This window comes from Nyctibius grandis, chromosome 33 (assembly GCF_013368605.1).
Source record: "Nyctibius grandis isolate bNycGra1 chromosome 33, bNycGra1.pri, whole genome shotgun sequence".
Taxonomy (NCBI): Eukaryota; Metazoa; Chordata; class Aves; order Nyctibiiformes; family Nyctibiidae; genus Nyctibius; species Nyctibius grandis.
The window spans coordinates 4,247,093-4,526,514 of NC_090690.1; the positions used below are offsets into that span (position 1 = coordinate 4,247,093).

Genomic DNA, 279,422 nt, shown 5'->3' on the forward strand with positions numbered 1-279,422 from the left:
AGCACCGTGGCCCTGCACCGTGCCCGAACACCACTTCTGAGCACCACGTCCAAGCACGGTGGTCATGCACGGTGCTGGAGCACCATGGCCGTGCACAGCACCCAAGCACCACATCCACACACCATGCCCGAGCCCTGTGCCCATGCACCGTGTCCACACACCCTGGCTGAGCACCATGTCCACGCACCACGTCTGAGCACCGCTGCCGAGCACCACGTCCGAGCACTGCGCTGAGCACCACGACCACACAACCCGACTTGAGCATCATGTTCACACACCGTGTCGGAACACCGCGGCCGAGCACCATGTTCACGCATCGTGGCCGAGCACCAGGACCGAGCACCAGGACCATGCACCATGTCCATGGCGCGTGGCCGAGCACCGTGCCCGAGCACCACATCCATGCACCACGTCCAAGCACTACAGCAGAGCACCATGGCCAAGCACCATGTTCACACACCTTGGCTGGGCACCATCTCCACGCACCATGTCCACAGTGCATGGCCAAGCACCATGCCTGAGCACCATGTCCATGCACCATGGCCAAGCACCGTGCCCGAGCACCATGTCCATGGTGCGTGGACGAGCACCATGCCGGAGCACCATGTCCACGCACCATGTCCAAGCACCACGGTCGAGCACTGTACCCAAGCACCATGTCCACAGTGCATGGCCAAGCACCGTGCCCGAGCACCATGTCCATGATGTGTGGCCAAGCACCATGCCCGAGCACCATGTCCATGATGTGTGGCCAAGCACCGTGCCCGAGCACCATGTCCACGCACCATGTCCAAGCACCGTGCCCGAGCACCATGTCCATGATGCGTGGCTGAGCACCGTGCCCGAGCACCATGTCCACACACCATGTCCAAGCACTGCGTTCGAGCACCATGGCCAAGCACCATGTCCACACATCATGTCCAAGCACCATGGCCAAGCACTGTGCCCGAGCACCATGTCCACACACCACATCCAAGCACCGTGCCCGAGCACCATGTCCATGATGCGTGGCCGAGCACCGTGGCCAAGCACCATGTCCACACACCACGTCCAAGCACCGTGCCCGAGCACCGTGTCCATGACGTATGGCTGAGCACTGCGCCCAAGCACCATGTCCGTGATGCGTGGCTGAGCACCACGTCCACGCACCACGTCCAAGCACCGTGCCCAAGCACCGTGTCCATGACGTATGGCCAAGCACCGCGCCCGAGAACCACGTCCAAGCACCGAGCACCACATCCACCCCCCCCATCCACGACGCGTGGCCGAGCACCGTGCCCTGATCACCTCCTCCGAGCACCGCACCCACGCACGGCTCTCCTGCCGGCACCACAGCCCCGCACCGGAGGGGAACGGCTCCAACGCCTCCGACACGGCACCTACTTCAGTTTGCATAAACCCACCCGGCTCCCGGCACGCTGCGAGCTGTCGCTCCGGAAAAGTAAACTTCCTTCTCAACGACATTGCTTTTTTTGTTATGCTTTTTTTTTTCTTGGTTCCCTAGTTTCGTATATACATTAGTAGCACCTCAGCGAGATGGAATCAGGCAGAAGCGTGATAGTTTGTTAAAACACCATAGCACCGTTTTTTTTTTATTATTAGATTTCATTATTTAATAAAAATATGCCTTATAGAGCCCACAAAGCATACTCCAGTATTAAAAGGAAAAAAAAAAATCAGCAATTGAGGCACCTCAGGGATTCTGCTTTCCTTCTCCTTCCCGTGCCTCGTCCCGAGAGCATCAAGATGAAGATGGGGGGGGGATAAACCCCAAAACACATCCCCTGTTTCCTGCCCGAGGCGAAGCATCGCGGCTGGAAAATAAAACCGAAGCGGGGTGGCAGGAGCCCCTCGGGGCTCCCCGCACCGGCCTCTCCCCAGGGTTGTTCTAGCACCATTGTGACCTGCTGCAAAAATTAGGTCCCTGTCCCACCCCCGAAGCAATTAAAAACATCCCTCCCCCTCGAGCGAGTCCCCCCTTAACGCCGCGACCTCCCCGGTTTCGGCGCGGGTGGGATGAGCGCGGCCGCCGGGACGGGTGAAGGAAAAGATTTTGCTTGAAAAACAGCCTCTGAGCAGCAAAGGGGTAAAGAGCTGTGCATAGATTTCGTAGTTTTTCGTAGAAGAAGTCTGAAGCGCGCGAATTTTGAACGACTGAGAGATTTGAGGTAGGTTAGACGTGATGTAGTGTAAAAACGGTGAGACTCGCAGCAGTTCTCGCTCCCCGACCCGCCGCGCCGGTAGCTCCCCGCTTCACCCGGGTCGAACCCGCCGCGCCGGACCCGGATCCCCTCCCTGCACCGAAAAAAAAATAACACCCCTCCGAGGAAGCAGGACTTAGACAGGTTACATGGACCCTCGCCTTCTCCGAACGCACCCCTTTTCCTCCCGACTCGGCACCCACCCAGGCGAAGCTCGCAAGGCACCCCGTGCCACGCCGGGCAGAGCAGACCCGGGGCGATGCGAACCGGGGCCGGCACCCGAATCCGGCCCCGGCACCCGAATCCGGCCCCGGCACCTGAATCTGGCCCTGGCACCGAATCTGGCTCTGGAACCTGAATCCAGCACCCAAATCCAGCTCCGGCACCCGAATCCGGCACCCGAATCCGGCCCTGGCACCCGAATCTGGCCCCAGCACCGAATCTGGCTCCGGCACCTGAATCCGGCACCCAAATCCGGCTCTGGCACCCAAATCAGGCCCTGGCACCCGAATCAGGCCCTGGCACCCAAATCCGGCTCTGGCACCCAAATCAGGCCCTGGCACCCGAATCAGGCCCTGGCACCCGCATTTGGTTCCAGCACCCGAATCAGGCCCTGGCACCTGAATCCAGTTCCAGCACCTGAATCAGGCCCTGGCACCCGAATCCAGTTCCAGCACCCGAATCAGGCCCTGGCACGCGAATCCAGTTCCAGCACCCGAGTCAGGCCCTGGCACCTGAATCCGGTTCCAGCACCCGAATCAGGCCCCAGCACCAGAATCCGGCTCCAACGCCTGAATCCGGCACCCGAGTCCAGCTTCAGCACCCGAATCCGGCTCCAGCACTAAAATCCAGCACCCAAATCCAGCTTCAACACCCGAATCCGGCTCTAGGACCTGAATCCAGCCCCAGCACCCAAATCCAGCACCAAAATCCAGATGCAGCACCTGAATCCAGCCCTGGCACCGAATCCAGCCCCGCCGAACACCGGGTCAGCCAGGTTCCCCTTTTCACCCTCCGAACCACATCGCCACGTCGGGTCCCCGCGTCGGAACCGGCGCCGCATCCCTAAAATCTGACTTGCCATCAATTTAACAATCCTGATATGCTGTTGGGTATTTAGAAGAAAAGCGGTAAGAGCTCGTCGAGTTTCCTTGTCAAATATACGTCGACTTTACAGATAACGGTTAAAAAAAAAAAAATAAAAAATTAATAATTATGAAGGACGGACAAAGCATGTTAAATATTCTGCCAGTATTTACAGTTCTCCCACAATAATCTTGTTTAAAACATACTGCTTTCAAGTTGTTGGGGTAGGGGGGGAAGGAAAGAGGGGAGTTGGGTGGGGTTTTTTTTTTAAGTTTCGCTTTCATTTTTTTTAAATCTAGGTGAAAGTGCTTTTAAAAAAATTCTTTCCCTATTTACAGGTTTAAAATCAGACCACATAATTGTTCAGGCTGTTTTTTTTTTTACCGAGATCCTGTGCCAGTGCGCAAGGAAGGAAGGTGACAGTAAACACAAGGTGATTTCTCCCCGCTGACGGCAGCATCGGCTCCGGCTCGCTGGCTCTCCAAAAGGCACCTCAAAGTGCAAAAGCAACGACCCCGGCGACGCCGGTACCCGGATTCGCCCACGTCGCCTTCCCGGTGAGCTCGCCCGTCCATCTGTCCGTCCGTCCATCCATCCCGGTGCAGCTCTGGCATCGGGGACGGGCGGAAAAGTCTCGACTGAGATAGTTCGAAGAGCACCAACGCGGTTGTTGTCGTCGTCGGGTGATTCGTTGGGGTTATTTTTTCGTGGGAAGAACGGCGATCCGTAGGAAGGAGGGATGGCACCCGGGGAGAGAGAAAAAGCACCGAGCCCCGGCGGCGCTCGCCGGCATCGGGTGGGGAAGGCGAACCTTGGTGGGGTGGGTTTGGTCAACCAAGTCTTGGGATTCGCTCTTCCCAGAGCCGATCGCACCGAGAAAGTCCCCCCCGGCGACAGAAAGCACCAGACTTTAGCAACAGTGATGTACAGAGACCAGCTATTCACAGTTTGGGCTTTGTGGTTTTCTTTTTTTTCCTGGTTTTGTTATTTTTTTTCTGTTTTTGTCCCGTCGGCTCCTTTAGAGACGCCGACGCCGCTTCTGTCACGTCTCAGCAAAGGAACCCCCCCCAAATCCGAGCCCGAACGCGGCACCGTGGCAGCAGCAAGTCCCCAACCCAGACGTACCCTGAGGTCTCCGGCGCCGGTAAAGCCACCGGCTCGCTCCGTCCCGGCAGAGCCGATCCCGCCGACGGCGAGGAGCCGAGCGAAGACGCGCCGTCCCGGGACGTCCCGCTCATGAGCGGGTCTCCCGTCGCTGTAAGGAAGGTCTCCTCGAGTTGCAAAATAGGTATTTTTAGGTCCTTGGGAAAAAAATTAATCGGATTTTCGGCGTGTCCGATGGTAAAGCCCACGATCCCACCAGCGCCGGAGCTGGAGGGAGGCACCTCTCGCCTTTAAGCTGTTTGGTGTTTATTATTTGTGTTTAGGGTTGTGTTTTTTTCAATGTTGGCTTCTTTTTCGAAGATCGGCTTCGTCGTTGTCGTCGGAGTAAAAAATAAAATAAAATAAAATCCAATAAATAGGCATTTTTTTTAAGTGGAATTAAAAAACCTCTCCTTTGCGAAAGGACGCTAGAAACTTCTCCGTCCGCTCTAGCGGCGCACGAGGCTGGATTAAAAAAACACCGCGGAGATATAAATATGAGATTACTAAAAAGCCTCAAACACTATCGTTCCTCTTCTTTTTTTGTTGTTGTTTTTCCCATCGAGTTTTGCTTCGTTCGCCAACTCCTCGCCGAGCGCAGCTCCCCGACGGCGTGCGCCCGCGCCGGCTCCGCTGCTTCCCGTTGGCTTCGCTCTCTGTGGGTTGGGTTTTTGTTGTGTTTTGCTTCGGTTTTTGTCTTATTTATCTTCTTTTTTTTATTTTTTATTGTTTTTTGAATTCTCCCCCCCGCCCCACGCCCGAGGAGAAAGCACCACGAAGCAACGCCGAGCTCCGGCGCTGCCGAGGGTTTGAGGTAAGATGGGACCGCGGCGGTCGCCTCCCGTCTCAGATCCAGCGGCTGTAGGGCCCCGTCACCTTGGTGTAGGCGTAGGAGGACACGGTGATGGCGGAGTTGGTGGGGATGGCCACCGCTTGCCGCGTGGGGACCGAGTCCCTCCTCTCCTTGCTGGGCGCCTCGGTCGCCAACGCGCCGCCCCACTTGCGTTTCTTGGCGAAGGCTTTGGCGTCCGGAGGGAGACCCAAGCGCGCCGCTTCCTCTTGCCGGGCTCGAGCCCTCTCCGCCAGCTGCTTCATCTTGGCCTCCCACAGCGCCAGGCCGTGGTTGGGTTGGTTCAAGTTCTTGTGTTGGTAGAAGACGAGGGAGATGCGGGTGGGGTGGCAGCGGTTGGGTTTCTTCAGCGGGGTGGTGGCGTGGAGCTCGCGGCGGGCGCACTCGATGAGGATGGAGCCGTGGGCGGGCGCCACGGCCACGCCGCCGATGTTCTCATCCAGGAAGTTGTGCTCGCTGTCCGACCACTCCTCCTCTTCTTCCTCATCCTCCTCCACCTCATCCTCCTCCTCCTCCTTCACCGTCTTCTCCGGCAGATCCTCCTCCAGGCCAAAGGTGTCCCACGGCTTCTCCCGGCGGGGTCCCGCCACCCCTTTCTCACCCACCGCCGCCTCCCACGGCTTCTCCGGCAACCCCGGGCTGGGCACCGGCGTCCTCCTCTCCTCCGCCTTCACCGAGCCCCACGGCTCCTCGGAGAAGCCCGGCAGCCCCGGCAAGGACGAGCCAAACCCAAGCGGCCCCAGCAGGCTTGAAGTGGCCGTGCCAGCCAGCGCCGCCTCCCCCAGCTTGCAGGGGCTCCACGGTTTCGGTAACAAGCCCGAGCCGCGCGCCACCGCTGCCGCCGTCTCTCCCGTCAGGACACTGGGCCACCGTTTCTCCGGCGGTGGCAAGCGTGCGGCGGCGTCGAAGGCGCTCAGCTTCTCCCGCCCGCCCGACCCCGGTGCCAGGGAGCTCCACGAGCCCTCCGCCACGCTAGTCCTCTCGGGGGAAGACAGACCCCGGGACACTTTGAAGGGGCTCCACCGCTGCTCCGGCCCCGCGCCGTGCGTTGGGATAGCCGGTAGGGCTAAGCCGGTGCTGGGCATGGCCGCCGTGCTGGGAAGGGGCTCGATGGCAGGCGGAGGGTCCGGGGGCTCCTGCTTGATGGGTCGGCTGCCAAAACAGTTCTGTGCAAACAGCGGTGACTCCTCCGAGCCCGAGCTAGTCCTGTGCGCCCCGGCCGCCGCTTTCTGCTGGCTGGCGTAGCGGTTAGCCCGCTCGTAGGTGCGCTGGTGATGGTTTTTGCTCCGGATGCTGTGCGGGATGGGTTCGGGGAAATCGGTGTTCCCGTAAGCGTGGTTGAGGTTCTCCTGCAAGGCCGGGACGTCAGGCTTCTTCTCGTAGCCGTTACTCACCCAGCTGCTCCCGTTCCTCTCGGGCGCCCCGTAATTTAGAAACTGCGAGGGGAACACGTGGTTGCTGGAAAAGCCGTAATACCCGAAGGAGGGAAGCGCGAACTTGGAGTGAAACCCGTTCACGGAAGGCAGATTGGGCTGTGCATAGTAGGAATGGTAAGAGTAAACACTGTTCATGCTGTAGGGGTCGGAGGGGCGGCAGCTCCCCAGCACCGAGTAGCTCTCCACCACCGCGTTGCCGTTGTACTTGAAGGCGTTGTAATGGCTCTGTGGCTCCACCTTGATGGCAGGTTTCAGCGGCTGCGGGGGCAGCCCGCTTTTCAACGCCATACCTGTGGGCACAGCACACACACAGCCCCCGTGACCCGCCGGCCGAGGAAGCTGCCGGTGGGGAGCGAAGACCCCAAAAACTCATCTGGACTCAAAAATCCCACGGTGACGGGCTCGATGGAGGTCAGCATCGCCCGGCATCGCGTGCTCCCCACCGCAGCGCGGGGGAAAAACCCAGGCGCTGCGGAAATGCCACCCTGCACCCCAGAAATGCCACCCTGCACCCCAAGCACTGAGCACTGCCAGCCCGAGAAAGCCCCCCCAACCACGTCCCCATCCCCCCGGACAGCTCGGGGCGGCAGGACCTCGGCTCTGCCCCCATTACCTGCGTTTTGCTGGAGCACGGGCAGCTCGAGCGCTTCCTGCTTGATCTTCTCCGGCGTCATCAGCTTCTCTTTCTGCAGCTTCTTCTTCTCCGCAGCGGCTTTCTTCGCTTCCAGCTGCCTCTGCCGGCAGGACTTGGCGGGCTCGGGCAGCTTGCGGACCTCGCGGGGGAAGGACGTGAGCACCTGGATGGCCCCGCTGCCCACCTTGGCGTTTTGGTTCTCCTCGCTGCCGTACTCATCCGTGCTGGACATCTTGTAGAGGGGGAGGACGTGAAGTTGCTCGTCTTCGGGGATCTTCCCCACCACGCGATTGTCTTCCTTCGTCAGCGTGCAGACCTGGGGGAGCGCAGGGTGATGTCAGTGGGATGCTGCTGGACATGGCCCATGTGGGACAGGGGCAAAACCTCCTCCTTATACCCCAAATTGATGTGAAGCCACATCAGCCTGGCATGCCCCCCCCAGGCCTGGCAACCCCCCCAGCCCGCACTGGTCCCCAGTCGGCATTTGGGAACCTCCCGTGGGATTTGGCTTGGACAAAAGCAAACGCACCATCCCCATTAGCACCGTGCTTTCGTCTAGCTGGGGTGGCTTCAGCATCCTACAGACCTCAACAGTTTCATTTGAGGTGTGCAAACACCAAGGATTGGCTGCTGGAGTCATGTGGGTATGATGATTGGGGGCAGCAGGGACCCAGTGGCTCAAAAAGGAGCGTCCCAAAACGCAGAGGGAGATCCTTGTTGAGGTTCCACAAGGCCAAGTGTCAGGTCCTGCGCTTGGGTCACAACTTCCCTGCACCGCTACAGGCTGGGGGAAGAGCAGCTGGAAAGCTGCCTGGTGGGAAAGGACCTGGGGGTGTTGGTCCATGGCCAAACATGAGCCAGCAGTGTGCCCAGGTGGCTGAGAAGGCCACCAGCATCCTGGCTTGTGCCAGCAATAGTGTGGCCAGCAGGACTGGGGCAGGGATTGGCCCCCTGGACTCGGCACTGGTGAGGCCGCACCTCGAATCCTGGGTGCAGTTCTGGGCCCCTCACAACAAGAAAGACCTTGAAGTGATGGAGCGAGTCCAGAGAAGGGCAACGGAGCTGGTGAAGGGTCTAGAGCACAAGGAGAAGGGTCTGGAGAGCTTGTGAGGAGCGGCTGAGGGACCTGGGGGGGTTTAGCCTGGAGTAAAGGAGTGACAGGACGAGAGGAACCGGCCTCAAGTTGCCCCAGGGGAGGTCTAGGTTGGAGATCAGGGACAATTTCTTCATGAAAAGGGTTGTCAAGCGCTGGCACAGGCTGCCCAGGGCAGTGGTGGAGTCCCCATCCCTGGGGGGATTTAAAAGCCGTGTAGATGTGGTGCTGAGGGACATGGGTTAGTGGTGCCCTTGGCAGTGCTGGGGTGACAGTTGGACTCGATGAGCTTAAAGGTCCTTTAACCAAACTGATTCTGTGATTCTACGATCCCGAACGGCCCCGCCGGCCGCCTCCTTACCACCGTGCAGCCGTTGTAGAGGTTATGCTGATCTTTGTGAGCGTGAGCGCAGAAGTCCATGCACGCCGTCACTCCCGAGAACGGCCTCCCCTCCTTCAAGCCCAGCCGGCAGTCAATCGCCACATCCTCGTTGGTGACCTGGCAGAAGGAGGAGAAGGCTCCAGTTATCCCAGATCCTCTACGTGCCACCGCCCCGGCGTGCTCCGAAGGGGACGAGCGGGCGGCCGGTACCTGGTTTTGGTAGGCTTGCGGCGCCAGCCTCTTGTAAAGCGGAGCAACTTCGGTGGCCAAGTCCTGAAAGCTTTTCCGGAGCAGCTCCTCCTGCGGTAGGGACAAGAGGAGGATGTCACCGGGGGGTTTGGCAGCGAGGACACAATGAGTGGCAGAGCTCCCCGCAACACCACGCGGCACCCGACCCTCCCCACCGTGTCCCTGACCGCGCAAAGCACGCGGCTTAAATTCCTGGTGAGGTTTTGGCCGTGCAACCTCCAGCCCCAGTGTGTTGTGCTTTCATTTGCTCAATCCACCAGCCCTCTGGCATCTTCCCTGGGGTTTCTAGAGAGTCCCCGTTCATGCCACCCCGTACCGGCACTTGCTGTCACACCAAAAGTCCTGCCTCTGGGATGCCAAGGCCCTCTGGTTTCACTGAGTTGGCTTTCTATCCCCCTTGTCTCCCTAATTCATAGAATCATAGAATGGTTTGGGTTGGACGGGACCTTAAAGATCACACAGAATCACAGAATCAATGAGGTTGGAAGAGCCCTCTGGGATCATCGAGTCCAACCATTGCCCTGACACCACCATGGCAACTAGACCAGGGCACTAAGGGCCATGTCCAGGCTTTTCTTAAACCCCTCCAGAGATGGTGACTCCACCACCTCCCTGGGCAGCCCCTTCCAATGGCTAATGACCCTTGCTGAGAAGAAATGCTTCCTAATGTCCAACCTGACCCTCCCCTGGCAAAGCTTGAGGCTGTGTCCTCTTGTCCTGTCGCTGGTTGCCTGGGAGAAGAGGCCGACTCCCACCCCGCTACAACCTCCCTTCAGGTAGTTGTAGACTGCACTAAGGTCACCTCTGAGCCTCCTCTTCTCCAGGCTAAACACCCCCAGCTCCCTCAGCCGTTCCTCGGAGGTCAGACCCTCCAGACCCTTCACCAGCCCATCTAGTTCCAACCCCCTGCCATGGGCAGGGACACCTTCCACCAGCCCAGGTTGCTCAAAGCCTCATCCAACCTGGCCTTAAACACTGCCAGGGAGGGGGCATCAAAAATCCCACAAGGGATCCTATTTTCAAGCTTCAAAACCTGCAAAATTTGGAGCTGGGGCGGGGGGAAAGGAGATCCAAACCCACAGCCCCGCCGCTGCTGCCCTGTCCCGCCCGCATCACCCACCTCTTTGGGATTGTCCCCCACCAGCCTGAACTTGCGGGGAGTTTTGCTCCGGGCGTATTTGCAGCCGTTAAAATACATGCTCCAAGAGCAGCCGAAGGAGAAGGAAGCGCCGCAGGTGTTGGGGTCTTTGCCTTGGCACGCGCAGGTCCGGCTACGAGAGGGACACGGCGGAGGAGCGTCAGCTCCGAAAACGTGGGGGATTCCTGCATCCCCCCCCCCAAGCCTTTCCCAACCCCGTCTCCCCGAACCGGCCCCGGCGACGCGGTGGGACTTACTCGTCGTTCAAGCCGCAGCGGCGGCTCGTGGGGTTGCCGTACTTGGTGAGGGTGTCGGTGAGCTCCTGGTACAACGTGTCGCCCAGCGTCCGGGGGATTCCTTCCCAGGCCAGGATGAGGATGATGATGACGGCGTTCTGGCAGTGGTGACCGGCCCGGTGTCGTACCAGGCACAGCAGCTTCTCCTCTTGGTTGTGTCTCCGGATCACCTGGAAAACGAAAGGGGCCACGTCAGATCAATGGGATGGGGAAGACCCCAAGAGCGGGTCTTGGCCACCTTCCGCAGCACCGTGTAAGGATTTGGCGGGGCAGAACTTTGGGGGGGTCCCGTGGTTGCACCCCCGTGGCTTTGGGGTGGTGGGCGCAGGGGTGACGTGCCCAGCTCGGGGGCTGCAGGCACCAACGTGCTGCTCGGCGGGTGCCGAGGGTGGGGAAGCCCCGTGGAGTTTCCCCCGGGGGCGGCCGCTGCCTTCGCTTCCTCTTTGCCAGCCGCAGACCGAGCGTCCCGCCCGCCGCGGCCAGCGCCGGCGGGGGCCTGCTGGTCCCCAGGCACGGAGGGGACGGGCAGGAGCGGTAGCCCGAGGCGGGGGCACTCACCCACTTGGCGATGGGGCAGCCCCGGGAGCTCTTGCCCTCCTTCCCCGTGTAGATGACCTTCTCGATGCGGATGGCCTTGCCCTTCTCGCCGTACCTGCCAGGGGACGGGCGTCAGCCCCGCTCGCCCCCGCCACGCTCGGGAGTCCCCTGCTCACCCTCATGGGCCCCTCACGAGCCTCCCACTCGCCTCACGGGACCCCACTCACCCTCATGGGCCCCCACTTGCCCTCATGTGACCCCCCATGGGCCCCCACTCGCCCTCATGGGACCCCTCCTGAGTCCCCACTTGCCCTCATGGGACCCCACTTGCCCTCACAACCCCCACTCACCCTCATGGACCCCACTCACCCTCATGGGACCCCTCCTGAGTCCCCATTTGCCCTCATGGGACCCCACTTGCCCTCATGACCCCCACTCACCCTCATGGGCCCCCACTCACCCTCATGGGACCCCCCATGGGCCCCCACTCGCCCTCATGGGACCTCTCCTGAGCACCCACTTGCCCTCATGGGACCCCACTTGCCCTCATGACCCCCACTCACCCTCATGGACCCCCACTCACCCTCATGGGACCCCTCATGGGCCCGCACTCTCCCTCATGGGACCTCTCCTGAGCCCCGACTTGCCCTCATGGGACCCCACGTGCCCTCATGGGACCCCTTACAAGCCCTCACTTGCCCTCATGGGACCCCACTTGCCCTCACAGCCCCCCCCTTGCCCTCATGACCCCCACTCAGCGTCATGCACCCCCACTTGCCCTCATGGGACCCCAGTTGCCCTCCTGAGCCCCCCCTCGCCCTCACAGCCCCCCCCTCACCCTCCCAAGCCCCCCCCAGCCCCCATGGCCCTTACCGCTCCTCCATGAGCTCCCTGATGGAGGCCACGGTGGGCCCCGAGCCCAGGTGGGTGTAATAGGGCCCCTCGTCCTTCTCCACGATTTGCTCTGCGGAGGCATGAGGGAGGGGACAGAGGTTTTGGGGTCTGCACCTCCACCGGCTGCCCCGAAAGATGCCAAACCCCAAATCCCCCAAATCCCCCCAAATCAAGTGCTTTTGCCCCAAAAAGGTCCCTCAGTGGCGTTTCCCCCTAAGAGCAGTGGGGAAGGGAAGCTGCAATTAGGGGCTTGTTAATCACCCCAGAGGCTCCTCTGCTGGGGAACAAGGGGATGGTGCTCAGACCCGCAGCCTGCGGGGACCCGAAAGCCACCCCGAGGGGCCACAGCCCATCCAAGCACCCCGGCAACAGGATGCTGGGCTAGAGGAGAAGGATGCTGGGCTATGGGAGAAGGATGCTGGGCTACGGCAGAAGGATGCTGGGCTACGGAAGAAGGAGCTGGGCTACGGGAGAAGGATGCTGGGCTACAGGGAAGGATGCTGGGCTACAGGGAAGGATGCTGGGCTATGGGAGAAGGATGCTGGGCTACAGGGAAGGATGCTGGGCTACAGGAGAAGGATGCTGGGCTATGGCAGAAGGATGCTGGGCTATGGGAGAAGGATGATGGGCTACGGCAGAAGGATGCTGGGCTCCGGGGTCGATCCCTGGCATGAGGGGCTGCTCGGGGTAGGATCCCTCCAGCGTGACGGCCGGGTCCGGATCTTTCCATCTCTCCTCTCTCCTCACCCTGATTTTTATTCCCCTCGTGTCGATCCGGCCGGGCGCCGGGGCGAGGAGAAAGCCGGGCTCAGCTGGGCTGCAGCTGCCCAGGCCCGGATCAATACTGGCCACGCAGCGCCGGCTGGTTTCATTACAGCCTCTACAGGCACCTAATAAAGCCCCCAGCACCCCCCGACTCCTTTTAATCGCTTTTTCTCACAGCTTTTCCTTAAGAAAATGGAGAAAGGTTGTCAACTAAGTGCCATGTCCAGTCTTTTCTTAAACCCCTCCAGAGATGGTGACTCCACCACCTCCCTGGGCAGCCCCTTCCAATGGCTGATGACCCTTGCTGAGAAGAAATGCTTCCTGATGTCCAACCTGACCCTCCCCTGGCCAAGCTTGAGGCTGCGTCCTCTTGTCCTGTCGCTGGTTGCCTGGGAGAAGGGGCCGACTCCTACCCCACTACAACCTCCCTTCAGCCTCAAGTTGCCCCAGGGGAGGTTTAGGTTGGAGATCAGGGACAATTTCTTCATGGAAAGGGTTGTCAAGCACTGGCACAGGCTGCCCAGGGCAGTGCTGGAGTCCCCATCCCTGGGGGGATTTAAAAGCCGTGTAGATGTGGTGCTGAGGGACATGGGTTAGTGGTGGGCTGGGCAGTACTGGGGTGATGGTTGGACTCGATGAGCTTAAAGGGCCCTTAACCAAAACCACTCTGTGATTCCATGATTCTAAGTTCCCCATGAGCCAACAATGAGCCCTTGGGGCCAGGAAGGCCAATGGTGTCCTGGGGTGCATGAGGAAGAGTGTGGGCAGCAGGTCGAGGGAGGTTCTCCTCCCCCTCTGCACTGCCCTGGTCAGGCCACACCTGGAGTAACTGTGACAGACATGGAGCTACTGGAGAGAGTCCAGCGGAGGGTACGGAGATGGTCAGAGGGCTGGAGCATCTCTGCTACGGGGAGAGGCTGAGGGAGCTGGGGCTGTTCAGCCTGGAGAAGAGCAGACTGAGGGGGGATCTTATCAACGCTCACAGATACCTTAGGGGGGGTGTCAAGGGGATGGGGCCAGACTCTTCTCAGTGGTGCCCAGCGACAGGACAAGTGGCAACGGGCACAAGCTGAAACACGGGAAGTTCCATCTGAATATGAGGAAAAACTTCTTCACTGTGAGGGTGCCAGAGCCCTGGCACAGGCTGCCCAGGGAGGTGCTGGAGGCTCCTTCTCTGGAGATACTCAAAGCCTTGTGCAACCTGCTCTGGGTGACCCTGGCAGGGGTTGGACTAGATGATCTCCAGAGGTCCCTTCCAACACAAACCATTCTATGATCTCCAGAGGTCCCTTCCAACCCCTCTGTGACCCTGTGAAATGCCACCCCCGGGGTTCACCGCCACCACCCCGGTTATCCCCCCCCGGCGCGGCCGCTCGCTCACCAACGCAGTCGCAGGTGGGGAACTCCGCTTGCGCCCGCTTGGCCGGGGTATCCAGGAGGCTTTTGGTCGGCGTGTCCAGGTACTTCAGCGGCGACTCCAAAAAGCCGCTCAGGGTCGGCGTCAGCGGCACCTCGTCCTTGGTGGGCGTCCCGTCGGCGTCGTCCGCCTCCGGGTTTTGGCTTTCCTCGGAGTAAAAGCACGTGGTGGACACCACGGTGATAGCACCAGAAGATTCGATTTTGATCTGTTTAGGGGACCGGGCGGTGAAGGGCGGCTCTGAAAGTGGCCCCTTCCCCGGGGAGAACGACAAGCTTTTGGGGCCGGCTTGGGGAGCGCTGCTCGAAGCCGGGGCGGCGGCGGCGGCGGTGGTGGTGGGGGGCACTTGTGGGGCTGGCGTTGGCCCCCCCGCCAGCTCGGCAGCCCCGGGGGCAAGCGGGGCGGGCGTCTCGGGGGGCCGCAGGTTGAAATTCTCCCCGAATTCGGCTTCGAATTGCCGGATGAGCTCTTCCAGCTTGTCATCCACCACGGCGGGGGCTGGGGCGGGCGGCGGCGGGGCGGCCGGTGCTTCCTCTGAGCCGGTCGAGCCTGCCGGCACCGGGTGAATTTGGGGGCCCCCCCTGGGGACACCCCTTTCCTGAGAGTCGGGAGCCGGGGAGCCGCCGGCGAGGGCGTTGGGCGGCGGGGGGCGAGCGGCGGGCAGGGGCAGTGCAAGAGGCTGGAGCGGGCGGGCGGGCGGCGGGTCGGTTTGCATCTCTTCGGCGGGGGGTTCGGCGGGCGCCCGAAAGCCCTCGAGGCTGATCTGCCAGAGGGGCAGGAAGAGCGGCTGCGAGTCCTTCTGCTTCGCCTTCTTGATCTGCACTTGTTTACGGAGCGGTTTGGCCGGGGGGAGCTTTTCGGGCGGCGGTTTCTTCTTCTTCTCTTTGGCCTGCTTTTCGAAGGGCTTCGGGGGCACGGCCGCGGCGCCGGGAGCCCACCAGCCGCTCGGCCGATCTGGGGGTGCTGCCGCCGCCGCCGCCAGGCTTTGCTCGAGGAAAAGGCTGCGCTTGTGGTGGAGATGCTGCTGCAGGACCAGCTGCGTCTTCTTGTGCAGGTCGGGCTCCGGCGATGCCGGCGGCAAACGGGGGCCGCCGGGCGCATCCTTAGCGGGCGCTCGTTCGGGGGGCTCCGTTTTAGGCGCAGTCGCTTTGCCGGCCGTCGCTTCAGGTCTCTTGAAAGCCGCCTTGATGTAGTCGTCGGTGTTACCCAGCAGCTGCTCCAGCTCTGCCATGGGATCTCCGGCCCCCGCTGCCCCCTCGGCCTCCAGCCCCCATGCTGGCGCAAAGCCCCCCCGGGGAGGCGCCGCACCGAAAAACGGCTCCGGCGCTGCTCCCGGCTCCGGCGGATAACGGGGCTCGTCCCCTCGTTGCCACGTGGTCCCCGACGGGGCGAGGGGGCCGGGGCCGAAGGGGGCGGCGGGGGGCGGCGGTGGGGGGGGCTGGCCGTCGCCGGCGGGCTGGGGGAGAGCGGCCGAGAGCTGCGTCAGGGCTTCGATGGCTATGGCGGTCTGCAGGCTGATGTTCTTCTCCTTGGCGATGGTCAACGCGCTTTGGGAAAAGGGGAGGCCGTCGGGTGGGCACGACTCGACGGTCTCAGGCACGGGCTGGGGGTCAATAGCACCTTCCTGGGGGGGTGGCGGGGGGTTGGCGGCGGCGCGGGGCCGCGGTGATGCCGGCTCTTCGCCGAGAGCCGTCTTGATCTTCTGCTCCAGCCATTCCAGGTAGTCGGGGCACTCGGGGCCGTCGCAGTTGCAGTTGGGGGGTTTCACGCCGTGCTTGGCCAAAGCCAGGGCGGCTTTGAGGGCGTGCAGGTCCTCCCCCCGCGGCACACTGTCCGCCGCGCTCAGCTCGCCCCGGCTCATCTCCGAGTCGAACTTCTCGTACAGCAGCGACGGCGAACCCGGCAGCCGGTAGGAGGAAACGGCTTCAGCCACCGCCGAAAAGGCCACCAAGTTCCTGACGTCTTCCAGGTGGGCTTTACCAGCAGCGGCGGGCGGCTGGCCCGGCGACCAGCCGCTCAGCTCCATCAACGCGGTGCCCCCCGCCTCCGGCCGGCCCCCATTCGCCAGGCTCAGCCCGCTGCCCTCGTTCAGCCGCCTTTCTTCGACATAATTAATTGGCCCTTCTTCCATTTGGCTTCTGCTGGGGCCATCAACCGGCTCGCCCGCCGAACCCGCCTGCGAGGAGGGAGAGAGGAGAGACATGAGCATCCCCTGCCACAAGCCACGTGCCGTCACCCCCCACCCTATTTTCTCCCTCTTTTTATATTTTTAGTCTCTTTTTCTGACCCGGGTGATGAAGACGCAGATGAAGCACACAAAAAAAATAATCGCTGCGGGCAAAACCAGGCGGGTTTTGCCCGGCTGAGTTAAGGAGCAGCTCGGCTCGAAAGGCGGCCGGTTTCCACCGCGCCGCCCACGTCCCCGCCACCCGCTTTCGAAATTGCTCACGGGACGGTTCGGGATTTCCATCACCCGCCGAGGGTGAGACACGGCGAGGTGGGATGGGAACAGGGTCCCCAGCTCCGGCGACACGGTTTGCACCGGCGAAGGAAGCAGCACAGGGAGAAAAGGGGGTTTTTTTGGAGCTGTGCCCGAAGCAAACATCCCAGCCGGGAGCAGCCGTCCTTCGCCGGGGACCGCGGCACGGCAGGAAGCCGCCGAGTTGGCTACACCAGTGCCAGCGGCGGCGAGGGGATGCTTTCACCTCAAATAACCCGGCGTCTGTATCAACACGGCTGGCCGGGGCCTCCGGCAACGCCGGCGTCCAGAAAACCAGCCACGTGCCGAGAAGAGACCGAAAACATTAGAGCCATCCACGGCGGTGCCCAGGGAGCCCGTCACCCCGGCGTCTGGGCTCACGCGCCGCGGTTGGGACCCTCTAAAGGGGTTTTGCCAGGGATGGGGGGGGTCTGTGTTCTGTGGCTCTCTCCCTGCTCGGCAGCGGGGATTTTAGTGCTGCGCCAGCCGGGTTTGCTGATAACCGGCGAGGGGGGAGCTTCCTGCGAGCTAAAAATACGGCGAAGCTCGCTGGAAAATAACGTGACAAAGCAAGTGAAGGCTGCGGGCAGAGCTTCCTGCCTCCGGACCGGGCCGGCACCGGCTCACGGGGAGGATCCGCAGCCCAGACCTGCCGTGAGACCCCCCTGAATTACATCAGACCCCTGAGTTATGGGTGCTCGAGCGAGCTGTCAGTGTGTGGCTGGTGGTGGTGGAGCCGTGTTTAACCCTTCGGCCACCAGCCCCCCGCCTTCGGCACGGGCATCCTTTGGGGTAAGCGAAGCCGCGCGCTTGAGCGAGGTCGGTTTCTATGCCGGAGAGAAGCTGATTGCGGCGAAACCCTGGCGATACCGAGGGAGGAACCGCTCCCGGCACGATCATATCCCCAAAATCCCCCTTTCCCCCTGGGCTGAAAGCTCCCAGGGGAGCACAGCGCCGGTGCAAATCACCGCGGCCCCTCTCCGGCACAGGGCTCACCCCGATGTTACCGCAGCTTTATAGGGGCTTCGGTCCCTTCGCAGCATCCCCGGAGCCAAGCGATGGAGCCGCGAGCGACGGGACCGGTCCATCAGGTCGGGGAACAAGCGCTTCGGTGCCGGTTTGTGCCGCGCGCCGGCAGCCGGGGCAGGGTGGGGACAACGTGCCGCCTCCGCTCTCCTTTGCAAACCAAGGAAGAAACAGCCTCGCCCGTCCTTCCTACGCCGTCATCTTCCTCCTCCTCGCCGGCCAAAAGGGTTTTTCCCAAGTGGGGCGGGGTGGCAGGGAGAAAAATGCCCCCGAGCACCCTCCGAGTCCTTGCGGGGGGACACACTCGTCCCCTGAAGCGTCCCCAGCATCGCGGCGGTGATGCCAGCCCGGAGAAACGACAACAAACCTGGTTTTGCTCTGGGTGGGGAGCAAAGGGGCTCCCCAAGGGATCACCCGGGGGGGAAACCTGCTGGGTAAGGGCAGGGGGAAGCCCCACAAACCAGTCGCCGGGCTGGGGCGGCACCTTGGGCTGCTCCATCCCATAAACCAGGTTCTGGACCCAGGCTGGGGATGCAGGAGAATAGTTCACCCTGCGAAGGCAAGGCAGGAGCGAGCATCCCCCGCCGCCCCTAAAGGGTTAATCCGACAGCTACAACCTTCCCCAAATCAGTGGGGGGGGAAATAAATTTAAAAAAATATATAAAAAAAAATATAATTATCTTTTTCCTGGCTCTCTCATCCAGCTCCTTTTGTTCCCAACCCCGTGGGCTGGGAGATGGCAAGACCTCGCGGTTTCTCCCCCCAAATCGATCCCCCCCCGCCCCAATCCCGGCAGCATCCGCAGCGATCCCTCCGTCACCGGTGTGTTTTACCCGGAAAAAGCGCTGCCTGCCCACCCCTCCTTCCGTTCACCCCGGGAAAGAATAAAAGCTGCGAGAGGGGGAGGGAAATAAATGAAAATAAAGAGAAAAACGAGTGTTTCGGTTCGGTTTAACTCGGCTGCTCGGCTCCAGCGTGGTCCCTTCTGCATCCTCCGGGTGCTCTAAAAGGGGAAAAATCCCCCTGAGGATGAAAATTTGTTTTTTTAATCTGTTTTTCCTCTTTTTTTTTTGTTATTTTTCCCCATTTTAAATGACTTAGAGAGAAGGGAGGGAAAAAAAAAACTAACCACACACACACACAGAGCCCGGCTTGGAGGGTTTCCAGCCTGGGCTGCGCTCCCTGGGAATAGTCCGGAGCCGTTTATAGCCCGGCGAGTGCCGGGGGGAGCGCGGTGCCGGATTTGGGTACGGCGCTGGCCGGGCAGCACTTACGTGTGCGAGGCGGGAGGCGAAGCCGGAGGCGACGGCGGGGACAGTCCTGGGAGGAAAGACGAAACGAGTTGTTCGAGCCTCAGCCACCCCGGCCCTCCCCGCCCCCTGCAAAACCAGCTGGAGGAGCCATTAGCCCCGGCGCCGCGCGCACGTAGGGACGGACGGACGGACGGCCGAGGGCCCCACACCGGCCCCACAGCTCGCCGGGCCCCAGAACGCGCCTCGACACCCCATGGGGGGACACCGGGGGGACCCCGGCCCCGAGAGCCGGCAGGGAGGGATGGCCACAGCTCCGCTGGTGAACTGCAGCCCTGTGGTGGCAGCCCTATAGATCCTGCTGCCCTATAGACACAGTGACCCATATATCCAGCAACCTGCTTATTCAGCAATCTTGTATATCTAACAACCCCATATACCCAGCAACCCTATATAATCAGCAACCTATATAATCAGCAATCATATATGTTCAACAACCCTATATATCCAGCAGTCCTATATATTCAACAGCCATATATATGCACCAGCCCTATATAATCAGCAACCTATATATCCAGTGATCATATATATTCAACAACCCTATATATTCAGCAATCCTATATATTCAGCCATATATATCCAGCAGCCCTATATAATCAGCAACCTATATATCCAGTGATCATATATATCCAGCAACCCTATATATCCAGCAGCCCTATATAATGAGCAATCTTATACACCCACCAGCCTTATACATCCAGTAACCCTATATATCCAACAACACATTATATCCAACTTATACATTCTGCAATCCCATATATCCAGCAGACCTATATACCCAGCAACCCTAAATACTCAGCAACCCTAAATACCCAAGTCCTATACACACAGCAACCCTATACAGCCAGCAACCTATACATCCAAAACCCCTATATAGCCAGCAGTCTGTATACCCAGCAGCCCTATAGAATCAGCAATCTTATACGTCCAGCAGCCTTATATATCCAGTAACCCTATATACCCAGCAACCCATTATATCCAGGAACATACATATTCCACAATCCCATATATCCAGCAGCCCTATATAATGAGCAATCTTATACATCCAGCAGCCTTGTACATCCAGTAACCCTATATACCCAGCAACTCATTATATCCAGGAACTTATATACCCATATATCCATCAGCCCTATAGATCTAACAACCCTAAATAACCAAGTCCTATATATCCAGCCACCCTATATATCCAGCCACCCTATATATCCAGCGACCTATACATGCCACCAGTCTGTATATCCTATAGTCTATAGGTCTATATTTCAAATTATTACTTCCAACCTCCTTGCTGGGCTGTAAGAAAAATGACCTAAACCCACCCAAAGCCACCAAGGGAACGGGTTTTACATCCTCGCCCCCCAAAAACACCCCCTCACCCCCACCGGGCCCCCCCCCCCAAAATTCCCCCCATATATTTAGGGGGTTTCTTAAATCCCATACGGCTCAGCCGCAGAGAACGGCGCAGCTCGGCGCACGCGAAGCAGCTTGGAAGACGCCGCTTGGTGTCATCCCGCTGCCAGGAAAAAAACAAAAATGCTCAATTTTATTAAAAGGGCAGAATTTGGGAGAGGGGCTGAAAGCGGAGGAAGGCTGGACCGCGCCGAGCCCATCCCCGTGGCATCTGGGCGGCGGGGGGTGACAGCAGGGCTGCGGCGAGGGCACGGCGGGGTGCTCGGGAGGTCAGCGGGTGCCGTTGCCAACCGGCGGCACGGGCCGGCCAAGAGGCAGGAGGCAGCTTTGGCTGCCGGCCCCGCGCCGCGCCGGTGGAGCCCGGCCAGCCCCCGGCGCTCGGCTTGTGGTTTTCCTCCTCTGGCAACGAACCCCGGGGGGGGGATCCTCCAGCCGGGACGGTGGGTTTGGGGGGAAGCCATGAGCATCCCTGAGCGCGGGAGACCCTACAATAACAAACCGCCCCGCCGGTGCCACCGAAGGGCTTCGCCGGGGAAGGAGGCGCTGCCGAAATCACGCACCCCCCTGCTCCAGGGATTGATGCTCTTGGGGGGCACCGTCCCGCCTCGCCGGACCCCAAGAGATGGAAACAACCCCCTCCCGGTCCCAAACCACCGCCGCGGTCCCCGGCTACCGGCGAGGGAGACGCCGGAGAGGAGCCGAATGCCACAGATGCCCTAAATCCACACTTAACACCCCCAAAAACGGAAAATAAAGGAAATTTGGGAAGCCCGAGCGCCGAGCCGGACCCCCGACAGCCCCCGGGTGCCCCCCGGGACCCACCGTGCCGGCTCACGGCCTCGCTGCCTCCTGCCGCCGCCGCCTTGTTTTCCGAGCTGTTTCCATGGCCCCAGCTGACCCCGGCGCTGGGTCTGAGCCGCTCGCTCCTGTCCTCATTTAGCCCGGAGAAAAGCCGGAGTTTAGTGCCGGTGCCGAGGGAGCTGAGCTGATTTACGCCACGGGACGCCCGGCTCTGCTTTACACGAACCCCAGGAGCCATTTCGGTGACCCCCGTAACCGTAACCCCTCTCCAGACAGCGCTGGGACAATTATTTCACCCCCTTTTCCTTCTCACCGGGGCACGACGAGCCACTTGAACGCGATGTAATCCTGCTCCCCGACTCCTACACCGGCATCCCGCCCGCACCGGGAGCTTCCAAGAGAGATGGGGGGATTTTTTTTTTTTCCCAGGTGGAAAAATATTTGTTCCCATCTCCCATCCTTCTTATTTCCTTCAGGAAAAGGGGTTTTTCCTTTTGGAGGGGCTGCAGCAGGGATGCTCCGGGCAGGAGTGCTCGGGGAAGGGATGCTCGGGGTGGGGATGCTTGGGATAGGGATGCTTGGGGCCGGAATGCTCGGGGAAGGGATGTTTGGGGTGGGGATGCTCCGGTGAAGATGCTCGGGGTCAGGACACTCAGGGAAGGGATGTTGGGAGCAGGGACGCTCGGAGCAGGGATGCTCAGGGTCGGGGTGTTGGGAGCAGGGATGTTTGGGGTCGGGATGTTAGGAGCAGAGATGCTCAGGATTGGGATGTTCGGAGCAGGGACACCAGGAGCAGGGACATTGGGAGCAGGGATGCTCGGGGTTGGGATGTTCCGAGCAGGGATGTTGGGAGCGGGGATGCTCGGGGTCGGGATCCTGGGAGCGGGGATGTTTGGGGTCAGGATGTCAGGAGCAGGGATGCTCAGGATCGGGATGTTTGGAGCAGGGACATTGGGAGCAGCGACATCGGGAGCAGGGATGTTTGGGGTCGGGATGTTCAGAGCAGGGATGTCGGGAGCGGGGATGTTTGGGGTCAGGGATGTTTGGGGTTGGGAAGCCGGGAGCAGGGATGCTGGGAGCAGGGACGTTCAGCACCGGGGCTGGGCGAGCAACACCCCAGCGGCTGCTCCCACCGGAGCAGCTTTTGGGAAGCCGCTGCCGCGGCCAAGCCACAGCGCGGTCCCAGCGCGGCGCGGAGCCCAGCCGGGAGCCACCAGTTGGCACGGGCCGGGGAAAGGCTTGGCACGGCGCGGAGCCGTGTCAGGCTGCCGGCTCCGGCCGGGAAGGGAGGCAGCCGAGCTCTTGAAAGGGAAAAGAAGGAGGGGAAAAAAAAAAAAAACACGGTGCTATTTTTGTTTCTTGGAGTGTTTTTTTTTTCCTCAAACACAGCTGGCTCCTCTCGTGCCGGGGCTCGGCTACCAGATTGGCGCCGGGGCTGGCGGGGCAAAGCCAAATCGCCGGCTGGTGGGGAGCGGTGCCTGCTGCGTCCCTGGGGAAGGGGATGGAAGGAGGGGAGGGGGAGGAAGGGGAAGAGGAAGGGGAAGAAGAGGAAGAGGAAAGGGAAGAGGTAGAGGAAGGGGGGAAAGGGGAAAAAGGGGAAAAAGGGGAAAGGGGAAAGGGAAAAGGGAAAAGGGAAAAGGGAAAAGGGAAAAGGACAACAGGGAAAAGGGAAAAGGACAGGGGAAAGGGAAAGAGGAAAGGGAAAGAGGAAAGGGAAAGGGAAAAAGGGAAGGGGAAGAAGGGCATGGGAAAGATGGGATGGAGATGGGGAAAGGGAAGGGGAAAGTGAGGAAGGGGAAGAAACGGGGAGAAAAGGGTGGAAGGGGAGCAAGGGGATGGGGAAGGAGGGGAATAAGAGGAAGATGGGTATGAGGAGGAAGGGAAACAAGGGGAAGAAGAGGATGGTGAGGAAGGGGACAGGGTCAGGGAGGAAGGGGACAGGGTCAGGGAGGAAGGGGACAGCGTCAGGGAGGAGAAAGGACCCACGCGGGAAGGAAGGAGCGCGTGGGCCGCAGGAGAACAGCCAGGGGCCTCGCCTCTTGCCCGGCCCGGCAGCGTTCGCCGTCCCACCCCAGCCACCCCCGCGGGGCTGGGCCGCATTTCGCAGCCCCGATGCCAGCGTCCCCCCCCCGGGATGGGGCTCAGTCCCCTCCCAGCCCCCCCCTGGCAGGGACATTCCCACCCTGCCGATCGCCGTGCGCTGCAAATCGGGGGGAAAAGGACAGGTTTTGGGGAGCGAGGAGGAAAGCTGCCCCGCACCCTCGCACTACCCAAATTGCACCCCAATTTTCAAGGCTTTGCCCCCCGGTTGGAGCCACGGGGGGGTCCCCGCACCCTCCCGGCCCCCAGCTGCAAGGCAGGGATGTGCCACCCAGCACCTATGGGTGCTCAGCTCCCTCCCCATCCCATCGTACCTGGGAGATGCCACGGTTCCCTGCCACAGCCAGACACGGGGACTCCTCGCACCGTCGTGCTGCGCAGCCCAACCTTTCGGCAGAGGAGGAGGAGGAGGAGAACCGAGCGCGCCGCCGCCCTCCTGCCCGGCAAGCGCGGGCAAGTCGGCGGCGCGACGGCCGGCGGGCAAGAGCCGGGAGATGAGTGGGAAGCCCGGCCCTGCCCCGTCTGGGAGCCGGGAAAAAGCCGGCGCTGCCAAACCCGGAGCCGGTTTCACCGCCACGACCCGTCCCCAGTGGGGAAAGGCATCTTGCACTGGACGGGAGTCACGACCCTTCTGGATTAAATCCCTTTTCCCAAGGCCGGAGGAGGACACACGGGGTGGCAATCGCGTGCCGGTGGGGCGGACACCGGCTCGGCACCGGTACAACCATTTTGCAGCGCGCTGGGCAAAAAAAAAACCCCACTTTTTTCTACCTCAAAATTTAAAGCCCCCCCTCCCAGCTAAGCTGCCTCGCCGGTGCCGCTGAGTCAGCGCCGGCGATGCTGAGTCACTGCAGCCACCTCAGCCCTGACGCCAACCGGCTCCGGCGATGAGCTCAGCCGCGGGGGCTTCGGCACCTCCGCGCTCACCGGCGCTGCCGGGCCCCGGGGAGCCGCACGGCGAGGCTTTTCCCAGCACCTCTGCTGACGTTTTTGGGGTCTGGCCGGCTTTTCCCTGCTCTGAAACCTCACCCATCCCCAAAACCGTGCCAATGAGCGTCGCCTTGAAGCCAAGGGTAGCAAACGCGGCCGTCGGCTGGGCAAGGAAGCCGGCAGCATCCCAGCTCTCCCACCCTCCAACCCCATCACAGACCACCCGTGAGCCAGGACAGCCGCCGCCATCGCCACCCGCATCCTCCTCATCTTGCTCGCCGAAAGAGGAACAGGAATGAAAAAAAAAGGGGAAAAAAATATTTAATTTTGCTTTTTTTTTCCCCCCTGCTTGGGTCATCAGCACCGTGGGGGATGCGGCAACGCCGCCTCCGGCTTCCCCGGCCCCGGTGACGGGGTTGCTGACTCACGGGGAAGGAGGAGGGGGGGAAGCGGCGCGTGCACGGGGGGCCGTCATGTTTGTAAACCTAAAAAAAGCCACGTGCGAGCAGGCAGCGTGCTCCGTCCGGCAGCACTGGCTGCCAGCGGCCGCAGGCGAGGAGCTCAGGGACGGGCGAGGGACGAGGCAGTGGCTGCCTTCACGCCGGCATCCCCGACCGGGGACGGCTCGGTGAGGCGCCCGGCGCGGGTGGGAGAAGGCAGCCGTGCTGCGAGGGCTTGGGTTGTGATGGCTTGAATTGAGGCGGCTTTACGGGCGAGGGCTTTAATTGCAAGGATTTAATTGCAATGGCTTTAATTGGCAAGGCTTTAATCGGTGCGGCTTGAAGCACAAGGGCTTTAAATGCAACGGCGTTAAGTGCCACGGCATTATAAGCAACTGAATCACAGAATCCCAGACTCAGTCAGGTTGGAAGAGCCCTCTGGGATCATCAAGTCCAACCATTGCCCTGACACCACCATGGCAACTAGACCAGGGCACTAAGGGCAATGTCCAGGCTTTTCTTAAACCCCTCCAGAGATGGTGACTCCACCACCTCCCTGGGCAGCCCCTTCCAATGGCTAATGACCCTTGCTGAGAAGAAATGCTTCCTAATGTCCAACCTGACCCTCCCCTGGCCAAGCTTGAGGCTGTGTCCTCTTGTCCTGTCGCTGGTTGCCCGGGAGAAGAGGCCGACTCCCACTGCACTACAACCTCCCTTCAGGTAGTTGTAGACTGCACTAAGGTCACCTCTGAGCCTCCTCTTCCCCAGGCTAAACACCCCTAGCTCCCTCAGCCGTTCCTCGCAGGTCAGACCCTCCAGACCCTTCAACAGCTTGGTCGCCCTCCTCTAGACTCGCTCCAATACTTCAACATCTCTCTTGAAGTGCGGGGCCCAGAACTGGACACAGGATTCAAGGTGCGGCCTCACCAGTGCCGAGTACAGAGGGACAATCGCTTCCCTGCACCGGCTGTATAACAACGGTGTTATACTCAACAGCTTTAAGTGCAACGGTGTTAGATACGATGGCTGAAATGCAACTGCGTTAAGCGCAACGGCGTTCATCCCAACACCAACCGGCGTTTCGAAGAGGCTCAGGGTCTTTAAAGCCCCTCTCCCTGCTGCTCCTCATCCCCTTCCAGCCCAGCGCCTGCAACAGGCCGCAGCTCCCGGGATGCTCCTCCATCCTTCTTTGGCCAGGTTGGGAAGCGGGCGGCTGCGGGGACCGGGGCCGTGCCACCAGCAGCCACCAGCTCCGCGGTGACAAACCCTCCAGCCATTACACAGCATCCCCCAGCCTCCACACTGACAACTGCAGCAATTACAACTTGCTCCAATCTCTTTTTTTTACAGCGTTTTCAGGACTTGGGGTGGCTCAGGGGTTTGGTGGGGTTTTTTCCCTCTCATTTGGCTGCGATGGAAATTGCAGGGACAGGAGCTCGCGGTCCCCAGCTCCCCCGTTCGACAGCAAAATCTCATTTAATCCAAAGATGCGGTGCCTGGATGTGCAGAAGCACTTCTCTTTTTCTTTTTTTTTTCCCTTTCCCCTTAAGAACTGCCATTTTAGCTGTAGCAAACAAACACACCGCATTGTCCCCGCCACACGACTCCCTCCCACAACCCGAATCCTCGCTGCCGGACCCCAGCCCCGTCACCGCCGAGCATCCCGGCTCCCGGGGAAATGGGGGGTTTAGGGGCACTGGGAGAAAGGAGAAAATTTAGGGTTGAGCTGGGTTTGCGGGGCTGGCAGCGGCGTGGCGGGCAGATGTGGAGCGGGGACGGAGCCGATCGCAGCTGTTTCACCTCCAGCTTCTTCCCGTTTCATTTCATCTCCCCTTGGACGTCAGCCCGGGGAGGGGGGCGATAAAAAAAGCTCTTTCATCCTCAAAAATGGTCTGGCACCCTCTTGCACTGAGCTCAAAGCAGCGAGATTAAAGAGCTGGCAGAGGAGGGGAAAGGGGGGGGACGGGTCCCCAGGAGGGCTGGGTTTGGGGTGCATCGCTCTCGCCCCATCCCGCACCCCGAGCCGCAGTGGGGACAGCGAGGGGACGGGGACGGTGGGCTTCGGCGCTGGCCCCGTCACTGCCGCCCCGTTAGGAAGGGTCCCTGCACGCACGTGGAGCGAGGGACACGGCGGGGACCGCGGCACAAGTGGGCAGGAATGGGGACCCCAGTGCCACGGGAACGGGGACCGAGGCACATGCAGGCAGGGGACCAAGGACCCCAGAGTCACAGGGACAAGGACAAGGGAGCCCTGCACGTGCAGGCAGGGGAGTGGGGACCCCGATGGCATGGGGACAGGGACTAGGGACTCCCGCACATGCAGGGAGGGGAGCAGGGACCCCCGCATGCACAGGCAGGGGACAAGGGACACCATTGCCATGGGGATGGGGACACTGGCAGGGGACCAAGGACCCTGATGCAGTGGGGATGGGGACAGGGGAACTCTGGCACACGTAGGCAAGGAGTCAGGAACTCTGATGCTATAGGGACAGGGTCACACAATGCTATAAGGACAGGGGACACCGGCACACATCAGCAGGGGACTGAGGACCTTGATGCCACATGGATGGGGACCAGGGGCCCCAACACACACACAGGCAGGGGACCAGGGACCCTGGAGCTGCAGGGATGGGGACTGGGGACCCTGAACGTGCAGGCAGGAATCTGAATAGCCCAATGCCATGGGGACAGGGACTGGGGACTCCAACACATGCACAGTGCCATAGGGATGGGGACCAGGGACCCCAGCACACGTGGACAGGGGATGGAGGACCTTGACACCATGGGGACAGGGACTGGGGACCCCAACACATGCAGGCAGGGGACCAAGGACCCTGATGCCATGGGGCAGGGACTGGGGACCCCAGCACATGCAGGCAGGGGACTAGGGACCCTGATGCCATGGGGACAGCTCACTCCCAGCGTGCCCACGCCAGGGACACCCTGGGAAAGGCTTTTTGGGACACAGACCCACAGCACAACCGCGCATCCCAAAGGCACCGCGCCACCGCTTCACCGTCCCCATCCCCAGTGAGGCCAGTAAAGCCCCATCAGGAAAGGCCAAACTTGGGAGGGGGACACATTTTGCTTTGCCAAAGTCCCATCGGCTCCTCCACCGAGCCACCTCTCCCCTTAATTACCTGCGATAAAAGAGTCCAGGTCGATCATTCGCAAAAACAAACCTCGTCGCAGCTAATTAGGTGCCAAAGGCCAAGAGCAGGGCTCGTTTATGGGGCCACCGTAACACCTTGGGAGGACTCTGCTCCGGCGCTGCCCATCCCTCCCCAGCATGATGCAACCTCGGCACCACACCGGTGCTCGCCGCACCCCGGCACCCCGGAACCTATAAAGGGGTCCCTATTTTGCAAAGCATCTGCTGATCCGGAGGCGGCTCCGGCATCGGCAAGCGGGCGGGTGGCATGCGCCGGCGCATCCCGGGTGCGAGATCTGAAGCATCCCCATCCCTCGAAAAACACGTGGTTGCCGAAGCCGCTCGCCGCCGACTCAAAAACTTCGGGGCAGCCGCACGTTTCGGTACGAATCTCCCTGACCTCGGGGATGTCACCCCCACGCGGTGCCACCAGCACCAGTAGACGGTTGGATCCTACACGTCGCCAAACCACCCGTGGCACCGGGATAACCCCAAATCACCGCGTCGGATGGCGAACGAGACCCCACCGAAGAGGACGAGCCACCTTCTCTCCCCACCTCCATCCTACCCCCCCGTTATTCCTGGTGTAGGGGATATAAAAGCGGAGCGGTGGGGGGGGGGTTGACCCCACCGGACCCCACGTCCTCGTCACGGCGAGCAATGACAGCTGCCAAGCGGCCGGGTTACGTCAGGGTGACGTCACGCCGGGGTAGCATCACCCACCGCACCTCTGAGCTCAGCACGTTGCGGGGATGGAGGAGAGAGGATGACTAAAAATAATAATTTTTAAAAAATAATAAAAAATATAAAAGCTAGAAAGCGATGGGGTAATAAAGACTGGGGGGGGGGGGGGGGCACGTTAGGGTTTATCCCCCCCCTCCAACTCCCATCCCACCCCCCTCAGCTGCTGGAAAAAGGGATAAAAGAGGGAAAAGTGATAAAAATCACCCAAAAAAGGAGAAGGGCAGAGGCCGGCTGGGCGGTGCGGGTGTTCCCGCACCATCCCCATCCCCGGCCTCGCTGCTTTGTCCTCCCAGCCCCGGCGCAAACACCGCGGGGTGAGGGGGTGGGGGGGTGGGAAGGGGGGGGCTTCACCCCCATAAACCTGCCCCGGGGTTGCATGTCCATGGAGGGGGGGGATGAAGGGGGGGATGAAGGGGGGGGATGAGGGAGGGATGGGGGGGTGAAGGGGGTGCAGGGGGGATGAAGGGGGATGCGGAGGGGGGTGCAGGAGGGGTATGGAGGGGGGGGGATGCAGGGGGGGTGTTTTTGAGGGGAAGGGGGGTCTTACCTCGCCGCTGCCCCCGCCGCCGCCCCCTCGCCGCCCCCGCCGGGCCCCGCACGGCGCCGGCCCTCAAGAGGAAGCCATCTTGTCTCCCTCTCCTCCGCGCTCCCTCACCGCCGCCCTGCTGCAGCCGGGGGGGGGTTTGACCGCCGCATCTCTTCTTCTTCTTCTTCCCCCCCCCCCTCCTTCTTCTTCCTCCTCCTCCTCCTCCTCCTCCTTCTCCTCTTCTTCCTCCTCCTCCTTCCCCCTCCACGCAGCTCCCCCCCTTCCCCACGCACAACCCCCCCCCCCCCGCAGCCCGACACCGCCCGCCCGCTGCGCAGGAGGGGGGGACACACGGGGACACACGGGGACACGGGCACGCAGGGAACGCGCCTCCCCTCTTCGCTGCCACCACCACCCCCAAAAAACTGGCTAACGGGACCCCCAAACCCCACTCGTGTCCCCCCCCCCAAAGGGAAACTGAGGCAGGAGCCCACGCTCTGAGTGGGAGCAGCAACACGCAGGGGCCAGACCCCCTCGAGCAGCCCCAAATCCCCACTTTGCCCCCTCACACCTTCAAATATTTTCCTGCTATTAAACCCCCCCGGTGCCCTAGTTAATTTGGGGCCCTCGTTAATTTGGGACCCGCTTTAATTTGGGACCCTCTTCAATTTGGGGCCCTCTTCAATTTGGGGGTGTTGGACCTTTCCAAGTTTTAAATCCCACAGAAGCACCCGCACGTCACCCGATTGCCCCCTTTCCCCCCCAAAATCCAGGCCCTGGTGAGAAAAGGTTGGGGAGCGGGGGCGAATTTTCCCATGGGAAAAGCAATGGGAACGGGCCGGCGAAGGGGTTAAGCCAGGGCTGGAGTCCTTAAACCAGCCCTGACGGGATCAGCTCCAGCTTTTCCAAGCCCTGTCTGGAGGTGGCGGGTCTCAAATCTACTGCACATGTGAATTTTGGGGTTGGGGGGGAAGGAAAAAAGGGGTGAGAAAGCAAATTCCCGCAAAACCTTCCCCATCCAGGGTTTAGCGGTGATGCTCCAAGCCTGCTATGGGTTTTCCAAGCCTATTCCTGGCCAAATCACTGGCAAAACTTCTCCAAACTCCAAGTTCCCAAAGGTTTCCCAGGAACATCCCACTAAAAACTCTTTTCCAAAAGGATTTGCAGCAGCAGGAGTGACCGAAGGAGTCCCAGGCCCGCGTAACACCGATCAAACGGATTCTCGTCCCTTCCCGAAAAGGCCACGCGTGAGCCAAGAGCCCTACTGCAACGCCGGGATCCGACCTTTGCTCCAAGCAACGCGACTCCCACGGAAATAAATAGGATAAACTAGGTTTTTAAATAGGATAAAATAGGTTTTCCCCCCCCAATTTCCACCCTTGCACGACGGTACCGTGGGTTGTGAACACCCTGTGCCCGGCCGAGCTCGGCGCAGTGCAACAGGTCGCTGCGAAAAAAAAACACATGATGGGGATTTAATTAACGCAGACGCCTCCTTCCTCCCTCCCATCCTCCTCCTCCTCCAGCCAGACAGGGCAAGCGCGCCCACCAGCATCCACCCGGCGATTTGCTCCTGAGTTGTTTTAGCTGTTAAGATCACGGCTGAGATGTGAAATATTCGCGGTGGAGGCACGGTAACGGCGAGCGTCGCTCCGGATTAACCGCGGACACGCTCCCGGCAGGCGGGTGACGGTCCTTCGGGTGACACCGGGATGCGCCAGCTGACAATGACACGAACCCCGGCCGATCCTTCATCCCATCCATCACCCTGATGCTTTTTTGAAGATGCCAGACCCGGTTTTGGGGTGATTTCATGCCAGTGGCCAAAAAAAAAACCCACCTCAACCCCTCCCCAGGGAAACCCCTTGAGATGGACAAATTTAGTAACTTTTTATTAGTAATGCCTTAAATGAGATTATCCCTAATCTCCGGCGTTTGGCACCGAGACAACCAAATTCACTTAGGGGCTTTCATTTCCCAACGCTGGGGACACCTTGAGCTGCATCACACCCCGCCACCACCCAGCAAAGGGGTTTCGGGGTCCCGGTGTAACCATTCCTGCCGGGAATGTGGTTTCCCATGGGGTTTATTTAAGGTTTGTCCCCATCAAACTGGGGGAGATGGGTCAGAGCATGCTCCCCTCCACCAGCCCCGAGCTTTGCCGGGCGGTTTGGGTGGCTCTTGGTTAGAAACCGGTGGCTCCGCAGCGCTGAGCGAGGCTTTGCCATGTATTTTTGCCGCGGTGATAATGAGCGAGTTCCCATTAGTTATGCAAATGGCAAAGGCACCGAGAGCTGCACGGGGTCCGGCGGTGCCATGGGATGGGGAGCGGAGCGAAACCTCCACCTCCCTCCTCCTCCTCTCCCCAAAACCCCCGTGGATGGGGATGCAGAGACCGAACCCCAAGGGAGACGGCACGAGGTGCGAGGTGAGATGCCGGCATTCCCGGGCCCGGCTGAGCCGGAGGAACGGGCAGAACCGGTGCCGGGGGAAAAGGAGCTGGTTCCTCGGCTCGCTTCATCTGCCAAACCACCCCGGGAAAGGCGCCGGGACGTGGGAACCGTGGCACACCCCTCGCTTGGCCGCCAGCACCGCCAGCACCAGCCCGCGGTGGGCAGGGACCCGTCGGCGCTTGGGTTCCTGGTGGGGGGAATCCCACCGCTGCCCACCCCAGCAGCATCTTTATAAATCACTTTTTTTTAGCACGTCTGCCCCGGAAAAGTGCCGGGGCTCAAATCTTCACCGTCAGCCGTTTTCAGCGGCGCTTTGCCAAGGGCAAAGTCCTTCCCCCTGCCCTGCCGTGTGCCAAGAGCCGCCTGTCCCCACGTCCCCACCGCCCCGTCGTCCCATCCCAAGGCCAAAACCTGCCCGATACAACTCGGAGGCGCGAGGCGGCCGCTCACCCCCCACCATTCCCCAAAAATACAAAGCAGGAGCAAATTTTTAGGGGGCAAAGTCCTAAAAGAAAACCCTAAGGAGATGTTCTCCCCTCCCCATCTCCCTATTTTTGGACACCCCCCCCAAACCGGAGCAGCCCCCTCATCCCCATCCCACTACCTGCTTGGGCACGATATTAGAAATCCCGGTTACAACCACCCCGGCCGGTAAAACCAGCAGCGCCGAAGGAAGTTTTGATGGAGAAAATGCCACGACTTGTTTGCTTGGCGATGCTCCCCCCGCACCGGGCACGGCTCTGCCCTCCCCACACACCCCCTTCCTTGCCGTCCCCTTCTTTTAGGGACCCCCGCAAGAGCACCTGGGTGGGTTTCATGCAGCGTTTTGCTCTTATATACCAAGAAATGTAAAGAAATTCAATTTAAAGGTGGGTTTTGTCACGTGCGTCCCACCCTGTGGTGGCATTTTGGGGACACCCCAGGGACGAGCTGAGATTTTGGGGGGGTTTAAAGCATCAAAGCGGCTTTTAAGGCAGCACAAAGTCCCATTTCCCGTGGAAATACTCTTAAAAAAAATAAACCCACCAACCATCCAAGAAGGGGTTTTCCCTGCCCACCCTGACAAGTCCCCCTACAAGTCACGGTGACGTTACACCCGCCGCGAAGAGCCCCCGAATCACCCCAAAAAGGTGACGGTGTCCCAAGGAGGGGGGGACACGGATGGGTTTGAGGGGGACCGGGGCAGCACTCACCTCCCAGCGAAGCCCCTCGCACCTCTCCATCTCACTCCCGGGGCGATCGTTAGATCTGGGGGGTCCCCCCCGCCGCGGCGCAGCGGGGGGATCCGGCGGCTGCACGGGGCTGGCGGAGGAACGGGGCACTCGGCGAGAGGGACATCACGCCGTCACCGTCCCCCCCCCCACGCCGTGGGGACTCGTACGGGGACGCCGCCGACACGAGTCACCCCGACTTTTAATTCCCACGCCGCTTCCACCCCGGGGGCGGCTCCGCTGACTCCCCACCTCCTCCTTCCCCCCCATCCCCCAAAACTCCCACCAAACCGGGGTGCTGCCACCCCCTTTCCTTAATCCCACCCTTTTATTTTTTCCAACCCCATTTTACTTTTTATTTCTTATTTTTTTCCACAAAAACACGCAGTTCTGCACAACTTTACCCCGCCGCAGCACAACTTCAGCCACACGCCGGCGACTTTCCACACCCCCCCCCCCCTCCCCGTGCCCCTTTATTTAGGTATAAACAGCGTTACCGGAAAAAAAAAAAAGGGGTACGGCACCCCCTTGGAAATGGGGTGGGGGGACGGGTGGGTTCGACCCGTGAGATGTTGGGGGGACGAGGGAAACGGGGGTCAAATGCAGCTGTAAATTGGGAGCCCCCCCCCCAAATTGAGCCGGGTGTCGCAGTGGAGCCGCACGTTGTCGCCGCTGCCACGTCCTTTGTTCTGCGGGCGCCCGCTCGGGGGGTCCCGGCGGCCGCGGCGGGGGGCTGGAGGACAGCGCCACTCCCCAGAATACTTTGCGGTGAGGGTGGGGGGGTTTGGGGTGGGGGGGGGCATCCAGACCCTTTGGGGTTATAGGGGAGGATGTGGGGGGGGTGCTTTGGTGGTGGTGGAGGGTAAAAAGGGGGGGGGTAAGTTGGGGAGAGGGGTGTGGGGGTGTTGGGGTGCACAGGGGTGTTATTGTAGGGTTGGTGGTTGTGGGTCCGTACCGGGTTGTTATTGTAGGGTCACCGGGTTGTTATTGCAGGGTCATTGGTTGTGGGTCCGTGCTTGGTTGTTATTGTAGGGTCGGCAGCTGTGGGTCCATACCAGGTTGTTATTGTAGGGTCAGTGGCCGTGGGTCCATACCAGGTTGTTATTGTAGGGTCGGCAGCTGTGGGTCCGTGTGGGGTTGTTGTTATTGTAGGGTCGGTGGCCGTGGGTCCATGTCAGCGCCCCGGCTCTGTTGTTATTGTAGGGTCGTTAGCGGGGTCCGTGCAGGTCCTGCTCCCTTGTTATTGTAGGGTCGCTGGAGAAAACCCCAGGGGTGGCAGCCTGGCTCCTGTGCCCCCCACCCCACAGCCCCCCCCCACCCCCTGCCCTATACCCTGCCCCACAGCCCCCCCCCAAGCCCCCCCTCCCTATCCCAAACCCTATCCCACAGCCCCCAAATCCCTGCCCTAAACCCCCCTCAAATCCCCCTCCCTGCCCTATACTCTGCCCCACAGCCCCCCCCAAACCCTCCTCCCCACCCCACAGCCCCCAGCTCAGCCGCACACGCTGCCCCCCCCTCCCGGGGCAGGTGCTCGGCCCCACCCCCTGCCAGCCCCACCCCACCCATGTTTATGTAGGGTCGCACCCTCCTCCTCACCTTCCCCTAAAGGCGCAGGAGGGGCTGGGCCACCATCGCTCCCCACACCCTGGGGGGATCCCCGTCACCTCAAGGGGTCCCCTAAAGAGCCAACCCCCCTCCCCAGCAAAAACCACCCAGCAGGTCCCAAATCCCCCCGGTTTTCCCCCACACCCAGGAGGGTCCCACTGCACCGTCCCTCCCCACCCTCCATGGGGTCACCCCCCTCCCCTGGCCACAAACACCCCCAAAATCAGAGGAACAACATCCCCCCGCCGTGGGACAGCACCCACTGGAGCCCCCCCACTCCCGACCCCGCGGGTCAAGACGCGGAAGAGCTCGACGTCGCTTTGGTTTTAATTTAAGGGAAAAAAAAAAATAAATATAAAAAAATAATAAAATACGGGGGTTGGTGGAACTGAAACACGATGTTTTTCCCGTTGGAATTAAACCAGCGCATTAAATCCACCTCACGGAGCGTCCCCGGCTCCGGCATCGCCGGCTGGGGACCCCTATAGCCGGGGAGGGGGTCGCGGTGGTGCCCCGGCCCCCCAAGCGTGCGGGGAGCTCATGGCACGGCCGCGCCTCCACTTCATCGCCTTCAAACCACCCCGTGCTGCCGGTGCCCTAAATACACCCCTCGGCCAAAATAAAAGGGTCGAGGGGGGACGGGTGGGGACCAGGATTTGTCCCTTGTGTCCTTAGTGTCGGGATCTTCAGCCAGAGCTCACGGCGGTGATGATGCTTTGCCGGCTCCGCCGCTCGGCACGGGTACCACTGGGCTGGGATGCTGCCGCCGCGGGTACCAGCGGGCTGGGATGCTGCCGCCGCGGGTACCACTGGGCTGGGATGCTGCCGCCGCGGGTACCACTGGGCTGGGATGCTGCCGCCGCGGGTACCAGCGGGCTGGGATGCTGCCGCCGCGGGTACCACTGGGCTGGGATGCTGCCGCCGCGGGTACCAGCGGGCTGGGATGCTGCCGCCGCTCAGCGAGGGTCGGGGTGCGACGGCAAAGCTTCGGCTCGCAGCGCCGTCACGAAAGCCTCCACCTGGAAGAAGAAGGGGACTGAGAGTGTGGCGCCGGGATGGTGCCAGGATGGCACAGGCACGGCACCAGGATGGCACTGGGACGGCGCCAGGATGGTGCTGGGTTGGAGACAGGATGGCACTGGGGCGACACCGGGATAGAGTCAGGATGGCACCAGGACGGGACCAGGATGGCACCGGGACGGTGTCAGGATAGAGCCAGGATGGCACCGGGGTGGCACCAGGATGGAGCAGGGATGGAGGCAGGATGGCACCGGGATAGAGCCGGGATGGAACCAGGACAGCACCGGGACGGCTGAGGTTTAAACCAATGAGATGGTACTGGGATGGCACCGGGACGGCGCCAGGATGACGCTGGGATGGAGCCAGGATGGCACTGGGATGGCACCGGGATAGATCCAGGATGGCACCAGGACGGCACCAGGATGGCACTTGGACGGCCAAGGTTTAAACCAATGAGATGGTTTTGGGATGGCACTGGGATGGCACCAGGATAGAGCCAGGATGGCACCGGGACAGCGGTGGTTTAAACCAGCTCAGACCAAGGGTATGGAAATTAGTTTTTCCATGGAAAAACGAAGCTGGGGGGGAGGCTCGGAGGTCAGCACGACCCCACCCGCGTCCCAGGTGCTCCCGGTGCCGCCGCGCGGTGCCCACCCGCGCCATGAGGACGCCCTGCACGGCCGCGTCGTGCTCGAAGTCCTCGTCCACATCCAGCACCAGGACGGGCGCGTGCTTCACGTCTGCGGAGTGGACCCTGAAGGAGGGAGAGGGAGAGAAAGGGTTAAAGCAAACAACCCCCCAAATCCCGGGGGGGTCACCCCAACGCCGCAGCCCATCGGGGTGCCGGGGGGGACGGATTCGGACTCACTCCGTTGTCTTCTCCACGAGCCAGCGCTCGTGCTGGGCATGGAGCTGCTGCAGGTAGCCCAGCTGGACCCCCCCCTCCTCGCTCCTCGCCCGCCGCCGCAGCCGCTCCAGGCACGTCTGTGGGGGGGAAACGGGGACGGTAACGGGGGGACGGGAGGTGAACGGGATGTCGGGGAGATGGGAGGTTAAGGGAGGAAATGGGAGGTGAATGGGAGAAACGGGAGGTTAATGGGATGTTGGGGAGATGGGAGGTTAACGGGGGAGATAGGAGGGGAATGGGATGACGGGGAGATGGGAGGTTAAGGGAGGAAATGGGAGGGGAATGGGATGACGGGGAGATGGGAGGTTAATGGGGGAAATGGGAGGTTAAGGGGGGAAACGGGAGGTGAACGGGAGAAACGGGAGTTTAATGGGATATTGGGGAGACAGGAGGTTAACAGGGGAGATGGGAGGTGAATGGGAGAAATGGGAGGTTAATGGGATGTTGGGGAGATGGGAGGTTAATGGGGGAAATGGGAGGTTAATGGGATGTGGGGAGATGGGAGGTGAACGGGATGTCAGGGAGATGGGAGGGGAATGGGGGAAATGGGAGGTTAATGGGAGAAACGGGAGGTTAATGGGATGTCGGGGAGATGGGAGGTTACGGGGGGAAACGGGAGGTGAACGGGAGAAATGGGAGGTTGATGGGAGGTTAACGGGGAAGATGGGAGGTGAATGGGGGAGATGGGAGGTGAATGGGATGACGGGGAGATGGGAGGTTAAGGGGGGAAACGGGAGGTTAAGGGGATATTGGGGAGACAGGGGAGATAGAAGGTGAATGGGATGTTGGGGAGATGGGAGGTTAATGGGGGAAATGGGAGGTTAACGGGATGTGGGGGAGACGGGAGGTTAAGGGGGGAAACAGGAGGTGAACGGGAGAAACGGAGGTTAATGGGATGTTGGGAAGACAGAAGGTTAACAGGGGAGATGGGAGGTGAATGGGATGTTGGGGCGATGGGACGTTAATGGGGGAAATAGGAGGTTAATGGGATGTCGGGGAGACGGGAGGTGAATGGGAATGTTAACGGGGAGACAGGAGGTGAACAGGATGTCAGAGAAACGGGAGGTGAACGGGAGAAACGGGAGGTTAATGGGATGTTGGGGAGATGGGGGGTGAATGGGGGAAATGGGAGGTAAACGGGAGAAACTGGAGGTTAACGGGATGTTGCGAGACGGGAGGTTAATGGGGGAAATGGGAGGTTAATGGGATGTTGGGGAGACGGGAGGGGAACGGGATGCGGGTGTCCGGCAAAGCAGCCCCAGGGGAGGGACCGCAGCCGGGCACTGGGCATCCCCGGAGGATGCTGCAGCCCCCCCTCCCCAAAACCCGCTCTAGGATCGTAGCAAACCCCCCCCCAGCCCAACAACTTCTGCTTCAAACCCAACGTTTTGGCGATCCCAAGCGCTCGCCGGGCTCCGAGCGGAGCCGACCGCCTGCCGCATCCCCCCCACCCTTCCCCGCCCAGCCCGGGGGGCTCTCGCCCGCACCCACCCGCGGCGTCGCCCGCAGGTAGAGGAAGCCGTGGAGGGCGGCGCGGGGGCCCAGGTGCCGCAGGAGGAAGCCGTGCCAGTCCTGGTAGATGGCCCATTCCAGCGGCTGCAGGTGCCCGGCCTCAAAGAGGTTCTTGGCAAAGACGTACCTGGGGTAACGAAGCCCCAAATTACCCAATGAGTAATTTCTATAATTAAGCATCACCCCGGGCTTCGCTGGGGGTGGTGGCTCTGCTCAGCCCAGGGCTCCCAGGGGACACCCCCCGGGCAGCGGGGACGCTCGTTCTCCCATTTAATCCCTTCATCCTGCTTCTTCCCTTTTAATTTGGGGGTTCTGGGTACCTGTCGCTGTAGACGGAGCGCTCGAAGACACGCACGGGGTGGGGGGTCCCGGGGGGCTGTTGGGGCGGTGGGTCCAGCATGGCCTTGAGGCGGCTGAGGCAGGAGAAGGTCTGGAAGGTGTAGGACCACCGAGCCGGCTCCTGGTACATCATCTGGAGAAGGTTGGTGGAGCCAACGGATGTCTGCGAAGGAGATGGGGGGTGAGGTCACCCCACCGCGGCGTGGTGCCCAACAGTGCCGGGATGGTGCCAGGACCCACCGATACCTCTGCCGTGCCACCAGCTGGCACCTTTTGCCATTGTGTCACCGGTTCGGTCACCAAGTGCCATTGGGGGAAGGTGGCACCCAGCAGCTTCAGGAAGGTGGATTTCCCTACAGCTGTGGGGTGAAGGGGCAGCGCAGGGTGAGCCCGTGTGTCACCCACCCCGGCTCCTGCCGTGGGGTAACGCAGGGTTTTGGAGTGCCCCCCCCTCCACCCCAAGCTGGGCAGCAAGAATAATTAATTACCGACATTAAATTAAACCCCAAGAGGCTTCTGGCTGTATCTCAAATCCTCCAGCTCTCCCAACCATCCCAAATCCCACCTCCATCGCACCCCAAATCCTCCAGCCCCCCCCAAATCCCCCCACCTCCATCACACCCCAAATCCTCCAGCCCCCCCAAATCCCCCCACCTCGATCGCACCCCAAATCCTCCAGCCCCCCCAAGCACCCCAAATCCTCCAGACCCCCCCAGGAACCCCAAGTCCCACCTCGATCGCACCCCAAATCCTCCAGGCCCCCCAAATCCTCCAGACCCCCCCAGAAACCCCAAGTCCCACCTCGATCGCATCCCAAATTCTCCAGCCCCCCCAAACATCCCAAATCCCACCTCCATCGCCCCCCAATTCCTCCAGCCCCCCCTAAATCCCCCCACCTCCATCGCACCCCAAATCCTCCAGCCCCCCCAAGCATCCCAAATCCCACCTCCATTGCACCCCAAATCCTCCAGCCCCCCCAAATCCCCCCACCTCCATCGCACCCCAAATCCTCCAGCCCCCCCAAGCACCCCAAATCCTCCAGACCCCCCCAGGAACCCCAAGTCCCACCTCCATCACACCCCAATTCCTCCAGCCCCCCCAAGCACCCCAAATCCCACCTCCATCACACCCCAAATCCTCCAGCCCCCGCCCAGGCAGACACCCCCCCCCCCAAAACCGCCCCCCACCCCAACACCCTCCGCCCCTCCCCGTGTCACCTCAGGGACCCCCGTTCTCGTGTCCCCCCCCCGCCCCGGTACCGATGTTCCCCTCCAGGGCAAGGCGCAGGGCGTCCCCGCACCGCCCCATCCCGCCACCGCTTCCGCCTTCCCGCGTCATATGCTAATGCCATGGTAATGAGCGGCGCGCGCTGGCGCCCCGTGACGTCAGCGGGAAGTGGGAGGGGAGAGGGGAGGGGAAGAGCCGCAGAAGCGGCAGCTGGAGGCGCGCGGAGTGCTGGGGGTGGTATGGTAATTTATGCAAATAGGAGTCCGCCCACACATTATCCCGGCAGCGCTGGAGAGGGGAAAGGGCAGGGCACCAGCACGGGGGCGGGGCCACACCAGTATGGGACTGGGGGCACCAGTGTGAGGTCGGGGTATCAATATGGGGTCAGGGGCACCAACAAGGGCATTAACATGGGGTTGGGGGCACCAACATGGGGTCAAGGGCATCAACGTGACATTGGGGGCACCACCATGGGGTTGGGGCACCACCATGGGGTTGGGGACACCAGCATAAGGTCAAGGGCATCAACGTGGGGTTAGGGGCATCAACACAGGGTTGAGGATACCATCATGAGGTCAAGGGCGTCAACACAGGGTTGGGAGCATCAACATGGGGTTGAGGGCACCAATGTGACATTGGGGGCACCAAAATGAGGTCAAGGGCATCAACATGGGGTCAGGGGCACCAACATGGCATTGGGGACACCAGCATGGGGTCAAGGGCATTGACACAGAGTTGGAGGCATCAGCATGGGGTTGGGGGCAACAACATGGGGTCAAGGGCATCAAGGTGGCCTTGGGGGCATCAAGGCATGGCTGAGAGCATCAGTATGACATCAGGGGCACCAACATGGGATCATGGGTACCAACATGAGGTCAGGGTTCCCTCATCCTTCCCCCCGTTACCCTCAAGCCCTCTCCCCCAACCCCTCCCACCCTCCAACATCCCAAAATCTCCCGGAAAAGGGGCAGAGCCTGGAGAAAAGGCTTTAATGCGCAGTGGGCGGTGGGGAGGAGCAGCAGGGACCGAGGAGGAGCGGGGTGCCCCAGCCCGGGCCAGGGACGGGGACCACCGCAGGGCGGGGAGGGGGCTTAGAAGCATTTTCGGTGGACAATGGAGGGTCCGGCCTCGTCGTACTCGGGTTTGCTGATCCACATCTGCTGGAAGGTGGAGAGGGACGCCAGGATGGAGCCACCGATCCACACCGAGTACTTCCGCTCCGGCGGGGCGATGATCTGCCGAGACATGAGCCATTAGGATGCACCCCCTGATCCCCCAAACCTACATCAGGTGAGGATTTGGGGTGTTGGTGGCCATAGTTTGTGCCACCACCACCACCACCTACTTTGATCTTCATGGTGCTGGGAGCCAGCGCCGTGATTTCCTTCTGCATGCGGTCGGCAATGCCGGGGTACATGGTGGTGCCACCAGACAGCACGTTGTTGGCGTAGAGGTCCTTGCGGATGTCGATGTCGCACTTCATGATGGAGTTGTAGGTCGTCTCGTGGATGCCGGCTGACTCCATGCCTGGGGTGGAAGGGAGCTGTCAGCACCCTGACCCCCACCCACGCCTCCTCAGGGCTCCCCATAAGAGCCACGGGGTCACCCACCCATGGGTTTGTCCCCCCAGTTGGGGTGCAAAGTGCTTGGAGGAGCCCCGAAACACCTCTGTGGGGCACCCATGGGAGCTGGTTGCCCGCTGGTGGGGATGGGGGCAACCACCTAGGGGACATCCAGGACAATTCGGGGTGGGCTTACCGATGAAGGAGGGTTGGAAGAGGGTCTCAGGGCAGCGGAAACGCTCGTTCCCGATGGTGATGACCTGCCCGTCGGGGAGCTCGTAGCTCTTCTCCAGCGAGGAGGAGGAGGCGGCCGTGGCCATCTCGTTCTCAAAGTCGAGGGCCACGTAGCAGAGCTTCTCCTTGATGTCACGCACGATTTCCCGCTCGGCTGCAGGATGATGAACAGGCTCAATCTGGTGCTGCGGGGGCACCGCGGGGTCCCCTGTCACCCCGTACTCCCCACCCCGGCCCCGTACCGGTGGTGACGAAGGAGTAGCCCCTCTCAGTGAGGATCTTCATGAGGTAGTCGGTGAGGTCGCGGCCGGCCAAGTCGAGACGCATGATGGCGTGGGGCAGAGCGTAGCCCTCGTAGATGGGCACGTTGTGGGTGACGCCATCCCCGGAGTCGAGGACAATACCTGGGAAGGGGGGAGGAAGGTGAGGGAGGGGGCTCGAAGCCACCTTGGGCCCTTCCTCATCACGGATGGTCCCCGGGTGGGAGATGCTGCGTGTCCTACTCACCGGTCGTGCGGCCGGAGGCGTAGAGGGAGAGGACGGCTTGGATGGCGACGTACATGGCGGGGACGTTAAAGGTTTCGAACATGATCTGGGAGGGAGGGCGAGAGGGGCAGTGGGTTAGGGGGGGGAGCACGGGGGTCCCCAGCACATCCCACCCCAACCCATGGGGGCCGTGGCCTTCCCGGAGAGATGGGGTGAGGGCGTTGCACGGAAAAACACGCGGATTATGGCACGGCACGGAAAAATAGGGGGATCGTTATGTTGCATGGACACGTGTGTCCACGCATCGCACGGAAAAACACGGGGGTCAACGCATCGTGGGGAAAACCACAGGGGTCAACTCATTGCATGGAGAACCATGGGGGTCAACGCATCGCGTGGGGTCAACGCATCACAGGGAGAACCACGAGGGTCAACGCATCATGGGGAGAACCACGGGGGTCGACGCATCACGTAGAGAGAGAACCACAGGGGTCAACGCATCACGTGGAGAACCACGGGGGTCAACGCATCACGTAGAGAGAGAACCACGGGGGTCAACTCATTGCATGGAGAACCACGGGGGTCATGGCGTGGAAAGGCGAGTCATTGCATCGCCCAGAAAATCGCGTGGGTCGGTGCGTTGCGTGGAAAAAACGTGGCTCAGTGTGTCGTGTGGCAAACCCCATGGGTCCACGCGCCACAGAGAAACCCGTTGGTCCACGTAAGCTCTGCCCCATGACAGCACCGAGCTCCACCCCACCGCCCATTCCTCCACCACACGCCGATCCCTCCTGGCTCACTACACCCCCAAATCCCCCCCAAGCCCTTCCTGTGGGTTCGGGGGGGGTCCATCCCCATCCCCGAGGGTCCCACAGCGCCTTACCTGGGTCATCTTCTCCCGGTTGGCCTTGGGGTTGAGGGGTGCCTCGGTGAGCAGGGTCGGGTGCTCCTCGGGGGCCACGCGCAGCTCGTTGTAGAAGGAATGGTGCCAGATCTACGGCAGGCAAAGGAGAATTGTGGGGGGGTCTTACCCCAAACTGAAGCTCCCCGGCCCGGGGTTGGGGTGGGGGTCTCACCTTCTCCATGTCATCCCAGTTGGTGATGATGCCGTGCTCGATGGGGTACTTGAGCGTGAGGATGCCCCTCTTGCTCTGCGCCTCGTCGCCCACGTAGCTGTCTTTCTGCCCCATGCCTACCATGACACCCTAACGCCGGCGAGAGAAACGGCCTCGTTAGCTTCATTTCGTTGATTAAAGCAAGGTTTTGGGGTGAGCAGGGGGTGCTGTTTGACCCCCTCAACCCCTGGGTACCCACCTGGTGCCGGGGTCGCCCCACGATGGAGGGGAAGACGGCGCGGGGGGCATCGTCGCCGGCAAAACCGGCTTTGCAGAGGCCGGAGCCGTTGTCGCAGACCAGGGCGGTGGTTTCCTCCTCGCACATGGTGGGGCCGAAAGCGGTTGGTGTTCAGGGGGACCTGGGGGAAAAGCTGGGGCGAGGAAAGGGGAAAACAGCGTTAAAGGGTGGGTGGGGGACGGGGTTACGCCGCGCCACCGCATCCCGGCTTGGGATGATGGAAGGGTTGGAGTCCTTGGGGATGCGCGGCCCCGTGAAATCCTCTGTGGGTGCCACGGGGCGGCTGCCGGGTGCGGAGATGCCAGAAGGGGGGTGATGGGTGCTGCTCCACGCCGATGCTGCTCCTCCATCCTTTGCCAGCCAGTACCCGAAACAGGTGCCAAAGCCTCCTGCCCGCGCTCGCCCGGCAGCGGTGCTCCCCGGGGAGCTCCAGCGTCGCCGTCCCCAGCCGGTGCCCCCCGAGCGGGCATGGGGAAGGCAGGCGATGCCCTCTTGTCCGGTCCTGTCTCGGCAGCCCCTTGCCACTCTGCCCTCGCATCCTTTCCCCAAAATGTGGAAAAAAAACAGCCCTTCCCAGGGGGTGCCCCCCTCCGCTGGCGGCTGCTCTCCCAAATCCAGAGGGAAGCAAGTGAAAACCTCGCAGGAGCCCAAAAAGAATAAAAAAATCCCCAAATCGCAGGGATTTCTGGAGGAGCGCGACCCACTTTGGCCGCAGCCCAGCTCTCATCGCCTCCACGGATGCCCTTGGCTGCGGGGCTGCGCCGGGGTTGGCACCCCACCCTGTGCCACGCGAACCGAGCCGGTGCCACCCCGTAAGCACTGGGAGCACCCCAAATCCCCCCGCCCCCTCCCCGGGGTGTTTTTCCTTCCCGTTTTTCCTGCGAGCGCGAGGGCAGCCGGGGCTGGGCAGTACTCACCGCGGAGGCGAGAGCTCCTTTCCTCTGGGACCGAGTCCCGCTGAGCCTTTGGTATAAATACCACCGAGCCCGTGAAACCTCAGAGGCGGATCCTCTCTAAACAAAGACCCTAAATAGGCTAAGTGATGGTGTGTTAGCCATATGGCCATATAAGGTGTTTTATTTCATTAAATTGACCTCGGCCTGATGGTAGGACCCAGCACGGTTAATTATTATAAGAAAAATGTACGCGGGGATGCTTGGGAGGCAACATCTCATTTATGAGGCTGTTCCTTTTACGCTCTGCTCCGATAAACAAGCGAGACACAAGTCCTTATAAGCGACGGGTTCAGCAAAAAGGAGGTGGAAGCATCTCCGGTTCCTGGGGAAAGCGTGAAGAAACCCCCCACCCAGGGTGGAGGTGGGTGTCAGGGCTCTGCCGTGGGTGACACCGCGGAGCCGGGATGGGCCTTTGGCATCGCCGAGGCGCTGGGGATGCACCGGGCTGGTGCATCGCTTCCTCCCGGCCTCCGTTCCCCCGGGCATCCGGCACCTTTGGGATGTCTCTCCCTGGGGTTTTCTCTCTCTGCCCCCATTTTTGGGCTTTCGCTGCCCCAAAGTCCCTCGTCCCCCAAATCCTCAGCTCGAGCAGGGCCAGGCCCGGTGGGTCCGAAGCCCAGCCCTGTGTCATGGGTGCACCCAGCTCTCACCCTTTCCCCGGGAGGATTTTGGAGGCAGGATGAGCCCTGCCCCACCCAGGGGTGCTGGGGGTGCTGTCCCCTGGCCCCCCTGCCCCAGTGCAGCACGGCAGGGCCAGAGCCACCCCCGGCCCCATGGCAGGTGGCGAGCGGAGCCGCAGGGGCCCGCGGCCCTCGCAGAGGCCAACCAGCGGCTGCCAAACTCCCGGCTGCCTTTTTAAGGGCAACGGTCCCACACCAGGGACTCTCCCCGAGCACCCAGGGCAGGGGGGAGGCAGAAGAGATGCCCCAGAGCCACCACCCAGAGCTATGGGGAGTCAAGTTGCAGAAGGGGAAACTGAGGCACGGGGTGCCTGGGCTGCCTCCTGCTTTGCTTTGTGGGGTCCCGAGCCGTGCTCAGGGCGGGGACATCATGGCACCGGTGCAGCAATAAGGACCAAGAGCTACAGGGTCCCACCACCACCAGAAGGGACCCAAGAGTCCTGGTGTCCCCCCCCCCCAGCCCCGGAGGGATGGAGTGGAGTCTGGGCTGTCACCCGCGGGGCAGGACAGGGACATGGTGTCTCCCTGGCACGGCCAGCCTGCTCCCACCTCTGACAGCATCCCCAGTCATCCCACCTCCTCCAGGGAAACCTCAGCACATGGGGGCAGGATTTGTCCCCTGGGTCCCCTGGCATTTGTCGGTGTCCCCACCGTACACTCCGAGCCCCAAGGATCTGCCGCCGCCTCGCGTCCCAACCGGGTTCCCCTGGTCCGCTGCCAACCATGAGGTCACCGAGGCAAAAGGTTGCCATATACGACATGCTGGAAAAAAAAGAATATATAAAAAAATTAACCCCAAACCCAGCAAAGTGGGGAAAAAAAAATGTGGGGTTGGATGGAGGCAGTGGCCAGTGCTGGCACCGGGACAACCCCACACGGAGGGAGCACGGCCCTGCGGGGGGGCTGCATGGAGCTGGCGGCAGGACCCTGTGCCACGCCAGGGTGGGGGTGACCATGCCTAAAGCCACCCCCGAACCCTGGTCTGGTGCAAACCAGGGGGTATCAACCCCAGAGCCCGCTCTGCAGCACCAAGTGGCATCGCTTTTCCATCCCAGGTGTGGGATGAGGTTCCAGCTTGGAACCAGTTTGGTCCCAGCTTGGAACCAGCTTGGTCCCAGCTTGGAATGGGGGTGGGTTCCAAGCTCCCCATCCCTGTAGGATCCCCCCAACCCACAGCACCGCAGCCAGCCAGGACGGGACCCCTCGGCACGGCCAGTTTGGAGCTGGGACCGCGGCGGCAAAGCCCCGAGCCGGAGCAGGCGCGCAGCCTAAAAAGGAAAGGTTCGGCCACCGCAGCCAATCCAGCTGCCGGCGCTCGGGGCCGTGGGGAGGGTGGCCGGCAGCCCCGGGATGCTCGCAGGAACGCCAAGCATCCCCCGGCCCAGGCGAGGCCGGCGTGGGCTGGGATGAACGCGGGACAAGGAGGGGGGCAATCCCTGGGATTTCAAAACTCGCCGGGCACAGGCCGGCCCTCGGCACCTCCCTATAAGGGTAACGATCGCGCTTTAAACCCTCTCGGGCTGCCGCCGAGGATGGACAAACCGGCGATGAGAGCTCAGGCAGGGATTTGGGTCCATTCCCATCGCCAAGGCAGGAAACCCCCCCAAAACACGCAACCCGCGTTGTTGCAGAAAATAAACCCTTCCTGCAAAGCGTGGTTTCTGTCAGGGTTTAGCTCCTACCAAATCCACCCTATTTTAAGTGATTTTAAGGTATAACAGCCACATCTGGCGCAGCTGGACAGAGGGGGGGGGGGGGTAGCGGGGCGCAGGCAGCAGTGCCAGGGTATCGGCATTCATCCCGACGCACAAACTGATGACTCAGGGACTCCAAGTGACAAAAGGCGATTAAAAAGCTGCCAGGGCCGGGCGCGAGGCAGCAGCTGGCCGCCGACGTGAGGAACGCAGCCCTTGCCCTTCTGGGAGGTAGCAGAGAAACTCCCCACGAGGGTTTATCGGTCACTGGGTGATTTGCCACCGGCTGGTTGCTCTCTGCTCGGCGCTGGGGTCAGCTCAGCCCTGAGAACTCCAGGGATGGGGAGGTGAGAGAAATTCGTCGTGATATTCATCACAAATCTGAAGGAATGGCTGCGCTGTGAGGGGCTTTCACCCCCCGTGTCCCCACGGTGCTCTGGGGTAGGCAGTGGGGTGAGAAGCTGATTGATCCCTTCTCCATAGAGCTGGGGGATGAACATCCCTACCCCGAGGCTGCAAAACCAACCCCTGAGCGTGGTTTAAATAAATGAGGTCTGAAAATTAGTTGCCACAGATGCCTTGGAGTCCCCTCACTTCCCTCCCGCTGCCGGGGGTAGCCAAAGCTGGCTGCAAAAATGATGGCAGCAGCAGTTTGTCACGCAGGAGCCAAGGAGGTGGCTGCTGCAAATAAAAACAACCCCTAAATAAATCAATTCCCTCCCCGCTCTCAGCCACGCCGGACCCCTCCAACCCACGGAGTCAGCTTGAAGAACACAAAGTGGCAAAAGAAACCCAGGCAAGATGATAAAATCCATCCGTGTTAAACCGTACACCGGAGGATTTGGTACGAGGACATGACACACAGAACACGTATGTATGCGTGCCAGGTGGGAAGGCAGCTCCAGCCTTCTTCCCCTCCCCGCACGGCCATGTGCTGCTCATCAGAGCATCCTGCCGGAGGATGTGGAGATGGTGGGGATCACGCTCAGCCCTTTGAGGCCAGATGCCTTCCACCTTTCAAGGCAGACGCGAGGGCGGAGGCGCAGCACGGAGGGCACGGGGAAGGAAAATCGCTGCTCGGCGTCCGACGAGAGTCATTAGGAGGAGGTCCCCGGCTGTCGCGTAACGGCGACATCCCGGAGCGCTTGTTTTTTGGCAAGGACAGACTTTGTACTGCTTTGAGAAGTGCAGAGGCAGTCGGGGGCGGTGATCTTTGAGGACTGAAGTGGCACAAGCTGCTGGAGTCCCGTCTCAAGCGACGGCCTTGCAGAGCCTTCACACAACACTGCAGCCAAGAGATCAAGAGCCTCCTCCATGGTAACACCAGCAACAAGCTGAACCCAAGTCCTCACCGGGCAGCCCAAGGGCTGAGGCAAATCCCCCATGCAGGAAAAGGGATCAAGTAACCACACAAACCCTCACCACTGCTGGAATGAAGCAGCTTGTGGAACACAGTGCTGCATCCAGGCACCTTCTCTCCTGAAATGCTGACACAGGGGTTCCCCAAGGAGGTTGTCCCCTTCTTACCTCACCAGGAGAAGACCGAGTACCAGCGAGCAGGACTCGCTCTGGCTCAGCGGCGATAAGCTCTTGTGTGGGGTGAGAGGGGTTAGGAAGGTTTAAGATTAAACTCTAGCAAAGACTCATGTACTCCAGGCAGCTGCGCTGAGATCACAGCAACCCAGAGAAAGGCAAAACAAAGCACGGGTTAATTTGGGCAAGTCTCACTTTGGAAAGCACTTGAAGAGGTTTCCACACGTCACAGTTGCAGCAAATCATGGGGGACTCCCCACAAGAAGCTGTTCAAGCCATAGATTAGAGTATTAAACAATTTGCTTCAGTGTTAGCTTCTGTCTTCGAGTTTCCAGTTAGCTTTTCCCCACACCTCGAACCTCAGCACCACTTTGCCAGCCCGACGCCAGGCACTGAGGTTTCAGCGTGCTCCCACTGAGGTCAGGGTACCGATTTCACCCCGATTATTGGGGGAGGAAGGGGAAGGATCACTACACGGTAGAAATCATTTGCTACAGGAAGAAAAAAAAAATTCCCTAGGCCTAGAAGGAAGGTAGATGGTTTTATGTAAGCAGTTAAGGCCTATCGGAGATCCATCAGGACCACGTCTCTCTCCACTACTGACACGTGATTGCAGGTCTGGAAGAGAGAGGAAGACACAGAGGGGATGGGGGGTTATTTAGATGTTCCCACAGGAGTCTCCTTTACCTCCTGACACAACCTGCACCCAGCGTCCTTTGCAGAACAGGAACTAGTGCCTCAGACCAGGGGCAGGGGGGTCAGCCTGACAGGGGCCCAATGTGCAAACTCATGGCCCTACAGCCCCCACTGCCTCGTGAGGTGACTTACCGTGAAGAGAGGGGGGTCTTTGGAGTGCGGGTGGAATCCTTTCTGTCGGCAGGAGGAGATCTCCTCCAGGCCATGCTCCGTCAGCCTGAAAAACCCCGTCCTAGAGCAAATAAACACAAGCTCTGTGTAGCTCAAGCCTCTGCAAATAGAAACACCTCCTTCTGTGTCTAAAGGAGCACACTTGAGCCTGCTCATCTTGAGTGAGAGCAGAGACGCACGCTGTGGGATGCTCCTCTGCCCGGGACACTCCTCTCCCCAGCTTGGTGGTTGCAGCCTGGTCTCCTCTCATGGGTGGGAAACATGGCCCAGATACAGAATCCCAGAATCAGTGAGGTTGGAAGAGCCCTCTGGGATCATCAAGTCCAACCATTGCCCTGACACCACCACGTCAACTAGACCAGGGCACTAAGTGCCATGTCCAGTCTTTTCTTAAACCCCTCCAGAGATGGTGACTCCACCACCTCCCTGGGCAGCCCCTTCCAATGGCTAATGACCCTTGCTGAGAAGAAATGCTTCCTAATGTCCAACCTAAATACAAGCCCTCCAAACCAGCTCAGAAGAGCTGTCGAATCACACATGCTCTTCCAGCCTCTTTTGGTAAAGCTTTCATTGCGTGACTTGACATTTTATTCCCACATCAGGAATCCAGCAGAGGAAGGGTCATGGCAAACAGCCCTTCAATACCTTCTGAGGAGGCTAGACCTCCTGCCCAACCTTTTGGACCATCCGTACTTACTCCTGGTATTTTGGAGAACACACAATAGCAATGGACTCTGGCAACATCATCTGGTAGGAGCAGTGCGTGTGCAGGTCGACGCTGGAGAGGAAGGCTGTCTGCGTGGGGTGAGTCTGAAAAGATAAAAGAGAGGATGTTACAGCAGGGTTAGAGAACTAGTCCAAAGGGACCGTGTTTGCCACGAGAAGGTTGGAACAGAGAAGAGACACAGCTGCTGGGATGGCACAGAGGACATGCTTCCACACTGGAAATGGGTTTGGATTGTCCCAAAACATCTGCTCCTCTTTTCTGTTTGGAATAAGTACAGGAGGAGCTCTAAGTTTCTGGCCATATCCCACAGAAAGTCACACTTTAGGGCACAATGCGTGCCTCCCTGGAGGGCACCTCACACGTTTCTGAAGTGCAGCTACCCCTGGGGCACAGCACCACCAGGCACGTAACACACTGCCAAGATATCCCATTCCACTAAGACGGCCAAGGGTTGTACAATCAGAGACAACCACCACCTTACCCAGCTCTGGCTGACAGCTAGATTTCACAGCCCAACTCTTGCTGACAGGTCTTTCCCCTTTTGCTTGTTAGGTTTGTGTTGCCAAGACCAGCAGAAAGGTCAAAGGGATTCTTGAGGGTCCCTGGGTGTTGCAGGGCCGTCACTGAAGGGTTAACACCAAAAGCAGACACCCCACACGTATCAGGCACACGCAGCAGGCATTTCTTTGTCAAAGCCTGTGAGGCAGCTGCTGCTTTCGAGAGATTACTCAGCAGCACCAAACATTTTGCTTGGCACTGATCCGACTGCCAAAGGCTCCGCGGGGACAGGCAGCAGGGCAGCGCTGAAGCCAGCGGAGGAATCTGGAACTGGCACATCCTGCAGCGAAGCGGCACACAGCTGGCGGCGGAAAGCAGCGCTGCTACGGGGACGCATCACGGGAGAGGTCCTGACAGCGGGAGCTCGGGATGCCCCCACAGTGCCTCTGGAGCCAGCTTTTAGCTGGATGAAACAGGAGCTTCGTGCCCAATATCCCACTTTCAAAGGGCCTGATGCTTTAGGACGGGATCCAAACTTAAACCAGGCCTGTATTTCTCCAGCAGTGTGAGTAGTGACTGAGACTGCACCAGAGGGAGTATCACAGAATCACACAGAATCAGTCAGGTTGGAAGAGCCCTCTGGGATCATCGAGTCCAACCATTGCCCTGACACCACCATGGCAACTAGACCAGGGCACTAAGTGCCATGTCCAGTCTTGTCTTAAACCCCTCCAGAGATGGTGACTCCACCACCTCCCTGGGCAGCCCCTTCCAATGGCTAATGACCCTTGCTGAGAAGAAATGCTTCCTGATGTCCAACCTGAACCTCCCCTGGTGAAGCTTGACGCTGTGTCCTCTTGTCCTATCGCTGGCTGCCTGGGAGAAGAGGCCGACTCCCACCCCGCTACAACCTCCCTTCAGGTAGTTGTAGACTGCACTAAGGTCACCTCTGAGCCTCCTCTTCTCCAGGCTAAACACCCCCAGCTCCCTCAGCCGTAAATCCAACCAGAGGATGCTGCCTGCTCCATGCCATCTCCTCCAGGAAATTCTCCTCCACCAGCCCTGCTCCACACAGCCCTTTCCCTCCTGGCTGAATGCAAGGCCAGTTGGGAAGTGAAACAGGAACAAGAGACTCACGTGGATCCAGCCTAGTGTAACAAGGCCGTGCTGATCCTGGATCATGAAGAGCTCCTCCTCATTCTCCGTGTTGCAATAATCGGGGCCTCCGTACTGCTTGGGAATGATGACGTGGGTTATGGTGAACTCGTTCCTCATCTGCAAGGCAGCACAGGGAAGCTGTTACCCACCAGACCCCCCCCAAGCAGGAAACACCACTGCCGCCCACTGGTGCAAAGGTAATTTCCTAAGCTTTGGGAACACTTCTGCATTCAGCACCCAGGGGCCCTGCCAGGGGAACGGCAGCTCTGCAAACAAGCCCACAGATGCATCTACCGTCCATTTACAGGTCACAGAAATGGTAACTGCAAGGTACTGACAAAGGAGTCGCATGATTTTCTGAGTCTGCACATGACCCACAGCTTTCTATTCCATTTTCCCTGTGTGCAGGGCACCCAAAAGAGCTCAGAGAAGTCCTGAACACCCACCAAAGTGAATCTCTCCACTCACTAAGAGATGATGCCTCATAATTAAATAATCACCAAGTATCTGGAAGCAATTGGATTGCAGAAATTTGCTTCAAACAACTTCATTTCAAAGCTAACTCCTGCAAGCAAAGGAGCCCCAAGCGACTCAGGGGAGATAGGCTGGAGCTGCCCATAGTGCACGCAGACTCTTTGGGGGAGAATTAACTGTCTCCAGTTGGTGTTTGCACAGTCTTGTCTTAGTAAGGGTCCTAGTTAGGGACACCTCAGTGCTGCTGGTACCAAAAGGACAAGCCACCGGAGCTGCCTGTCAACGGCAACGTGGGAGAGCTTGAGGCAGGAACCCAGCAGAGTCATCAACAGGAGAGAGGGATTCGAATACTCACGGGGACTCGGTGGCACCTCACTCAATGTGAGGAAATCCTGACGTAAAAGAGAGGAAAAGGAGAGGCAGATCATCCCTAACACTCACATGAAAGCAGTGAAACTGCACTGCAGCCTTCTGTGGCAAAAACCAGGGCCCTCTAGCCATTTGCAAAGCTATTGCACCTTGACAAAAGGCCCCTGCGCCACTTCCAGGGTCTTAATTAGGATTATCACCTTACCAGCTTACCGCAGAGGATCCCACACGTCTCCACACCCCGGGTCGTGTTGGCATCAGCCAGCTGGAGGAATTTCTGGCAGAGCTCCCTAGGGACAATGACCTGGCGAAGGACATCCATACTTGCATCTGTGGGGAGAATGGGAGCACAATGAGCAACGACAGTCGAGGACGCTGGAGAAATGGTCGCTCAGGTCAGTACCTGAAGGGACTAAACTGAAAAAAATCAGCCTGGAAACATTAACTGCTCTAATGTCTACCCTTACAGTGAGAGTCACAGAGAAATCAAGTCACTGGTCAAGAAGCAGTCATTTGGAAATGTCCAAATCAGTATTTTGGAGCTGTATTTGGCAGAAGAAGAGAACTCAGGCAGCCTAGCCAGGAACTAAACCCCAATCTCCAACAAGTATTGGGATCTAGGCAAGCCAAATAGACTGTAGATTCTAGATCAGCAGAGAGACTGGGTTGGAGAAGCATGGGAGGGCTGATTCCCAAGAGGAGACAGTTCTCCCCAGCCCTGCAAACCTTTACTGGACAACAGGGAGAACACTCAGTGGCTTGGAAAGCCACACTCCCAGAAGGGATGGAGCCATGATCAGACACTTCCAAGAGCCTTCCAGACAAATCAGCTCCTTGGTCGTGTTTGGCTCAGCCCCAGCAAGGAAGAAGGGTGCACCGAGAGGTACTAACTGTTTTCCGTGCTCCCCAAAGCACCAGGTTTCAAAGATCTGTCCACAACAGGAGGTTTGGATGAGACAGTCCCCACTGATGGACTTGCAGGAGAGATGGGAACCTTTGGGCTTAAATCAGTCGGGGGCTTTTCCACGCCAGGGATGAGGGGTCCATCCAGAGACTCAGGACTCTGCTCTGGCTTTCCAAATTCTTGCACTATCCTTAGACGTTCCTTCTCCAGCTCCTGTCGTCGAATCATCTCCTCGAAGGCATGAAACTGCTCTTGCTCTGCCTGCTGCTGCTTCATCCGGGCTACTCGATTTTTCTCCTCTTCCAGCTGCTGCTGCAACGCCAAGTTGCGTGCCAATTCCTCTTCCTCCTCCTTCTGCAAGGAGAAATACGTGAAGGGACATCAGCAGACAGGGGAACACTAGCCCGAGGCAGAATATGAAGGCACTGCAGACCCTCAGCAGTCCCAGACGACTTCTAAAGGGTCTGCAAAAGGTGACCAGCAAACACCACTCCCTGCAAGGAAACTTCAGCTTGCAAAACAGATCTGTGCTTCCATCAGAAGAGCCAGCTAGACCAGGGCAGTAAAACTGCTGCCTTACCCTCCCTCTTCCACAGAAATAGAATTCCAGGCTGATTTCCCTCTATCCTATCTCTAAAATCACACTTGTCTGCAGCAAAACTGACTGCAGAGTTTCCTGCTTTGCCCACAGAACCCCAGATCCTTGCCCATGCCGTTACCAGCCGCCCGCTGAGTTTCTGGATCATAAGACCTAGACCTCATGTTGGGACAGAGGAAAAAAACCACCAAACGGTCCCAGCTCAGACTGCCTCCAGGATGCACAAAGAAGAGAGATGCAGAGATGCCCATGGCAGATTCACCTACATAATGGCAGCAGAGACGGGATCAGGACAGCCCTGTGCTGCAGGTGACGAGGCTGGACCCTGCAAGCTGGGGCTACCCACACTTCACATGTCAGAGCACCCAGGGAGCCCTGGAGACCTGCCCTCTTCCAAACCCTTTGTGGCTGAGGGTCTTCTGGGGAGCACAGGCCTCCAGTCTCCTCTCACTCACCTTCTGCTCCTTGTACTTAGCATAGTCCTTGGCGTACCTCTTTAATAGCTCCTCCTTGAGCTCTTCAGCTCTGGGGAAGGCTACTTCTTTCAGTTTCTGAAGGGAGGAAACACAGTCATAAGAGCGTGATAGCCCCAAGGCAAGAAAAACCAGACCTGAACAGATGCAAGAATCAACGGACATGTAGCACCCAGAGATTATAAACTATCCATCCACTTGTTCACGAGGCAGGAAGGGCCAAGCAGCTCCACCACCACGTGTGGACAGGCTGGCAGGCTGCAGACAGGCACGCTGTAACCGGGTGGCACAGACAGCACCACCACCAACACTAGCAAGAACTTAGGCAGCGTTGTCCTTCGCTCTTCTGGTCAATGTTGAGCAGAGGAGTGGTAGCTTCTTGTGGCTGTGAGCAATCTCCAAGGATGCCCTGGCAAATCCCTGGAGGACCACCACGTTGGGCATCCAGCCACCATGCATGGAAAAACCACGTGGTCTTTAAAAAGCAGCGAGTTTAACAGGAAAGAAAGGATGCCCCAGTGCTCAACAGAACTGGACAACCACAGCCAGCCCAGGGCAAGTACAACAGCGTAAGAACCCAAATTGTAACTCCCGAGGGGTCAGGACTGCCCGGTCAAGCCAAGGCTTCTCAGCATTTGTGTGGATCACTCATCCCAGAGCCACGAACGACCACGGTCGATGACCCCAAAACATTTCCGACAGCAGCCGTTAAAAACTTGGCGATGTTCCTACTTACTTTCACCGTCTCCCTCTTTTCGGGTATGACAGCAGTTTTGTAATCACGGTGCTGGGGCAGCTTCTCAATGAAGAGCCTGTAAACAAAGGAGAGAAACTGCATCTCTGAATCACAGCAGAAAGGGACAAGCACAAGACAGTAAGTGGCATTTTTAGGGGTACAGATCATTCCCCTCCAGCACTGTCCCCTTGCTCCGCCACCTCCCTGGGCCCTGCCTTTCTGCAGGAAACCTTCCCTCATCTAACGGCCTTCTGAGCTCCTCAAGGCACACAGATCTCCTTCAGTCCCAGGGGAGCACCTCACACAGGAGATTTTTCTTCCACCTGGACTTCGGCGATGATCCTCAGGGATAAATACATTTGTTTGGAACAGAAACATTAATAAGCCGATCTAAAACACCAAGGACACTGGCAGTGATTCAGGAAGGTCCTTGAGCACCTGCCTACACCTCTGTGAGCATCCAAGGGGATTACACGCAAGCTCAAGGACTCGGCTGACTCAGTGCTCACACCGTCCTTCTGTCTGGGGGAACAAACAGTTTGTGCAAGAGAAATTAACTCAGACCTTGAAAAGAGAAAACTTGCAGGTAAGCAAAAAGCAACTTCACAACATCCCCAGCTGCTGCACCAGGAGCCTTCTGGCTCTGCGGCCCGACCACCCCAGAAGGTCAGGGAAATATTTCAGGGCTGTTTCTGTGCAGGTGTCTGGGAGGGAAATCAAGCCTGAGCTCAACACCACCCTGCTGCCAGCACGACTACAAAGAGGTTAATCTTTGGCTTCTCTACACGCAGGATAACTCTTCCTCATGTCCAGGGAGCTCTGCAGGACACAGTGGTGAAGATGCAGAGAAAGAATACTGCAAGCACTAGAACGAGGAAAAAGGCCTGCAAACATGGGGCACTTCACTCTGGCTCAGCTCTATGAGGCTCCCGAGGCTTGAGGCATCCCTGAGTTATCTCTACGAACGAGTCCCCAGCGGCGCACTAGCTGACCTCATGCTTGGGGTGAGCTCACAGCGAGCTTAGCTGGGTCCTTGTCTCCTGCAAGTGGAGCTGGGCTTGCCCTGAGTGTCCACAAAGCCTGTGGGCATAACACAAAAAATGCTGCCTTCCTTTGTGGCTCGTTGCTACATCGCTTCAGCAGCCGAAGGAGGATGCTCGCCAGCTCCTCTAGAGAGCAGGCACAAGGAATAAGGGTAGAGAGGACTCGACTGTGCCCCAGGGAGCAGCACAAACAAACCTAGCAGAGCCAAGTGGGAAAAACTCCGGTGGGACAGAGTGAGAACACTCTTCATGCTGAGAAGCCTCTGTGTGTGCAGTAAATAAACCCAGGTGCTTCAAAACCTCAGTCCTCTGGGAAAAAGAAAGACTTTTTGCAACCCCAAACGCTCCTGGTAGCCACCGAGAGCGTGAGGATGCTCTCGCCAGAGTCTGCAGGATCAGCATAATCACGTCAAAGCCTGGAGCCACGGAGAAGCCGTCGCTCCATCCGAAACTCCCAGCAAGGTCCCCGCTCCCGGCTGGTGGTTGCGAAGTAGGTCACTGTGTCGAGGAGACAAAACAAGGCTGTGCTCATTGCCAACAGCTAGCAGATGAAAATGGAAGGGATTAATTAAGAAGGATTAAGAGCAGATGCTGGCTTGGGGAGGAAGGAAAAACCAGCAGAGACAGCTGGGTTTCCACAAGTCAGGAAGGGAGGAAAAAAGTGGGCAGCAGGATGTGAGGAGGACTCAGGCAGCCAGAGGAAAACTCTGGGGCAAAACCAGGCAGCGGCAGGCTGGGGACGGAGGCAGAGGAAGGGCAGAAACGGTTTGCGTTTCGTATCGACAGCCCAGCTGAGGCTTGGCAAGACTGAAACCTGCGGCTCCCATGGCCAGGAGCTTTGGGCTTGTTCAAACCTCCGCCTGCTCCCGAGTCCACTACGAGCAGCAGCTGTTTGGCACCGAGCAGCCACATCACAGGCTATTTTTAAGCGCTGCTACAGCACACACGCCAAGCTGGCGTCTCTCGAGTCCCTTGCAACACCCCACGCAAACCTCTGGAGCCAACCCCAGCAGCTCACAGCCACGCAGGCAAACCAAGAGCCCAAATACCACAGAAAATTCATGTGTTTTTTTTTTTTCTTCCTTATTTGCCTCTAGCAAAATCGAACCCAGTGTGCCTGAGTTCAAGGAAAGCATCCACTCAGATCAACGCAGAAGCAGCTGTTCAAGAAGACAAGCAAGCAGATGTCTTACAAGGTGACAAGACACACGTTAAAAGTCCAGCCTGGTTATTCTTAAGAGATAGCCGTGCCACCCTCCTGCCCCCCATGACGGGTGGGCAACAAGCTTTGTTTCTGCACGGGAAAGAGAGATGCTGTGCAGCCAAATGACCTCAAAAATGGTCTCAAACCCGATGACTCTCCAAATCAGGCGCCACAACACAGATCTCATTGTGTAATTCAGGCCTTGAGATCAGCCTTGGGGAGTGCTGTATAGGGAAATAAAGAAAATCCAGCTGCCTGAAGTCACGCAGACCACACCTCGCTCCCAAGGACGATGCGCTCACTCCCACCAAACACACCAAGCTATGAGCATCTCACGTACTTCTCAGGTCTGGAGTCCTCCCCTTCCCGAAGGTGCAGCCTGCTGCAGAAAGCACCTGCACTACGCCAGCTCACAGGGAGAGAAAGGCCAGCCACAGCACTGCCTGCAGGCGTGGGCTGAAGCACCGGGGGAAGAATTTGAGTCCTGTCTCTAGAAAGAGGAGAGCAGAGCAAGTCCTGTGAGAGGCTGCAATTACCAGTGCCCTGCCCTTGCCTTCTGGATCATGCCCCTTGGGGAAGGACATCTAGAAAACCCTGTATCAAGCCTATTGCTTGAGCTACAGCTTCACATCTTCATTTAAAGAGATGAGATGGTGACATTAAGTTCATCTCTTCGGACAAACAAGGGCAGAAGCTCATATTCATCACCACTGGAGAAATCACACCGAGGGAAGGTTTTTTCCCGGCAGCCCAGCAGCCAGGCTACCGTAAATGCCACGAGCATTTGAAAGCTGCTGGAGAGAAAACACCCAGCACCTGTAATTGCTCTAATGAAACAGCGAAGGTGCTTTTAGTGCATTTGTTTAGATAAAGAGTTTCTCCTTCGGCCCCGGCAACGTAACCAGCCTGGAAACCTTCCCGAGGGTTTTACACTTCCCAGCTCCCTCTGCAGCCTCCCAGGGCACTCGCTACGATGCCCATAAAAGCTCAGGAAGTACAAGGCGGGCAGAAAAGCTAATCAGAGAAAAATGCGTTGTATTTAAGGGGCAAGAACCCTGCACGCAGGGGCAGGGAGAGAAAACGCCCATGGAGATGCCAACCACCTTCTGGATAAGCGGGTAGCGTGGGCACAGCAGAGACCATATCAGAGTGGCACCGGGCAAAGCAGGAGGGACAGGCTTTTGGCCAAAAAACCTACAGGACCAGGACACCCTGTGCCATTGGGATATTTTCTGAGGATCAGTTTTCAGCCCTTTACACACCGACAGGCCCAGCTAGAGAGGCACGTGTTTGCTCTGCTCGTACTCTGGGCTGCTCAGACACGATCCAGACCTGACACCACGTCACCACAGCGCACGCTCTGGCTCGGCAGGCACAGCAGTAGGGTTTCAGACCCAAGATGGCTCGTTTCTGGGCAGCTGCGGAGACGACAGCAAGAATACGCGGCTCTGCGCTTGTCCACATGGAATGTAGACCCTACAGCTGGAGACCCGGCAGCTGAAACACCAAACAGGGTCTTGGCTGGGTTTATACACGATCTGGGGCTTTCTAGAAGGGTGCTCAGTACCCAAAAAACTCACCAGTTGATTAGGATCAAGTTCTTTGGAGCCAGAACTCTTCCGCACGTCCCTCCTGAGAAGGGCTTGGGTGTATGCGTGCGTGTTTTGGGGGGAGGATTATATTCTTTCTGAGAGGTAAAACTAAATGTACAAGTGGTCCCTGCACCTGAAGGGGGAACTTGCTGCCTGCTGTAAAAGGCTGTAGTCACAAGCATAAAGCAAGTTTCTCCTCCAAAGCCAGTTTATTGAGAAACCACCAACCAGCCAAGATCCTTTCTATGTAGATATCAATACCGAGCTCCTTGACCACAAATCCTTGCCAATCCATACGATGTCACGGCCAACCTAGCGACAACCAAGGCCACTCTGTGGTGATAAAACACCAGGAAGCTTCGACATACAGGGAGCCAAAACCTCCCTCCTGCTGACAGGAGTCTCCACTAGCAGAGGGACAGAGGAATACAAGATCAGCCTGGTTTCAAAGGGAACTTTCACAAACCTCCTGCAAAGAGGTGAGCTGTGTCTGTGCCTCACACCTTTACGACATCTCTGGTCGGTGTAACCAGCTTTATCCTCACCTCTGTGGGAACTGAAATTCAAAAGGAGCAGAGCTCTGGACACAACCCAGTTCTTCCAGCTCAGCAAGGCCTCGCGGTGTTTAGACACGCTCAAAATACGCAACACCAAACCCACAACCCCTCGCATCGACGCGGGTTACTTGCAAACGAAGCAAACGCCGCTCTTACGTGATGTATTTGTTGTACAAAATGAAGGCGTGCTCGATATTGCCTTCCTCCGAGTAGACGGTGGCCATGCGGAGCATTTCCACCCCGGAGCGGTAGTAGCGTCGCGGTGGGACGTCCTCGTTCACTTCCACGGCGCTTCCCACTTGGATCAGTCTTCGGACCCGCTCCTCCGGCGGGAGGCTGATGTTGGCGTGGTCGGGCATGATGATGCGCATCAAAGCTGCCGTGAGGCCGAGGAACTCTGTGGTGGGAGGAAAGTCAAGTGCATCAAAACCAGTGTAAACCACGTAACTCATCCAGTTTCCTCAGGACTGTCTTCCCTCGATAGAAATCACCCTCCCTCAGCAGAAAAGCATTTAATACACAGGCCAAGCTAGGTCCTGATGGAGGAATTTGGGAGAAGTCCAGCTCTTTTTGGGCACAGTGCTTGGATATTTACCTTTATGACCTGAAAAGCAGCCATAAATTCAAGATCAGTCCTTTGTAATTGATTTCATGACAGGGTTTGTCCCATCCAAATCCTACCCAGAGTAGTGTTTCCTTCCCAATTGTCTCTCCACACACAAAAAAACTAGTGCCGGTCACTAGTTTGGTGGGAAACAGTCGAAGTGTTTCATTCAGACTCGAGCAGAAGCGGCTTTACGTGGGGTTGCAACACTGGGGCATTCATTATTCTGCTTACACAGCAGTAAAGACAGAGCTGAAGGCCATCCTTCCAGCTGCTGCTGCTCAGCAGATCTGTCCTGACCCAACAAGCTCGATCCCAAATTGCTCTTGCCCAGGCACAGTCACAATCCCTCTCTCCCCCGTGCTGCGGGAGGCACACCCGTCACCCCAGGAATGCACCTCGACCTGATCCCTGCGTCTGCCTCCTGCTCAGCTCCGACAAACCCCTTCTCACTCACAGCCCAAGCCGATAAATTCAAAGCTGAGGAAGCACCAAGACTGTTTGAGGGGCAGCGAGCCCAGAAACCCTCCGCAATGCTCTTCCCCCTCCAGCAAAAGCAGTTTTCCCCTGGAAAAGCCATCCCAGACCAGTGTAAGGGTTAAACTCTCTATAAAATCACAGCGCTGAATCCAGAGCACCCCACAAGCTTTCCAGCAATGTGACTGCCACACACACAATGTCACAATTTGCTGTGGCTCCTTCCTAAACAGGGGAAAGGTCCTGAGCCGAGCTAAGCACCACCTGAGGATCCTGAGCAGTGGAGGAGTTACCTTTCTGGGGTTACCTCGGAGCAGAAGCCCCTTTTTAAGGCAGGCAGGCCCCGTGTTTCTCAGCCTACATCCTGGAGGGGCCTCCATAGGCCTCTTGCCCTAAATAAGGGCTGTGGGATTCAGCCCTGCCAGAGGCTGCCGTGCCAAAGCACTCACTCACGGTGTGTGACAGAGCCACAGCTCAGAGTGACCTTCAGCTGCTTCTCCTCACTGGTGCTTCTACTGGTGGGGGGGGGGCAGGGAGGAGCTCAGTTGCCCCCCAAGTCAGACCTCTCAGTCATCTCCCCAAACTCAAGCCCCTCTGCCAAGTTCCACAGTCCTCTCACAGGAGAGAATAGACGTCACTCACACTGTAACCCCCGGTGCCCCCAACCCAGAGCTTCCCCTTTAATTGCCACAGCACCCCGCAAGGCAAAGGAAGGCCCAAAGCACCCCCTCCCCCGAGCTGCCAGCCCCCAAATTAAAAACCCCCCCAGCCACGGCCCATTAAGACAAAGGAAGACACCCCCCCACACACAAATCACACCAAGGGAGAGGAGAGGAGCCCCCCCGGACTGCCTGTCCCTCCCAGAACACCCTCCCCCTCTAAAAAAGGAGTAGAGGATCCCCCAACCAAAGCCCTCACGGGGCCCCCCCACAACAGAGCAAGGGGAGCCCCAAACCAGATTTCCCTTCCTAAGGGCAAAGACACTCACAGCCAGAGGCCCCCTGAGCGGAGCCCCACGAAGGGAACCCCGATAGGAGACACCCCCCCCCCCAACCGATGCCGGCCTGGCCTGCCCCCCCCCAGGAGAAGAAGGGACCCCCCCGACCGGCGCCCCCAGGCCCCCAAGCCGCCTCCCCCCGCCATACCCTGGCCCCTCAAGCAGGAGGGGACCCCCGCAGCCCCCGTGCCCGGGCCGGGCCCTGACCTGCCGCCGGGAAGGAGCCGCCACCCGCCGCCTCCCCTCGGCGCTTCCGGGTTGTCGCCGAAACGCCGACACCACCGCCCCGCCTCACTACCAGCAGCCAATCAGGAGCCGCCTCAACATCCGGGTACGCCGTAGCCACCCCCCCCCCCCCCCCCCCCCCCCCCCCACTTCCGCCCAGCCGAGGCGCCCCTTCCTTTCCCTTAGCGGAAAGCCCGGAGTCATGACGTCACAGCCCGGCCCTGACCCTTAAAGGGGCCGCTCCCTCCTCACCTCAAAAACCCTCCTAGCCCCAAAACCGCCCCTTCTCACCAAAACCGACCCTCTCGCCCCAAAACCATCTATTCTCCTCCCCCAAAACACCCCTTCTCACCAAAACCGCCCCCCCTCAGTCCAAAACACTCCTTCTCACCAAAAACACCCACTTGCCCCAAAAACGCCCCTTCTCACCCCAAAAACACTCCCATTGCAAGGCCAAAGGCCAGCGTCCACCGCCCAACCACCCTCCGAAGGGCTCGTCAGGCCCCTCCAGGGGGGAAATAACCACTCCACAACCCGGGCTCCAGCTTTACGCACGGCAGACATTTACTTTAGCAAAAGTGGGTGAAAAAAAGAAAAAAAAAATCATTTTGTTTCAGGCCAAATCCTATTTGTTGTGTATTAAGGAAATCAAAGCCAAGCCCTTGGTGTTGAGGGATAAAGGAGGCTCCTGAGGATGGATAACTCCAGCTCCGTTCGGGTCCACGTTTATTCTCCGCATCCCTCGAGGAGCGGAGCGATGACTCCGGTACAGCATAAGATTAAAAATCTCTGAGATTTGTAAAAGTACCAAGGATGGGGGGGAAGAAGAAAAGAATTAAGAGTTGTGTTAAGATTCAGAACACCTGCATTTGCAGTTCCCAGCTGCTGGTGGCTACAGCAAAGCCGCTCGTTCAAGCGGTGAGACCCATCTCAGAGCTCCTCCAGGGTGAAGACGCAGCCCCGGGCGGGTTTTCGGCACGTACGTTCCCTACGCCGTCCCGACGGGTTTCCTATGCCGGCGCCTGCGTTTCCTGGCCGCGTGCCTTTCCTGGGGCGGGCAGAGGTGGGGGTTCTCGGGGGGAAAGCAGAGTCCGTTGTGCCGCTCGTTAGCGGGTAACGAAGCCCGACAGTTCCTGGCTGCCAAGTCGCGCGGCTGCTCTCGCTCGGTCGCCTCGTGCTCGTGCGTCAGCTCCTGGCGTCGTGCCGGTGCCTCGGCGCCTCGCCGGCGGTTCTTCTTGGTGCTGCTGGAGTTTCTGGAAGAAAATTCAGGAGTCAGCACCAGGAGAAGTCTCGGGTCCGTTCAGTGTCTGTATGAGGAGCCCGAAAGGGCTGGTTGTGAGTCTTTGGCCCCTCTGGGTTTACCCGCTCCCTTTTGCTTCAGCCTGAACGATGTGACACCCAGGAAGAACTCCCAGCTAGCAGCTTACTTCCTACATGCTGATTCCTTACAGTAAGGGGAAGTTTTGAGCAGGAAATATTTTGTCTGTCCCTGAAATCTGAGCTGGCAACGTGCACTCACAGCCCAGAAAGCCAACGGTATCCTGGGCTGCATCCCCAGCAGCGTGGCCAGCAGGGCGAGGGAGGGGATTCTGCCCCTCTGCTCCGCTCTCGGGAGACCCCCCTGCAGTGCTGCGTCCAGCTCTGGGGCCCCAACAGCAGAAGGACACGGAGCTGTTGGAGCGAGTCCAGAGGAGGCCACGGAGATGCTCAGAGGGCTGGAGCCCCTCTGCTCTGGAGACAGGCTGAGAGAGCTGGGGCTGTTCAGCCTGGAGAAGAGAAGGCTCCAGGGAGACCTTCTAGCACCTTCCAGTGCCTGAAGGGGCTACAGGAAAGCTGGAGAGGGGCTTTTTACAAGGGCATGGAGTGACAGGACGAGGAGGAACAGTTTTAAACTGCAAGAGGGGAGATTTAAGTGAGATATTAGGAAGAAATTCTTCCCTATGAGGGTGGTGAGACCCTGGCCCAGGTTGCCCAGAGAAGCTGTGGCTGCCCCCTCCCTGGCAGTGTTCAAGGCCAGGTTGGATGGGGCTGGGAGCAACCTGGGCTGGTGGAAGGTGTCCCTGCCTGTGGCGGGGGGTTGGAATTAGATGGGCTTTAAGGTCCCTTCCAACTCAAACCATTCTGTGATTCTATGAAAAGCCAGGCTGAACGAGGCACTGCTCTGCCAGAAGCAGGCACTGGCTACCACCCACCTGCTCCCAAGATGGTTTCAGAGCTCCCCCACAGCTAGGAGCTGCCAGGAGGTCATCTCCCATCTCAGATATGCACCCCAGGTCAAGAGGGGAAGCTCTGCATTCACTGTTCCCCTGCCATCCCTGCTGAGACAGGAGGAGCCTAGGAACAGAGAGTTACTGCTTCACTCAGGGAAACGCTGTCTCACTTGGCACTTGATTCAAACTCCTCCTGTCCCTGAAATCTCTCTGACAGCTTGAGAATGTTTCAGCCTCACTGGGAACTCGCACCAACACTGTCAGCTACTTTATTCTGCGTCTACAGGCACACGTGTCATTCAGAAGCAAACAGCTTTGCTGCTGTAGACACAAGGAACCCCTCAACATTGATGCACAGGCTCTAGACAAGCTTCAGGGAGGTTTTTTTCCCCCACTGCAGAGCTGGCAAGGCAACAGGCGCTCTCTTGCGTTGAGTTGCTGCTTCTAAAAATCCCAGTTTAAGTTTCTTAAAAATGAGAAAGCAGCTCTTTTTTGTTCTGCCCAGCCAGCTGTACGGCAGGCACAGAGGTAAGAGGCAAAAACCTACCTGCGCACCGCGAAGGGGGATTGGTCTGAGTGATGCGGATGATGTTTGGCCATCTGCCTTTTAGGGTTTGCTGTAGCACCAGCTTCTTCTCTGAAGGGGCCCGAGCCCAAATTCTTTAGGCCACAGATCCTTAAAAAGAATTCTGTATGTCTGGGCTGTGTCCACAAACCATTCACCAAGCGATCACAACAGCTCTTTTACATGTAAAAAACCCACCCCTTTGCCTCACTCCTCCCCAAAAAAGGGGAGGGTAGCAGGTCTGTGGAGATCTTTAAACCCAGGTCTCCCAACCTTCCTCCTTATCCATGGGCCCATTCTCCCTCCCCTCCTAGGAGTCGGTCGTGTTTAACTCCTGTGGCTTGACAGCAGCTCTCCCTGGGCACACGCACTCACTCGTGCACACACACAGACTTACATTTTTACAGGTGTCTTCCGAAGATCTTGGATGTAGTTGGTTCTCTCTATAGGATGCCCTCGAGCTCTGTTGAACACTGGAGAGAGAGAGGTCTGAGTTAGAACAACGCTCTGTACGTGTTATTTTTGGGGCTGCAGAGCACTTTGGAAGGATTTTAACCCCTTCAACCAATACTTCCACACTCGGGTCACACAGGGTGATTCCACTCAGCGTACCACCCTTTGCACGACAGCCCATGACAAGGCAGACACGCAGGCAGAGCTCTGCTCCTCGGGTTCACTCAACCCTGTGTAGCTCCACAGTCGGGCCATGAACTTAATTCCTTCTTTCAAATTACCTCAAAGAATCCCCAACACCTCCTTCAGCTGCCACTCTACACGACAGGAAGACACACACACACACAGAGGTACAACAGTTACCTCAGAGGAGTTAGCCCAAATCTTTTGGCCATCTAAAACCACAAGCCCACGATAAACATTTCGCACCCGAACAAGAACATACACATACGTACACTCTATTGCAGTATTTGGCTCCATGCCTTCAACATCAATCAGGTACCTGAACAGATCAACAAGAAAGCTCTAATTACAGGATTAACTGCAGGATAGTGATGATTCAAGAAGAAAGAATAACTGGGAAGTTTTTAGAGCTTCTATTTACATGCCTGAAAGGATTGTCAGCATTTGGTCTGCTGAAATCAGGGATAAAAAGTGCCCCCTAACAACAACCTTCTCAAAGCTGAGAAGCTTTAAATCCTTGCAAGCCTGGGATTACGCAGGTCACTTGACTCTTGTTTTACTGGTGCAACACTCTTTCTTCCTGGAGCAACAAGCAGCTGGCAATGCCACCACTTAGTTTGACTGAGGACAACTCACCTACAAACCAGGTAGCCAGTTCTGTTTAAACCATGCGTGCAATGAACTCCGATAAGTTTATCTGTAACACACAATAATCAGGTTATATTTAAGGCTCTTTCTCCAAAACCCCACCAGAACAAGCCCATTTGCCTTCGTCCTCCAACACCAGCGTAAATAAACAAACAACCACGCATCAACATCACCATATTTATGTCTAATTAGCACCAGCGATTCAGCTCGTTAGCTCATTTAGTTCTGTGAGCTCATCTGCATGGTCACACAGCTCACTGCAGGGAAGATGTATTTAAAAGCACCCCAAAAAGCTATCCCACATTTCCCGAGCACTAACAGCTTGCTGCTCACACCACTACCAAAAAGCAATCAGTATTTACAGGTGGAGTCTCAAACTCAATTAAAGCTCGACTCATTGCCAAATTATCAGAGCACCAGCATGAACTCCTTTATCATAATTAATTGATCTTAGTGCCTTGACATCCACATGCCAAGAGGAGGAAAAGACATTCACGCTGTTCATTAAAGCATGAACAGGCCTCCAAATCTGCAGTGCCCTTCCCAACCACAGCGACAGAAGGGAAATCCACACTTACCGTTGTCTTTGTTGTCTCTCAAAAACTTTTTTACGACGCATCTGAATTGAAAAATGGTTTGTTTGTTTGGTATTTCACGTCCCATTGTCAAGATCTTCGAGTAGCAGAGTGTGGCTGGGAGCTCCTACAAGAAAGTAAGTCAATAATTTCCAGGAAAGGCACACGGACTCTCACCAATTAGAGAACCACACACCACAACTGAGAAGAAGCCGAGCTTTTCAGCTGAGCCCAAAAGAGCAGCAACACAGCTTTAGGTAAGAAAACTTCTGCTTCACTCCCTTGACATAGTACCAATACTCCAGTGCAGCCTGTTTGCATTTTTCTTTCTCATTTCTTTGCTCTTTCCTCCCTGGGGAAGATGAAGCACACGCAGAGGCTGGAACACTTTTCCAAGCAATTATCCACACATTTGATACCACAAGCCAAAGCTGGCTGTAATCAGCTCTGCCCTCAGGAGAACCTATAAAAACAGCTTTAGGGTATCCCAAAACTTGTGCTGGTTGGTACAGAGAGGATCTCCACGATGTGGGTTGAAGACCACAAGCCTGTACCTGATTGAGGACGAAGACCCCATCCCAACAGACCCACAATGCTTCATCTCATGCCCCTGACAGAGGATTCGAGTGCCTCACACTATCTTCTTGCAAGAAGCATCTTCCACTTTGTTGGCAGTATCAGGGCTTACACAGAGCTTCACTTCCCTGACAGGAAGACCAAGACTGACCTCTGGCCTGTAGTAGCGCGTTGTGTACGTCAGGTCAATGATCAGGCCCAGTTCTTCTTTCTGCTCTTTGACTTTCTTAATAAGGTCATAAGGTGAAAATCTCTCCTCTGGATGAAGGTTCCGATCAAAGCTCTGAGGGGAAATAATGTTTAAGAGTAGACGTTAAACTGAGGTGCATTGTGACTGGTGGTAAGAGGTCTGTGCTCCAGAACCTCCCAAAGATCATCCCTTCAAAGAGAAGCAGGAAGACAACGAGCAAAGGCAGACACAGACTGACACACAAGTTACACTGAGCCAAAGCAGAATGTGCTCAGGCCCTCACTGCTTTGGGACTGTTCGGCTGAGGGTTTCCAGGAGTGACTAAAGACTTTATACTGTGGCAAAACACTGCAGCATGACAAACACACCCAAAAATTGAAGTTTTTGTTTGGTGAAAGGTATAAAATAGGCCTTCAGCTAAAACGGAGATGAAAAAGCAGCACTGCTCCCTGTCACGACCTCCACAACCCCCCCAGACATGACACACAGTGTTTGTTTTAGGCGTAACTGCTGCGTTCAAACCACTCTGGAGCAGACCTCACCCCAGCACCCAGGGCAGGGACCTCCAAGCACAGCCAGGCGGGCAGCTGGTGCAGCAGCGGCACCACCACACCGACCCCTCACAGCCTCAGCTCCCAAAACTCAGCTCTGGCACCGCGTTCATCGGGCTGCACAGCCTCCGGGCACCCCGCAGCACTGGCAGGGGCTCTCTGCAGAGTCCTTCCAGCCCTAACAGAGCCGGCCTAGACACACCTCCTTCTACCTGGAGTGCCCGCGCTGTGCTGCCAGCAGCCAGAAAACTGTCAACAACCCCCAGAAGCCATCCCTGGTGAAGGCCACCACGATCCCACCACACACTCTGACTGCTCGAATAGCAGCGACCCCACCGTGCTCCTCTCTCCCCCAGGTTATAACCCACTTACCAAAAACAAACAACAAAACGACCTACTGACGCTCTTTTTCATTTTCTGGAAAGAATTCACTCATTGATTCTCCACAAAGCGACGCTTCCCCGCAGCCACTTTCCGCCCCGAACAGGCCCAGGGTGTCGGCGGGCGCTTACCTTCCTCAGGGGGACCTTGAACGCGATGAAGCGCGTTCCCGGCATCCTCCTGCCCAGCGGGATGTAGTCGGTCCACCTAAACCCCGCACCACGGAGGCGTTAAACCGCTGACCCGGTGACCGGCCCCGCGCTCCCCCCCCAGGCCCGGGGAACCCTCAAAACCTCCAGGCCCTGGGACCTCCCCACCACGTGACGCCCCCCAAGCTTTAAGCTACGGGCAGCAGCGGGCCGCCGCAGCGCCCCGGGGCAGCCCCCGGGAGGCCCCAGGCCGGGCGGAGGCCGCGGAGCCGCGTGTGGAGGAGGGAGGGGAGAAGCGCTCACCGCTCCGGGACGCGAGAGGCGCCTCCGCGCGCCATGATGGCGATGGCGCCGGGTCCCGCCCCCGCCAACGCCACTTCCGCTTCCGCCGCCGTGACCCCGCGCGGCCGCCGTCCGCGCCGGCTAAACCACACGGAGGCCCCGCCCCCAGCCGTGAGGCCACGCCCCCTGCCCGCGGCCTGTGGAGCTGTGGCGCCGCCTAGTGGTTGGAAATGGGTACAACAGCCCCGGAACCAGCATCACCATCACTGCCTCGGTACCGGCACCAGTACCGGCACCACCGCCCCAGTACCGGCACCACCGCCTCAGTAACAGCACCAGCACCACCCTCCCAGTACCAGCACCACTGTCCCAGTACCAACACCAGTACCGGTATCACCGCCTCAGTACCAGCATCACCTTCTCGGTACCAGCATCACCTTCCCAGTACCAGCATCACCTTCCCAGTACCAGAATCACTTTCCTGGTACAAGTACCAGTATCACTGCCCCAGTACCAGTATCACCCACCCCAGTATGAGCGTCACCTTCTCGTTACCAGCATCGCTTTCCCAGTACCAGAATCATCTTACCAGTACAAGTACCAGTATCACTGCCCTAGTACCATCACCAGCATCACCGCCCCAGTACCAGCACCACTATGCTGGTATCAGCTTCACTGTGCCAGTACCAGCATCACCATCCCCGTCCCAGCATCACCTTCCCAATACCAGCATCACTGACCCAGTACCAGTGTCACTGTGCTGGTACCAGCATCACTGTCCCAGTTCTAGCACCCTGCTTCACCCCAGCCCCAGCATCACAGCCCCACGACTGGTGTCAGCACTGGTACCAGCATCCCTGCCTTGGTACCAGCGTCCCCAGTACTGGTATGCCCACCCCATCCTGGTACTGGCGCTCCCAGTACCAGCATCTCTACCCCATCCCAGTACTGACATCCCCGGTACCGTCACCCCTAGTACCAGCATCCCCATCCCACTAGGAGCAACCCCCACCTGGGGACCCCCACAAAGGGCCACCCCACAGGCTCCCCATCATGGCCACACAGTACTGGTACGCTTCAACCACAGCTGGGAGCAGCAGTTGCCCCTGGGGCCAGAAAGGGGGAGGATAAAAACAACCCCAAAGTACCCAAAACCCCCCCATCCCCACCAGCAGGGCAGGACGGGTTGGTACACATGTGTTGGCGTTATAGGGTGACCAGTGCCTGTCCCATCCCTTCTCCTCGGACACAAAAATCATCTCCCAGCAAAATATCATCACTGGGATGGGAAATTGGGATGGGAAATCATCGTGGGGATGGGAAACCATCACCAACATCACCACCACCACCCCAGTACCAGTGTGGGCGGCCAGGGCGCCTTCACCATACGCAGACACATATACATATATACCTATATATATATTTTTATGCATGCATCATGCACGTAACCACTCTTCAGCCTCCACACTTTCCTGGCCCTGGGAGTTTTGTCCCGGGACGGGGCCTCAGCCAAGCCAGGGCAGGATTTTCCAGTCTGCGGCATCTCATTCCCAAGAGGGTGGTGGGGAGCAGCGCCCTGCGCCCAGCCTGGAAAGGTGCTGCCGGTGTCTCCAGCTGGGAGAAAAGCCCCTTTTCCAGAGGGAAGGAAAACCACAGGGATTAGCATCGACGTCAGGAGGACGGAGACGTCAGCAGTCGGTGGTGGGGAAGGGCCGCCTCGACTCGCCCGGCCGAGCAGGGGACCGAGTTCTTGGGGTGTCCCGCGGGCACACGGGGGCTGCTCCCCCCGCCCCATGCCGGGGAAATCAGGTTGAACCTCCCTCGTTTCGAGCCAACCCTGTAATTAGCGCTCTGCCCATGCTGGCGAGCAGGATCCGGCCCTGGGAAGGAGCCGTGGTCGCCTCGGGGTGTGAGGCAGGGACCGACTGAGGCTGGAAAACTCATCTCACACCCGGCTGGAGAGCAGGCATCGCCGGCCGGGGTTCGCCATCCATCTCCGTGTGTTCCCCCTGGTTTCTCTTCTCCCTCCCACCCCTTTGCGTGCGGTGCTGCCCCAGGGCTCGGGAAGGGCGATTCAGCCCCGTGGGGACCCTGTCTGCAGGCACCGATCCACTCGCAAGGGCTTTCCCACCCGCCGAGTGATCCCCAAATCCCAGCTCCCTCCTTCCGAGGTGGCTGCGGTGGGGACGAGCACCCTCCAGCCCCAGGATTGGGGGGTTCACCACCACCGGGCCCTCTCCCCAAAACCTCAGATGGGCTTTGCCACCCGTTTTGGGAACGGCCTTGACCGTGGGGACCCCGCGGCGGTGACTCAGGGATGCCTGGGGTTGCGAAACAGGCCTGGGATGGTCTGGGAGACGCCTCCACGCAGCCCCGCCAAGCCCAGCCGCCCCGAGGAGCCCGTCGGGGGAACAAGCCACGGCAGCGTCTGGGCTTTGCGTGGCGGCCGACCCGTCAGGCAGGTTTCCTGGAGCAGAGAGACGAGCTGGAGAGAACCATCCGGAGCCGGGCATGTCCCTCCGCCCGCTCGCAGGCTGACAGAGCCCTCCCGGCTCTCCCCTCGCCGCCTAAGCCATGCGAGCGGCCGGGTTGCTGCTGGCTTGGGCGCTGCTGCGTCCCGCTGGCACCCAGCAATGCCACCTCGCCGGCCCCGGCGGCGTCCTCCGCTTCACCGACACGCACGCCGAGATTCGGGTGCCGGCGCTGCACCGGGTACCCAGCTCGCTTGATCCACTCTACGGCCTCGTCCGGCGCTGCCTGGACCTCATCCAGCAAAACCCCCTGCCCACAGGTGAGCCCTGAGCTGGGACACCCCATCCCCATGGGTGCCAGGAGCCCACTACCATGGGTGCCAGGACCCCACCACCATGGGTGCCAGGACCACTGGGGTTTTACCAGCTGCAATCCCTGTGTCCGGAGCTGCTCCGGGGAGGAGGGTCTGAGCTGCTTCACGGAGGGGGATGCTGCCTCCATCCTGGCCCTGCTGCCCCGCAAAGTTTGGGGGTGCACTGGGTGGAACCTCTTTTACCAGTGCCGTGGTTTCTTTTGCAGAGCTGCTCAGGGCAGCCCTGAACGACCCCGGCTCAGTACGGACGTCACAGGTGAGCTGGGATGTGGGGTGAGGGATCCCATGGGGATGGCACCCACCTGGGATGGGCCACCTGGGCACACGGAGCACCCCACAAGCTGGCGGGCATCGGGGCTGACCGGTTTGTCCCGTCACGTAGGTGGTACAGTATGAGCTGGGCTACGTCGTCTGCGCCGCGGTGGCTCTGCTCTTCACCGTGGCCGTGCCGGTGGCCGGGATGTGCTTCTGCTACTGCCGGAGCCGCCGGCGGTGCGGGGGCCGCCTGCGTGCCCACCGGCGCTCGCTGGGCTGCCGTCGCCACTGCCTGCTCACCTGCCTGTCCCTCACCTCCCTCGTCATCCTGTGAGTCCCCCTTGCCCCAGGGTGGGGGGAACCGTGTCCCATGGGGACGGGGCTGGGATACTCTGTGGGGCAGCCCCGTCACCTCCTGCTCATCCCTGGCAGGATCAGCGTCATCTGTGCCTTCGTCACCAGCCAGAGGGTGAAGGGACAGATGGAACCAGGGCTGGGGGCTGTGCCGGTCACCCTGCGCACGCTGCGGCAGCACATCGCCAACGTCCCCCAGGTGGGTCCCCGAGCAGACTCCCCTGGCACAGGGTGCAGCCCTGGGAGGGCTGTGTTTCCCTCCCGGAGTAGTTTGGGAGGCGAGAGGACGTGGCGTGGCTTCATTAAAAATGTATTTTGAATGGCAACGTGGAGCTTCCTCCCCTCCCGGTGGCTGCTACCCCTGGCCGACCGGCTCCTCTCTCCCGGCAGGGCGTGCAGATGGTGGTAGACCAGTTCGAGGTGCCCCGACAGCAGATAATCTCCGACCTGGGTGGTAAGCACCACGCTGGGCACTGGTGGGCACCATCCCTAGCTTCCCACCGGGATGAGATGCTGAGGGGGTGCCTGCTGCCTTGCAGGGCTCAGCCGGAGCGTGGGGCTCTCCATCCACGCGCAGCTGAAGGCGATGACCTACGCGGCGCTGGCGGACCTGCAGGACAGGGCTGGAGGTACGGCGTGCGTGGCTCTCCCTGGGGCCGGTGCCGAAGCCTCGCCGGAGAGCCGGGGCGGCCGAGCGGAGCAGCGTGAACTAGCCCTGGGCTTTCTCTTTAAGACCTACAGACCTCGCTGCACCATTTACAGATTCTCGACAAGACGGTGCGGGCGCTGGCGTCAGCACGGGCCGAGCTGGAGCCGGCGCTGCGGGAACGGCGTCGGCGCGTGGTCGCGTTGCTGGATGACCCGCGCTGCACCTCCTGCGCCAGCGTCCTGGGCAGGGCACAGAGCCTGGAGCTGGGCGCCGACTACGGCAAGGTGGGATGGGGTGCTGGTACCCCACCATCACCACCACCACCCCTCCGGCAGCCCCGAGGCTCACGGGTTGCTTCTTCCACCCCCAAGGTGCCGTCGGTGGAGAAGGTTTTGAAGGCGCTGGCTGGTCTGCCCCGAAGTGACTTTGCGGAGATGATTCGCCAGGTTGGGGGGGGTTGGGGTGAAACAGGGGGGTCTGGTGTCCCCAGGCAGCCCCTGCCGAGCTGCTCAGCACTTCTTCTTTCCTCGCAGGGCAATGGCACCTTCAACTCCATCCCGGAGCTGGCCGTGGAGAGGATGGCGCAGGTCATCCAGGGTGAGTGGGACGGCTGGAGCAAGTGGAGACACTCTCCATGGGGTGAATCCCAGTTTGGGGACTTAGGGTGGGACGCAGGGACCATCCGCCTCTCCAGCATGGCCTTGGCCCCGCAGATCTGCGGGACGAGATGGCCCGTGTGACAGAGAAGGTGCAGTCCATCGCCGACGGCTTCCCCCTCCCCGACTACACCCGGCCCGTCAGCGAAGCCCTGGTGAAGGCAGAGGACAGGAGCCAGCCGTACCTCCGGGAGGTGGAGCGCTTCGAGCACTACAGGTGACACCGGGCAGCATGAAGAGGTGCAGGGGGTGCGGCAGAGATGGGTGCTGAGCCCCCCTGAGTCCCAGCTGGTGCATCAGCCCCATATCTCGAGGTTGTGCCCTGCTGCTCTTTCCTCCAGGTGGATCGCAGGCACCGTGCTGTGCTCCATCATCCTCCTCATCCTCGCCTGCAACATGACAGGGATGGCCCTGGGGGCGTACGGGCTCTCCAAGCGGGAGGACCCCAGCGACTACGAGTGCCGAGGAGAAGCCGGTGCGAAGTTTCTCCTGCTGTAAGCATCTCCCCGGGTGCTGAGGGAGGGGGCTGTTGCCATCTCACACCCCCCTAAAAACAGAGGGGCAAAGCCAAGGGAGGAACCGGGAGCCGGCCAAGCAGAAAGGCTTTTGAAGCCACCGCCTGCGCCGGCGGGTTTGGGAGAAGCTGCTCCTCCCTGGGACCTGGCAGCTCCCACACCCCGGCCCCGCTGCCCGGCACACCCCGGTCCCGCGGGCCCTTCCCAGGCACGCCGGCGTGCCCGGGCGCAGGAGGGAGCCGTGGGGCTGCAGCCGGCCGGGCAGGTCCCCACAAGCCTTTCTGCCCACTCGGGTCTGCAAAGGTGCCGCCGGCGCCTCCTCTCCCTCTTTCAGCGGCGTGGGCCTGGCTTTCCTGTTCTCCTGGCTCCTCATCCTCCTGGTTTTCGCCACCTTCCTGGTTGGGGGCAACATCCAGACGCTGGTTTGCAGGAATTGGGTCAACCAGGAGATTTATAAGGTGGGTGGCCACGCATCCACCCATCGCCCCATGAATCTCTGCTTCCGTGCACCAAAATGCCTCCAAATGCTCTGTGTCCTCCCCCTAAACCCATCCAGAAAAGCCCCATCTTAAACCAGAAGATTAAGTTTAGGATTAGGTCCTTGGATTTGCATCAATAGTGGGAAATTGTCCTTGTGCTGTTAATTCACTCGAGGCGATGACGCTCCTACCTGCAGGACCCCTGTCCTCAGGTCCTTGGGGATCCCTGGGGTGCTCAGGGCCGGTTGCACACCACAATGGGGCTGAGAGAGGGGTCGGGAATGGGATCAGGGCTCGTCCCGCGGCTGTGCACACACAGACAAGTCCCTGCATGGGGCTGGCTGCTGCTTCCCCTCTGAACGCTGCCTGGGGAGGCTCTGCCATGGGGATCGTACAAATCAAAGCAAGATTAGCTCTGGCTGGGACGGGGTACCCCAGGATGCACCAGAGAGGGCAGAGCATCCCCAAAAGCATTGCTGGGAACGCCTGTGCCTGACCCTGACCCTCTTTTTCCTCTCGTTTGGCCCAGTTCATCGACACCCCCGGGAACCTGCCTCCATCCATGAACCTCACCCGCCACCTCAACCTCAGGAGAAACTCCAACCTCAGCGCCGCGTACCGGTGGGTGTCACAGGAGCCCACCTCCGCCCCTGTACATCGGAGGGCTGATTCGGGGTCACGCCACCAACGTCCCTTTGCTTTCCAGGGAGTGCAAGAGCGGTGCGGGGCTGTGGGAGGTGCTGCAGCTCGACAGGTCCTACGACCTGGATGAGCATCTAAAAACCCCCAAGGTGAGGGCTGGCTGCAGCCAGAGCTTCTCGTAATGGTGTGAGGTTGCACGAGCTTTACTGGGGTTACTGGGATGGAGATGCTTGGCCCCAATCCCGCAGCATCGCTCGTGTCTCGCCCCTGCAGTACACAGCTGATTTCCAAAAACGCCTTGGTGACTTCACGGCGCGCCTGGGTGACGTGCGGCTCCTCCGCAGCGAGGGCAGGCAGGACCTGGAGACCTTCGCCCGCAGCGGCGTGGACGAGGTGGACTATGGCCGCTTCCAGGAGGAGGTGAGGGGATGCTCGCAGGGAGCTGGTCCCCGCTGTGGCGGGCAGGATGAGGCCCAGCCACGCTGGGACTGCTTCCAGGGCTGGATTTCGGGCAGCTGCCAACTCCATCTTCCCTCAGATGAAAAACCCCGTGGTGCAGACCAGCCTCCCTGGCTTGGCGAGGAGCCTCGAGGGGCTGCAGAAAATGCAGGTGAGCAGCGGGGCGGTTGGCTGGGGCTGCCTGTGTGCCCACGGGGACATCCTCAGCCCGTTGCCCCCCCGCAGAGGAACGGCACGGTGGCAGGGCGGCTGGCTGCCGAGGCCCAGGCCCTGTGGCAGATGCAAAACTCCACAGTTCAATCGCAGGAGGCTTTGGTGGTGAGTCTGTGCTGGGCTGGTGGCTCGTGGTGCTGCCGGCGTTTGCCCGGTGGTGTCCCCATGAAAGGGGGGAATGGGGCTTTTGTAGCCTTCTCACCTCTCTGTCCTGCAGGTGAAACTGGGGGAAAGCGTCCAGTTCCTCTCCCGCTTGGCACCACACCTCCAGGTACTTGCACAGTTTCTTCCAGCTCCAAAAAACTACGTAGTTCCCCACGGGCCCCACCTGCTGAGGCCCCAAAAAGCCAGTTACAGCGTGATGGGAGAGGCAGGAAAAATGCCATCTAGGGAGGATCGGTCTCCTTTAGTGTCTAGATTTGCTGCTGCAAATCAGAAATCCCCCTGCAGCACTCACAGCATTTCAGCATCCCCAGCAGAGCAGTCCCACAGTGTTTAATCTTCCCTGCTCCCTGCAAGGAGGTTTCCCTGCTCGGGGCAGGTCCCTCTTTCCCTGCCCTCCAGCAATCAGACCCAATTCGAAGCTCGTGCTCCCAGCACCCCCAGGGCACCCATCCTGCTGTGCTCTAAGGATGCTCTGCCCTTCCTGTGCTTCCCCAGGAGCGGGTGAAGAAGACACTGGCCACCACAGCCTCAGTGGAAGCCAGGCTGCCTGTGCAAGCCCAGCAGATCCTCCGGCAGGTGAGCTGGGGCTGGATTAGCCCTTGGGGGTTATAAAATTCCCCACAGCCAGAAAGAAAGAGTGAGAACAGGGTACTGCAAGAAAGGAAGGGGCACCTGAAGACTCCAGCCCTCATTTCCAAGCCTGACATTAACCCAGAGCTGGCTGGAGTGGGGCTGGAGCTGGGCTGGGAAGCGCGGTGCCTGCCCTCCATGCTGCCTTCCCTCTGCCCAGGAGATCGGCTGCTTCACGAGGAAGGAGCTGCGGTACTTCGCGCAGTACCTCAACTGGGTCGGGCAGACGGTAGGTGCTCGCCTTCGCTGCAGGGGAATTCTCTGGGGCCCAGGAGCCCCTGGGGATGCTGCATGCAAGCCACGAGCCGAGCCGAGGCAGCAAAATGCATCCCCCCGAGCCAGCAGTGGGTTTATGCCTTGCCTCCGCTTCTTGTTCCAGCTGAGGGAGGACGTGGCTTCATGCCAGCCACTCGCCACAGCCCTGGACAACGGGCGGGTGATCCTGTGCGACCGCATCGCTGACCCCTGGGTAAGGATCCCATCCCCGTCCCTCCGCAGGTGTCCAGTGGGGATCTATGCAGTGCAGCATCCCAGCACCAACTGGCACCAATTCAGGGCAGTCGGGGCTGACAGCAGCCCTGACACCCCCACACCACCAGGACCAGTCACCGCAAGGCTCCCGAAACCCCTCAAGAGCCTGGGGGCTGCCTCTCCCTGCGCAGCCTAGCAGGGACCCCCATGCTCTCTCCTTGCAGAACGCTTTCTGGTTCAGCCTGGGATGCTGCACCTTCTTCCTCATCCCCAACATCATCTTCGCCATCAGGCTCACCAAACACTTCCGCCCCATCCGCAACCGGCTCATGTAAGCAGCGAGCATGGGGCAGGCAGCTGGACTGCCTGGGGTGGGAGGACACAGGGAGGGGAGATGTGGGCTCATCCTTGACCCCCCAATGTTTTCTCCTTCTCCTCCTGCAGCTCTACAGGGTCAGAGGAGACTTGTCCCTTCCACATCCCCCGTGTCACAGCGCTCAAGCTCTAGGATGGGGGCCTGCCCAGTGCAGCAGCATGCCCTGCACTCCAGGAGCTCCCATCAAACTCATGCCCAAGCACTGCAGGGCTCCAGGTCCCTCTGACATCTCACAGGCCTCCGGGTCCCTCTGACGTCTCTTTCTCGGTGTCCTTTGGGGTCTGAGCACCCTTCCTGAGTGTGGGGTACATGTCTCCGTGCTCTGTGGTGCTTGGAATCCCTCTGACATCTCCTCCTCTGTGTCCTTCAGGGTCTGAGCACCCTTCCTGAGCGTGGGGCACGCACCTCCACACTCTGTGGGGCTCGAGGTCCCTCTGACGTCTCTTCCTCTGTGTCCTTTGGGGTCTGAGCATCCTTCCCAGGCATGGGGCACATGTCTTCGTGTTCTGTGGGGCTTGGGGTCCCTCTGACGTCTCTTCCTTGCCTTCCTTTGGGGTCTGGGCACCCGCCAGGGACCCTCCTGGAGCTCCACTGATCCAGAGTGCAGGGGATGGTTCCCTGCAGCTCCTGCTAACCACCAGCGCACCCCTCACAGACCCCGCAGTGAAGGACACCCGCCTGCTGCCCCACGACACTTCCCCACACTCGAGACCCCCGGGCAGGGGCACATTAAAGTCCTCCCCAGCCAAACCCGCCACCGCCTGCTTTGTTTCACCGCCACCATCTCCCCTGTTTTCCACAGGGAACCCGTTCAGCCCCGGGGGGGAGGGTGGGTGGCAGCCCCGAAGGGAGAGCAGGCCCGGCCCTGCCCAGCCCACCCGCTCCTGCAGGAGGCCTCAAAGGTGCCGGGGCCTGCCGTGAGGGCCATGCCCAGCCGGGCTGGGCCTTCCCGGGGCAGGGCAAGGCCGCGGCCGAGGGGTCTCTGGAGGCACCGCAGGAGGCCCCGGGGAGGCGGCTGAGCTCTAGGCTGGCTGGGGCTGAGGGGAGGCCGGGGCTGGAGGGACTATGAGGCCGGGGGAGGCCACGGAGAAGCAGCTGAGGGGCCGCTGGGGCCGGGCGGGCTCCAGGCCAGCTGGGGCTGAGGGGAGGCCGGGGCTGGGGGAGCTCCGAGGCTGGGCCCTGAGAAGGAGGCAGCTGGGCCAGGGCCTGGCTACCAAGTCTGGGCCCACAGGACCCCAATCTCCAGCCTCCCAGGGACCCAGCACATATAACCCTGCTCCCACCGCAGGGCTGGGGGCCATCCTGGCCCTCAGGGTGCTGTTAATTAGAGCTTAATTAGAGGTGGGATCTCAGGTTAAGGGAGGGGGGGTATGCTGTAGGTAGTTTTCTGGCTCTTTCCCCCTCCAAGGAAGTCCAGGCAGGGCCTTTGATTCCCAGTTTATGTCTTTACGGCGTGAAACACTGGCTTTTCATTCCTACCCTCCATCCCCTGATTTCAAAGCGCTTTGTCCAACCTGCAAAATTATTTACAAAATCTACACAGGAGTTCGTAGATCAGCCCCTTCCACGCGAACGAGGCTTTCCCAGTATTTCCCTTACTGAAATACTCCCTGCTTGCTAACCGACAGAGAAATGCCCCATTTTTATGCATTATTAAAAGGCTCTTGCTAGCCACAGCCAGCAATAATGCGTAAAATACACCTGTTTTATGCATTATTTAGGTTATTGCTGCCTAGAGCCAGCTGGGTTTATGCAGTATTTGCCTGCAGAGGTCAGCATCGCAAAGGCTTTATTTGCAAAAGGGATTTGGGGAGCTGAAGCCCAAAGGAGGATTTCTGCAAGAACCCCAGTGCCCAGGGATGTCCTCAGCCTGTCTGGAAACTATATGGTGGTGTTACCTGCAAAAATCAGCTCTAAAAATTGAGTATTTTGTGGTCAGAGGAAGGTTGGTGGTGGGGAGAAGCAGGGGTACATGTCTTGTAGCTGGATCACAATAAATAACAGGTAAGCACACAGATAAGCAATGAATAACAGAGAAATTCACCTCAAAATAGATGCATATTATAAATACGCATGGTCACCACTGCCCTATCTCTGTTCCCTGCCTGGGAGGTAGATGGATTAAAAATGTGAGCGGTTGCATCTCTGAGTTAATAGTAAATCACCAACAAATAATCCAGAAAATTGTCCTAAACCAACCAGAGGGCACTTTATCTTTTAGAAAAAAAAAAATTGGGACAAGCTGGATAATCATTCCTCACCCAAAGCAAGGTCATAGTTTATGATTAACCTCCAATCCCTCCCTAAAGGGACCCTCTCACACAGGCCGACACACCTTTCCTCTACTTAATTACTTGTATTGATAAATTAAAGACTGACATTAGCTCATTTCCAGCTCCTGGATGTGGTATTTTTCTACAAAAAGTGGGTATTTCTTCCATGAGAGGTTTTTTTTCTATCTCAGCTTGTCGGGGATCCATGTTCTGTGCACTTATAAGGACTTAACTATGTTGATGATGTTGATTAAACCCCTTCCCTTCTCAAATCCTCCTCTCTTGAAATTCAACTCCTGTGATACCTCACATATCACATCTTCCTCATGCTCCTACCGACCCCGAGAAGCGTCTATAATTAATATATATAAGATTAATAATTCAAAGAGCCGGAGGGCAGCGGCATTGACGGCTCCCCCTTGCTGAGCTGGGTCCGCGACAGAGAACCGGGAGCTCTGCTCAGCCCAGGTGCTGTTCCCCACCAACACCTATTTCAAGATAGAAATCATTCTGCTCTATTCCCGGAACTAAGGAGAAATACAGGAAAAGTGCTTGCAGCCAATTCTGCCACAATCAGCCTATTTCTGGAATTAGAATAGTATCCAGGTTTACTATTGTTATTTCATTTCCCTTTTTTTTTTTTACCTCCCCGTTTTTTAACAACATCAACCTCCTTTTTTTTCTCCAGAAAAAAGCTCTGTGACCTCGTCCATCTGCTTTTCTCATCATCCCCTGAAAACAGCTCAGAAAGCTTAACTGCAAAACAGCTGCCGTGAAGAGTTGTTCAAAACTTTATTCCCTTCCCACTCCCCAAAATGTTCATTTTAAAGCTTTGTATGCAGGGAGAGCTCCAGCAGTTAGCGAGGGAGCAATAAGTCTCCAATTCTCAGCTTTATTTCATTTAATCTCAGCTGAGGAGTTGACGTAATTATATCAAACTTTGCATTTTGTTTTTGAGGAACAGATGACCTAATGACTCCTTCACAGAATAACCCAAGCTCCCAAACAGGCTACGCTTTGTGAGAAATCAACTCCCAGAGGCTTTGCTCCCGCATCATTTGTTTTTAACACGACAAGCTCCTTGGATCATTGATACCACAAAAATATTTTGGACGCCACAGATGTTTCAGGTCAGAATATGGACAAGAAAACACCCTGGGAATAATCAACTGTGTTTTATTATTAGCGCTGATTATTATTTGCTATTTAATGGCTGCAGATGGGGCTTTGCTTGCAGGAAGTCTCCTTGCGTTGAGCCCAGTGTGAACAATTTGCCTGGTCCCCCCCGCTAGCTCAGGATATACAGCTGGTCCCGACCTGCTGCTGTTAATGCAAAACTAATTTCCTCCAGTTTCTGTACTTTGATCATTATTCTCCCCCCAAAGTCCCTCTGGGCTTTCTGAGAAATGCGCTGAAAAACAAGCCGAGGGCCAAGATTGCTGGAGCTGCTGGGAAAAGGACATGTTAGGGTTGTGTAGTTCAACCAGATGTAGCTTTAGGAGTAATTGTAGAGAGAAAAAAAATCTCTTTGCCCATCACTGGAGCAAAATGCTGTTGCCCAAGCTGGGGTTTGTCCTCTGGTGCTGCTCCGGCACGTGGGCTCATAGCAAGGTTTATATTAATCATCTTATAAACCATTTTCCTCTGTCCTCTTGAAGCATTGCTAGATAAAATTCTTTGCAGCCTGTTTTGACACCTCTGTTTTTTTGCTTTGGTGGCACAGAGATCACAGCAACCCCAAGCCCTGAAAAGCCCATGGGTTTCTTCCCTTATAATTCAAACCCTCTGCACAGATTTAACGTGACTTTTACTGTCCCCACTTTCTCCATGCAGGCTGCAAGCCGTGGTGTTTGTTTTACCAAAAACAATTGGTAGCTGGGGAAAATAAACCAACCAACTCATTTCAAAAGACTTCCTTCACATGCCAGTCAAAGCTCAACTTCCTTACCTATACACAGCTTTATTTCCTAGGGTAGCCGTTCCCATAGCATGATCTTGGGTCAGAAGCAGGAATATTGTCTGGGTTTTTCAATCGCGTTGGCTAAGGGCAAGTAAAAAAACCTGAGCCTCATCTGAGTACATCATGCACTTGTACCCCAGTGCATCCGCTGTAGAAATACCTCAGGGGAGATGCTGCAAATCTCAAGTTTTTCATAAATAAAACCATTTGCGATCTCATCTGCCTTCAAGCTCTAACTGAAAACCAGCTGTCGTCCCTGGAGATAAACCTCGTGGATGATCCCAAGCGTTACTTATTTACACTGGCCGAGAGAGAGCGTGCAGCATTGAAGCTAAGGACACTGCTCCTACATCGCTCGCATCCCCTCCGCTCGGCGCCAAGGTAGCCATGGAGATGACTACGGAGAGCATCGTGCCCATGACAACTCTGCATGAGCATCTTGAGCATCTTCGGAGCAGCCTTATCTCTCCCTGGGCTTTTCCTCATGCCAGACGGTGGTTATTGGCTTGTTCTTGCTCCCACATAGGCGATGGTAAAGCTTTCCCCCATCAGCAGCTCCCCTTCCAAGATAAAAGGGCAGAGAATTAAACATACGGAGCAGATTTGGCATGACATGCCTGAATATTTAGTATATAATGTCTCTTTGGTATATAATATCAGCCTGATCCTCACCATAAGCTTCATAAAGAGCCTTTAATTTGTTGCTTTAGGGGAAAGAAAAGCTTTGGACTAAGTCACGCAGGGTCTTGGGTCAACATCCCAGCTGGAAGATGCTCCAAAGTGGATGGGAAGGTGCACATCACGCTGGAAACTCTTTCAATAGATTAAAAACACTCATGGCTAAAAATCTGGCCCGATTTCCCCCATGGGTATGCATTTTCCAAGCCCAGTTTGTCTTTGCTTATTCTGATTTACATCCAAAGAAGAAGGGGATGAAACCCCATAAAGCCAGCCCTGGCCCTGGGAAACCTTTATATGGAGGGAGGAGGGAAAATTGGCGTGGAAACGTACTCACTGGCTGAGTTAAGAGGATTTGCGTGACCGTTTTGTGAGTGAGTTGGGTTTAGTCATCTCGTCCTCGCCGAGCATGTGAGTTAGAAACTGGGTCACGGGACGCGACAGCTCGATTTGTGGACAAACAAGATGAAGACCTGGACCAAAATTATGTATTTAAAAGAAAAACATATAGCTAAGAGGAAAATGTAACAGTTCTTTTAAATATTTCTCCATCTCCAAGCTGGTTCTTGTTTCAGTCTATCGCTTGCCTTTTTTTTTTTAATTAGAAATCAAACAATTGTCTGTATTTCCTGGGGTTCAACTTTCCCCATCTCACCCCACAGCTCTTTCTTCCCACCAGGAAAACTTGATTTCTCCTGCCCCTTTCCCCACACAACCCAGCCAGGAATCCCCAGGGAGCCCCAAGGACCATGGCGTTATCCCTCCACCCATCACACCTCCGAAAGAAGATGCTCCTGCCTGCGGCTTCTCTTGGGGAATACAACATTTAAATACATCAGCTGGGATTTTGGCACGATCCTACAAGCTCTCAGCATGCCGGGGCAGGAGCAATTCCCCAAAGCAGGATCTGAAGCTGGCACAGATGATTGATGGAAAAAATGATGAAAACAGGAGCGCCTTCGCCCATCCCGGGAGCGCCTTCGCCCATCCCGGGTGAGCCCCAGTTTATTTTTAAGAAGGTGACCTCAGCGCAGCCACGTTATGTCATGCAACATGCTCACGCCACCGCTCTGATCTCGGAAAGTCTTCCAAGGGGATTGCGAGTTAAAAATAAATGGGAGAGAGGCAAAGGAAAGCCTCTTGGTGAGTCATATATTACAGGCTTTGCTGTGAGGGGAAAAAAAAATATACAGATATTCAGCTTTTCCTGCGAAGGAGCCAGTGGGTATTGCACCGCTCGGGGAAGTTTATGGGCAGCTGGATTATGGCATCGCTGGGGAAGTATTTGTTCCTGCAGCTTTACGGAGGGGCATCGTGTTTTAAAAGAGCTCAAACACCGGGCTGGCCTCGTCTGTCCAAAAAACAGGAGATTTATTGATAGGAAAGAACATAACGAACCCTTTCTGCGAAGGGTTACGGCTCTCCCCCTCGCTCATTCTCCCGGACACAGCAGCGAATTGTTCAGCTCAGAGGCACAAGCCTGGCAGCGTGTCCCGCAGTGGCTGCTCCCAAGGCACAGGCACAAGTTATTTTTAAACCAAATGCTGGGCTGAAACCAAACAGGACAGCAAACATCTTCCTCGGGCAAGCGTGACTGACTTCTCCCATTTCCCGTAAATCCAGCTGGCAGCAGGGAGGCTCAAATACCAAAACTTGGGGGTTTTTTTCCCCCCCTTCAAAGCACTTTTATTATCAGTGCTTATTCCAAAATGAAAAAGTATTTCCAAAAAAGGCATTTTATTTTTAATTTTTTAAAAAATAAAAGCTGTTATTTTACCTTCTAGAGCACCTGGGTGATGCCACCAACCCTGGGAGGGGTTGAAGACACATTTTTGGGAGCTGTGTCCCGTGCAGGTTATCTCCTAAAGCCGCAGCGCATCATTGGGAAGGCATCAGCCTGCGGGCAGGGAGGGTCCCACCCGTAAGGAGCTTACGTGTGTCCCTGCCTGGAATAGCAGCTAGCACATGAGCAGAGGTTATTACACTCCTAATCTGATTGTAGCAGCTGGATGAACATTTATAGCCCTTTTAAAGACAGTTTTCTAATAGTAAAGAGAAGGAGGGCGCGTGCAGCCTCCAATATTTTATATTTCAGTTGCCACTCGCTGCAAAAGAGAAATTAATATTAAATTAATTTGGCTAATCTGCTTCCTCAAGGATCTAGCTTCATCTTGAAACACAACAAGAAAAAGACTTGGCTTATTTGCTGCTTTCTTTTTTCTTTGCTCTCATCCAGGCAGGAGCCAAATATTACTGAGAAAAAAATCCAAATACTTGGCTTATTTGCTGCTTTCTCCCCCGCCAAAAAACCACCTTTCAATAGTCCCTCACTGGAGCCTCCCACCAGCAGGATCCTGTTGCCTGTGAGTCACATCTGCCCGTAGATCACGTTGCAAAAAGACATCACGGGTGAGTAAAGCAGATCAACACGGAAGGGGATAACTCCTTCCCGGCTACGATAAGTCTCATTTACTAGAGCAGTCATAAACTGATTTATTTTTTCCACGCTGGCTTTGCAGCACAGAAAAAATATCTGAGAAATATCTGTATTTTTTTTTCCCCCTCAGATATGCTGAGAAAAAAAAAAAACCCAACCACCTTCCTGGAGATGTCGCATGGAAAGGTTGGGTTGTTTGATTTTCCCCCTCCGTGGTTCCTCTCCTGGCACGTTGTTCGTGCCCTTACGTGCCTCTGGGATTAGGGACTTGCTGGGACTTCTCCACACCTCTGCATGTTGCATAACTGCTGATGATGCTCTGGAATTGCGTGTATTTAATGTCCTGCTCCTGCTGGTTTTGCCTCCTGACCAGTTTCCATCCACGGCAAATTTATATAGTCCTTTTATCTTATTTATTTTTTTTCTTTTTACAGGAAAATACTTACAGTTGCCAAGAGCAAAGGAGAAATGCCATCTGTGAGCTGCGCTTTCCTCTCCTGCAGTTTAATACAGAATAACGGTGCAGGTAAAGATTTCTATGCAGCGCACAGAAAAAACCCTTCTTCTACTAAAAATGGGCCAAAAATGACATTTCTCTTTTCGCTTGGAGGGGAGCTGCCCTTCCTGGGGTCTGCAGGGCTGTGAGCCCCGGTGTAGCTTGACCCCATTCATGCAATGAAGCCCTCGCCACCAAAGAAAATGCAAAACACCCAAACAAGGCTTCAGTTTTTTAATTACACACTGACATGGGAAAATAACAGCCTGACTGAGCAGCATCTTTCCTTCTTGCTGGGAAGCCAGTGCTCCCGCTGCTGCCGTCACCCCGTTTATTACCCACATTGCATTTTTCTCTGCTCTCATCCAGGCAGGAGTCAAATATTACCAAGAAAAATCCAAAGTAGAGCATTTGGACTTAAAAAAAAAGACTATTCTGTGGTGAGACCAGAAAATAAACCAAGTTCTGCAAAATGCATTTCATTAACACAGCACTTATTTCCACTTATTTTTTGCCTTTGGAGGGTTTCAAGACGGTTCCCGATGAGCTAAGCGTCATTTGAGATGGGGTGAGCTTGAGCCCAGATTTTTTGCTGGCTCCAGGGAACAGGGACAGGCTGTGAGACTTCATCCCTACCTCCAAACCCCACCAAATTACCCCCAAACCCCAGTAAAAATCTCCCACAAACTATTTTAATGCCTTCCCCTGCCTTTGCAAGCTGAGATTAATTCTCCAAGTCAGTCCAGAGTTATGTGAATAAAAGTGTTTTGCTTGAATTAAAGCAAAAAAAAAAAAAATCAATGAGAAGCAACAAACCTGGGTCCTCTCCCAGCTCATCATTAAACCAAAGTCAGCGTTTTCCATTTGTTATGAGAAAAAAACCATCTCATTAATGTTTTCTAACCTGGCACGAACCCCTGTCGCACTTAATGAACCATTATTTCCCCCATTGCTGCCTGAGCTGCTGCTGACCAAGGGCCAGACCTCCAGCAGAGATCGATGCAGCTCTTGGCTTGCTGCCGGGAGATGTTTTACCCCGAGAACCTAAAGAAACCATGTGGCACACGGCTCTGTTAAATAGGTGCTGTGGATATACTGGTTTGTGAGGTTTTAGCACTGCTAACTTCCCCAATAAATTAAAAATTAATTAATATTCAACAGGCTGTCCCTCCTCCATTTGCAGATGGGATCTGACAGATTTTCTGTATCTCCCCAAACAAGACCAGAACTTCCTCTGATACATATTGTTACAGAAAAATTCTGATTTTTAGAAGCCACTGCTGAATTCATCACAACCATCCCTGTTCCCCATGCTGTATTCCTTTCTTTTCCTGGCTTTGGATTTTAGATATCCCACTGAAGAGCATTTAAACCAAAACCAGGGAATCAGGAGCCATCTGCGCATTCACACGAGGAATAAATACGCCTGTGTGTTGTAGGAGAGCACTTCGACAGGCTCGCTGACCTTAATCCTGCCCCCGTTATTTAATTTTCTCCTCCAGAAATAATGTGGATGTCTCCCCGGCGCAGCCAAAGCACTCAGCACTCCCATTTCCCTGCCAGACAGAAATTATTATATATTTTTTTTTAACATAATCCAGCCAGATAGATAAACAATTGTATGAAGCATCGGGGTGGAAATCCTTTTTATGGCCAGATGTGGTCCAGGGGTGGGAGCATCCCTGGGATGGCCGTACCTGGCCTGGCTATTTCGGGCAGCAAAACCTCAGTAGGGTTTTGGCTTTATTGCGTGGCTGTACCAAAATCAGTCTCAGTGCAATTAGTTTCAAGCTTCATTTGCATCTCCCAACCACCATGCAAGCATCCCTGGTTGCTCTGGACTCAACCCATTTATTATAGCCCATCCTAACCCTAAAGGATGGGAATAACTCCCCATCTTGGTCTTTAGGTCTCTATAGCCACCCAAAAGCCTCTGACAAAGGGTGCCCTAAAATCCTCAGCTTGTCATGAGCACCCCACACAATTTTTAATTGCCTTCTGTGGCATTTCCTCCCATTAAATATCGGGATACCTCAACACAGAGCACGACCGCTCGGCGCAGGAGTGAGTTTTACCGCTCTGGAGCGAGACAAACTCAAGACTGATTCAGCCTTTCCCTTGTAGGTCTGAGCCTATTTTATTTTCCATCCATCACCCTGCAGAGCATCTCTCTGTTTCACAGGATAATGGATTTGGAGCTGCAGCCAGCAACCACTAAAAGCATCCTTTCCTCCCCCAGAACCCCAACCCCGACATTGCCAAACCAGCCCCAAACCGTGCCGATCCCATTGATATTTCTTGAATAAACCATCCAAGTGCTGCAATTTCCCAAGATACCCAAACCAGCCCCAAACCTTCCTGATCCCATTGTTATTCCTTGAATAAACCATCCAAGTGCTCCAATTTTCCAAGATGTCCAAACCAGCCCCAAACCTTGCCGATCCCATCGATATTTCTTAAATAAACCATCCAAGCGCTGCAATTTTCCAGCCACCCCTTTGGTCACCGGCGTTGCCTCCCATGCCCATATCTGCCAGGAGGGATGATAAGGGGTGAACCCCAGTTTTGCGGGGTGCCGGCTGCGGTTTTCCCTCGGGAAGGAGGACGGACGCTGGCCAGGCTGTGCAGGGCTGGGCTGTGCAGCAGCCAGCTCCTCCCTCTTGCTATTTATTCCTCCCCGTAGCTCTGCGGCCGAGGCTGAATCACCCTGAACCGAGCAAGCGACGGGCTCTCAGCCGGTGAGTGTCGGGGAAAATAGGACGCGGGGGCTTCGGGTGGGATAAATTCAGAAGCGAGGGGGGCTTTTAACACCGAACATCATCGCCGGGGATGGGGGGGCTGCCTCCTCTCCCCGCCATCGATGCCTAAAAATAGACATTTCCAGCTCCAAAGGCGAGCGTCCTCCTTATAAGACAGAGCTTTACTTCTCGCCGCTGCTTGTTTATTCAGGGCTGATTCAAAGCTGATGCTGGTGGGAAATTTCTTTCCCCCTCCCAGAGCTACCCGGAGGGTTTTGTTCTTCCCCACAGCTCCCAGCTGCGCAGGACTCTGCTCCCCCATTATTTGAGGGGTTTAAAATGAAAAAAAAAAAAGGGGGGGGAGGATTTCTAAAAACTAGGGGTGGTATTTTCAGAAAGCCAGCTGCCAGCCTGCATCCCCATAGCCCCAGCCCTCATTTTTCACCCCCCATGAGCCAAGACCTTCCCACCATCGCCAGGAGGGTCCGGACACCCCCGTTCCCGAGCATCTTCCCACCCTCCTTGCCGCATCACTCCTCCACCTTCCCCTTCCCCACCACCCTTCATGTCTTCTCACCCCCCCGGGGCACTTTAACAAGGTTATTTCCACAATTATTTTGGCAGCAGGGTGTTGGTTTTCCCCTCCAAACCCAAAGCCACCTACTTGCCAGCCCTGCGCACGTAATTCCTGCTTGCGATCGCTTCTTGCATCCTCCATTTTCCGCTTCCGCCTCCACCCTGAAGGAGCTCCAGGTTTCCTCCAGCTCTCCAACACAAGCACCGATATAAATCACTCCGATATAAATCACTTGAATTAATTTTTCATTGCCTACATTCACCTCCAGAGAGGGAAAACTGAAGGAGGAAGGTTAAAAAGAGTCAGGGTTAAAAATACCTGCAAAGCCATCCGATAATATAATTTAATAATAATATTATGGTCACACTGTAAATATTATTTCCAAGCAGAGGGAAACCAGCTCCGAGCCCGAGGAAGCAGATCCCTGGTCCCCATCGCATGCAGGGGGGTTGAGCCAGCAGCCTCATTTATTGGGGACGAAGCTCAGCTGCTCAAGGAGCTCAGTAATTAGCAGCGCAAACGAGCCTTTGCCCTGTTTATCAGAGCTCTGCGAAGGCAATTAGAGGAACAGGTCAGTGCTGCCAGGCTGGAATATCCTCCAGGGCTTCGCCGTAACCTGTTTTTATCCAGGGGCTGATTTTTTCCCCCCCTTGCAACTTGCTGTGGGGAGTCACATCTTAAAAAAAATATTAAAAATTGCCAATTTCCTGCTTTTTTTCCTCCCCTATTTCCTATTTTTTTTTTGAGTGCCCAAGGAGCGTTCGCCCATCCGAGTTTTTCTCATGTCTTTTGGCTATTTCAACCCCCCCGATCTCACCGTCGCTCCCAGTGGGTGGGTGCTGCGAGGTGAGGAAGCAGCAAACCCGCTCGAAAGCTGTCGACTAGCACCCAATTTTTTTTTACGAGCTGGCAGCCCGAGCCTGGCTTTCCTCCCCATCACAAGGCACAGGCTCTTACATCTTCCCTGCTCTTTTAATTAAGCCTCTTGCTAACAATCCCAACCAAAACACTGACATTAAAAGACTTGAATTCAAATATTTCTGGACATAAGACCAGTTGTTTTTTGCTGAGGGGTGGGAGGGGAGAGAAACAGCATCATCATCTGAACCCAAAGAGAGATTAATTTGCTTTTTACAGCCCGTAAAACCACAGCTAAAGCACAACAGAAGAATTTCTGGCTTAAACAGGAGTTTGTTCTGCCTCTTTGTGCCGTTAAGGGCAAGATCTCATGAGACCATCATCTCTTATCTGCGTTAAACTTATCTCGGGGTTTAGTGGTGACTATTAAGGAAGCCAGGCCATTAGCTGCTGCCAAAAAAACCCCGCTCAGAACCCAAACCTTAATCGTTTCTTGCTGTACTACGAGCCAGCGAGTGCATCCGAAGCATCCGAGGATGCTGCGAAATGCCCACCCACGCTTTGCCGGGAATGCTTCACTCTCCCTCCCCACCATCCTGGCACGCACGGGGGTATTTTAGGGGATATCTCAGCCTCTGGCAGGACAGAAAACCCCTTTGCTATTGCCAGACTCACATATTAAACACGAAGGTAACATCAATTCAACGCTCCTCGGCGTTACGGGGAGGTAGCCGAAGGGATTTTGCAGCTTGGGAGGTGTTTTCCAAAGGTCTTTCCAAAGGATTTGCAGATCTTGTGTGTATTATACGGGCTGGATTATACACAGGGAGAGAAACGGCTCGTTAAAATGGGATTTCATCCTCGCCAGCCCACCAGCTAACGTGGGAGATGCCTGGCATGCCCCTGGGATGCCAACAGCAAAGCGCTGAGTGAGCAGCTATTTGCAAACACATTAAACTAGAAAAATGCTGTTCTTCAGTTACAGCCTGTTGCACATAAACAAGGACTTGGGCAAAACACGCTGAATTTCGTTCTTTGGGAAATAAAAAACTCTGGGGTAAGGCTGGGTGCTGCCCTCCTTGCAGCCCTGGGTTCCCAAGAGCTTTGAGATTGGGATGAATCTGTTCGTAGCCATCAGTCCTTGCACGGCAGAAATCTCCTTTATATCGTCTGATTGGATAGAGTGGGTTTGATAAGTGGACTTTTACCTCCCAACCAAATGAAGCATTTTTCCCAAAAGCTTTTCTTCCACTACTTAAAGTTGCCATTACGAGCAGAGGACCTGTTGGGGAGATATATCTATAGCTATAGATAGATATATAGATATAGCTATAGATAGATAAATGTAAAAAAATATAAATAACTATATATTAAAAATATATTTAAATGTATCTATAAAAATAAGGAGTTTTGGGGGGGGTAAATATGCTTTTAAGTCCAAAGCTGTTTATTCTGCAGCTGGATTAAAGGGGACGATGTGTGTTTTATATGATGAATAAATAAGAGAGCCTGAAGCTCGTGATGCTCATGGATGTGCCTCCTGCCCGTAACGCTGCCTGTCCTTGTGTCCCGCAGCCATGGCCCGGCTCCTCGTCACCTGCTGGCTGGTGGCCCTGCTCCTCGGCGCCTGGACCGACGTCGCCTTCTCCAAGAAAGGCAAAGGCAAACCCAGCGGAGGTGGCTGGGGCACGGGAAGCCACCGCCAGCCCAGCTACCCCCGCCAGCCCAGCTACCCCCAAAATCCCGGCTATCCCCATAATCCAGGCTACCCCCACAACCCCGGCTACCCCCACAACCCGGGGTACCCCCACAACCCGGGGTGGGGACAGGGCTATAACCCATCCAGCGGTGGAAGCTACCACAACCAAAAGCCATGGAAACCCCCCAAATCCAAGACCAATTTCAAGCACGTGGCTGGGGCGGCGGCGGCGGGCGCCGTGGTGGGAGGTTTGGGGGGTTACGCCATGGGACGCGTCATGTCGGGGATGCACTATCGCTTCGACAGCCCCGACGAGTACCGATGGTGGAACGAGAATTCGGCGCGTTATCCCAACCAGGTTTACTACCGGGATTACAGCAGCCCCGTCTCGCAGGACGTCTTCGTCGCCGACTGCTTTAACATCACGGTGACCGAATACAACATCGGACCCGCCGCCAAGAAGAACGTCTCGGAGGCTGCTCCGGCGGTCAACCAAACGGAGGTGGAGCTGGAGACCAAGGTGGTGACGAAGGTGATCCGAGAGATGTGCATCCAGCAGTACCGCGAGTACCGCCTGGCCTCCGGCATCCGGCTGCACCTCGCCGACGCCTCCCTCGCCGCCCTCCTCCTCCTCACCCTCTTCGCCATGCACTGATGTGCCCCAGATCCCACAGCTCCGAGATGTCCCCGTGGGGACCCCCCAAACCCCCCTGTTCTTGTGGTCATCTTTGCTGAAGAGCCCTTGGGGCGCACGGGCACCGATGCTCCCCATTGCCTCCCCGGAGGCTCCAGCTGGATGAAAATTTTCCTTCTCCGCCCCAAAACGCGTCCCCAACGTGGCAGGACAGTGATGGAGTCGGATGCTCAAAAAAAAAAAATGGTCTTTACCACCTCCTCCTTGGGGCCACCCCAAGAGGGACCGGGCAGGGAGGAGCTCACCGAGTCCTTGGCGTCTCCCGAAAATCCTCTTTGCTAACAAGCAGGGTTTTACCTAATCCCCTTAGTCCCACTGCCACCAAAACCCCTTTACCCGGGGCACATTGCGTCGCACCCGAGCACCTATACACCCCGCGGGGGTTTTAGGAGGGTCAGATATGGGGTTTTTTTTCCAAGCAACAAGCTGCCAGGTTGCAATTTCAACCCTTTAATCCTAAACCCCCACCCTTCCTCCTGTACATACGGACCTGCCCGCTCCGCACCTTGCATGCTGCAAATTCCTCCTGCAGCAATACACTAAAATAAAGTGATTATTTTTTAATTTCCCTGCAGCGAGGCTGAAGCTCTGGCCGGGTTTCGGTTGACCCTCACGCCGCTTTGCTTTCGGTTGAGCCTCACTGTCTTTCTTAGCCTGTCTAAAGGCAAAAAGTGGTACTGAATGCCCCCAAAAAAACCCCAAAGAGGGGGTTTGGCGTCTTACAGCCAACGCTTGGTGTCTTACAGCCTGAGAAAAAGCTATTTTGGATGCGCTAGAGATGACAAGTCACACTCACACTTCATCACCTTGACCTAAAGGATGTTAAAATACAGGAAAAAAGATCTTTGGGGGGGGTCAAGCACGTAGCAAGAGACTGAAATCATCGAAATCATACAGTTACAGCAAACAGCACCAGGAAAACCAAGCCTGGGATGGGAGATGCTTAAAAAAATCCCCACATTTCGCAAGCGATTCGTTCGCCGCGCGGAAACGGCGGGTGAAATTCTTGCTTCTCGTGTTCGGGTCGATGCTGGGCTGTGTGTAACCTGTAGCAGCTGTAAAGTTGCGCTTGTCGAAGCGGTTGCCCCGAGTTATATTTAATATCTCTCGTGTATTTTTTTTTTTTTTGCAAGGCACTGAATAACACCGTCCTAAATGATTTTTTTGCATCGGTATAAGCTGAGTGAAGATAGATAAATATATATATATATATTAAAAAAAATATATAAAAAGGAATCTTTGAGGATATTCACCGGAAAAGCAGGGCTTTGAGGTAACCCGTACTTTGTGATACGCGAATGTTTTGTAAATCCGTGACGGTGCATGCACAAAATTTGCTGTTCCGATACTTTTCTAAGTGTTTGACGTCTGGTACAAATTAAAACGGATAAAGCCAAGGTGCACGTTCAGCCTCCTTCGTGCAAACAGCTCTCGCCCGTCCCTGCATTTTTCGCCCTCTCAGTCCCTGCCTCCCCAGCCTGTGGGCGCCTTTGTTCCCTTCCAGCATTAAATTTGGCTTAAACCCCACGATTTCAGTTAACTTTTTCCCCTCCCTCGCTCCCATGAGCAGCATCGCTACCATCCGACAGATATTTTCTGATAAAACCAATGCGCTGCTTGGGGACGGGGATTTCTTGTCCCCAGAGAAAATCAACCCCCGTTTATGTCTTGTATTTACTTCATCTATTTTCTGTCTAATGAGTTTTTAGATTTACTTTTTTAGTGCGTTAAGCCCGAATAATTTCCAGAAATTGCCAGAAATTCAAATCTCCCCAATACCTAAACCAGCCTCCCCATTAGATGACTTAGACTATATCAAAGGTTAAAAATTACAGTTAAAACGACGGAAGAGTTTGGACCCTCCAGCTTTAATTTTAAGCTCAAGACCAAGCCTTGGACCAGTTGGGTTTGAGTCTACGCAGGGTGTGATTTATTGTGCTGCAAACCCCATTGCCCACAAGGATGCTAAAGAATTTGGGTTTTAATGGTGCTCCAGGTAAACCCCAAAGGTGACTCTTTTTCATACTTTTGGCATAAAAATAGAGGGGAAAAAACCCTATTCAGCACCAAATAGATGATTATTCCTGTGTGCAAGCAGCTTGCTCCCAAAGAGGAAACCCTAAGAGGTCCATAACAGGGATCCAGAGCTCCTGTAGGTGCTTGGAAAGAGCAAAATAGAAGTTTTTTGGGTTGAAATTGGTTAATGGGCATCACCACGTTAGCTGTGAATATTGGGGAGTGGAGCACGAAATGGAGAGTGGGGCAAAAAATAGGCAGCAGACAGGAATGCAGCAGGGTTTAATATTCCAAAATGAGGAAAATCAAAATAAAAAGTCAGGATCCCATCCTTCACATCATCCTTGTGCAAAAGCAATTTAAAAAATGATGATAGAAAGGAGGATTTGGGGAAGAAAAAGCCCTTTAGAGGTTATTGGGTCTGTCCTAAACATCCTTGCTCGTCCTACACCAATTCAGCATCCAACTCCTTAATGCACCCCAGAAGCTCTCCAGCTCCAAACTTTACTGGGACTTTTTATTTAGGATGTTTTTTTTTCCCCCTAAATACTCAAAACTTATTAATTGAGATTTTTTTCAAGGTAAAACGAGAGCTATTTCAAACTTAAAATAAAAGAGAAAGAGGTAACAGGGATGATGGGGTCCTTCAGTGATGGGCTCGGAGGACCCATCCCCTAATAGACCTTGAGTGGGGAGCTGCAGCCCAGTGGTAGGAGGAGAAAAACCCCAAAAGAAGGATACCCCCCTCCTGATAAAGAAGGAAAAAAAAACCAAAAGAAGGAACACCCTCCTGATAAAGAAGGAAAAAAAAACCAAAAGAAGGAACACCCTCCTGATAAAGAAGGAAAAAAATCCCAACAAAGAAGGAAATCCCACAAAGAAGGAAAAGAAATACCCCAAACTAAGGAAAAAAAAAATAAAAGGAGGAAAAAAAAACTAAAAGAAGAAAAAAACCCAAAAGAATGAAAAACTCCAACAAAGGAGGAAAAAAATAAACCCCCAATAAACCCACGATCCGAGCCCTTGTGTCCTTTAAGGACAGTTGGATCCCATAACCCTGGAGCCCTCTTGGCCCCTATGAGTCATCTATTGAACTACATAAATTAATCAGTCTGTATTAATTAGCTAAAAACTCCAAATCCTGCAGCGTGGGCAGGAACCTTGTTGCTAAGCGAGGCTGGGAAGAATTTCTGATTTACCAGGCTGGCCATAAATACACCCCGAAGTACAAACACAATAATTCTGGGGGGTGTTTTTTTATATTCTCCTCCAAACTGCCCGTCCCTTGGCATCCCTCATCTCCATAAACAACCATCCCCGTGCAGGCAGAGCAACCGAATATATTTTTAATGCCTGAAAAATCTGCAAAAAGAGGATTTTTGGTGCACGACTGGACAGTTTGTAGAGAGCTGGAGGAGAAATAGTCCCGTTTGGAGGCTTAAAATGCAAAGCGAGCGCCCAAACCTCATCGTGGGGGTGATTTTATCCCTGTGTCGGATTAGAGGAGCCGCGTCGCCGAGTGAACAGCACCATCTCCCGTCTGAGCCAAGCCCAGACTCCCAGGATTAACCCTAGGGAACGGTTTTACAAGGCTGGGTCTCCCAAAGAACCCTCCAAAATTAATCTGAGCTTTGCAACCACCTGTGGTTGCCGTTTCAGAGCAAAATGCGTGAAAACTCTTTGATTTTGCTCGCCTAAAAAAACACGTCTTAGAGGGATCTCGGCATCTGGGGATGCTCAAGAGCAGCCCCACTCCCCCATCCCAAGAAACCACCCCAAAACTCCCCAGCACAAGGTGATTAACAAAGACGTTAATAATTTTTAATGGTTTTTCCCACAGCGCAGCCCTTTGCTGGCTGGAAATTAAACTGGGGGGAAATGGGAGCGTGTCCCCATATATCGCACGCCGGCAGGAGGGGAAAAAGCCAGAAAAATTTGGGAATGCAACGTAGGAAAATAGTGAAATCCCTCAGGAGCCAAAGGAATTCTGTAAAATTTAAGTAATTCTTGTAAAATTTAAGTAATTCTTGTAAAATTTAAGTAATTCTTGTAAAAGAGCCCAGAAAATCAACGTACATCAGCCAGGGCTCCATCTACCCCTCGACAGAGGCAAGACCTGACCCAACAGCTCTCCTGGGGAGGTGATAAGGATATTTCTACCCCCCCCCAAAAAAATCACTAATTCCAAGGGGACACGACCCTCTCACAGACATCCAGGCTCAAAAACACCCTGGTGAGGGACTTACCCGCTGGAGGACGGTGATTGCAGCTGCCCACGGGTTCCTTGGGGATCCCCAATATTTCACTTGGCGCCTCTTTATTTTCTTTGCAGTTGAGCTGCTGCAGCTAAACCAGGTTTTAGGGAAGGTTTAACCTCCCCTAAGACAGAAAACACAGATATGGGAGGGGAAAACATCCCTCACCGCTCCCTTTTAAGCTCTTCCCAGGCAGGATTTGCACCCTCCCTGCCCAACGCGAAGCACCTGAGGGAGGGTCAGTCCCACACCTGGGTGCATTTTGGGCAGGGGATGCTAAAGATTGAGATCATATTAAAGTCATATTTGACCATATTAAAGCCAGAGAGGTGGGACAAGGTGTGGGTTTGTCCCCAAGCATCACGCTCACCCCCTCCCGCAGCATCCCTCGAAGACACAGCTCTTCCTTGCGTTGCGACCGGTGCTAAACACGCTGGATTTGGTTAAAAAAAAAAAAGAGAGGATGTCTCAAGGCCAAACTTTATTGCAAGGCGGAGGGGTCGGTTCTCAAGCCCCGCATCCCCCCCCCACTGAGTCCCACAGCTCTTTTTGGGGGGAAAAGAGGGTTTTTTGGTAAAGCCGTGTAATGGGAAACCAGAGCCGAGTGCCGGCGGGGCCGATCCAGCATCTCTCCCGGTGCAAATATCCACGCGTCCTCCCAGGGCTGGGTTTGCTCTTGCAGATGGGGCGGTTGTAGGATCCGGATGGCCCCGTGAGCACGGGGCTGGCTGCCCACGTCCCGTCGTGTCGGTGGGGGGAAACTGAGGCAGCGCCAGAGCATCTCTTCTACATCCCCAAGCCACGTCTAATCTCCCACGAAAGTCATTCACTAAGAAATCCCGGCGGGCGCAGCCGGCCGGGGGTCACCCGGGGTCCCCTCCCCGTGCTCAGCACTGCAGCCCGTGGCTGACGAAGCAGACGGTAGTTGCCAGCAGCAGAACGGGACCGATGCCACCACGATGGTCCCCGGGGGCTCGGCTGGGGGGTCCCCTCTTGGCCCCCACATCTGGCCAACTCGGGGCGTGAAAACCACCCGCTGGCGGGGGCTGCCGGGCTGCCGGGGCGCCGTGACCCAGGCGGGACGGCCGCGGGCGCCCCAAAAGCCCCATGCCATACCCCGCGGCAGCGCCAGCCGCGATGGCCCCCGCCACCTTCGAGCCACGTCCCGAGGTGCCACCGCCGCGGGAAACGGCCCGAAAGCCCCCGCGCAGCCCCCCGCCACCTCCTCGCCCGCCGGTTCTCCCACCGGCACCGCGACGGCCGCCGGCGACGTCGCTGAAGAGGGCGAGCAGCAGCATCGCCACCCAGCACCAGGCGTCGCGGGGCCTCATCCTGCCCGACCTGCGAAATGGGCACAAGGAGGGATGGTGAGCGCAGGGATGGCGGCCCCAGGCACTGCGTGGGCTGCCTTAGGCTCAGGCCAACCTACATTTAATATAGTCAATATTTTAATTATTTAATATATTTAATATATTTAATGTAATTATTATGTTTAATGTGTTATTGAATATATATACACCATATCTAATATATATGGTATATTAGATACGGTATATACCTTATATAGGTATTAGATATGGTATATGGTATATATATATAAGGTATATGGTATATACCTTATATATATTAGATACAGTAAATATATTCAGTAATATTTTAACTATTTAATTAAATAATTAAATTTGATTTATATTAGATATGGTATATACCTTATATATACCATTAGATATGGTATATGGTGTATATATATATAAGGTATATGGTATATACCTTATATATATATATTAGCTATGGTAAATATATTCAATAATATTTTAATTATTTAATTAAATAATTAAATTTAATTTATATTAGATATGGTATATACCTTATATATACCATTAGACATGGTATATGCTGTGTATATATATATAAGGTATACGGTATATACATTATATATATATTAGATATGGTAAATATATTCAATAACACATTAAATGTATTAAATACATGGTAAATATATTCAATATATTTAGTTATTTAATGTGCTTCATATATGTAATGTATTAAATATATTTAATGTGTTATTGAATATATTTACCATATCTAATATATATGGTATATTAGATATGGTATATACCTTGTATATATTAGATATGGTATATATATATATAAGATAAATATATTCAATAACACATTAAATATATATAATTATATATACATTAGATATGGCAAATAAAGATATTCTATATCTAATATCTATAATTTAATATATTTGCTAGCTGGTGCAATGCAAACACCCCCACTTTCCCAAGCAAAGTTGCACCTTCATTTTTCCACCCCACCACAAAGCACTGGAGCATCACGCCGTGATTCCCCCCCACCCCGTCCCCCCGCCCCGCAGCCCCTCCGGCCGGCGGCTGAGCAAACAGGCCCATTGTACCCAACCTGCTGAGCCATCGCCGCCCCGAAACCGTCCCGAAAACAGCGGGAGCTGCGTTAACAAAAGCCTTTTGAAACAGCAGAGTCCCCGCTGGCCGCAGCACCCCTGAGTCAGCGTTTCCCACCCCGCTAGAAGGTGCCAGGCCTCACCCCGCCCTTTCGAAACCCAGCGCTCCGAACAAAAAAAAGAGAGTTTGATTAATTTAATTTGCCTCGTTTCGCTGCCCCGCTCCTCCGACGAAGGCGGTTTATTTTAAGGAAAGCCTGGAGAAGCGCGTGTCCCCCTTCCAGCTGTTTGCAGCTGGGAGCGCCGCAAACTGGGCAGCAAACCCCACAAAAATTAAGACATAAGGATTTTTTTCCTCCCTATTTTTCCCCTTCTTTACTTCCCCTACAGCACCCAAGCTCATGGATCACACCCCGGGGAAAACCCCGGTGTGGAAGCAGCCGGGCAGGGTGCGATGCCTCCCTGGGGCTGCTCTCCCCATCCCACTCTCCAGCTCAAGCGCGTGCCAAAACCCAACACTTCCCACCTTGCTATCGACCCAAATCCTCTTTTTTTTTACCCCTTAACCCCGTGCCGAAGATTCCACCCTTACCCGTGCACCCGGATGGCTCTTCCCCTTCTGCGCCCGCCGGGCTCGACTCGCCGTCGGACTTTTTTCCCCCGGCCGGATAAAGCTTCGATAAGCGAAGCCAACGTCACTCGTATCCCCCCCTCCTGCGCGGGGAGGGATAAATGGGCTTCAATGGGCTGGATAACGCGGGGGCCGGCGGTAACCTCGGGGATGCCGAGAGCTCAGCCTCGAGGAGGAGGAAAAAAAAAACCCCCAAATCTATCATATTCATATTTAAAAACTCGATGGGTTTAAAACAAAGCTAAGCAACGCAGCGGTTTTCTTCCAGACGTGAGTTTTACCTTCTGGAAGAGAAATATCCCGAGGACGGAGCACGCCGACCACGATGCATGGGGATAAATAATCTCTAAACCTTAAACCCCCCCCAAAATCCTCCAGCAATTTAATTATGAGTCTCCAAAACTGCAGGGCAGGAGCGTTTCTCCTCGGGAAACTTCGCCGCCGGGGTTCAGGCAGGTTTTGCTCTTCTCCCTCGTCGCTCCCAGCCCATTTCAGCAGCATTTCTGTTTTCAAAGTGCTTTATTTTGAACAAACCAGGCTCTAACTCGGGGGTTTTCATTCTGTATTAAGTCGCTATGTATTTTGTTTTCTCGTTAATCAACGAAGCGACGCCACGGTCATCAATACACAAAAAGCTTTTCTCACTGTACAACACTTTCCCTAACATGTGTTAAAGGTGGAGAAGGTACCATTAAAATTAAAAAAAAAAATACAAAGATACATTGTGAAAACTCAAGGGAGGGAGCAAGTCCGAGGTTTAGTTCACATCGAGGTATAAAACCGGTATTGCTGGTTTAGCCCGGGAGGAAAAAGGTTTTTCCAGGCGTGAAGGTGATAACGGAGGCGGTCCCGGTCCCGGTTTCACCGGGATGATGTGCCAGCACCGCTGCAAATCCAACTTGCAAAATAAACCCCTCTTTACTTCTGCCTCCTCCTCCATCCCTCGAGAGATGCTCGGCGCCGGCAGCCACCCCTGCAAGCGCTATTTGGCACATTACGGCTACCACAGAGGTTTGACATCGTGGGTTTTTTTTTTAAATATCCTCAATATTAGTGCAAATTAGAAATGGGGGAAGGAGGAGGTTACGCGACCAGACACGGGTTAAGGGAACGTGCCAGAAAAAAAACCGATTTACTCTTCTGCTGTAAATTCATCAGTCCCTGGGTTTGCTTTCAGCAGCAGAAGTGTTAAAAAACCCCAATTCTCAGCTGACCCTTTTGATTTACAAAAGTGCCTCATCACCTGCGTGTTATTGCGATAGAAATGTGCTTTTTTTTTAAAAAAAAGAGGAATTATTTGTGCTTTCTCGCCACCGAGCAGCAGGTCCTCCACCGAACATCTTCAAACTGAGCCCCAAAATTCTCGCTCTCGAGCCCTTGCTCATGGATTTCCTCTTTTTTTTCCCCCCTGTAATTTCCAGGGATTTGAGGTTTTGCTGGGAAAAACCCCAGCTGCAGAGGAGGAACCCCCCGAGGACGCTGCGTGGACGAAGGCGCGGGAGGACGGCTCGGCTCCGGGAGTGACGAGGGTTTGGGATTCGGTACAGGACGTCCCGTGGGCGAACGGCTCTTGGTGCGACGCAACCCGGAGCTGGGACATTGGCGAAGGGCTTCACATCGCCGTGGGACCTTCGGAAATCTCCTCCAGCCTTTGCTCGATCATCAGCCGGAGGATGGAGTATCTGGAGAGGCGAAGGACAAGGAGAAGAGGATTTTTTTTGCAGTGTCAAGAAAACCCTGGGATAATGCAAACCCCAACGGTTCATGGGGGCGTTAGCGATGCCAGGCTGTGAAAATTAATTTTTGGCACCAAAATAACCCCCCCACAACATCCTTGACTCTCAGCATCTCCCCTTGCCGCCGCCAAACCCGGCGTACTTGCGCATTAGCTTCTTCACTTCGCGATCCTCCTCTTCCTCCAGCTTCTGGATGAAGCTCCTGAGGACGGGCATCTCGAATTTGATGTACTGAGCAACCTGGGTGGGAGAGAAACGCTGAGGCGGGCGATGAAGAGGGCGATGCACCAACCCCGCAAGGCCGAAGGCGACCTCGCAGCGTCCTCTCCTTACATTTAACCGGGGAAATCGAGGATCCCCCCCGACTTCTGCAACAAACCCTAAAAGGAACCACGTTTCCTCTGCAGGGCACGACCAGCAGCTCGTGCAAACGAGCACTAGCTAATTAGTGGCAGGGAGGAGGGAGGTGGCATATGGCATAAATGAGCCGTTCCCCATCTGCAGCGCGTTCTCCGGCTGGAAAATATATCAATGACACCGAAGGATGTGCAGAAATTGCTCTTGTGTGACCAGATTTGGGAAGGCAAAATAGGGCTGGGGGGCGTTTGCCCTTGGTTAGACGTTAAAGCCGCTCTTACAGAAACATGGAATCGGTTTGGTTAAAGGACCTTTAGGCTCATCGAGTCCAACCGTCACCCCAGCACTGCCAAGGCCACCACTAACCCATGTCCCTCAGCACCACATCTACACGGCTTTTAAATCCCCCCAGGGATGGGGACTCCACCACTGCCCTGGGCAGCCTGTGCCAGCGCTTGACAACCCTTTCCATGGAGAAATTGTCCCTGATCTCCAACCTAAACCTCCCCTGGGGCAACTTGAGGCCGGTTCCTCTCGTCCTGTCACTCCTTTTCTCCAGGCTAAACCCCCCCAGGGCCCTCAGCCGCTCCTCACAAGCTCTCCAGACCCTTCTCCTTGTGCTCCAGACCCTTCACCAGCTCCGTTGCCCTTCTCTGGACTCGCTCCAGCACCTCAAGGTCTTTCTTGTCGTGAGGGGCCCAAAACTGCACCCAGGATTCTAGGTGCGGCCTCACCAGGGGGACGATCCCTGCCCTAGTCCTGCTGGCCACAGTAGTGCTGGTAGAAGCCAGGATGCTGGTGGCCTCCTTGGCCACCTGGGCACACTGCTGGCTCACATCCAGCCGCCATCGACCACCACCCCCAGGGCCTTTCCCACCAGGCACTTTCCAGCCCCTCTGCCCCAGCCTGTAGCGCTGCGGGGGTTTGTTGTTCCCCACGGGCAGGACCTGACACTTGGCCTTGTTGCCCCTCACACAGTGGCCTCGGCCCATCGCTCCAGCCTGTCCAGGTCCCTCTGCAGAGCCTCCTGCCCTCCAGCACATCCACACTCCCACCCAACGTGGTGTCATCTATGAACTTGCTGAGGGTGCCCTCGATCCCCTCGTCCAGATCGTTGATAAAGACATTGAAGAACCGGCCCCAGCCCTGAGCCCTGGGGACACCACTGGTGACCGGCCGCCAGCTGGGTTTAACTCCATCCACCACAACTCTTTGGGCCCGGCCATCCTTAAAGCACAGAACAAGGTTTTTTTCCTATAAGACTGGGAGTTTTCACGGGGAGAAGCAAAGCAGTTCCTGCATCCCCAGCATGGAGACGTCCCCCCTGCTTTTCCAGCCCCAGCTGCATCCCGAGCCCATCCAAAAGCACCGAGCATCCCACACAAGCAAACTCACGTCATAGGTGACTTCTTCCACCTGATCCTTCTCCATGAGGAAGACCTTGGAGACCTGCTCGCAGGGGCCTTGCAGGATGCGGGCGATCAAGGGGTAATCGCTGGCTCGCAGCTTCTGCTTCTCTGCAACGCCAAAAGCACCAGCGGGCGATGGGGCTTTGCCGCATCCAACCCACCAGCTACGCCGAGAGGGGTTTTGTACCGACTCACCTCCGCTGGTGTGGACGATGTACAGCGCAAACTCCTCCGCCGAGTTTTCAATCTGAATGGAGACATAAACCACGAGTAAAGGTGCACGTTCCTACCCTCGACTTCCCCAGCAATTAAGAAAAACCCCATTATTTTGCTCCGCTGTTGCATTTTATATCCATGGGATATAAATTCCCCGTGCAGAGCAACCCAGGAGCGCGGGGCGGGCGATATCTAACGTACCTTGAATTTATTGAGCAGCAGTTTGAGGACCTGGGGGGTCGTCATCGTGCTGTTGATGCGGACGTTGGTGACGGAGCCGTACGCCGGCGTGAACACGGACGTCTACGGGGCACAAAGTGCATTTAAACCCCCCCCGGGATTTCCCCACTGATCTGTCGGGAGAGGTTTTGGGGAGCCGGCGAGGTTCGGGGCTCACCTTATGGTTGTAGAAGTGCCCGTTGATGGAGAAGCGGTGCCGGCGGATGCGCCGCTGCTCGCTGGGGGTGCGGGAGCTGCCCCGGCGCCGCACGCCCACGTCGCTCCGCGTCCGCATCAGCTGCGGCGTCTCCTCCGGCTGCGATTTGGTGCCTGGGAAAAACCCAGTGGGAGGATGGGGCTGAAGACTGAGGGCAAGCGAGAACCCCCCGGGGTCCTACCCTGGCATCTCCCTGCTGCAGAATAGCTCCTGGGAGTCCCCCCCAGGGATGCAGAAATCCCAACCCCAGAAATACAACCCTACAAACTTCCCAGGACAGATTTAACCCACCAGTTTAAACCACAGCAGCTACTGGTTGATACTCCCCCAGCTCCTGAAGGAGGCTATTAATTCAGAATTAACTGCGTAAATCCAGGCTGCTGCCTGATAAAGCCTCTTTCTCCAGGGGGCTCGAGCATCTTCATTCGCTTTTTCACAATTTAACTATTTTTTTCTCTCCTTTCCTTTAATGAGACCAGGCAAACGAGGGCAGCGCTTCACATCTCGGCGTGAAAACTGGCCCGGCTCCTGATTATTATAAACTCGCTCTTCATCCATTTTTTTAATGAACGTCTTGCACTCGAGCTTGGATGTTTTAATTCAAAGCATGTCTGCAGCTTTGAATTAAAATGAAAAACCTTCGGTGCGCGCCGCTCCAGACGCACGCCACGGCCCGTGGTGACCAAGCACTCACAAGGAGCCACGCACGCATGTTATGCGCTGATTTTTACAAGCTTTTGGTGAAAAATATAATAAAATATTTATTTCTTATGAGCTGGCAGAGGATTAAAGTCATACGGCCGGCTGAAAGAGCTGCTGGGTTATTTCTGTGGTGTGAGGAGTCGCAGGTATTGCCTGGGAAAGCTTTAATTAAGGGGGAAAAAAACTCATGTTGTGCGTGGGGAGATCAAAAAGAGAACGGGGAAAAGCTGGAGGATCAAGGACGGGGTGAAGAGTTTCATGGATCAATGAGTTTTGCGAGTGCTCAGCTCTTCCCCGAGCTGGGAAGGGGATGAGCATCCCGGAGCTGAAAGGATTAGCTGGTTCTTCTCTGCCTCCATTGTGTATTTCCATAAAAACACCTCACCCCAGGCCAAAAAAAGCCAGGAAAAGCCCCAGAATGCCCCGATCAAATGAGAAAAATAGATAAAGCAGGTTTTTCCAGTGGGAATTGCTGGTGGGACAGCTCGTCCTGCTCAAAACAAGGGGTTAACAAAGCAGACGAGCTCTTCCCCCTCTCTACAGAGAAAAAAAAAAATCAGGGAGGGGGAAAAAAAAAAAAACCCCTTTGCAGAATTGTTGACTTTGCACCCTAACGGCACTTCCCTATTTTTCTGCTTCCCTAAAAGCAGAGCCGGTGGGAAGGGGAAGCGCCGACATCCTTTTCCCTACGATGATCCCACGAGGCTCTTTGCTCCATCCCCCTCTTTCTTTCCACATCCCACAGCAGCCTTTTCCCCTTCCCTTAGGAAGGGTTTCGGGCCATCAGGGCCAAGATTTTCCTGCTGCAATTAAATAAATTCAATATAAGCGCTTTGGAAATGGCTTTAAGTAACCTGGAGCAAGATGGGGATGCTGATTTCTGGAGGAAAAATAATGCCTGTTTTATAATTTCTTGAATAAAAATGGAGCATAAAGCAGCTGCTCCCAACCACCCGGCTAAATCCAACCGGATCCGAGCCCGGCTCACCCACACCGCTCCCGGGAGTCTCCGCGTTCGGTGTGGCCTCCGCATCCGTGACCTGGATGTCCGGCAAAGTGCTGGGCTTCAGCACGGACCTGGCAATAAAAAAACAATTAAATTGATGGGTGCAGCTGCAGAGGGAACCATAACCTGGATAATTTCCCCTCTGAGCCCCCATGTTGCTATTCCCAGGACGGGAAGCAGCCCGGATTTGGCAGATAACCATCCCCGTTGGGTTGCAGCACAGGCTAATTGCAATATAAATCTTGAATCCCATCCTGTCCCGCTCCCAAAAACCCCTTTGGAGGGTCTTATCCCTCTGCCCAGGAAGGGATGCTGAAGCCTTGAACAGCCTTTTTGCAAGCTCAGGCACACAACCTGCCCGAGCAAAGCTGAACTTGCCCCTTTTTCCCCTTTGTAGACATCTAAAAACCCACGCCATGGCAGGACAACCCATGCACTGGCTGCTCCCAGGCACTTGGGGACCGAGCCCAGCGTCCCATGGGTGGTTGGGAATGGGTTGTCCTGGGAGGAATTACTTGGGCCTGGAGTAAGAGTCAGCGTTAAACTTTGTATTAAAGTTAAAGCCCAGGTTGGGTTTGGAAGGAGCTTCTTGAAGGCAAAGGGGTCTTTGCAAAAAGGTGGGGGAGTCTTTGAAAACGAGCGGGGTCTTTGCAAAAGGAAAGGCCTTTGCAAAGTGAAACCAAGCTACTTGATTTTGGACTCGGTTTCTTCAGGGTGTTGGACGTTGGGAAAAATAAAGGACCCGGACAAAGTAGCTGGGGTTGCAACCCAGCCAACGCTGCCTTGGGTGGTGGTGGAGGTGGTGGTGATGGTGGTGGTGGTGGGTGGTGATGGTGGTGGTGATGGTGGCAGTGATGGAGGTGATGGTGGTGATGGTGGGTGGTGATGGAGGTGATGGTGGAGGTGATGGTGGTGATGGTGGCCGTGATGAAGGGGATAGTGGTGGTGGTGGTGATGGTGGCAGTGATGGAGGTGATGGTGGTGATGGTGGGTGGTGATGGTGTGGTGATGGAGGTGATGGTGGTGGTGATGGTGTGGTGATGGTGGTGGTGATGGTGTGGTGATGGAGGTGGTGATGGTGTGGTGATGGAGGTGATGGTGGTGGTGGTGTCTTCTTTTTCCTCTACTCACCCGTGGGCTCCCAGGTTGCAGCCCGAGTGCCAGGAGGAAGAGGAGGGCGGAGGACGGATGCGCTGGTTGTCGTCCTGCATCTGCAGGCGGATGGGTCGCCGCAAGCCCCACGAGATGTTCAGCAGCCCCTCCACGATGAGCTCGCCTTCCTCCTGCATGAGGGACGGGCCAGCTCAACATCCGAAATACAAACCAGCCACGAACACCACAAAGACGCATTTTTTTGGACCTCACAAGTGTAAATTAAACCCAATTTCCTTGTTTTTTCTCTCCTGCCAGAGAGAAGTTGGGTGCCAGCCCCGGGGCTTTCTTACCTCCCGGTGCCGCAGCTGTAAATTTTGCCCTTCGTAGTAGATGTTGTAAGTCTTCAAGTGTAAGAGCAGCTCATTTCTAGAAAAAAAATGGGAAAGATGCTGAGAAGAGAAGTAGAGGAGTGAGGGGGGACGTTGCAGGCGCCGCTTGGTAGCCAGCGTGGTACCTCCTGAGCCGCCCGGGGGGAAATTTTGGGGGATCTGGGAGAAAACAGGAATTGTGTCCCAGGGCCAGGCTGGGCAATTATCCTGCTATGACCCAAACCAGCTTAATTTGGGGCAAATTTAGGTCTTTTGCTGCCTCTCGACCTCCCTTATTGAGGGTACGTGCTGCAGGTTCAACCAGGAGTTGCCCTTTGCAACCATGAGTAGTGGGGGGAGACAAGCTCCCTGCAACCGTGCCCTCCGTAAGGCGGGCGAAAAGATGTAAGAAAACCCATCAGACCTTGGTGGAGTCGGTCACAAGGCTGAAAAACAAGGACGTTTTTGGAGCACCCAAGCTTTTGGGTCATGCTGGAGTCACAAGTTATCACAGGCGAGTTTTATCACGTCGGCTCGTCGCTCTGGAACCCTGACCTCGAGCTTCAGTTAAAAGTCTGAGCCCTGCTCCAGTTGTGAATGAATAAGAAATAAAAATGAAAATGAAAAAAATAAAAATAAAAATAAAAATAAAAAAGAAAATAAAAAATAAAAATGAAAATATAAAATAAAAATTAAAATAAAAAATGAAAATGAAAACATAAAATAGAAATAAATAAAAATAAAAATAAAAAATAAAAAATAAAAAATAAAAATGAAAATTAAAATATAAAATAGAAATAAAAATAAAATTAAAATAAAAATAAAATAAAAATAAACAGGCATCTAAGCACAGCTCTGAATCACGGGGAAGCGGTGCCTCCGGCATTAATTCCTAAAGCTGGCATTAATTCAGCTGGGCTGGCTGATGGAGTTTAAGGATGCTCAGCACCACCGGACTTATATAAAGAAGCACAAATCACGGGGTTTTGGGGTTATGAGAAAGAAAAAAGAGGGGAAAAAATATCACAAATATGCTTTATCTCCTCCAAAATCTTCCTTGAACATTAGGAATCATTTTACTTCTTAACCAAAGCGTAAAAGACCAATTACTACTCAGGACCTTTTTCAGCAAAACCTCTATTTCATTAAAGTTTATAGAGCATTTGGCCACGCTCCTAAGAGAAAAAAATTCAAAATCCCAATAACAGCCCTTCTTTTTTTTAAGGGAAGCGGCTGTTTCTTGCCCCAGAATGGCTTTTTCTTTCCAAATCCAACCGAATCAAGTTAAAACCCAGCGTCACTCCCCACGTCCCAGCTCAAAGGCAAAAAAAAACCCCTGGGAATATCACAAATAACTCCCCAGCGACCGGCCCCGACCGTATTTCAGCGTCACAGCCCCGCCGAGCACCTTACTTGGGGATGTATTTCTCTTTTCCGCAGGGGACCAGGTACTCGCAGCCGCCGTAATCCATCATCCTCCCGCTCTTCTTTCATGGGAGCTGGAGAGCAAAGAGGGAGGAGAGAAAAGAACCGCCCCGTTATCGCATCCCTCGTGGATAATGGGGGGGAGAAATCAACTTGCTTGGATTTGAAAGAGCTTTTTGGGGAAAAAAAGGCTCCGGCGGATGCAGCCGCGGGTAAAGTTTGATGCGGCTCCTCTGGGCGAAGCGATGGGGAGGAAGAAGAGATCAGATAAGGGGAGAAGCGTCGTAAACTCACTGAAAATTTAATACCGGTGGAGATACGCTTACGCTGACATCTGCATATCGAGCATCCACGGACCGTCCCGGCGATGGCGGGCCTGGAGGTGGAAGGGGTCTGAGCAGGATTTGCTCCTTTTCTCCGTTTATTTTACTCGGGTTTTACTACAAAGCTTCAGACACGCAGGTCTGGGTCCAGCTTGATGCTTCCTCGTGCTGTCCTGAAACCAGGCAGCGGGCGCGAGGGCTGAATTTCACAAGCAGCGAGAGACGCTGGGCTGATTCCTTTATCTTTTTTTTTTTAATGTTTTTATTTTATTTTTATTTTTTTAAATTTTGGTGCATTCCCTCCAGTGCCAAAACACCTCCATTGCTCTCACATCAAAACTCAGAAACTCCCCCTGCAAAAAAATCCCACCTTCCCCTATCCAGAGAGAGAAATCGAGGTGAGAAAAGAGCGTTTGATCCACAAACTGCTGTTTTCTTCCACCTCTCACATTGCCATATGCTTCCTCCTGATCTCGTGGGAAATAAACCTATTTTCCTGCCCCCCTAAAAAAAACCCCACAACAAAATCCAGGCGGATAAATGACTCAACCAAGGCCGGGCGGTAAAACCTGTGTCAGAGGAAGGACCTAAAACCTCAGCACAGCGGCACTCCCCGCAGATGTTGGGATATATTCTAGCAAATAAATTCTACGCGACGGCAAAAATATTCTGTGTCGCGCTTCAAACCACAGAAGAGGTTGCAAAAGTGGAGCTTGAAGTGGGTAGAAACAGGCAGGGGAAGGGCAGGAAGCCCCGGCCCGGCCCTTGGGGCTCCAGCTCTGCCCTGAAGAAAGCAGAAGAGAAACCCGCTGCCGAAAAAAATCCACGTCGCAACGGAAAAGCTGACAAAGCTTCGGGTTTCCTGAGGAGCTGCGTGAGCATCCCGGCATCAACCCTCCTCCTGCGGCCGGCAGCCGCCTCTCCCGCATCCATCCATCCTCCCGCAGGGAATAAACCCTATAATAATCCTATTTATCCCTTAAAAATTATATCACAAAGGGATTTTGCAGGTGGTTTTGTGGCTTTGGGATAAAAGTCGGTGCGGGGGCTGCGTGGCACCTGCCTCGGAGGGGACCTGAATTTGGGGTTTATGTGCTGCAAGATACAGAAATGATAGAAATCAGCGTCTTGTTTGTGGGTGTCACCTGAAATGGGTGAAAAAAGCTCCGGGGAAGTCACCGCTGCTGCGCGGAGGAAGGATGAAACGACTCGGCTGCTCGGCCCGTGCAAAAAGTGTTGCCAAAAATACCAAAGAGACTGAAAAAAACCCCACCCCCCCCCAGCGACGCAGCCCGAGGTGGAGCCTTTGGTATCGTGGAGATACGAAGGGGTGAAGCCAGAGCCCCGTTCCCTCGCAGGGGACATCGGGGTGAACTCTAGCCAGAAAAAAAAGTTCATTTTGGGATGGGAGCCCCGAAACGCAGGTTCGTCCCCCCGCGCCGAGGAGCCCGGTTTCCTGTTTACCGCCCCGGCGCTGCCACCTTCGCCTCCGTCATCACATCCCCTTCCGAGCAAGCGAGGAAAGGGGCAAATTCTTCCTTTTTTGGGTCTCGAGAGCACCGGGCTGAGGGTGGGAGGGAGCGGCGGCTGCCTGGAGATCCCCAAACGGAGACCAGCTGCCACCGCCCCCCCCTCGATTTCCTACCAGGGCTTTGGCAAAAGGCTGGAAATGGCCAAAATAAAAGGGCTGGACACGTGCAAATTGCCCAAGCGGTTGCTCAACCTCAGCAGCTTGGTGCTGTCTTCATTTCCCGGTACCCCCCGTGCCTCAGTTTCCCCATTCTGAGCCGACGTATTTCCTTCACGCGGACTGAGGATTCGCCGCCGTCTTACAAAGTGCTTTTAAAAAACCCCCCATCACCTCAAATCAACTCCCCCTGCACACGTGGCAGGAGGGTTTCAGCCCTCTCTGCCTTCCAACACGAGCCGTCGGCTGCTCCCGCAGTCGCTTTCAGGCCTGATGGACCCCAAACTTATTCCTCTCCCTAAAAATAACCTTCCTAAGTCCCTTCCCTGCGTCCCTACGGCCTCACCTGCCCCGCGGCGCACAAGGAGCCTGGCCACGCTCGCAGCTCCTCACTGGGACGAGCGCTCACTTTTGCAGAGCTCCCAGGGAGATGCACAGCTCAAATGCAACAAAAAAAATTGAAAAAATAGGAAAAAAACCCCAAATATCATGTTTTCAGCAGGAAAGGGATGGTATTGCCTGCTCCTGCAAAGAAAGGAGCGTTTTTTGGGATTTTTTTTTTGCTTTCTCAGTCCCCTCCCGCAGCACACGGCTGTTTCGGCAGCATCCCCACTCGGGTGGGAGACTCGGCACAGCTGATGCTCCCCCGGAGCCACGCGAGGGATTGTGGGAATATCCCGCTCCCCGGGGGTGGCACAAACCCTGCCGTGTCCCCGCAGCCCGGCGTGGCTTTGAACCAGCCCAAGGACACATCGATCCCGACGCGATCGGTAGCGAAGCATCATCCGGAGGCGACAATTCCTCCCTCGGAGGCCCCGGGCGCTTCTCAAAGCTGCTTTGGCTCAAGGCGGGGGACACGACCGAGCGCTCTCACCCTTGTCCTGGCAGATCCTCTACCCGGTGGCGGCTCCGTGAGCCGGTGCAGCGATGGCTCCGGCCCAGGCGTGATCTCGGAGCGGGGATTTCTTCCGAGCGTCCGTCCCTAAGCGCGAAGGTGCGGCCGCTCCATTGTTTCCAGCCCCGCTATTGTTCGCCAGCCCAATTGTTCAGCCCCGTCCTGCGAAGGGGAGAGGAGGGGAGCGGTGAGCGGTGGCACGGCCACCGGCGGGCGATGCCATCGGGGTGCCACCTCGCTTGGGGACAAGCGAGGGGACACGTTGGCCACACTCAGCAGGTCAGACCCTCCCCCCCCGAAGAAATCTGGTGGTTGCCAATGGCTTGTTGTGGGCTACAGGGAAGGAACCGGTGGGTGCCCACCCCGGGGTGCGATGGGGACCGCAGCGAGGGCGTCGTGACCAGGGACCTGCGAGAGCAGCCAGCCCCAGAGGAGAGGGTGATGCCGAGGGTGCTCGTTGGGTGCTGAGGTGACAACCCCGGGGGTGTGGGGCCTGGATTCCCCCCCCCCCCCCCCGCCCCACACACACCCCCCGAGGGTGCGCGCAGCTCTCGCCTTCCCCTCGCTGCGGACGAACGGGGCTCCGGGGGAGCTCCGGCTCAGCCCCGGGGCTGCTCCCCCGCCGCGCCGGGGGTGGGGATCGGGATGAGGGTGAGGATGAAGGTGGGGATGGGGGTGAGGATGAGGATGGGGATGCCCCGTCCCGCCCGCACTCACCCGGTGCCGGTCCCGCTCCGCGCCGCAGCCGGCGCCCCCCGAAGGGCCGCCCCGCGCTGGGGCGGGGCTGGGCGGGGCTACGGGGCGGGGCGGGGCGAGGTACCGAGGTCGGGATCCCCGGGGGACACCCCACCCCGGCACCCAGGGTCAACCCGGCATCGGGACCCCAAGGGACACCCCTTATAGGGTTCCAGGACCGGGGATCTCCCGAAGGGTGCCCTACCCTGGGCACCCCCTTTGTCCCCTACCCCAGGCACCCACTTTTTTCCCCTCCAGGACTGGGATCCCAAAGGATGCTCCGCCTCAAACCCCCTGCTTCAGGCTCTGGGACTGGGATCCCAAAGGATGCTCCGTCTCAGACCCCCTGGTTCAGGCTCTGGGACTGGGATCCCGAAGGATGCTCCATCTCAAACCCCCTGCTTCAGGCTCTGGGACTCGGATCCCAAAGTACACCCTGTTTCTTGCACCCAGGTTGCACCCCAGCATCCCAAAGGACACCCCATCCCACGCACCCAGGTTGGAAAGGCTCTTAGGATCGGCTCTAGCTCTGTGCAGGGCTCCCAAGGGGACCCTTGCAGGCTGCATCACAAGGCTAAAGTGGTGAATTCTGCCTTAAAATCCCCAAAAAACCTGTGATATTCAGTGCCAGAGCAGTGCAGGCATCGCACGTCACCATCCTGCCTTTGGGACGGTGCAACAGGGCCGCGTGCTGGCAGCAACCCGTCCCCAACCACGGCCATGGGATCCCGTCCCAATCCAAAACCATCCCCGAAGTGGGGATTGAAAATTAAATAAATTAAGAAAAAAATCTGCCTGGACGCAGATGGTGCAGCTTGGGGTCATGGTTACCTCTGAAACGGTGCTCAGCCTCCAGCCTCCGCTCCCGGGCTGCGGGTCCCATCCTGCCCGCGCACCCCACGCCGCTCCGGGGAGGCTTTGGGGGGGCGCGGGGGTATTAAGTATTCCAGAAGAGGAGCAGCGTGTGGCCGCGTCCCTCCGCCTTTGTCTGCTCCTGACCTTTCCCAGTGCTTTGTGGCTTCTCCAGGCTGCTTTTTTTTTTTTTCTTTTTAAGGAATTTGCCTAGAAACAGCCCACACGAAGGGGAAAAAAATCCCCAAAAAAGAAAACAAAGAAATAATCTAAACAGCTGCTTTAGCACAACAAGCAAGTCTTTACAACCACCGATTGTAATCAACCCTTTTTTTTGTTGTTTTTTTCCTATTTTTTTTGACTTGTCTGTAAAATATGAGAAGTTCAGGAGGAGCCATTTGGCTTGAGGAAACACTGACTCGGCGAAAGCGAGCCAGGATGGGGGGGGGTTAGTATTTATATTCCAGCAGCATCTTCGAGGGCTGGTGGAGATGAGAGGCCCTTTGTGGCGGGGAGAGCCCGGCTGTGCCGCACAATGGAGCGGAGCCGGCCCCGGCTGCCCTGTGCTGTGCAAACCCCAGCCCCAAAACGCAGGGATTTAGCCCCAAAACACAGGGATTGAGCCCCAAAGAGAGGGAAAGCTGCTGTCACATCCCCCAGGCTGTGGGGTGGGTGTGATGGGACAGGGAAAGAAAAAATAAATAGAAAAAATTATAAATAGAGGGTTTTGCTGTGGGCACCTGAGCGAGCACGAGGAGGAACTTGGATGCAGAAGGGGGTTCACAGCCTGATTTTGCAACGTCCTGCTCGTTGCCTTCAACGTGGTGGGTCGGGAAGGCTCGAGCCTGGATGGAGGCATTTATTTACCAAATCAGAGGAATTTGACCCTCTCCGGCCATATGAGGACACCCTGCGAGGCCGGGACAGGCTGTCAGCTCCTCCTCCACGGCGGCTGTGAGTGCAAACCCAAGAGGAACCAAACCCACACGGAAGGATACCAAAACTTCTGCCCCGCCGGGGTCCCGGCCGCTGCCGCGAGCCCGAGCATCCCTCCTGGCTGCCAAAAATCTCCCAGGAAAAGGATGCTCCCAGGTCGGAGCCTGCATTTAGCTGCACAGGGATGTTATAGCACTTGTTTCGCAGGTTCAATCAGCATTTCTGTGCTAAATGCCACACAGGGAATTGGGTTGATGCTTTTGAAACCATCTGCTTTGATGGACTCACTTCTGTTTTCTCTCCCAGAGCTGAGCCTGGAGGTCAGGGACCTCACTCAGACCCAAGCATAAGGCACCAGCTCCAAAATTCTCCAAAATTCAAGTATTTTCCCCTCCAGACTGAGCAAGCATCCAAACTCCCGTCTTTCACACCTTGGCAGCTTCCCATTATTCCAACTTTAAGACCCCCAAGCTAATTGTCAGCAAATACCAAACGATATTACGCATTTGGATACACGTTAGCTTGGGAGCATCTGTTAGCCGTTACCGGGAACCAGATGGGAAAGGACGTGGCTTCTAGAAAAGCCTTTGCTCGCACCTCATACAAGTTTCTTCGAAACACGGTCGCTGTCCCCGTTTGAGGATGTTTCAGTCTGAAAATCCTCAGGTTTTGTGATCCTGCCTGGGGTAAAGCCCTTCTTACTGGGGCGATGCAGCTGACGCTGGATTTTGATTCGGGCGAGACACAAGGAGAAAACAGAATTATTTCCAGAGCTCTGACCCAGTAGCACAAAGGATTAATCAGGATTAAGATCGGAGCCATTTCCATCACGGACCCAAACCCAGCCCAGCTCGGGAATGATTAGAAATCCCTTGGCCTGGTCAAACAGCTGCTCCACCAGCTTTGATACCAGATCTACTTTCACCCCCTCTCGCTGCCGATTTCGGTGGCTTTTTGCCATTTTTCTTCCCACACAACTACACCATTTTCGGATTAGTCGCAGCGGGCTTCAGAAAGGTACTTGGGTGCTTTAATTCCCCTTAAAATCACCAGTAGCTCAGATACCTTGAAGGGTGACAGATACCAAGAGGTGCTGTGTATCCTCAGCCAGACATTTCCAGGTCCTAACTCATCGCAGGCGGCTACCGCACGTCACTGCTGCTCCAACACCAGGAATTTCGTGTTCCAGCTCCAACTAAAATAAACCAGTTCATTAAACAATTGGGGATGAGGCAAGGGGCTAGTCAGCTTATTTCTAAACGCCGGTGAGGAGGCAAGGCGATACTCAAGCTGATTTATCCATCCAAGAGGAGCGATGGGACATCTCCAAACCCACCGTGCCCCACGGATCGCTTCGGGCACGGTCGCCCTCACAAGGGGCCCAGGAGGCTTCGCTTTGGCTACAGGTTGCCAAAAGTAGGGCAAGAATCGAGACAAATTCCCAATGTGAAGGCTTTATCCTCAACCAGAGGTTATTTCTCTGCTGGTCACTCTTGCTGCTCATATTCTTAACTGGACAGAATAACTCAAAGCCTCTGCTCAGTGTACTAAGAGAACATGAAGGTTGTTTTTTTAATTAGGAAATTATTTAATCATTTAAGGTCCCTGCATCGCAGCTCCTCGTGGGGAGATCTCGGAGGTGCCTCAACCAAAAGCAGGGACATAGCAAATAAGAGGTACGGACTTTAGGCAGAGCCTCTTCCAAATAATCAATGAAATTTAATGCGTCTTTGTGGCATGAGCTGCGGGCTGAGAGCTGGAAGGGTCGGGAAGGCGGCTGGGGGTTGTATTTTTGGGTGGCACTTGCTCCAGCTTCGTCTTCGCATCACCTGGATCCCCAAACCATCAATTCTCCTTCGAAGGGGATGTTTAGAAGGAAGCGTAACACCACGCTGCCAAGTTGCATCTATGCCCGCGTTTATTTATACTGAACAGCTTTAAAAATACAGAATAAAATAGCTTTATCTACTATTATTCACAACATCTGGTCCAAATATTACATTTTTAAATATTTAATTGTTTAATGAAGCAATGTTAGAAAAAAAATATGAAATTAAAAAAAAAACCTCCATAAAAGAATTACACATCTCAGAACAAAACAAAACAAAAAGAAAACCTCTTGCTGTTTAACAAAAAAGTTTTACAGCCAAAGTCAGTCACAAAAAAGTCATGGAAAAAAAAATATATATATTTATCCCCACTGCCTAAGAACAGTCAATAGTTTGTTACGCCAAAGGTTGTTATAAACAGACAAAGTACAATAATTTGGACTGGCAGCAAGATGATTTACCTGGAAAGACGCAGTAAATGCCAGATAGTACACAAGGCAAGTCTAAATATCTCTCTCATATCAATACGTACGGATGACAACGCACAGTCACAGTCAAAATCAGAACTAGACAGGAATATCTGGGATGGCTCTGAACACGGATTCCCCAATACTGAAAAGCAGCCCAGCACTGAAGCTGTCTACACTCACGGGCAGAAGCGAAACGCCGGCAAACTCGTGGCCTCCTCCGCGACCGCAACGACCGAGCGCAGCTGTAGGAACATGAGAGCACAGAGAACCCGTCCCATGGCCACAAAGGCCACAAATACTAAGGAACATGCACCAAGTGGGATGGTTTTCTGCAAAAATGAGTGACCCAACGCTTCCTCCCTCCCCTTAGAAGAAAAAAAAAGTCGCTTTTGGTTTAAGGTGGCCACGGAAAAGCAACACGTAGGTTGTGCTGGTCTGTCACACGCGTGTTTTCTACATCGATATATAAGTTATATTAAGCACAGGGTGGTTTAGATTGCGTGGGAACATCCAATGGCTCACTCAAACCATCAGCAGCCGGCTGTTTTAAACCCCGTGTGCCTGGAGTGCTGTTTATACCACAAATTCTGTGATTTTCAACGTTTTTTTACGAAGGATGCAACGCTGTGAACGACCGGTCGCACTCACTGATGCTCCTTGTGGTATAAATAGTACCGAGGAGTTCAGTTTGCAAGCGCCAATTCTGCATCGGGAGTACCTCAGTAGGGAGATGGATTAATAAAGAAACCCTTTAGTTTTTGGTAGGAACATAAAGATGGGTAAATAAAGTATACACAACTACTATAGATTCGTCAATGAAGAAATTCTACCATCACATGACATTGTCATGACAATCATATCACTCCCTCCCAGGAAAACAGCGGTCGTTATCCTGAGTGGAAATGTTATTTTTAATATATGGAAATAAAATACTGCAATATTCATGTACAAACCCAAGTTGTCATATTGAAAGTCAGTATTAAAAGGCATAAAGCAAATTCTGGGTTTAAAGTTTGAACGTTCTGAGCGAGGGACCCGATTAAGGGTCTAATATGACAACGTTAATCGGTCATAGCTGTTAGCTATGAAATTTCTACAGGTATAATTTGCAAGTATTTGCTTTAGAAAACGTGTTCCAACATGTTAGCAAGAATTCTTAATTCAACCTAAAAAAAAAAAATACAATAGAATATCAATTACAAAAGTCCCAAGTTGTTTTGTTTCGCATACATCGATACCATCTTTGATATGACAAAATGATATTTCTACCATGAATATTTGCCCTTCCATCTTAGAAGTTTGGCTGGAACATCTCATCACCTCTTAACTCATCTCTCGGGTGCTGTCCTCCCTGGGTGGTTTAGTTTAGCTGTTCGAAAGGTGAGCAATAACAGAGAGAGGAAAAATACAGGTGCTTCAGCACATCCCCTTTGCAAACCTGAGCCTCATCTTGAACCATTCGTGTTCGGAGTAAGATGGAGAGAGTTGTCACCTACACAAATCTGGTTACAAAAATGACTGCTAACTACAACTTATTTTAGTGTTACCAAGGTGAGCGGCTAGAAAAGCAAACGTGCCGGTTAAACGCTACTGTACTTCTCTGAGCCAGTCAACAGGATTGGCACGGTAGGACCCAAAGCCACGAAAGGAATTAAATCCAACAGTTCAACAGAGTCATCAGACTTTACCTCTTTGGATAGTCTTTCCTACGCTGCAAGAAAGGGGTGGTGTCCTGCTCCGGGGAGAAGAAAAAAAACTACCCTTGTGATTCGTTGCCCTGTAATTTGACATAAGCGTCACAAATCGTCTTGGCAGCATCGCTGGACTTGACGTGTCAACACTTCTGGGGTGGCAATGGTTTAAACAAAACCCTCTTGCCTCCCTTTCTCAACATTTACAACATAACCAACTTTGGCATTTTACATCATTACAACCACCGTACATAGGTGGCTTTTTTTTTTTCCTTTTATATATATACACATATATTCTTACTCCTCCATGTCTCCCACACATCTTTGGTTGCACATCAAGTTGGGAAATGGAGAAGCTTCGTGCCACTGATTAGAGGTCTCCGCACTCAAACTATCTGCAAGTGGATGTGGAAATCTAACACCTCGCTACCTCAAGAGGAAAAATTTAAACATGATAAAAATGACTTTGTTTCACAGGCAAACTAACCTTGTCTACTACACAATAATTCTTCCGACCAGCTTTTGAGATAGTCCAATTGACACCAAGACTGCAAACTACTGAAAGTCCCTGAAGCAGGAACAAACACATGCTTTGTTATGAAAAAAAAGCGGTATAAAATAGTTTCTGGAAAGAGCCATGGCATGCTGAGAACGATATCAATGGAATCATTCCGACTCTACACTACTCAGTACTGATCCGTGAAGCTCTTTCCTTGCCCTCCCCACCCCAACCCCTCCATGCTTCAATAACCAATAACAAATTCACCTGGAAGTAGACTCAGAGAAAACAGAGTTCCTGCGCTCCTGTCCAGTAGTCAAACTTTGATAAATATATTAGTGAATTACAGGATCTACTGTTATGGGTTTTCCAGGAATACAGAACGCAAGCACCGTAGAGCATACTGGCCTTGAAATTACATTACACTACATTTCCCTGATGATCTCCACAGCTTAAAAATGCTTTTGGGGCCACACTGAAGTCTAAAACTAACTTGCAATAGTAAGAACATTAAACATGAATAAAACTTTTAATTATGAATGCATGATGAGCATGAACACCCACGTAACATCAGAGCTGAGACTATTCCAGGAAAAAAAAAAAATCTGAATGGTGCCCTCGTTGGACCCGATACCCGTTAAACCATCCAGTGGATGAGGACATCAAATGTAGTGTCTCTGCCGTTCAAAGATCACCTCTGCAGCAGCAACGAGCTTTTGCAGAAGCCCCACCAAGAAAGAAGGGGCAATGAAACTTAAGCAGCTCGTAGGCAGCATCGGCTCGCGATATCCAATCAAGAAAATTCTGCGCAGATCCAAACCAGCACGTATTTAACGTGTACAGATGTTAATTGCTTAGAACCGCTCAACAAACTGGCATTTTTCTTTAGGAAATGTTTTGCTGGGTACAGGCACTGCACTGTAAAAACTGTTATCAGGTCTCATCTGGAAGTTTAAAGTTTCCCATCTCTGTAAAACTCAAGCTACACGTGTCCCTTTGAAGAAAACCTGCACCTGGACACTATAAATTAAATGTCAGGGAGAAAAAACAAACGTTTAAAGATGTGAACTGACATGAAATGAGTGGTTTCTTCTACAGCACGAAGCTATCACAAGTCATAGTTTTTGTGAGCAAAGTTATTACAGAAACTTTGTCTTAACACTGGACATCTGAGTGAACTATTGGTTATACAAAAAAATACTCTCACGATTTGACAGGATCAACTCAGCCTGGTTTCCAGGGGACTCAAAATATGGAATGTGCAAATCAGTGAGTAGAAAACAATATACATGGGGTTTGCCATGACTAGAAGTAATTTTTAATTTTTTTCCCCCCTTTCCTTCTCACAGGATTCAAATTTTCTGGCGTAACCAACATTGCCAGCAATGAACGCGCCAAAAATGCCAGCATCGACTTCAATAAAATCACCCTAAAAAGTAACATTTTTCAGTAGCACCTACATACTTCTGGAACCTAAGCCCCATTTAAAAGAAACAGACTTAGGTGCGCAGGTATCTATAGCTTTTGAAAACCAAACAAACAGAGGAGCATTTGCAAATTTGACCCAGAGACACTAGATCTGGCTACCACCACCCACAACAGGAAAGCTTTTTTTTTTTTTGTGATTTTTTTTTTTGTTTTTTTAATCCGTCTCAGCTCTGGTTCCAGACTTTAAATGCAGATATACAAAACATATATTTTAATGCTTCTTAATCAGCAAGAAACTGCAAATACATCTTTTACTACAACTAGATAATATAATTTCAACTAAGGCTATACTGTAGCTTCCGAATCTTCATCTGAACTCCTGCAGTTACTGCTTTTCCTGAAGCCTTTCCACGTGTAACCCACGAAGGTTGGGCTGATGGGCAGGAAGCTGAAACACCTGTATTTTTTAATAAAGTTCATGCCAAAAGGCAAATCATATGTTTCCATGCCATCCAGTGACTTGCTTCCTTTACCAACCCCTTTCTTCCATTTCCGTATTCCCCTTTCTTCAGGGCTTCCTAGAGTCAAAATAAAACAAAAAAACCCCACACATTAATATCTTTATATAAACACACACACATATAGTAGAGGTTAAAAGAAAGAAAACTCCAAGTCTCAGACACCAACATTCAGCAAAGCACTGGAAAGATCTTCTAGACTCCTCAATGAGGCAGCAAGAGGGGAAAATATGTTTATTGGAAATGGCTGTTATCTGTTTTATTTTGTAACTGGAAATTGAGGCAAACTTTTGGTCTCAAATGAAGAGAAGCAGATTTGGATTGGATGAGGCTTTGAGCAACCTGGTCTAGAGGAAGGTGTCCCTGCCTGTGGCAGCGGGGTTGGAACTAGATGATCTTTAAGGTCCCTTCCAACCCAAACCGCTCTGTGATTCTATGGATCTTAAAATATTTTCACTCTGTCTTGTGAAGAAGACTATTCTGGTTTGATTTTTCTCAGCTATTTTAAATGTTTAATAGAATGGAGACCTTAACCTGAAAAAGATTCAAAGCATTGTCAGGGAAACTGAGGCAGGCAGGTGTTAAGCAGTCTGCTCTAGGTGTTACAAGAAGTCAACAACAAAAGCAGTAATCTCTTCCTCATCTCCTGCCTCCAGGAAACGCTGCGCAGGAGATGAGGAAGAGATTACTGAAGAAAATTGAAAAAATCAGAAAATTTCTCAAGGAAATCTTCCTTCAGAAAGGCAGTTATTATTTCAGATCAAATGCCAAGTTCACACGCTGACCTGGAATGGTATTGTCCAAAATAAACGCAACGCAGCCACCGACAAACATGGCTGTAGTGAGAAGAACATTTAATACTTGATCAATGCCCGCTATTCCTAGAAGAACAGGAAAAAAAATGTTTAGAATTTGAATTTTTATTGTACATATATACACATCCTACTGATTGACACACAGATCAACCGGGAAAACCTGCTACTGAGTTCACTGAGGAATTTGCTCAAATAGGACACTTAAAACTATGTGGGAATAGATGCAGAAGAACTTTCCACTAATGTAACACACCATGAGGACCCTTTCTTTCCCCAAATGTAACTCCATGAACTTTCAGTTACTTATAAAGATGTAATGAAATATCATTTTCATTTCTACTGCAGGCACAACTGCTTAATTTAAACCAAACAGAAAACTACAAAGTGGAAAAGGAGAAAAGTTCATAATGTAAAATCATGTGGACTGAAATAATTCCTTTTATAAACCTTTACTTTTTAAAAGGGTGAGACTTCATAGCACCAATTCATGGAAGAACATTGTATTAATGTATCAGCACCTAACTCTGCTTGAATGATCTACTTTTCTGAACAACTGAACGTAGGTTAGATCTGCTCCTACATCTGGCTCTGAAGCAATAGCTATAAAAAGTTTGTTAATCTTTCCTTTTAAAACCAAAACAAAACCAAAATGAACCCCAAACAAGTTAAGTATTCCTGTAGAGAGTCTTCCTTTGATGACATACACTGCCATGACCACTACTGAGAAGACAGTAGTCCAACTGGCAACCACCTCCTTCCATTGCTCTACAATCATACCCAGAGAAAGCAGGACAACTTCAGATGGATCCCACTGAAACATGCAATTCAGGTCTCAACACCTCAATTAATTCTCCTCTGAATGCACCTGCCTTCTTATCTATAGCTTTTATTGGCTCCATAATTTGTTTTTTCTCTTATTTACCCTTGTACTTATATGTATTTTGCATATGAGTACAAGGTAAAAGTATGCTTCATGTAAATGAGCAGAAACACATACCTGTGACCAGTGGATTTTGCTTGAGATAGCTTGGAAGGACAAGTCCAAAGAAAATGGAAAATCCAAGTACAAATAGGTTACGAGAAGAATTTAGATCTATGAACTGGAGGTTAGACAGACCCACGGCCGTAATCATCCCTAAATAAAAATAAAACCACTCTTAGCTTTTATATAGTCTTATTCTTTAAAAAAAGTTAGCAACATACATATAAACACAGCACTGGAGTAAAGAGAAAGCCCCACAGTGCACAAAAAGGAGTAAAAAAAGATACGTTACCAAAGAGAGTGCAGAAGAGGGCACCCAGCACGGGGTCGGGCAGTGATGCAAAGAGAGCACTGAACTTGCCGACCATCCCAAGCAAGAGCATGAAGGCTGCCCCATACTGAATAACCCGGCGGCTTCCAACCTGCAGGAGAACACAAAGGAAAGGACGCTGGAAAAAGTCCACACTTAGTCCAACTTCATGCCTTGCATTTTATTGTATTATTCTTTTGCATTTAAAACTTCTTTTCAAGCTTCCGTGCGTATTTCTGTAGTGTTAAAACACAGGTTGCAGAGCCTCTACAAACGTCTTGGAGGGCTCAGCTGTAATGTGGCTGTGCTCCAATTCTAACATAACTGCATTTGATTTTGTTTTCATTAATGTTCAGTCTTTAAAACCATCTGTAACTGCTATAGGCACAATAACCATGAACTGTGGCACAGTCCCATCTACAATAAAGAAAACAAATAGACCAGAACTAGGAGAGATGGCAAATGGATCAATTGTAAATGCAAATGGAGAAAAAAAAAAAATATACAATCCATGTGTTGTGGCCCTTTTGCACAAGAATATAGGCATTAGTTACCTACCACGCTCTTCACTTGAAGGATGCAGGCTCTCTAGACAGAGATTATCAACTGATTTTATAACATCCCTCTTTGAGACCAGAACTGAACTCGCTTCGTATGCAAATCATGGCTGTGCTAACGCTGAAACCAAGTGCTTGCACTTCCTTCCCATTTTTATTTTAAGCATGCAAACTTCGGGGCAGTGTTTCTCTGGCACTATGTTGTAGTGGTAGTTGATAAACCTGAATTATTGATATTTTAATAGTGTTATACTTGCATAAGAGGTGCACCAGGGACAAAAAAACCCCTTGTTACGCTGGTAAGGTGGTTTCGAGCAAAGCCCTTTGTAGGTCTCCTCTTACAGAGTATTAAGCTTCAAAAAGAAGTCGATATTAATTTGTGTGACTGAGCTAAATGAGTAAAATGAGGAAAAAAGATACAGTAGGCGTGTTTAGGGTAAAAGTACCTCTTTCTCCCCTATCCTTCACTGCTTAGATGTTAGGTGAGATGTGCTCACCTACACACAGAAGCTAGACCAGTAAATCAGGGTGTTCACTTGAATAACAACAGAGGATAGCTTGCACCTTCTCCATTTTTAATACAGATATTAATTTCATTAGGACCACCAATATCTTGCTCTACAATTATCTTCCTGCGTGAAATAGGCAGATTCTTTAAAAAATCCACACGATAGTGACATTATTTATGCAAATGCTCCATCACTACAAGGCAAGCAAATTAAGCTCCTTTTGAAAGCTACTGAAAGCATCCTGGTCAGCATTTAGCTCCAACTACATATTTATTCCCAGGCATTCATACTCATGCTTTAAGTGATTATTTTGGAGAGCATGATACAGTACCTAGTACCTTACTGGAGTATCCATTTATCATCAACATGATGGCATAAGCTGCCTATACTTTTGCCCCAATTAATCAGATTTAATTGATTCTCCTCTCATCAAATAAAACTCACTCACAGACTAGTTCAAAGACTTTCCAGTATTTACAGAGTCACAGAATCAATGAGGTTGGAAGAGCCCTCTGGGATCATCAAGTCCAACCATTGCCCTGACACCACCATGGCAACTAGACCAGGGCACTAAGTGCCATGTCCAGCCTTGTCTTAAACCCCTCCAGATGGTGACTCCACCACCTCCCTGGGTAGTCCATTCCAATGTCTAATAACCCTTTCTGAGAAGAAACATCCAGTTGAAGCCTCAAATTTAAATGCTAAGTGTAATTATACACTGATTTCAAGGGAGATAAATGCCTTTTCAAATTTTGCACTGCTATAATGGGATCACCAGGACTGTGTAGGCTTTACTCATAAGCACTAAAGATTTCCTCTCCCAAATAAACAGCAGTGTATCGACATGCCAAAAATCTATTTTGATATAAACTGAAGTTGAAAAACTATTAGTTTTTTTAGGAATGAGTAAGCAGAGAGGAAAACAAGACAAAACACTGGAGCGCAGCCATCCAGCTGTGCCACTCTGGATAAGGCACATTCACTCCTCCACCATGTGCTCTGAACAGACCTAACTACAAACTCTGTTCTCTGTAACAGCTGCCAGTTTCACAGTCATTTTTCGCTGTTCCAAAGCAGAACACACACTCATTTCTGTGGACTGTTCATCAGAAAGTGTTGTTAATTCATATCAGCTCCTATGAAGTAACAACTGAAAGGGAGCAGAACAGAATAAACCTTTCTTTAAGGATTCTTCTAACCAGAATTTCTTCTAGGAAATTTCCATCAGCAACTGAATGGAAGCCTTACACAGACAGCAGATGGTGCTGTTAGTATTTATATTCCACCCTAAAACTGAACAGAATCATCCTTTGTGCAAAAAAAAAGATGGCTGAAGATAAATTCATCATCTATATTGGATTAAGTCAGAGGGATGAGTTATGGTAAGTGGAGAGCACACATTTTCTGTCCTGTATGCACGAAGGAGATTTATAGCTTCCAAGTGAACTACGCAACAAGATGTACGTATTTACAACATCAATTACTCCTACCAATTTTGTTGACGTTTCTTAACAAGGTTAAATTAACAATATCCATCAAATCTATCTGCAGTCCAAGGTCTCCCAGTTCAGCAAGGCATTCAAGCACACTTCCAGTTCCTCATGTGAACAAAGGAATTCCTCAAGTGCTTATATATTTTGCTGAGTAACACCCCAAAAAATATGCAATCCCCTAAGCATGCTCAGTGTCTTAAAAACCTATGATGGGAACAAATATTTAGGGTGCATTTAACTTTGAAGTTACCTTGACTGCAGCTCCTGTTCTAGCTGTGCCAGCATAATGTCCTAGCACAGACGTAGATAAAACCCAAGAACATCAAGTTGCATTTCATTGTGTGTTTGAGCCATTAAAAGTAAGTCAGTTCTCTAGTGGTGCCTTCAGAGCCAAGACATCCAAAAGAGTATCAATTTCTATGCAGTTTACAACGTCTATGCCTCAACTTAAAACACCCTATAGCCCTGGAATGCCTTTTTGGTTTTCAAAGGGATAGCTTATTTAGGATCATCTGCTCGATGTAGGTTTTCTAACTGCCCTTTACTCCGAATAAAAATAAGATTTTTGGGGTCCTTATCTAGAATGCATTTCCATTAGACAATGGCTGGTACAGACAAGTTAGGTAAATTCAGAATGCTGTGTAAAATTCGTCTGCACAAGTACTAAGTAGTACGGTTTCTTGGAAGAGGATCATCCTGTGAAAGATGAAAATGGCACAAGCCACCCACCAGAGGAGATAAAATACTCAAGTCACTGAGTAATCAAGGCAAAGCTCATACCTTCGTGATGCCCAAGACACCGATGTTAGGGCTGGAAGAAGTAGATCCATTCCCTGTCCCAAATACTCCATCCAGAACACAGGAAAGACCCTCAATAAAAATCCCTCTGTAAATCACAAACAAAACAAGAGTCAAACTTGTATTAGTGTAGACTCGCTTCAGATGGTGCTTTAAGACTGCAGCCTACACTGGTGCCTGTTAAGGCACCTGTCCCACATGAATTATTATAATTAATGTTTCAAGCTCTAACACCAACTTGATTTCTGTTTTCTATGTTTTATATACCCACATTCTTAAACTGAGGAAATTACAAAATATTTCACGTCAAACTTAGAGCTGTTCTTTATTTCTAAAATTGCATTTCAGGTGAATTTGACAAGCTACCCCAATTCCAGAACCGATTGAGTTCTGTCCCTAGGGGAACTGTACGATTAACTTGCATGGACTCCAGCAGGAGTAGGACTACGTTTCCAATGCTACACTTGCAACAAAATAACTCAACATGACAGTTGCATCTTATATTTCAGATCTTTGGCCCTTGTGTTTGACCAAATCGTAACATTTAATCTCAGAATACATTCCTGTCTTACCCCAAAGCAAAAAAGGAAAACAAAAAGTAGCTTAAGACACTGAAAAATATTTATTTCTTTGACATACCTGTTTATTGCATGAATGGGTGGAGGAGGAGCACAAGACAACCTGGCACAGGCATAGTAATCTCCTATTGATTCAATAATGCTAGCAACAACTGCGCTGAGCATTCCTATTACTCCAGCGGCTGAAATTGTTGGCAGTCCCCACTGAACTGTGAAGAAAAGAAAACTGAAATCTCTCGTGCCACAGAAAACAATTTAGATATCAAAACATACAGCAATTTATTCTTCTTTAATGGAATCAACAAACTCCCTTTACAGTAACACAGTCTGGTAAGTTCAAGTAGCTGAAAGGAGCAAAGGCAAAACCGTCTTAACCAACTGCTTTGATCATGCTTGGAAAAAACCCAAAAAACCCTAAACCCCACCAAAAAAATTCCTCCTGTTCAGAAGAAATTTGAACTACTGCTTGTGGAAAAACAATTCTGATCAGCGAGGCGAATGCCACTTAATTATTATTGCTCTAAAAACTCAGTCGTTGGTTACAAGTTTAGTCTACCGAAGAGAATGGCCAACAACCAGCTATGATCACTGCACAAACACCTTCCGATTCCAAATTTTCGTAGAAGAGAAAATAAGATTAATTTAAGCCTGTAGAAAAGCTTGGCAGGTTTTCCACAGCAATTGCCTTGATTCTTTTATCTCTTTGAAATAGATGAGCCTCCCGTAACAAAAGGAACTTTTAAGTCACACAAATGTGAATGAACAAGGCTTCACAAATAAGAAAGGTCTAATCAGGGTGAAGGTTTCCTCTTCTTCTTTCCCAAAAGCTTCTATTATACATCTTGAAATGAACTTTAGAATTGAGTACTGCTTTAGAAGTGGTTTCTTTTAAGAGCTAATCAGAAGCAAAGCATATGGAAAACCACAACGAAGTTGCCTCATTGCAGTGGTATTCCTAACAATTTCTACTATTCCATTCTAGTAGAAAATTATTCTATTATTACCCCATTAATTTCTGAGCAGCACATGGGTGAACCAGTTGTGCAATTCTATCTCATGACGTAAGAAACAGCTTTTAACAGCTTTAAAGGTGGCCAGCAAATTAATACGAACACCCAAGATGTTGTGTAAAGTGTTTCATGCTCTCTTGTAAATATTATTTTGTCCTTTGATAAGCATTGACTGGCATTCTCTGAGTTGCCCATCGGCCCAATTCCAATGCTGCTTCTGCAAGTGAGGACATTTTTGTGTAGTAGTTAACAGTTGTGCTAATTCAAGAATGGGTGTGTTTGGGGCAAAGGACTGCATTAAGCTGGAAAAAATCTCCAGACACTACTGATTCTTTAGACAATGAGAATCAATGACTTCAGTAGCTCTGTAGGAGTTGGGATAACCCATCCCTATTATCGTGTGACATTAACAGCAGCTGACCACAGTACTGACAAGTACAGATAAATCAATCATTCCCTGAAAATCCCTGTTTTATACACAGGGGCACTATGTTATTAGAAGTCAAGAGTTACCTAGATCAAGCCTGCAAGTGCCTTCTACAAACTCAAGTTTCAGAGACTCAGTCTTTCTTGGGTGAGACCTTAAGGTATCAAATAAAAGCAGAAAACAAGAAAGAAAAAATCATCCCCACCTACGGTGTCTTTAGGTCAGGACATGTTGAAGTGCATCAGAATATAGTACTGAGGAAAAAACCAGCAGAAATGATACTCACAGCCATATTATTAGAAAAACAGCCCTTAAAACCAGACATACTTACAAGGATAAGGAACCTTGAACCACGGAGCTACCAACAGCACTCCTCGTCGTGCGTCTGTGCGAGCGTAGAAGCCGTACTTGGAGCTGTCAGGGGGAAAGACGTCTGTCACAGTGAAGATGAAGCAAAGCAACCATGACACCAAAATAGCTAAAATAATCTGTGGAAGAGGAGAAAAAAAGCCATTTAAAATATTAAAGTACACTATCGTTGGCAATATTCATCAACAGCAAACAGCTCCTGCACAGAGTATCTATTACACACATATCTGTGAGCTTAAGTGAGATTTTAAGTCTGAACAAACAGTAAATCCTGTAATAGATCCCTCAAGTGTTTCCCCCCAGCCCCCAACCAAGGTGCTGTTACAAAAGCTTTAGAATTAGAGCAAGCCTCTTCTCTCCCCTAACAAATGGGAAAGTCTCCAAATGGGCACTTAAAGAAACTAGTGAATTAATCTCAACTTTACCAGAGAAATAAAAAGAAGCCTTTCACATGGGGGAACGGAGTGTTGCTTTCATAAAACTAGAAGACAACGATCTTGCTGTCCCTTTTTGGAGGGCTCAGTTTAGGCTTTCACTGCATGCATAAACACACCTTCTTCTCTATCCCCTTCCCTTCCCTCTGTGATCTTCATCAACTCTAACGACTCTTCATCAGAGACTACAATATGAAACTATTTCCTGTGGCAAATGAGCCATTTAGTGAAGTTTCCCATAAGCCCATTTAAGCTTTTATCTCACCTTTGTGATCTTTTGTATTATTAAGGAAAATCAAAGCCAAGGAAAAAAAAAAACAACAAAACCAAAATATAAATTAGGGGTTTTTTTGCCAACTGAAGAACAAGTTCAACTACTTACAGGGAACATCTTGAAAAGTTGCAGCCTGTATGCTGTCCATCCTTTCTTGGATTTGTAAATGGGTAAGGGAAATTTGACATTTCTGGCATACTGAGAAAACAACAATACTAGGAAAATAGTCCTGAGAAAAAAGAGGAGGAGGGTGGGACAAGAGAGACATGTCATTAGCACCGTTAAAATCCTTCTCAGCACAAACTTGTTCAGGCTCTTCAGACACAGAATGTAAATGTACATTTGAAATTTCGCACAAGACAAAGCATCCTAAGAGAATATATTTTAAATAAATTATTATTCCATGAAAGCCAAAACAACATAATTTGTATTCTCAAGTGCAGCAAACAGGTAAATGAAACCAGGAAAATTAATCAGACTAAAGATGTTCAGAGCTAAGCAGCCGTTAGCAAAGAGCTACGCTGGGCTGCTTGCTTCTTTTCAACTCAAACTCTGTGTGTCCAGGTCTGCTCTGCATGTGAAGCACAAAGGTTGCTGCTAGCAAATGGGAAGAAACAGGAAAACTGGATGCCAGTACACAATAATTTTTACACTTCAAAATTTGCATAAAACTCCAAAGCACTTGAAAAATTTCTGTCAAGGGAAATTCTTTCTTCAATTCTTAAGAATTATTTTTTTTGTCTATGCATCTTTTACTAAACAGCTGTAAATCAAGCAGAATAGAGTCCAAAAAAACAAGATTCCATTCAATTGCATCTCACCAGTAACTCAGTTTATTAGTTTTTAGATGCCTCAAGTATTATGCGTTTCCCCCCCTTGTCAAAACTAAGCTCCTCTACACGTTAAAAATTAATTCAACTCCACAGCTAAAAGAAGTATCCACTGCAATGAAAAATAAAGAGCAGGTTGCTCAATTCTGGAATAACCCAAACCAGTTTTGCTACAAAAAGGCTACACAAAGAGTCAAGCTGTCTGAAGCAGCAAAGCTTTTCTGAAATCGGAGATTATGTTTTTATCAGCTGAATTAAAAAAAAAAAAAAAAGGTGGATTTTAAGCCTCCCTCCCGTTTCTGTCCAAGATCAGTTTCAGTCTGTAAGAAACAAAACAGAGCTTTATTCTCCTTCCATCTCCAGGAACAAAGAGCTCTGCACAAGAAGGGTGTCATTTAGAGCCTTTACCCCTGACTAGAGTCCAATGATAAAGGCATTTCCTTGCATTCAAGAAACATTTTGGCATCTCTCCCAAAGCCCATTGCTATCCTGCCACACCAGCCTTGACAACAGGTAGTTTCTTCTTTTGAGTTATTTAGTACAGGGCTGTAAATAATGTAATGTTATATTATTGTAAATAATAATATATTGGCTACATGGCAGCAGGGCTTACTGGTAAAATATTACCAAATATTTAAATGTCCAAAGAAACAATTTTCTTCACTTGGATGCATAGGTAAAGGCCAATTCAGGAATAATTTCCCTTTCTCCAGATCACAATGAGTTGTGTTTTATGGATTAAATTCTTTCAGCTTGGCACTCGCAGAACAAGTGAGGTCAAGAAAACTGTTTGGGAAGCTGAAAATCTTGTCAAATAGCATCTGCAGCTAACAGAGGATAATAGCTCTTGCTCAGGTATTATTCTGCTGTGCTAGACAGCAATACAGGATTTTTCTCTCATCAGAACAGTTGACAATTTCAAGTGCCACATCTTGTACAGATCGAGTTACTTTTGAGAGGCTCTAGATGGCTACGGAATTATTTTCAACAATCTAGTGCACATTTTTGTGTGGCAGAAGCCAGAAATACTTATTGACTGGGAAATATTTAAATCCGCTTCCTAAATTGATTTATTTTTTTCCATCTGCAAAATGTCAACTTTAATTACATGTTTCCATGTCCAATTCACCAAAGGTCTGTTTGATTGATTTAACATTAGTCCCAACTTGCAGAGAATTTGTTTGACGGGAAAATAAAACGTTCCTTTGGGTCAGCTGCTTAACATAATAGAATTACAAAAATATTCATGATGCTAACATCCGAGATAAAAGAGAATTAAACAGCCCTTTTAATCATAAGCTGCACTTACGGAACACTTTACACGTTCAAAGTACTGTGCAAACAGATTAGTCAGATCAGAATCTGATCTCACCAAGTCATTCCTTCCGCTTCCAGAGCCACGACAAAGTCGGTCACTATACACTGAATATAGCAACTGCTTCAACCAATTTCCTTCTCCATAAAATGTGGTTTCTGTCCTTATTTGGCTGGTTATCCACAGCACCTCACAGGAAGCTTTTCTCTTCTCTTAAGCTCATTTTTCTCAGTTATTCCCTTTCATACTGCTCACCTCAATTCTTTAATTTCCCTGGCATCTACACCTACAGAAGCACACACATCATGCCCTGAAATTCACTCTAAAAGCCTTTTTGTCTACTGAACAGAAATCTGTCTGCCTCATCGACTGACGGCGTTCATGGAAATACGTGTGCTCTCTGTCGTCATACAGATTTCTCTTGGCTATAGGTAAGCTAACCACTAATAATGACAAATGGACCACTACTACCAATGGTATTTGCTTGCTTTTGCAGAGTAAGAAACATACACAACAGCATCACAAAAACAGAAATACAAATTATTCACTGATCTCTCTGGTGTTTTGCTAAATCACCTTTTCTACAGCACTGAATTAAGATCCAGCCAACAGCTCCCAGACCAACTATTGTTTTATAAAAATATCTGTTCTCCACACCTCGCTTTCAGCTGTTGTCCTTTCCTTCCTCCTCTTCTTGAGTTGCTGCTGTCCTTAGTCCCAAATTGCCAGCTGACCCTACCCAGACCCACTCACGTTCCTGCACACAGGATTTCTCCACGCTGGGAGCACTGCAATGCTACCTTTGGCAGCTGAGCAGTCTCTGTTTTTTCCCTGGCACTCCAAAATTCCTGCACGTTGACTTACCAACTGGGACCCCCTGGCCTAAGCCAAGAACATCCAGGAGTACTTACAACATAGCGATACCCCAGTGTTTGCCTGCTCTTTCTCCAGCAGCTTGGAAACCGGAGAGGCCAATGAGAGCAACGGTTGGCGTGATGGTCAGAGGTCCAATGTATCGCAACAGGGCGCCGGGAAGGCCAAGCAAACCGATCACCACTTCTATCAAGGAGGACATGATGATAGCACCTTGGATCTGAACACACAAGAACGGGAAAGAGACAGTTCAGTCAAACCTTAAAAGCAAACCCCAAACATTTCTTTTTCTGCTCTGGATTACAAACTGCAGTTAAAAGAACTCAGTGACACAGAAGAACTCAGCAAATTTTTCGTCATAAAACAGCTCATTATGTTTAAGTGACTTATTGCTTAAGCATAACACTTATGGTTTTCTCCACAAAAAACTATTACACAACAGACCAGTGGGCCAGTCTGGTAGTTGTGTGGATAGCACATCACACTGTCAGACAGGAGACCTGGGTTCCAGGCTAACCTTTAAGCTCTCAGATCGAACCGGCAAGGGTTGGTGGCGCCACGAAGGTGATGCTCCTAGCTCCTAGGGGCAGAGTGTGTGCTGCATTGTTCACAAGTGCTCCTTAGAAGCTGGTATAGAGCAGCGTTGTGGTCTCAGGAGACTGTCAGCCCTCTTGGCTGCAGGGCTCTTGGCAGGATGTAGCTATGGTTTGAACATGGGGAAGAGAGAGGGGTTGTTTTTAATTAAGAAAAAGTTGGCAGCCCAAAGCAACGGGATGGGAGATAAATTCCATGACACACGCCTGAATTTGGACCACGCTATCTACCACTCTAGTGTGATGCCTGGGCACAACCCTCATCCTGGGCTCTGCAGAGCATGCCGAAGTTCAGACTGCAGTGCTGCGAGTGGAGAAGGAGTTCGATATATTTCAGCAAGTCTCTTGGGAGAATCAACGTCTTATCAGAATAGTCTCCAACTTAAGACACCGAGGGATGAACCAGATTTGCTAACTGCATATTTACCTTCCACGGGACAGCCTACTGAACAGAGTGACAGCAGGCAAGTGGTCTGGTAGCAGCTGAACTGCTACCAGTGAGCACAAATCGCAGTGTTACAAGAAGAGTATTCGTCTCACTTGTGCATTTTACTGCGCATCTTTTGGAATGTAGTAACTAACTCCTTGTATTTGCTGTCCAGCAATGAACAAGTTGAAAAGACAAAGACTTCCATGAAATGAGTAAAGGGATATATTCAAATGAAAATCGCAGTGATAGAAGGAATTACCAACTTAAAGACAAGAACACACAGATGGTTAGGTGAGAAACTTAACTGGAATCGGACAGATCAACAGCTAAAGGCTACTCCTACATTACCTCTCGTATTCTGGGATACCAGATGTGCTCAGTGTGAAGCAGTTCTGTTGTTCCATTTGTAACTGTTATATCTTACAGAAGGAAGAAAAGAAAAAACACAGGTATTTATTCCTTGGCTACTTTGCCATCACTTAATACAAAATAAATCTCTCCTTAGGCTGTGTCTGACAAATGAGCCTTGATTTACACAGAATAGAAGTTCTGCAATGCTACAAATCAGGTAGTAATGTGCTTATATTCCCCAAGAGCTAACCACGAATATTACCCACTGTTCCAAAGTGGAAAAACCCCCTAACTTTCAGAAAGAAAGGTCAATTAGGGATTCTTTTCCCACTCCAATAAACGAATGGAGAATTACTCAACTGCACACTAGGAATCAAGCACTCCAGCGTTTGTGTTCACCAATTTAGGTCACTCACTGAATGATGAACTGACCCGTGGTAACAACCTCATCTGACACCTTTTGAAGGTTAAAAGGTTCAAGCGCAAGATGCAGCAAAGGCTCTTTTTGAAGAGCTGAAGTAGTGGAAAAAATTGCCTTGCCATCGAAGGTTATCAGTATTTTCTTTCAACAAGGATGCATTAGGATACTGGCACGTTCTGGCGCACAGAAATACCCAACACAGCCAGCACTACTAAAGCCACACCAGTGCCTTTACCTCTTGGGCACTGAAACCCACGTGCTATATCTGACTCCCCCAGTGAGAAAATGTGAATGCTCAAAGCTAAGTTTTCTATAGAAAAAAAAAATCAGGAAAACTAACCAGGTGGTCGTAAGTGAATCAAAAGAGATGTATAAACACATAAATAATATAAATGATTAGAGAATATAAAGGACCCCCAGGAAGAACTTTAGTTTGAAGCAAGCAGCCTGCTTCTCTATACCACTGTCTTGCACTGCCCACAGCCTTATTACTGAATAATCACGCCCCATTAAAAAGGAAACTGCCAGAGCTGCTTCCACTTCAGTTTTCTAACCTAAGTTAAAGCAAAAGCCCCCTACCCAACCAGTTTTACTGCATGTTTTCACTCTAAATAAACTCAAAACCTTTCAGGATGAGGACGTTAGCAAAGAAAAAGTTAAAATGAACATCCAAATATTGTCAAAGCTTGCTCTGCAAAACCTGTCAGGTATGAGTTAAACAGGTAAAAATACTAGTCTTGAGGCGATGCTGAACACGGCTCAAACTTCCTACTACCCAACTTAAAAGGACTGAACTGGACTCACTATTTCCAAATACTGGAAAGGAACACTTAGAGAATCCTTCTGCTTTTCTCTGCATTGTTAACAAAAGAATTATTTTCTGCTACTGCTAGACTTCTTTTGTCAACATTTTTTACACTGAGAAAACCCCAGAAACAGAATTCCACAAGGGCATTTTTAGGGATCTTCTTCCCAGGCACAAAGTTTTAACACTGTAAAAGGAGAGAATTTTCATACTCCCTGCTCATCACATCCAGTTTCCATATCGAAAGGTCTGGCAGTTGCACTATATGTGATCTGGGTCATTTGTCACTTAAACCTGAACAAGCACAAACGACAATTACCTGTATTATTACATTTCCACTTCTCCAGGGAGAGTATTGCTCTAGCAGGTGCTAAGAATGCAAAAGCACTCGCTTGAAACAAGGGTAACCTGGTGGAAAGGGAAAGAAGAGATGCTGACATTTCTCGGTGTTGCATCAGGATATCAATTGCAGTTAGGTGGTTACTCATCCTCAAAACCACCCTTTATCAAGGGTTATTAAAAATGTGAAATACGAGACATTCTTATTAAAAAGAACAGCCATAAAATACTATGACTTCACAAACCAAAGACCTAAGTGAAGACTCTACATGCATGAAGTTATTAATACAACGCCTACAATAATTACCAGATACCAGCACGCAGGTACCAGACATTGATTTAAGGTTTTGACTCAGCAGCACAACAAGGATATGGATGCATGTTCTAAGCACCAGCCAGACTGCTGAACACGTAGCTTTTACCGTCCCACCACATTAAAAAAATCTCTCTGACAGAGCAGTACGCAGTCTGCATACTCGAGACCTTCCCTCTGCATGACAGTCATTTATACATTCATCTTTAAGTGTATGTGTAAATAACTATGAGGTTGGTAAGAGCTGATTAGATGTTCCAGGTGGCTACCAACAAATACAAACGCTGCAAGAATTTCAAGATGACATTCTTAGCATTGGTGTTTACACTTCCCAAAAGGTTGAAGATCTAAAGAGCATCTACCAGCACCAACTACGTATTTATTGAATCAACCGTAGCTTGCATAACATCACAAATATCCAGATGTTACTTAACCACAGAGAAGATGCACTTTGAACTATTTTATAAATACTGTCATGAATGGATTGTAATAAGATTCTCTGTAATAGCAGATCTCAAACACGTGGAACACTTAATTGTTCATGTGGCTCTAGTTACTACGTTGTGTTTATGGCTGTTTTACAGCCTCGATGCCAGTGCAAACACCAGTAAAGGAAAAAGAACTGACTGTACAGATTCGGATAAAGATCAGAAAAGGCACAAAGAAGGGGGAAAAAAAAAAAATCTATGGGGAAAAAGTCCTATACGTGCTTAACACAAAAAAAGATCAAACCAGAAGCATAGAATCACAGAATCACAGAATCAATGAGGTTGGAAGAGCCCTCTGGGATCATCGAGTCCAACCGTTGCCCTGACACCACCATGTCAACCAGATCATGGCACTAAGTGCCATGTCCAGGCTTTTCTTAAACCCCTCCAGAGATGGTGACTCCACCACCTCCCTGGGCAGCCCCTTCCAACAGCTAATGACCCTTGCTGAGAAGAAATGCTTCCTAATGTCCAACCTGAACCTCCCCTGGCCAAGCTTGAGGCTGTGTCCTCTTGTCCTGTCGCTGGTTGCCTGGGAGAAGAGGCCAACTCCCACTTCACTACAACCTCCCTTCAGGTAGTTGTAGACTGCACTAAGGTCACCTCTGAGCCTCCTCTTCTCCAGGCTAAACACCCCCAGCTCCCTCAGTCGTTCCTCGTAGGTCAGACCCTCCAGATCCTTCACCACCTTGGTTGCCCTCCTCTGGACTCGCTCCAACACCTCAACATCTTTCTTGAAGTGCGGGGCCCAGAACTGGACACAGTATTCAAGGTGCGGCCTCACCAGTGCTGAGTACAGAGGTATGTTACTAACAGTAAACAGGCAGGAAGTCAGAACAGTTGAAGTACCATCAGAAAGGAGTTTGGGCCATGAGCAATCTGAAAAGCTGACCCACCTACCACAAATGTTGAAAACTGCATTAAGAAGTCAAACTTCATAAAACACCCAAGCCATCTGAGCACCCCAGTGGCATGCAATTCCCTTCTAAGTTTCCTCAAGCAAAAATCAAAGCTTTATCTTTGATGAAGAAACGGTTGGTAGCTACAAGTGAATGATTCACCTTATTTTTCAAGGTTCATGAAGCAAACTGAGCAAGCTGGTGCCCATGGCAGAGTACGCAATACCTGTAACAAGCTGTTACTCCACCATCCCACCTACACAGCACTCTGCCCCCCCTCTAATGATTTTGTAAATACACATTGCAAACACATTCTCCAGTGATGAAGTCAGGTGTACTAAGACTTAGGTCCAGATTCTGAGTCTTATATCACATAAAATACTCTGCATACATAGTGAATAAGAAGATCTTAGCACGTCTTGCTTAGCTATCTGCTCAACCTTTGTATGAGACAGGCTCAAAATATTGTTGTTTTTTTTTTCCTAAGCAGAAAAAAGTATTTTTTTTTTAAACTTATTACTTAAAATCAGCCAACGACGATCAATCTCTTTCTGAAGAGATAGTTGCAGTTTGGAACATTACGAAACACCTTTCCCATTGCTAAGCCAGGCATTCATTACTAGTTGGGTAAAGTACCACCAGCTTACGATTGGGATATCATTTTAATTTCATGGCTAAATTGTGAAGTTGCTCAATTTTGGCACCAGCCCTTGTGAAGACAGAGCTTTTTATGCGGTTTAAGTCATCTGGAAATGTCTTCATTATCTTAACATTTCACACAGATGTAAGAAGGCTTAGACAATGTAGCTGTATTTTGATTGCCTCACTCATATTAACTGCTCTGAATCCTTGCCAAATCTTTTGGCTTATTACATAATCTAATAAATAGCTTGAATTCCTAAAATTAGTATGGGTACCAAATTGACCACAACTCTGCCTAGTAATTGAGCTAAATCCATCTTTAAGGACCTTTAAACCATGGAATTTGACCTTTTTGAAACCGTAGTGGCTTTATTTGCTGAAATACTTTGCCGTTGACAGACTTGCCAATAAATACTTTAAAAATCTCATTTAGAGAACGTCGCTGCTATATCCTATTCCCACCCTTACATAAAACCAGAATCACATGTTATAAAACATTCAACCGTGGAAATTTTCTCCTTAAATACAAGTTCACATATTTTAAGACCCAAATGCAATTGCCTCTTCGGTATATAAACAGGTGCAAGTGGAAGCCACTGAAAAGTAAAAAAAAAAGCCACCACAGAGGGTAGAGGTGGGATTATGCAGAAGGAACAGAGCATTTCAAACTGATGGGACCACGTCCGTTTCTGCAAGAGCCCTGGATCACTCTATGGTAAGTCATCACAGAATCAATGAGGGCGGAAGAGCCCTCTGGGCTCATCAAGTCCAACCATTGCCCTGACACCACCATGGCAACTAGACCAGGGCACTAAGTGCCATGTCCAGCCTTTTCTTAAACCCCTCCAGAGATGGTGACTCCTCCACCTCCCTGGGCAGCCCCTTCCAATGGCTAATGACCCTTTCTGAGAAGAAAGAGAATAATAAAGAGAAAGAGCTCAAGATTAGTTAGGGAAAAAAACAAAATATCACAAACTTCAGTTCTGTGAAGAGAAATAAGTCCAAAACAAACCCTAAGCTTTTCCTGACAAATGTGAGGCAGAAGAAGAAAGCTGGTAGAAGTACAGGAAAACCAAGCTCCCCTTTGAGTTCATCTCCATCCACAACTCTGCACTTCTTACAACACTGCAAGATTTTAAACGTCACCAAACGCAGGGAGGAGACACTCAGAGTTGAACAATAAAAGACCTTATCTTCCAGCTCCCACCTAGGTCAACAATCCCTATATAAAGCACGAATAGAAGAAGGGGGGAAAAAAAATACATCACTCCCATTAAAGGACAAGTTCAAAACACCAAAGGGCAGAACTCTGCTCCTCTGCCTCCTTTCAGATGAGGTACTTGAAAATCTATGATTACAGCTAAGGCGAGCTACCCTATGAGCACAAAGAGGCAATGAGGCAGAAAATATGATTATTAACTGCAGGCAGTCTTGACTAAATGAAAATACATTGGGGAAAGAAAATTTTCTCTTTCAACAATTTTCATTACGCTGCTTTGTCATCAGAATGAACTTTTCATACAAAGCAGCGAAGCGATTTTGTAAGTTGAGTAAGACATAATAAAAAAATAAAGGGAAGGTCTTTTCAAAGGAAAAAAGGAGAAGAACGCTAACTAAAGCTAACTGAAACAGCAACTACAGATTACATTGGAAAACCTGAAATATTTGGAAAATTTTTAGATGAAAAGCTGATCTACAACTGCAAATGATCTACCACAGGCTTGCCTTGTGCACCCTGTTGAGATAACTTTTCCACCCACAGATTCTGTTTCTTAGATAAATCTTTAAAAATGTGGGGGAGTTGTCCATTTTCTCTTGGAATGCAAGATTTCAGCTCGCATTGTTCTTAAATTGAACTAAATGACCTATTAATTATTTAAGTAACCATATGAGGGCATACTCCTAAAATATGCACTTTTCTTCTGGTTTTACTTCTCACTCTTGGTTTATTCAAGAAGATGCAGAAATAGCTCTGCAGGTTTCAGCTATTCCCTGTTCTCACAGGCAGAGGCAACAAAAGTTTAAGTAAACATGTCAAACATCCCTCTGCAGTGTTTACTGCAGAACACACATTTTTAAAAAAGATTTATCTTCACGTTAATAAAACTTACAACATCCTGTTCTTACAAACACTAGATTTTTACAAGTATTTGCTAACACCTGAATTGGGCTCTTGCATCCTCCTAAGGAGAGCAGACCAAAGGGGAGGTACAGGCATCCCTGTACACGAGTGTCGTCTGAACTCAAGGAAGGATCATTACCTGCAACTCAGAGCGACTAACAAAGAAAAACAAATAATTTGTTCACATTAAAAGGTACCAGAGACACTCAGTTCAGAGAATAAAGTTACTCTCATCATTTTTCCTTACCTTTTTAAGTTGACAAGCACTTTAGGGCAACAAGCACACAATTTGCTGTAGGACTAATCACAACCACCTAAATATTGGCCAGAACATAGAATCATTCAAGAAACTAATAAAAAAAAATCAAAGTTAATTCATCTTTACCAAGGTGTATGAATTTTTCCTTTCCCCCAGAAACACTTCTACCTTCTCCATCCTCATGGATTTCCTTCCTCCTCCTCCTTCATTCTCCTGGCCTCTACTGTATTTTCTTACCCTTGAAATGTCTTCTCTGATTTCAGATCCACCTTTTTTTGCGAGCAGCTTTCCAAAAGCTTTCCCTAACTGCCCTGTATTTAACCTGCTATCTTGTGTTTCGTGTTTATCCTTTGAAAATACCTCCTCTCTTGGATCTCAGACTGCATCCTGGAAATCCCAGCAGATGTCTAGTCTTATCACCATCTCAACATCTAGAAACAAGTCCCGAATCTCACCTGCACCCAAAAGTTGTTTGTAACAATGTGGTGATGCCCACGCAGAAGAAAATGGTCCCAATCAACTGGCTGGTAGCCCACTGGTCAAATCCAACACACATGGCATCAGCTAGCAAAAAGGGCACCGCTATAGTTCCACTGAAACACGTTAAGTAATGCTGCAAAGAGAAAAATGGTTTGTTAATACTGCAGCGGATATTAATAAGTAAATAAATTTGTGACCATCTATTCTTTTGCATTGGATAGTTTTGCTTTTGAATTATCCACCAAAGCTCTCACTTCCTGGTCCTCAGCATTTCTTCAAGTATTTTCCTTCCATGTCAAGCTGCCACTAGCCTGTTGCTAATGATCGTTACTTCTGTAGGATAAACTAGGTTATTTACATAGCTACTCTTCTTGATGAGGAGGTATCTAGGGAACAGCTTCTAACTCAGACAAGCAGATAAATAACTCCATTCACCTTCAACCATGTGAAAAACCATTGGCTTACAAATGAACTTAGAGCACACACAAACCAGGCTGCGAATAAGCTCACAAGTACCACAAACTAGGTACTCATTAATTCTTTTTCAATCCAAATACATTAAGCAAACAAACAAACAAGAGTCACCATATTCACCAACGCAAGTAAAAATATAATCCCTATAGAACTGCCTGGCCTTGAGGAAAGGCAGAAACAAAAAGGATGCTTTGGAATGTATTTGTTTGGAGATCTCAACATACTTTACAGATATTAACAAATTCTCAGCATTCCCGTGAGACAGATATTACCATTTGAGAAGGAAAGGAGATGAAACGAGCTGTTCTGCTTCACACAAGCGAGTGGCTGAGCTGGTAGTAGGGTCCAGCTCACCACTACAGTCCTAGTCACAGCAGGAAGCAGAGAGCTCCAAGGAGTGCAGAGTTTGCCTGCCCTGCTTACTAATTACTAGCAAGCCTACAGGTCCAGGATGATGCTATCAAGCTTGCAGAGCTGAAATGACTACAGTAGCAGGTTTAATAGTCAAGATTTCAGGACTAAACCATGGTCTCTCTCCATCTTTAATTCCAGAGGTGCCAAATGTCACTTTCTGAAGCTTACCACTTAGCATTTGCTCACTTATTTACTAACAGCTGCTTAGAAGACTAAATATTGAAGTGAATCTCACAAATGGATAAGTCAGCAAGCAATAATATAGATCATTATCAACACAGTAATCTTTGCGATCGACTTCAGAAGAAACTGTCTTAACACTTTCTTCAAACATGTGAAAGCGTGGGAAGAATAAAATTATCACATAGGCAAATGCAACAAACTACACAGAAGATGCTAAACAAGCTTTAGAAGTTACAGAGAAAAATATTACAGCTGTTTTGAAACATACCTGTAACCCCAAAAATATGCAGAGATACCAAGGAGGCACGTCTTCGATAGTGTAAATCATGTCAGTTCTCTGGGCGTCTAAACTGCCGCTGCTGTCCAGCGTCTCTGCCAAAGAGCTCTGATTGGGAGGGTAGAAAGGTGGGGAGGGTAAAAAAGTGGGAGAGAACACAAAGGACAACAGTAGGTTACTGTTATATATGAATAAACTGAATTTGAACTATCAGGCAATTCCCAGATACTCCCAGGCTGGTGTGATACTCCCAAGCAATGCTGATATGTTACATTTTTAAAGCCTTTTACTTCTGACGACGAGCTCAGCTCCAGGTGTAGCTACTGAATTTGCATCGAACACGTTCACTTCTATAAGCCATTCCCTGCTCATTTCTACTAACACAATTGTTCGTTTATGATATAACCCAGCTGGCAGCCAAAAGGTGCCCAAAAAATAGGATTATCACGACAGAACTGTTTATTTAAAAAAAAAAAAAAAAAGAAAAAAGGAAGAATTAGAACTAAGTAGAAGAGTCAACAACAGCTATTTTCAAAGCAGAGTGGCTGTCCTTGCATAAGAGACCAAAATCACAGGCAAGGAAGTTCCCCATTATGGCAATTCCTCCCCTGCTTAATTCTTACTCAATTTCTGTCTTGGTTTACTTTTTAGCCACAAGATTTATTATTTTTGTTTCCACTTCACATTCAAGCAGTCAAGAAAAATGCTAAATATTATAACTGAATACATCCACAGCCAATTTATATTACCCAACCGGACTTCCTCCAAACCTACAGGAATTTAAGCGAGACCACATTCCAGCCTACCATGTGCCGTAATTCACAGAGAGCTCACACATATACACGCATCAAAATCCCTGCAGATTTTCCATTAAAACAAGACTCAGCTCAATCATTTCTTCTTTACAACTGAGTGGAATCGTTTCGTTCAAACTCTCTGGTTTTGAAATTCCTGAGAACAAACCCATAATGCTCCAAAGCCCAAATACCAACAACAAAAGCAGGAGGAAGTATCAGATTTTATCATTTCAGCTCAACTATCTAAAAAATACCTTATATAACGACTGTTCTGACCTAATCCACACTAGAACACAACAAACTCATGTCAAGTAGCCTTACACAAAGACCAGGAACTTTGCCAGACTCGTGACTTTGCCTCAAACGGTCTTTACTTCTTCAAAAATCACCACACATCCACAGATTATGCTTAGATAATCTCCATTTGGTTTATCATCTAGAAGGTCAGGGAAGCCACACTGACCCATGGTACTTCCCTCTTACCACCGATTTCTGTTGGGAAAACAAATGTCACTGGGTTAACTCAAATTCAGGGAGTGTAAACGAGCACACTGCTATGGAAAGGTCGAGGGTATTACAATGGAAAAGCAAAATACAGAAATATTAATTTCAGAAGACTCTTTTAAACAACATTAAGCACAACTCATCCTGCCAATTTGCAGCACCAACTTCATTTTTTCATTGACTGAAAAATGAAAGACCACTCTCCTGACCTGATTCTCTAATAAACAACAAAAAAAATCAGGAACTTGAGTTTTAAAGCTTCACCTCATACTGGAAGGAGAGCACTGAACAGCAGTAAACCTGTACACATCTTGTCTCTAACTGGAACTTAGGAAAAAACATGTACATCCTCATGGCAACGCAATTATGTGTAGGTCCAAGGCAGGGCACAAAGTGGCTGACCCACAAAGACAGGCAGAAGGAGGAAGACTCAACAGCCAACGTAGTTATGGACAACCAGCAGGACATTTATCATCACTAGAGGCTGCTTCTAAGAATTTTCTCAGGAAAACAAAGATTCACCCCAAGAAGCTCCTGTGATCCTTTCTGTTGTTGTAAAGCAGTTTTGTTAACCTTTCCCCAGAGACTATACAACACACGCACATACATAAATATATTAAAAAAATGTGTATGTATGATTGTCTCACCTCTCCTCTATTTCACTGCAACACACGCTCCACCTGAGAGCTTTGCTCACCAGTGATACTGCCTGTTTATTCAACAGTTTGACTAAGTGGTCATCATACACTTTCAGGGGGGCAGACGTCATGAAGGAAGACTAAGAATGGTTACAACATCTGCTCATGAGGTAGGAACACAGAGGTATCAGCAGAAATTAACTGTTTGCTTCGTGAATCACGTCAATATTGCCTTGCTGAAGCCACCCAAATAGCAGTACATGTTTAGGAAAACAAACTGTGGGTAGTTCTCCACCTGACTGCAGTGTGAAAAGATAGAACACCTACCACCGTGCCCTGAGCAACCTGCATTACTCCTTCCAAGGATGGTTTTTCAAAGTTCATGATGTTCCCATGCAGGATACCAGGTTCTCTAAAAATCCAGTGAGTGAGTTGTGCAGATTGGTGGCTCTGCTTTGGCCCCTGCCTCTTGAAAACCCATCTTTTGGCCTCTTTTCTAACTTTGCCAGACCAATATCCAGTAGCTACCCTAAATGTTCCACTTACTGCATAACACTAATTTTTCTTCGTAGGACTGATAAAGCTGCATCAGGTCCATTCCTTAACTCCTCCACCTGCCCTTCTATTATATCACATTATATTACACTATATTACAGTACATTACACTATATTACACTATATATTCCCCACCTTCTTTGGGCAGCAAAGACCAGAAACAATGACCTGTTTCTACCAGGAAGACCATGGCACATGCAGCAAGTTTATTAGTTCTTTCAGAGCTTTTCATTTGTGATTACATTTATACCTACATTTGTCTGCAAAGAACAAAAATATCAGGAGGCACCAGGCCTAGGAACAAGTCAACTCATCCATGACACGTAGAAAGCTCTTTCTGAGCACAGATCAACAACTGCTAACCAATTTAAGCTCTCCTTTTGAACGTGAAGTTTATAGGTCTTCTAACAAAAGGATTTCAAACTTTAAGGCATAATTGTCATAGCAATGTCTGTCCTACACAACAAAGTGGTCGGATAAGAAAAAAAAATTCCAGGATACTGCTCATTCCTTCCAAAAGCCAGACTTAATTCTGCTTTGGAAGAGGAAGCCTTCACCTTGATCAAAACCTTTAGCAGATAATGGCTAAAGGGAACTGACATAAAAAGAGACCAAGACTGAACAATGAGGAATTTGAGAAGTAGGGTGAGGTCTGGCTATCCTGCTGATAAGTCACTGGGTAGTCACTGGCCCTTTCGTATCTCCAGCGTGTGCCTGCTGGTTTAATGCACTGACTATGTGCTGGCGCTTGCCAAGTATGCCATAGTACGCTGTAGGGAGCTGCTGGGAACGAACTGCACCTTTTTGAATGAGATACCGATCAGAGACTAATTCTTTTTTCAATTTTAATTGGCCAAAGGTGGGACAACACAAAAATGAAAAAAAAAAAGCAGCACAGAATAAGTATAAACAGGTAGAAAAAAATGAGACAAAGGTGGTGCAAAAATGCTGGGGAAAAAAATCCAAACCAAACCAAGAAACCCACCCCAAAGTCCAAAGAAGCAAACACCAAAAAGATGAAGGCTCTGTTATCAAGTACTAGTGGGAAGGACCAAAAGAAAACTGATTTATTGCGGAGAATAAGCCCTTTAGAGAAATACCTTAAATAAGGAGCCACCAACATGTTCAAATTAATCACAGAATCAACCAGGTTGGAAGAGACCTCTGGGATCATCGAGAATTAATTGTATTAAGCAATAAGCAACATAGTATTGTTTATTTCATAGGGATGCAGCAATAAAGTTCTTTCTCATCTGGGCTAATAGTTTATTGTTTCAGCTAACAAATATTGCGAGACAATGTAAGTACTGGGCATCCTCCAAAAATTAAGTACATTTCAGTCCTCTTTGGTAAAGGCTTTTTATTCAGTCTTTCGTTTGCGTTTTTGGCGAATGATTTCTTAAGAGGAATGGAAAGCCAAGAACAAACATGCTTTGTATTTTAAGTGAAAAGCAGAAGGTTTGCCTAGATTACCAGAAATACTATCTTAATACACAAGGCTGCTAATTGCTACAGCTCCCCCCTTTCACTGTTCATCCGTTGTAAGCCACAACAAAGCTTCAACTCAAGCAGATTTGGTTGCTTAAAAGCTCATGGTCTCTTTAAGGTGAATTATCATCCATCATTTACAGTTGTGATCACATGGATCAAGTGGAAGGGAGAAAAATACACGTTTGGTAAAAACAGGCCATGAAGACATGCTTTAATGTCTAGAGATCGCTAATCTTCATTGCACAATTTCATCCCAACACCTTTTGCTCAAGGCATTTATCAGACTCTCTCCACGCTAGCCTGAGCACGCTCCAAAAATCAGCCATCACAGACATACACATGTCAACAGTTGCCCAAATTTGTCCGTTAAAATATCAGCGTGATCAAGATGGCAGCAGAGATGTGTTTGAGACATACAGGCAGACTATCTGCAAGAGACAGAGTATATGAAGGCACATCGTGGCATTCATAACGCCCTTCTAAAATGTAACACTACAAGAACTGTCAAAATCACCTGTTTATAGAGTACATTTTAAATCCGAAATTCAGAAGTGAATTTTGATTTCCGAGTTAGAAAACCTTAACTATACCCTTTGATATCATCCTTGCCCCAACAGAAGTTACAGCCTCGAAGAAATGAGCATCACGATGCTCTTGCTTGGAACCAACCGACTGTTGTTCTTGTTTCAATTAGGACATTTGAAAAATTTGGTCAAGTTGAGGCTTTTCGGAGGTAAGGCTTAACCACAAACCAATTAGATATAAACATTTCAGAAAAAGGTGTTGTTCAGATTTACTGTAATCCTCTTTATTTTAACCAAAAGCTCAGATTCACACTGTCTCTTCTTGCAACATTATTATTGAATAGGCTTGGGGAATGATGGAATTGAGAAAAAAGCTGGAAAAATCACAACCAAATTGGTCATCTTTGAGGCCTCAGCTGGGGCTTTCTGAATACCTAAGATACAATCGTTTTTATCCTAAGGAAAAATGTTCAAGGGTTTTTATGAAAGACCTGAACTTTGCTCACAAAGCTGTCGCTAAATAATAATAAGCAGACCCTTACTTGAGAGAAGGACTAGAAAAATTAAGTTTATGAAGTTGGAGCTTGGAAGAAATTAGGAAACAGAGTAGGGAAGATCCCACTTTTGAAGGTGCTCAACACCACCAGTTTACTTGACTAAATGCAGAAAAAGTTAAGAACGGAAGAAGGGAAGAGAAGGACCTTATCAGGAAACCATGCAAAAGGTCAATGGAAATGAAGAAATCAAAAAATTGCGTCTTACGAATTTTGGTGCCAGGTCAAAGTGCATTAACTGCTTCTAACATTTGCTGAGTCACTCCCTGTGTTCTGCAACCAAAACGTGTGACCAGAAGAGTCATGAGGACAGAACTCCCCCAAGCCTGATCTGAATCTGCAAGTCAGCACGTTTGATTAGAGAAAGAAAATCTCTCAGCCAAGTAAAACTAACGTGGATAAATAACAGAACCGAAAAAGCAAGAATGAGTTCTCACCCAGAAGGCACCACCACATACCTTTTCTGCTATGCCATTTTCTGTAGTATAGATGGCCATCAACTCTGTGTCTTCTGTATCCTGATCACCGCTGGATGTTGCTCCACCATTTATCACGACCTTAAAAATAAAACAAAAAAAGAAACACAAGGTCTTAATAAACATTTTCTCTCCAATCATACCTCATGTCACTCCATTTTCTCCCTTGGCACTTGACATCTGCCTTTGACATTCTGTCAGAAAATGTTACAAGCATGGCAAGCAATCATTTCTGTAACAGCCTGCCTAGGAATATCCAGAAACTTGAAAGACATCACATACAGCTCCTCAAAACCTGGACAGTGTCAACTGAGGGTGGGGGGAAACCAGCAGCAGACCGATTGGCAGAGTTCTGAAGAGGCAGACATGTACAACTGAATGACAGAACTGAAAATCTGAATAAGTAAAAGAAGAGAAGCAAAAGTTTCCTTGCTGTCACCTGCTACTCTTAGTCAAACAACTCAGGACATACCAGGGGCTGGTGCGTTCTGTAGCAGGACAGTTAATTGCTCTAATCATGAACTGCCTGGAGAATGGCACGTCCTGCGAGCAGCACTGCGTTGGAGCGCACACGTGAAATAACTACAGACAACAAAATTGGTCGTGTTTATACATAAACAAGTGGCAAAAGAGGTTTTACTAACTCCTTGTGGAAATAAAGGTTTTGTACAACATGATTAGAACAAAGCATTATTCACTGATTCACACCGAGCTTGGCTATGGAGTACCTGAAGGTGTTACTTACTGGCAGGGTGAAAAAGGTGGGATGTTTAGATTCATCCTCGTATTTGCCTTCCGTTGAGCCTCCCGCCTCCACCGATTTCGACGTGGTATTCTTACCGATCCCCATCGTTTCCAGAATGTCAAGGACTTGCATGCAGTACCCAAGCGGCTGCTTCTGGGATGACAAGCCAGGTACTAAGGACAATTTCTTATTTCTCCAGGAATCACAAAAGTGCTCAGTAATCCGGCTGGGACATTAGGGTTGCTTTTTTAAAGTATCGTTAGCATCAATGGCACCTAGAATTGAAGAGACAAATTAATTTTTTCTTGATTACCTAAGACAGATGTACAAACACACATGCCCCGCAGCCTTCGCTCCCTTTCACGCTCATGACTCACCACAGAATCACAGAATCAACCAGGTTGGAAGAGAGCTCAGGGATCATCAAGACCAACCGCTGCCCCTACACTACCATGTCAACTAGACCATGGCACTAAGTGCCATGTCCAGTCTTTTCTTAAACCCCTCCAGAGATGGTGACTCCACCACCTCCCTGGGCAGCCCCTTCCAATGGCTAATGACCCTTGCTGAGAAGAAATGCTTCCTGATGTCCAACCTGACCCTCCCCTGGCGAAGCTTGAGGCTGTGCCCTCTTGTCCTATCGCTAGTTGCCCAGGAGAAGAGGCCAACTCCCACTTCACTACAACCTCCCTTCACCAACTCTTATCATTCCTTTTTGAGTTGCTAATTAGCAGATTATCATTTAAAGATAAAGCTGATGGTATTTTAAATTCTTTCAGGATGGGAAAACTGTGATTATCCTCTCATTCTTCTCTAGTGGTCTTCACTTATTAATAGTACATTTAAACTTTGGTTTTGTTTCAATGTCACAGTCATTTTCATAGAAATTTTTGGGAACAAAGTACGCCTGTACTCCAGCTATGCAACAAAACAGAACATCCACTGCAAACAGTACTTGTGCTTCTTTAAAGAGTGTAAATTGGTGGACCTATTCACAGGTTCATGTCTGTATAACTAAATCCTTCATTTGAAAACAAATTATTTTTAAATAAAAAGCATTCAGGAAGCTTAGACCACATGGACAGAGAAGCATGCCTGACTTTCAGTGAGCTTATTTCAGACAAACAGCCCTTTCTGCTAAACACCCTTACCTGAAATTATCCCAGTTGTGTGAGGGACACTCAGAGTAATCTGCCTGATGATGCTGAAGCAACTGCTCCAGGATAAACCCATGCATTTTAATTAGTACCACCATTATTTTGGCACAGGAATGGGAAAGATCATACAGCTCACTGTTCTCTTTTGTTTTCCCACATGGGTCACCAAAATATAGTTTTCCCACCTTTCCTCCTTAAATTAGACCTGCCAGACCATGGACATCGACACTGTTGCCATTTCCAAGACTAAGGAACATGAATTAACAGATTTGAACCTAAATTTCCCACAGGACAGCACAGAAAATTCTGCAACAAATCAAGTTTTACAGCCTGTGGATACTGAGTTTACAAAAAAGTAAGTGTAGCTGCAGACGGCTCCGGATGAAACAAGCGAAGTTACAGATGGAAGTACATGGTAGAACCTGAAAAATGGCCTTTTCAAAATCATATCAAGTGAAATTTTCTGCAAAACCAGGAACACATTCAAGCAGCAAAACCCACTGCACGCTGGCGTTACTTCAGAAGCTAGTTAATGACGTTTTCAGCTTAATTGCTAGAGGTGGAAATGCAGCTAATGGACATTCAAAAAACACATTTATGTATATAGTAGAAAGCAAAAAAGTAGAGTTTAGGTTTTTTCTTAAGCTTCCCTTCCAAAAGGCTGCTCAGGAAAACGCCAGCAGCTTGAAGGTCTACTGTAATTGCAATAATAATGAAACTTAACAAAGACCCTTCAGCTGGGGCAATTTAGGACTGTACAGAGTACTAATGTTTTAGAACCTCTTAATAGCTTTTAATTGCCCACTTGCTAAAAGATTCTGGTTTCTTCATATGAAAGAGATATTAATCTTTCAAAGGGATGTAACTTTTCAGGAGAGAAAATATATGTACATAAGAAATACTACTTGGGCACCGAGATACCCTTGAAGCACTCCTAGTTAAATCAAAATGGAATGGAAAGTAGTGCCTTTAAATAAGGGTTTAATTAAGACTTGTTTCTTAAATAAGAAGATAGCATAATTAATTATTTCTCGCTTGAACTTAAGACTAAAGGAGAAGACTAGTTCAAGTACTCACTGTCATGTGATTCCAAAAAAAAGGCATTCCCATTTTTACAATAATCCCTTCAAAAGCGCAAATCTCCAGACATGAACAGCAACTTGAAATTAGTTTTTCTGCTTTGGAGCTTGTGCCCAGATAACTGGCCATGTCTCCTCAAATCTTTATAGGCACATTCATCTCAAAGCTGCCTACATGAGAGGTGACACGAACAGGTTAGAGAGGAGGAAGAGATGGACAGTAGTTAAAGGTTTGGGGGGCTGTTGGGGTGTCTGGGATGTTTTTTTTTTTTAGAGGGGTTTTGTTTGCTTTTACTGTAGAGGCATGAGGGATTTTTTTCAAGCACACAAGAAAAAAAAAAGAGAAGAATGTGCCTTTTTCTGTCAATGTAGACATATTTTATTCTCCAAGAAAATCAGTGATGGAGACAGGCGTGGTTTACTCTGGCAGCTTTATCATCTCAGATTGGAAAGGAAAAGGGAAAGGGCAGAATTACACCTCCCTAACAAATGCAGCCATGCCAAGAAAACATGAGCGTAAGGGCTACACCGGCAGGAAACCTGCCGTTCAGGAGATCTGGTTTAAGGTATTCTGGCACGGTAAGCTGCTTAGTTAGCATTAACTAGCATCTCCACTGATGCAAAAGAAAAGACCATATAATCCTATTTTACTTTGCATTGCGAAACAGTAAGGCTGCTATCTTCTCAAAGAAGATGTGATCGTTCCTCGGGAATTGTTCTTGAGAATGACATCAGGAGAGCACGCAAATACGCTGTGCCTTGTATGAATTCTTGAGATCTGAAACACAATAGCTAGAATGATACGTGTTTGGATGAGGGTTCCCAGATGATGATGAACAATTAACAGGCAAAAAAGCCTCAGCTGCTACTTTTCCTAGAGAGAGGGAGTGTGTGTTTGTGTATACGCACACATGCAAACACTACACGTACGTGTGTCGGGGGTTGGTCCAAGGAAAACGAGGAGAACAAATTTCCAAACTCTTCTTGCTTCTACTCAGCAATTAAACCTGCAGTTAATGGCATGGACGATAATCAGGGATTTTCAGAATACTTCTATTCTGCAATCAGAAGTGTCAAATTGAAACAGAAATCTTTAGGCAGCAGGAGATGAGGTTACCTGAAAGATATCATTCTTCTTTATCAGACCTCTTATCCCAACTGAGCATAGCTAAACAAGATGACTCAGGTATTTTATAGCCCTCCGTAACAAATCTCACTGATCAGAACCTGAAAAGTCATGTAAGAAGAGATAAAACTCCTTCACCATCAGCTAGGTACACGCAGTACAATGAACTATCTGCTGCCTTAGATCAAATGGAAAGGCTAGAAGTGAAATTTCCACCAGGATACTGATTAACATTCAGCTCTTTCTATACCATATTACCTTCAGTGCTCATACATGATTAACCCAGGAAGGCCAAAAGCTGACATGAGTTTACAACACTTCAGATAAGATTAGTATCTAGACAAATAGGCTACTGCAGGGGATAGTTCAAGTATAAGTTCACAAGAGGAAAACCCTTCTAGCCAGGGAAAGGCCACTCTGCATGTTCGACACACTTGCTTTTTCTCTCTGACACACAAATCTTCCAGATTTGGTACCATCGGGACAGGACACAAAACTAAAGAAGCATCTGGTTTGACACAACATGATAGTTCTTACACTTTGCATTTTCATGACTACTAATATCACAGAATCAATGAGGTTGGAAGAGCCCTCTGGGCTCATCGAGTCCAACCATTGCCCTGACACCACCATGGCAACTAGACCAGGGCACTAAGGGCCATGTCCAGCCTTTTCTTAAACCCCTCCAGAGATGGTGACTCCACCACCTCCCTGGGCAGCCCCTTCCAATGGCTAATGACCCTTGCTGAGAAGAAATATCACATTTTCTGTTTTACCAAGGGAGCTCCTATTTTGTTTAAACAAGTTCACTGCAAGAAAAAAAGATAAAAACCATCAGAGATGGAGATGTACAATGCAAGATTATAATTAAATGCACTTTTCTTTTTCTTCCTGCAAGTCATTACTCTGGAACCTCTGCCACAAATAAAAACATTCACCGAAGTATACAACAAAGGTTCTCCTACAGAGAAATTTGCCCATATACCAAGACACGCTGCATGAAAAGCTTCTATTTCACAAGGTACCAAACTGCGTGCAAGTCTGTCTGAAAAATAACTTGAAAACTCATCTCTTACTAGATTCAAGAGTTAACTTGGGCAGGACAGAAGATGCAGATAGACATAAAGGGCTAATTAACATGGAAAGGAAAAATGGACAATGAACCCCATTAAAGGAGGAGGCAATTGTAATATATACGTCTTCTCCCTTGTATGCACTGTTTTCTTTAAAAGCAGCAGCATTTGATATAGTTTTTGGCTGAACCACACTAAAAACGTTCCCTACTTTTTGGTATTAGTCTGAGAATACGCAGTAACAACTACAACAGGCAAATTAAAAAAAATATCTGATTTGCTGTGATGGCGTTTATCTCTACAGTGCTATGCTTGAAGGCCTTTAACATCTGAATCCAGAGCTTGGCAAAGCGAAGATTGGGGAAAACAAAACCAATCTGACCTCCAGACTGCAACATGCTTGGGGCAACAGGCTGTTGGGGCTTTTCTGTTTGTTTGTTTTTTAAAACATCCCTTATAAGAGTCAACAGTTTGTCAGGTGCTGTCAGACTGGGAAGCTGGGATCAGGATATATTGTCAATACTATAAAGCTCATGGCCCCACATGTGCAATAAGCAGATCTGGAGGTTAACCCTTTGGAAGCAGCTTAGTCTGGACCTCAGGTTCCCCAATGACTGTCACAATGACTTTCAACTCTGAAAATTACTGTTTTTCCGAAGTATAAGAATGATGCAGGTTATTTTTCCCCAAAAGCTTTAAGAGGGAAGCAGCTCTGTGTATTTCCTGACTTGCCAAACTCAAACCAAAAACTTTCTAAAGCCATGAGGGTCTTTTCAAATTCCAACTGGATCTCAAATTTTTATCAGCTGAGCCAGGCCCACCATGCAGAGATGTCAGCCAAAATACTTCAGCCTTCCGTATTGATCTGTGCAGCTGCTTTGAGAGGACACTCAAGTGCCATGGTCTAGTTGCCATGGTGGTGTCAGGGCAATGGTTGGACTCGATGAGCCCAGAGGGCTCTTCCAACCTCATTGATTCTGTGATTCTGTGACAGGAGGCAGTTGACCAAACATAAAGCTGAGCACATGGGCACAAAGTTTGAACACAACTTAAGCGACCTGATTTAGTGCTTTGCATGATGAGGCTGCAGCATTTTAGAACTGGTACTAGGTCTCCTAAAACCACAGCCATAACCAGAAGCTGCTGGGCAGACACTAATGTTTTACTGCTCTATAAAGTGGTAGAACCATCTGCAAAGACAAATGGAAACTGGCTGCCTTATAGTTGTTGTTTGCTGTATTGCTCTCCCTCAAACACTAAGATCTGCTGGAGCAGGTTTAAGACACAAGTAAACCAGTTGGTGAAAGACCAAAAAGGAGAATTCTCGCTAGTCTGAAAGGTAAGTGTATTCCCTCCTCTCTCTTTGCATCGTCAAAGTGTCAAACAGAATCAACTAGTTAATCAGTACCTGTGGTCCTCTCCACCTTGAACGTGGAAAATAAGGAACTGACCTATATTTGGTGGCCCTGCACTGCTGTGCAAGGGAAATATTTCTAAAGGAAGCACAACAGGCGTGGTTATAAAACCAGCTGGTGATAAAACAGCACACTCTTTAGAGCGTACTGATGGAAAAGCTCCCAGGAGCACTAACGTAGGTATGTCACCTGGTAAGCACATGTCGCACCACCACGAGGAAGGAGCGATGTCAGACCCAGCCCAGGACCTTTCTGGCTTTTACAGATGGCTGAAGAGCCAAGAGAGCTCAGTCTGCTGCGTACACTAAGGAGATTAGAATCAAATTAAGGTGACAGCTTCAATTTATTATTTGTAATTAGCTGTCAGACTCATGTGAATAACAACAATTTTCTCCTGCAAGCAGAGATGATGCTCAGCCAGAAGCTGTCCAACCTTACATCAATCGAGGTTAACTTCACCTAAATTTTAAAAAAATTCAAAACCCTTGAGGCAAATAACCCGAACTGCAGCAGTACATGTGGAGGTCCACCACCTTCACTGGCAGTTTCAAGTGTCTGGCATCTCTGAAACTCAAGCACACGATGTGTTTAAATACAAATCACAGAATCAATGAGGTTGGAAGAGCCCTCTGGGATCATCGAGTCCAACCATTGCCCTGACACCACCATGGCAACTAGACCAGGGCACTAAGTGCCATGTCCAGGCCTCTCTTAAACCCCTCCAGAGATGGTGACTCCACCACCTCCCTGGGCAGCCCCTTCCAATGGCTAATGACCCTTGCTGAGAAGAAATGCTTCCTGATGGCCAACCTGACCCTCCCCTGGCGAAGCTTGAGGCTGTGTCCTCTTGTCCTGTCGCTGGTTGCCTGGGACAAGAGGCCGACTCCGAGTCCGCTCCAACCTCCCTTCAGGTAGTTGTAGACTGCACTAAGGTCACCTCTGAGCCTCCTCTTCTCCAGGCTAAACAACTCCAGCTCCCTCAGGCATCCTCTACATCCGAGATTATATTTTTGGCAACAGACACACGACAGAGATGTGGAAAGGGACTTGGACTCCCTGCACATCAGGATATTTTATTGTTAAAATGTACCAACTGTGAGTAGAAGATAAAACCAGTTTTAAAATCCACTTTACTCACTCGTAGCCAATACTGTGAGCACTGCAGAGCTGTTTCTGGAAAGGGAACGCTGTAGACTGCGACTGAAGATAAATTCTCAGTTCCTGTAGCGTCGGACAGCTATAAAGAATTTAAACCAGTAACAAATGCACCACATTTACTTTGTTTAGTTTAAAAAATAAGTGCATTTAGGCCAAGCAGCTAATACTACTCTACAGTACTAGGGACATTTTAAAGAGAAACCGCATGCTGCGGGACAGAGCTGCTTACAGTTTGGTTGCCAGCCGATGTTCACCAAGAGACACGGAGAAGGGGGACAGGCAAACACACGGCTCGGATCGGCAAGTGAGTATCCAGGGAGATGCAGCCGGCTGCAGAAGGCGGCAGGATGGATGCCAAGAGATCGGTGAAGTTTTGAAAGAAACTCCTTCACCGAAACACTGTACCAAACTGATTAGGGAAACAGGAGCGCTTCTGCGCTTTCAAGACCAGCAATGCAGACAATTAAGGAATTTTGTGGAGGCTCCAATTAGACAAGTTTACTTACAGGGTACAGCTACCCCTGGCCAGACACACAAAAGCAAGGCAATTCCCAGTTAATTATGGAACAGCAGCTTTCTCCAGATTGCTGTTGGCTCCAGTTAAGCCTGTTGCACAGAATTTCTGTACTGATTTTGTGCCATTAAAGTATCAAAAAACAAAGACACACCTTGTCTTCTGTGCATCCGATGGGAGCCACAGGCACTACGGTTTGTATTGCTGCGTGTCCTCACTTTTACAAGTCCTGAGTTGTGCTATTTTTAATACTAACAGAACCTCAGCACAAGATTCCCCCTTCCACTCTCCAGCCTGCCTGCCACAGCCATTCACATCTGCTATTTAACAGCATAAACACAGCAAGCCTGAGAAACTTTCTGAGAAATTATTCAAAATTAAACAATACGTTATCAAGGGGGTTGAAAAATATTCACAACCAAATGACAAGCGATCAAAAGAGTAGCAACTTCGCTACTCAAAGTTGTCCGAGAAGTTGCTTCATGTTTCCCTACAAAGCAAAAAGGTCCTCTCCATTTCAAAGGATTCATCAACAAGTATCTCATCAGCGAGGCTAATAAAGCCCAACGCGAGGCTAATAACGCCCAACAAGTACTTAACATGATGCAATCAAAGTACTGTCTGCAGACCCGCAACCACAAGTTCAATTGCTTCACAGTGCTGGTCACGAGTATTCCATCTCCAGATTGGTACTCGGATACGGCGCCCGCGAGGTCCTCTACCCCACCAACAGTTCCTGATACGTAGGTGTGCCCGAAGGGCATTTTTTTAACCTTCCAATGAATTTTGACCACTTTACAGATGTGAAGAAAGCTGCACAGCACCCGCGCTTAGTCTTCTGTTGCTACATGTAAAAACCATCTTCCCACTTTAGTCTGAAGTAGAGCTTTTCCTCAGGCTATTTTGAAACTGAGCCTCTTTGGTTAGAAAAATACTCGTGATTTGTCTTTACCAGGCGCCTCTTGCTCCCAGACTTCCTTCCCATGAAACGAAACTGCACTGAAATGTCACCATGGCCTGAAATGCTACAGAAAAGATTCTCCCCCTCCACTCAAGAGCAAACTACATCCACACTTCAAATAGGAAAGTGTACTTCAAATTCCTAATGCAACACTGCACAAAAAGACATCATTTCCCTTCACCTGTAGTAGAAGCAGAGAAACTACTGCTATTTTAAATATGCCCAAACCTCCTAACATTTAGGTTTTAAAAATGCCCAAACCTCCTAACATCTAGGTTTTAAAAAACAAGAGTTGACGGTCACTTTAAGAAGTTTCGGTCCCGAGTTAGTTTCTCACTTCACTTCAAAGTACGTCTTCAAAGCGCAAACATATTCCTTCTTTGTAGGCACTAATGAATTTTTAAGTAGTTGGTATTTTGACTGCCATCCAGAATAGTATGTCTTAACAACTGACCAACGCTATTAGGGCATGTCTACACAAAGACACACAGGGAAGTTATGCCGCGCTCAAACCTTCCGTTGATTTAAAGCACATTAGCTAAATCTCATTAACTTCCTGTGTGAATGAGCTTGTTGAGAAGAGGACTTAAATCCAACTGAATGAGACGTTTAACAAAGGATCTCGCAGCTTTCAAAAACTACTTGTTTGGTTAGTCAATTTATTAAAAAAGAGCTTATTTAGGCTGTGATTCTAAACAAAAATAGCTGAAATATGAGTATTTCCAGTAAGTACAGGTCAACCTGAAGGTGTGTTTGGTCCAAAACATTACTGGTCAAGCCGTTCCTCGCTCATCTTTCACTCCATTACTCTCATTTTATGTTCCAACAGGCAACAGTTTTGCCAAAGTTCTGTGCCAGAGGAGATCCCATCAACGCGTACGCAACGGTCTGCATTAACAGAGTCCTAACGAGAGACCAAGAAAGGAGTACAGAGAAGAAGCCATAAGATCACATTTCAAAGAAACACAAGCAAAATCTAGGAGATAACAATTTTACAGCTTGACATCAAGCAACTGATATCAAGTGACACCTGCAGTGTTCTCTAGAGAGAAATGACGCTCACGGTAAATAAAAATGAAATAGTGTATCACTGTTCTTTATAAAACACATCACTACTTTATAGTCTTACTTGCAGCACAGTACACCTCTCTCGCTGTTTATGGTACACATTAACTTGATTTATAATAGTACACAGCCCTTACAGTCTCCCTGTGGAGCGTTAATAATCTAAGAATTCAGATACCTCCACATTATTATGGATGTTAATACACAGTTCATTAAGCTCCTTCACGGCACTCAGAAAGCAACCTGAGCGCACACTGGTTCTTTTCTCAGCTTTCTTTGTACTTCTACTTGGCACTTGGATGAAAGCTACTTTTTTTCTGAGACCTTAATCACATTAAAAACAAAGGTGAAGTTGGAGACTCATCTAGGAAAAATTCCATTTATTAAGCAAATCAGGGGAATGTGCCAGCTTTTTTAACTCTGAATACGAAGCTCCTTTCCAAAGGTTCAGGCATTCCTACGTCCACTTTTGAAACAGATACTCACTCCTTGCTGAAAGAGAACAATTTTATTCCAGTAAGCAATATAAAACCAGTGGCTGGTTACACACTTGAAAAAGTTCACACTTAAAAAGTTCACATTGATTGCCTTGAAATAAATATTTCACTTCCATTTAACATAACTTAATAAAAGATTTGGAATTCAAGAAACTTTCAAAAACTAACCACAATGCTGCACTTCTGGGCTCAAGCATTCTTAAAATCTTTTTTTTTTTACTACATAAACCTCATATAAATTTCTCCCATTTTAAAAATGAAAAGGAAGCCAAAGTTTACAGGTAAACAGGAAAGAGGGTAAATACTTTTGAGTCTCTCTTTACACTGATAACGATTTTTAAATGAAAAATTAAGTCCTCAAATCTTTAAGATATTGAAACTTAGTTATTAAAAACCCGAGTTTGCCAAGTTTAAGTTTTCTTTCTTAATAATGCCCACGCTAAAGCTGCTGAATTTTTGTAATCATCCCCATTAACACCTGAATTCAAAGCCCTTACCTCCAGAAACCTGTACCAACTTCTAGAGACTCTCAGCCAGTTCCTGCGCCACCTTTCTTCCAGCCTATGCTCGGTGCAACAGCTCGAGTCGGGAGCTGCAGCCTGAAAGGATGCAGAAGGAGGATATTTATAACCTGGTTGGGCTCGCTATATTGTATAACTGTACCGTGCCCAATCACAATCTCGGCGCGTTACACAACGGCTGAAATGCAGGAAGACACCACCCGGTTGTAAACTGTTACTACACACCCTAGTTACAAAAAGCAAGCGAACAGTCTCTCAGAGTAACGGCAGAGCGCACACAGAGCGACCCGAACAAGGAGGTTCAAGTGCTTTACGTAACTCGCAACGCTACGGGGAGAAAACCCAGCCAGGGCCCCCAAAATTCAACTTGCATAAATATTTACATGCCTGACTCCAACAGCTGTAATCAGGACTGGGATTTTCTCCACCAAGTTAGCATTTCTGTAAGCCTCTGTCGTGCAACTTGCACGGAAATATTTTTATTAGCCATTAGCCAGTTTTCAAGAGGTCCCAGATCTCAAAGCTCTGTTCGTTAAGACAAGGTTTAGCAACCCACAACCTCACCAAGAACTGAACACGTACAATATAACTTGTACTGGGCTCATTCGTTTTCCTACTGGAAAATGCTGCATAACAGTGATGCTAAGGCCACAGAGCAAAGCGAGATGGAAAGGGAGGCAGCAATAGAAGTGAGAGCCTTGAAATAACAATAAAAAATTAATTAACATGCAGTTCTTCTGCGTGAATCTCCTCTTCCTGACCTACCTCTCTTTCTGCAGGAGGACAGCACTGTCTTAAGGCTGTACCTGAAAAGAGGTTGTAGCGAGGAGGGTGTTAGTCTCTTCTCCCAGGTAACAAGTGACAGGACAAGAAAAAACGGCCTCAAGTTGCCCCAGAGGAGGTTTAGGTTGGAGATCAGGGACAATTTCTTCATGGAAAGGGTTGTCAAGCACTGGCACAGGCTGCCCAGGGCAGTGGTGGAGTCCCCATCCCTGGAGGGATTTAAAAGCTGTGTAGATGTGGTGCTGAGGGACATGGGTTAGTGGTGGCCTTGGCAGTGCTGGGCTAAGGGTTGGACTTGATGATCTTAAAGGTCCTTTCCAACCAAAACGATTCTGTGATTCTGTAATTCGTCGCATCATGTTTGTACACCATCCTTTTACCCCACGAGGGAAGTAATTACTCCTCCAAATACATCATACACTTGCAGTATAAGACACCATCACTTCTTCTACAACTGATACCACAAGTGATAATTAAAACAGGCCACCAGAAAGTAGCACCCAACTACCAGCCGCTGCCCACATTTACACGCAGCGTCTCTGCCATTTGGGCGCAACTGAGAGCCAGCCAAGAGCACAGCGCTGGAGGGCAGAATAATGAGCTCACTTTACCTGAAATGCACCTTCTGAACCCAAATTTGGGGGGCAACAGACGGGCTGCTGGCGCCATCTAGCTCCATGAGCTCAGGGAGCGAAGGCAGCGTTCTGCAAGCTTTAAAGTTTTGCCATACGCCGCCAAAGCTTGTTTAATTGTTGAGACCTGAACGCTGCGGATCACCAGCAGATCAGAAATCGGCACGCGCTTGTTCTTGCATCAAAGAAGCGCCTGCTGAATAGGGCGTGCTTAATTGGAAGCTGACGCTTATTACGTGCAATACTCTTTATTCATCATTTACTAAGAATGCAGGGAAGAAAGCCAATTATCTCCTCCGATCATTTTATGCAATGTGTGCGTATATAAAACCACATTATGTTCCAGCATTTAATCTCCACTGTAAAGAGATGTTGAAAAGTTTCCTCCTCCGCTTGCTCCTTTTCCAATTATTGGAGTCTTTCCTTTGCTCTTTACTTCTGAATTCCAAATGTTTGCACAAAACATCTGCTAATTTCAGCGAGAAGAAAGCTTACAGCCCTTAATGCAAGCATCACCATATCTTAAGACTATAAAACATAAACTGCTGTACCACAGGTCCACAGGTTGCCTGCAAGATTACTCACCTACAATACTTTTGAGGAATATGCTGGAAATTCTTTTAGATTCAAGGCATTTGATGTGGTCACGGGGAACTACAGGACTAAGTGATCAATAGCAAGAAAAAAAGTCAGGTTTTGAAAGAAATAAGCCATTTGCTTTTTCACTCCAATGTCCAGATTTTTTTTTAATAAATAGTTGCATTAAACAATGCCAGGGACTCAACTGCTGCTTGCCCTGAGTATCATAGTTCAAAGTATAATTGAGTTCAATGCAAGTAACATTACTTAAGTATCCAATTAAACAAGACTTGTCTATTTACCTTACAATTAAGACTAATCGCTCCAAAGTTCATCACTAGAGAGCAGAGAATTTCATCATTCAGAAGATTTATTTCTGATTACTTCATATTTACACTCAATAATTTAGTTCAAATAAAGCACCTACTAATCTGGATGCCTCCACTTAAAACCCAGCTTCCATGATCGACAGTCTGGACAGATCTAATCGCAGGTTGTTTGGTTAAAATCCCTTGCAGTGAATAGGTAATTAATCACTGCCATACTCGAGATGAATGGTAATTCAAGATAAAACTCTTGCGACAACCGTTTCAAGACAGCGGAATATTTTACAGTGCATCTGTAAACTCCATAACGCCGTGAAAGACAGGTGGGAATAAACAGATGAGAAGTTCAATGTATGGCTGCACTTTATTGATGGAAGTGAAATCACAGTAGACAATTTATCTTGCTCTTTCAGCGCAGGAAGCGTTGTCATGATGATCCTGCGTAGCTAGTCATCATTTTTATTACCTGCTTAATATCTGAAATTTAAACTGATGGGAGCGTTTCTCTTGCTTGAGAATGTTACTCCTAGGAGGAGTTCACTTCTGATTGTTATGAGAAAATCCAATTGTTTGCCTTCTTCTCAGACATACAGTGTTCAGTTTAAGGATGAAACAAATACTTCAGAATGTCCTAGTCAAATTACAAATGTTTGCTGTTAGACACACACTGGTAAACTAACTGACAGCTTACAGGCAATGCTCTGAGTTTGAATATTTATTCTGAGGCCATCCTCCCTAGTTTTGCAGTGCTCAAAATCAGGACAAAATTCTTCTTTGAAGTCACCGTTTTCCACTGTACTGAAAACTGTGTCTTGTGCATAGGGAGGGCACACAATGGTTATCTCATATGATCAAAACTGATAATAATGTAACTCAGGGACCGCAAACACCTGGTAACTAAATCCCTCCTTTGAACCTTCATCTATTGCCAGGTAATAACAAGAAAAACACACAACATAAAAAGGCAAGTCTGATGCAGTCACTGAAAAACTGTTAAGAAAAGGTCTTCTGTTCCACAACTTATCTAAAAAAAAACAAAAAAAGGCCTGTTCCAGCACAGCAAATGCCTCACAAATATTCAGCTGTGGCAAGGCACCCTGCTCAGAGCAACGCTGTCAGAAAACGGCACATCTCCTTTGCAAGAACATCCTGTTTCATCAGGAGGGTGAGGTGTAGGATGCCTCATTTATGACAGCCAAATGAGTCCCCCGACTACATTTTTGTAGCAATCTCCTAATTTACGTATTCTTCCCACCAAAGTCATAACAAATACGTAATCTTTTACATCAGTGAAGAGATTCAATTTATACAGCAGACTCCCATGAACGTCCTCCAGAATACACAACATAATACAGCAAACACAAGAAAACAGCATCCCATATTAGTAGAATAAATAACTCCACTTCCACCCACAACTTGGAACAGCAGAAAGACTAAGCCACTACATTTGATCTTAGAGACATTTATAAATCCACTGAAGTATAAATTCCGTGGAAAAGCACTTACCAGAAGATACGCTTTAATATGAAAACATCCACTGCGCTCTTCCCTAATGATGCACCAAATATACACAAAGAATTACTGAAATGGATTACCATTTAATTCAAGGAGCAATGCACGGTCCCGGGTACTACTTACACGTACCCCTTGGATGTGACCCAACCCATGAAAATGTACATCCCTCGCATCGAACAGAAAGGACACCTAGAGGCAGTCCACGTCAAGGGAATTCCACTTTTCCAGTTAGAGAATGCAATGCTTTGTGCCCAACTTCTGCTCTTCTTAAATCCTGACTTCAGTTCCAGCTTGTATTGCAGTGTTTCACAGAATCACAGAATCAGTCAGGTTGGAAGACACCTCTGGGATCATCGAGTCCAACCGTTGCCCTGACACCACCATGGCAACTAGATCATGGCACTAAGTGCCATGTCCAGTCTTGTCTTAAACCCCTCCAGAGATGGTGACTCCACCACCTCCCTGGGCAGCCCCTTCCAATGGCTAATGACCCTTGCTGAGAAGAAATGCTTCCTGATGTCCAACCTGACCCTCCCCTGGCCAAGCTTGAGGCTGTGTCCTCTTGTCCTAGCGCTGGTTGCCTGGGAGAAGAGGCCGACTCCCACTGCGCTCCAACCTCCCTTCAGGTAGTTGTAGACTGCACTAAGGTCACCTCTGAGCCTCCTCTTCTCCAGGCTAAACACCCCCAGCTCCCTCAGTCGTTCCTCATAGGTCAGACCCTCCAGACCCTTCACCACCTTGGTCGCCCTCCTCTGGACTCGCTCCAACACCTCAACATCTTTCTTGAAGTGCAGGGCCCCAGTATTCAAGGTGCGGCCTCGCCAGTGCCAAGTACAGAGGGACTGTTTCTTAGAACTTTTCCTGCAACTGTGTATTTTTAAATACTTGTAAGAAAAATCTACACTCTGAGACGTACATCAAAGCAGACCAACAGTTCTTCTACGCAAAGAAGTAATTACAAGATGGAAGTGCCTTTAAAAATACCTATGGCTGATTTCTGGGCAAGAAATAAAGACATGATTTTCAAGGAAAAACAACAACAAAAGAGTAGTGAAGCCAAAGCCATATACTCCACAGGCACAGATCAAAGCACTTCAAAAATTAATGGAGAAGGAATGTGCTTTTTGTGACCTGCTATTGTATTCACCATATCCATAAACTAAGTCAGACGCCTACGTCTTTTCTGGACCTCCAGGTAGGCTTGTAATTAAAGGGAAAAGCTCAAATAATTTTTCTTCTAAGAAACAACAAAAGTAAAACCTGTTTAGTGGTCAACACCACGTGAGGTTGCTACCCTTAAAGCATCATTACCTCCACAGATTCCCAGATGCCCGGGGAAACGCTGCCAACTTCAGCATACGCTTAGAAGACGACAGTACACGTCCCAAACTCAAATATGCAATAACCCAGCCAAGGAAACAACACACAACTGACCTAATAAGCCTGAGTATAATAACCCTACACCTAAGAAGCTACAAACTGGAACTCTACAGTTAGACTTCACATCTACAACTTCAATCTCTTCATTTCTCAAACATCACGCCACAGAAGCACATCCTAGGTGCCCTCGCGGGTTCTAGCCACGAGCAAAAACTCACAATCAGCCCACTAGCTCTGCCCTATTTGAAGCTACAGATCACAAAATGGAGTGGATATGCAAATTTATATACTAAGTCTAGACTGGAAACATCTGCTGGTGTTATCTGCTAAGGTTGCAATTTTGTGATTTTTTTTGGTATTACTTTGGCATTATTTTGCTGTTACCATTTAGTCAGCACACTCATATTTTAGCTTTGTATCTCTCTCTCTTATTTTTGTGACTGCAAACAGTTTCAAAAGTGTGGGCTAAATCTCTGTACAAAAAAAAATAGCAGACTGATCTTGCCACAGGCTGTGCAAAGAACATGGAAAGTTCCATCCTTTAGCTGAAGGTGCCGTTATTTTCATTTTCTAAAGGCAAAACATGTTTATACAAAAAACGTTCATACAGTTTTGCATTCAATATGCGATTTGCTCAGATGCCTCAAAATCTACCTGCACTAAATAGTCAGCAGCCAGGTTGAAAACTCTAGCTGCAAGACTAAATGTTTTAAAATATGGGGGGGAAAAAAGGAGATAGCCACACTTCTGTTCAGTGATCCTGGTACCTCGTTCACGGTTCAGTAAGCAAACAGCAAATGCAGCTTCACAGCACAGCTCAACTGCTCCAGCAGCCGCAACTCCTCCTCCCACCAATCCCAACCTCCTCCGTCTGAAATGAAAAAAAGCCCTTTTAATCTTCAAAGCATGGCCACGAGTCAATCTCAAACTTAGCACGCTTTTTAATTTTCTTTTTAATTATCCAGTTGGGAGAGTTATGCCCTCCTTGCTCAGTGACCTTTCACTCCTTCAAGATTATTTCAAGAAATCTTTCCTGGGAATAATCAGCAAAATTATACCACTTGCAGAGGAAATGTTTGAAGGCTTCCAAGAGCTGAGGGGGAGAGACAGCACGATTCTTCGTGTGCTTTGTGCAGGCAGCCTTTGCTGTGTTACACAGAACCCTCAGCTCTGCAGGCCAAGTATCTTCTGGCTTCAGACTGCTGTGAGCGCAATCCCGACACATCTGCTCAAATACCTGCCCAGAAGTAAGCTGTCATCGTGCTGGGAGCCCCCGAGTCCTTACGTGGAGCCAACCCCCAAAACAGCAGAATTTCTTTCTGATGGAACTGGCAAAAGGCAGGGCAAAAGCAGATCATGCAATAATAGATGCTATTATTAATTATATTAGCAATAATAGCTGCTATTTTTACTAACAGTAACTGTTGGCCAACTGTTTGTCCCCTGAGTTTTGGTCACCAAGCACAGCCTGGTTTCCCATAGCCATGGGGAAAAGTTAAGTCATTATTGCCATTAATGATTTTTACGTTAAACCAGCACTACTTACTCCCTGCCCACACACTAAACAACTGTATGCAACCCTGCATTTGATTCCCACACGTTAAGCCAACCAATTACTAATTTATTAATTTCACAACGAGCCTGGAAGTGTTTATAGAGACAGGCTCGTGTTTAACCAGACTTGCTGGTTAACTTCCCGTACTCATATTTCAGGCAGGCTTAGGTGAAAGTGTTTACAAGCACAGCAATCGTGTTCTACTTCCTTATAAACGTGCATTTACACATCTTACAGCTCAAGAAGTTAACGTGACGCCACCGCTTCAGTCCGCTGACTCCACAGGGACAATTAGTAGAGACAGGAGGTAACTAGGACCTGTTGAAACGCAGCTGACATCTAACCTGTACGTCTCATAACATGTTACCCTGCAGAGATGCAAGATGTAATTTAGTCTAAGAGCTTTGAAGATTTTTTTCCAGACGTAAGCGGTTAATTGAGAATGCATTAAATATATATTAATGCATTAAATATCCCTACAAGCAACAAAACTGTTAAAGAAGGCTAAGTGAATTCTTCTCCAACTGAAGTGACATAAATGGAACAGTCCACTTAATGTTGAACTGATTGCTCAGGTAAAGCACAAAAAATTGTAATATTTTGACAGAGTTCACATTACTTACAATAATATTTCCGCCAACTATAGTTTATTGAAGGAAAGCTTTTCCTTTTCAGCAAGACACACCTTTTACAAAAAAGTATTTTGGCAACATTTAGTGGAATACTTTTTTGTGACTTTTGCCAGGAAAACAACCCTCTTTTTTAGCCAAAATACTGTGGTTTCAATATTGTACCTTACTGGTTCCTTCATCTCACGGCTCTTTGGCAGATGTCTGTATAGCGCTACTTTAAAAAACAAAAATAATCACAATTATTCTTACTTAATTGGCATTGTTTAAAATGCGAGAATTCTTTGCTGCTACTACTTGCAGCGATATCATTCAGGCATACATTTTGCCCTCAAACAAAATTTTCCATTTGAATAATGAAGAGGAGAAAAGACCAACACAGATAGAGTCTCCTTTGAAGGTACCCACATGCTGTGCTGTCTCCGTCATAAATCTATTACCTGCCATTCAACAAAACATTATCTGTCACAACAGCGTCCAGAACAAAAACACTAATTAGACTCGGATCTTAATACACTCGGTGCACTGTTCTGCGGTCTACGATTCAGCGGGTTTAGAAAGCAAGGAACGGTGCACCTAAGTGAGATGAAAAATTGGGCTAATACTGATCATAAAATCTTTACCGAAACCGAACAGCCAAGGAGAGCTCAGACAACACTTTGGGTTTAGGCTCATTTGTACTAAGAAACTTAATAGAAGGCTTAATTGACAGCTTTGCTTGATTCGATTGTGCCTTATTAGGCATCTTCATGAAAAGCATTAAACGCGTTTGATCCCTTCCAAAGAAGAGGAGCCTCATTAGCCATGGATGTTTACAAGTACACAGGGCTCGAGATGACAGGAGCTCTTCCCCTGCTGCAGAAGGGGCTTTTTAGCTCTGTTTTTACGAGAGGGATCACGTACCGTCTCCAAAAGAGCTCAGGTGTCCATCCTTCGCTTTTGCTGATATTTGCAAACAAGACAGATGGACACTGAGAACGACACTCGTTTGAAAGCCTGACTCATAGGAGCCGACTCAGTTTATAGACCTCAGTACGCAACAAGCAGTCCAGGAAAATTCAAGATTATTATTTATACCAAGCCAGATTTTCTATGTTCTGAAACGAATACAGCACAAAGTGAGCTGTTCCCATTCAATTTTCAGTTTCTGGCCAGAGCAAATGAAGAGATACACTATCTTACTACAACAAAACCACAACACTTTGGTATTAAAAAAGAAAAAGCCACTCCCTCATCCATATAATTTTTTTTTGTTTGAGTTTTAAAAGCATCTACTAGTAAGTTGAAATAAACTACAGGTAACCAACAAGTGTCTAACAGTCTGAATAAACCAGACTGTTATAAACAGACTGAATAAACCAGTTATTATATTGATAATAACTATTATGCTCAGCATAATCTCCCAAAATTCTGCACCGATGCAAATCCATACTGCCAATATCAGCAAACGACTGATAACTGTTATTGTTCCCATATATGAAAGGACACAGAACAGTAGGAGAATATTGCAGTTATGTCTTGAAGTCTGATCCTACAGAGTAGGGACCTGGAGCTCCAGTTTCTTTCTTGTCAGTCTGAATCCCAATTACTCCTTTGGTTTGGCCTTTATACAATGAAATGCTCACCAGGAAACAGCACTCTTTAAACTTTTATCAAAAGCTCCAATCAGTTAAAATATGACCAAGCAAATGCTTCTTGCATCAGGACCATTTAGCTCAACTTTAAGAAACAATTCATCTTGTATAAAAAATGAAAAAGGAAAAAAAAAAGCTGGAATAACTTGTGAAGCAGCTGGTGCTTCAGAGTACATCATCTGCAGAAACAAGGATGTGTTTTCTTTGCTCAGGTATGGTAAGGGTCTGAATACAGGATTCTCCACACAAAGGGTAAGTAACAAACACAGCAAAAAATGTAGAATTCACAAATTTATTTTCCTGCCATGGGGATTCAAAGACTCCATGGAAATTCAAACCTTATCACAGCACAGTCCATTAAGCACTATTAGCTCTGGGAGACTTTCAGCCCACAAAATAAGAAAGAGGTTGCTGACTTTGCAGTGCAGCATTTTATTTCCATCCCAAGCTTCTAAATAAAAAGTGAAAGTTGTGAATGTGGAGTCACGTGCCTGTTTTTAGTCTATACGACCTTGAATAGTGATAAGAACATATACACTTTTCTTTAAAAGCACAACAAACCCGAAACACTGAGCTACATGCTTAAATACAAGACAGTACAGGTAAAGTGATAAAAGGAACAAGGCCAGGAAAAAAAGAAACCCTTCAGCTCACTACTTCTGCGCTAGAAACGAATAAAGATGTGCTTAATGGTAGACTCCAGCACTCAAAGATTTCCAGCATTTCTTTTAACACCAAGTCAACAACAAGGAGCACTGAAAGACTGGGATAAATTCACTAACAGCACATTAACCACCTCATCCTATAAACACAGCTAAGAGCACGCTTAGCAGACCAAGTGTTTAAGGTACCTTCCTATTAAAGCTTCCAAAGTGCACTTTATTCTCTTAGCTTTTACAGTCTTACAAGCGTACTAACAGCCAGCACACCACTAAAATAGGCCTTATTGCTGGAGGCTGTCATTTCACAGCCATGCAAAATAAAAGTAAATCCAATTAAAATGTGTTGCTACACTTAGAGCCCAAACTACTCAAAGCGTCCACACACGAGGCTAATGCCCAGGAATGTAAGTGCACAAAACCCCCCTGAAGTTGCTTTTTACTTACTTTCCTGCTAGCCAGCACTGCTGCCATGCATTCTCAAAATGCTTCAGCCAACTGTTCAAATGACACAAGCGCTGCAATAGTTTAATTTAAAAATAAATTCAGACAACAAATTTGGGGGACATGCAGCCATTCAAAATCCATTCGGTGAGTCACTACATTTCAAAGCAGTCAGAAACAAAATAATGGTGAGTCAATGTCTCCACCATTTATAGTAATTTCAGCCCATAATTCAAGCAATTTTAATCTAAAGCAAGCGTAAAGGAAACGGGTGCTGAATTAAAACAGTCCCTTTTATCACAAAGGAGATAACAAGCAAATGCTGGTGAAATCCAAACACGCATAAACAAATCCAGGTATTGCTACACAGAGCCTAAAAGTTCCAAAATACTCACAGGTACCGTGCTGCTACTGACAGCTCCTCAAGCATAATTACAACTGGACTAATCTGCTCCCATCTGCTCCTAAAAATACAACTATCAGACAGAGCTTGTTTTCTCAGGCATTTTGCTGACGCAAGAACAAGATCAAAACACTCGTTCAGAGGAGAAAGATTGATCGGTCTCCATAATACACGAGCTAAAATCCAGCTATACCATCGTTCTAAGGTGCACATGACACACTCTTACCAACACACGTCAATTTTATCACATGCTTAGTAACGTAGGTTTTGGGAGAAGAATAAAATACCCTGGCTGCCTGAATGTGGCAAGAAGAAATTCTGGAAATTCCCTTTCACCAGAATAGGACAAAGTTTATTCTCTCCTGAAGCAGTTTTTTTAAAAATAAAATTAAAAAAAAAAAGTAAGAGCAGATACTTGGAGGGTAAGTGCGTTTCTCCACCCTCCATAACCAGCACTCTCATCTTCTGGCCTGAGAACTGAGACACAAGGAGATTTAGATCATTGAATTTCTAATTATAAATCCCTTAAAGACTCGTTTTATAATTACCTCAAGCCCAGCCATTCCTCTGCAAATAATAAAATGGAGCTGTCGGATAGGAACAAGAGTATTTCAGTACGCTCCCACCGCGCAGGATGGAGATGACCAACACACGTGCTTTGGGACTCCCTCGCAACAGCCCGGCCGGGACCTCGGCGGCCGATTCATCTTTCCTGAAACCAGCCCAGGGTTTTCAAACCCCCTTTGGCCCAACTCTGCTCTGGGGCCAGGGCACAGCCAAGAAAAGAGTCACAGCTCTCTGCAGACGCAAGGCGAATGATGATTCACTATTTACTAGACTGATGACAACATTCAGTACCGAAAAATAAGTTCACCAAACCTCTGAGAGCGCACTGGATGAGAAACCCACGGGAGATGCATGGTGCATCGCCAGGCACACGGCATTTTTTATGCCGTACACATTTTCATTGCTATAAGCAACAGAAATGGCCAAGATTAACGTTGAGTGCAAGGAATAAAACTAGAGCAGGAGATTTCTTAACTAGACTAGCTCTCCCTCCTACTTCCCTTCCCCACCAAGTGCCAGCGATGTTTCAACACCCCAATTCCCTTTCCCAAGGAGGTAGTTCGACTCCTTTCACAGCCAAATTACCATGGCAAGAAATCCACATTTAGATTCATCTCTAATAGGAGAACATTCAAATAGCAGACATTTCCTTCCCATAACCTGAAAATGGCCAAATACCACCACATTTCCTTTTTGCCTTCAAATAAACATTGTCATAATAGGGCTCATAACAACTAAAAATATTTAGCCATAAAGAAAATATGCTCTCTGGTACTGACAGAAGTATTATGTGCAGTACCATGAAGTTAGCACAATGTCTTAATGCGCTTCACCCCTGGGAACAGCTAGAGAACATGGCAAATAGCTTTCATTTTAAATGATTTATTTTATTCCTGCCTTACACTACATCATGATGCATCTCTCTTCACTCATCTCGACTGTCAATATTGTCTTCCTGCAGCTTTTAAGTAAAATAAAACACGCTGTAACTGCTGTCAGACCGTTTCATGACCGCTAAGGCTTCATAAATAAGAATACTTGATAAAAATACATTTTTCCAGCAATACATGAACCATCATCTTCAACGGAAGAAAAACTGTTCTGCAATTTCTCTTGTAAGGATAAATGCATAAAGAAGTGTTCAAAAGTAAAATAAATCTATTAAAGAAATGGCCCCACAGAATCTTTTTGGGCTTGAGTTTTCTTACTATTTTTCTTACACAAAGACGCTCACAGGAACAGCTACAGCACAGCAAGATCTTCCAAAAACCACCTTGCATGGGACACTGGTCTGTAATCTGCTATGAACTGGAAGAGCTCCCGAGGGCGTGCCGGTGGACTTCCCCCTGTACACACAAGGATCAGAAGAGGTTAACTGCTGCAGCTCAGATTAGGTCAGTTTAACAGCCACTTCTGGAGGCATCTGTACTGAAGATGGGTAAAGTTTCACCCATTTAGTTTTCAACCAGTCTCCACCCAACCTAAAGAGCACAACAAAGCCACTTCGTAGCACAATAAGAAAGTTCATTATATTGAGGAAGTTAACAGATTTGGCTACACCAGGAAGATAAAAAGAGAAACATACTGACAGAATGAAAGAAAGAAGACTCAACTTGGTATAATTAAAAAACCACTGAAACAGTAACTGCATACAAATGCAATATCTTCCACAGAGTCTTCTAAACAAATGTGGGGAAAATTCACAGTCATACAGTTTTCTGTTAGGAAAAGAAAAAAAAATAATCCTCAAACATTGCCATTATCTTAAGCTCCCCCTGAAGAAAATAGTCTTAAAAATGTCTCTACAGAAAATAGAAAAAAACAAATAATACCAACAAAGACACGACTTTTATTTCTCCACTGGAATTCAACTCCCTGTTAGCTTCAACTACAGAAGACAGAAATTCTCCTATTAGCAGATTAAAAAAAAAAACAACATACACATCACTCAGCACGGCTTTAGGGATGTACACACAGGCCTACCTGTGGCTCAGGGAGAGTAAGGAGCAGGTAAAAATTCTCCAAACAGATCTGGCTTAAATATAAAAGGCAGGCTTTTTTTTTTTGTGGGCTATCCCAAAAAAGCTCCCTGACCTCACTAATGAGCAGCCACCCATACAGGGGTACCAGCACCGCCGAGGGGTCACTGCGAGGCTGGGAGCACGCAGCCGGTGATGGATGGGGGCTGCTTAAACCGGTGCTGTCACCAAAGGAGACATTCATCAGCCCGCAGCCTAAATTATCCGACTATTTGAAAAGCTGTTTCTCCTTCAGATTTGTTTCTGTACTGAAGATGCAGAACGAGCAAGAGGCCTGTACTCAGAGAACCTTACATCTTACATCCAGCTCCTTACATCTACTCAACGTGAGAGCCAGCTGCCTTGAGAAAGCAGCTCACCAAATCTAAGTCTAGCTAAGAGCAGGGCTTACAGACAAGTGACAGACTGGGATGGGTTTTAAACCATATGAATGTGGCCTATTAAGGAACAGCAAGAGCACAACCCACCCTTGAGAATCTCAGTCCTCACCTCCTTCCCTTATCCCCAGGGCTCTGACAAGACACTTTCAACTCCTATTTGCATCTTGACTAAAACCAAAGGCTTGTTTAAATCCACGATAAAAACCTCAGGGCTTGTTTAACCTCACTGCTAGCCCAAGGTTGAGTTTGTTCCAGTGCATCCCCATGTTAATACTGCTCTAATTTCAAGCTACCTGGATCATGACTGGAAGCTTGGAGTAGTGGTGTAAGAGCTCATCAACTACTAATCCAATTGTTCTACACATCTCAAGGATTATTTTCCAGTTTACTAACCTGAGCTACTTGTTGCAATAATCCTTTGTCTATCATGAAATCACCAGGCAGATCAAGGTGTGCAGCGTTAAGTCTAGCTCTGGCAGTGGGCAGCACATCAGTAGCTGATCGCTCCAGTATTTGTTCTGCTTCTCCGTTAGCTTTTGCAGCCCCATCAAACGCCAGCTGCCAGTAAAACCACTACCCAAACCAGCTTTTTTTTTTTAAGCTTAAACTGGGCAATTTAAAGCTTGCTCGAGTATGGCAACACTACGCTGCAGTGAGGATGCTCGGACATATTAAGCTCCCAGGGAAAACAGAGCATCTGGTATTTTGATTTCAGCTGGTCAAGTTCAACAGCAACAGGGAGCCCAGCATTTACCTGACACTGAACTCACACTAAGAGAGTCTGCTACACTGGGCAAATGATAAGATGGAAAAAATTAACTGTCGAGGTCTTTACCTTGCTTTAAATACATCTGGGGTTTTCCCTTTCCTGCCAGAATCTTCTACTGTCTCTGCCTGCAGCTCCTTTTCGGGGTCAGCCCCTTCCTGCTCTTACCTGGCGAGGTTAAGGCACACGCTGCGTGGGACCCCAAACTGCATTAGTGTTTGTCTTCCCAGTCCACAAAATGATAATGACAGCTCCAAAATGAAAGGACAGGAATGAAACTGTACAAGCCTCTGCCTGCATTCCCATCTTTTATGAAAAAAGGCAAGAGCCACTGACAACAGAAATGCACGATATCTGTTAAGTAAGGAAAGCTAATCGAAGGCTTTCAACAAGCTTTGTTCAGGCATTTTTCTGCGCTACCTACATCACTTATTTCTACCCAAAATGTACATCAAAACAAAAGAAAACCACGCACGATACCGAACAGGGCTCGCAAGTCTAAAGCATAAACCAGAAACATTTACTGCCTCCATCTGCATTGGGGGAAAATAAAAAAAAAAAAGCCAACCAAAAAAAGCAAACAAATAAATAAAAAGAAAAAAAAACCCTCAAAGCGTATCACGAGGACGGGATCAGACAAGAAAGCGCGGCCACCCCTTCAGGACCAGGGAAGAATTAACCTGCATTTCTCCATCCCATTTGCAAGCTTACGACTCTGCCACCCATTTTGTTTCAGATTAAAGGAAAAAAAAAAAATTATCTCAATGGAACAGAGCAAATAACACCCGCACACCCACGGATAAACCCCCCCAAGTGCCTCTGCCTCGCAGGGCAGGTGATCCCGCCGCAGGTGCCCACCTCAGGCATCCAGCCCCGCTCCCGCGGCCGCCCAGGCCATGCCCCACGTACGGGCCCCCTCCCTTTCGCCCAGCACGGGCTGAAAACGATGCCGAGTCAAAAAACACCATCACGGAGAACACGGGAAGGTTTAAAATAGAAATATATAATAAAATGGAGGAGGAGAGGTACGGACGGAGGAGGGGGCAGGAGCCGCGCGGCCAAGGTGAAGCGCGGCCGGGCAACATGGTGGAGGCTGCCAGGGAGCCCCGACCCAGCTCCCCCGGGAGGAGGAAGGGGCGAGCCCCGGGTGTCTGGGGATGGAGGGCGGCTCTCAGGCGGCGGCCGGGGGGCCGGGATAGAGGTGACAGCAGGCGGGAGGCGAGAGCAATGACCGCGGCGGGCTGAGGGGAGAGCGCGGCGGGAGAGGCGCCGGCGAGGCTTCTCCCTCAGGGCAGGCGAGAAGCGGCGGCTCCTTGCCCGGGGGAGGAGAAGGACGGGCTCACCTGCCATAGCGGGCTGAGGGCGGCAATGGCGCTGGGGGCTGCGGCTGCGCTCCCCTCGGTCGGCAGCGGCGAGTGCGGCGGGGCCGGGGCCGCCCCGGCAGGCAGAGCACGGGGCGGGCCGGGCCCCGCTCCGCCCCCGGCAAGATGGCGCCCGCGCCCTCCCTGTTCCCCTCAGGGCCCGGCCGCCATGGCGGCCCCGGGGCCGTGGGTGGCCCGAGGGGGGGTCCCGGCGCCGCGGCGGGGGTCGGTCCCCCTCAGCGGGGTTCGATCACCCTCAGCGGGGCTCGATCCCCCTCAGCGGGGCGTTTCGTCTGGGGGTTGGGTCCTTCCCCGGTCCCCAGGAAAATGGCACTCGCATGGTGTCACCACAGGCTGCCCTCAGCCCCGGCCCTTTCTGGGGTTTTGGTTGGGGTTTTTTTTAGGAAAAATCCAGATTTTATAATAGGAGAGTGAGCCTGGGGAGGCGGGGGGAGAAAGGGAAGAGGAAGGCTAAGGGAGTCGAGCCTCCCAAAAGATGACACTTCCACCACACACACATCCCTCTTCCTAAAATCTCACCTCTAGTGTTTTCCACAGTTTTCTGGCAAATCTGACATGATCCCCCACCAGCACATAGAGTTGGGTGTTTCCCGAATACCAGAGACATCTGCTGCTTTGGTACAGGGTACCAAAGATGGACGCTGCCTCTCGCATCCCTCTTGGCAAAACCTGACATTCCTAAAGGGTTTTGATAATGTTAACTGGCTTTAATTTGGCTTCTGCCCTCTCCAGTACACACAGTTCTTGGCCATGCCGACAGCCAGCCAGCTCATGAAATCTTTTGCCGCTCAATGTTTTTCTGGGAAGCCGGGGCCAAGGCCCCGCTGCAACCTCCTGTAATTTTTACCTTTTCTCCCTCAACAAAACCACGCTACAAACATCAGCCTGATAATTTACAGTAGGTGTCCTTGAAATAATATTGACTGATGCTGAGCTCTCTCCCCCACCAGCCCCCTTCGTTATTTGATTAAGGTGCCTCGTAGCTGTAAGTCGATAGGAAAGCCTGTGCTCCCCGGACTAGTGACTCTAATTGTAATCCATTGCATCATTTTACCCAGACCTGCAATTCTTTGTTGATCTTTCAGGTCTTTGCCTTAATAGTTGCTGTTTGTGCAGAGTTCAGCTACCAGGAGTGTTTACCAAGTATTTGGTCGCCAGCTGTCCGACCCCTTCCATCCCGCTGCCCCTATAAAGAGGGTTTCATCAGATCCCATTAAAACCCAGGAGCTTATTTTAAGACCATAGACCCTACAAGGCCTCTGAAGCATTTGTGCTTCTTATCCTCATGCATCATTTTTTCCACATTCACTGCAATACTCTACTGGTTAAGCTTCTAAAAGGCTTTAAAATGAACCATATGGAGAACTATATAGGACACAGATAAGTCACAACGCACCTCTTCTGCTGCTCTAGATTATGAATATCGATCCCTTAGCATTATTCAATGCCTGGCCTTATCCCAAACATATACATAGAGTTAGTGCAGCTTTTAAATGTTAATAACCTTTGTTTGTTCAGGTAGAGCAGCATGGAGCCATGATGTAAGGGACATTTTAGTAATGCAAGATTGATTGAGATTGCAGCAGCTTTGCTGTTGGCAGGAGTTTGTGCAGGAAGATGGATCATATGTATTCAGTGATGCGGTCTCCCTGTGAGGACTTCCTGTGTTCAGAATTCATTGGCAGAGACACAGCTCTATATATATTTATTTTTTTTTAAAATGTTATAATTTTCTAACCTGCCCTCCCCTGGTGGAAGATGGCAGAGGGAAATACAGGTAATTCAGCAAGAGATCTGCAAGCATGAAGATCCATCAGTCAGATTGAAATTTAACAGATAAAGAGACCTCGGAGTCATGATAATCACAAGGACAACCAGGGAAAAGATGATAAAGGTGGATTTAGTGCCCCAAGAATTGAATTTGACATAGCTAGACCCCAGGCTCAGACCTAGCAAAGCAGTTTTCAGGCCTTTGTTTCTCTTAAATAGATAAGTTACCTTCCAGGTGGCCTTCCATGCTGTAAAGTTTCAGAAAATACCCAGGCATTTCACTCGTTCAGGAAGCCAGAGCCCATTTCATGCTGTCACACTGTCCTGCTGCAGAAGTAAAAATAATTTTACTGGGATTATTGGCATATGTAATTTCTGTTACTAAAATATAGTGAAGAACCATGAGGTATTTATAAGAACAGTCACTTTCTGCCTGAATGATTCACAGGACCATAAAAAAGTTGGAAGAATCAGAGACACAGGATGTGCATGTGCATGTCCTTCATAACAATGCTATCAAGAGAAATTAGCAGTCATTAATCATTTGGTGAACAGACCTTGAGATCCTAAAGGAGACACCTTCCCTTTGTTGTTTTCTTTTCTTTGCTACATCTAATCTAGATTATCCGAGCTCACTCAGGGATTTACCTGAACAGGTGAGGTGTTGCTGCATCAAGACAATTAGTCACAATAGAAGGCTTATGCCAGTCTTCCCAATTCAACCAGTGTAAAATACCTGTCCATCAAAAATATATAGCTTGAATTCCTTCTGTAATTACCTTAACTGGCCAAAACTCCTGTAACACTGACTTTCTTCAGCTAAGACAACAGTCCCCGAGTCCCACTTCCTCCCTCTGTTCTTTGCACTCATCAGTCATCGCACTTGCTTTCATAATGCAGGATAAATATTATAGTATTAATGTAATCACTGTAGTAACGATTAGAGAGTTCATAGGCAAATGGTGCTTTGTGATATTTGCCAGCTTGAATCACTGCAACATCCCCACAACAGCGTGCAAGTAGGGACTTGATTTCGTGGTGAGGTTGTGCCTACGTTGAAGTTAAAAGTCTCCCCAAGGAGATATTGCTGAGGGACAGTCGAGCCTCTAGCCCAGGCTGTGTGTCCTTCTCTGCAGCCAGAGAACGCAGTACTATTGCGATAGTCTGAGGTAACCTTTACTGACTGTGTTCCCCACGTGTGCCAGCTGTATTTTGTTTGTTTCTTCATGGCTCTGTGCAAATAAAATGGTAAGGACAGGACTACAGAAGGTCAGGGTTTTCTTGAGATGCAGCACGTACGTTACTGGCATAAATTTAAACGCTGAAATCTTTTTGGCTGGCATCTCTTCTGTTTACTCAAAATTTCCATTTTAAACCAAAGTGTTGCCTCAACTGGGATGTGAATCATTGATCCGAGTACAGGATCTCCAAAAGACCAAATCAAAACTTCACATGCAGTTGTATCTAGGGATGATTGTTTTGGGTCTGGGATCCATAGCTCATTTCCAATTCCTTATCTTGTTTTCTTGGTGTGTTTTGGGTTTGTTTTTTAACAACATAAAACACAGAAATAAAAAGTCTGCCTCACATCAGAATGTGAATCCCACCGATGGAGTCCAGGAGCTAAGAACAACCCAGCACACATGTATACGGATAACAGGAATATCTTTTACTGGATTAAACAAAAAAAATGAAACCCCTGGTCTTTCAACAGCTGCCTAGGAAGCGAAAGAAAACTCCCCAATAAAAGGTGAAAAAAAGTCAAAAACTCACCAGCAGTGATGTTTTTGCTTCATCCTGTGGAATATGGAGTAGTAACTGTAAGGGGAAGAGAATACTGAGCCAGGCAGACCCTGGGTTTCTATTCTCTAAGGTAAAGAAAGTGAGAGTGAATAACCCCTCTTAAAAAGTGCTGTCTACCACCACCTAGTGGAAAACCCCACTGCAGGTTCCTTGACCTACATAAATTTAGAGATTATTTTGGGGACAGTCGTGACTTGATTGCCGTTTTGTTCACCCTCCCAATGTCATACAGAAATAAAGCTAGCAAAAAAATTATTTCTAAGAACTATTTCTAAACCAGAACAACATATTTCCTGGTCTGTCATCTGAGTTAAGTCCTCAGTTTTGTCATCTGCAAAATGGAGGTAATAAGACCCAGGAAGAATTTTTATGAAGTTTAATTAGTGCAAAGTGCTCTTAATAGCAAATAGGGCTTTTAGTCCAAGGATCTCGGACTGCTTTGGTCCAAGTACTCAAATTATTGAGGCTTCAGTCAGCAATCCAAGAGGCAGATGTACTGCTGTGCTTGCTGTATAGAAAGATAAATAGCAAGGGTTGCAAAGTTACAGTTGCCTGAATTCACGTAATAAATCAATAGGTGAGCAGGAGAAAAAAATCTGCATAGTTGCAGAATTGTTGGATCCCTGCTGTTTGTATCACAATGGTTTTACCTCTGATAGCTTTTGGAGAGAGGAGACCTTCCTTCACCTTTGTATATGCAAAATATTTTGTAAATGGAGACCAGATTCTGGCAGCCAGCACAGTACAAACAGCCCAGAACAGCTTCCTGTGCTTCTCAGACCACAGCAGCCACACAGTATTCAATCAAATGTTATCAGTGAATATAGGGAAGGAAGAGTAATAAAAAACACTTCCAGTAACACTAACTCAACTGGACAGCTCATGCTTTGGATGAGAAGCTAATTTTCTTGATGCTGTTATGTCTGGTACCTCAGGGGCTGTGCCAAATAGATGTGATTTAACTTGCTGAGTCAGGAGGAAGGCCTGTATTTGGCAGAGGAAGGAGGAGATGGGCTTAGTCACCTCTTGGACTTCATTCCCAGTCCTCTTTTCATCAGCACAGCCCCTGAAACTAGCCAAGGGAGAGTCCTTTCCTCTTGGGAAGAGTGGGAGCAGGAGGGGGCCAGGAAAATAGCATGCATTTATCCTCCCTGTTCTCTTTTTTTGCCAGGTTCTAGTTGCCAATACCGCTGAATCCCTGGAGCCACATTTCCTGACTGAGATGTTGTGGCAGCAGAAAAGGCACTGCAAGAGCCCGTGGCTGACAGTTCCTGACATTTGTGCTTTGCCAGTGCACATTCACACTGGCGTTTTGCTTGCAGCTGCCCATCGCATGAAGCCTGTGTCATTTGGAGAGATGGTCTCCAAGCAGGAGACAAGCTGGGTTTTGCCACCTTGCGTCGAGTTCATGCATGGCTGTTGTTCAAAGCTGTGGCAATAAATGGCAGCTTCTTTTGATGTGTATAGGCAGGACCAGAGCAATTTATTTCCACTTAAACTACTTCCAAAAGGGTGTGGACATGGTGCACAAAGTCATTTTTAAGTCCATTAGAGGAATTTGGTAGCACAGAATAAAGCAGGTTTTCTTAAGCCACCTCCACTGGGAGTTCAAATGAAGGTCCTTCACTTTGCAGAGACCAGGCAGCAGCACCCTCGTGGCTGCTTACTCACAACTCAGCAGAGAAGTGATAGCAGAGAGAGAATCCTCATTTTAACCTCTCATTGCTTTGACTCAGTTGCAAGCAATTCTGAAAGAACATCCACAGTCTGTTCAGAGAGGAAGGATGGTCTTGGATGTTGTCATCACTTTTATCCACTCTCTCCCCATGACTCATTTAATTCCTCATGCAAGCATATAGTAACAAAAACCACACAGTGGCGTCAGGAATGATAGAAAAGTGATTGCTGCAGGATCAACCTCCTCTAGCAAGTGGTAAGAGACAAAATAACTGAGCATGGTGCTGAGGCACAAGTTAAAGACCGAAATAGGCAGCACCACAACAAGCCCTCTACAAAGCAGCTTCTGAAATTGAACTGTCCGAATCCTGCTGGGCAGATGCCAGGAATCATCAATCGCACACAGCTAGAAAAAGAAGAACTCCTCGAGGCAGGAGGGAGAACTGGGCCCAAACCGAAGCTCAACAGGCAAACAGAGAGCTGGAAACTGTCTGTGGCAATACTTTTCAGTTCCTGCTTTCCCTGACAGCTGTCCTAACACTTGTCACAGGAGTGCAAAGCAGGCAATTATAGCAAGCATGGATGCCACAGGGCTGGACAGGCTTGCTATTTATAGTTCCCTACCAACAGGGCTTCCTCACTGAGCTGCTGCACACAGGTTAAGGTACAGTCCATGCCCTGAAGCGCTTACAGTCTAAATAAAAATAGAAAAAGGAAGGGCTATCAGCTCCTCTTATGATGAGAGCAAAGACTCAGGGATGAGAGGATAAAAAGGAAATCCACAGCAGAGCCTGGAACAATGAACTCCAGCTTCTCTCCCCAAAATTGCCCTTTATTTTGTTAACTCCTTCCCTGCCTGAAGTGCCACCTCTCCACTACTCACAATTAATGCCAAACAGTCCAATACAGTGTCACTGAAGTGTTCTTGCAAGCTCTGCCCCATCTCGTCCCTGTTAACTTATTTTCCCTACTTGCAGCAGAGGTGGGAGAAGGAATGTGCACCTGCCCTTCACTCCCTCCTGAGACCTGGCCCATGCCCCATTGACAGGGTGGGAAGCATCAGACCTGGACAGCATCCTGGTGCTCTGACCCTGCTAAAGGGACAATAAACTCCCAGGAGTGGAGCAGGCTGCCAGCTTCAAGCATTCAGCAGCTCGCCCGATGGCGTGTGCAAGACAAAGATAGCGTCCTCTGTTTCATGGGGAGGATTAAAACACAAGCTGTTTGTGAGTTGAACTTTGAAGTGTCGTCTTAGCAATTTGAAATGTCACCCAACAAAGAGAAACCTTTACAAATACATTTTTTTTATATTGGAAGTTGGAGACCATCCACTGGCCTAATTTTAGGCATACATTTCAACTGGCCATGTTACAATCCTGCCTTGTTCTCGTGCAATAAAAGGCAGAAAGGATTTGCTTGACCTGCAGTATCAAATACAGAGAAAATAAGACATTTGTCTGGAAAAGAACCACACAAAATAGCAGTGAAGAAGTCATGCTGCAACATGAACTGTTAGTGTTGAGAGACAAGAAAAATGGGTATTATAGGAGCTGGTAGACTTTTTCTAATGACATATTAATGAAAACAACTGCTAGAAAATTACATGGTGATGCTAATTAGTGTTGGTAAGTTTAAGAACCTGAGATCTTTCCCTTTTACACTAAACACACTACGTGTTTAAGAGTAAGAAATAATCCTTGCTGAGGTTAGTTCTCAGCTTTCAAGGATTCTTTCTAGATCTGTCTGACATTTCCTTTGCTAAACATGGCTTTTAGCTCAGAAACGGATGCTCTTGCGTGAGCGAACCCTCCCCTGACAGCTGAGTTTTGGTCCATTGGTTTAACCACTTGCGTTAAATATGATGCAACACTATGACAAATGTAAGCTAACATCAGGACAGAGCACGATGGAAATGCTGCATCCTATCTGACAGGTCAGTGGGAGGAAGAGGAATTATTTGCCCTGGTAACAGCACATGGCAAAGCACAGAGGAAGGGGGTAGGATGCATTTGCAAACATCAGATGTTCCCTAAACATTTTACAGCCCCTCATGAGGCTTTGCAATTTCCTAAAGTAGACAATTATTATTATATTCATCTTCTATCTTCCCCCTCCTTCAAGATGCTGGGGAAAGAACCCAGAAGGCCTGACTGCAGATGTATTAACTTCCCACTATCGCATCAGCAAGTCTATGGACCACGCATTTCCCACTGACAAGGAAAGAAAGGTTAAAACCTTGCATGACAGGTTAACAGCATGATTTGCAGCAACAGCTTAAATAAATGGTTGCAGACACAAAAGACTAGCAGGCAGCTAATCCTTTAAAGACTTAAGAGCAGCTACTACTTCAGTCCAAGTAAATATTTCAAATTAATTAGTGGTGATTAGTGGATTTTTTTCCTCCTTTTTAACAGCCCAGGCTGAAATGGTGATTCCTCCACAGACCTTATGCTTTCAGTGCCAAAACTGCTCTTTCACAGGAGGAGAAAGAGCCCTCTCAAAGAAGATTCATTGCAATTTTGTTCCTTACTGTAATTGCAGCAAAACTGTAAAAGCTCTACATGAATCCTGTAGGTCTGTGTCACTGTGAGAGAAGCAAGCTCCGAGAGCAGCTTTTATGCTGCTCCAGAGGTGAAGGACAGCATCATGGCTCAGCATCCAACCGAAGTACAGTGTAGAGGAAGGAAATGTTCGCTTCCTGATTCTTGTCATAAGTAAGCTCTGTCCACACAGGCCACACAAAAGACCTCCTAATAATTGCCTTACTTCCAATTAAAAGCAGTTTCTTAACACCTTCCCAGACATGGGTGAAAGCATGGAAGGAAAGGCCTCAAGGTAACCAGTACCTAACCAGCGCAAACCAAAGTCTGTCTGAGCCTGGAGAAGCAAAACAGTCAATGACATCATTTGGAAACAATCATTTCTAATCCACAATCAAGCTTTTTTCCCCAAGATTTTTTTTTTTCCCCCCTTGACCCTTGGCTCCATCTCAGAACAAAGCCAATTCTCATGGGAGGGAGGAATCTGTCGTGGCCCACTGAACTCTCTGGACTATTTTTAGTTCAATCCAGCATTCCTAAAAACCTCAAGCTGGTTTGTGTATTATGGAAGGAAAAGGGAAACCCTGTGAACGTGCACATCCACATTTCACACAGGGAGCACAGAACACAGCACGCCAGCTGCCTTGCAGCATGAAAGCATAGCTGGGCTGAACACAGAACTCTATAAAAAGGCAAAGAACATTTCTTTTCACCAGGTAGAGAAGGCAGAAAATGAAGGCAGGATTGCTGACTTCCCTGAGCTGAAACAGGCAAACCAACGGTCTCTGCCAGCAGTTGGGAGGCCAGAGAGATGTGAGGGCCAGGCAATTTGCACTTACCCACTCACGTGATGAGCTGCAGCTCCAGAGAACAGCAATGAGGAGAGTGCCAAGTGGAAAGGCAGGATCAGCCAAGGAGTCCTGGAGGTGCTTTGCAGGTGGACATCTTGCTGGGAAGAGCAGGACAAACACCCCAATGGCCAGGAGAAGGCTTAAGGAGATGTGAGGGGCGGTTGTATGAATGGGCTGATGCTTGGGACTTTTAAAGACTAGGCATGAGGAGGAGGAGTATGGGAGAGCATGGAGAAACTCGTTTAGACCACGGCGTAAGTGGAGCGTAGCACAAATCTGATTAGAAGGGACAGAACTGTTGTGCCGAGTCATTTCTTCCTGCCCTGCAGGGTTTTTACGTCATCTTTTATGCTAAGCAAAATCCATATTGCTGTAAGAGCAGCAGTGTAGCACGGAGCCTCTCAGTGGCACATGTTGCTGAATTTGGCTAATTGCAGTTGACAGAAAGCGAGCAAACCCCGACTGCAGGGGCTGGTCTAAGTGTTCCTGCATGATGGGTACCAGAAAAGCAGTAGAGATGCTGTTGCAGATTGTGCCATTTGTTCAAACAAGGCGTTTGTTTTATGGCTATATTTATAGCATGGGGGTCGTATCCAGCATGTTCCAAGTGAGTCATCACATTCTCTCTCCCTCCTCTCCACAGATGTTTCACACAACTTCTACCAACACGTTTTCAGGACTAAGATCAGTAACCTGCTGGCCAGCCCAGCCTCCTTACAACCACCCTGCTCTATGGACAGTCAAACAGTCCAACATCCAGCCAGGCCTCGAGGACGAGGTTGTACAAAGAGTAAGAGGAAATACAAATCGCTACTGAGAAAAGACGAACAAGGAGTTAGAAACCCAAGTCACCTCTTGCTACATCACCACGCGACCAGCGATGGACCTTGCTCTGCTCCCCAGCCTCCATCAGCACAAGCACATGGAGAACCTCAGAGAGAAGGATCAACAGTGATGCCAAAAACCACATACAGCACATGGAAAGTCGCTACTTGGAGTACTTACACCCCCTTTTCCAGGATCAGGCTGCAGGGCCTGCAGCTGCTTCCCTGTAGAGGGAATGATGTCTCTTTACAAGGTTCTTTGTATGGACAGATGCAAAATGCCTCTAAGGAACACAACACTGCTGGCTCCACAGACCTTAAGAACAAAGAATTGAGAGACCAGGATAGGGTGATAAGCCCTTCAGGGCTCTGACTTCACTTGGACCCGAGGCTCACAGAGTCTCCAGGCTGGTCAAACTCCTCACCACTCCATCACATCAACCAACCTACAGAAGCACAATTTCTGCCTCTTCAAGTGTTTAGGAGAACCATTTGCACAACACTTGGGGTAATTCGGGCTTTTCCTATTGCTCCTTTCCACTGAGTTTATCTCCATCCCTCCTATTTTTGCCTTGGGATACCAAGAGCCCCTTTCAGGTAGGCATCCTTCTACAGGATCTCCCAAAAGGGGCATCAGTCATGACTTCACAGATGCAGCACTGGATACGGTGCTTGCTATAAACCTCGCTGTCCCCAGCCTTATCCAGTGCCTGAGTTGGCAGAGACGACTGCATTGCTTTTAGCAGCATCTCTGGGTGGGAAGCCTCTCCTGGAAGCCCACCGAGATCCCTCAGCCAGCGTGTGGGCAGCAGGTTGATTCCTTAGCTCTACACTTGAATGTCACCACTTGGTACAAGTGTGCTGCCTGACTTCTCTTCTCCATGGAAATTGGCTGTAGGAAGTGTGAGAAAATGAGTTACACAGGGCACCTTTGAGCCAGGAGCCACTGGTGGCCATCTCTCAGCTGGTGGCATTTGCACCACCAACAGTGGTAAGGAGCCTCCTGGAGAGGAGCAGGCCCCATTCTGCTTTGGGGAGCACAATATGCTATTAAAAATGAGCCATTGCAAGTGAGGAGCAGAGAAAGAGTCATTTTGTATTTAGCATCAGTTTTCAGGGCTTGTAGTTTATGTCTGCAGCTAGCCAAGGCTGTCTCCACTGCTACCTTGTTTGTTCCCCCCAGGTTATTCACCTAGATCTTTCAAACACTTGTCTACATAAGGGAGGTGTCCTCTGATGTGAGGATGCTTGGGAACTTCCATTAGCTTTATTCACTCTAGACAGTCAAAAAAAAATAGAGATTTACTTAAAATTAGTCTTTGCTTTTATAAATAATACATGGGGGATTTTCTCTGGGACTGCTGGTAGCTCAGGCCAGAGGACTCCAGAATGACATTTCCAAATGTCTTTCCATCAACTTTATGGTATTAAGTACATAATCATAAATCCACCATACAACAGCAACAGAAGAACATCACTGAGGAGACATGAATTCAAACACTCAAACTAGAAAAAAGCCTAAAATCTGAGTGCCTGTTCTTCCTCCAGAGCTTCTGTGCATAATAATACCCCATCAAGCTCTACAAATGCCAACTATTTTTTTCTCTGAGCCAGCTGCCTTCCCGAGTGCCCAGAATGGATGATGCTCAATAAGGGAAATAGCTATTCAGTATTATCCTCATTCATCACTGTTCGGCCAGTGCCCTATTTGTCATTCAAGCCCTGCTCCAGAACCAGAAACTTCTTCCCAGGCGTTTTCCTATTACCCTCATCACTGTAGTGAGTCAGTCCGTTCTCCCCAAACCCACAACACCCGTGATTGTACAGGTGGGGAACTGAGCAGAGCCATTAACTGTGGGGTTTGGCAGCAGCATCTGGCACCCAGGGTCAAGGGAAGGATACAGCTACGCACTCGGGGAGCTCAGGGAAGGCAGCAAAGGAGCCAAGCCAAGCATACAAATCACACATGCAGGTCCACAGTGCAGCCAGAGAGGGAGGAAAATTAAAAAGATCCTGTTGTAATGGATCAGCACAGAGACACCCAAGTGGGGGCTGCTGTTTTGGAGGAAAGCTTTGTCCTTATGTAATGCTTCAACAAGTAAAAGCTGACAGCACCAATTACACTCAAGCCTACACCAGAGGAGCACCACTGCTACGGGATGGATCAGGCTCAGAGAAACAAAATGCTTCCAGTAAAATTGGCCAGTCGCTTGAAACAAATGTAAACTCACGCTATTTTGCAAGACAAAATTGAACCCTGGCTATTAACAACACTACAGATAGATGATTAATAGACATTTGAACATCTAGAGACTTAAGTCTGGAGGAAAACCGTGCTTAGAATGCAATATGTCAACTCAAAGAATGAGGTTGTCTGGATGTACATTTTTCCAGTGGTCACCATACCTTTTTTCTTTTCCTGAAGTTTCTCCTTTTTTCAAAATTAGATATGAACCAATCCCTGTAGAGAAGAAGATTTCCCTGTGGCCATCCCTCCTACAGACAGCCCTGCGAGCGTTAGGGCAGGGACTGTTCTTATTCATACACTGTGCTGCCTGAGGACTTTGCTTCTGTCAAATAAAAAATAAATTATTCAATTGCCTTTCCTCCAGAAATGTCAGAGTGTTCTTCTCCCATCCCCTACATTTACTTATCCCTCTTATTCAACCCAGGCTTCCTAACATTTACAACCTATCAGCCCCACTTGAAAGCATCTTCTCCCTCCCCCTTTTTCCACCTAAACTTCCCTCCCACTTCCTCTCCCCTTTCCCAAACCCCAAATCAACCCACATTCTTATCTCCTCATAGAGGCTGACTCATGGTTTTACATCAGCAGCCACTCTCCTGGCCAGACCCAGCTTTAATTGACACATTTCAGCTGCTGCCAAGCAGTACGTGACAATGTCTGGGAAGCAGGCCTGCCATCGGCCCGGGGGCCAGCAGCGTCACGAACATGAGGGGTGAGGGCCAGCGTGACGCAGCAGAGGACGTGCATAGCTGCTGCCTTCAGAGACAGAAAGGGAGATCCTCAATTCAATCAGTTATTCCCCTCAGAGTACAACACTGGGGCACACACAAGCCAATTAAGTCAAACAAGGGAAGAGATGTAAGTTAAAAAATGTCTTGGCTGAGGCTTTGGGTTTAATCTAGAACACTGGAGGATAAAAAAGGCAATTTTAGGAGTACTTTCAGAGAAAGACATTCAATTCAGCACACATCTCAACATCTCCATTGACCCGCTCTGCACTAACAGTGATACCTGCCCCTCTTGCTTTCAAAAACCTTCAGTCCACACCTGACAATTCTGGAGTATCAGCACCAGCCCGCGAGCCCTATTCAAACAGACACTGCTCCTGTTACACTGCACAACAAAAGGAACTGGATATTTGGACCCTAAAACAAAGCAATGGGAAGTCTGGGGTCTTTGCACATTTAATAAGGGCTGCATGTGAGGTTCAAAAAGCCAAGCCTGACCTTCTGAAGAAGCACGTTTTTCCTGCTGCACCCAGGGCGCTCTGGATTGCTGCACCACGGAGGGTAATCCCAGCTCTGCCCCAAAGCCAGCCAAGGGTCCTGGAGAGCAGATGGAGCTGTTCCAAAGCTGCTGGCTCAGCAAAGCCTAATGCTGATTGCAGTGACTACATTAGCAACTGGAAGCAGTAGGCAACAGCAGATTCAGCTAAAGCCTTAATCTGGTTGCCCAGAACAGTTTTTAGTGCACACCGAGATCTGTGAATGTGAAAAAGACAAGCTTATGATTTGTACACAGAATATAGTGAAGTTTATTCATATTAAATACAGCTACTTGCATCACTCCTTGTCACACACTTGTTCTCCAGGACACTGAGTTCATTGCCACTTCAGAAGACAGTTTTTACTTTACATAAAATAGAGCTACCAATCTGGTTTCCCTGAATAACAACAGATCACTGAAGCTAGCAAAATAATATAAACAGGATTTATTCAGTACAAACTATACAGAGATTTTCTTTTTACTGCTCTAGGGAGTTATGCACAAGGACAAAATTATTCCAAACATACGTACAGACAGCTGGAATTCAAGTATCTCCAACATCCACACTAGTCAAACACAAGATTTTTGGTATTCAGACACTTGAGCCCTGGTCCAGATTCAAATTATTCTCCCTGTATCCATTCGGTTTGTTTAAAGTAATAAGCAAAATCCAACAACAGTCCTTTTAAAGGATAATTTAAAGGATAAGCAGATTTTGCCAAAAGTACAGTGGCGTGGGAAACAGCTTGCTTCTGAAGAACAACAAGCACAGGACAAGTAGATTGGAAGCATTTCTTATGCACAGAGAGCAAAAGGAGAATTTAATCATTGTGTTTGTCTGCAAAGGTAAACCCAATGATAACCATCACCTCACTGAAAACTAAAATAAACTCTTTAAAACAGTTAGAAAAAAACCAAATATCTTTGCTGCTGAAACTGGCCCATCTATTATTGGAAAATTGCTAGAATTGCCTTGCCCAAGAAGAACTTCTTACAAGCAATCAGCATTATGTAACCGAAAGAGGCAGAATACAATAAATCACATGTTCTTCCCACCTCATGTTGCAAAATCCTTTTGGTCAATTCTGTTTTCAAGCCCCCCCCACCCAACTGAAAAACCTCCAACACCTCAAAACCAGGAACTGGCATCTTGTGACCAATACAATTCATCTACAACCTTACAGGCTCCCTCTGATAGCCAGGGTAACTAACAGCTCTTACCGCCAACCTAATTATAATGCGATTAAATACATGGTTCAATCATCAAAATCCGGGATGTCATCATAGGAGTAGCCCCGGTAGCCTTTGGAAGCGTAGTATGCGATGCGTAGGTGGTAGAAGCCTGGGAGAAACACGAGGATCCCAATGATGAGCACGGGGATAGCACGGTCCGTTCCCTGCAGCAGAGAGGGGAGAGATGCAAGGGCAGTAAGAAGAGATCTGTATGGGGTGGAGGGGTCTTTTCCTTAAGTCCTGCCTCAACTCTTCATCCCCAAGGCCTAGCTAGCTGACAAATAAAAATTCATCTTAAATCAGAAATATGTTTTCTTCAGGCAGAGCTCTAAGTCCTCCCCCTGGCATCTCCTCCTTGCTACAGGAAACCCTCAACTGAACTTCTCCTTCAGATAGGAAGGCTGCCTCCTCCTAACACTAATCACATAACAAAACTGCCAGCCACAGGCTGGGTGCTGCACACTTGGCCGAGAGTAAGCTCTCCTATCTGCCTGGGCTGCTTCCAACACAGCCAAAAAGCTGCTGCTTCTGCAACGAGAAGCAGCAGCTGCCAACCGTAAAGCAATTCCATATGGCACAAGGTAAAAGTGTGCCAGAGGAGCACCAAGTCAACTGTGAATAATGGATCCCCTTTCAAGGGATCATAAATGCAGAGAGATAAGTGGTGCTGTGTGCTATCCAGTGGTCTGATATGTCCTACAGAAGTAACCAGATGATCTTCACTACAAGACTGACGATCCCAGCATGAAGTTTTTCCAGGACAGCAAGCTGACTTCTGCAGGGATGCAGAATTAAAATGAAACCGTACCCCAAGGCAGACAGAAACTCAGCCCTCCCTGGCAGATCTCCAGTCCCGCTATGAACCTGCTCCAGACTTGCTAACTGAAGACATCAGAGGGCTCTGCTGCCAGAGAAACTGGGCTGTCCAACACCAGTGAGGCAGCGGAGGGGATTACCTTCTCACTTATAGGCCTTTTGCTCTGAATTTCTACCATGAACATGATGGCTCATGGGAGGCTTTGAGGAACGGGCAAGCAATGAAAAACTCGTAACAGAAGTGTAATCAACACACTTACGCCTTTGCTAATGTATCCTGCCAAGAGGAGGGCTCCTATGATAATGAGGAAGGTCCCGATCATGAAGAGCACAATAGCCAGCGCAATCGCCTTGTAGGGGATTTTTGGTGGGCTCTTCTTGAACTGGGTGGAAAAAAACAAACATTAAACAGCTTAACTCAGCACAGTTCCCCTCCCACCATGCAGAGATGCGGGTCCCACAGCTAGCAGAGATGACACGGGACAGACTTGCAGCAGGTCTTCCCCACTTTTTACCTGCAGGTCAATATATCCATCATCAGTGCTGGAGAGCTTGGAATATTTGACTTTGCTACTGGGAATCCCAGCAGTCAGATTTGTACGTGATGGCATCATTACAAGGAAGCCTGGGCATCAGCTAGAACCTGGAAAACAAAGAGAACAAAAAAAACCTCAGAGCAAACTGGATGATAGAGTCTGAGAGACATGGATGAAGTTTAAGAGAAACAAAAGTGTCAAGCCTGTACTAACCAAAAGGCATCTTTGTTCTTTCTCATAAATTAAATCTTTCCAAAGCTTTGTATTTAAACCTAAAATACAAAAGCATGAATATAGGTGCAACAGGGTTTGCCAATATTTGAAAGCAAAGTCAAACTAAGGTAGAATTTGTGTTTAAAAACAAGATAGAAATTCCAGAATAATATACAACATGTAAGCTGGCCCTCGTTTCGCAAGGAGATCACACTTTGAGCAGCGAGATGTCTGAGGTCCAGCTATTTCTAAACAGGGACACTAGCAAATTAACCCAAAACAGAACTAAACAAAGCAGCTTTTCAACCAGCCGGATATTTTGCAATAGATCCATTTTGCAAAAAAAATGAAAAAGAAAAAAACACTGGAAACTAAAATGGAGCTGTCATTCCCGAGACCACTTGAGTCATGACTCAGAGGGTGCATGATTAGGGGATGGAGTGGTTAAGTGGATGAAGTAACCAAAAAACAGCAAGGAGCTAAAAGCGTAGGTCACTTGTCTAGCTGTGAGGGAGGCAGCGTTCAGGGTAGAGCTTTATTTAGTTACGCCAGAGCCGTACCCTGCAATTTCACCACACCACGAAGCCAACCCCTGCGGTTTTGCTGCCAGCAGTGACAGTTCCAGGGAGAGGGGCAGAGCCAGCTCGTTTCTGTGCCTTGGAGCCCAACTTCTCAGGGGCTGAAGCCCGGATCCAGCCTGCCAACACACCCCTGACTCACTGCAGAGCCGTTTAACAGGGCCTGACAACTCCTTCCAGCAGGACCTCTGTGTCTGCGGCCTTGAACCTGTGCTGCAGCCCAGGGCTACGATTCCCAGAAGCGAGGCAGAAAATAGGCTTCCCACCCTTTCCAACATCAACAGCTTTTTTATTTTCTGAGAAAGCACAGAATAAAGAACACAAAGTGCAGATCCCAACTGCTCCAACAGGAAGGGACAAAGATGCCTTTTCCCTAACACTATTTGGCATCCAAGGTAATAGCACCTCCTCAAAATATTTAGTCTCCACTTGAACTGAAATCCTTTGCCTCCCTCTTGCTAATAATTAATTTCTCCTCTTGCAATCATCTGTCCCCACTACTTCTTGGCACATTCCCCTGCCATGTTGTTCCTCCTGCAGTAAATTTGACTTTTATAAAAAACCCAACACCCTCTGATCTTAAACCCCCTCAGCCATACCTTTATCTTGAACTTTTTGTCTTTTTTTTTTTTTTCCCTGTACCAAAAACCAAGCACAGACAAAACATGTCTGGCCCCATCAATAATGGAGATATCTCCCACCTACAGGTTGGTAACACACATCCTCAGCTCCTTATGCATCCATGTTTTTCAGGTCACAGTACTCAAACACCCCCGAGGCCTCCCACATGCCCAGGGGTAGGTGTGCAGGAGGGGAAGAAGCCAAAAGAAATCAGCACATCTGAAATGGGTCAGATTTCCTGACTCTGCTCCATTTTGCTCTCAAGCACCACAGCACTGCTTACTGACTGTCCCATTATTTACCAGGCTGTTCCTAGTAGCTTCCTATGCATTATTTCCAATTTACACTTGCATAATTTGCCCTGCCCTTCCTATTACCTGCTTATCAACAAGGAAGAGGCTATTAAGGACAAATGTAAAAAAAAAAATACTCAGACCTCATGTTTAAGGGCCAGGTTCAAGTCCACTAAGCTTTACTCTCCTTGTACTCTACATTGGTTCAAGATCAGAAACAAGCTTGGTGCTGCGCTCTTTAAGAGGCAAATAAATAGTGAATCACACTCATAATTCACATTTTCTACCATGATGTGCTATTGTCATGTTTTAAACACTCAGAACCCGCAGAGCCTGGGGAAAGGCTTCCAGGGCAGAGCGCAGGCTCACAAGGGGAGCTCGCCAGTAAACACAAACGCAGCACTTCAAGCCAAAATCCTGTTTATCCCCCAAACAAGAGCAATATATTTTTCTCCCCTCTCTGCCCAGGAAGAAGGAAGGAAGGGGGATGTCATTTCTTGCCCTTTCGGGAGCTCAAACCTCACGCGATAAACACCCCTGACTCCCCTCCTCCAGACCCGAAATGGTTTCTCTGCTGCTGAGCAGGAAGTTCACACCATGGCTGGGAACTCCCCCAGGCTGCACACCCTGCCTGCACAGCTTCAAAACATTAATAAAAAACACACACAAAGATGGTTACCTACTATTTGCGCTGCTGGCCAAACCCATCTCTCCCGCTTCTCTTCCGCGCTGCCTCGGCCGCAGAGCAACCCAGGAAGTTTATGGCTGATATTTCCTTCCAGGTTATGGCAGCGGCCTCTTGCTGGCTCAGCTCCGCTGGGTTATTTTCAGCCTCACGCTCTGGATTGGCAGCTGGAATCAGCGTCCTTGGGCACGGACCATGTCCTGGGCACCCAGGCCCCTGTCACGCGAGACCCGCTGGAGCTAATCTGTCATTTCAGGGCTGTGTTTGTAGACAGTTTATGAAACAGCATGTTCGGACACATCACTCCTACACATAGCTTAAAATAAAAGTTGATTTTCTAGAGGAAGATCTGGACATAATTAAACCATCAGACACAGCACAGCTCTCCAATTAGAGCTGTCACAGACAAGCAACAGCCAGAAAATTCTTTCTGGTATGTGGAACAATATTAAAACATCAGATGAAGCACAGCTGGGGATCCACTCCCTCTGACTGCTCCAAACAAGGAACCACAGGAATTGCCATGGTTCTGGTTCCTCTAAATTCATAATACACACACTGGATTTAGAGCCTGAAAAGCCCAATCTCCTTCAGTTTTAAAGAATTCTCCCTCCCCCTTTCTTATTTCTTTTCTCCTTGGTAAGTAAACCTAAATATATAAACTTCAAAAGCTTCATCTCTCAAACTTGGAGAAACACACAGCATTTACTGAGCCTCCCCAGCTTTTTTCTGGTGGTTTTGGGTTGTTTTGTTTTGTTTTTGTTGATTTTTTTTTTTTAAGGGAACATCTTAAGTTAGATTATTTGGGTATGGCAATGGCAAACTAAACATTCAGCTTCTTTAAAGATTTATCCAGAAAGCAGACAGTATGCAAATCCAAACACAAATGCATAGATACTTACATTAAAGGATGTTTCTTACAACACGAGGCCCTCAATTTGGTCATTACAGCTGTAAAAATAAGCAGTTGAGCTATTTGGCTTATTTTTACAGCGTGTTTATGAGTTGAATAGCACAAATAAGAGTTTGGTAATCCCCACTACAGCAGGAGGTTACACCAAAAAATTTGCTTCAATTACTAGCCCAGCTTTATGTACATCATTAAAGCCAGAATCCTTCCCTATTTCAACATCAGGCATCTCTGAGTCTCTGCTGAAGCACGTATGTACTTGCGGGCACCACGCTGGTGATCCAATCTGAGCAGCATCACATTTGGAGTGACAAAAGCCTCCTGGTTATCTAAGGTATCCACTACTACTGCCTGGCCAATAACTCAGCAATTGCTGAACAACTTTAGGGCAGCTAAAGATCTTGCTTTTGAGATGTTTTCTTAAAGGTACTGAATTAATCAGCAAGCTGATATCAAGAGGATAAATGGGGTATGCTCCTGGGACACAAGACAAAGCTCAATAGGGGAGCTGAAAACCCTGCATCACAGCTGAAGAAAACCAGTCTAAACCATCTCTACTAACGAAGCAGTGCTACTAGCAATGAAGAATCCAGGGCAGGGGCATAAAGAGTCCTGTCCCCCAGCTTTGAGCAGGGACAAGTTTCTGTCACCATGGTAGCTGTTACCATTCCAACACAGCAGTTGTTTCTTAATCAGTACTGCCACCTCGTGAAATTCTTCTGCTAAATCAGTTGGGTTTTCAGGCAGTTTACACTCAAGACACTCTTGTATTGCTGACTAGTGGGAAGTACCCAGCCTCCTAAAACAATAAGCATACCCACAGCACTGAAAAACCTGTTAAGTACTGCTTACCACACAGCACTGATCACGCCAACTGAATTGCTTTTCAGTGTTTCTTCATTCTTGACAATGTAGAGTCAGTCAGATTCCAGGGGGAGGGTAAGGATTTATGGCTAGCTGGTAGCAATACAGTAAGTGAAGAAAAAAACCAGAGTAGCTGCCTCAAACTGTTTTCAAATCCTATTTTTCATGATCAAACCTTCAGGGTGAAATATGCTCTAAACCTTTGTCTTCATCAACAATATGAAGATGATCACAAATATCCTCAATTAAGAGAGGAATCACTGGTGGCACAGGTGAGTGCACTACACTTGTCAGAAGCAGCGTGTAAGGTGTGGGACAAAGGCACCCAATGAATGTAAAATGTACAAACCTGGTGAAAAGTTTAATATCAGTAAGCCAGAAACAGCAGAACCAAACCCAGGAAGCATTCACACAGCTTGCCATCAGACCAAGGAGCTTTTGGTCACCACTACACTGCAGCATGTGCCTACACACCCTCAGTCATCACTGAGAGACAGAGTGAAGGAACAGCCCCTGCTAGAGGCAGCTCTGGCATCTGCCAAAGCTAATCCATGTTAAACAAAAACTATTTCACAAACCTCCTCTGCTTAAAGGAAACAGCATCACAGAGGTATTAGTTATTCACACTGTAACCACACCCCTCCTTTTCAACACATCTAAACCATCAGAGCAGAAACTGGTAACTCCAGTGCAACAAAAAAATGCACAAGCTTGCCCTGTTGCAGCTCCTTGAAAGAGTAGCTAGGGTATGTTAGCATAGTTCAACAAAGCATTGATTCATCCATCTACATTTAAACAGGATAAAACCCATGAAGTAACATTTTTTATTTCCATTTTCCAAGTTTCAATTAGAACACCAGCTTTAAAAATAAATGGACAAAGTAAGGACAAATAAACTCATGGCATAACTGAACAACTACCCTATGGGCAACTACAATTCCACAGGAGAAACTCTAGGAAACATCATCTTTACTCAAGTTAAATATTGCACCCCTTCTCTAACACAAGCTGACAGGAGTTAAGATATTTCACCTTAAGACAGCATCTAAGAGATTATTGGAAGTACAGGAATAAACTAGAAAAAAACACAAAGTTTCCTATTTCCCATAACACCAGTATAGCAAAATAGTAAGTTGAAAAATATTTACAGAGATATCTACACAACATGCCTAACAGCTCTCATACGATACTCCAATGCACTGAAATTGTTAATAACACCATTTCCTTCTCAAAGGCAGTTGTCCTCTCCAAAGAGCTGACCAGATCTCCCCCTCAGTCCTCCTCCAATTAAGAGCCTTCTTGTTGGTCTTCAATCTTTGGAGCCAGGTAGTATTTTAAGTGTCCCATATCAGCAATCTTGTACTCTACAACTAGGAAAGAAAAAAAAAAGTATTCAGAAGGTTCTTCAGAAAAGCCATTCAATCAAGAGTTCTTAATGCAGTTCTAAGGTGGCAGCATTCTACAAGGGTATTTTCAAGGAGAGCTGCATCTACTTACCAAGAGGAACATCTGCAGACATGCTGAGTGTTACTGTAGGTGACAGGGGAGTGGCTTTGGTAAAAAAGTTCAAGTACCTCAGAGCAAAGGTCAGTTGGACTGGCTCATTCATCTCTATTGTAACCTAGAAAACCATCAGCCAGGTTAGACCTCAACAAATGCAACAAGCACCCTCAAGCCTCTCAAATAATTCAGACATCTCAAGCAAAGGCAGCCAGTGCTACTCCCCACTCTGTTCTGCTGAGCACTGCTTGCAGACCCCAGGGTAAGGACCTAAAGCTGACAACGATTTGTTGACTCTTATCTATAAACCAGAGAAATAGATGATCCAATCACCCAGCTCTAGCCCCCAATAGGTCAGGGAATTACTCTCATTAGTAGAAACTTGAACATTGAGGACACTACAGTCACTGTGAATGCTTAACTTACAGCTTCTTCCTCTTTATCCACGTTACTGGTCTGTGACAGCTTGATGTTTCCATTGCCCAGCTCGCCATTAGCTGAAAATTTCACACCATCTTTTGCACAGGAGATGACAACTGCATCACCGATGTAGCTGAGATCTCTACAGATGCGTGCGAATTCAGCAGAAGGCATTTTCACTACACAACTGTATTCTTGTTCCTGTGAAGGAAGTGTCACAATTAAACTTCTACCAAGAAGCTTGGTGTAGCCTCTACACTTGAGCTTGGTCTTTTGAAAGGAAGTTTTGCTACAAGCTCAAACTTTAAGTCTGATGTGAACATAGGAAAACACCCATTTCTAAGAGACAATGTAGCCAGTCATTCAAGTCACTACTTACTGGAATTCCAAGCTGCTCCACATCAAGATCCATCAGCTTCATCTCATAATCAGAAACCTTTTCCTGATCTAAAGAAACAAAGCATAGTTTGACCAAGTGTTGCCAAGAAGTTATCATCCTGAATTTAAGTTTTGTCCCTTTCTCCCCCTCTACATAAAAACACCTCAATTATAACAATAAGATCCACCTTGTTTAATTAGAGCTAATAACCTGAAAGTGACCTAAACAGCCTTTTGTAGGCTGTAAGAGGACAGCAACCCACCAAGAGCAGCTGTATGTGGCCTAAAGAAGAGTCTTTCTCTTACAAAGAAAGTTTGGTCAAGTTGACTAAGCTTACATCTACAGTTTAAGTATCAGCTGACCCCTCCCATTGCTAAAGTATTTATTATTTCCCCCCTGCATCTACACGGTTTATGAAGACTGCCTGAAAACATCACGGCAGCAAATTAGTTCCCAAATCTAACACTCACTTGGTGCTTCAAACACTAAAGCCAACGTATCCGCATTGTCTTCTGCTCGGAGAGTTATGATGTCTTCGTTTCCAGCACATTTCAGGATTTTGGACATGCTGGGGGAGGAAAAAAGGTCGGTCACTCACGGGATTACAAGCAGAGCAGGAACACGCACCCATTGCCTACTACAGGGTGCGATAACAAGGGTAACGAGAAGCGGCCTGCGCCCTCGGACGCCGCACACGGAGCTGTGTGGAAGGGGCAGGCCTCGGGCCCGTCCCCCCGCCACATCCCCCTCCGGGGGCGGGCGGCCGGGCGCCATGGCGGGCACCGCTCCGCTCCCCCCGCGCCCCGCCAGCCTTTCCCGCCACGGCGCGCCGCGCGCTCGGCGCCGGCAGTGACGTCACCGCGGCCGCCAGGCCCCCGCGCGCGCCGCGAAAAACGGCGCGAGAGCTCTGAGGGGAATGGGGGAAGGGCCGAGAAGGGCCCTCAGCGGCCTCCGCCCGCCCCAGGAGCCGCTCCCCGGGGACGGCGAGGAAAAAGGCGGCCCCTCGCCCCCCATCTCCCCCTCACACGGCTTCTTGCCCGGGGCCCGGCGGCCCCCACTCCCCTCAGCGCCTCAGGCCCCGGGCCTGCTCCCCCACCCCGGTCCCAGCTCCCGGAGAGGCCTCGCCGTCCCCACCTGGAGAGGTTGACGCCCATGGCGATGTTGCGGTCGCAGCGGTAGGTGTCGAAGCCCTCGGAGCGCAGCGTGAGCTGCACCAGGGAGACGTGCGAGGAGTCCATGCTCTGCAGGCTGATGCCGCCCGAGCCCAGGTCCCAGCAGGCCTCGGTGATGAGGTCCTTGAGGGCTTCCAGCACCCGCTTGAGCACCGAGCCCTGCACCAGCCGCGCCTCGAACATCCTCGCAGCAGCAGCGAGCAGCACCACGCTAAACCCCAAACGCGACCGGCCACCAAATGCCGCCGCCCGCCAAGCGCCCCTTTTATACCCTCCTCTCGCCCCGCCCACCGCCGCGCCGCAGCCAATCGCCAGCGGCCCTCCCCTCCCTCAGCGGAACCCTATCCCCTCTCACATGACAGGTGCCCCCCGCTTTCCGGCCAATCCCAGCGCTGCTCTTCTCCTTAATCCTGCCCCCTTATCCGGCGGGAACCAATCACTACGCGGGCTACACACACGCCCCTCCCGGGGCTCGAGCCCGCGTCCCGCCGCGACGTGCGGCGATGGCCGGCGGGGCCTAGCGGGGACGGCGGCACCGGGCGGCCGCGCTCGCCCCGGCTGGGGGGGGTGGGGCGGTGCCTGATACCTGCAGCCCGCCCTCCGCCTGCTCCGCAGCGCCGCTGCCACACACAGGGCCTCTCCGTAAGGAAAGCTCGGCGCGCCAGTTCCTGACAGGAACTCCAGGCCTGAGTGAAAACCAGCCGCGATCTCCTCTTTAAGACAAATCTGTCACGATTCTGCCAGCGCTCGTGAACTTGCCGCGCGCGGGGCTTTCCCGATCGCGATATGACGCGTCCGGCCGCCCTCCTTCTCCCCGGCGGTAGCTACGCACTTGCACCCACCCATCATGGCGCCGCCGGGCGCACATCCGGGTACACCTGGGCGGAGCCAGAGCTGGGAAACCCCGCCTCCGTGTCCGTCCCGCGACGCCGATTGGTCGGCAGCTGCGCGCTGCCCTCGCCCGCCCCCTGGTGGCCGCGGCGGAGGGGCACAGCGGCATCGGCGGCGGAGCGGCGGAGGGAGCGGGGCCGGCATGAGCGAGCTGCGGCAGCGGCTCGGCCGGGAGCCCGGCGGGGCGCAGGAGCCCGAGGAGAAGGTGCGATGCGGGCCGGGGAGCGGAGGGAGGATGCTGGGGAGCGGGGCGGCGGCGTTGAGCGGGGATCGGCGGCTGGGGGGAGGACGCGGGGGCCTGCGGCGGGCTGGCTGCGCGGCCTGCACACCGCGGGGGGACCCGCCGCCTCCCCTCACCGGGGCCGGGGCCGCTGCGGCGACCCCCGTGCTGCCCCGCACCGTGATCCTGCCCCGCACCGTGATCCTGCCCCGCACCGTGCGCGTCTGCCTGTGCTCCTGCAGCGCCTCGGGGGCCCATCGCTTGGTTTATTTGCCCCCCGCCCCGCCCTGACAGCCCCAAAACCGGCCCCGAACGAGCAAAGCCCGGCGCCGGGCGGAGTTTCTGCCCGTGGCTGGACAGCCGGTCCCGGATCCCGCCTGCTAGGAGCGCGGAGATCTGGGCGTAAATTGGTTTTATGGGGTATCTAAAGTCGGGGGGTTGTGACAAAACCCCACAGGTTCCTTTGGGGAAGACTTTGGTATCCCCTAAGTCATCCCTAAATCAACACCCTTCCCCGCAGTGGGATGCAGGGTGTCCAGCCGTAGTTTAACAAGATTTAACGCAAGCCATGAAAAGAAAACCCGGCTCTGTTGTCCTGTAACGTCTCTTCTATTCCAAACCCAACCCCAGTTGGATGCTCCGAGCTTGGCAGTCGCTCCGTGACTCATGTCGTCACCCTTGTCATCTTTACTCGTGCACCTCCGCAAAGAGGAACAAGAGGAATAAGCAGTCAAGAAAAACTTTGTGAATAATGTTTGCGGGGTCACAGAGAGCAAAAACTGGCAGGCAAAGCGGTTCTTCACTGCGTTGGTGTTTAATTTGCATATCTTGGGAGCAACCTTGTACTTGTCCATTTGCCCTTAGTAGCATCATATTGATGTTTCCTCTGCTAATGCATGAAGTACACAATTCAGAGCAGCGTGAAACCAGCAGGCAAAATGGCTTTTGCAATTTAAATGTGACATTTAATGCTGTTTTGAATGCCAGTTTAACACCTGCTAGGAGCTGAACAGTCAGGTTTGAGGAAGCTTTATTGTTCTGATGTGATTAGAGAGGGAACCGGGACAGAAAGCGCTGACAGCATCGAGGATGGGTTGCCTTGATGTAGATCTGAAGTTTCTCCCTTTTTCGTAGCTTACATGAAGCTGTCTGACATCCAGATTTACTGACCCGTGCTAAGAGAGCAATAAGATGGCTCCTATTTTGTTGTCGTTGTGTAGAGGGCGAAGCTGTTATCCTCTAGATAAGTACATTTGTCTCAGTTGGAATTTACAACAGAAAAATCTTCAGGGACTTTTATATTCCAGAACTTGTGGGAGTTGGAATCCGTCCCTCAGCAGCCTGGAAGGACCAGTACTGCTTAACTGGTACGCAAACAAACTCCCTCGGCCACGCTGCGATCTTGCTTTAGCTGCTTGTGATGCGTTCCTAAAGAAGGTCAGAGGGCCGCTATTTTGAGTGCAATCTTGTTATCTCCAGGCAAGTATGCTTTTTACGTACAATGAACCTTCTGAAGGCTTTGAGGCAATGGCTTGAAGTGTCCTCACTAGAGAGAGGGAACATTTATGTCATCCTCATCCGAAAGCAGCTCAAATGAATTGCAAGAGCCAAAAGAAAAAAAAAAAAGGAAAAGGAAAGATGTTTCCAAGCAGTGAAGAAGAGCTCCTCTGAGGTGCTGAACGTGACGTCTCTTAACAATAGAAAGCAGTTACGGGAGGCAGAGAATTTCCTGAAACTGTTAAAAGCAAGTCTGGTAGGAGGTTACCTGGTAACAGTAATCCTGCCATTAGTAAAACCCTACAGCGTCGTGCTTTCCGTGGCAGACTTTTCTTTCCTCCCCTGAGATCGAGCCATTGTGTTTTTAACGCTCGGGAAATGCCTGGCAGAGCCTGGGAAGAACATCAGTGTGAAGCCAACGCAGCAAAACTGCTCGTGCGCGTCCTATTTATCGGTGGTCTGTGCCTGCCCGGTGCGTTGCGTGCAGGTATTGCTGTCGAGAGGGGAGATTCCCCTTTCTGCTTTGTCATTCAGTTAGCCTTGCCAAGAAAAATCATTTAGCAATGCATATTGTATTCTACAGAAACCCTCGTGTCTTCTGCAAAGAGCTCTCAGCCTATTAAAAGAAATGAGTTAAAATGAGATGTAAACATTAAGGCTGGTTTTGAGATTAGACCTGGGAAGGTGTATTTTGTACTTGTTCCCACTTTGCTGTTTTGATAATGGAAAGAGAGAGGCTGGTTTCACTTTCTGCTCCTCTAACCCTTACACAATGTCGCAGCTTTGATGTTTTCCTCCCCACTGGCACAGGGCAACGCTTATAGCTGAAACCGTGCTGCTTCAGTCGAGACCGTCGTGCCAGAACATTTTAAAATCGATTTTTGTTAAAACCGTTGTGCAACACACAATCTTCGTCTCAAAGGAACAAGGCAACATCTGTTTACTCTGGTCAGTGAACTCCCTCTGATCTCTCCAGTGAAAAAACCAGGGAAACTTGCTTGTTATTTGTGCTTGGTACCCATTTTCTTAGCCTAAAGGACTTTGATGCTGTTAATTGTTGCTGTTAGTGTGTAGACATCTGAGATTAGAGGATTGAAACAAGTTCTAGTTTCTTGTTACCTTACAGATCCCATTCTCCCTTGGTCTTTGTAGACTCATTCATCATCTAAAACCAGAGGTCAGTGCCTTCTCGCCTGTGCTGTCTGCATCCCACTAAATCACATTTTCTCTTCCAGCCTCCAAAGAGAACAGGAAAAGTGCAAAAGAAAAATGTTTCACAATGCACGCAGAGCTCCTGAACGCTTCTGCTGCTTTAATGGGATTTTAAGATCGTTGCTCAGTAGCGGTTTGTACTTCGTGTGACTCGACAGTGAGGACAGAGGGTCTTTCCTTTTCCGTCCTTCTTTTGCTAGGACGTTGCACTAGCAGTTATGTGAAATCAGGGGAGTCTCAGACATCCCATGGCCTAGTCCCATGGGAGGAGGGCAGGTCTATTTAGAGGCAGGCTTATCTGGGCTGCCCATCACACCGCAATGGCACTTCTGGCTTTGTTTACCGACCCCTTTGTCACTGGCGGTCAGTGTCTTGCTGGAAAATACCGTCCCTTTTAAGAGAGGTGGCAGCTGCAAGAGCAAATGGAAGCGGGCCCCGCGGCCGCTGTGCAGTGGCCCATGCAGGTGGATCTTTCCAGCGTTCGGCACCTCGTGGCACCCACAGCAGCTGGGCACGCTCGTTTCTCATGGGAAAAGGGGTGACAGTGACTTCAAGTTGCTTCGCTGGTACGAGGCCCTGAAGAGCGGCATGAAGCGTGCAAGGGTGAAATGTTTCTGTACTTACAAAGGGTTCGATGATGAGGACTCTTCTTTCTCGCCCGGTTTCGCAGTGGGCTGATGATGTGACTTTTTATCTGGCTACATCTGTATCATGTGGTACAAAAAGTGAAAGATTCTGGCTTCCAAACCTCGTGATTTCGCGTGCTTCCAGGCATTTTGCAAGACTTCCCTAGTGATTAAAGCGCTTTGACGATGCTGAGATAAGTAAATGCCGGGTGTTTGAACGCTGGTGCTGACAAATAACTGTCCTTTAGGTCTGCTTGGGAGGGTGAAGGGTGGATGTGAACGGCTGCCTGGTGTGCGCTGGGGAGGATGCAGCAGGTCTGATTTTGGCGTTTGGCTTGGGAGAGGGTGCAGGACGTAGGGAAATAACAGTGCAGGCACTCTGAAGGTTTAGGCAATTTCAAATCCTGTTACTTCACAGGTCACAGGAGAGCTCCTAGGAGCTGGGAGTTTGTGATAACAAGATGAGGTTCTTGTAGGACCAAAACCAACAAACCACCGCAGCGCTGCCTCTCTTCACCCACGATTAAGAGAGGGAAAAGTACAAGTCCACTTCCAGACCCACCCCAAAGACTTATTTTTTTAATAGCTCTTAATATTATTTTAGCCTTGATACCAAGCATCATTTGCTTGGCTTCTGCTGAAGCATGAGCCTCATTTATTCTTGATAGATGCTGGCAATCTCTGGTCTGATGTGAGAATACATGTCAGCCTTCCTTGCTGTTTGATGCTCAGCTTTACGTGTGCCTGCTGACAGGAGGGCATTGTTGTCTGTAATTGTGGCCATGAGAAATTGGACTGATCGCATTTCTAATGGAGCTCATTATAACTGGCTGTCAAATTTAGTACCTTGGCCAGCTTCTGGCCTGCCCTGGAGCTGAGGAAAGAGCTGCGGGCTGCTCATCGTTCCCTTTGGATGGTGGTTGACTCGTCTCCTTTTTGCACAACGCGCAGGCACTGAACTGCCCGTTTCCTTGCTCATTCGTGGCGTTGCCAGAGAAGTTTGATCCCACGAAGATTTTGTCATTTTAAGGGTTGGATGACTCCGCCTCGGGCTGTGAGTAGGTCCTTTCCTTCCCAGCCTGCACGGAGCTGTGTGCAGTGATAGAGTGAGCACGGAGACTCTCAATGTTCAGGTTAAACCCCCCGAGTACACATTGCTTTTCTGTTACTCAGCCCTTTGGGTAGTTTCCTATCCTTATTTAATGACTAGATGATTTATTTCTGTCTGGTCTGGAGGGCTACACAAGAGAGTGTCTCTCCTGGCAGTATCTGAGTCGCCGTTACCTCGAGGCAGATTGCTGACCTGTTTTCTGAAGTGTTCCCACGGGGTCTTAGTGGATCTGGGAGCTTCTTACCCAGTTCCCTCTCGCTGCTCCAGCGGTCTCTCCTCGCTCCCGATCACGTCTTGTGGTTGTGTACGATAAGGTCGGTGTAGCGCAGGGTGATGGAGAGAGGCCGTGGCACAGCCACAGCTCCCGATGGATATTCACGCTGTCTTTGACCCCCTCATTGCAGGTTGAGGTCAGGGCTCTTGCTCAGACAAGCTGGTTTGTACACGAACGGCGTCTCTGCTTGCAGTGATGTGCTGGGGGTGATTCTGGTGAACAGAGGGATGTTTGGTGCTGGGAGGGAAGTTGTGATGAGATGTTTGCGTTTCTTTCCCCAGCGGGGAGAAAAACCAAGGACGATTTCACTGTCTGTCAACCACATACCACACATCAGGTGGCAAGAAAACCATTTTATCCTTCTGCTTGCTTTTAAAGAGCAGTGATGTGCACCAGAGGTAGACTACCCTTGGAGATAAACCCCTTAGGAAACCAACTTACGTGAAGGTGCAGTGTTTCCAAGCAAATCCATATTTCCTTTATGAAAGAAAAGATGACTGCCACTTTTCTTTGTATTGGCCAGGACACATCTGCAGGAATTTGGGACACAAAATTATTACTGTGCCTGTCAGTAGCTCTTGTTTTCCCCCAAAATGTGGTCTGTGTTAGCATGTGTCCCTCCTGGTGATCTGCCTCACTTAAGTTTTCTCTGATTTATATTTTCCAGGATTATAAAGGACCATGAGGATTCAGAGATTTCTCTTTAGAACAAGTCATGTGATAGTCTGTAGGTTTATGATGATAGCTGTGACTTCAGAAAACTACTGATTTGGGGTCATCAGGATTACATGTAAACATACCAGTCCAAGTCCTACATGGCTCCTTTCCTTGATCAGTTCAAATAAAACCAACGGGATTGACTGGTAGAGAAGTGTGAACAAGATTGTGGTACCACCTTATAGTCAGCACATTAAATAAGATTTTTTTTCCAGTTAGGTTTTGGAAAAATATGTATCACTCCAGAGGAATTGAGGGTCAGAAGCCATTGGCCTTGGCGTGATGCAAGCTCTCATTTCGGAGGACAAAAATAGACTTTTCCTGCCCTAACCTTCCCACGCGAACAGTGTCCCCGTTGCTGCAGAGCTGCTTGTTCTCCCTCTTGCTTCTCACAGCTCTTCCAAATAACAACAGATCGAAATGTCTGTGCAGAATCGTGCAGACACAGCTCCGAGGTGGGCCAGCGTCTCTCAGACACCAATTCCAAGAGGCACTTAGGAGCTTTGCTTTCTTGGTTCTGTATGTGTTTGTCTCTGCAGGGACAACAAAGTCTGCCAGTTCGGTAAAAGCCACGACGGCAGATCCAGGAGAACTCAGCACCGAAGCCTGTCTCCAAAACATCTCCATCACACGTTTCAGAGCGGGAGGCAGGTTCCTTTCTTAGCAGTAGGAAATTCTGGGGGAACGCCAGAACCAGCAACCTATTTTTGTGCTCTTTTGTATACAATAGCTTCTCACAAGGACTTGGAGCCTGATGCATTTACCTTCTTGATTTCCTGGAATAAACAGACCTTGGAGCGGGTGCCGTGGTGGGGGCCAGGCAGAGGATTAATTGTGCCGAGTGAGTCACAGAGATGGGCGACTTTGCGTGAATCATATTTGCTGACACTGAGATCAGGCTCTTGTATCAGACTGTTGTTCTGCTAAATGCAAACTGGGCAGACCTCTGACTGCATCCCACTGGCGAGCTGAGCTGGCTTGTGTCCAAAACAACGCGGGCGGCTTCGGGAACGTGAGGTGGCAATGGGAGTTTTCTTAGTTATCTCATCCACTTTGCAAACATTGATGCTTTTGGTGATGTTCTCTGCTTATGGTCTCCATTTTTAGGCATGCCCTAATTTATGTGCGTGCTTTCAACTGGAATATGTTTTTTTTGGGATGGGGAAAGGAGCCCCATAGAAACATGAATGAAAACTGACCTTTGCTTTTTTGAGACAACAAATGGATCGGGCACCACTAGATGCCAGCTTGGTGGGATATCTTGGGGACATGAGATACTTGAATTTAATTGCCCTGCAGTTAACTTCACAGCCCAAGAAGTTCAAGCACTTTCCCCTAGACCAGCACCAGGACGTGAGCTACTTTGTGCCCACTTGCAAAAAGCCAAGTGCTTTTTTGGGACCTTAGTACAAATCAACCCTGGACACTTGTTTGCTTCTTCCTTCTAGCGTTAATGTCTCCAGACTTCTCTCTCTTCTTTTACCCTTCTGAGCTTGTAAACCTCTAAAAGAGAAGATCCTATAAGTAGGGAGTAATGGGAGGATTTTTTGCCTTGATGTCACCTTGAGGACATCACCTTGGTGGATCTGTCCGAGGTGGGTTTGGCTGTGGAACAGCAGCCATTGGAGATGGGCAGGTGCCGTGTAGGTAAAGCAGTGAAGAAGGGGAGAGGAGCACTGAGCAGACAGTTTTCCTGGACGTAGGAAGTAAAACCACTTTTAAAAAACATTGAGATTTTCATAACTGAGGCCACTGGGTTTGTATCCATTAGACTAATTATGTTGGCCTTGATCCTGCAAAAGTGCTCAGAGGTGAGAATAGGAGAGGCTTTAGTACAGTTGGTCCCTGTTGTTCTAGCTGTCAATTTTATTGTGTGAAAAAGCAACTCTATTTTTCTCTTTAGCAGTGTATTAGCATTTTCCATCACTGCTTTTTGTTAAAATCTGGCAGGAAATCTAAATAAAACAGCGCCTTGCTTCAAGAAAGGTGCACAAATAATGGGATTTCTTGATCTAATTTAATCTACCAGCATTGAATACTTTACTGTATCTCTATATTGGGCAGAAAATTTTTGGCAGGGAGATAACTGACTTGTTTCTGTGACAACTGAGATCATGTCAGGGATACTTGGGCAAAAAAAAACGACCGCTCACAGCTTCTGCTGCAAGAAAGTCATTTAAAATGTGAGCACAAATTCCTCCTGCTTGCAGGAGCTAAGCTGTTTAAAGGAAGCTAAGATGACTAATTTCTCCATGTCTCTTTCTTTAGGGTGATAAAATGTTTGTTCACAAATGTTGCTTAGATCTACTGATTTCACAAATATAACAAGCAAGGAGGGATCTGGCTTTCTTTCCTCCACCTGCCCTGGTTCATCAGTCAAGAGAAACAGCCCTCACAGAGATCTGTGGGTTTTACTCTTCCTTCTCATCATGAATTGTGTAGAAATGAATGAGTTAGGATAAAATGTATGTTTCTATCTTGATTTTAGTCGTGCATTACTTATTCCCTCGATTCTTTAAGAAGCCTTTAATATCAAGATGATAAATTGAAGAAGGAGCGCTGGGCTTGCCTACGGTGCTGGACAGGCAGATTTGCACAGAAAAGAGCCCTTCAATTTAATAAAACCATGTTGGTAGGAAAAGCCAGTAAAAGCTACTGCATCTAATTGCTTACCTTCTAAAAGAAATGGAAAAATAAAGCCAGATTCCAAGGTAACTGGAGGGAAAGTTTGCTTTGCTCTTACTAATGGGTTTTAATTGTTTCCCAGCACTGCATCACGCACGCAGATTTCTAACATCTTGGCTTATATTTGCACTGAGTGCTCTGCCCTCCTCCTGCCTGGGAGGAGAGAGGCAGAGGGAATATCAACACCTAACAGAAAAAATTGGTGTGGTAAGAGAATATGGAATAAATACAGCTGGAGACAGCTCTGTCCCAGTGCAGGAGCACCAGTGGAAAGCGGTGGGACTGCTGAAAGGTGACGGGGCTGCGTTTGCTTTTGGGAAGCATCTGGTTCAGTGAGAGCCTGGTGCAAGATGGAAGCTTTTAGGCACCAGCGTTGTGCTGTGTTAGTTGCTGCCTCAAAGTCATGGTTGGTTCAGGCGTGATCAGATGGATGTGAGGATCAGTGTGTGGCTAAATAGCTTTGGTCATAGGAAGAATCTAAAGAGCAACCAAAAAAATGCAGAAAAAAGGTCTGATGAAGGGTCAAGGAGGGAGTATGGTCCAGTGGCTGGGAAAGGAGACAAGTCATGATTTCTGGGTTAACTTGCTGCAAGTCTGAGTCTCTCCAGGCTTTTGTTTCAATGGCAGAAATAGGAGAAAACAGCACAGAAGAGGCATCAGAAACCTGGTGTTTCTTAGGGGAGCAGCAGAATTGGTAACAGAATACCATCGATTAGACCCAGCTCCCCTGAAACGCTGTTTGTACTGACACTGCAGGACACTGTGTTTACAGCCTGTGGCTTAACACAGCCCAAACCTGCTTTGTGGGAAGCGTTGCTGTCTGGTTACCCTTCGGGGACAGGATCTGTCTGGCTCGGGTGGAGGACTAGTGAGAGAGCAGTGGAAATGTGCGGGAGGGTGTTACCAAGGCAATGCCGCAGCTGGATTAAGTAGCCCAGAGCAGGGTGCATCATGTTCAGGCTTAAACAAGTTATTTAGCAGCCTGCTCAGCTGCTTAAACTGGTGATTTGTAGCCTGATGGTTGCAATTTGCATAAAAGGTATAAAAATAGCGTCAATTACTGAGTCCTCTCCTATATCTGGCATGATGTCCTATATAATCTCAACACTCCCATTTCAGAGAGGGATCTAAGTATGGAGGAGAGCTGATTCCCGACGCTGCTCAACTGTTTTCAAAGTGAAGATGTTAAAATCTATGTTAGTCCTCACTTCCATCAGGGAAAATGTTTTCTTCCACCTCCCATCAGGCTAAAATTGAGCAATCAAGACACGTAGCAGGAATGAGTCCTGCTTTTTATGTTGAACCCTAACAATATCCCTTTATCTTGACAAACCTCTTGATTGCCTTCTTTGTACTCTTTGGAAATACCGTGGCGATGTTTGTTGGAGCTGTGGGGGTTGCGTCCCCGTTGTGCAACCTCTCCGATTCCCACTGGAGAGGATGAAGCGGGGAGCAGCGGGACACGTTGCCGTTGGACTGATCCAGTGAGGCTTTGCTCCTGCTCCTGGAGCCCCAAACACTTCGCAGCACGAGGTTTGGTTTGGCACTGCGCTGAAGTCGGTGGATCAGGTAACTGGTGATGTGGTTTACATCAATTTAGCTGCAATTAGGGCAAGAAATCATCGGCTGGGTTGTGCCAGTGTTTGGGACTGCCCATTGCAGCAGCTGTTGGATTAGCTCGGTTGCAACATCGAATTCCTCTGTCTCTTGAGCTACGCAGTTGCTTTCATCCTTCATGTTCTTGGCCAGGAGTGGAAGGGAGGAAGGCATCAGTGCTCTTTCCCTTTCTTTTGGTCTCTGAGCACTTTGCGAAACTTCTGATCCTCTGGGCTCTGGACAAGGAATAATTTGCCTGCTTTGCACTTAGCCCTGCAGCGTTAGTGCTTTGGGGAATAAAATGCAGGGATGCTGGCTCGGATCTGCCTCCTCGTTTCAATGCCTGGTCCTTTTATCGCATGGCTGGCGAGCCTGGGACTCGCAGGAGATGATGGATGCTTGGACTGCATTAGAAATTCTGCTTGAGGTTTTTGGTTTTAGCCTATACAGATGATGGTGGTTGCCCTAAGTACCCAAGCACTTCCTTGCCCATTTGATTTGAATCAGTCACATTAATTTTTCTTTTTTTTAGAAATGTGCAACAAGAGAAGAAAAGCTCCCATTCCTTAAACATAACGTAGAAGACCAGAAGGAGAAACTGAGTTTGGTCAGGCTGGAGCTGAAGCTTTTCTCTGTTATTTAGATTGCTCACAGGGGAATTCTCCAGAGAATCCTTTTCTTGGAGAAAGCATAGAGAAAGCATTGCAATGGAAGACACAGACTGTAGCTAAATACAGCGCACTGATTTCCCAACACTGCTCAAGAGCAGGGCCCCTGGCCTGTGCTCTGCTATAGGATGCCAAGCTCATGGTCTTCATTTTTCATCCAAGTTTTATCCAAGTTTTATCATTTCCAGTCTTTTTGCCTGCTGCCATTTGCAGCTGCCTCATGGATTTGATCTTCTGTGTGTTCCTGGATAAATGGCACTAAATCTCTCTGAAGTCCGAGGGACGAGTGGATTTAACTGACCTGATTAAAGGTCAGTTAAAAAACAGCTGAAGAAAAAAACACGTTGTGTTTCCTTACCACCTCCCCAAACCCACGTGAGTGCTGGCAGAGGTGTTTTGTTGTGTTTTCCTCTTCCTTCCCAGTTGATGGGAACGGAGAGAAGCGACATGGAGCAAGGCGAGGAAGAGACTGGTGCGATGGCCGGTGCTTCGCTCGTCCCTGGAAGTCATCCCTGACAACACCGTCGTGTTTTTAGCCGCCTCCACCTGACGGTGTCTGGCTGTCCTTGTCTGTTTTAGAATCTGGCCTGCAGCCATGGATACATCACAGCTTGGGGAGTAATTATCTTTTCCTGCCTTAAATAAGGGTGCTGCTCTAGTGAACTACAAATACCAGTTACACCAAACCAGTCCCAGGGGATGCTGGTTTTGGTGGCGGTCCCCCATCTCCAAGCGTGGGGCAGCGCTGCCTGGGAGCCCGAAGGGATGAAGTCGCTTTGTTTGCAGAGCTCCCGGCGTTTTGTCAGCGTGGCTCCCTCCTTGCTTCTCCTGCAAACACACTCTCTTTTCCAGGAGTTTTAAAATAGCCCCATGGGCTGAGGCCAAGCGCACGGGCTCTGCCTTGCCTGGTGCACAAGTGCTCCCCAGGGAGTGGTGTTTTCCTTCCTTGCTTCAAGGGCTGAGGAGCAGGATGAAGCTCTGCCGCTGAAATTAAGGTCAAAATGTGGAAATTTGGGGTTGTTCTCTATTCAGGAGCTGGACTGGAGGAAAAATTGCCACTGAGGAGAGGGCATGGGACTGCCTGGGAAGCAGGAGGTGGTTTGTAATCCTTTTTCCACCACTGGCCTGTCGCAGAGCCTTCAGTAACCTCCTGCCTCGCCTGTATTTATTTACCCCCTCAATACAGGACTTTGCTCTGGGCTGTGCTGGAGTGGTACAAGGGGAGGGGAAAGCACGTGGATTTCTTTGCAGCACATCAGGTTTCTTCTGTGGCCAGAGAGGATGGTTGGGCCTGAGCGATAAGCCGTGCTCTTCCTCTTCAGCTATTTGAGGATGGGCTCGGTGTTATTTTTAGTGCCCGCATGTAAAGTCTGTCTGGAAGCCTTGAGCGTGGCTACTTGGAGGCCTTTCCTTCTGTCTAATTTGGGCAGTGTTGCATACTTGGAGATCTGCCTGGGGATCGGGAGACCTTGTAAAAATTCCTGCTAACAAGCCGGTGTCCCTCAAGCACTTGCTGCACTTGGAGATACTTATTAATCAACTGCGAGGTGTCTTTATTCAGTGGGAACAGATCCTTTTCTGTGGCTGCTGCTGAGACTGATGGAGAATAAAACCCATCGTCCATGTCACGTGAAACACCTGATGTTGTTTCTCATGGGTATAACCCCATGTAATACCCAGAATGTTTTCTTCTCCTCTTTCTCTCATTTAGGCAGAAGCAGAGCGGTGGTGGGTGTTACATCCAGTGGGCTGGCGTGAGTTTCTTCACAGAGTGCCAGCACTGTGTCTAGTAAAGCTCTTTGTCTCTCTTGAACTTGCAGGAGTCTGAGTCTGAGAACAAGCTGGATGGAGAGACAGCATCAGACAGCGAAAGCAAGTCTGAATTTGGAGGATCGCCCCCGGTGCCGACATCGGATGACACTCCAGAGGTCCTGAACAGAGCTCTCTCCAACCTGTCCTCAAGGTAGCACTCGCTCAGCGGCGTTCCCCTCCGCTGCCAGGGCCCCTGTGTCTTCACTGCAGCTTTCCTAGCCCGGTGGTGGCTGCTGGAAGCTGAACAAGCAGCTCTCGGAAGCGCTGCGCTCTTGCAAGCAGGAAGGCGCCCCTGAGGCCACAGGAAACAGCAGATGATGGTGATGGTAGCGGGGAGAGCAGGGTGCAGCGCTCAGGGCTGTTGTGCGTGGGAGAGGACCGGTGGCAGAGGAGAGCTGTGAGAGGGCCGCCTCGCTGCGTGCTTGGTCTTGGCAGGTGAAAAGAGGCCTGGGTGGGGCAGAAGACAGTGCATTTACCTTTGACAGCACTCTCAGGAAAAAAGACTTCAACTGCAGTGGTTTTTAACCAGTAGTCTGACCTACTTGTGCAGGAGCGCAGGAGAAGAGCGTGCTGATAAGGACAAGGTTTAAGAACAAACTGGGAACGTTCTCTGCAGGCTGCTTTGGGGAAAAAAGCACCTTATTTAATATCACAGGAGAAGGCGTCTCTCCTGGGTGTGCTGCGAGGATGGGAGAGGCTCAAGGCAGGATGTTGGAGAGTAGCAAGGGTACAACACGCCAGGGCCCAGGGAGTGCAGAGAGGGGTTACGGTCCCCATTTTGTTTGAACTTACCACGCAGCTTGTCCAAGGTGTGGGAAACCTGTAGCAGAACAGGAACAGATGTTGTCCTGTCCCATTTCGCTGGCCTTGGAGATGCTCTGTGCCTGGCTAATGCTTTCTGCATTTAGTGAGGTTCGTAGCAGGGAAGACTGAGCTGAGCTGTAGCCTTGTAGCTGCTGTAACCAGGCCTTCATCAGTGGATCAAGGTCTCCCTGCAGCACCGAAAAGAAACTTGGGATGTCCAGGGCTCAGTTTCCTTCCTGTGCTGTGCAGAGAGCAGAAGTGCTGTCCTGCTTCCTTGCTTTGGTTTGACTTTCTAACTTCTTTCCTTCTCTGTGGCCTAGATGGAAGAATTGGTGGGTAAGAGGCATCCTCACGCTGGCAATGATCACCTTCTTCTTCATCATCATCTACTTGGGACCCATGGTCTTAATGACAATAGTAAGTGCTCCAGAGAGATGCTCTGATGTTCACAGTGATTGGGGGGAAGGTTGCTGGGACCATTGCTGGCGTGGGCAGCTCAGAGCCTCATAGTTTAGAGGTCCTTATTCAGCTTGCTGGATTTCTCTCTCCGTGGAGGAAACCTGGAAGGAATCTGTGACTGCCTGCCCTGGCTGTCAGCATTTGGCTGCAGTTGAAACTAATGCAAAGGATTGTTAGAAACCTTCTGCAGAGGAAAGGGGAGAAAAAAAAAACGTGGTGAGCTTCCCACGTTGGATTAGGAGACTCCTGCCAGACTGATAGCGACTGCTCAAGTATCTTTTGCTCTGCACATGCATGTTTTTTATCTCCTTGAGGAAAGAGATGTTAAACCAACATGTACTACAGGTTCCGCATGTCTTTTTGTGCAGGTGATGTGTGTCCAGATCAAGTGTTTCCACGAGATTATCACTATTGGCTATAACGTGTACCACTCATATGACCTGCCGTGGTTCAGGACGCTCAGCTGGTGAGTTAAGGGGGCTGCTCTCCTCCCCAGGCTTGTGTGCAGCAGTAACGCTTCATCTCACTGCAGACAGGCAGCACGGGGATCGTCTGGCTACCTCCAAACCAGAGACCATGGCATTGCTGTGTGTCGCCCAGTGTCATGTGTTGGCAGCTCTTCTAAAGGAAAAGCCCCCACAAATCTTGATAGATCAATAGCTCGAAAGAGCCTGTATTGGTAAAGTTTGTCCTGTTGTTAATGAAATGCAGAGATCTGAATCCCATGATCTGTGCAAGGGACAGCACTGACAGGCGTCACCACTTAGAGATGGTCATAGAATCACAGAATCACAGACTGGTTTGGGTTGGAAGGGACCTTAAAGATCATCTAGTTCCAACCCCATGCCACAGGCAGGGACATCTTCCACCAGCCCAGGCTGCCCCAAGTCCCATCCAACCTGGCCTTGAACACTGCCAGGGAGGGGGCAGCCACAGCTTCTCTGGGCAACCTGGGCCAGGGTCTCACCACCCTCACAGCAAAGAATTTCTTCCTGATATCTCATCAAAATGTTCCCTCTTTCAGTTTAAACCGTTCCCCCTCGTCCTATCACTCCATGCCCTTTTAAAAAGCCCCTCTCCAGCTTTCCTGTAGCCCCTTCAGGTGCTAGAAGGTCTCCCCAGAGCCTTCTCTTCTCCAGGCTGAACAACCCCAACTCTCGCAGCCTGTCTCCATAGGAGAGGTAGTTCAGCCCTCTGAGCATCTTCGTGGCCCTCCTGGACTTGCTTCAACAGCTCCATGTCCTTCTTAAGTTGGTTGTTTGGGTGGGATGGCACTTTTTGGGTGGTTGTGAAACAGGGCTGAACATTGGGACATAAGGGCTGGGGAGAGGGCAGGAGCAGCGCTTCCAGGAAGCACAGAGCGGGTGCTTTTAGGATGCACAAGCTGGCAGAGGCCTGTTGAGGAGTGCCACCTAAAGGCAGAAAGTCTTGGTGCAGCAGAAGGCCAGAACCAAACGCTAATGGTGTGATCCATCACAGAGTGATGCAGCCGCTGGTTTCCATGAAGGTGACATTTCTGAACTGGGGGAAATAAAGTTCTGGCTGTCACTTGAAGAAAGCCTGTTTGTACCAGAGCAATGTAAAGACCTTAGGGATCAGGCACTTTCTGTGTTTCTCCAGAAGCCTTTTAGGGTTCCTACTAACAAGCATCTGCATCCTTCACAGGTACTTCCTGCTCTGCGTAAACTACTTCTTCTACGGTGAGACTGTGACGGATTATTTCTTCACCCTGGTTCAGAGAGAGGAGCCCCTGCGAATTCTCAGCAAATACCACCGCTTCATTTCTTTCGCCCTATACTTAACAGGTAGAGACCACATTTTCTGTTGGTTCATCTTGTCTGGGCTGGAGGGAAGAAATCTCCTTGAACTGCTCTTGTCCTGAGTATTGTGTCCAATGCAGTGTCCATAGCAAATGATCTCTGCTCCTCAGTGGTGCTGTAACTTGGCTGCACGGTTAGAGCAGCGGCAGCAAATTGTTACAGGAGGCTTTGTAGAGGAAAACTCCATCACCTGTATGGGACAGCCAGGCCTGATTGCTCGTCTGTCCAAGTGTTAACTTGTAGGCAATGGTATTTTGTGACTTCCAAAGTAGTGTGTTTTCCCACTCTGCATCGCTGCTTTACTCAGGTAAAATCCTAAGGAGCTGTGCAGCGTCATGGTCATAAAGTATTTCTTACTGTTGAATCACAGAATCAACCAGGTTGGAAGAGACCTCTGGGATCATCGAGTCCAACCATGGCCCTGACACCACCATGGCAACTAGACCAGGGCACTAAGGGCCATGTCCAGGCTTTTCTTAAACCCCTCCAGAGATGGTGACTCCACCACCTCCCTGGGCAGCCCCTTCCAATGGCTAATGACCCTTGCTGAGAAGAAATGCTTCCTAATGTCCAACCTGACCCTCCCCTGGCAAAGCTTGAGGCTGTGTCCTCTTGTCCTATCACTAGTTACCTGGGAGAAGAGGCCAATTCCCACTCCACTACACCCTCCCTTCAGGTAGTTGTAGACTGCACTAAGGTCACCTCTGAGCCTCCTCTTCTCCAGGCTAAACACCCCCAGCTCCCTCAGCCGTTCCTCGGAGGTCAGACCCTCCAGACCCTTCACCAGCTTGGTCGCCCTCCTCTGGACTCACTCCAACACCTCAACACCAACACATCAACATGAAGATACATTCTCACCATTTACTTCTGTCTCTCATCAGGTTTCTGCATGTTTGTCTTGAGTCTGGTGAAGAAGCACTATCGCCTCCAATTCTACATGGTAAGGTTAAATGCAGGGCCTGGCTGCCCCCCGTTGGAGGCAGAAGAAGGAATAATGCAGGCTGCTTGAAAATGTTGTGTAGAGGAATACACGTCAGTAGATGCTTCTGTGCTGGTTGTGCATTGTAGTGCTGCCTGGAAGAAAAGTTACCATGAGCAGACTGTATTTTTAGGAAGCTGGCTCTGGCTGAATTTCCCTGCAAACATGTATTCTTTTATCTCTGCACTTGTGGATGCTATTAAGAAGCTTTCTGCAGGCTGAGAGGACTGCCCAAGGCTACTTGACTCCTGTACTGAGGGCAGATTGTCATCAGGGTTGATTGGCTCTGTCCCCCTTTTCCCAAACGTCAGTAAGGCACTGCTCGTGTTTGACCATCAAGGCAGCTGGTTTTGCTTTCCAGTATATTCAGCACACGGGTATGGATTGTGTGTCTATCAGTCTTCTTATATAATCAGAAGGCTGAGTGAGATGTATGGGGTGGGCTAAAGAGGATTTGGTCCAGCAGAAGTCTTCCCAATGAAGGTCACTCTGGGCTTGAGCTGAAGAACATGCCCATAAATTACTACAGTTGACTGTTCCCTGCTCTACGTGACTCTTGTGTTTGTCGTGGTGAAGGTGCATGCTAGAAGTGCACGTGTGCATGAGCCGTTCTGTGTCTGAGAGGTAGCTAACAGCGTCTGATTTCTCCAGCGATGCCTAGGGGCAGGGTCTCTAGGCAGGCTGGACTGCATGCTGTCTTCTCTTCCAGTTTGGATGGACCCATGTGACGTTGCTAATTGTTGTTACCCAGTCGCACCTCATCATTCACAACCTCTTTGAAGGAATGATATGGTGAGTTGCCCTGTGTTCTGAGTCACTTTGATTTCTGCAGCCTGAAACGAATGACCATGTTTTGAGTTAAAACTGTTCTTTTTTAAAAAAAAACAAATGGCCAAGGAGAAGGTGCTTCCTGTGAGGGACCAACCTGTTCAGAATAGAAAAGCAAAAGACTGAGTGATACCTCAGCGACTTAGGACTGCTACTTGAGCAGTAAGGAGATATACCCACATTTCCCTAGGAGCTTCAAGTGGTTGCTCCTTGCATTGCATTGGAGGGGGAGACGTTGATGTGATGGCACCGCAAAGCATCTTATGAAGCAGCTGCTCATGTAGTTAAGTCTTGGAGTTGTTTGATCTTGGCGCTTTCCAGTGGTTTGATTCTTCTCCCCATCTAGGTTCATCGTCCCCATTTCCTGCGTGATCTGCAATGACATCATGGCGTACATGTTTGGGTTCTTCTTCGGCCGCACCCCACTCATCAAGGTTCGTAACGCTTTGGGGGACAAAACACGCGTTTTCCTTCTTCAAGTCTTAGTCCTGTGTTGCCTCATCTCCAGTTTTGTGGCTTTTTGTGGGTTAGAAGCGAGCCTCCAGATTAAACTGGATGCACGTCCCACTCTTCGAGGCTGTGAAGTGAACCCTTTCAGACGAAGATGTTAGCATCAGGCTCTGACCAAACGTTTATTTGTTCATTGTTGGCACCAACTTGTATTTGCCTCAGCAATTCATGAGCAAAGAAAGGCTGCGTAGGTGTGCGGCGGTGTGCAGAGATGCTCAGTTTGTGATTCTCTCTCCCTCTCCCTGGCAGCTCTCTCCAAAGAAGACCTGGGAGGGTTTTATTGGAGGATTTTTTGCCACCGTTTTGTTTGGATTACTGGTGAGTAGCAATTATGGTGCTTATTTCATTGGTCTGCTGCGTGCAGGTCCTGCAGATGGAGCAGGGTCTCGAGGAAGTTTTTAGTCCCTGTTAGACCCTGTGACATGTTCATTACAATAATTATCCTTGAAACTTTCTCTCTGCTGCTGTTGGATAAATGCTGTGCATCCTCTCAAGGGCTGTGGGGGGAATTCACTCTTGGAATATTCTTATCTCTTTTCATGGTGATCTCTGAGTCTGGCTGTTTCCATCCTCTGAGCCGAGTGGCGCAGCCTGTCTCAGCCTGCTCATACAAGGCTCTGATCACTGCCTGCTGAACACATGCACTTACTAAACGAACACGCTTACTCCGCCTTTAGCTAATTACTGCTTCTCAGGGGAGTAATCTTCTTAATGAAGCTGGGAGTGTGGCTCCCTCCTCGCCGTGTCTCCTTGAGTGGCCTTTTCCCTTGAGACCGACTCTGCCACATTGCTCAGGAAAAATATTAATCCTGCTTTCTCTTGCTGCATCTCTTTTTCTCTCTCCTTGAAGCTGTCCTACGTGATGTCCGGGTACCGGTGCTTCACCTGCCCGGTGGAGTTCAACAACGACACCAACAGCTTCACGGTGGACTGTGAGCCGTCCGAGCTGTTCCAGCTACAGGAGTACAACATCCCCTTGGTGCTGCAGTCCGTGGTGGGCTGGGTAGGAATCTCTCTGTTTATTGGATCTTATTTATTGGGATAGGAACACTGAGAAAAGAGATCGGGGCTTTATTTTTATGGTCTTCAAAGGAACACGACAATGGATGATGGTACATCCAGAAAAAGGAGGAATTTAGCTCCATGTTGGTTGAAGACTCAAAGGAACTGTCCCAAGTCTGATGGGACATTAACCCACTTGAAAACCAACTGGTCTAAAGCCTGGAGAGCACAGAAAGAGGGGCAAGGGGTGGACTTTCTTACTGAAAATCCTTCTCTGACATGTTTTTCTCTCTGCAGAAGACAGTCCGGATGTACCCCTTCCAAATCCACAGCATCGCACTGTCTACTTTCGCCTCCCTCATTGGGCCGTTTGGAGGCTTCTTTGCCAGTGGATTTAAGAGGGCCTTCAAAATCAAGGTGAGGATGGTCAAGGTGATTTGCATTTTAGAAAGGAAAGACGAAATGGTTGCTACCACTCTGAACAGTCCCTGTGCTCCCAAGGAGTGGCTTTGGGAAGGGAGAGAAGGTTGGTTTGGTCGCAGGTAAAACGCTGGGGCAGGATCTAGTTTTTTGACTGAATGAGGAGAGAGCTTCAAATTTCGACTGTGATATTCTAAACCCCGCTTTGGTGCAGAACTTGTGGTAGAGGAAGAAAGACGCAGTCAGGAAATTTTGCAATCTGGGGCTTCCCTTGATGTCTTGCAGGCTGGTTTTACATATAAACAGTCTGTGTTCCGTTAAGATGCCTTGAAAGGCAAGACAGGGCTGCAAGAGATAAACATGAGCTTTCCTTGACCTTTGAGTGATAGATCTGAGTTAAGCCTTGATGTCCCTAAGGCACTGGTAGTCTTCATAAAAGAGAAACTTTTAAAACCAGGGAGAGATTAAACAAAATGTCTTCTTAGTCTGACTTTTGCCTTCTGGGAAGAATTAGAGCAAGGGTAGGAGTGTCGTGTGTAGAGGTACGTAGGCAAGGATGGGTAGTGGGCATTTGAGACTGCTGAATACAATCCCTTCTGCTTTGCACAGGACTTTGCCAACACAATCCCAGGGCACGGAGGGATCATGGACCGCTTTGACTGCCAGTACCTGATGGCTACCTTCGTTAACGTGTACATCGCAAGCTTTATCAGGTATTTCTTGCTTTGCAGTGAAGTTTGGGGGCCCTGTCAAGTTCAAGTGACGTACAGGCTTGTAATAAGAGACAGTTTTTGTCCCCGTGAGATTAACATCTAAAAATGCAAGATAAAGAAAGAGAGGAAATGGAGGCTTGAAGAAGAGAAGCATCTTTCAGCAGGGTAATGCAGAGCTGGAAGCACAACCCCCGTTTGCCAAGGTCTGTTATTCCAGTCTCTCTGAAACTCCTCCACGTCCCTTCTGCATCCCTGTGAACCCTGAGCAGGGTTTCCAGGGCTGAATGAGCGGAAAAAATATAATCTTGTAGCATTAACAAGTATTCTGTAGCCAAGCATAGAAGAAAGCCTGTAGGTGCATAAAAGATGTACTGAAGGAGCTGAGGAACTGTCTTTATGTGGCTGCTTTGATTTTTGAGGGGGGAGCATCTGCTGATAAGGGAAGATGCACAATCCTCTTGAAACAGGTTGGGTTTGGGGTGTTTTTTTTGTTTATAGTTTAGCATCCCATGACTTTTGAATCCATTTCCACATCTCAAGTGGACTTAAGCTCCCTGGGTAGCACTGGTGAAGGAGTGGCCAACATGGCTATTACTTTAAGCCTATTATTTTCATGAAATTGCACTTGAGTTCCCGGATCATTAAGACTTAGCAACGTGACTCATTAATAATGATCCTTTTGTGTTTCAGAGGTCCTAACCCAAGCAAACTGATCCAGCAGTTCTTAACCTTGAGGCCAGACCAGCAGCTCCACATCTTCAACACGCTCAAAGCACACCTGGTTGACAAGGGTATGTTGGGTAGTTTGGAGGACGCGTAGACAGCCGGGCGATTGGAACGGGACTGAAAACGGACAAGCCGCTTCGAGGAAATTCCTGGCTTGCCTGATGGAAGACAATAACAAGGCCTCATTTCACTGTAACTTTTCTTCCTTTCTCCGTAAACGTTTGCATTTGTGGTTTTTTTTAAATATATTTATATAGCTTTGGTTCAATGAGCAAATCCCGGGTTTGTAGCTGAAAAGGAATTAAGGCTTGGAAGGACTGTTGGGTGAAGTAGGTGCCAGGAGCCTTGTGCCAGGCTGCGTTCACGATGGCAGCTCTGGGGACCATCATTTTCTCCGGTGGTAACTGTGAACGCGACGTTCATTTCCCCAGGAAGCCACGTCGATGCCTGGGTGCAGTCTCCTTGCAGAGTGCATGGCGAGCGCGAGGCTCAGGTAGTTGGAAGAGGATCTTGTACTAATCCAGCCACATTTCCTTGGCCCAGCCAGGCACATGCATCTATTTTCACTTGCTGTTTTTTGCAGTGCCACTCACATTCCCCCCTTATGGCTGATATTTTGACAAATAAGATTTTTTTTAACCAATTAAACCAGAAATAGACTGAGGACAAGGAGTCAAGAAACTGGTAGTTGCTTGTGGGAATGTGCGAGGTTCAAATTGCTTCAAAACTGAATCAAGTAAATAGGTTTGAAAGAACATTGAAGCTTCATTGAGTAATTCCTGCCAAGTAAGAACAACCCTTTAAATAACTTGGGTCATTTTTTTCCCCGTCAAATAACCTCTAAGAAACATTGAACCATACTTTTTCAGTTCTCGATGGTTGGAAACCCCACACTGGGATATTTTAACTAATTTAGAGAGCAGTTTCCAACTTGGGGGTTTTTTTTCTGAAGTTTGCTGGCTGGGGCTCCAGCACCCCGCCGGTGTTCTCAGCTGGGTATTTTGTTTTTCTTTCAGGGATCATGTCTATCACCTGTTTGTTACTTGAGTTCTAGATGTCGTGCTGCTGAGTTTATCACGGTCTATGTTGCATTTCAGTCTGGGTTCATCTACCTGCAGGCTTCTGTCCTGCTTCAATTACTAAATCTTGTCATAAATAGTTTGTACTTAATAGCTGCAAGTTTTATCTACGTACTTTCCTTTATTTTGTCATACTTTTTTATTATTTAAAAATGAGAGCCCTAAAGATTGTAAATTTTTTTTTTTGTGATCAGATAGTGAAAATATCCCCGGCCTACACCTTACGCAACGTTCCCAAACACATGGCTTTGATTTTCCTTCTTAGTTTGTGCATAGGAGAGAGAAACTTTACCTTATTTTAACCTGGGGAACGAGTGACAGGGAAAGATAACACAGAAGTACCTTGGTGTTTTCAAACAGTTGCTGACATAAACCTTATACACAGACACCCCCCCCGTACGGAGACGCGTACATGCTGCAAGCATCGACGGAAAATAAAACAACCTGGAAATCCTTCGTAGTTCCTGCTCCGTATTCTGATTCTGCTATTGCTACAGGTGCCCTGAGTGAGCGAGAGAGCAGTTGGCACGTGTAAATACGTTAGTAGATACCAACCTCTTACATCTCTACAGGACTCTCTCTGTGTCATAAGCTCTGCTTCATCTCCCTGAACAGGAGCCATGGGGCAGAAGTTTGTGCCCGTTGTACTGCAAATACAGGTATTTGATAGCACAGATTGCGGAGATGAAGGGTCCGTTTCCACCAAGTATTTCCAACGTGGTGCTGGCAAAGCTGCTGGCTTCTGGCAGGAGTCAGGACCGCTACGACGGAGCCAGTTCAGGATTGTGTTTGGTTAATGCCAGTGGGGTACGTAGAGGCTTTCCTGGACTAGTTGTGGAGACTGTTCTCTTCCAGCTTGAATTAGGCAGGGATTTATTTTCTGTTGATTTACAGGATGTTGATCCAAGCCCCTAATTTGAAAATTGGAGGGGAGAATTAAGGTGCTTCCATCTTGCTTTGCCCAGGGAGAATATTTGGTCTGCGTTTCATGACGATTTGGCCGAGTTTCGCTAGGCAAAGTGAGGGCACCTGCAAGGAGTACCCGGGCTGGGAATAGGTGTGGAAGTGGCAGGGTTTTGTGTAGTCCCTGAAAAGTAGTTTGCCCTCTGGCGTCAGACAAGCCGGTGTTTTCTGGATTCTCCCTGCCCGTTGCCAACATCTGCCAAAATCCCTCGTAGTGCACTGTTGGGTCACAGAATCACACAGAATCACAGAATCAACCAGGTTGGAAGAGACCTCAGGGATCATTGGGGTCATCAGAAGAAACCATAGTGTTGATAAATACTACAGAAGCGTGCTGCTCTTTAGAGTAAGAAATTTTTCATATGGGTCTTTAGTCTCCTGCTCGTCTTGCTTTAAACCTTTTGTACCTCTTTAGTTGGAATTAGTGGGGCAAAAACCGAACACGAAGCTTTTCTGCGTGCTTTGGATTTGAAAGGAGGCCTCTTTGAAGGTGTAGTGCTGGATGTGGACACCGGAGGGCAAAGCAGTTGCATTTAGTGGCTTCCTAGGGCTGCGTGTGGGTGGCTTTCCTGATGAGCTTCCAGCTTTATTCTTGCTTCCTTTTCAGTTAAAGGGTGGCCTTCTGAGCCTGTTTTGATCCTGAAGGGTAAAGCTACGTGGGAAAGGGTTTAGCATCCTGCACCGAAGTGTAGGAAACTAACTGGGAACATGCAGCCATTTGAGAAATGGAGGAGGAAGGGAGGGAGATGGAGGTCGTTAAGATTATTTGCGAGCTGTACAGCTGACCTTGCTAAGAACTGGTGAGCACCGTAGCGTGTCCTCCGTCGGGCTGAGAGCTGTGGCTGGCAAACCCACTGCTACACCGCTGGTATGAATATATGTGATCGTGCTACTCGGCTCTTAGCGACAGCGTGCTGTCTGGGGAGCGTTTGGTGGGTTTTCCCATCAGCCCAGCCTGTGAGTGGCTTTAGTTTGCCGTAGATATTTCAAGTTAGGCTTAGAAAGTTAGAGGAATTGAAAAGCTGACATTACTGCCTCTGCCTGTCCTTAAAGGAGGTAACTGCGATGCCAGGGGACGTGTAGCAAGACACATTGCACCTCTTTTCATTGCATTAAGCCTTGCAGGACCTTGGTCGCGCTGCAGATCTCACAAGAATTTAGGTTTGGAAGGAGGCTGATGTGGCTAGTGCTGCTGGAGAGGCCAAACCGCCACCAGGGATGTCTAGGTAAGGCGATGCGGGGATGCTCACGTGAAGTTTCTCCAGCTGCAGGGCTCGAGCTCAGCGTCGCACAACAGCTTTTGTTCACAGTGGGCTCCACGACTGGAGAAGCTCCTCCTGCTTGTGCCCAGCAAGTGGGAAATAGCCGTGAGAGCAGACCAGCAAGGGGGGAGGTACCGTATCAGCCAGCGTGTGCTTGGATCAGAAGGAAGAGAAAAGTAGGGTTTGGCCGACGTGAAGCTTCCGAGGGTGTGAGTGCTGCCTGGCCAGGGACAGGCCGGCGTGGAAACCACCTTTCCATGAGCGGTCCCCGCTTTTCCAGCTGGAGCAGAGAGGGATGTGAGCGTATTTAATAAGCAGAGGGATGGCACGTGGCTAGAAAGGTGGTTTTGTGTAGCATGAGAAGCTGCTGTCCTGGTGAGGCAACTCTAAACGTTCACGACGTTTGTTTGCTGGTGGATGTTTTAGTGATGTGGGTTGGCTGCTGGTTTGATCCATGGCCTGTGCAGGCACGGCTGGGCTGGGTCTGTGTAGACGAGCACTTGATGTGCTCTGATAGGAATTTGCTTCTCCAGGTCTCGTTGCAGCTCAGATTAGTTTGCAGATCGGATGCACGGCCAGACCATGGCCTGCGGTGCTCGGCGGAACATCAAAACCAGGTTTCTACATACAGTGTCACGTCCTGTGCTGATCAGCACGTATTAGTTAGATATTCTTTGGGGTGATGGGCTCAGAAGTCTGCTGAGGCTGATCCAAAGGGGCAGCCGTTGCCTGGGGTTTATGGTACCCGGTGCGGCTCGTGAAGCTGGAAATTCTGTAGCAGCAGCTAACGCTTGGCACTAGGTTGTGAAATGCCGGTGTCTGATACTCCAAGGTATGTCTCCTGTGTCTGATGGGTGCAGTGAGTTCCCCTGAGCGTGGTTACGCTGGGATCCTGCCATCTCTTCCTTCCCCCGCCTCCTCTGACCGGCTCTGTGTGGCAGGAGGAGGGCGAAGCTGTGTGGAAAGCATCCGTACGGCCCATCCAGACCCTCCTGGGGACAGGCGCTTGTCACAGAAAGCATCGTGTGAAAGCTCCTGTGGTTCCTGCCCTCTGTAACCACCCCCCGGAGCTGCATTTTGTACTGCTGTGATCTTCGTGTGCTCCTGTTCTCCAGACCTGATGTGTTTCTTCCATCTGCTTCTTTCTCTGTGCATTGTTCTTTTGATTAATGGTTTAGCTACACAGGTAGAGTTGCCTTTCTCTGACCGGATGTCCAAATGTGATATATTGTATATTTTAAAGTATTTACCCTATTTATATACTATATGTTACTGTTAAATAAATATAAGTTCCATTATCTGTAGTGGAGTTTTATTCAGCGCTGTCGGCAAGGGGGGGAGATGCTGAAAACCTCCTTTCCCTGCTCTGCAAAGCAGATCCATCTGTTTTAAACTCCAGTTCCCCCATTCCTTGTGCCGTAGCTCTCCTTCCTCGAGGACCTTCCTAAGAGCAGACCTGGGTATGGCAAAGCCACACGTGATGGCTGCAGATGGGCTGAGCACACAGGCAGGATTGGACCATCTGTGTCCTGCACGAGGGACCCTTGTGTTTCCAGGGTGGTTTGTAGCGGATCAGATCGTAGGGGCCCATCTTGAGCAAAGATGAGGGAAGTGTTGGCACTGCTGTCCCCTGCAAATCTCATTTTACCCTAAAGATTTCATTTGGAATGTGAAAAATCATTGGAGTTCACTTAGCATAAATTATTGTTTCATTTCAGCCCTTTCTCCTGGCTTGCATGGGGTTGGGAGAGCAGGATCCTTCTGTTTACCCAGCAATACTATTTTTAGCTCTTGTGTTATTTTGACTGTTTTTAACTTATCAGCTAAGCCAAACCAACCCATCAGCAGCTCTTTTTGCTTCCTGTCACACTGCGTCGGCGTTTTCAGACAAATTAATCCTCCCAACAACAACAAAATATGATGTTCCCTCTATAGCAACCTCGCAAAATTACTCTAAAGCCCCAAATCTCACGTTGCAACACCTTGGAGGAGTCGGCCAGTTCAGCAGAAAATTGCTGAGCGGCACCACGCAATATTCACCAGTCCTGTAAAGCGATTAGATGCCGTTGCTGAGAGGTCTCAAAAGATCCCTCGGTGTTAAATCTTACGGAAAATGGACTCTGAAATCTCTCGGCAAGCTGCCGAGGCGGCTGGCAGCGGGGCAGCGTGCGTGCCCCTGCCTTGCAGTGAGTCAGACACATCTGACAGCCTCTGCGGCCATATCTGTATCCCTGCTCGCATCTCAGCTGAAGATCCCTCCTTTTTTTCTCCCCATCTTGTGCCAATTTAATTAAATTAAACATCAACAACTGCAAATTCCCAGTGGAAATCCTGGTCCCAGCTGTGCTCCATACCCAGAAAGACATTAAGCCCCAAACCAAGGCTGCCGTTGTGTGAGCAGGTCTGTGCAACCATCTATCCAGACACATTTTCCATGAGATCCTGATAAAAGGGGGATGTAAAAACAAAATAAACAACCTTATGGGCTGAGATTTGCCCTTTTTTTAAGTTCCCCTGGGGCATTCGGTTCAGGAACAGGCTGCCTGGTTTGATTGCTAAGAAAAAAAACCCCAATCTTGTGATGTCCTTTCCCAAACCTGGAGGCAGCCACCATGTACCCGATGGGAACAAGCAGGATGCGGCCGAAACAGCTCTCTGGGTGCTTGCGAAGGGCTGTTTTGGGGTGCTAGAGAGGGCTGAGCTGCTGCGGTGTAGCTACACGGCGTCGGGCTGAATTGCAATATTTTGGGCTAAAACACTCGCCGTTTCCTTTCTAGAGGAGGGGAAAGTGCCATGTGACATCCTGTTCGCAGAGGCAGGTGGGGAAAGGCGGCTGTTCATTAAAAAAAAACAGGTTGAAGAGAAAAAAAGGATCAAAACGCATGATCCCCTAAAGCTCCTGGGGCTTTCTGCAGATATTATTAAGAGGAGGAAAAAAAAATGATGCTTAATTCAAGGCTTGTTCAGGGCCCTCTGCTCGGGGTACAGCAGAAATGGAGTTAATCCAGGCAGTCTGGGTCCAAAGCAGGATACTGGGGTTAATCTGGTTCAGGCTGGGGTACGTGCCGGGCTGCTCCGTTGCGACAGCACCGCTTTCCACGCCGTCATCTTCTCCGGCCTTTCGGCAGTGGAATATGTGAGCTGGGGATCTCTGAGCTGGCTCCAGTCGCTGCTCAAAGCAACACATTCATTTCTCAGCTGGGATTAACCCGAATTAGCCCACCCTGGCTGTGCTGCGACCGCGCAGTCGGCGCAGGCTCCATCCATCCCCTTCCCCGAGAGGCACATCCTCAATTTGTACTACGGCACTGAAAAAAAAAGCCTTTGCAAGCAGCTCGGCACATCCCGGGCTGCAAATCAGAACGGGAACTGGTGGCTGTGTCTTCTTTCAGCCCCCTGCGCTCCCCACGTCGCTGTTTCTGCTTCTGTTCAGGGCAACTGAACTGCGGATGCACAGCCCTTTCTTTTGGGGAAAACCAGCATGAAATGACATGAAACAGGATACACTCGCTGTTGTGAGCAGGGAAATGGGCTTTACTTGATGCAGTGGTCCTGCTCCCATCCCCTGGCCCTCAATGCTCTGATACACTGAGCCAGCAGTGTGCCCAGGTGGCCAAGAAGGCCACCAGCATCCTGGCTTGTACCAGCACTAGTGTGGCCACCAGGACCGGGGCAGGGATCGTCCCCCTGGACTCAGCACTGGGGAGGCCGCACCTCGAATCCTGGGTGCAGTTTTGGGCCCCTCACGACAAGAAAGACCTTGAGGTGCTGGAGCGAGTCCAGAGAAGGGTAACGGAGCTGGTGAAGGGTCTGGAGCACAAGGAGAAAGGTCTGGAGAGCTTGTGAGGAGCGGCTGAGGGACCTGGGGGGGTTTAGCCTGGAGAAAAGGAGCGACAGGACGAGAGGAACCGGCCTCAAGTTGCCCCAGGGGAGGTTTAGGTTGGAGATCAGGGACAATTTCTCCATAGAAAGGGTTGTCAAGCACTGGCACAGGCTGCCCAGGGCAGTGGTGGAGTCCCCATCCCTGGGGGGATCTAAAAGCCGTGTAGATGTGGTGCTGAGGGCCATGGGTTAGTGGTGGCCTTGGCAGTGCTGGGGTGACGGTTGGACTCGATGAGCTTAAAGGTCCTTTCCAACCAAAACGATTCTGTGATTCCATGATTCTATACCCACAGCCCTTCCGCCAGGAGCAGCCTCATTTCATCCCCATTTCACTCATACCTCTGTCACAAAGCGGGTGCAAAAACCTTCCGTCAGCTGTGGGGACTATTCACCAGTTGCAATAAGACAATACAAAAGCCATTGGGGCTGCGCACACGGGGATGCATTAGGACATTCGGAGACGCCATCCTGCAGCATTGGGCCGTGGTTACCTGAGCCACAGCCCGCTCCGCCTCGCTGCCGAGCAAAACAGCTCCCAAAACTCCGTGTCCTTCAGCGAGCCATTTTCCACCGCACCAAGAAGGACACCCACTTCCTCAAACGCGACGAGCGGCGCGCGGAGAGCAACCCCGGGGCAGCCACGTTTCGGTGCGGGCTGGGGCCGGGCTGCTGCGTCTCTGCATCAGCCAAAGGTGGGAGCAAGAAAGGCGGCATCACCTCGGCAGCGGCGGGGAAGCGAGACGAGATCTTCGCAGGAAAGCAGGGCAGGAAAGTACTTTTATGGGGTTGTTCACAGCCGCTCTCAGAGGAGGGAGGAGGAAGTACGTTGGCAAATCAACCCTTGCCGAGCCGTTGTTCTGCGTGGGGGGGATTGTACCCCGGGCGCAGGATCCCCACGGGACTATCAGAGCTTTGTTTCAGCCCATCTCCTAAGTAAGCCCACCTCAAAAAAAATATAGCCCCTCCAGATCCAAAATGTCCCTCAAGCTGCCACGGAACTGGGATTTCAACCTGAAAATGGATGCTGCAAAAATAGGTACCGTGACTGTTTCTTTATGCCCTTCTCTTTCTGCTTCAGCCTTTCAGGTGCGAGCCGGGGTCTGTTGGGGCGCGTGTGGGCAAGCTCAGCAATGATTTTGGCTATGGCCTAGACCTGAACCTGCTTCTGGCCTCACCCGGCCCCCAGCTGCTGCTTTCGAGACAGCTGACGGTTTGCAAATGATTTGCACGAAGTGATTTGCAAAGTCGTCACAGAGGGACGCGGTGGGAGCACGGCCAGGGCTGTGGCTCCGGGGCTGGAGCAGCGGCCGCCTCGGTAGCGTGGGAACAGGGTGGGCTGCTGCCCACCCAAAATCCAGGTTTGAGGGGGGGGATTTAAACCCTATGGGCTCATTCTGCTGGCGCGAGCCTTGCAGGAGGTGAAGCGCAGGCCAAGAGGCGGACGGAGAGGTGCAGGTTGGAGGAAGCAATCTCGCTCTTGCTCAGGTTTCTTTGCCCACCCCGACGTCATTGGTTTCCTCTCACCGGTGGTAAAAAACCCTCTGAGGCCTGTGCCGGGCTCTGTGTCGCAGGATGACTTCGCTGGGTGTCTCCCTGACGTACCTCCTGCCTCTGCCCAGGCTTTGCACAGCTCTCCTCTGCCATGGGATCCATCTCCAGTGTGAAAACCACTTGAGAACATCTTGGGGAAGGAGCGAGGGGTCCCCACGGCAGAGCCAACGCCTGCCTTTGGGTCAAGCAACCCGGGAGGGGATTCGGGGGCGAGGATGCTGTGGCCGAGAAAGGGTGCACAAGCCCATGCGCTGAGGCAAAGGCCCTCTGTGGTCCTGGCACTGGTGCCAAAACATGGTCAAGGCACACACTGGCAACTCGATTTCTTCTTGAGCACAGAGATTTGACCAAGCCGGTCTCTGCGGTGCTGAGCTCTTCCTCCCCGCATCTTGCAAGGTCATCCTGGCTGGATTTTCTTGCAAATTGGATTTCTAGCTGAAGCTGTTTCATTGAGGTGGCCAAACCATTTGCTTCATCTGAGGCCCCAAACAAAGCACTGCTGGTCCCCGCTGTGGCTGGGCTCAGCGATGCACAGGATGAGACCCTGGGTGGTCCAGACGCTTGCAGGCAGGCAGAGGAAGCAGTGCCATCACCTGCACTCACAAGTTCGCAGGACAGCGGTGGAGAAATCCTCCCAGAGTTATCCCAGAAGCCTCCTGGATTGCTGCGTTGCCCGTTCTTAGCATAATTACTAATTTTTTTTGTGCAGAGGCTGTGGAGCAGTAGGTGAACTCGACCGGTAGCTCAGAAAAAAAGGCCAGGGGACACTGAGCCTGCTGGGAAGCAGAGAGGGTGGAGATGGGACACAGACTTGAACCTGTGTTGTTACCAGGAATTGCTTTTTTTTCAAGAAAATCTGCTTGTGATGAAATTCTGGGTGCTTTTTGTAGCTCGGTGCATCGACTCTTCTCGTGCTTCAGGGTTTCTGGCTGTGGGGACCAGCCGCTGCTGTCTGCAGGGGTGCAGCAGGGATGTGACTTGCTTGTGGAAAATAATTGCAAATTAGTCACCACCACCCTCGTTGGCTCCTCCTGGCTTTGGGACACTTCCTCCTTCTCGTCCCCAGCTGTGGCCATGGCACAAGCAGCTTTTCTAAGCCCCAGGACAACGCGCCGGCTCCTGCGTGCTCCCTCACGCCGAGAAAAATGCAAAGCTATTTATTTCAATGAAGGAAAAAAATTTGCATTTGCAATTTTCATTGCAAAACCTATTGCGGCACTTTCGGTTTTACTGTTTTTTAGTGCAAGTACCTGACGTCCCTCCTGCAGGGCAGGAGCAAAGGGGACGGCAGGGAGGGCTCTTGCCCAAGACAAGGATTTGGGGCAGGAGCCAGCATCGATGCAGATGCCACGGTGGCACCTGATGCAATTTCTCCTGCAAGTCACACTTTGGCAGGGCTCCTCCTTTCAGGACACAGGCACCCTGCTGCAGCCGGTCCGCGGGGCTGGAGGAAGAGTGAGGATGTTCTGGAGGAAATACTCAACTTCAGAGGTGGTTACCGCAGGAAACGCTTCGGGGGGCACCACGTTTGCCCTTGGTGGCTCTTTCCTGCCCTGCGAGAGTGGCAAAGAGGAGCGGGGCGGAGCGCAGCAGGGATGTGTTGGTGAAGGAGGAGATGATTGCAAGTGCTGGACCGCCCTGGTGAGAGCCAGGGAAAAAGCTTCGCCCCAGCCCCACGTAAAATTTTGACCCAAGCGTTCCCCTCTGGATGCACATTCCTTATGCACCTGGGAAAGGCTGCGAAGAGGGAGAGAATAAAACTTATTTCCAGCAAGGAAAGGATAATTTAAGCTCAGGGCTGAGAGCAGGAGGAACCCCCGGGCAGCAGTGCCAGCGGGGTCGCTTCCTTTCCACAGGGCAGAGCCCTGATGCAGCCGTCACGAGCTTAGAGGGAGATGAATATCTCCAATAAAAGGTAGCAAAACATCGCATTTTTCATAAAAGACACAATTTCTCCTTTCAAGTCTTGAGCTGCTGGAGTATCAGTGCTGCTGGGCTGAGCTCTTTGGGGAAGGCTGAACGCGGAGCTGATGGATGGAGACGCACCCCTGATTTCCACACATTTGGGTGTGAACACGGACCCTGCAAGCTGCGTTGCAACAGCTTTTTTTTAAAATTAAACCCTTGTGGTCATCGGTGCTTGGTACGGAGACCTCACTCTGCAAATGGCAGCGCTAATTAAACGGGGTGAATATCAGCATCTCTGTTTCATCAAGGGGGAGATGAAGTCCTACGATCGGATAAGAGAACACGCAACAAAATTCAGGAAGGCGTCCGAGTCCTGGCTTGGAGGAACATGATTTAGGGAGAGGAACGATGCTGCTTGTGAGCAGTTTGCTGAGAATCATGTTAATATTTATGAGATTTGAGTAACACAGATGTTTTGGCAAAGAGCAAAGAAGCTGCCCGGGGCTTGAGGTGCAATTTGGAAACCCCATTTTGGGGTGAGATGCCCCCAGTCCCAAACACCACAAGGCAGTGGGGGGTGATTTTTAGTTTTCTCCTTTTTTAAGCTTGTCCTTTGCATTCAGGGCCACGCCAGGACTCATCGACACTCCTATCTAACGCAGCTTTGCAGCTCTCTGCTCCTCTGACCAGCTCAAGTGGGCATCTGGTGACAGAGATACGGGGCCACCGCAGCTTCCCCCATCCCACGGCACCACACACCACCTCCCTCATGGCCCTGGCTCTGCTTGAACACCCTCTGCCAGCAAATGCTGCTGGCTCAGGGGCCCAAATCCTGCACTGCCCTCACCCACGGGACCCAGCCAGGTGCCATCAGCTCTATTTTAAAAGGGGAGACGCAAGACCTCAGGAAATCACCATGTGCAGAGACCAGTGAAGCTGAATTCCCCTGGAGTCATATATAATTATTTTTGTCCTGCAACCATAAACGCAAACTCTACCCAGCTGGGTTGGCACTGGGGTCCTGCAGTGCCCAGTCCACAGGCAAAAATCAAAGTGTCCCTTCTGGAAACGATCCCTTTCAAGGCATTTACTATCACAGAAGCATTTAGAGATGCCGCAGGGCCATGCTGCCGGTCCCTGGCACAGGTCAGTGGCACCAATGGCACTCGTCTACACAATGCAAACAGGAGACAGGGGACACTGCTCTGCCCAGCCAGTAAAGCCACACTGGCACATTTTCACCCCTTGGAGACTTTCCAACCTCATTGTTTGAGAACTGCCCCATTGGAAACACCAGGCAATGCTCTCCCACGCAAAACTCCCATTTCCAAAGAGCTTTTTTCAAGGCAGGCTGGGTCATTCTGCTATCTCTGCTGCAGGCTGTTTGGGGTGGGTATAAAAAAAACCCCCTCACACTCCCATAAAAAAAAAAACAAACTAATGATTTTCTTCTCACTTGCAAGACAATTACTCCCACGCAGGAAAAAGGAAGCACATACTGACAGATACTGCAGCCACTTCCTTTAAAAACTCTAGCCAGTTTGCTCAGCGCAGGCAGAGGGGCAGAGAGCCGCTCTCGCTGGTGTAGCTTGGATCGGTGCTGGGGACGGTTCTGCTGGCAGCTCGTCCCCGTGCGTCCCTGCCAGCCCATCCCTCTCTTTCCTTGGCAGCTCGCTCCAAGAGCGTGATGACCGGCGAGTCAACGGGGGCCCGGCCGGCCTCCCCCAACCCGCTCGAGCGGCCCCTGAAGATCGGCTGGCTGAAGAAGCAGCGCTCCATCGTCAAGAACTGGCAGCAGCGGTACTTCGTGCTTAAGGGCCAGCAGCTTTACTACTACAAGGATGAGGATGATGTCAAACCACAGGTAGGATGAGGCTGCTGGGCTTTGCTGGTCCTCAGTCTTCCCCTTCTTGCAACTTTGCTTGTAGGGAAACAAAGAGTTTCTGGAGCACAAGTGTGATGAGGAGCGGCTGAGGGACCTGGGGGTGTTTAGTCTGGAGAAAAGGAGGCTGAGGGGAGACCTTCTCACTCTCTACAACTGCCTGAAAGGAGGGTGTAGCAAGGTGGGGTTGGTCTCTTCTCCCAGGGAACAAGCAACAGGACAAGAGGAAACGGCCTCAAGTTGTGCCAGGGGAGGTTTAGATTGGAGATCAGGGACAATTTCTTCCCCAAAAGGGTTATCAAGCACTGGCACAGGCTGCCCAGGGCAGTGGTGGAGTCCCCATCCCTGGGGGGATTTAAAAGACGAGTAGATGTGGTGCTGAGGGCCATGGGTTAGTGGTTGACTTGGTAGTATTAGGTTAATGGTTGGACTCAATGATCTTAAAGGTCCTTTCCAACTAAAAGAATTCTGTGGTTCTGTGAAATGGTTTGGGACGGGTCTGGAGTAGGGTATTAAAGAGGTTTCCTGCCTTTGGGCAGTAAGAGAGATGAGAGATCCTGATCAGGATCATCTATGCGTTAAATTCTTAGAGTGCCTGCGAGCCCTGCTCTGGGCTTGGTCCCTCTGTGCCCAAACAACAGGGTGTGGGGGAAAAAAACCAAACCAGTCACCAACTAGAGAGTTGCTATTGTTCTCCAAGAGAGCAGAAACAAGCTGAGGAGAAAAGGAGCTTGGTACCCCCCCATTTTTGTGATGGCAGGTGCAGCAGTGGGTGCACAAGATGACAGGAGCTCCAAGAGAGGTTTCAGCCACGCACTTGGTGGAAAAGGCATCTTACAGGATGCTTTTAGAAAAAAACCAAGCAGGACTTTCAGCATAGCCTGGGTGTGCCCAAGACAGACATCGCAGCAGGGCTGTGAGCTGGACAGATGATCGCAAAGGGCAGCCGCTTCCTTGGGAGCCTCTTGCCATGGGAGAGGGCAAAGGAAAGGAAATCTCTCTCTCTCTCCAGCCTCCGGGTTTGTAGCCCAGCCCAGCCCCATCCTTTGCAGAAGGCTCAGCGGTGCCGATGCAGTTTGTGTTATTCGCCTGCAGCCACGGTCCACCGCGCGCGGCCGGAGGAAACCTGCCCCGCTGCCTTTGCCTCTAAGGGAAAAGGCTTGAAATCTGCTGAACGCTCCGGTGCGTGTCAGTTCTGATGCTTTTTGAGATCCCCAGGAGAGCACAATGTGCACCCAACCATTTGTGCAAACCAGGAGCGTGATCATGCACTTGGGCATGATTTAAATACCTGCACCAGTGCCCAATGTCCGCAGCCCTCCACCAGCATCGCCCCATCTTCAGCCCCTCCAGGCTGTAACAAGCCCTCCATCTCACCCATATAATCCATTTCCCAGGCTATGCATTGTAGTACACTGACCAGGAAGAAATCAGGTTGTTTTCCCAATTTACATGGATAACTTTTTAGTTTTTCCAACATTTTTCTCCATACCGTAACTTATTTTTTTGAATACCCACCATCTTTTCCTTGTTTTGGGAAATTTCAGGGAAAGGTCCTCCCCTTTGCTGGAAAAGCCACTCGCTGTACAAATTGTTACTGGTAGGAAAACTAATCTCAAGATAGAAAACGCTCGTAAGGGGAAGGCGATCAGTAGATCCTCAGGGTGAAAGCACCGGGCTGAGCCCGCTGGGATACAGGTCCTATTTCTGGCTTTGCCCTGTGTCAGGGTGACTGGGAGGAGCAGTCTGCCCAGTTGGAAATAGGATGTAGAAACAGAAAGTGTAAAAATCTTATCGCTATTCATGGCACTTCTGCTCTCACCATGACCCTGAGGCACCGTCCTGGGTCATTTCAAGCCTCTCTGATCCCATCAACGATTCCAATTGGTGCAGCTGCAATTCAGGCTTTTGGAGCACTGATGGTCCTCGCTGCTCGCAGGAGCCCAATGGCTTTCAGGAGGCTGAAATCGCTGAGAAACTTCATTTCTGTGGTGCAGCCTTATTTCCTGCCCAGGGAGGCCTCCGGTGCTGACTCACTGCTCGGCCCCCACGTGCCTTGGCTGCTCCCCACCCATCCCCTCCAGCACGGACCGAGCTGCCTGCGTTCACCACGACAGTTGGGGATAGGAAGGTCCAAAAGAAATGGCCATTTTTCACTTTGCTTTTTTATTTCACCTCCCTTTTCTTCCTTTTTTCCACTCCTCTCCCACAAACTTTGGGTTTGGTTTTTTGGGTTTAAGTGATGCTGTGTTAAAGGAACAGTTTTCCTGCTCTGGTGTTTTGCCAAGTGCCTCCTCCTTTGTACTCTCTTCTTCCACTCCCAAGAGGGGTTAAAAGGGAGCCCTGGTGAAGGGTCTGGAGGGTCTGACCTCCGAGGAACAGCTGAGGGAGCTGGGGGCATTTAGCCTGGAGAAGAGGAGGCTCAGAGGTGACCTTAGTGCAGTCTACAACTACCTGAAGGGAGGTTGGAGCGCAGTGGGAGTCGGCCTCTTCTCCCAGGCAACCAGCGCTAGGACAAGAGGACACAGCCTCAAGCTTGGCCAGGGGAGGGTCAGGTTGGACATTAGGAAGCATTTCTTCTCAGCAAGGGTCATTAGCCATTGGAAGGGGCTGCCCAGGGAGGTGGTGGAGTCACCATCTCTGGAGGGGTTTAAGACAAGACTGGACATGGTACTTAGTGCCATGGTCTAGTTGCCATGGTGGTGTCAGGGCAATGGTTGGACTTGATGAGCCCAGAGGGCTCTTCCAACCTGGTTGATTCTGTGATTCTGTGTGGAAAAAAAAAACATGAGAAGGGAGGAAAAAAAAGGAAAGAGCAAAATAACCAGTTTTTTCATTCTGCAAATCTCTTCATCAGAAAAACTGGCATTTAAGAAGTGTCCTTTATCATTTGAAAAGTAATTTTTAGCATATATATATAGGCCACCAGCTCCTGCAATCTGCTTGAAAGGACTTCAGTGTTGACACATGGTATCATCAGCCTCGCAGAGGTGGGACACGGGTATTTGCAGCTTCTTCTCTGCTTTGTCCTAGGGCTGCGTGTCTCTCCAGGGAAGCACCATCAAGGAGGTGGCCAGCAACCCAGAGGAAGGAGGGAAATTTATCTTCGAAATCATCCCAGGTGAGGATGCTTCACTCTTTGCTGCATCCTTTTGGATGGGACTATTCACCCAAAATCATTTGGGCAGGTTGTTTTGCCAGGTCTTTTGCTCCCACTTCTTTTCAGTGCATGAAAACGAATGTCTTGCTTTCAATATTCACACATCAGCTGCAACGTCAAGCAGTTTCTGTTCCTTTCTTGCAGACCTTCAGCAAGGGTGAAATATAGGAGCGCTGCTTCATTTCACAGCCAAATAGACATGAATGGAGAAATTTGAAGCCAGAAGCATTTAGCAAAGAAAACAAGAATGTGTCTTATCTCCTCCAATCCTCTCTATAAATGATGCATAAATGTGGGTTGGTTTTTTTTTTTTGCAGGGGTCTCTGGAGACCAGAACCGGGCAGGGCAGGACACCTGCGTGCTCATGGCTAATTCCCAGGCCGAGATGGAGGAATGGGTTAAATCCATCCGACGAGTGCTGGGGTCGGCATCAGGAGGTAAAAGGGAGCAGGGACAGCTCTTGGAGAGGCAATTTCCTACCGTCTTGTGCTCTGCAGTGCTTTTGTGCGAGGATTTCAAAGCTGGGCTCATAAATCCTTGAAACTGGAAAACGGAGCTGTAATGTGGCTGTGACTTGTAATGCCTTAGAAACCTACTCCTAGAGCGGACCCTGTGGTGTTGGGTCTGCTGCAAACATGGGCAGCGTTAAGGAAAAGGCAGCCAAGCATGAATGAAGGTTCCTGGGCTGGTTTCAACCTCTTTTGTGAACTTCCTCATTGCCTTATTGACCCCAGAAAACGTTCTTGAAAACAATTCATTCAGGGATAAAGCATTGAAAAATCTTGCCTTTCACCTGCCAATTTCCTTGCTTTGCTTTTCTTCTAGCTTTTTGTGCCCTTCTGCCCCCATTTTCTCTGCCTTGGCCATGCAATCACCCTCCTCACACACATGCAAGGCTTGCAGCAACAGGATCCTTGCTTCCAGCCCCCTTGAGCACGCATTTATACCATTACAAAATTGTGGTCAGGGAAATATAAGACACCAATCAATCAGAAAGGAGCACACCATAAGTTTGCCACCACAGGCAAAGCCCACAAAGGAAACAGCAAAGGTCACTCCAGTCACTTTTCCTATAAGGATGAACTCTCCAGACTTCTCCTATAAGGATGAATTCCACCAATGAAACACTGCTGGGAATCTCCTTAGCTCTCTTCCAAAGAGCACTAACAAGGATGGTCATCCTGAGCCCCTCCTCCCTCCCTCTGTGCTTTGCTCAGACTATTTATATAATTTTTATAGGGTCCACGCCCTGTATAAGACCTCCCATAGCTCCTGTGTTGATATAAATCACAGCAGTTCAGAGGAAAGCAGGTGCTGCCACTTTGAGCCCTTTCACTGTGACCCTGCCCTAGGCACAGATAAGCTTCACCTAAACGACAACACAGCTGGTTTTTGCCTGCAGCCTTGGTGTTTTCTGCCTCTAAACTGAAACATGCTGTGCCCTGGAGCAGGCAGCACTAGTCCTCTGAAATTAGGGTTTCACTAGCCAGCAATGTGCAGGGCATTGCTCCACCTGGCTCTAATATTTAATAACAATACCACACCTGATCTTTGCTTAAACTTAGGAGGCTGCCAGTTTCTTCCAGCTTATGTGACCTTATATAATAGAAAATGTAACTTTATAGTAGTACAGAAAGCCCTGAGGATAGCAGAGATGTCAGATACTATGGAGCTGCATTTTATACCAATACACAGGTTAACAGACCCCGAAACTTCACGCTTTAGGTTTTTGGCTTCAATGTAAGCTGAGGCAACACGTGCTTTTAAAGCAACCCACTGCACAGCGGAGGTTTTGGCAAGACCCCACCTGGGAGCAGTCCCATGCATCCCAGCTAGCTCTGAGCTTCTTGCACACCAAAAAGCAGAGGAGCTGCAAAGTGTGAAGCAAAAGCATCTCTGAAATCTTGGAGGGGTTTTGCAGGGCTGGCTGCCACCCTACAACAATAGCCACTTGCTGAGTGGGCTGGTGTGGGCAGTGCATTGGCCCCAAGGAGGTATCCCCAAATTAACAAATCTCCCAGCTTGCAGTTAAATAAGCAATTCATTATCAGCTACCAAAGCAGGGAGGCAAAAAAAAGAAAGCTATTTGCTTTCACTGTGCACAATGACAGGTTCATATTCATTATTTAAAAGTGTAAGCAAGTCATAAATGAAAAACCCCCCATGATCAGGCAGGTGCCAACAAGCCCTGTGGTTCCAGAGGAGAGTGTTTACTTGCATTTTCCTGGTTTGGAAAATGCACAGGAATTATTTCAGCTTTCAGAACACAAGGTGAACACACCACAGGCACTACTGGGGCAAAAATACCGTAGAGGACCATAGGACCCTTTGCCATTAATACCCCAGAGCCAGTCTGAGTTGTGATTTGACTGCTCTTACCATGCCCCAGGCTCTGAGGAGGAAAAGCTGGGATGCAGGCTGCTGCCTTCCCACCTTCGAGCTCTTCTTTTGCTGCGAGTTCAGGAGGAAAAAGCCATTGCTCCGAAGGAAAGGTACCACCCGCTGCAAAATACCGCTCCTCTTTGCCCAGGGGGGGTTCTGGAGGGTGAAAGGAGAGGGGAGGGGGAAGAAAAGCAACTAAATCAGTAAGACTTCCAGCTCCGAATCTCTGCAAGGCTGCTTTTCTTATTTCTTGGTGGTCTCCTGTGCTTTCTAGATCTTTCAGCTTTGTGTGATGAGCTTGCCTCGTCCCCCTGTGCCCTCACATCAGCCTGTTTGCTGTTCCTGTCTCCCTCTGTATCAGCACCCTGCTCCAAGGCAGGCAAGTGGCATGGCAAAAACCAAGGCTCACCACTTGGTTTTCATAATTTTGAGAACTGTTAATTATTTGGAGGAGGAACAAGGTTTCATTTTGCTGGTATTTCTTTGGAAGAAGTTCTGCTTTCCTCCAGTTTGCAGGCTTCTTGGATTTCCTATGCTATCAGAAAAGCAGGTACTGCACCTGATGCACTTTGGCAGGTAAAGTGCCTTTAGCAAAGCTTTCGGGCTCCTCTAACCTCTCTGTCCTTTCCCTAGCTGTGTTCGGCCAGCGCTTGGCAGACACCATGGCCTACGAACAGAAATTCGGGCAGCACCAGGTCCCCATCCTGGTGCAGAAGTGTGCTGAGTTCATCCGGGAGCATGGGCTGAACGAGGAGGGCATCTTCCGCCTCCCCGGCCAAGACAACCTGGTGAAACAGCTCAGGGACGCGTTCGATGCTGGGGAAAGGCCGTCGTTTGACCGGTAATGCTGGATTCCCCCTCTCCTACTCAACTAGGTCTCATACACCCCAAAAAGTGGGGAAAAGCAGCCTAAGCCCCTCAGAGAGCCCAGCAGTGTCCTGCAGGAAACCTGGACCCTCCAGAAGGGCTTGAGAAGGAGATATCCCAAATTCAGCAGATATCCCAAATGGAGGCAAAAGCAGAATCAGAGGGTGCTGAGATGAGATTCATGGAAAGATGATCCAAGGGCTGGAGCCCCTCTGCTATGGAGGGAGACAGGCTGAGAGAGTTGGGGCTGTTCAGCCTGGAGAAGAGAAGGCTCTGGGGAGAGCTTCTAGCACCTTCCAGTGCCTGAAGGGGCTACAGGAAAGCTGGAGAGGGGCTTTTCACAAGGGCATGGAGTGACAGGACGAGGGGGAACAGTTTTAAACTGAAAGAGGGGAGATTGAGATGAGATCTGAGGAAGAAATTCTTTGCTGTGAGGGTGGTGAGACCCTGGCCAGGTTGCCCAGAGAAGCTGTGGCTGCCCCCTCCCTGGCAGTGTTCAAGGCCAGGTTGGATGGGGCTGGGAGCAACCTGGTCTGGTGGAAGGTGTCCCTGCCTGTGGCAGGGGAGGGTGAAACAAGATGGGCTTTAAGGTCCCTTCCAACCCAAACCATTCTATGATTCTATGAAATAAAGGAAAGCTTTTAGGAAAATCCTGGCCCCACACAGCAATTACCGTTTGCAGGAGCAGCCAAGGAAGGAGCCAAAGGGCAGAGGGTTGGAGAAAGGAGAGCAAGTAGAGGGTCACAAATAAGCTCAGAGAACACCCTAACACACACAGTAGAAGTTCTTTCTTTCCCTGCCAGCCCATAGTCATATTTTCCTCCTGTTGCTTTTCCCTACTACACCATATAGAGATGAGAGAGAGATTTTGGCTGCTGCAAGGCTGTGTCCTCCTGACCCCCTTCCTCTGCAGGGCTAAGAGGAAACAGCAAACTCCCTAAGGCTGGGAGAGCTGCCTGTGCCTTACCTGTAGGTCTCAGAGAGGCTTTGGAGAGAGACGTTTGCTGGTGCTACCTCTGTCACACCCTATACAAAATGAGAGAAGAAAGGTAAAACCCTGGTGCAGCTCTTTATAAAGCCCTCCCTTGATAGCTCACAGATGCCTCATTATCTCTAAGGAGGTTTCCCACCTGTCCCCACTCCCAAGGCAGAGTTTAACCCCTTTTTGGTTTAATTTCTGCTCTGCCCCATCCACCTGGGGCTGCCCAGGCTGCTGCATGTGTATGCAGGCGCTTGATCCTGGCTGCGGTGATGCCCCGTCTATGCAGACCCAGGGACCTGCCCCATATGGCATCACCTGAGCTCGTGGCAAAATCTGGGGTGCTCGTGGGAGGGGAGCACCCAAACCCCGGCGCTTCCCTGGACTTTTGTGCAAAACAGTTTGCCTGAGCGGAGTGCGGGGGCCTCGTCTCTGTATTCACTGCAAAACTTTTCCTATTTTTACGTAGCTTTATGCAACTTTGTCAGGAAAAACAACAGCACTTTTACCTAAACAATCCCTGCGCTGTGCAAGGTAGAGCCACGGCTGCTCGGGAAGCGTAACCATCCTGGCTGTTGGTTTTGCAGCTGAATATTTCTTGTTTTCTGGCTGCCAGAGTCCTGCTGAGAGCTTTCCTGTTGTAACCTGTATGGGGGTCATAGGAAGGTGAAGCTTTTTGGGTTGTTTTTTTTTCCTGGAGCTGTGTTTTGCAGCGGGGCATGGCGAGGGAGTTTGGCCCTTTTCCCAGCACCCTGCGATGTTAACCCTGTGCTGCAGGGTTTGGCACGAGCATCGCTGCGGTGATCTCAGGGTGACTGCCACCCCTGTGCACTTCAACTAAAACATTTTCTTAGGGAGGAGGAAGGCAAATAACGGGGTTTCCAGTGACCTGAACGCTGCAAGATGCTGGCTCGACCTTCAGTGCCATCTTTGCAGCCTGTTTGGGTTTGCACAGGCACGCTTGCACGCACAAACATGGCAGGATTGGGCAGGGAGCTTTAGGAAGCTGCTGTTTTCACCAGCCCAGGATGCCTAATGGTGTGTATTGGTAGGCCCTACAAAAATACAGCTCTGAAAAAATTCCTCTATGGTTATGAGTCTTTGTTAAAAATAATAGTATTTTCAAAAACCCCAACCAATCCTAAAAATAAATGACCTGGGGGATTTTTGCTGGAAGTTTATAACAGTTTAGCGACTTCAAGGTAGGTCAAATTAGAGGCTTACAATCTTGACAGTGTCCTTTTGACATAATGTAAACTATACGATATGCAAAGCTGCAAACATCTGTCCCGGCAGAACATCTTCAGTAATTGCTGTTAATCTTAAAAACCCCAAGCAAGCTTCGCCAGCTCCGCACAGAGCGGGGAGCGCCTGCCAAACATGTGAACACCAGGCAATATTTGCATGCAAAACCTCAAGGGTCAAACGCAGGCTGGGAAGGCTCAGCCCGGGTATGAACGCTGGGGACCTGCCAGCCCTACAGTTGGGAAAATCTCCACCAAGCGTTTATTTTCCTGCCAGCTGGGGCCATTCCCTGGCTTGGGGTGCCCTGTGGATTCCCCCAGCTTGGTTTGGACTCTTTATTTATCTTTCTCTGTCTCCTGCATCTATACACAGAGCTTAAATATCATCACCAATGATCTGGACGAGGGGATCGAGGGCACCCGCAGTCAATTCGCAGATGACACTGAGTTGGGTGGGAGTGTGGATGTGCTGGAGGGCAGGAGGCTCTGCAGAGGCACCTGGACAGGCTGGAGCGATGGGCCGAGGCCACTGTGTGAGGGGCAACAAGGCCAAGTGCCGGGTCCTGCCCTTGGGGAACAACAACCCCCCGCAGCGCTACAGGCTGGGGCAGAGTGGCTGGAAAGTGCCTGGTGGGAAAGGACCTGGGGGTGTTGGTCGATGGCGGCTGGATATGAGCCAGCAGTGTGCCCAGGTGGCCCAGGAGGCCACCAGCATCCTGGCTTGTACCAGCAATAGTGTGGCCAGCAGGACGAGGGCAGGGATCGTCCCCCTGGACTCGGCACTGGTGAGGCCACACCTCAAATCCTGGGTGCAGTTTTGGGCCCCTCACGACAAGAAAGACCTTGAGGTACTGGAGCGAGTCCAGAGAAGGGCAACGGGGCTGGGGAAGGGTCTGGAGCACAAGGAGAAGGGTCTGGAGAGCTTGTGAGGAGCGGCTGAGGGCCCTGGGGGTGTTTAGCCTGGAGAAAAGGAGCGACAGGATGAGAGGAACCGGCCCCAAGTTGTGCCAGGGGAGGTTTAGATTGGAGATCAGGGACAATTTCGTCACCAAAAGGGTTGTCAAGCGCTGGCGCAGGCTGCCCAGGGCAGTGGTGGAGTCCCCATCCCTGGAGGGATTTAAAAGCCGTGTAGATGTGGTGCTGAGGGCCATGGGTTAGTGGTGGCCTTGGCAGTGCTGGGGTAACGGTTGGACTCGATGAGCCTAAAGGTCCTTTAACCAAAACAATTCCATGATTCTATGATTCTACCTCACACTCCCGGAGCAGGGCAGGGTTTGCTCATCAGCTGGGTGCGAGTTTCAATTGCACATTGCAGGGATACGGATGTGCACACCGTGGCCTCTCTGTTCAAACTCTACCTGCGGGAGCTCCCGGAGCCAGCCGTACCCTGGATGCAGTACGAGGATTTCCTGCTGTGCGGTCAGGCGCTGGATGCGGATGAGGGAAAGGTAGAGTTGCATTAATTTCTCTCCTTCTGGCCTTCAAATTAACTGTGTTTCAGTGCCAGGGCTTTGTGAGCTGGAGCTGCCAGGTGCGTAGATAGCTGTGCATTATAAGCTGTGTAATTACTGAGCTTTGAAATCTGGAAAAAAAACAAAAACGGAAAAAAAAGTAAAAATATAAAATCTCCCAAAGCCAGTGGGGTTTCCCAACTTGACCACATGGGTTTATCCATTTTAAAGCTTAAATTTCTGGAGCAGATCTAAGAGCTGCTCAGCACCTCTTTTCGCTGAGCCCTTGCAGCAAACAGCGAGTGTGAAAACCAAGAGAGGAAGGAAACACAACCTCTTGCATCCTCCATCAGCCTGAGCTGAGAGTGGAGGTGGCGGAGGGCTCTGGGTGAGAGCGAGGAAGGAAGGGGGGATTTGGGAGAGGGAGAAGTGAGAAACAGATGAGAACTGTCTTTTGCTAACTATATATTTTGGTGGAAAAGAAGCCCCTGCACTGTGAAAATACCCCTCAGGGATGCTGTTCCTATACACAAAAAAATAAAGCAGAAATCCTTGGTAGCGTGAGCTCTGTGAACTGCAGTGTTCAGCCCTGTATTTCAAGGGCAAATGTTTCTTGTTGGTTGTTTCACTTCAGGATCTTTGGGGTTAAAAATGTCCTAAATGTTTATATACAAGAAATGTGAGGAGATTAGGCATGATCAGCTCTTTCCGAAGAGCTCATCACACACGTGTTGGGCTGGAGGGGACCCTGCTCCTCCCTTGGCTGCTGTGAACTAGGCAATGGGCTGCCTCTTCTTGCTGAGCACTGTACAAAAACTTCTCCACGTCCATGCTTGGTCTGCTGGAGAAGTGTAATTTCCAAGGAAAGCATGCCAAGAGGTGATGGATACAGGGATGGATGGAGTGGCCAAGAGCCCCTCTTGAGTCCGTATATATCTGTGCATCTTTATAGAGCTCTTTCTTAACTTGCATTTAGGGCCATCAGGACCTCCTGAAGCAACTGTCCCTCCTTCCCAGAGACAACTACAACCTCCTCAGCTATATCTGCAGGTCAGTCCTCTGCACAAGGTATAAATAGCTCAGATTTGGTGTTGGTGAGTAGAAATATCACCCCAAAGGCTGAGGCTGACTCCTCTAGAGAGAGCCCTCTTAAGCCATGCTTTGGTTCCCCTCGAGGCACCACATCCTGACTTTTGTAAAGGGACAATTTCAGCCACGGGGATGAACACCTTGACGATGTCTGAGCATAAACACCTACCCTAAAACTCACTTATGAATCCCTGAAAATTAAAATAAAATGTAGTTTTTCTACACAAAGCTTTGTGCAAGAAAACTGTCGGGTTTCACCCAGCCTGGGTGTTTTTTCTGTGATTATTAAATGTTAGATGGGGTTTTTTTCCTTCCTTTTTGATTTTTTTCGGGGTTAACAGCTCATCACACGGTGGTTTTCCTACTGACACCAATAAGACCCAGCTCCAGTTCTCAGTTACAATGCAACTATACGTTTCTGTCCATGGGATTTAAAGGAAGAGCTGGATGAATAAATCAGGATTTTATACCAGTGGGTGTGTAAGGCTTTTTGTAGTCCTCCTTCTCTGACCTGAAATACTTGCCCTTGGATTCTGGCAGGTTTCTCTATGAAATACAGTTGAACTCTAGCGTCAACAAGATGAGTGTGGATAACCTGGCAACAGTGATTGGAGTGAACCTCATCAGACCCAAGATAGAGGATCCTGCAATTATTATGAGAGGTAAAAGGGACCCCTGGAGTAACTGGCATAGGAGCACCTGATATGCTGAAATACTCAGTTGCATCCACAATCTTGAAATTAAAAAATTTCTATGGTAGACCCATGGATATAAGCCAGACATGTGCCTGGGCACAGTTAAGTATAGCAGGGTAGAGTAAAGCCATGTGTTAGGCTATAAATGTATTTATGGTGACAAAAACCCCTTAGGAGTTGCACTGTGTGTTCCCTCCATAGATTGTAAACTATTCAGGAATTTGATGAAGTCACCTTTCTTTTGCTTAGAGCAGGAAGGTGTGAAATTCTTCTCAGAGAAACAAAGGAAACTCAAAGAGATTACTGCTTGGCCGAGCCAAACTGTAATCCCATGTGCAAGGACAGATGCAGCAGAACTAATAGAAGAAATATTTCAAAGCAAAAGATTTCTCTGCTCTATAGATATCATATACAAATGGTCCAGATATTCATACCCCTGTTTGTGTAACTGATACTTGTAGTTTGCGTGTCGAGCCAAAGAAGCACAATTTGTGGCTTGGTGCAGCTGAGCAGACTCCCGTCTTGGTTGCTCCATGGTCTACTACTGCTGTTCTGGAGTGATATAAAAATCCTTCCCTTTATTTGGTGTTATGATCGTGCTCCTTGTCTTCACCTGCATTACTGTGTGCATCTCCATTTCGGACACCAGAAATCAACCAGAAAATGCAAGGGTGAGTGGAAGAAAGCCCGTCGCATTGGGTTTGCCACTGACAGATCTCTAATTTCTTCCAGGCACTCCACAGATCCAGAAAGTGATGACTGTGATGATAAGTGACCACGTAGACCTCTTTCCTCCGTCCAAGGACGTGCCGCCCTCCCCACCTGCCCAAAAAAACGATAAGAAAGCCCCCATCCCACGCAGCTCCGTGGGCTGGGATGCTGCCGAGGACCCTGCGGTGGCCAGGACGGAGAGCTTGAGCCAAAGGCAAATGGTAAGGCTAGATCCTCAGAGAAATAATAAAACATAAATTTAGTAAATGTGGGATTAATTATTATGGGATTTAGTGGGTCAGTGAGCCACTAAGAGCACTTGCTATTAATAGGGTAAAGAGCTGTAACTGTCATCCCTGGAATATCTACATCAGGAAAATGATGTAGATAAATTTTCCACTTTCCTGTGGAAAATCTACTGTTCTGGGAAAAATGAAAACTCCTAAAGTTTTTTACCTAAAAGGCAGAACAGATGAAATCTTTTCAGTTCATGCTGGTGAAGTGAAAACATTGAGGATTAAAGGCTTTTTTTCAGAAGAAAGAATCTCTGCAAAAAGTTCTTTTTAATGGAAAACATGGTGCAACCCAAAATAATTGTTTATGGAAAATTTGTGGCCGTTCCTGTTAGCATGTTAAAATGTTCCCTTTGTAAATATTGCAGTCACAGCAGTCGCTGCAACCTGTCTCTGCTCACAAAGCAGGACAAGGCTGTCCTAATGCCACGGGTCTATTTTACAGAGAGACGACCTGAATTCCAGCAGTGCCCTCGGACCAGCTGCGAGCTCAAGTGCACCCAGAGAAGATAACGGGTTCAAAGATACACTGGGAATGTGGAAAACACAGTCAAGGAAAAGAACTCAGACTTTACCTAACAGGAAATCTTCCCTGACAGCTGCTTCTCCGGGGGAGAAAGGCAGCAATGACAAAAATGACATATTTGCCAGTGACTTTTGGAAAAGCTCCCCGGGGAGCAGCGTGCGCTCCGTGGTCCCTGAAGGACATAAGAGAACGTTATCTCATGATCTTTTTAAGCTGCTCGACCTTCACCGTACTTCGACCTACGATAACGTTCCTACGTCCCAGGCAGAAAGTGGGGAAGGCTCCAGCCCCAGCCCTTCGAGCAGCGGCTCCGACAAGGAATTTCTACCCTGCCCCAGTCCCAGCCATCAGCCAAAGGAAACAGCCAGTCCCACCAGCAGCCCTGCTGAAGTCTCCAAGCCTGATCAGGAGAGCAGAGAGTTCCTGCAAAACATGATCCTGAAGCTGGAAAAAGAAATGGAAGTACAGAAAAATGACTACGAGGAACAAATTAAAAGGTAACGCAGTGCAGAGTGCTGCTTTCTGGAGAGTATGAAGTCTCCAACTCGTGTTATTACAACACTGGTATTGCACAGATTTATTTACCAGTGATACTATACAGTATATAATAGTAATGACTAATGATAAAATATAGAAATCTATCTAAAAGTCAATGCTCATGTGCTGTACTCTCATGACATAGTTGCTAATGTTATATTACTTCAATATTAATACTTTATAGTTCTTATTACATCACTGTAGGGCACTATAATATTTCTGCAATAATTACACTTCATAATTCTTGTTATTACTACAATATTGTACCATTATACTATGCAGAATCCAGAAATAACGTTATTACATTATTAGTTGTAACCATCAGTGTTACTATAGCTTCCCATATCGTTATCATATTATTATATATTACGTGTATTGATTTATTGCATCGTGTTATGTGGCCAGCGAGGGTCAGGGGACCAGGACAAGAACCTCTGGCTTATTTTATTGCTTAAGGACACAGAGGGCAGACTCCTTCAGGGCCAAACGATGACTTCCCGGCACTCTTCCGATCCAATCCTTTCATGCTCCTTTTCTCTTTGCAGTCTTGAGAAGGAAAACTACGAAGTCTGGGCCAAAGTGGTGAGGTTGAATCAGGACATTGAGAGGGAGAAGAAGAAATCGGAGGAACTGGAGCTGAAGCTGATGAACATGGAGCGCTCACGGGAGGACATGGAGAAGAAAAACAAGATGCTTGAGGAGGAGATAAAAAACTTAGCTAAATCCACAAGCAAAACTGATGCCAAAACCAACTAGGAGCAGACACCCAGCTGTGCACAGACATAAGATGCAGCTGTGTGAATCCACAGGAATTGCCAAGCAGGATCAGAGCGAGGGATTTGTATCGTCCAGTGTTCTGCTACCGACCACGGGCTGGTTCGGAGGAAGGAGCCCAGAAGTTAGAGGCTGGTTTATGCTCTGAAACAGGGAATTTCAAAAATATTCTTTAGCGCTTTTTTTGGTGTTTTTTTCAACTCATCTTTCAGCTGCTCAAGTTACCTGTAGAACAGGACAATACTTCTTGCTGCTCAATCAGAATATCTTGCACTCAGGAGTTCAGGTGAAGGACACATTATGCCTTTACAAAAACAAACCAGCAAGCATCCCTCCTGCCAGCCGGCTGGCTCCTTGCTGGAGATCCCCACAGTGCTTCTGAGTGGAACAAAAAGTCCTTAAATCCTGGATCTGGGGAGACAGAAAAGCCCCGAGGTCTGGGAGGGAACAGCCCATCACGCAGTGTACCTGGATGGTCGGATGCAGATGCTGTCTGCACCATAGTTGGGATGTTTGCATTAACGTCTGCAGTTGATTATTGCTCTTATAGAGCAAGAGAAGCCCAGGCAGCCTGTAGGGTCCACTGAGAAGAGCTCTCATACAGCATCACCCACTGTGCTGTGCCAGACTCATCGATATCAAGGCTCCAGGTATAAAATCACAGTATCACCAAACCCTCTTCAGTTATTTTAAATCACTGTTCCTTATAGCCATGTGTATATAAATCCAGCACAGCTGCTGACGAGGCTTTGGAGAGCACTTTCACGCATCCACACATGGAGCTCTTTGTGCAGAGGGAGTCCATCAGCAACTTTACCTGGTACAGAAAATGGGGCTTCTGCATTTTCCCTGATGGACAGTTTTCAAAGAATAACAGATTTGGACTTATTTACCACCCCTGCCTCTGTTTTTTGTCATTTCATCAGCGCAGGACAGGATTTCCTCAGCCACCTTGTTGGAAACCTAGGTTTGCCCCCCAACGATGATGCTGGGTCTGTCCCTCACACTTGCTGCCACCAACATAAAGACTAACCGGACCCAAAGGTCTCATGGTGCCACTGTGGCTATTTGTAAACTTGTCTGCTTGTCTTCCCACTGCCTGCCAGCAAGTCGCCCTTCCAGCAGTACCACGATGCCGCTGAAGCTTTGGTGTAGGAAAGAAAGTAACAGGACTCTGCAAGAAAAGCTATGACTCCTCATTTATGTCAAGAAGGGAAATACCATCACACAGCCTCAGCCCAGCCTAGAGCCTTCATGGGAACAGAAAAGGGAAAAACAAGGAGATCTGCAGGAGTTTTCAAGCAAGATGTCTAGGACCAAACATGTGCCTCTGTGCCAAGCACGGTGAAGTTAATGCAACAACACTGGATTACTGCTACTGAGAACTTGGTTTTGGTGATACGAAAGCTCAGCTCAAGACAGGCTGCAGAAAAGTCTCCTTCAAGCACCCCTAACGCCATTGGTGCTGCAAGTCAAAGTCCCCACCGGCCACGTATGGGACCCACATCTTCCCGACACTCATATCAAGAGGTTTCCAAAGTGCCTGTGAGATGCATTTTGCCTGCCATCATTTCAGAGCAACTGTTCCCCTTCACGATTCTTTTCTGTGATTTCAGATTACCTTCCCAGAGCTGCTTCAGTGTTTATTTAATTTTTTACCTTTACAAGGAACTCATTACTCATCTGGGCATGAGGTTCAGGAGTCATTTAGGGAGAAATTTCTCCATTGAGTCTAGGAGAAACGTCGTGAACATCTGGGCTGGAAATGCCACATGCTCCTTTCTGCAGAGATCAAAAGTGTGAAGAGGCAAATCATTCCTTCACAGCCCGCAGTAAACTGTAGTGACGTGAAAAGGCTTGGCTGAGGCTCAGCAGTCTCCGCAGTTGGAACAAGTGCACATTATTTTAGCATGAACTGCGCGTTCCTCCACTTCCGCTGCAGATAGGCAAAGCAACCTCTATCAAACCATGACTGTTTCTGAAGATCGGAGTAACTTCTTTGAAGATATTCTGCCCATTAAAATTTGGAGTGTTTCCAGTGGTCATATTTAAAAGATAGATTTTCTAATAGAGGTCAGGTGGGCTGGAAATTCCTAAGTGCATGGGGGGAGCGAACAGCCTGAGAGAGGAATATGGGCATCCTACGAGCTGGTATTGCTGTTGGGTGCTGTAAGATGAGGAGGGGTTTCCTTTTTTTTAAAAGTGAGCTTTTCCCAGAGACAGAAAAGCATGGATCTGCCCGTGCCCGACCTGTGGAAACTTTGCATCCTTTTCAACCCCAAGGGTACATCCTCTCAGCTGCACAAAGCCCAGAATACTGGCAATGCCCAAAGCCTACTCTGGATTTAATGCACTTTCAGATCTTCTGTTAGAGACACCAGAACATGAGATCCTCGAAAACTGACTGATGCACGACCTACGTTTCTTTCCTCCCTCTCTTTTTGCAGCCAAGCTGTGAAGCTTTTTGGGGAAGCAGTAGCAGAGAAAGTGTCTCCTGTTCCTGAAGCAGGGGTTGCTGTTCCTCTGGGCTGCAAGCGGCGTTATAAACTCAGGGAGGGTTGTTTGGTGGCTGCTTTTCAGCTCAGCAGGCTTTAAGCATTGATTCTGGATATCCTAGGAAGTGTGAAACTACTACTATCATAATATAAAAGTACAACAGACTATCGTAGAGAATAAAGAATAAAGACTATAGAAAGATCCTTTTCAACCCTGTCCTGGGTACTGTAGGCTTGGAAGCTGACAAAAATGCAGTTTTTCACCCCCCTTAACCCTCACACTACACCAGAGCATCCCCTTCAAGGTGACAGGAGTCTAGGGTAACCCACAAAACACACTGAGGATTTTCCTCTCTAAATGTGATATGGCTTTCCAAATTAGAGCAATTAAAACCACAGATCTGAATACATCTAAAACTGTTAAACCGTGCATTAAGGGGTGAAAATATGTCATCTTTTAGGATATAATTTCAGTCATCCTGCTCTCACTTGCTAGCATTCTTTGCCTTAGAGCAAAGACTCTGTTTTGCTTTTCTTAGGTATTTACTGCATTCATTTAGGAATTCACTTCATTGTATCCAGGCGTTTGGTAGGCGTGAGAGGCAAGAAAGTAAAATTATCCTTCCCACATTATTCTCTTTGGATCCCGAGCCAGTCACGCTTACGCTGACTTATCCCCTCATATTTTATCAAAGTTGCATTTTTGGCATGGTAGTAACTTTCCTTTTTTAGCTTGGCTACTGCATAATATAGCAAGTCGTTGTGGGAGGCGAGGTGGACGTGCAGACAAAGCGCCCAGCCATTATTTAGGATGGCTTAAACTAATGAAAGAAAAGCAGCGAGAACATGTTGTTCTCCCCAGGAATGACAGAGTAACGCAATCCGTCCTTCCTTTACATGGGAGCTGAAAGATACCTCCAAAATAGGCTGCTTTTAAGAAGAAAAAACTGCCAAATTGAGATTTCTTATATGAATAACTGTTCCTCAAGGTGGGGAGGAAAAAAAAAGTCCCCAGACTTTTAGCCAAACTCTCCCTGGAAGCTTTCCCTGTGTTTTCCTGCCACCTTGCTGCAGCACAGGGATGCTACGAAGCCAGAGCATCAAACTGGCCTGGAGGAAAAATAACCGGGCAAAAAAAGGAGGATTCTGATAAAGCGAGGGCCAACATGGGGGCAGGAGGAAGCAGCCAGGGTAGCAGGGACAGGAGCTGCCTCAATAAGCACTCCTTGGGAGAAAATGCTCATCTATTCTAGCACAAAACTTGTGAGTTTAGGAATTCTGAGTTACTCGAGCAGATAAATGCCCTGAGCCTGGTGAATACTGCACAGAGGCTCCAGCTGGGACAGCTTCTTCCTTGGGTAATTCACGTTGCCAACAGCTCACCGCATGCATGGTCTCCACCGAGGATAGTTTACCCTTCTGGCTGTTTTCCTTTACAGGAGTTTTCTCAGTAGGTAATTCCCATACACAGAAGCGCTCAGCAGTTAATTGGGAACTTGGTTTCCTAAGAAATAAGGCTTACAAGTTCAGCCAAATACAGCAACCAGGTGAGCGATATGAATTTGGGTGCAAATTTCCTAACAGTAAGGCTGTGGGGCAGAGCAGAGAGCCCTTAGCGGTGGTGCTGCCACTGCAAGACTCCAGGGTGTGCTCAACCTTTAACAAACATCAGAGAATTTACCAAGCTCAAAAATCCACAAGCAGAGAGCTCAGCGAGAAGGAAACACCCTGTTTACCCCTCGAGTCCGTCATGGAAGGAAGCTTCACAGAAAGCTTTTCTTGCATAACCCTGTCCAAAAGGTCCCCCTGTACCCCCATGTGCAGCCAGCCCTGGTGAGCCCTGCACGGCAGAGGGGACCGACACTCCCCGCGCCGTCAGCAGCCTCTGGTGTGGCTTGTGAAAATTTGCTTTATCACGCGTAAAAACGCGATGTGATATTCCGTCCCTCTTAACACAATGTCCCGATAACAGGAACTGGGAACAGGGGGACATTCCTTTAATCTCATCAGCTGGCTGAAATGCTGCTTGCTGCATCCAGGGAGCTATTTCCAAACAAGTGCATTTTAAAGCCAGCCAGTGAGGCAGGGGCCAGGCTTTGACCTCTTATTAAAGAAATGAGGATGAGCATCAGCTTGGCATCGGCTTTCGGAGCATGTGAGAGGCAATTTTTTCCTTATCCCAGCAGCGTTGCCTTGTTTCCTTCCTCAGCTCCCCGATAAGTGCCAGCACAGGCTGCCATCCAGCCGGAGAGGGTCCCCTTGTGCTCTGCATGCTCTGGATGAGGTCCACACTTGATCCCTAGGGCCAGTGAAGGTTATGGGTCTTTTCAGTGACACCTTTACCCTGTGTGTCCCTTCCTGGGGCTCAGAGGATGGATTTTCTAATGATGTCAGTTGTTCCCTTTGCATGCGTCCACCTTTCTGATGCTGCTAAAAATCCGGTGCTCATTTTAAGTGCTGAACTCTATGGAAATGCCAACCCAAAAGGAGTCAGGAAGTCAGCCAAGCACCCCAGGGACAGTTGTTCCCAACACAACAGCTACAAGCAGCGCCGAGGAGCGAAAGGGCAAATGTCCACTGGAAACTGGAGTGTTGTCACACCCTGGGAAGGGATGTTTCCACTGGGGGAGTGGGAACAACCTGCTCCCTCGCTACCTTCTTCATATCCAGTGTAAAGAAGTCTGCGATGGGGATAAATCACATTTACAGTTTGCAGAAGACCTGGGATACAGGTTTAGAAACTCATTAGCTCCATGAGACTGGATCTTTCCCCTAGCTGGCAGTGGAAGGGCATTGGCTTAGGGTCAAGGATAGCACAAGAAGTTATGGCAAAGGAAAGAGCAGATTAAATTGCTGTCATCCACTCTGACCCGCTTCTGCTCACTCAAATATGAAGCCTCACTGATAATGGCAAGCAGGGTGGCTTTTAAAAATAAAATTGTAGCAGAGCCTTTCTTCCATTTTGTAAGACTGCTCGGAAACCACATGCAGGAACACCAGCTGGGGCAAAGCACCCTGGCATCCCATCGCAATGTGGAGACGGAGCTTTAATGTGGTTTGCACCTATAGTGGGTTTTTAGGACACTGATGTAAGGCTCAGATGGTTAGACTGCCTTTGCTTGACCTGTCCCGTGTCTTAGCTCCCCATCCTCTTTTAGCTTCAATACCCGCAAGCAAGGAGCCCATTGTCCACGAAGGTGAGCCCACACCAGCGCAAACCTTGCAGTGCCTTGGCCAGTCAAGGCAAAGGAGTTTGCAGCAGAGTGCTCAGCACTCACCATTCAAGCCAAACTAATTATATCTTCTGTCCCAATAAAAGTCAAGCCATCCAGGTCACAGATTTTTGCTCTCCAAAGCTCAACACAAAAGTAATGAAGCCTTTGAAAATGTTTGCAGAGCACCTATGAAACTGAGGAACGGCTGAAGAAGCTGGGGTTGTTTAGCCTGGAGAAGAGGAGGCTCAGAGGTGACCTTAGTGCAGACTACAACTACCTGAAGGGAGGTTGTAGCGGGGTGGGAGTCGGCCTCTTCTCCTGGGCAACCAGCGATAGGACAAGAGGACACAGCCTCAAGCTTCGCCAGGGGAGGGTCAGGTTGGACATCAGGAAGAATTTCTTTTCAGAAAGGGTCATTAGACACTGGAAGGGGCTGCCCAGGGAGGTGGTGGAGTCACCATCTCTGGAGGGGTTTAAGAAAAGACTGGACATGGCACTTAGTGCCCTGGTCCAGTTGACAGGGTGGTGTCAGGGCAACGGTTGGACTCGATGATCCCAGAGGGCTCTTCCAACCTCATTGATTCTGTGATTCTGTGATTCTGTGAGCCAGACAAAGACCTGGGACTCCTGAATCCCAATCTACGCTATATATATTTGTGATAATAACTAGATCACTGGGCTTGCCACATAACCCTTCCTTTTATTAACTTTAGGCTAGAGGTTTTAGGCCAGAAGTGTTGACAACATTGGTGCCAGTGGTGAAGACACTGGTTTCTTTCCTGAGAAAAATGACGCAAGAATGAGAAAATGATGCAAAAGCGGGATGGTTATTGTTAGAAGAACAGCTGAGAGCGGATATAGAGGTGCAATTCATTTGTTCACAGAGGTACTGTTGTTTCCCAGTGGCCACCCAGTCCCTCGGAGGCTGCTGTGTTCCTGCGTGCGTGCTGACCGCAGCGTGCAGCAGGGTCCGGCTTAGCCAACAGCTCTATCTTAAAAGTTCCTCCTTTCTCTTGCAGTAAGTGCAGGGGTTAATGCAACTCTGGGGAGCTCACCGAGGCCCTTGTCTAAATTGTTTGCCTGTCCTGGAGCTCATTAGTGTTGCATGCAGTGCCCTGAACAGTGTCACGGAGGAGCACATGTGGCAGCCCCCGGCAGGAAGGACGCATGCCCCGCGAAGCATGGCCTGCTCCCTCTGCCATTAGCTCACTGCTCAGGGCACGTTGCTTATCTTTAATGCACTAATTAGGGTGGACGGAGGAAGCACAAGACATGCAATCAATATTATTGGGCCAAATTTGCAGCTGGCGTAAGTTGTCGATTGGCAGAGGAGTGCAAAAGAACAAGAAACGACGTGAGCTACAGGAATCCCAGGGGAAAAGGAGGGAGTTCAGCAAGGAAAGCAACTGGGGTTGAGGGCAACTTACTTTCCCTGCAAGAACGACTTCAAAATTGGTACAAAGCTATAAGTGAAGTTTTGGATAGCAGGTTGTATTTGCATGATGTCGCGCTATTTGGTGTCTATCTCAGCAGCAACCAACTACTATAAGTTAAAATTAAATCACTTAAAATGTTTCAACTGTTGGATCAGCTCGTTAGTCTCCTAACTGCGTGGATCTCGGTTTCCCATGGATTCCCCCTCTCATTTTAACCCACGGGGGAATTCAGGTTGGGATTTCATAGAGCAGATCTGGTGAAGAGCAGGCTCAGTAAGCAGTAACTAGTGAACAGTTATGCCAGGTACCAGTACCAGAAATGGTAAAAGGGCTCATTTTTCCTACAATAAGCTATTTGCTGGCTTATATTTCAGGCTGTAGGCTTCTCTGTATCGGTATCTTGAGCTGGGAATCCAAAATCTCGTAATGATAAAAGCAAATAGAGGATGTTCAGTATCGTGTTTGCTTTCCCCCTCTCCCAAAGCTTTGCATTTCGACTTTGCCTGATTAGCCGGCGGTGACAGCTCAGGAAATGGATTCCACCCAATCTCACAACAACTGATCTAAAATGCTCTAATCTCTGGGAAGATAAGGAGTTGCTACAGCAAAGCCAACATAAACCTGAGAGCTATGGAAGGCTGGACTGTTGTTTAGCCACTGTTGCTAGTTAGCTACTGTACTTGATTTCAGAGACCACCCTGTATTTAAACCTTCTCACTTAACTTGACACATATCTTTTCAACACCATCTGAAGCTCACGTCCTGGATAGCCTCAGCCGCGGGGAGCTGAAGGACATTGTTTGGGAAGCTCTGGCGCTGCAGTGAGCATCCCCTCATCCTAAAGTCGCTGCGGATATGACAGGCAGCAGCTTCTGCAAAATACAATTGTGCTAATATTGAATTAATCAATTCAATAGCACAGCTGCCCATTTAAAATAAAATACAGCGTATTGCCTTTGTTGGCCATATCTTGGGCCGTCACAGAAAATGTCGTATTTGGAGCTTGGAAAAAAAACCACCCTCTTTTCAGGAAGCATTGCTTTATGTCACAGAAATCCATTCCTCTCATATCGTTTCCTTTATTGCAGCCATGTTGATTGCTTTTATCCCTCATATTTCCTTTGTTTACGTAAAAAATGCAATCAAAGGTCCCGCTAAGCCCTTGAAACGCTGAGCAGGAGGTTGATCAATTTGCGTTGTGAACAGAATCACATTGGGCACGTACCCAACAGCATAAAACAAGTCAGCAAACTTCCTATTTCCAACGTAAACTCGTTTGCCCTGAGCTGGATATATTGCAGTATATACGTTAGCAACACTCTTCTGTATTTTCTAGCATTATCCGCTCTAAAAAGTAACTCAGTCTGCTGGAATAACGCAGCCACATCCTAATGAGTTCTGCCAGCAATGCTGTGTGGTGAGATGGGGTTAGAAGCAGAAATTTTCACAGCTAATCGCTGGCTCAAATTCTGCTCTTATTGCCGTCTGAAGTGACTCCTTGAGAGGCAGGAGAGTAAATTGGCGTTTACTAGCATGCATCTGAAAGCAAATGCGCTCAGCTGCCGCAGGAGATGTTACCAAGACTTCAGGGAGAGCTGGACCCCCTTCCACTATTCATCTTCTTGCCAAGGGTATCAAAAAGTGGACTTTTCCCTCCACTTTTATCGGGAAAAGCAGCAGTGATTCTAACGGCTGCTCCTTCGAGTGCTTTCACCAGCCTTGCATTTGCCCAGCAAGATGCTCCTCTGTGAGGGGCAGACACGCTACATGCACTGAGTCCCACTCTCCAGGGAATGGCTTGCAGAGACGTGGCCTGACAAAAAGCATATCTTGCCTGTGCAAAAGTGGATGGAGAGCGATAGAGGGATGAAGGACAGCAAGTCAGGGACAAAGGGGTGAAGGAGAGGGAGAAAAGATGCATAGCAGCCAGATTTGTTCCCAAAATATGCCCAGTTTTCTGAGGTTATTTGAAAGCCTGCCCCTGTAGTGGGATGTGCAATGAGATGATAACCCTGATAAACCTGCCTGCCCTTTTGAAATGACTGGCTTTATGGTTTATAGAAAGAGAGTTTGGTTTAGGTTTCTTTTAATCGATGTCTCCATTTCAGTGGGCTTGTGGTGCAGAACTTCACTTTTTCTTCTTACCGGGAAGATTTTAAAGAAGTTCATTTGCACAGCAGGAGGTTTGACAGTCTGTTTTCTTTAGGAAGTGTCCAGGGGTGGTAGGCTATAAATTCAGGTCCTCTTTGGGTTACAGCTGTGCCAACTAAATGTGTGACCAGACCTGGCTGCTTTTCACTGCCAGCTAAACTGGCTTAATAACAGGTTGTCACAAACCTGCCTCCTTTTGGCTGGAGGATGTTCAGGGTAGAAGGTTTGGGGTGGCTTTCATCTGTTCTCAGTGCATGTGTGTTGTCCCTTTATTTGCAGGTAAGAGAAAGGGGTATCGCCCCACGCTGCCTCTCCTTATCTGGTGTCAGTGCCAGAGAGCTTGAGTGATTTCTGTGCCATGTCAAGGCTTAGCCTCAAATGTGTCCCCTTTCACACTCCGGGAAATCACACCCTGTTACGCTGTGGGGGTCAAGACCAGAGAAAAACAACATTATTTCTCCCTTAGACTTCAAAGCAGTTTAGAGTAAGACATGGGTCATGTTTTGCAGCTGGTTTCTGCTTTCTGCGACATAGGCACCTCCCTGACCGCTCCACTCCTGACATTGCTTGTGCTAGAAATACACAGCTCTGGCCAAAATGCCTAGTCCCAGCATTAATATTCAACAATAATACACTCCATATAATAAAGCTCTTCTTCCAAGGGGTGCTGATAAGAATTTCCATTTTTAGTCGAGGGCAAATGAACCACTCAGCCTTTATTTGTTGTTGTTGCAATTGAAGAAGGAGCAGAAGCTAATTTTTAAACTTTTCCTGTAAATAGAGCATTAATGAAGACAGATGGGTCAGCAGTATAAACAAAAACTCTATCTCAAGCGAGTTTTGTTCTGGCTTTGCTTCCCAATATAGTAAGCAAACCACCACCACCCCGGTTCCCATCCTATTAACAGTGTTTGCACTCCAAATGTTGAACTGGGTTATAAGGAAGTTTAAATTAACACTGGGCTGTAGTTTTTCAAATGCTTGAAGCAGATGTTCAAGTGCCAGGAAATCTTCCTTCTTTTTTTTTTTTCCTTAAAAAAATATAGATTTTGCTGGGGTTTGGCTCCGTGTGTTTCATAGAAAATACTTAACTGAACCTCTCCCATTGTGCTGTAGGAAAGCCAAGCACCAAACTGCCCATGGCTGTTAAAACCCACTCGATTCTTTGATATTTCTAGACTGCTGGAGGTTCGGGTTTGCTTTGCTCTCTGAGCAGTGTAAGAAGGGCAGGGCGGTAGCTGGATCTTGGGAGAAGATGGGCACAGGTTATGGCTGCTGCTTTGGATGGTTGTTGCTTTGGGAGATGATTTTTCCTAAGTGACCTCAGTTTTGAGGAGGGTGATCCTCATGCCTTTAGCTCCAGAGCTGCTGCTCACCAGGCAGGGCCCAGTGGCTTTGGAAAGAGTTAAGTGTCTACAATACTCAGGAATTATTTTTTTTTTCTGAAGACTGACATTTGGACACCTCCAAATAGGAGCAGCGCGAGCCAGCACCAGGCTGCTGTCATCCAGCAAACAGGCACTGCTAGGGAGAGGGGGTGCCCTGCTTTCCTGCCAGAACAGTGTGGGGCTCTGCCCCTTCTCCCCAGCCCACCCCAAACAGCCCATCTGCCCACAGCAAGGGGCTGCCAGGGCTGGAGCAGCAGCGGAAAAAAGCCACGCTGAGCTGTCAAGCTTTAACGCTCAACTCCAGGAATCTGTACCTTCAAATCAGCTATGCAGAGCGAGCCTGGACTCCAGGATCACACCCAAGAAAGGGATAATGCAAGAAAGCTTTGGGGAGAAATCTATTTGAGGAATTTTAGTCCATGTGCAGAGAGCTAAGAGATACGGATCGTTTAAGGGAACCTCAAACTTCCAAGTGCGTTGTGAAATCTGGCATTGGTGCTGAGTGTTTGCACAGGAGACACAGCTGTCATGATTTCTTCAAGGGCCAAGAAATGAGTAAGATGTCTTGAAGTTCATGCTCTTCTGGAGGCATCGTGTGTGTTGATTTAAGAGCAGCAATCCAAGACCAAAACTCTTCCCTCAACTCCCTCACTGATATGTTATCCAGGCTCTTCCTCTCTTTGAATCATTTGTTTCTGCTCCCACCCCTTTGCCTGTCCTATTTAGACTGCAAGCACTGCCTGCCATTTCATCCAGCAAAAAAGGGGCTTCACATCTGCTTACGCTTATGCATATTCAGTTAGAAACAGAGGAAAGCAAAAATCCAACTGATACCGGTGATTTTGGTGAGACAGGATTGCTGCCTTGTTTAGTTGCATGCAATTATTGAGAGATAGATGAATGGATGGATAGAAAGACAGATCCATACTGGAGCCATATTTTCCCTTTCTAAAATTGGTACGCACTTTTAAGTCAAGCATTTGCTAGCACGTTGATATAAAATAGAGAAGAAATGAAAGGAAAATCAATGCACACTACTATTTAATGTGGAAAGTAAATTCTTTTAGAAACAGAAGTCACAGTACTAACATGGATAAATGGAAGGAAGGAAAGAAGGAAGGAGTAAAGAAACAAAGAAAATGAAAACATGCAGTGGAATATTTTTCCAGGGACTTGTCACTCACATTACCAGCACTTACAGCTGGGTAGCACTGGCTCTTGTCAGGCACTCACCATATTATTTGTGAGTGTCGTATCGATTCAGACAGGTGTATTTAAAGCCAAGCACTTCTGAGTTTGCAGAAACAACCTTAATTTGCTACTTAGGGCAAGCTATTTGTAAAATAACTGCCCTAATTTTTTTTTTTGGTGCTATTTTGCCTGATCTCTGCCATCTAACTGCATAAACATGCAACAAATGTCTTTGCATAATTATATTCAAAGGTAAGGTAAAAGTAAAGTAAGGTTTTGCTCATAAAGCGGACATGCAACCCTAACAAACACACGTTAATAAATGAAACACCATTCTCAGTAGTCCTAATCTCAGGATATGAAGTGCAAAGGTGCAGCTGAAGGATTCAAGAGATGCTCAGTTTTCTCCCAAAACAGCCCAATAGGATACATCTCATGCTTTATGGTTTTTCACCACAACCTCTGGCTGAAATCCTCTTCGATCAGCAGTACAGTCCTTGTTTCTTATAAAGAAAATCAAAAGACTGGCTGGCTCCTAATTCTAAAAAGCCATCACTGATATTTTTACTGATCTTGTAAAAATTCACACACACAGGTTTACTTACTGGTAAAATTACATGCCTACCCACGTTTGTATTGTACTCTGATACACTATCTGCTCTACTACAACAAATCTCTGGCAATAAGAGAGTGCGAAGGCAGCCACTCTGCTTTGCTACGTGGTCACTTGAAAATTTATAGTGATTATGGGTGATTACAGTGGGTTACTTATTATTTTTAAGGCACAGGTCCTCCTCCATGCTCTTCAGAAACGTTGGAGTGGTGCAAAAAGCACGCTGGTCAGATCACTGCCACGGGAACAGTTGCAGAAAAGAGACGATAAAAGCAAATGTCGGATTATCTCCCTAATGCTGGATTATCACTCCTAACAAGGTGAATGGTTTGTCTTGGCAAATGGCTTCATAAGAATTGTGGATAGTTTCGAAAGGATCTGTGCGGTCACACTTCAACCGTTGGCTGCCGCAGTTCATGTCAGCAGAGCAAAATATCACACCTCTTACGAATTCTTTTAACGTGCCATTAACCACAGGCTGAGATTGCAGCGTAGCTCGGGGGAAAGGTCTGTGAGCAGTGTCAGTCACTCGCAGGCATAAAGCAATAGAGCCCCATGGCCCAGCCCCCTATCTGGGAACACGCAGCACGAGAGGAGGCTGCCTAACTCTACAATAAACTACACGGCTGACCACTTAAAGCGATGATACTGCTGCAAGAGGAGTTATACATTGGACAAGACCATACGTGCCCCGCAATGCTATTTAAATCACTGCAGTGGGTGAACAGTTCTGTAAGCAAGGGAGATAATGTGGTATATGGTATTTACAAATATCGGGGAGAAAAGAAATCAGCAACCCCCATCTCTGTGCAGCACAACTCAACAAAGACATTCCATGTAAAATAGGATCGGTACAAGGTTTTATCCAAGTGGGATTACACACAAGCACAAAAATAAAACATTCTGTATTCTACATTATATTACAAAGGCAGGCGGTCAATAAATAGGTCAATAAATTATGGGAAGCACAGAAGAGTATGTGTGAAAATAGGCGAAACTGGTTTTAGTTGGTGCATGATAAAGTCTTTTGTGTTCATTCCCCTGAAGTGTCAGAGTGATTCTTTCAAAGACCCTTATCACTTCCAGGGAAGATAACTTTCCCTTAAAAGTGTAAAACAGATGCAGGGACAGTACAGTAGGCTCTGGTACAGGCTAAAAGAGTCAACGTCACTTACACTTTCCCAAGAATCTGACAAATTTGCAGCTTAGTATAAATAAAGTGACGGGTCTATTGTTTCTCAGCTCCGACACCTTCTTATCACCACGATTTGTTGCAGAAGAGTGGCGGAAACATGGCATGTGACTCCATCATATATAGTTTAAGGCGGGGGGGGCAATATCTTTATGAATTGACAACTTCAGCACATACATAAAGGAAAGATCCTCTCTATCTAGCTGGCACAAAGGGGTCTCCTGTTCTGTCTAGCTCTATGCAGACTAAATGCCCTACTACTACTTGGCTGTTTGAATTGGATTACGTAGCTGTACTGTATGTAACTTACTGGACTGGGTAGGGGGGCTAGTTTCTTAGCTGGTATAGACTGGTACAATTTAAAGGATTCAGGAAATTTACTGCTCTTATTTCTGGCCCTCGAGAGACAGCACATGGCTAATGCACCAAAGCCAGCCCTGCTTTACACACGTTGCTTTTGGAATAAACATGCACAGGGGAAGTTCTTGCCATTGCACATCAGAGCACTGCACAAGCCTGGCACTGCTCCTGGGCCCATTGCTTTACTAAGAAAGATGGGAAAGGGAATGGTTCCCTTCCACTCCAGATGCCAAATTATCCCTGCCAGTTACCTTTAAGTGAGACAGGGAAAGAGTAAAGAAAGGATTAAGAAAAAAGGAAAAAGTCTAACACCTTGTCATGCCTTAGTGATCTGGGAGCTTGAGAATTATCGGGACTTAAGATCTAGAGAAATAAATTAAAAACAACATCTGAGCACGTAAACAATCTAGGTGTGTATTGCCCATAGCTCACCTGTCTTTAGTAGCTTTGGAAATCCCTATAGATGCCAATCAACATCTATAAAATACAAAAATACGCCTTTATTTCTGTGAATTTGAATTTGCCCCTTGGGCACGAAAAGCCCTCCCAAACAATCCAGTGATCTGCTCTATGCCCTGATAGGAAAAGAAGCTTGGTCATAATTTGGACAGCAAAGAACAGCGAGAAGCAAGCAATGGAACAAAATATACATTCCCTACGGTCGCACGACTTGCCCATTCCCCATAAAAGGAAACATACAATTATCTGTACATGCCTCATTAAATAACCTTATTAAATAGGAAATCCGAAATGTACAAATTTACAGACTGAATCATTAAATACTTCCCCTGTGCACTCCCCTGCGCGTGCGTTCCCTTCTACTATCTGCAGCCACACTCTGATACCACCATGCCTTCGTATTTGAACTTGTAGGTGACCACCCCTGCATCTAAGTAGAGAATAGAGATGGGATCGAGTTTGGTGGGCACGCAGCAGGCCTTGGAGGCTTTCTGGGGATTCTTCAGGTGAACCAAAGTCTGGACAATGGCATGTTTCGTTGGTGTGACATGCTCTGTTAAGGGGTAGGCGCATACTCCGTGGCACTCATAAGCTTCATATCCCGCTGGGGCGATGATCCAGGAATCCCAGCCAATCTCTTTGAAATCTATGTAGAGTGGAGTCTTTTTACAGTAATTGCCTTTTGCATTCCTCCGGATACGGGCAGTAGAGTCGTAAATGATGTTGGAGCGCATCTGGAGCAGCGCCTCCTCACCGGGCTGGCCATGGAAATTGCCGACCTCCAGGTTCTCCAAGTCCAGGAGCTGCTCATGGTCTATCATTTCGTTCAGCTCTTGCTTCTCCTCTTTTTTGTCAGTGCTTTGGTCATCAGAGAACACAATCAACAGGGGCACATGCTTAGCCTCAGAGTTGATGTCGATATCGAGTTTGCCCTCTCCGTTCTGCTCCTCTCCTTCCCTGCTCTCTATGTGAACCTCCAGCCGGTGCGTGGTCAGCCCTGCCCTTCGCCAACGCCTGATGGCTTCAGTGACCTCGAAGCTCTCCCACTCACTGCTCGTGCCATAGATCTGCCTGGATGCCAGTGCCACCGTCTTTCTCTCTTCTCCTACCCCCACACGGCCATTTTCCAGCACTTCAAAGATGGTGACCTTCCGGTCAAGCCCATCATAGAGCATTTGGTCCCGCTCCACCAAGGTGTACAGCCTCAGCTCTGCCATGGTGATTTCTTCATGGTGAGGGATGGAAACATTGAATAGAAGAGGGTATTTCCGAATTCCTGTAACACCAATGGGGTGGGAAGCCAAGTCTGGAAATAACAAAGATCAAATATTTTAGCAGGGTCAATACATCCAGCAACACATGCACTGAAGCTCATCTGACATGTTTTGCTCTGCTTGGTTTCAGTCGAACAGTTCCAGGAGAGTGTTTTTTCACCATTTCCCAAAACCGTACTTGGAAAAAAGGCTATTTTAGATGTCCAAGGACAGCAAGATCCCAAGCATGACAAAGACCATAAATCTGGATGTACAGATTCCTCTTCTATCCCCATGCCTTCCAGGGACTTCCTTGTCACCTGGAAGAGTTTCATACTAAAAATGTGTTGCCTAATACTGAAACAAAATCACTTCTAGGTTGCAGCACAGCAATTATTAAAGAAATGAGGGAAAACATTCCTCAGTGTAGGAGAGGAAGGAAAGAAGGATATCGCACTGGAGTGAACATGGGACAGATGACATATAAGCTGCACATGCAAGAAGAGCAGGCTGTATCTGTGTCTGCTTAGTGTTTCTGTGCTAGCAGATATTCCCTTCTGCCAAAACATCCCTCAGAAACTGAAAGGGTCAAGCACTAAGGGAGGAAAAGTTGCTTCAGAAGATGCAAAGGCTCCTGGCTAGGAAGAGCAAGCAGTGAACAGCCAGTGTGAACTGCCAGTCAACAGAAATCCTGCCACAGACTCAACGGGCTTCAAGTGAGCAGTCAAACAGCTGTACTCAGCCAGGCACTTTTGGCAGCTTTAGTTAATAAAACATATAAGTACATAGTATCTGCTTGTCAGTCAGGCTGTCTGTCCTATCTGCATTGTTTACACATCGGCAGTATGCATTTCTTCACACAATGCAGGAATCTCAGCTAATGATTGTGTATTTGTTGCTGAATTACTGTGCTGTCTACTTGTAACTCAGAAGACAGATTAGGACATAGAGACCATGGGTAACATTTCTGCAATCTATTACTATCTTCATCTCTGACTTCTCCAGTTTTGATACATTTGTAGAAAAATGACACTGATAAAGCTGCAAGTATTGGCCATGCTCCATTAGTGCACTTAAGCAGCCAGTTAAGCATGTGACTTGTCCTACTTAATTTCAGTTTTCAGGTTTCGAGGCACCTGCCTTTTTCTACTTTTTTTTTTTCCATTTTGCACTTTGATCTGTTCATAAATAAAAAAATGAGGGGTGATTCTGCTTGCATTTCCCTACCTGTCAATTGATAAAGGTGAGAGCTGAATACGTTCTGCACAATGCCAGGGTAGGAGCAGACTGCGAGCTGAGAGACAATGCTATTCAAGCTTAGTTATAATCCCCATAGTGGAAGTAATCTTTGGGATTTCCTAGACCTTGATATGCTAAAGCAAGTCTGCAGTGATTACATATAATGACAGGGTGGAGAAATGCCACCTGACCATTTAGAAGATGAGCACAAGTAATTCACCAGGAGGTGGGGGAAGGCCACACCATATGTAAGAAGCTGGGTGAGTGTTAGCAGGGCATGAGAAGTGTTCATTTCTAAGTCAGGACATGACTCTGCTCTTCAGCTAGAAAGTCCACAGGGTAAAATATCTCCTACTGTTACCATTACACCCCTAGCAGGGTCAGGAAGGGAGATGTGGAGTCCATAGGAAAAGAAAAACTTCTCTTAAGACCTTCATTCAAGTTTTAAGAACTGATTACAGTCCCATTTACAAGGAGGACATTACGGTCTATGGGTTAAAACGAAGAGATAATTCCAGCCATGCAGCATGTTATATTTCTATAATGTTCTTATAACAAATTTAATAAAGGATTTAATGAATAATAATGAAACTACCATTACTGCCAATTTTCAGCAGTCAGGTGAACAAAAAAATTCCATGGTCTTTTTCTACTGTCCTGATCACTGCAAGTAATTAATTTCTCTATCAAAAGAGCTCTTTAGTGTGAAAGGCACGGTTCTTAGTCACACAGACTTTCAAGACACGTAACAAACATTAATTGCATAGTGCCTCTAACTGCATGCGTTTATGGAGCTGTCTTAACATCAGCAGTGTCACTTCACATCTTGCTGTTTTGGATTGGAAGAGGTGAGAGAAAGACTGAAACGACAGAAAGTCAGGCCAAGTTTACCCCATCTGGTGCAGAACTTCTGCAGTGATCAAACAGGCTTCGAACGTCATGGTTACAGCAAGGCACAGAACTGCGAACTGCCACACGTATTACCCGCAAAAGGTCAGTCTGTGCTATTTGCAATGCTGCAAACGTGTGAGAATTTCAGTTTTGCCAGTGGAATGATTTCAGATTTACGTCACTAAACCACTCTGTATTTTATTCTTTAGTATACTGGACTTGGCAATTTTTATCTCATTTTTTCCCCCCCCAAATAGTGCAAAATAAGCCAAGAAAAACACGCCTGCCTGCGTGTGTCTTCATTGCTGCTGATGAGCAGTGACAGGCACGGCTGTTCCGATGACTAACTGTTCACCAGTGGGTGTTACTGGTTTGCCATCAACCCTTCAATAAATTTCTCCACACTGGAGAAAAAAATATGTTAAGAAGATTTAAGCCCCAATGTAGTGCCTCTTCAAACCAGAAACACATTGCTGGTGAAGAGTGCCCAGGCCTGGCAGATGGACAGAACAGAACAGAGCTTTTAGATTCTCTCCTTGCACCTCACTGCATTGCAAAACTGAAATGACTTATAGTTCATCACACTGAAATTGTAAATGTTAGAAAAAGGCAATAATGACTTCTATACTTCATTAATTAGGCTAACAAACGATGAGAGAAGCCCCACGGCAGTTTGAATAATTGCATGTATCCCCTAAGTAAATAAAACGAATCAAAGCAGTTGTATCTGCCAAGTGGAGTAATCGATATTTGGAATTATTAGTTGAAAAACATTTTTAACATAAAACCTGTGTTGGTGCAAATAGGTATTGACAAGCTATTGAATGTTAGCGCTGAAACATTATCTGGTCCTCACTGAACTGAGAGGAAATGCTGAAGCAGAAACATATCAGGAAACTACCTACGGTCACAACTAGGCTTCCTCAGCACTTTTTTTTTAAATAGGAAATATTCTAGTCCTCCAAAGTAAAACCTAAGAGTTATCCAAAATTCTGCTTCACATGTTTCTATGTATTTGCTGGACTACACTCAGATGCCAAAGGAAGAAAATATTGATCGCACGAGGATCAATAGCGAGAGGATATTAACAGAAAGCAGAATTTGGCTAAGCCCCTAATAGGAAAATATTGCTCCTTTGAACAGTGTGTAAAAACATTTCTTGCCTTAATTTCAAGTATTACTTGAGGTACCCATTTGAAAAATCAATCAGGTAATTGCAAATAATGTGCGTCATTACGGGGATAATGAAAATGACGCACCCAAATTATACTTGGTGCTGTCCAAACATTAAAGAAACATCATCTTCTCCCAAAACCTCACAGTCTCAAAAGTAAAGGACAAGGGATCTATGTCACGAGAAGTGGGGTCTGGGTAACACTGGTACAAGCACTGTTAGCTGCCTATTTCCAACACCGTCCTCACTGAGAGGCCTTTTTTCCCCTAGTGCGGTTCATGCTCCATGCCTGGTGAATATATTTCACATTAACTATAAGGGCGCTCATTTCTACTTACTTCTCCTAGAGATGCACATATCTTACCTTCATTTTTGAAGCTCCTAATTATATTTGCAGATGGCATAGATGTCCTATCAGTAGCAAACCTGTTGTACAGCTCTAGCATGTACTCTGGCGGATCCACCTTGGCCGTTTCATGCAGGGGAATGTCAGAGAGGTTCAATGTCTTCAAAAACTCATTTTTCATGTTCTGAAGCAGCGTGTTGAAATCAACACCATCCTGCTCGGAGAGGATCTCGTCGAAAAGAGGCACGTCTTCCTCCAAGGAAGAGTGCTCCAAGCTCAAGATGGGACTGCAAGCGGCAAGGTGAACCAAGAGACAGAGGACAGCCCACAGCTGGAGGACTACAGAATCCATGGCTTCGCTCTAGCCTCCAACCGCACTCAACAAGCTCTAGCTCTCGTGTGGGCTAAGTGGCGGTTTTATCCGCTGGGTTGTACGCGGCTTGTGTCACAGAGAGATGACAAGTTTGGAAGCTCTTGTCTTGAAACTTGTGATCCGTCCTGTCTGTCTCCCCCTTCCCCCTCCCCAAAACCAGGTCTCGGTAATTGGATATGGCTTGCTCTCTTCTATGGTCGCCTTGCCTCTCTTATCTCGTGTAGTGTAAGCTGTTCACCAGATTTGTTGCTATCTCGCAATCCCCTTTCCCTTAATGAGCATTTTGTAAACATTCTGCGCTAGGACACTCGGAGATAGGACAAGTTTCTCCTCAGAGAGGAACTGCCCTTTTTTCTGCCTCCTGGTAGCTGACTTCCTTTGCCGTGCGTGAACAGCTTTCATCCACGCAGATTTCAAGCTAAAATGAAATTCTACAGAGCCTCTACCCAAACCTATCAATTTTGCACCAAGGGCAAAGAATAGCTCCCTTAAGGTAACAACTCTGCCTCTAAACGACTTTAGAGCTAAATCTTGACATGACACTTACAAAGGAATTTCTTTGGGAAAAGGTCCGTTCTTCTGTGCTTGTACAGCACACAGCACGGGAGGAGAGCTCTAGGTACCACCACAATACTGGAGTCACAAGGCCCTGAATGCAGAGGAGCAGATGAGCTCAAGATGAGCGAGGAGAATTTCTCACCTTGCAACTACAAAGCTGTGCTTTGTGAGGGCTCCGCTGGAAAGAGCGCTTTGAAGAGAGGTCGAACGTGAGCCAGAAAGAGTGGCCTGTAAAGCTGGGCCTCAATTTTTTTTATGCAGCCACCACACACCTGCATTGGCACCACACAGTTTGTGATAAGGACTTTATTTTTTTTTCAGTGCTTATTTTCACTATAAACCACTCTTTCCTGATCTGAACATTAAGACTAGTTGAATGCTGGCACTCAGTGCTGTGTGCCGTATAAATGCTCAGACACAGAGAGAGGACTGTAATATTTGCAAATGGTTCAGAAAAAAAATCTTTCCTTCCTTCTTTACCTTATATATGTGACTTGGCAGGTTATAGTTATTCTTGATTTAGTCACACCACTGCCAAAGAGGCTGTCTAAAAATTATTGAAAAAAACAAAGGCCAACAGACTGCTCTGACTTCACCTTTGCACCAATTCATTGTGCCTGCAAAAATTGGTTTAGTTCTTACACAACGTTGTCCACTCAGATCTCCTTGTTCTTCACAGACTTTTTCAAAGTGCCCTTGTTGTGGCAACAGGGCCAGAGCTCAGCTCCTATGCCCAAGTGGTTCAGTACTCAAGATAAAGAGGCATTTCTGCCCATGCTGCAGAGTTTCTCCTTGCAAGTACTAAGAACTTTACCCAAAGGCTAAACCACCAGTGATCTGCTCAGTTTTCTGAACTCTGCTTTTCCATACCTGTTCTAAATTAATCCTCTATTTTTTTTCCTAAATATCAGTATCTTTGTGAAAATCACGTGCAGTATTGATGTCATGGAGCCAGACCTTAGTATGGCCTTTCTTTTTTTTTTTCACCTTTTCTTCTTCTGAACGTGGGGAACTTGACAATAAAAGCTAAGTACATTATCAAGGTCCCTCTTATTGCTACACTACATTAAAAGCAGATATTTGAGCTTAGGAAGATTAATTTAGATCTCATTGCAGAGTTCATGGTTATCTGTGCAAGTTTATCTATAAATTAGCTGCAGCCTTGTCAAAGGCTCATCTCTGAATATCGTGGCTTTCCAGAGCTAAGCCCAGAAAACTTAGGGAAATTTTGGAGCTAAATTCAGGTCACTTCTGTTAATTAACTTTAAAAGAAAAGCACAATCTTCTTTTTGTTGGTGATTCATCACCTGACTATGCTGCACTAAGGTCCTCACTGCCATAGGAAGTGAGATTAACATTAAAAACCATGAGAACAGACTCTCTTAACTCTTTCATGCCACCGTAACGGAAAATCTTCAGGACAGCTTGTCACAGCCAGCTCTGCAGGCAGTAGATTTGTCACGAGAGCGATAATACCTACAGAAGTGGTTTCCTTTTTTTATGCTTATATATAAATTTCAGAAATGCACTGATTTCATATATATATAAATGAAGATATTGTTAAATGAAAGAGAGAAGCACATTGTAAGAGCTACTGCTTGCTGGAAGGCAGCAGGTGCTGAACCTCCTCAGCACTTCACAGCATACGGCTTTACCCTCAGCCCTTGCTTGTATCTGTTTTTCCTTCTCAGACGAGTATGAATAATGGCTTGACCCCACGGGCAACAGCACGCAGATAGATATGCCTTGTGGAGTCTGTAAGCACCAGGATCCATGGTATTACACGGCTCCTTTCTGAAGGTTTGGGGTTTTCTATGAGATTAAGAGCTGAAGGTTTTGAATTTAAAAGGATTTCTTGAGCATTTGTGTGGCTCTGAGGTTTTTAGCTGAATCTCCTCTCTCACTATGAAAGCACTGGCTATTCTGAGGACTGCACCTGTCCCTTAATCAGACTTTGAGTGAAATTCTTCTGTTACTCTGTTAACCCAGATGAACAATTCCAGAGCCAGAGAAGTTTTTCTAAGTTCACTTCACTTTCCTATGAGTTAAAACCTAGTCTGCTGTGCAACTCTGGTTCGCTGGGTGACAAGACTGAACAGCATTACTGTAACTGCTCCGGCAGTGACACAAGCAGCGCTGACTCTGCCTTGGAGCAGACTGGGCTAGTGACCCCTCTAAGCCTTGCTAAGTCCAGACATATTTTCTATGAATCTGTAATTTCACACCCTGCAAATGTAAAGTAAAAAGTAGTGTGCACACAGCGATCTGACCAATTTCCTAACCCACAAATAGGTCATCTTGATTCAGTGGCTCATTAGGAACACAATTACTGCTCAGACATTCCAACTGTCTTTGCATTTCCGTTCTCGTTTCGATAACTCCTTGAACAAGAGCATACTGAGGGGCAATGCAGCCTGCTGTGTTATATACAAACCAGCTTTGGCTGAGTTTCCTAACTCACTCAATTTAGACCTTGCTGGGGATTTGTCATATGAGGAATACCCACAGAGTACATCTGATATAAAAGCAGCTTCCTGTTTCCTTAGGTTGCAGGCTGATGAATTTAACACGTCTCCTTTTTTTTCTGAATTAAATTGTTTAACAGAAGGGCTTTATTTCATGTCACTGAAATAAAGAGGTTTGTCCTTTTCTTCACATGCACTGCAATTTACATGCACAGTAAGTATCCTACAAAGGAAATTGCTCTCAAAAAAATCTATGCTAAATAGATTAACTGAGGTAGCTGGAGAGGCAACATTAATAAGCATCACTGTTTAATTATTATTAAATCTGTAGCGTAAACAATGACCCCATTTCACTGGCAATAAATGGTGCATCAGGCATGCAGAGTTATAGAAAGGCCCTCAATCCTAGGAAGTTTGTGTTCGTTTCCCCAGTTAATTTGCAGTTGTACATGGGCAAAGGTAGCTAATGAAAACCTAAGCCTCTGCACTGAACCTGGCGGTGTCAGGGAACAATGTCCAGCACGTATACAGCACTGCTTAACGTTTCGCCCTTCCTGTCAGAGCTGGCTTCTGGCGCAGGTGGCACTACGGGTTGGACACTCTCCATTCTTAAGCCATGGTAAGAACTGGAGGGCAAAATCAGCCCAGAGCACGAAGAGAGGCCTTTCCTACTCACAGCACTAAGCAGGTCAGGCATGAGCGCGAGCGCAGCTGACACAGCGGTAGCCGAGGCTATGCAGCAGCTCCTGGGAACAGCTCACTTGTCGAAAGGGTCAGTCCTGAAGATTGCGGGGCTCCAAAATAGACTCTAATCTCAGGCACCCCACAACTTCCTCCAAGCCGATGCCTCCACGGCTTCTTCTGTCAAGAGGCAGCAGAAGAGCACGGGTTTGAGCAGGAATGTGTGAAGCACGCTCGGTGCTGAAAGGCTAGAAAGTGAAGCAGGGCTTTACCAAGTGTCAAGGTCGACGATACACAAGATCGAAAGGGTGTGATGCTCCTCTGGGTGAGAGGAAGTGGGGAAGAAGAATGTGAAGTGTTTTTTAAGCATCCTCACCCTTCCTTAGTCTGATTTCTGAACGGAGGAACACCTGCTCTCACTAACACACTCAGAGCAGACTGGGATGTGGAACCTGTCCCAGGAGAAAGTGACTCATGTTTGCTCGTGTGTCCTGGGCTTTCTGGACATGAGTTTTTCCTCAGTAATTAAAAAGAAAGTTTGCTAGTTAGTTATAATGTCACATGTAATTTCTCCACATGTAAACTCAGGTGGATTTTGGTTCAGTAGTCCATACCTTAACAAATTTAATTAAGATTTTAAAATTAGATTGTTATTACATATTAGGCTTTTTTAAAAACATGAAAAAATGTTTTTTATATTTTTTTTATTTTTCTCTGATTGTTTTTAATGGATTCTATTGAAAGAGTCTCTCAGAAAACACCACCAAGCAAACCCAAAGAGATTAAAGTTTCTGTAGAGGAAACCAGAATTGTTCTTGGTTTACATACAGAAGCATTACTGAAAAGCAGATATTCATTAGAGCTCCTCTTTTTTTTTTTTTTAAATATTTGAAGAGAGATATTTCATGAAAAAAAATTTAATTAAATAATCTATTGGAGGGGGAGAGGATATTAAAATTTTGCCTGCCCTGCTTGTATATGAATGTAATTATCAAAGGTGGAGGTAAGGGCATTTCATTTCAGATTTCACAACGGAAGGACTCACATCCACTACGGGCTTTTGGGGACATTTCTTATAGATCTGCAAACTGCAATTCCAAATCCCCATATTTAGGGCAGGTGAGCCAGGAAACCTAACAAGCATCAAACATTTCCAGTATCCTATGATTTCAAAGAGCTTTAAAATTTTCATTTAAGCTTTATGCTGCATTGTCAGCAGCACAGTTAGACGCTTGCATGTGCAATAGATAAGAAACAAATCCTGTCCCCCCAAGAACATACATTGTATGTGAAGAGACACACAGACTAGCAAAGGGAAGCATCCCTGTTTCACAGAAGAAAATTTATCAAATTATTTGCCCAAGGTAGCAGAGGACACAGATAGCAGAGCTAGCAACCGTGCCTCCATTTCCAGAACTCAAAATGCTATGTCCTGCTTCACCACAAGAAATACCCTGTCCCATCCTGCTCCTGCAAGGGCTTTGCATTATAGCACAAGGGAACCTTTGTTTCTGTGCTAAAACCTTAGAGAAAAAAAATAATGTCACACCCAAGAGTCTTTTCTATCCGACGCAGAGAGCTGTCACTCTCAGCCACACGACACTGCTTTTGCCCATAAGTAATATAGCATTAACAAAGAAGAAAAGCGTGTGTTTTAATGAAAGAACAGGAGTGCCTTTGGGATGTTAATCAGCGCTCAGAAACACTGAGATTGATGTGAAAAAAACCCCACATATTTTTCCACTGCACAATGTAAGGAGGTGTAAGACACATCTGTATCACAGCGCTTGAATCAACAGCGAGACATTTTGTTGAGAAGTGTTTAAAATTCGTACTGGGCAAACCTGCAATCCTTTTCAAAAGCTGTGTAAATGCAGGGATTTCATTTCAAGTCCGCTTTCTAATCAGGACACCACAGACGTATATGCCATTTCAGGGAAGTAGGAGAGTGATGCAAGGTAATGTGCTCTAGCAACCCTCACAGCATGTGATCTGAAGTTTTCCAAAATACAGGGATGAAATTATTACGAAAATGCCCCACAATGGTCTCTGTCAGGAGACAGCTGTGGCATGAGGTAACTGTTGGATGTGATATGGGAGATAAAGAAGAGCGTGACACTGACAGTGTGATGAGCTTGCAATGGAATAACTAAAATTAGTTTCCATTCCTGCATCTGCCTAAGTCCTTATTCCTGTACGCCTCGGTTCATGGCTGCTCTGGATTTCCTTTCCATAAATGGGCTGTTCCCAGCAGCTCTCTATTCTGATTTCAGATGTCACTGGAAAATTAAATGATAATATTTAATGAAAGAGCGGGTAGATAGAAATGTAGCAACGCATTACAACCTGCTTGACTGATAAAAAGAAAACAGGGAGAACGAAAGTCACCGTGCAGCCACAAGGACAGGGAACTATTTAAACTGTGTAACACAACATCCTTCTGACCCAGAGACAACACTGAAATGCGCATCAATAGCTTTATGTGGGAAGCCAGTGGCACATCTTCTTTGTCAGCTATTTCCAGGCAAGCGAAAAGGACAGGGGACATCCTAACAAGCACGGCACAAAAACTACCTGCACTACTAAGGGCAATTCCCTTTCCTATCTTCTTTTTTCCTGCTGAGGTGCCAAAAGCTCCAGGCTCTAGGAAGGGAGTCCATCAGTGTGTGTTTGCACTAGTGCAACCTGGTCTCAGCTGCGGGTCATTGGCCACGCAGCAGTACAGATAAAAAACGATAAGTGGATATTTTCAAGCCAGCACAAAGCCTGCACAACTGAAACAGAAAGAAAAGAGCTGGGAATAGCTGGACGTTGCCTTTGGGACAGTGTCCTGTCAGTCACATGCAGCAAATTCACTGCAAGCTCATGGCCTCGTTACTGTGAGTCCCAGCTCCCCGTGGGCTCATTCTCCAAGCAGTTATTTAGAAGAGCTGCCATTTCCTAGGGTGCTTGGGTTGGCTTTGTATTCAATCGGGAAATTTCTAGCACACACTCAAGTACACTGAGCTCAGTCCTGCAGTCAGAGAACGATACGCAGAAAATTCTTAGATCCACACATGAGAAAGGCAAAGCAGGCCCTTGCTTTTGCATTTGCTTCTGTACACTCCAGCATTTAACCTGTCTTTTTTCCTGCTAGGCCTCAAAATGAACTAACATAGGTAACAAAAATGCTTACACTTAGCACAAGTATTTCCAGGAGCAGTAAGTTAAATATTTGCTTATATCATTTACGGGATGGGAGATGTCTCAAGAAATCTTTGGATTTGTCTCTACTCTCATTATCTCGGGATATGCCTCCATGCAGACGGAGGCATTAACTAATACTAAAAGGTCATTTAAAATCTAGTACCCTTAAAGGTCACACAATTTGTTAATTCAGTCTGACATTTCAAACCTGGTGAGACATGGTCAAAACTAAATCAATTGCTATTTGAGATCTTCACACAGAAAGGGATTGTACTGCAGTGCTAATGAACAGCAAAGTAGGCACGCTGTTTAATACCAGGAGTTTTGACTCTGCAGGCTGCTTATCATACTTGCTTCTTCACAGAATAGTTTAACAGAAAAAGGTCAAGAGAAAGTTTTAATTTTACATTTTTGAAATTCCTTCTCCCATCTTCTAGTTATTTTATGGAGCTTTGGTATTCACGCGGGTGTTAAACTTCAGGCAACTCTCCGAGCAGCTTCAGTGACACTGACAAAAACAAGACTCCTGAACAAGACTTTACAGCAATCTCCAAAATTGTTCCTCTTTCTTTGTCAGCTATGCCCAAGCGGACTGTTTGAGGAATATCATTCTTTTCCTTAATGAGAACTCCATTTAAATACCGCACAGCCCTAAAAGAACAAAGTTCTTGGGAATAATTACTAAATGTATCTTGTCCTTGGTTTTTAGAACTATGGATCCTTAACCTTGAACAATGGGTTGGAAGAAAAAAGGCTTTGTTCACCAGAAATTATTTTGTTGACAATTTTGATTAATAGCTTGAAATTATTTAATTGACAACTTGAGTATTAAGCAGAGACAGAATATTTTCTGGCAGTGCTAGTCGATGTCTCAGCACGAGATAGTAATTACAAAGCCAACAGCTTGTAATCATATCAACAAAACATGAGGAAAAATTAGACAAGCATGTCTAATATTTGCTCTGTTTATTTGATGTTTGGGTTGGGATCAAAAAGGGAAAGCAAGCTGTACATAACAGAAGAGATTGATTCAGTAAAAAATACTGGTTACGTACAGTCTTAAAAACTCAAAGATTAAAGTGTATTACATTTCAGTTTCTGTAACTTGATGACTGGAATTATACTGGATAAATTAGGGTTGTCAGCAGCCTCTCTCATTTATGTTTGCTGTGCAACCGAATATCAAGTTTTGTCTTTTCTATCTTTTTTTTTAAGGGAAACTGTATAGAACTTCTCATTAATTTTGGTTTTGATTGCAGCAAGAATTCCAAATATGGTCTGGTCCTCTTAGGCTGGCTTCTGCAACTTTACTGTTTAGTGTTCAGAGTACTTATGTACTGGTTAGCATTACCGAGGCATTCGATCAAATGCTGCTAATAGCTCATTTCCCAAGGCAACTGCTGAATTCTCCTCACCTGAAAAAGTCTTACACATATCCAAGACCAACAAACTGAAGGACTAATTGCTCTCCAAATTTAACTAGCACATCAAAAAGGTAACTTTATCTTGACAGCTTTAAAAAAAAAAAAAAACAAACCACAATGGGCAGGGAAAATGAGAGTCCACACATAATAGTTTTATGCAAATATCTTTACAGCCAGGAAACTTACCTCATTGATACATAAATTGTTTTCTGATTAGCTGTCACATCAGTTTGAGACCATTTTAGTGGTAGCATATGTGTACAGAGACTACTCTCTCTCAGGTACTATTTATACAGTATTAACACTTGTGAGGCTCAGAATCATGAAAATACATTTTAATTGGAGAATTTTTAATCAATCTCTAACTTTTTAGACTCTAGTACTGCTACCTCTATCATTCTTGTTGTGCTGTAGTTCTCTCCTTCACAGCTGTTTAACACCTGTAAGCTATGCATAAACACTCCCCAGTCTGAAGGATGCCACCCCTCTGGTAGTTCCTCACTTTTAATTACCAAGACCCCCGCATTTAGGATTGTAGCTTGGGGGAGTCTATAACATGCTTTAAATCATGCTGCATATCTCCCAGTTTTTCTCAGAGCGGCTTGGCAGATAGGAGTGTCTTGTGAAGCGCGGATGGCAGCTTATCTCATTGAGAGCATGGAACAAGCCCCTCGCAGTCCCTGGTGTTAAAGGGCTCGACTTATCTGGAATGAGTGGCAGAGTGCCCTGGCTCAGCTCTCAGTATATTGCACCCAGGGACATTGCTTAATGTGCTGCTGTCAAACACCTCCCAGTGCGCTCAGGGCAAATTTCTGCATCAGGGAACTTCTTTAGGTGAAAACAGCCTCTGCTTCCTATCACAGGGGATGGAAAAGGTTATTGGCTACCACTGTTGGCTCAAGCCTCAACATCCTTATGTCTCAATTTAAACATTTTAAATGTTTAACAATCCTTCCGTGCCCATCTGTACAATGGTGCCAGCAGGAGGAAGGGGAAACTCCCCAGCAGCTGGCATCGTGACTATCATGATATGTATCGGAAGGGTGGACGCACTGCGTCCTACTTGGGAAGTGCCAGGCAGGATTTACAGCCTGCAAACAGATAAAGGCCTTAGCTACCTTTATAGTCTGGGCTGCTCTGGAAGATATCTGAATTACAAGAACCTCCTCAGAAAAACTCATCGTACTGCTTTACCTTTCTACCCTCTTTTATATCCCCACATCAGCTCTCACCCTAGTACCAGCAATTCCAAAGTGATTTTTAAAGGATGATTTCTCCAATTTGAGCATAGCCACAAAAGGATCTGCTTTATGCTACCTCCGCTTTTCTATCCAACAAGAAATGGCTGGAGCAACTTGAGGTCCCCATTCAATAGGTCTGAATCACCTTCCTCTCTTTATACACACCCTCAGAAAATTAATTAAAGTGGGAACTGCAAAGTCACATAAGTCTGTCTGTCTCTTTCTGAGAAAGAAAGCAAAGAACTTACAGAATAGGAAGAGAGATGCTAAAACCAGCAGAGAATGTGGCCATGACAAGTGCTAAAACCAGCAGGACCTGCCTGCAAGGAACAGAGACCTGGCTACAAAACTCCAGCCAGACTGCCAGCCTCCTTTCTCCCCTAGCACCCAAACCTCTGCCCCCACCCCCCCCCCCACCAACGAAACAATGAGCTAAAAGCACATAAATCCTCTGTAAATTCATATCCGAGGAAAGAATCCAGCTAAGCAGGACTGGGCAGAGCAAAGACAGATGAGGCTGGTTAGGTTTCACTTGGTGGCAACAGGATTGTGATAAGGAGAGAGAGATAAGGAGAATGCAGGAGTATTGGGGCTTCCCCCCTTACCTGTGCTCATGGTCAGTGTGTGATCGGTGTTTGTCAGATTTATCTTTCATCCATTGCTGTATCCCTTTTCTGCAAGTGAAAAGATTTCACTCATTCATATGAAATCTTGTGAATCTTTGCTACTTATGCTTCTAGAACACTGAAATGTTTGATTAATAACCCTCATGCAAATGCAATACCTCATTAGATAATGGAATATACATATACTATATATTAAAGAGAAAAAAGACAAATATTAAGGGATCACAAAAGAGTTCAGTTAGTCACCAAATGGGGCATAATTACATGTGAAAACAAATATCCCACTGGTTTGGAAATCTGAAAGAATTCTAATCCTCTGCATCCTGACTCAGATTTACTTCCTGGGGAACAGGCCTCAGGTTGACAGGGATTTATTTTATTTTATTTTTGAGTTGTGGTTTGCTCCTAATCCGTGTTTTTACTAGCCTAATGACAGCAAGATCTCACTTGACAGCCCCGGATACAGATTGCACTAAGGCGACTGTTGAGGTTACTGTAACAACTTGCCATCTAGTGGTCAAAGTGACAGTCGGTTCTTCGCTCAGTAGAAAGCAAACACGTACCCCCAGGACTGGATTCTATGCCTTGGAAAATCTGGTATGGCTCACTGGCCAAGGCATTTACTTATTTCAAACAAGTAACTGTGCAAAAGCCAGCTCACCTCCTCTCCAGATAATGATTTCAAACCTGACTATCTAAGGTTAGGCACCTTGATTCAAACTGAGCATGTACCTTTGCTGGAACACGTCCTCTTTTCTTCTACACAGCCCCGTTCACTGCTCCTGAGTGGTTAGCAGTTATAGAGACACACTCAGTTGCAAGCTTTTGTCTTCTAAAATTAAGGCATGATGCTTTTTTCCTCACGACTATGCATTGTTAGTACAAAAAGAGTGGGAAGACCTAGCAAACAAGGACACTCACTCACATCTTTGGCTTGCCAGCCCAGACCGCACAATTTTTGTTTCAAATAGTGGGCTTGATTTTCCACTCTGACTTCATTCTTCTCCGCTAGTGGAAATTCTGTCCTGTAAGGGAAAATATGCTAATGTCAACAGCTGTCCCTTCTCATTACTTGATGCAAACTGGAAAACTTGTTTTCACATACCAGACAGGATATATGAAAATCTGCCATTCCTCCTAATTTAAGCAGTCTCTTTTATTTAAGTGGTATTGCTCACCAGGGTAAGAGTTCCCAGGTTAATCTCTGATGTTAAAATGAACACAAGTGGCAAAGGTGTCATACCCTGGTAAATAGTCTTGTACACTGGGAAATTTGGGGAGGTGGTGCGGGGAGGTTCTCAGTGGAATGGGTTCAGTAGTAAAAAGATCTTGGATTAACGTGCAGCACAGGTGACCGGAGAAATTGGTGTCCTTGGCAGTGGGGGGACCACAGAGGCTTCCTGCCCACTGATATGTATAAGGATCAAGAAAGGTTAATTGCAGCAGAGCTGGAGATGTGACTGGAATGTGTGCTAATTCTGCCCTCCCCAAATGCTCAACATATTTGAGCTGCCTGTCAGTGTGCATCCAATGATACCATTGCTTGGATTCCAGGCATGCTTTTAAACACCTTTCAGGCTTTTTAAAAAAGCTGGGAGCAAATAATCAGCATTATTCTGATATCCCTGCCTAGGATAAATATTGTTTTAACTTACAAAAGCTGCCAATGCACACAGATACTCACTCAGGCACACCCAGACACACTCCCAATGTGCTCTCTTCCACATAAAACAAATTCCCCACCTTTTAGAGAAGAAGCTGAGAAGCTAAACTTCCAAAACATGCATATTGCTTTGATGGAGAGAAGCTCTTGGAAAGATCAGGTAACTTTCAAGATAGTAGGAGTCACATCCTGATACTCTCTTCCTCTCTAGACTCTTTCTGCCAACAAGTCTTTAGGATCTAATATTGCGCACTGGTTCCTTTCTTCATTTTTGTCATAGATATAGGTTCTAGTCCTGGTAGGATCACCACGGCCCTGCCCCTCTCCTGATGCAGATATACCAGTTACCTGTGCCATTTTCAAGGTGTTAATCTCACAAGCCTCATGGACAACCCACTGTGCACATTAACCTTGGGCAGTAATTAGGATAAGCACTCTGCTTTGTTGACTGTGAACATAACTCACTCTCCCATTGTTTCTGAGAACAGTTGCTGGCTGCTCTCCACTTGGGAAGTGGCTGCAATCCTCTGTGGGTCCCTCCCGTGGAAGTCAGTGGGAATTTTCCATCCATTCCAGTGGGAAATCTCATGGATCATAACATAAAAAGATCCTTACCAATAGACAACCTAAAAAGCTACCGATACCTAAAATGAGCTCTATGACAGTAGACGCTTCATATCATATACAACACATGCCTAAGTTCAGTGATAAATAAAAGGAAAGCTATATATTTCCTTCAGATCATGAACATTCAGTCCAGACCCTTTGCTGACAGGCTATGGAATTCAAGACTGAAAACATTTTCAGACTACAGTTATTTAAGGCAACAGATAGACCGTATCTTCAGGGACACTTCACCTGTTGCGGCTGCTTTTTACTTCCTTGGTCTTTCCCTGTAGTCCAGGAAAAACATCCGTCACCTTGCAAGATAAGAAAAATAGATTAATTATAGTCTAAGACAGGCACATAAAACATATGGTAAACTGTGGCATAGTCAGCAAAGAATGACATAGCAGGAAATAGCACTGGCAAACTACAGTATCAAATAGATAAAATATCAAAATCTTTCCTCCTGCATAGGTCCTTTTCTCTGCTTTTGTTCAGAGCTGGGTGTATGTTCCTGTTTGTCCTGTAGTTAGTTACTAAATTCAGAATAAATTTCTTTTTTCTGCAGCCATTTCTAGCATGACCATTGAAATCAGTGATATGTTGGTGATATCAACAGGCCTGTAAATTCAGAGCTGTAACATGCCCATCCACGTGACGTGAAAACAGACCGTCCTCTGAAAAACAGGGGGAAGGAGAACGTGGGCATATGAGTTGTGCCATATATGATTTTCCCTGTGCTTCCTTTTCTCTTTGTTGCGAGCTGTACCCCAAAAGGTACAGCAACGTCACAACAGATTTGCCTCCAGGGTGCTCCATCCAGAAGAGTTTCCTGTAAGCTGTGCACCTTGGCATTGGAGGTGCTGTGAGAGTAAATGGATAGCTGAAGAATGATTTATCAAACAATAAACACAGTAGTCAAAACACAAATATATTGCTAACAGGCCTGACTGATACAATGAGATTCTGAATTAAATAAAAGCTAGAAACCATCTTCTTCCGTGTTTGAGTACCTGAAGGGCAGAAACACCACCTCCCTAGCTCAAACAAAATTCAATGGCAGATAATAAGGTATTGAGGCTTGTTTTCAGAGTTCTTTATAGAGCTATTTGCTCTAGTATTGAGTGCAAATCTACTGAGCTTGTAACACTGCCTTCAAAATTAGTAGGCAGCAAACACTAAAAACTTATTGGTCAGCTTTTAGATGTATATGCAATACTTTCTGAACAAAAAATGTAAGACCTCAAATATGCTTATCATTTAAATGAAATTCAGTCAAAGTACAGAAAGGGATTTTTGTAAGACATTGGTGAAGATTGAAGAGCTGGATTAAGTTCCTGCCTTGGTCATGGACAATTTCCACGCTAGCAGTCAAACCATACAGAAGATTGTGCTTCAGTTTCCCATTGATAGTACCAAGACAGCAATGCATCCTTTATTTTGTCCAGTCAGATTTGTCCTCATGATCTGTAAGCAACTATGCAAGAGGAGAACAGGACTCTCTTCACATGAGTAACGCTCTTTATCCCTGGGTCAATGGAAGAGTTTAGCCCTGCATCTTTTATAACCATGCATAACCACTCTGTTGTTTTATTCAGATCTTGCTCACATGTCTCAGAACACTGTTCATTAAAAAATGCATGTAGTACAGAGGGTTGCTTTAAAGTAACTAATTCTGATTGCACCAGTAGCAACAGGATGAGAGTCTCAAAGGACCATTATTACACTGCACACAAAGTAAAGGTTCAGATTCATCTATACTGCAGTTAGACAGACAACCAGATTGCATTGACTAATTATTTAAAATAACTTTGAATTAAATAATAATCTTAGCTTAATAAGATTCAGCTTTGTTCTTACGTCTAGTTAGCCTCTCTGGAAGCTCTACCAGTTTGTTCCTTTGGGATCTACTTCAACCTCTGGTCTTCAAACTTTCACTGGTAGTCAATGTCAGGTCAGCATCCCTAAAGAAATAATCCAATGCTATATAAAGCCTGAGATAATTAAGGCAGTTATTTTCTATGTTTTGAAGAGCTTGGCTGACTTGGGGCAGGGGCTTGTCATGACTTCTATGCCCTCTAACAGAATAATACTCAAGGAAAGGGTTGAAACGTGACAGCTGTCAATTGGAAACTAGATTAGGGCTTCCAGCTGAGTTTTGAAGGTCTTGAAACAAGAGCCTCTCTGGATCCTGCAACCACAAAAGCTTTGAAAGTCACAACCCACATGAGTACTCTCGCCAAGCAGTGCTCTCAAAGAGTACTTTGAGGTGTTTCACATCAGCCGTGCATCCGCCAAGACCATCACAACTACAGCTCCTAGTTTCACTTCCCATCAGTGAGCTCCACTTCAAAATACAACTAAACAGGCTATCCTATATCTTGCAGACACACACAAGTATTCCTGGATTAAATTACTAAAGTTTGACTCTTCAGAAACACTCTTTAGATCACCAAGAACTGGCAGCCTG

The 279,422-nt window shown here is 49.6% G+C and overlaps 14 protein-coding genes across 20 annotated transcripts; 4 read left to right on the forward strand and 10 right to left on the reverse strand.

Moving 5' to 3' along the window:
- Nucleotides 1-5,276: 5,276 nt before the first annotated feature.
- Nucleotides 5,277-16,273, reverse strand: TET3 (tet methylcytosine dioxygenase 3). Its single transcript, XM_068421429.1, has 10 exons — nt 14,468-16,273; nt 14,086-14,359; nt 11,919-12,009; nt 11,067-11,160; nt 10,470-10,678; nt 10,195-10,345; nt 9,036-9,125; nt 8,805-8,942; nt 7,330-7,666; nt 5,277-7,006 (listed from the first exon to the last, which is right to left on the reverse strand). Exons 1-10 carry the CDS (start codon nt 16,250-16,252, stop codon nt 5,277-5,279), a joined length of 4,899 nt encoding a protein of 1,632 aa, XP_068277530.1. The 5' UTR covers nt 16,253-16,273.
- An 18,340-nt stretch (nt 16,274-34,613) lies between these two features.
- On the reverse strand, nt 34,614-39,420 carry DGUOK (deoxyguanosine kinase). Its single transcript, XM_068421466.1, has 7 exons — nt 39,342-39,420; nt 38,329-38,441; nt 38,064-38,245; nt 37,723-37,870; nt 36,193-36,308; nt 35,979-36,078; nt 34,614-35,323 (listed from the first exon to the last, which is right to left on the reverse strand). Exons 1-7 carry the CDS (start codon nt 39,418-39,420, stop codon nt 35,261-35,263), a joined length of 801 nt encoding a protein of 266 aa, XP_068277567.1. The 3' UTR covers nt 34,614-35,260.
- Nucleotides 39,421-40,293: 873 nt separating this feature from the next.
- Nucleotides 40,294-45,541, reverse strand: ACTG2 (actin gamma 2, smooth muscle). The gene is made up of 9 exons (XM_068421329.1): nt 43,862-45,541; nt 42,906-43,077; nt 42,668-42,796; nt 42,475-42,585; nt 41,613-41,697; nt 41,348-41,509; nt 41,068-41,259; nt 40,655-40,836; nt 40,294-40,544 (listed from the first exon to the last, which is right to left on the reverse strand). The coding sequence occupies exons 2-9, from the start codon at nt 43,029-43,031 to the stop codon at nt 40,401-40,403; spliced, it is 1,131 nt and encodes a 376-aa protein (XP_068277430.1). The 5' UTR covers nt 43,032-43,077; nt 43,862-45,541; the 3' UTR covers nt 40,294-40,400.
- A 1,531-nt stretch (nt 45,542-47,072) lies between these two features.
- Nucleotides 47,073-61,357, reverse strand: STAMBP (STAM binding protein). The gene is made up of 10 exons (XM_068421388.1): nt 61,293-61,357; nt 59,164-59,404; nt 54,612-54,687; nt 53,858-53,953; nt 52,792-53,158; nt 52,106-52,230; nt 51,037-51,174; nt 49,372-49,484; nt 48,636-48,735; nt 47,073-48,425 (listed from the first exon to the last, which is right to left on the reverse strand). The coding sequence occupies exons 2-10, from the start codon at nt 59,376-59,378 to the stop codon at nt 48,369-48,371; spliced, it is 1,287 nt and encodes a 428-aa protein (XP_068277489.1). The 5' UTR covers nt 59,379-59,404; nt 61,293-61,357; the 3' UTR covers nt 47,073-48,368.
- A 493-nt stretch (nt 61,358-61,850) lies between these two features.
- DUSP11 (dual specificity phosphatase 11) lies at nt 61,851-68,166 on the reverse strand. The gene is made up of 9 exons (XM_068421442.1): nt 68,095-68,166; nt 67,774-67,849; nt 66,672-66,803; nt 65,948-66,071; nt 65,358-65,418; nt 64,994-65,040; nt 64,483-64,558; nt 64,068-64,196; nt 61,851-62,563 (listed from the first exon to the last, which is right to left on the reverse strand). The coding sequence occupies exons 1-9, from the start codon at nt 68,127-68,129 to the stop codon at nt 62,299-62,301; spliced, it is 945 nt and encodes a 314-aa protein (XP_068277543.1). The 5' UTR covers nt 68,130-68,166; the 3' UTR covers nt 61,851-62,298.
- Nucleotides 68,167-70,632: 2,466 nt separating this feature from the next.
- On the forward strand, nt 70,633-76,922 carry PROM2 (prominin 2). Its single transcript, XM_068421505.1, has 23 exons — nt 70,633-70,864; nt 71,125-71,174; nt 71,301-71,503; nt 71,606-71,726; nt 71,918-71,981; nt 72,067-72,156; nt 72,261-72,460; nt 72,548-72,622; nt 72,710-72,773; nt 72,890-73,049; nt 73,174-73,326; nt 73,682-73,805; nt 74,356-74,447; nt 74,533-74,617; nt 74,742-74,888; nt 75,007-75,078; nt 75,153-75,245; nt 75,358-75,411; nt 75,801-75,881; nt 76,096-76,164; nt 76,315-76,404; nt 76,631-76,737; nt 76,851-76,922. Exons 1-23 carry the CDS (start codon nt 70,648-70,650, stop codon nt 76,912-76,914), a joined length of 2,475 nt encoding a protein of 824 aa, XP_068277606.1. The 5' UTR covers nt 70,633-70,647; the 3' UTR covers nt 76,915-76,922.
- A 10,373-nt stretch (nt 76,923-87,295) lies between these two features.
- On the forward strand, nt 87,296-92,589 carry PRNP (prion protein (Kanno blood group)). Its single transcript, XM_068421441.1, has 2 exons — nt 87,296-87,364; nt 90,375-92,589. Exon 2 carries the CDS (start codon nt 90,377-90,379, stop codon nt 91,151-91,153), a length of 777 nt encoding a protein of 258 aa, XP_068277542.1. The 5' UTR covers nt 87,296-87,364; nt 90,375-90,376; the 3' UTR covers nt 91,154-92,589.
- A 6,314-nt stretch (nt 92,590-98,903) lies between these two features.
- Nucleotides 98,904-111,884, reverse strand: RASSF2 (Ras association domain family member 2). 2 transcript variants are annotated; one of them, XM_068421467.1, is made up of 12 exons: nt 111,744-111,884; nt 110,157-110,339; nt 107,261-107,346; nt 105,830-105,905; nt 105,516-105,667; nt 104,367-104,455; nt 102,638-102,789; nt 102,442-102,543; nt 102,220-102,271; nt 102,011-102,132; nt 100,401-100,498; nt 98,904-100,204 (listed from the first exon to the last, which is right to left on the reverse strand). In XM_068421467.1, exons 3-12 carry the CDS (start codon nt 107,320-107,322, stop codon nt 100,135-100,137), a joined length of 975 nt encoding a protein of 324 aa, XP_068277568.1. In that variant the 5' UTR covers nt 107,323-107,346; nt 110,157-110,339; nt 111,744-111,884; the 3' UTR covers nt 98,904-100,134. The 2 variants fall into 2 exon arrangements, with proteins under 2 accessions (XP_068277568.1, XP_068277569.1); XM_068421468.1 differs by lacking the exon at nt 111,744-111,884 and adding an exon at nt 110,895-110,953.
- A 2,822-nt stretch (nt 111,885-114,706) lies between these two features.
- On the reverse strand, nt 114,707-176,337 carry SLC23A2 (solute carrier family 23 member 2). 5 transcript variants are annotated; one of them, XM_068421549.1, is made up of 17 exons: nt 176,266-176,337; nt 174,721-174,819; nt 146,484-146,758; nt 145,721-145,819; nt 140,191-140,307; nt 138,827-138,984; nt 133,629-133,717; nt 132,081-132,151; nt 130,748-130,929; nt 127,800-127,920; nt 126,946-127,102; nt 125,239-125,386; nt 124,582-124,687; nt 121,225-121,354; nt 120,948-121,085; nt 119,921-120,016; nt 114,707-119,195 (listed from the first exon to the last, which is right to left on the reverse strand). In XM_068421549.1, exons 3-17 carry the CDS (start codon nt 146,613-146,615, stop codon nt 118,963-118,965), a joined length of 1,977 nt encoding a protein of 658 aa, XP_068277650.1. In that variant the 5' UTR covers nt 146,616-146,758; nt 174,721-174,819; nt 176,266-176,337; the 3' UTR covers nt 114,707-118,962. The 5 variants fall into 5 exon arrangements, with proteins under 5 accessions (XP_068277650.1, XP_068277649.1, XP_068277648.1 ...); XM_068421548.1 differs by lacking the exons at nt 174,721-174,819; nt 176,266-176,337 and adding exons at nt 157,026-157,127; nt 172,684-172,738; XM_068421547.1 differs by lacking the exons at nt 174,721-174,819; nt 176,266-176,337 and adding an exon at nt 172,684-172,771.
- Nucleotides 176,338-185,939: 9,602 nt separating this feature from the next.
- Nucleotides 185,940-190,812, reverse strand: TMEM230 (transmembrane protein 230). Of its 2 annotated transcripts, none has more exons than XM_068421477.1 (4): nt 190,671-190,812; nt 188,266-188,393; nt 188,011-188,133; nt 185,940-187,098 (listed from the first exon to the last, which is right to left on the reverse strand). In XM_068421477.1, exons 2-4 carry the CDS (start codon nt 188,362-188,364, stop codon nt 186,958-186,960), a joined length of 363 nt encoding a protein of 120 aa, XP_068277578.1. In that variant the 5' UTR covers nt 188,365-188,393; nt 190,671-190,812; the 3' UTR covers nt 185,940-186,957. The 2 variants fall into 2 exon arrangements, with proteins under 2 accessions (XP_068277578.1, XP_068277579.1); XM_068421478.1 differs by having other exon boundaries at nt 190,675-190,811.
- Nucleotides 190,813-193,240: 2,428 nt separating this feature from the next.
- Nucleotides 193,241-196,174, reverse strand: PCNA (proliferating cell nuclear antigen). Its single transcript, XM_068421472.1, has 6 exons — nt 195,884-196,174; nt 195,220-195,317; nt 194,750-194,817; nt 194,377-194,571; nt 193,948-194,071; nt 193,241-193,820 (listed from the first exon to the last, which is right to left on the reverse strand). The coding sequence occupies exons 1-6, from the start codon at nt 196,102-196,104 to the stop codon at nt 193,738-193,740; spliced, it is 789 nt and encodes a 262-aa protein (XP_068277573.1). The 5' UTR covers nt 196,105-196,174; the 3' UTR covers nt 193,241-193,737.
- Nucleotides 196,175-196,904: 730 nt separating this feature from the next.
- CDS2 (CDP-diacylglycerol synthase 2) lies at nt 196,905-222,093 on the forward strand. The gene is made up of 13 exons (XM_068421459.1): nt 196,905-197,017; nt 209,239-209,381; nt 210,355-210,451; nt 210,862-210,959; nt 212,159-212,298; nt 213,195-213,253; nt 214,002-214,084; nt 214,467-214,554; nt 214,880-214,948; nt 215,481-215,633; nt 215,930-216,049; nt 216,662-216,765; nt 217,456-222,093. The coding sequence occupies exons 1-13, from the start codon at nt 196,955-196,957 to the stop codon at nt 217,583-217,585; spliced, it is 1,347 nt and encodes a 448-aa protein (XP_068277560.1). The 5' UTR covers nt 196,905-196,954; the 3' UTR covers nt 217,586-222,093.
- Nucleotides 222,094-225,652: 3,559 nt separating this feature from the next.
- Nucleotides 225,653-244,708, forward strand: ARHGAP25 (Rho GTPase activating protein 25). The gene is made up of 11 exons (XM_068421501.1): nt 225,653-225,713; nt 229,807-230,000; nt 233,052-233,139; nt 233,496-233,615; nt 236,194-236,401; nt 239,966-240,098; nt 241,078-241,151; nt 241,731-241,852; nt 242,618-242,817; nt 243,335-243,912; nt 244,498-244,708. The coding sequence occupies exons 1-11, from the start codon at nt 225,653-225,655 to the stop codon at nt 244,706-244,708; spliced, it is 1,989 nt and encodes a 662-aa protein (XP_068277602.1).
- A 14,880-nt stretch (nt 244,709-259,588) lies between these two features.
- Nucleotides 259,589-264,481, reverse strand: BMP10 (bone morphogenetic protein 10). Its single transcript, XM_068421576.1, has 2 exons — nt 264,148-264,481; nt 259,589-260,532 (listed from the first exon to the last, which is right to left on the reverse strand). Exons 1-2 carry the CDS (start codon nt 264,479-264,481, stop codon nt 259,589-259,591), a joined length of 1,278 nt encoding a protein of 425 aa, XP_068277677.1.
- Between the last annotated feature and the right edge of the window lie 14,941 nt (nt 264,482-279,422).

Excerpts from the sequence above, each read along its gene's own strand:
- PCNA (XM_068421472.1), bottom strand. The coding sequence starts at position 196,104 with ATGTTCGAGGCGCGGCTGGTGCAGGGCTCGGTGCTCAAGCGGGTGCTG. Across the intron at positions 194,818-195,219 it reads TTTAGTGTTTGAAGCACCAA|ATCAGGAAAAGGTTTCTGAT; the intron begins GTGAGTGTTAGA and ends TTGTTTCTTTAG. Across the intron at positions 193,821-193,947 it reads GTCTGCAGATGTTCCTCTTG|TTGTAGAGTACAAGATTGCT; the intron begins GTAAGTAGATGC and ends TTTCTTTCCTAG.
- BMP10 (XM_068421576.1), bottom strand. The coding sequence starts at position 264,481 with ATGGATTCTGTAGTCCTCCAGCTGTGGGCTGTCCTCTGTCTCTTGGTT. Across the intron at positions 260,533-264,147 it reads TAGGAGCTTCAAAAATGAAG|ACTTGGCTTCCCACCCCATT; the intron begins GTAAGATATGTG and ends TGTTATTTCCAG.
- RASSF2 (XM_068421467.1), bottom strand. The coding sequence starts at position 107,322 with ATGATGGATTACGGCGGCTGCGAGTACCTGGTCCCCTGCGGAAAAGAG. Across the intron at positions 104,456-105,515 it reads TGCAACCTGGGAGCCCACGG|GTCCGTGCTGAAGCCCAGCA; the intron begins GTGAGTAGAGGA and ends TTTTATTGCCAG. Across the intron at positions 102,790-104,366 it reads GACTCCCGGGAGCGGTGTGG|GCACCAAATCGCAGCCGGAG; the intron begins GTGAGCCGGGCT and ends GGTTTTTCCCAG.
- PRNP (XM_068421441.1), top strand. The coding sequence starts at position 90,377 with ATGGCCCGGCTCCTCGTCACCTGCTGGCTGGTGGCCCTGCTCCTCGGC.
- STAMBP (XM_068421388.1), bottom strand. The coding sequence starts at position 59,378 with ATGCGCATCATCATGCCCGACCACGCCAACATCAGCCTCCCGCCGGAG. Across the intron at positions 54,688-59,163 it reads TTGTACAACAAATACATCAC|GCTCTTCATTGAGAAGCTGC; the intron begins GTAAGAGCGGCG and ends CTTTGTTTACAG. Across the intron at positions 53,159-53,857 it reads CTAAGTACAAGGAGCAGAAG|AAGGAGGAGGAAGAGGAATT; the intron begins GTGAGTGAGAGG and ends TTCTCCTTGCAG.
- SLC23A2 (XM_068421549.1), bottom strand. The coding sequence starts at position 146,615 with ATGCAAGTCCTTGACATTCTGGAAACGATGGGGATCGGTAAGAATACC. Across the intron at positions 138,985-140,190 it reads GCATATTTTTGGGGTTACAG|CATTACTTAACGTGTTTCAG; the intron begins GTATGTTTCAAA and ends TTCTCTTTGCAG. Across the intron at positions 132,152-133,628 it reads GTGGAAATGTAATAATACAG|ATATAACAGTTACAAATGGA; the intron begins GTAATTGTCGTT and ends TCCTTCTGTAAG.
- CDS2 (XM_068421459.1), top strand. The coding sequence starts at position 196,955 with ATGAGCGAGCTGCGGCAGCGGCTCGGCCGGGAGCCCGGCGGGGCGCAG. Across the intron at positions 210,452-210,861 it reads CCATGGTCTTAATGACAATA|GTGATGTGTGTCCAGATCAA; the intron begins GTAAGTGCTCCA and ends CTTTTTGTGCAG. Across the intron at positions 212,299-213,194 it reads TTTCGCCCTATACTTAACAG|GTTTCTGCATGTTTGTCTTG; the intron begins GTAGAGACCACA and ends GTCTCTCATCAG.
- ACTG2 (XM_068421329.1), bottom strand. The coding sequence starts at position 43,031 with ATGTGCGAGGAGGAAACCACCGCCCTGGTCTGCGACAACGGCTCCGGC. Across the intron at positions 41,260-41,347 it reads CTACTCCTTCGTCACCACCG|CCGAGCGGGAAATCGTGCGT; the intron begins GTACGGGGCCGG and ends ATCATCCTGCAG. Across the intron at positions 40,545-40,654 it reads CCAGCACCATGAAGATCAAA|ATCATCGCCCCGCCGGAGCG; the intron begins GTAGGTGGTGGT and ends ATGTCTCGGCAG.
- PROM2 (XM_068421505.1), top strand. The coding sequence starts at position 70,648 with ATGCGAGCGGCCGGGTTGCTGCTGGCTTGGGCGCTGCTGCGTCCCGCT. Across the intron at positions 73,327-73,681 it reads GGTGCGAAGTTTCTCCTGCT|CGGCGTGGGCCTGGCTTTCC; the intron begins GTAAGCATCTCC and ends TCCCTCTTTCAG. Across the intron at positions 76,738-76,850 it reads CCCATCCGCAACCGGCTCAT|CTCTACAGGGTCAGAGGAGA; the intron begins GTAAGCAGCGAG and ends CTCCTCCTGCAG.
- ARHGAP25 (XM_068421501.1), top strand. The coding sequence starts at position 225,653 with ATGTCCCTCAAGCTGCCACGGAACTGGGATTTCAACCTGAAAATGGAT. Across the intron at positions 233,616-236,193 it reads GCTGGGGTCGGCATCAGGAG|CTGTGTTCGGCCAGCGCTTG; the intron begins GTAAAAGGGAGC and ends TCCTTTCCCTAG. Across the intron at positions 240,099-241,077 it reads TGGATGCGGATGAGGGAAAG|GGCCATCAGGACCTCCTGAA; the intron begins GTAGAGTTGCAT and ends ACTTGCATTTAG.
- TET3 (XM_068421429.1), bottom strand. The coding sequence starts at position 16,252 with ATGGAAGAAGGGCCAATTAATTATGTCGAAGAAAGGCGGCTGAACGAG. Across the intron at positions 11,161-11,918 it reads AGGGAGCTCATGGAGGAGCG|GTACGGCGAGAAGGGCAAGG; the intron begins GTAAGGGCCATG and ends GTCCCCTGGCAG. Across the intron at positions 8,943-9,035 it reads CGCAAGCCTACCAAAACCAG|GTCACCAACGAGGATGTGGC; the intron begins GTACCGGCCGCC and ends TCCTTCTGCCAG.
- DUSP11 (XM_068421442.1), bottom strand. The coding sequence starts at position 68,129 with ATGGCGCGCGGAGGCGCCTCTCGCGTCCCGGAGCG. Across the intron at positions 65,419-65,947 it reads GAGAGACAACAAAGACAACG|ATAAACTTATCGGAGTTCAT; the intron begins GTAAGTGTGGAT and ends TGTGTGTTACAG. Across the intron at positions 65,041-65,357 it reads ACTGGCTACCTGGTTTGTAG|GTACCTGATTGATGTTGAAG; the intron begins GTGAGTTGTCCT and ends TGATCTGTTCAG.
- DGUOK (XM_068421466.1), bottom strand. The coding sequence starts at position 39,420 with ATGACGCGGGAAGGCGGAAGCGGTGGCGGGATGGGGCGGTGCGGGGAC. Across the intron at positions 37,871-38,063 it reads CGCTCCGTCTACAGCGACAG|GTACGTCTTTGCCAAGAACC; the intron begins GTACCCAGAACC and ends TCGTTACCCCAG. Across the intron at positions 36,309-37,722 it reads ACCTGCGGGCGACGCCGCGG|ACGTGCCTGGAGCGGCTGCG; the intron begins GTGGGTGCGGGC and ends TCCCCCCCACAG.
- TMEM230 (XM_068421477.1), bottom strand. The coding sequence starts at position 188,364 with ATGATGCCATCACGTACAAATCTGACTGCTGGGATTCCCAGTAGCAAA. Across the intron at positions 188,134-188,265 it reads ATGGATATATTGACCTGCAG|TTCAAGAAGAGCCCACCAAA; the intron begins GTAAAAAGTGGG and ends TTTTCCACCCAG. Across the intron at positions 187,099-188,010 it reads CAGGATACATTAGCAAAGGC|GGAACGGACCGTGCTATCCC; the intron begins GTAAGTGTGTTG and ends TCTCTGCTGCAG.